The 222,487-nt window shown below is 37.4% G+C and overlaps 3 protein-coding genes across 3 annotated transcripts; 1 reads left to right on the top strand and 2 right to left on the bottom strand.

Annotated features, from left to right (window-relative positions):
* Positions 1-875: 875 nt before the first annotated feature.
* Positions 876-11,828, bottom strand: GCSAM (germinal center associated signaling and motility; the record flags this gene model as incomplete). Its single annotated transcript, XM_082655322.1, has 5 exons — positions 876-1,142; positions 2,019-2,047; positions 8,095-8,141; positions 9,466-9,510; positions 11,746-11,828. 5 exons carry the CDS (start codon positions 11,826-11,828, stop codon positions 876-878), a joined length of 471 nt encoding a protein of 156 aa, XP_082511448.1.
* Positions 11,829-27,760: 15,932 nt separating this feature from the next.
* Positions 27,761-121,203, bottom strand: SLC9C1 (solute carrier family 9 member C1; the record flags this gene model as incomplete). The annotated part of the gene is made up of 27 exons (XM_082655321.1): positions 121,080-121,203; positions 119,824-119,924; positions 116,944-117,072; positions 107,241-107,406; positions 104,313-104,441; positions 99,222-99,383; positions 94,608-94,707; positions 90,486-90,629; positions 88,670-88,844; positions 77,458-77,539; positions 74,872-75,038; positions 72,874-72,999; positions 69,363-69,457; positions 65,940-66,059; positions 57,147-57,342; positions 53,472-53,660; positions 52,264-52,413; positions 50,310-50,361; positions 48,938-49,086; positions 45,110-45,235; positions 43,876-43,974; positions 43,177-43,350; positions 40,238-40,369; positions 39,919-40,104; positions 38,324-38,447; positions 30,069-30,133; positions 27,761-27,841 (listed from the first exon to the last, which is right to left on the bottom strand). Exons 2-27 carry the CDS (start codon positions 119,845-119,847, stop codon positions 27,761-27,763), a joined length of 3,342 nt encoding a protein of 1,113 aa, XP_082511447.1. The 5' UTR covers positions 119,848-119,924; positions 121,080-121,203.
* Positions 121,204-166,282: 45,079 nt separating this feature from the next.
* On the top strand, positions 166,283-178,508 carry CD200 (CD200 molecule; the record flags this gene model as incomplete). Its single annotated transcript, XM_082655601.1, has 5 exons — positions 166,283-166,397; positions 170,129-170,210; positions 173,387-173,707; positions 176,049-176,321; positions 178,387-178,508. The coding sequence occupies exons 1-5, from the start codon at positions 166,386-166,388 to the stop codon at positions 178,506-178,508; spliced, it is 810 nt and encodes a 269-aa protein (XP_082511727.1). The 5' UTR covers positions 166,283-166,385.
* Positions 178,509-222,487: the final 43,979 nt, after the last annotated feature.

The following is a 222,487-nucleotide window of genomic DNA, read 5'->3' as shown; positions in this document are numbered from 1 at the left end:
ATGTTGGAAGAGCACTGAATTGGAAGCCAGGAAATCAGGCTCTAGGTAAAGTTCTGCCACTCACTTGAAATGTTGCATTGAGCTAGTTATCCTCTTTGAGCCAGAAAAAATAATGGGATTAAAGGATCTCCAATGATCTACCCTATCCTTCTCTGATGCTATGATTTTCCTAAGATTTCTAGGGAGAAATACAAAGTTAAAAAATATGGATTAAAAATATATAAAAACTTGGCCTGGAACTTACTAATTCAACCCATGTAACCAACCACACCACCAGAGCCAATGAGTCAAAGAACGCTCTGCGAAGGACACTGCTTAGAGGTGTGGAGTAAGAGGAACGCCACAGGTGCCCACCCGGAAGGCTATGAGTGAGGAGCTGGGTCTACACACATGTGTGGAATGAGGACTCCCCTTTGGGTGCACTTACTATGATGGGTGAAGCTTCCCTGTGACTTCAGAGGACAGTCGTGTGGACATTTTATAGGAAGAACCTGAACAGAGGAGCAGGGGACGAGGGAGTTCTTCCCACCACTGAGTAGAATGGCCCATTTCTTAAAGCCATTTAGAACCAAAGATGGTCACTTCCTTCTCAAAGAGTGGGTGTTTGGGATAGTTGGTTGATGTTTGGATGTTGGACATTGAGAAGGATCTAGGAGGCCCTGAGGCTTGCAAACTACATTCTCCAGTGACCCCTATAGAAAGGGCCGTTGTGTGTGTGTTGAGGGGCAGATAAGCTGAAAGGGCTTTGTGCCCCATGCCTGCTTCAACCAGAGCTCCCCAACCCTGGCTTTTATTTGCTGGTATTAAGTGCTGATCCAATCACTTCATTAGAAATGAGAAGATTGAGCCTGAGAAGGGGGCGTAAGTGGATGTGGCTATATCAGGGAGTCAGAGAAGATTCTACTGGGCATGAGAAGTTTATATTCATCTTCTGGGGAGGACGGACGCCTAGGGGCGGAAGGCACACGAAGAAGCGAATACTCAGTCCCGTCTCCGCCCAGCGACTCTCTGGGTCTCTCAGCCTTGAAGGAAACGTTCTCATAGCACTCCTCAGCAGCGTTCCCTGATGGCCTTTTCCCGAGGACGCTGTGGTTGATGAGGGTGTAGCACAGATCCTCCGAGGAGCCCTGGTCAGCATTCTCCTGCTGGTCAAAGGACAGCCATCATCAAGACCTGGCCTCTTGCCATTCCCTTTATACTTCGTCTCAACAGAGGTTCAGCCTGGGGCAAAATCTGTCTTACACGGCCGCTTCCCTTCCAACTCTTGTGTCTGGTTTTCCTAAGTGGCTGCCCCAGCCCAACCACTAGCCCAAGCTGCCAGAGTTCTCATGCTGCTCAGAGAACTCAGCCTACTCAGGCATGCATTCTCTGCCCCACGTCCCAGAGTGACCCCAGAGCACACTATGTAATTCCCAAAGTCTCGGGACCCTGAGGCTGCTCATTCTTATATAAGAGAACAATCTGAAGACACCTTAAAGTGCTTGGGTTATGGTGTTTAACCACCCATTCTAGAGATATCTGCATTATTAAAAAGACTCATTCAGTGAAATCTCAGGAGATAAAAAGCAAAACAGCAAGGTACAGGAGAAAGACCATGGATTTGGCAGTGAGACTTGTTTTTGAATCATGCCCCCACCATCTTGTCGGCTGTCCGGCTTTGAGGGAACATCACTTAATGTCTCAGTTTTCTCATCTGTAAAATGGGTAGGAAAATGATAGTACAAATCTTACAGGGTTGTTGTGACAGTTACATGAGCTGATGCATGTGAAGCGCTCAGCCCACTGCATGGCATGAACCAAGTACTCAAAAAATATTAGTTCCTTTCAATAAATTGTGCAACAGAGATGGCTGTTGCTTCTGCCGTCAGGCTCTGCATATGTCCCTGGGCTCACAAGCACTGGTGTCTAAAGAATCCAATATTAAGGTCAGAAGGGGTGTTGGAGGTCTTCTCCTGCTATCTGAGGGGTCTGCATTTCTACTGTTATCTCAGAAAAAGTCTCAGAAATGTTTGCATTACCTGGATGGGAGCAGATGATGTTTCTTCATCTGGAGAAAGAAAACACACTTAATGAATTTCAGGTCATGGGGAGATTTCTGGGAGGGGAGGAGAGGAACACTGAAAGAGAAGCAACCAGAGAATCAAGGAACAGCAGGGGTAGTCTTCCTCAGGCTAGCCTGATCTTCAGCTCCCTGGGGAGTGACCGGGCCATCCAGACAAGAAACAGCCAGAGCTGTGCTGAGACGCTGAGTGGACGGAAACACATTCAGTGGGTCTTTGGGTAGGAAATCACACTTCCCTCCCTTCCTCACTCCTTTCCTTCTCTGTCCTTCCTTCCCTAAAATTTGTTGCATGTCTACCCTGTACCAGGAACTGAAGAGACAAAGAAGAATCAGACAGTCCCTGTCCTCAAGGGGCTCACAGGCAAGCATAGGAGGCAGACAAGGACCTAAGATCCACAACGCAGAGGAAAGCTGTCGTTTCTACTGTAGGTGACAGGGGATGATGACAGTGTGGAAGCTGGTGCTCAGGGAAAGCTTTACAGAGAAAGAAACTCTTAAACTGAACATTCCCAGTTTTGAGACTGCTGGCAGAAACAAACATAAGCAGACCAATTTTTCAAAAGCCAGTGTACTTAAAACCAGCTGGCTCTGGCCACTCAGCAAAGAGGCAAACACACTAGCTGAATAAGAAAACATGAGAATTCACAAAGAAGCCTCAGGATATCACCCTACGTGGGAGGTGGTTGTGCTGCTGCAGGCCACCTTGCTGTGTAAAGATTTATAGTCCCTCAGTACTGACATTCCAGATTCTCACATCTCTGTAAATTCCCCTGGCTATCTAGGACTTCCGTGACTATCACTGCAAGAAAAGGGTCTGTGGGGATCCAAGATGGTGGCTTAGGAAGACCCTACAATCAGCACCTCCCATGGACACACCAAATCTACACCTACATATAGAGCAATTCTTTCTGAAGAAGAACTGAGGGCTGACTGAACAGCTTTGCACAATAAATGACAGAAGGACCAAACAAAGATGGATAGGAGAGATGGTATGGACAGGAACCCCGTCCTTGATACAGCAACCTGCAGGGGGGGGGCCCATGTGTACATTTGCCTCCACCCCCGGGGGGGCACAGCCATAAGAATAGTGGTTTTAAAGGCACCTAGACTCTATGTGAAGAAATCCATTTACTACCCCTAGAGCATCTACCTAATGGGCAGGCAACTACTGGAATACTCCTCAGGTTCAAAGGCACTGGAGAGCACCATTTTTTGCATTCTTCCTTCACCTTGATAGCACAGATGGGAACATAGTCCAGGTGCTTCAGCCAGGCTGCCAAGACTGCCCCTGCAGGCTCCAGGCCCACAGAAGCTCCAGCCATCCCCCAAAAGCAACACCATGGGGGTGCACTCTGGCTCTCCACCCCCAACTCCTACCCCAGCTCTAGCCATCCCACCAAAGCTGCCCAGCACATACAGTCTACACAGAGGCTACTCCTGCACAAGGCCATGACTGCAAGACTGGAAGAGGTAGCTGTTTTGACTAATTCATAAAAACAAACACAGGAAATCAAACAAAATGAGGAGACAGAGGAATGTTCCAAATGATAGAACAAAATCACCCCCCAGATACAAACCCTAATGAAATGAAGATAAATCATTTACCTGATAGAGTTCAAAATAATGATCATAAAGATGCTGACCAAACTCAGGAGAAGAATGGAGGAACACAGTGAAAACCTCCACAGGGAATTAGAAAAGGTAAGAAAGAAAACCAATTGGAGATGAAGAATACTATGACTGGAATGAAAAATACACTAGAGGGAATCAACAACAGATTAGATGATACAGAGGAAAGGATCAGTGATCGGAAGACAGAAGAGTGGAAATCACCCAATCAGAACAGCAACAGGGAAAAAGAATTTTTTTAAATGAGGATAGTTTTAAGGAATCTCTGGGAAAAACATCAAGCAAACTAACATTCACATTATAGGGGTCCCTGAAGGAGAAGAGTGAGAGAAAGAGGCAGAAAATGTATTTAAAGAAATAATGGCTGAAAACTTCCCTAATCTGGGGAAGGAAACAGATATCCATGTCCAGGAAGCAACGAGATGAACCCAAAGAGATCCACACCAAGACATATCATAATTAAAATGGCAAAAGTTAAAGATAAAGAGATAAAAGGCAGCAAGAAAAAAACAAGTCATATCAAGGGAGCTCTTATAAGACTATGAGCTGATTTTTTAGCAGAAACTTTGCAGGCCAGAGGGGAGTGGCATGATATATTTAAAGTGCTGAAAGGAAAAACCTTAACAACCCAAGAAAACTCTACCCAGCAAGGTTATTATTCAGAATTGAAGGAGAGGTAAAATTTCCCAGACAAGCAAAAACTAAAGGAGTTTATCACCACTAGACTGGCCTTACAGGAAATGTTTAAGAGTCTTCTTTAAGCAGAAAAGAAAAGATTATAACTAAAAATAAGACACTATACGAAAGAAAATATCTCACTGGTAAAGGCAAATATATATTAAAGCCAGTGGAACAGCCGCTTAAGAAGCTAGTATGAAGGTTAAAAGACCAAAGTAGTAAAATCGACTGTAACTACAATAAAGAAGTTAAGGGATACACAGAATAAAAATGTGAAATATAATGACAATAACATAAACATAGGTGGGGAGCAGTAAAAATGTAGTGCTTTTAGGATGCATTCAAACAAGTAACTATCAGCTTAAAACTAACGATATATATATATATATATATAGAGAGAGAGAGAGAGAGAGAGAGAGAGAGAGACACAAACAATCACAAGAGACAACTACAAGTAAGCCAACAAACTGGACAATCTAGAAGAGATGGATAATTCCTAGAAACATCCAATTTTCCAAGACTGATTCAGAAAGAAATAGAAAAAATGAACAGACCAATTACTAGTATCAGTAGAATCAGTAATCAAAAAACTCCCAACAAACAAAAGGTTGGGGTGAAACGGCTTCACAGGTGAATTCTACCAAACATTTAAAGAAGAGTTAATACCTAGTCTTCTCAAACTCTTCTAAAATATTGAATGCTTCCACGCTCATTTTACAAGGCCTGCATTACCCTGATACCAAAACCAGACAGACACTACAGAAAAAAAAAGGTACAGGCCAATATCCCTGATGAACTGAGATGCAAAAATCCTCAACAAAATATTAACAAACCAAATTCAACAATACATCAAAAGGATCATACACTGTGGTCAAGTGGAATTTATTCCAGGGATGCAAGGATAATTCAATATCCACAAATCAATCAATGTGATAGACCACATTAACAAAATGAAGGATAAAAATCATATGATCACCTCAATAGATGCAGACAAAGCATTTGACAAAATTTAACATCTATTTATGATAAAAACTCTCAGCAAACTGAATATAGAGGGAATATACCTCAGCATAAAGGCCATATACATCAAGCTCACAGCAACATCATGCTTGATGATGAGAAGCTGAAATCTTTTCCTTTAAGATCAGAAACAAGACAAGTATGCCCAACACTTACCACTTTTATTCAACATAATATTGGAAGTCTAGCCCCAGCAACCAGACAAGAAAAAGAGATAAAGGTCATGCAAATTAGAAGGGAAAAAGTAAAGCTATAACTCTTTGCAGATGATATAATACTATATATAGAAAACCCTAGGGCTTCCCTGGTGGCGCAGTGGTTGAGAGTCCGCCTGCCGATGCAGGGGACACGGGTTCGTGCCCCGGTCCGGGAAGGTCCCACATGCCGTGGAGCGGCTGGGCCCATGAGCCATGGCCGCTGAGCCTGTGCGTCCGGAGCCTGTGCTCTGCAGCGGGAGAGGCCGCAGTGGTGAGAGGCCCGCGTACCGCAAAAAAAAAAAAAAAAAAAAACTATTAGAACTAATAAATTCAGTAAAGTTGCAGGATACAAAATTAACATACAGAAATCTGTTGCATTTCTATATATTAGTAACAAACTATGAGAAAGAGAAATTAAGAAAACAATCCTATTTACAATTGTATCAAGAAGAATAAAATACCTAGAATAAATCTAACCCAGGAGGTAAAAGACTTGTACTCTGAAAACTATAAGACATAGATGAAAGAAATTGAAGACCATGCACAAAAAATGAAAAGATATACTGTGCTCATGGATTGGAAAAACTAATACTGTTTTTCACAGAACTTGAATAAATGATCCTAAAGTTTGTATGAAACCTTAAAAGATGCAGAAGAGCTGAGCAGTCTTGAGAAAAGAAAAGCAAAGCTGGAGGTATCATGCTTGGTGATTTCAAACTATATTATACTACTGTAGTACGCTATTACTATAGTAGTACTATGGTACAAATACTCTACTACTATACTGGATATTATTAAAAAGACAACAAATAACAACTGTTGTCAAGGATGTGGAGAAATGGGAATTTTTTGCACTGTTGGTGGGATTGTAAATTGCTGCAACCTCTATGGAAAACAGTATGGAGTTTCCTCAAAAAATTAAATATACAACTACCATACGATCCAGCAATTCCACCTCTGAGTATTGATCTGAAGAAAACAAAAGAACGAATTTGAAAAGATATATGCACCCCAATGTTCATTGCAGCATTGTTTACAACAGCCAAGACAGGGAAGCAACCTAAGTGTCCCTCAGTAGATGAATGGATAAAGAAGATGTGGTATATATATATACAATGAAATATTACTCAGCCATAAAGAGAATGAAATCTTGCCATTTGCAGCAACATGGATGAATCTAGAGGGGATTATGCTGAGTGAAGTAAGTCAGACAGAGAAAGAAAAATATAGTATGATTTCACTTATATGTAGAATCTAAAAAACAAAACAAATGAACAAACATAACAAAATAGAAACAGACTCATAGATACTGAGGACAAACTGGTGGTTACCAGAGGGGAAGGGGCAGGGGTGTGAGTTAATAGTTGACAGAGATTAAGAGGTACAAACATCCAGTTATAAAATAAATAAGTCATGAGAACATAATATGCAGTATAGGGAATATTGTGAATAGTACTATAATAATTTTGTATGGTGATGGTATATTATATATATTTGATATATATGGTATATATATCAAATCACTACGTTGTGCACCTGAAACTAGTGTAACGTTATACGTCAATAACTTCAATAAAATTTAAAAAAAAACTAGAAGGGTCTGTGAGTTTCAGCATTAGAGGTCTTATTTCTACCATTAGAGGTCTATTTCTATTTCTGTTTCGCTGTGATGCAGATTGGGGTTTCCTGCGCCCACAATTCTCCTGGGTGAAAAGACTAGGGGTGGGAGGGCTGTATGATATTTTTACACACCAGTAGGGCTCGTTTTTCAGAGTCAGAGTGAATGAACCAGGCTCTCCTCTTTAAACCCAGGAAGGCAAAGGCAAAACTCATTTGTTTTTCTTCTTTAGAAACGTTGTGGCCTGTCCTCAGGCCTGTACTTCCTTTGCTTCCCCCCTTACACGTGACACTCTTCGCCACCCTCTCCTTCAAATGCTTTTCTTTCCTTAACTTTAGCCCTGTTCAGTCACCAGAGACCGTTGCATCAGCCTCCCAAGTGGTCTTCCAGCATCCGCTCTTGTCACTCCTTCCTACAATCTGTTCTCTGCACAGCAAACTGGGTGATGTCTTTAATGCAAATGTGGTCATACTTGGCCCTTGTTTAAAGCCTTTCAGTGCCTCCTGTAGCTCTCAAGACAAAAACCCTAACCCTAAACTTGACCCCAAGGCCCTGCCCCTCCTCTGTGCTCTCTGTGCTCACACTGGCCTCATTGCAGTTCCTTACATGTGCCTCACACCTCCACCTTTTGCTTTTATTGTTCCCTTTTAACTCCTTCAGCCTGCAGACCTTGGGAAATAACAGAAGGCTATGGAGTTCGATAAGCCCATTCTTGTCTCAATGAGCTCCCAATTTAGTGGAGAAAAAGAGACACACAATTGAACAAATTGCAGCAAATGTGTGAGTGTTATACTAGAAATATGCCCAAGGAGCTTTGGGAGCAGAGGGAAGGGGCAGCTTGGAAACCTAAGTCTGTCAAAAGTAAAAATGATGTGAAAGCAATGACTTACTTTGCTTTGGGGAGTCTTGTCTCACTTTAAAAATGTGCATTTTTTTCCTATAAAAGAAAAGGAAAAGAAATCGGTTGTTTTAATATTCAGAAACTCTCAAAGGGAGTTACACTCAACTATGAAAACTTATGCTTAACTCATTTGTTAAAGTTATAAGCCTCTTATAATACCGCCTTCAGCCAGAGAAATAAGAGGATAGGAAAAAGAAAAAAGCAAAGATAAGATCGAATAGAAATCTACTCCTTTGCGTTTCTCTCTCTCCCTTTTTCTCCTTCCTCCTCCTTTTTCTGAGGCTGGTATGGAACTGATTTATAGATGGAGAACTATGGTTATGTTATATATAATTGGTTTTTTTTTTATTGGCTGCTTTGGGTCTTCGTTGCTGTGCGTGGGCTTTCTCTAGTTGCGGTGAGCACCGGCTACTCTTCGTTGCAGTGCGCGGGCTTCTCACTGCGATGGCTTCTCTTGTTGCGGAGCATGGGCTCTAGAGCGCAGGCTCAGTAGTTGTGGCGCACGGGCTTAGTTGCTCTACGGCATGTGGAGTCTTCCAGGACCAGGGCTTGAACCCGTGTCCCCTGCATTGGCAGGTGGATTCTTAACCACTGCGCCACCAGGGCAGTCCCCTCTACATAACTTTTTGGAGAGTTTTTTTTCTGACAAAATTTCAATTTCTTTTATATCAAGGAGCCATTGTTATATCCAATCCCAACCCCAATCCCAATCTATGATATCCAAACAAACAAGCAAGCGAGCAATCAAACACCTCCCGTGTGAGCACAGAGGTGACTGCACTGTACTGATGACCCCTGGAAAAACACATTCTAAATATAATGGCAGCCAGTTATCATCACAGGAGACAAGGACAGCATCTGCTCTAAGGAGAATGACCATATGTCCTGGTTTACACAGACAGTTTAGTTAATGTTGTTATCAATCATTTAGTGACACTTGACTATTTTTAGCCTCCTTTTCACTCGCAAAAGTTTCCCAGTTTGGACAATGAGTTATATGGTCACCCTGGCTATACGTTCTCTGTGCAAGGGACGGAAATGCATGCTTCTGTCCCAGGTAGACGCTGGGATTTGCAGTGTGATTAAGGGGGCTTTCTCTACATTGATGGCCAGTTTCATCCTTGCTTCTGAGGCTTTCCCGTTTGAAGAGTGTGTAACCACCCATGAGACTATTGTTCCTGTTTCTCACCAAACTCGAAGCATCACTTCCCTGACTGACTCTCAGATGATGGTGCCTGGGCTAGTGCCCAGCTTCCACTGTGGCCACAGACAGTGGGTAATTCACAGGTAACTTACAGCAAATACCACATTGAAACTACACTTATAGGGAAATAACCCCTGAAAACAGTTCTCCACTCACCACGGAAGGCAGAAACACCCGTCAGCGATGTGGCAGTCCCAGCATCTAAAATACCCAAGAGATGACACAAATCACAAGTTTAGTTTCTGCAGCTTTGTTAGGGTGACTCTCTTTCCTTTGTCATTTCTGTAAAACCCCCTTTTTTTTTTCTCCCCCAAGAGAATATTCATTCTAGGTGACTTGGACACATCTGTCATACTAGAATGGCTTCGTCCTCCCAGGACATTAACTGGACCTTTGGAAATATGACATTATCAACTCCTAATCAGAGAAGGAACTTTCTGCTGTGTTCCCAGCAAAGAAAAATAGGCTTGCTTATCTCCAATTCCAGCGATTTATGTGGCCTCTTGTGATGAAGGACACACAGAGTTATCTCCAGGAGATCAAAGTAAAAGTGTGTGGACATTTGAGAAATTTCTTCTAGGCACCGATTAGGCAATATTTACATAGGATCCCGCTGCACTCTGAATTTCTCCTATTTCCACTCTATTATAATTTTCTGCTCATTTGTCTATATCCTACACTAGAAGGCGAGTTTCACAAGATTGGGGACCATATTTGTCTGTTCATCGTGGTATAGATTACCAGCATATGCCACAGTGTCTGGCACATAGTAAATATATTTTCAATAAGTATTTGATAAATGAAGGAGTGGCTAAGAACAGAGCAACTCTAACTGGCTCAGATCATCAGATCTGCCTTATTGACCTCAAGGTATAGCTATATAAACAGGACTTGTTATCTCTTTAATGGCAGAAAGGCTCAGGGTCTCTCTGCAGTCAGACATTGAGGCTAAGTCTGGGCATCTTTCTGAACTGAGGCATGGTTAACTACCTACACGGTTGACTGGGAAAGGCCTTTATGAAGTACTGCATGTACCAGTAACACTATGCAAAAATGTTTGGAAAACACAAAAATATCTCCCCCAGTGAGATTTTTCATGAAGTTCTCTTGGAAAGGGCAGTGGAAGAGAGGCTGCTGCACTTGAGCTTGGCTGTGGGCACCAGCGTGCTGAGTCTTCTGACAGCTTCTGGGGTCTGTGTACCATTAGAGCCTTTGGGGCTGAGAGGTATGGCTATAGTTCTTCCTCCTTTTCAGGCTTCGTTCAGGGTTCTTTAGCCCATTTGCTTATATCTCCTATTTCTGCCATTAAAGAAACACCGGAAGGAAACCACTAAATCACACTCACGCTAAGAAATCAGGTTCGCTGAGGAGATATGGGAGTGAGATGAAAGGAGATGATTAATTTTGCATTACTGGATCAATATCTCTGGACACCCTGAGCCACAGTTTCTTTATGTATAAAATGAGGATACTTATACCGCTTACTTCATGGAGTTGTAAGGGTCACATAAAGTTAAATATGCGCAAAAGCTATTTTCAAACTAATTCCCCCAGTCAACTTTTCTGCAATATATTCTTGCATTTCAGTTTGGAGTTTTGGTCTGGGGTAGGTTCAGGCTATGTGCCAGCAATTCCAGGTTCCTGTCTCTTACACAAAGCTTCCCTGGCTCCAGTCTGCCCAGTGCTCTCCCTTCTTCTAATGCCCATGGCCCTTCCAGTCTGTTTCATCCTTTGGACTGTATACTTTAACCTACACACCAAATATTTGATCCTTAATTTGCACTGAAGAAAAGCACCCTGTTGGGGGGATGCCTGTGTAGCCTTTGGCTGTGTAGCTGCTTTTTAACTGATACTCTTTCAAAAACTTCTCCTGAAACCATGGGGAAAGTGTAGATAACTCCTCAAGCCACGGAACAACTGACTTTGCCACACTTCGGGATTCTTGGATTCAGGGACGCTCGTTCCATATTTTAGCGGTTCCCTGACACTCGAAAGGCCTGGTCAGAAAGGATTGATGAGGAAGACTTTGTTTAAGAGCATCGGGGTAATCACAAGTGTCTCTCTGCACAGCCCTTTCAACAATTGTAGCCGTGTGGAGGATGTGGTTACCTCAGAAATAGAAACTCAGAGCTTAAAGTGAAATGGCCAGGATGGAGCTGGAGCAGAAAGGTACATGAAATCGACAGACAAAGAGACAACAGGAAATAAGGGTCTTCTTTCCAGCTGCCAGGAGTTACACTAGATTCCTAGCAAAATGGCACATCTTCTGTCCAAGGTTTCAGAGTGTTTCCGTCTTGTCTTCACGTTTACTATCATTACAACTGCTGCTGCGTCTAAGCAGGGTCCTCTGTTGGGGCGTATGTGAAGTCCAGGACCTGACAGACTTCATTCCTCACAGGCAAAGCCTGGGAGAAGTTTTGTTGGATTTGCTCTCACCTGGATGTTCTCTGTTTGGGGCTTTGATTTCTCAGATTCCAGGGTGTCTCATGAGAGATCTGCTGCCACCCAAACCTCAACATATCAAGAATGAGCTAAGTCTTTCCTTTCCAGGCTTCCCACCTTGCTTGATACTTTTTCCAGCTTTCTTCATTTCTGCTATTTGTGTGTAACCCCAGAATTGCCTCGGCTTCCTCTTGTTGCCCTCCCATCTGTTAATACGCCCTTCTAAAGCATATACCTCAGTCTGTCCTTGATTTGACCTCCCCTCCATTGCCATAGAACAGCCCTCGCAACGTTCTCCAGCAACTGCCGTACACCACCAGGCCCCAATCATTTGTTCCCAAATGTCCAGACAGCCTCATGACAACTGCAAGAATATCAGTGTACAGAGAGGCTTATCTGCTCTATGCAGTTTCAGGGACTGTCCACAGGAACCGAGAAGGGCACTGGCCTTGTCTCATGTAAATTGCAATTTTCACAGAAAGCACCAAGGCAGAGAACATGGGATAAAAGGGAAGGAAAGAATTAAATAAAGAAAATAAATTGGCTCATTGTTTGGGTTTCTGTATAACTATCTTTTTATTTGTGGGGAGTTCAGGGTATAGAGAAAAAGAAACTAAAAATTAAACACAATTTACTATGTGCTTACTATATATATATATACACATATATATATGCACACACACTATAAATGCTACTTACTATTATATATATATTACTTACTATACATACTACTTCCTAAATGTAAATAACATATACATTTTCTATGTTATATTTCACTTAATCCCAGAATAAATCCATGAGGTAGGTATTATGGTTCTATGTCTTACCCATGAAGAAATTGAGGTTAAAAAATTTATGCAACTTGTCTGAGGACAAGTGGGAATAAGTGGGAGAAGCTGAGTTTGCTTCTGGCAGATTCATCCTCTGAAACTCTGAGCTCCTCTCATGAAGGGAATCGGTGCCGTTCTGCCTGATGGTGGGAATTTCCCTGCTTTTAGTAACAAATTTGATCTGGAGAGACATGATGGAGTGTGCTGACTGGATGATAACCAGGTGATAAAGGTGAAGTTGAAAATAAGATCCAAGTAAATATAAGACTTTTGAGTATAGTAAGGAAGACATTTTAAGTCAGCATAGAAATGAAGATGCTGGGCCAACTGAGTAATTATGTAGAAAAATATGTATTTCTATCTGACACCATATAATGAATGTATGATGCTAAATGTAAAGCAATAAAACTATGAAAATTATACTGTGGATTTGTCTTATTTGGGGATGGGGAAATAATTTTAAGCATAAATGATAAATGAAGGAGAAACCAAAAAGCTTTCTAGATTTAATTCAATTATGTTTAATTATATAAGAAAAACATAAAAATTCTGTATGGGACAAGACACTCAGATTGGACAAAAATCTTTTTGGTAATATTTATGAGAAAGGGCTAATTTCTTCAAAATAAAAATAACTTTTACAATAAATAAAACAAAGTAGACCGAAATCCAATACAAAAGCGGGCAAAAGGCATGTTAGCTCTTCACAGATGAAAAAATACACATCTCTGATATAGACAGTAAAATAAAAATAATGCTTCTAATGTTATAAGTAGTTATAACTGTGACGTCCCAGTTTATTTTCTTATTTATACTTTATTTATTCTCCAATTTCTTTTACAACTAACATGTATTAATGTCACAATCCTTCACTGCCTCACTAAAGTTCTAAAATACAAAATTACAAATGTAACATCAATCATAACTTTCTCAGTCACATCATACCTGTATTTTGTTTTATTTTTCTTTTCAAGACAGTATTTATTTAGGTTTCCAGTCATTCATTTGGTGTTTATTGAGTGCCTACTATATGCCAGAAACAATGTTAGGAAACAGAATTCAAAGATGAATAAGAAACAGTCTCTACTTTTGAGGACCTCACATCTAGACATAAAAAATAGGGACTTATAATCTGATAGAAGAATGCTAGAGTTTCAGAATGAAGGCTGTGAGGATCTGAGGAGGAGAAGTCCCAGACAACACTGACCCTCAGGGAGGGTCGGGAGACATTCCTCGGGTTCACCAAGCCTCCTTTTGGCAGGTGGCTTTTTAGATTCTATGTTCTAGCTCTCAATGGCATGAACTGAGCTCTGGGACACCAAACACAATCCTGTAAAGACCACCCCCCAACTCCCCAGCTAGCTCATTTTCTCCAAACCACCTCACTTTGTACCATAAGGATTCCCTTGTTTTGGGTGGTACTAATTTTTACAATGGCTGCTTTGACATTAATGAAGATGATGGTCCAAAAAAAGAATATCTTCTAATTATTGAACCCTACTCTGTATCAGGTACTATGCTAACATCACACACTAGAACCCTCCAGCATAGGTATTGTGTTATTATTTCCAGTTATCATGAGGAAACTGAGGCCCAGAAAAGTTAAGTCAAGTTCTCTACCGATTTCAATGACCTCTGCTTACCTGTTGCAGGGAATGTGCACCAGGTAAGGTCTTATGCTATCAGGAAGCTTGCTGTTTATTTCGAACTTCAATAGTGACTAAAAGGGTGGTGGTGTCTTTAACCTCAGAAGAGCATACCTCCGGGCCCCCAGAAAGTTGTTCCATTTCTTAGGGGGTAGTCTATGGCACAGAACTTCCTTGATAAAGTCTTGCCTTTCAGCTGTCCTCCACCAGCTGCTCACTGTGATTCTGGGGAGAAGGCCAACCTATAAGGAATTGAATGTGTTCTCTGGTACATAGTAGGCACTTCATTCTTGTCAGTCCCTCATCCAATTGCTTTCTCCCCAAGAGTAGACCTCTTTTTCTCTTTCCGGCTACATTGCCCAGACCCATCTCCTCTGCTCCCCATTAGGGAGTCTGGGCTCACCTGTTTTCCCTCAGCAGAGAGTTCCCCATCCTCTCAGTCCTCTTGGTGCCTTCCCCTCGGCTTGCCCTGTGTTCTGACAAGCGCTGCTCCTGACTTAGAGACAGGGTTGCGTTGCTCAGCCACCAGGGCAGAGAGAGCTGAGAGGAGAGTATCCCTTTGCAGAGGAGAGGAGGAGCCTGGGGGGAGGAGATTCAGAAGTGCACACATGCACAACTTCCTAAAATGTCAGAGGCTGAACCAACTGGGTTATTGCCCTTAACCAGAAGTCGTTAGTCAATGAGAGTTTTGAACAAATGGGGAAGTCCCATCTGCAATTGTAAACAGGCCATGGCGGTTTTTCACCTCAGATGCCTGAACTTACTAAAGCACTTTGTAGTCCAAGAAACATCAGATGGGGGGAACTTTGTTTTAAAACAAAAAAGCTTAAAAATCAAGCCATAGACCAGTAGAAAATATTAGCAAAACATACATCTGGTAAAAAATTTTTATCCAAAGTGTGTAAAGAACTCTCAAAACTTACTAAGAATAGAACAAACATCAAATAACAAAATAGGCAAACTATTTGAACAGACATTTCATCAAAGAAAATATGCAGATGGCAAACAAATTCATGAAAAGATGCTCAACACCATAGTCATTAGGGGTGTAATAATATAAATCAAAACTACAACGCAATACTTTTGCACATCTATTAGAATGGATAACATTGAAAACAAAAACAAAAACTGATGGGCTTCCCTGGTGGCGCAGTGGTTGAGAATCTGCCTGCTAATGCAAGGGGACACGGGTTCGAGCCCTGCTCTGGGAGGATCCCACATGCCGCAGAGCGGCTGGGCCCATGAGCCACAACTACTGAGCCTGCGCATCTGGAGCCTGTGCTCTGCAACAAGAGAGGCCGTGATAGTGAGAGGCCCGTGCACCGCGATGAAGAGTGGCCCCGGCTTGCCACAACTGGAGAAAGCCCTTGCACAGAAACGAAGACCCAACAAAGCAAAACTAAATAAACTAATTAATAAACTCCTACCCCTAACATCTTCTTAAAACAAATAAATAAATAAAAATAATAAAAAAATAAAAACAAAATCTGATAATACCAAGTGCTGACAAGGGAAGCGGAGCATCTAGAAGTCTCATATACTGCTGATGGGAATGCAATATGGTTTAGCCTCTTTGGAAAAGAGTATGGCAGTTTCTTACAAAGTTAAACATAGCCTTACCACACAACCTAGCAACCCCACTCTTAGGCATTTACCCAAGAGAAATAAAAAATTAAGATCTCTAAGAACCTGCATGTGTATGTTTATAGCTGCTTTACTCATCATTGCCAAAAAGCCCCTGAAACAAAACAGAAAAAAATCCCTGGAAATAATTCCCAGATAATCTCAAGTAGTGAATGGCTAAACAAATTATGTCACATCCACACGATGGGATTCTGCCTAGTAATAAAAAGGAATGGACTACTAATATATACAACAACATAGATGATTCTCAAATGCATTATGCTGAGTGGAAGAATCCAGATTTAATATCTACCTTTTGTGACATTCAGGATGAGGCAAAACTGTAGGGACAGAAAACACATCAGTGGTGGCCAGAGAAGGGGTAGGGGAAGGTTTGATCTTCAAGGATCAGGAGGGAATTTTTTTGTTATTGTTCTGTATCTTGTGGTGGTGGTGACATACATGACTGTATGCATTTCTCATAATTCATAGAGCTATATATCAAAAAGCATACATTCTACCATGTGTAAATTATCTCAATAGAAAGAAAGGTTAAATATGAAAGAAATTAACTTGGGGACAGGAATTACAGAATTTTAAAATTATTCTTATAGTTGATGGTTGGTTCAAGTTTGGCCACTCATTTGTTCCTTCATTCCTTCAACAAGTATATGCTGAGCACCTACTGTATGCTGGGCACTGTGGGTTTAGTGGTGAATGAAGCAGACACAGGCCTGCCCTCATGGAGCTCCTTGAAATGAAATGAAACAAAGTGCAAAAGACCTTACTGCTTGTCCTAGAGTAATGGAGAGGTCATACCTGCAACAGGCAGGGCAGCATGGGGAAGCAGCTTAGAAGAAACCATGTTAGAGAAGCTGGGGTACTCGTTGTGCAACACCAGACCCATCACACATCACTCATGCCCCCGTTGCTGCTCTCCATACATCAGGCTGTCTATGTGGGGGGTTTCCAGGAGCACTTTATGACAAATGGGCTGAGAGGTGGACAACACTTGCCTAGGAGGACAAAGTATTCTGGAGTGAGTAGGGCTTGTGAGAGGGAAAGGAGGGTTATGCCAGTCTAGGAGGGCTCAATGCATGAAGTAAAATATATTATGATTGATAACATTTTAGTCCTGCAAGGGAAAATACAAATGAAAGATAAGAGCCTAATTCTCTCTGTTGAAAATAAGGGCAGAGACTTTTTCCCCTCCCTTTTTTTAGAGCATTTATTTTAGAAAACTTGTAAGTTCTTTCTCTCCATCTTTCAAATACATGTAAATCTTTTAAAAATTGAATAAACAATCCGGAACATTTCCCCCCGGAACCTGGGACCCATCTTTTTGAAATGCAATCACAAGGAAGATAAGGCCCTTATGTCCCAGTTTTCCTGGGAGAATAGGAGCCAGACTTCAGCTGACCCCTGGCTCCAAATTTCAAACTTACCTACAGGCAAAAGGATAAGAGGAAAATTTCTCTTTCAAGGACAATCAGCAAACATATTACCAAATGCATTTAGGGTGAATAATGTGTGACAAATAATGCAGTCAAGTCCTCTTATTTGAGGACTAGACATTGTTTATCTTGAAAAAGTGTATACAATGGATTGTATCTGTTTGGCTACAGAAAAGGGCAAGATTTCTTTGTTTCTGTAATCTCCTTAGCGGATTGCCTATGATTCTCATTACATTCTGGTTTAATGCTTATTCAGTAATAAAACTTTCTCTTCCTTCTACTTTTGTGGAGAGATTTTCTGGGGCAGCAGGAGATTGTGCGTTTTTAATTATATTTCTCCAACAGAACCTCCATTCAATTTTTCATTAATCCCTTGGGTAATTTATCCTAGGAAAGATATTAAGATAGCAAATTTTCTTATCTTGGGAATATCTGAAATTCAGGAAACCTTCTCCTCAGTAAGTTAGTTGAACAGTGAAGAAAGAAAATTCTTAACAAAGCATATATAAAAATTAGGGATGTCTACTGCATACAGATCTAAGAAATCTGGGGCTGCCCTAATCTGTTTCTCCCATTCTCCTGTGTCAAAACCACTTCCTTTCCCAAGTTGAATAATTACAATAAATTTTAAGGAATTTCTTCCAAGTTATCTAAAGCTTTCTATTCTGTTGTAGGGAGAAAAAAAACAAAACTAAACTAAACTTCCTCTACCCTTCTAGGTTCTTCCGGCTCGTCTAAGAATTAAATCCACAGGAGACAGAGTAACAGGAAAAAAAACAAATTTAATTATATACTCACGGGGGCTCCATAAGAATATGAGGCCCAAGGACAGGTTAGGCAGTTGAGGCTAATATGCCTTCTGAGAGCAGAAGAAGGGGGTAGGGACCTGAGACTTCAAAGGGGAGGAAGGCAATTCACATGGAGATGGAGATGTAAATGTTGGATAACAAATGTTTGCTGGGCCATGCAGAGACAACGGGACACAGACAGGACTTTGGGTTCCAGGCTCTGCTGAGCTCCCCATACCACACGTAGCTCGAATTCTTTGTAGGTATCTCTGGTGGTAGTGCTCTTCCTGGACCAGGCTCTTTGTCTAAATTCTTTTAGGCAGTTAAGGAGGAGGTGGGTAAAAAGAAAGAGTTCTTGAGTCTTTTGCTTTTTTAAAAAAATCTCCAATCCAAATAATTCTCAAGCTAAAGGGATAGTCTAGGGTGGCAAGTTTTGTTCCCCTACACCATATATAGGGAATCTGAGATAACAACCAATGGTCTGCCATTTTGTGTGTGAAGAAAGTGGTGTGTGTGTGTGTGTGTGTATGTGTGGGAGAGAGAGTATGAAGGTGTCTTGACACACTGTTATAACTAACCTTTCTCTTCCCTATTACTTTCAGGAAAAAATTAAAAATTTACTTTAAAGTCCCTCTCCTCAGTGGCCTCTCTACTTGTTGTACCACCTAGAGGTCAGAAGCAGGGAACCAGAGTTTTTCACATCATGGAGGAAAGAAAAAATGGACAAGGGAGTTAGCCAGTGAGTAGGGCAATTGTTGACTCCTCACCAGTATAAATTAAGTTATCCTAGACGTTGGGTAGGGCAGCTTGAGCAAACAGCCTGGACGCTGCCCCAAGGGTGGCTTAATTATTTCCAGTGTTGAGCAAAGCCTTCTTTGCGTTCAGAGAGTCAACACCATAGGGGTGAGTGTTGGAAATCAACTTTCCATTATAATTTAAGAAAAGGCTGGGGATGGCTCCCTAACTTTCAACTTTGAGTTTTACTCAGGCCATTAGATGGAGAAGCTGAGCTGTGGAAGCGTTAGCTACTGATCATGAAAATTTCTTATGATTGTGTAAGGTAGCAGGAAGGAGCAGGACACGTATAATATGCACATTTATTGCTGTGAAAACAACTCTGGACTAAATAATTACCTCTGCTCCACCAATGAAAGTCCAGAAATATACACACCCACACAAAGAAGCCAAAATAACAAATCTTTGAATCATACGTTCTCTGTCCTTCTTGGTGCTTACTCCAGTGCCTAATACATATGAGAAATTATATGAATTAAATTCTAAATAAAAGCCTGAATGTTTGTAAGCAGATGACTGTGAAATCAGAGGAAGGTTCAGTTGGAATCTTTAAATTAACTTTCTTATCCTTAGGCATTACCGTAAGAGAGTTAATTACTAATGCAAAGCCTGTTTTGCTATATCTCTAAGATCATAGGATAGTATAATCAGAATAATCATTTTTTGAGAGCTTTCTATAATCTACGTACTGCGTTAAATGTTTTAGGTATAATTTCTTATTAGTTCATGCAAGAATTCTATGGGATAAATACCATTTCCTCTGTATTATGGATGAGGACACTAGGCTTACAGAAGTCAAGGGACTTGCTCAAGACACCCCAGTAGTAATCTAGGATATAAGTGCAAACAGGCCATGCAGTTTATTCATTTTCCTATTCAATGAGTACTTGTAGAAAGATGGCCTTGACTTTGAACTTAGGTCTGTATCACTGCAATGTGTCCAGAAAGGCTGAAACATATTTACATGTCTTGAGTGTGTCATGGCTTCCCAGTTCTTGTGTGGCTTTTGTCAACTAAAAAAAAAAAAACAACAACAAAAAAAACACAACATGAGAGCTGTGAGTTTAGTTTTATTTGGAGATTTATTGAGGACTATAGCCTGGGGATAGCTCTGAGGAGCTGCTCTGGAGATGTAAGGAGGGAGGTCAGTACATATGTGATTTTTGGAGAAGGGGTACATGCAGTCAAGCACACATCTCAGTAGAAGGTTGCTGCTAGTCACAAAGAACAGATATCTCTGTTAATGATTTTTCTAAGTACAGGAAGATACAAGAAATTAGGTTTATAAAATTTTCTCCTGAAAATATATGCCAATTTTCCCAAAGCACAGAGTGTCTCATTCCTTATCTCCACCCTGAGCTCCTTTCAGGGTGTGTTGAAAGTCAGCGACTGCAGTGGCTAATGACTCAATCCTTGTAGAACCAGATGGTGAGTGACATTTAGTTGGCACTTTCAACTTCAGACTGACTTCAGCTGCCAAGGCTGGTTAGAGGTCTTCTGGATAAGAGTGATTCTTTGAACTTTTTCAGTCTCAAAAAAACAGATGGTATAAATCAAGCCCTAGGTAGTCCTTTTTAGACTTTTGTGATTAGAGATGGGAGCTGGGAGAGCTATTTATGCTAAGGAAAATCATTTTGGAGCATTTTATGACAGGAAAAGAACTGGTTTATTCAAGAATTCTTGTAGAGTCAGGAATATAATGGCTTAGTTAAGACATCACCATTCTGCCTTCCCTGCAAAAAGTCTCAAAGAGAGGGTGAAGGCTGCATGATGGGATAATATTGAGAGGTCTTCCTGAGTATAATTTTCTAACTACTTACTTTTTGGTACATAATATGAGTTGATTAGGAATCCTGCCTAATGTCAAAGAGTTATGTGTTTGAAAACTATGACTGTTAATTGCTGATATTCCTCATTAAGGAGTATTTGGTTTTATTTTTTTTAATTGTATTGAAATATAGTTGATTTAAAGTGTTATGTTAATTTCTATACAGCAAAGTGACTCAGTTATACACATATATTTTCTTTTTCATATTCTTTTCCATTATGGTTTATCACAGGATATTGACTATATTTCCCTGTGCTATATAGTAAGACTTTGTTGTTTACCCATCCTATATATATAATAGTTTGCATCTGCTAATCCCAAATTCCCAATACTTCTCCCCTGCCCTGCAACCACAAGTCTGTCCTCTATGTCTGTGAGTCTGTTTCTGTTTCATAGATATGTTCATTTGTATCATATTTTACATTCCACATATAAGTGATATCACATGGTATTTGTCTTTCTCTTTCTGACTTACTTTGCTTAGTATCTCTAGGTCCATCCATGTTCTTCAAATGGCATTATTTCATGATTTTTAATGGCTGAGTAATATTCCATTACATATATACACCACATCTTCTTTATCCATTCATCTGTCGATGGACATTTAGGTTGTTTCCATGTCTTGGTTATTATAAATAGTGCTGTTATGAACATAGGGGTGCATATATTTTTTCAAATTGCAGTTTTGTATGGGTATATGCCCAAGAGTGGAGTTGCTGGATCATATGGCAATCCTAGTTTTAGTTTTTTGAGGAGTCTCCATACTGTTCTCCATAGTGGCTGCACCAGTTTACATTCCCACCAACAGTGTAAGAGGGTTCTCTTTTCTCCACACTCTTTCCAACATTTATCATTTGTAGACTTTTTAATGATGGCCATTCTGATCAGTGTGAGATGGTACCTCATTGTAGTTTTGATTTGCATTTCTCTAATAATCAGCGATGAAGAGCATTTTTCATGTACCTCTTGGCCATCTGTATGTCTTCTCTGGAGAAATTTCTATTTAGGTCTTCTGCCCATTTTTTGATTGGATTGTTTGTGGTTTTTTTGTTATTGAATTGTGTGAGTTGTTTGTATATTTTGGAAATTAAGCCCTTATTGGTTGCATTATTTGCAAATATTTTCTCCCAGTGTGTAGGTTGTCTTTTCATTATTTTATGGTTTCCTTTGCTGTGCAAAAGCTTATAAGCTTGATTAGGTCCCATTCATTTATTTTTGCTTTTATTTCTATTGCCTTGGGAGACTGACCTAAGAAAACATTGGCATGATTTATGTCAGAGAATGTTTTGCCTATGGTCTCTTCTAGGAGTTTTATGGTGCCTTGTCTTATGTTTAAGCCTTTAAGCCATTTTGAGTTTATTTTTGTGCATGGTATGAGGGTGTGTTCTAGCTTCATTGACTTACATGAGGCTATCCAACTTTCCCAACACCACTTGCTAAAGAGACTGTCTTTTCTCCATTGTATATTATTGTTTCCTTTGTCAAAGATTAATTGTCCATAGATGTGTGGTTTTATTTCTGGGCTCTCTATTCTGTTCCATTGATCTGTCTGTTTGTGTGCCAATACCACGCAGTTTTGGTTACCGTAGCTTTGCAGTATGTCTGAAGTCTGGGAGGGTTATGCCTCCTGCTTTGTTCTTTTTCCTCAGGATTTCTTTGGCAATTCTGGGTCTTTTATGGTTCCATATAAATTTTAAGATTATCTGTTCTAGTTCTGTAAAAAATGTCATGGGTGATCTGATAGGGATCACATTAAATCTGTAGATTGCTTTGTGTAGTATGGCCATTTTAACAATATTAATTCTCCTAATCCAGAAGCATGGAATATCTTTCCATTTCTTTGAATCATCTTCAGTCTCCTTTATTAATGTTTTGTAGTTCTCAGCATATAAGTCTTTCACTTCCTTGGTGAGGTTTGTCCCTAAGTATTTAATTAATTAATTTATTTTGATGCAATTTTAAAAAGGATCGTTTGTTTATATAAGGAGTATTTGGTTTCAAAAAGTAGGTAGGAACACATCTCCAATACCTCTCTAAGTGAGCTTTGTGGGAGGGATGTTAGCATATGACTTGCTGGGGGCAATAATAAAACAGAAGATTATTTTTAATGGTAAGGGGACTATTTGAAACAAAATGGGAATTTGTTCAGCTCACTGAGAGGGCTCCTACAATGTACCCAGGCAGGTGGATGGTACAGCACTCTTCCCTGTCATTTCTTGAACTACTGTTTCAGAATGAATGACCCTTGGGAAGAATATTCCTTCATCAGCAAAGTTTTCTGTTTTTAATTAGTAAGACTAACATAGACTATAGAAGGTTAAGTTATGTATCTGGAGGGAAAAAAAATAATACAAACTAGGTTTAAACACTGTAACAGTTAAAAGCTAAGTTAAAAATAAAGTTCCAAGGGTCGAAAGACCAAGTAAAGCCCTTATCTAAAAATATTAAAAGCAGACAATATTCTGGGCCTTGTAAGCAATTAAGTGGGCTTCCCCCGAGGAGTCAAATGGAAATGAGCTCTAAGCACCCTTCTCAGGCCAAAATCGGCATTACATTCTTTCTGGTGAAGGAGGAGTCCTGGGCACACAATTACCATACCCTGATGAGGAGGGTGGGTGTACACCTTGCAAGGTGCTGCAATTATTTCATATCTCGGTGCCTTGTTCAGGCTTCTTTCCCCACGTGGAAATGTTTACCGTCAAGCACACGGACCTAGTCAGACACTGACAATGACTAATATTTTTTGGAGTGTATCCTTCTCTTCTCCATTGGCTTAGATTTCCACCCCCTCCCCCCCACCAGAAAAAATCTAGAGAACTTAAAAAGCATTGTAAATTATTCTGAATGTATTTGGGCGATTTGAGTACCAGTGTCATCATGTCTAGCTGTGACTTTGAGCAATTCTCTGAATTCTTTAAGCTCCATTACTTTCTCTTTAAAATGGGATGATGATAGTACCTACCACCTAAAGTGTAGTGATGGCTCAAGCTGAAATGAGGGCAAGACCCTCAGAAGAGTGCCTGGTGCACACTAAGCTCGCTGTCAGTGATGGCTAGTGGTGGAGAGCACTTCTTCCCTCTCCTGATTTCTGGTTCCAGATTGAGGGCTTCACTCTCCATTGCCTTAACACTCCTGGCCTGTCACCATACCTCCTCATTCATTCTGCTGAGGTGCAGTGACTTATCAGGTTAATGAATTTGGAAGCAGAGTCTGGATGTTCTTTGTCCAGTCTCTTCTTCCTGATTCCTTTTGGGGGTGAACTTGCCCTTAGAAATCTTATTTTCTACTGTTCTCAGCTATGCAGTAAGCTTAATGGTAAATGTCTAAAGTGGTAAATCTGTCCAAATCTGGGAGTCAAAAGGCAACCATGTATTCCATGTCAGCTCAGTCACTAATAAAGGTGTGTGTGTTGGTGTGGGGAGAGTGGGATGTGTGTGTTTTAGGTTCTAAGTGCCTTAATCCTCCGTCTTAATTTTCACTTGGTTCGGAACTCAGGAGAGGAAGGGTACTCATTAATAAGATCTCTCAGATATTATGGTAAATGAAATAAGTCAGACAGAGAAAGACAAATACATATCACTTACATTTGGAATCTAAAAATTGAAACAAACTAGTGACTATAACAAAAAGGAAACAGACTCACAGGTAGAGAGAACAAAGTAGTAGTTATCAGTGGGGAGGGGGAGAGGGGCAATATAGGGATAGGGGATTAAGAGGTACAAACTGTTATGTGTAAAATAAATCTGCTACAAGGATATATTGTACAATACAGGGAATATATCCAATATTTTATAATAACTAAAAATGAAGTATAACCTTAAAAATTGTGAATCTCTATGTTGTACACCTGTAACTTGTATAGTATTGTACATCAACTACATCTCAGTAATAAAAAATAATGTCCCTTCAGACATTAAAAGAGCTGTCATGTAACTATCACTGGAAAAGAACTGGTTGAGTTTAGTTTTGGAGAGAAGTGATAGCAGTTTGATTTGACTTTCCCAACAGCAACAAACCAAACTGTCTTCTCCACAAGCGCATTTTGTGAATGGAGTCTCTACACTTGGCTTCTGAAAACTGTGCCTCCCACCAGTTGTAGCAAGAAAAAAGTTTGGAATAACATTTCCCAACCCCTGGGTGGAAGCATGATCCTCAAGACATATATTTAAATTTTTATAAATTCTTCAGATACTTATTTAAGACTTACCATACTGGAGGTATATATGGTAAAATAGCTAATCACAGGCTTGTTTTCAACTCTCTGCTCTGCCTCTTACTAGCTGGGAGGTTTTTGGCAAATTGCTCACACTCACTCTTTCAATTTACTCATTGTAAATTGGAAATAATAGTACCTACCTTACGTGGTTGTTGTGAAGATTATGTAAGTTCATAACTGTACAGCATTTGTCATATACCAGCATACAGAAAGCACACAATATCTATTCACTGTTAAGATTATCCTTTAAAATTATGTGCTGGGTGTTGTGGTCACTATTGTAAATATAATGATGAACAAAATGGACACTGGCAGTTTCGCTTAGGACTGAGTTACATGGTTCAGTCTAAATCAATTTCCATGCTTTGCTATTTTAATTCACTGAGTGCTTCCAAGATGAGTGAAGTGCAATGAATGAAAAAAATCAATACTTGGTTCAAGAGCAACATTTAAAATACATTTTAATAGCATTTAATTTTCATAAAGTGAAGCAAACCATTTTTGCTTTAAGAGTAATATGCAATTATTGAAGCGGCATAAGCTTATTTTCTGGCTCTAAAACTAAAACTCACTCTAAAATTTCTGGGGTGTTTTACATATTTTAAATAATAGATATTTTAAATCAAGGAAATTTTGCAAAAAAGTATTTTAAACGGAACAGTTGCAAGGTCCAAACTTCTTTCCTTGTGACACCAAGAACATTCGCACAGGATCCAACTCGAAGTTGCTCCCTCTTGAGGTAGGGAAATGCATTTCAAAAACAGGAGGCATCTCATGACAGCAGTACTAATGCATGTGTCAGTCTTCAAAACAGCCTTGTCAACCATTTCTAAAAAAACGGAAAGGAAAGAAAACAAAGGCAAAAGAACTTTGGAATCTTTCAACATTGACCCACAACCTGGGATAGGATGTATTGGAGGGTCATTTTCATTCTCACAAGAAACATCTGGTCATTATTGATGAGGCCAAGGAAGGAAGTTGAGCAAGGAAGTGCGAATCATTCATCCTCATAAAGGGGTGGCAGCGTGATTTAAACTGGGAGTCTGAATCCAAGTAGCCCTTGGCGTCTGCCGAACCGGACAGGGGTATTTTATGCATTGTCAGGAGGAGGGTTTTCCATTGTGGGAATAACTTCACTGGAGTCATTTCTGAGTCACTCACTGAGTTTCAGCTCTGGCTATTACCACTCCATTTCCTAACACTATGGATTGCTGAGTGTAAACGGTGGTAAAAAAGAAAAGACAACTTTAAAGTAATTTATATTTGAATAATGCTTGATAGTTTTACAATCATATTTTTCGTTATAAGGGTAATAAAACTGCATAAAATAAAAAAGGTAAATAAGACCATCCCTACTCTCACCTTTCCACTTAATTACATCATTTGGATTTATCTTTTCTGGCCTTGTTTTATGCTAAACAAGGTATAAGTACAGTTTCGCCTTCAGCTTTTATATTTTACATTGGACGACTCAACCAGTCTTTTTCATGGTTTTATGATAGTCCGTGTATAGATGTTCTGCGGTGAAATTATACACTTTCTCATTGTTGAACACTTAGGCTCTTTTAAATTTTTTGCCCCTAGAAATAGTAGTGTGCTAGACATGTTGTACATATGTCTACTTGAATACTTCGGATTTCTCTCTTTGGATTGATTTTTACTCTCTTAGGATTTCAATTTTCAGACTGATTTTTTCAAAAAACACTGAGCCCAAGTGTGTAAGCATTTTTATGACTTTTGTTAACAAATTACTTTTACTTATCCACCAGCTAAATATGAGAAAACAAGTATCACTCTATTTTCAGTTATTTCAAAGGCAATAATTCTACCATTGAATAAAAATTGTTCATTTAAAAAAACAAATGTTAATACTTCATTGTTGTTTAGTTTTGCATTTTTTATTTTCTCTATATTCTGGGTATTGTCTTTTCCCTGAACTGGCTGTTCATAAGTTTGCCTGTTGGAATCATAGTGTTTTCCTCATCATTTTGTATAAATTTTCCCCATGTGTTGCAAATAATTCTTGCAAACACCTTTTCGATGGTGTATTGTTAGCTTTTAAATCTATTTTTAAATATGATCTTTGTCATAGGAAGTGGTATGCAAGAGCTAACGTTTTTTAAATGGAGATAAGATTTATCTGAAGGTCATTTTTAACCCAGTGATATTCTTAATGTAACATAGAGTCATATAAAGCACTTATGAACACATATTTCCCCAGAGATACCACATTTTGAATGGTCAACAGTCAGGCTGGTCTACTCATTTTTCCCCCAAAGTCTTGCTCTCTTGTGTCTTCTATTCTGAGCGTCCGCTTCATTTCTCTACAAAGACTTTGTTTATGCTCAGTAGCTACTTTTCCTCTTTTGAATTCATTTAGCTTCAGTTGACACTGTCCATGGTGTATCTCGTATTGTTATTTTAATTGCCTTCTGTGTGGTATGTTTTGTCTCCTTAACTAGAACATAAACTTTTGAACATGAAGTCATAGCTTATTGCCTGTTTACATCTTCCACAGTGCATGGCTGCCTGAAAAATGACCTGCCAAATAGGGAGCAACCAGTGTTGCATGTGAGACTAAATAGCAGAATATAGAGAGGGAACCACGAGACTACAAAGTTTTCAGAAATCCAGATAAAGGAATCTTATTTTAAAATTAATTTTCCGAATTAGAATTTAGAGCTAGTGCCATTAGAAGCATCTCTGGCTAGTGGAAGGTAGTATAATCATACTATCACACAAAGGCAAATAAACTGGCTTCCTTCTACATCTCTGGGGACAGGTGTGCTCCTGATCATGTTGGAGAAACTGAGGCAGCTTACCAGACTTTCATTTAGGCTTGTTATAGGCATCCTCATAGAAGTTCTTATCCTCCGTGGTCTTAACAATTGATTCTGTAGGCTGTTGATTCTAAAAATGGAGATAGGAGTCAAAGTCTGAGACTGTTAATAAGGGTCAAATTTATAAAGCAGAGCTGGTGTCAGATCTGGTCTGTAGATCAGGGGACCTAGAACTGGGACTTCTGCCAGTGACAGCACTGTGTGGGGACCAAAACATTTTGTAAGGAGCCACTTTATGTTGTGTCAGCCTTTTTCATTATGTAAAGGTAAAGCTACAGTTCTGGGGTGGTAGTAGTAGGGCAAAGGTTTGAGGGGAGTAGGAAGGGAGCTGGCTCAGAAACATAGCCAAGATCTGACATCAGGGAGAAAAAAGAATTTACTACATAACACACTTTGTTGAGCTCTGTATGTCTCAGTAGCTGATGTTTCTACCATTTAATGGACTGTCTCTCACTTTAACACTACTTCCTCTATGTTAGCAACCATCATGCAATCCTTTTTTTTAATTAAGGAAAAGCAGCATTTTGGGGCAAAGTGTACCGGGAGAGCACTAGCTTCCCTGGCTCTTCCCTCCATCCCCTCAAATATGCTATTAAGATGAATCCTACAGGCTTGTCAGCCTGCCAGGACTAAGGAGAAAGATGGCTTAATCGGTAAGCTAGACGAAGCCATCTAATATTTTATCTTAAGTGTCTTACTCCTCTTTTTTTGTTTTTTAATTGTAATTTCCCTTTGCTATTTCCTAGTCTTCAGCAGCAACTGTGTTTGCGAGAATTAGAGGAGGTGACTGTGTCCATGTTTTTTTTTTTAGAAAATTAATATGGGGAGAGCAAAAGAGGTTTGGAGACGTAGTTTACAATGTTAAGAAGGGGTTAACAAAGAATAATAGACATTCTGTGTATGTATTGCTTGTTATATGTCAAATACTATGCAGTGTACTTCCCATTTCTTTAATCCCCATGTGGTCGCACTATATGAAATAGGCATTGTTATTATCCTTGTTTTATAGACAGGGAAAAAGTGATGCTCAGGCAGGTTGAGAAACTTGTCCAAGGTCACATGGCTAATATATGATGGAACCAGGAGACAAACCAGAGAATTTCATGCTAGAGCCCATACTCTTAGCCCCAAAGCTATTGGGTCAGGAGTTCTAGGTAACAAGCAACAACCAGGGAAGGTTTGAGGAAAAGCTTCCCCAGGAAGACTCCAAAATACTTAGGGAGAAAGTGAACTTCCTGCTTTTATGCAGAATGAGAACATTTGTGTTAAAGAAGAGTATTGGCCTCTTGAAGATCTGAGAACTTGGACACATTTGAGTTTAAGATGGACATGAGAAAAACACCTTCAACGTCCCCCATGGAACCTATAATTAACTTTCATTCAACATACACTCATGAGGAGAGTTTCGGAGGAAAGGGAGCATGTATTTTGAGTTTGATGCCTACTGCTAATACAGCAAACAGACTTAACTGATGTAAAACATTTTTAACAATCAAATATACAATTTTCTGATGTATTTGTAGTAGATATTTCTCAGATTCTGGGCATGATAATCAACATCTCCTGGAAAAATACAACCAGCTTGGAAAAGACAAGAATTAAAAATAAATTCTCCCCGGAACTAATATGTCAAATATGCCTCAATTGGGCTTTCCTGGTGGCGCAGTGGTTAAGAATCTGCCTGCCAATGCAGGAGACATGGGTTCGAGCCCTGGTCTGGGAAGATCCCACATGCCGCGGAACAAATAAGCTCGTGTGCCACAACTACTGAGCCTGCACTGTAGAGCCCGTGTGCCATAACTACTGAGCCTGTGTGCCACAACTACTGAACCTGTGTGCCTAAAGCCTGTGCTCCCAACAAGAGAAGCCACCACAATGAGAAGCCTGCACACCACAACGAAGAGTAGCCCCCGCTTGCTGCAACCAGACAAAAGCCCACGTGCAGCAATGAAGACCCAACACAGCCAAAAATAAAATAAATAAATTTTAAAAATATGCCTCAATTTTAAAAAATAAAACTTATTAAATAAATAAATAAACTCTCTACCCCACCTGGAACTCCCTAAAATCCAGTCTACAGGTAGGCTGGTGTAGATCTAGTGAGGTAGAGTCGTCCCTAGGTATTGGCAGGGGATTGGTCCCAGGACCACATTCCCTCTTCCCACAAGTACCAAAATCCATGGATGCTTAAGTCTCTTATATAAAGTGGCATAGTACAGTATGCGCCCAGTATCCATGGGTTCCGTGTTCTAGGATATGGAGGGCTGACTGTACTTTCACTCTATTTCTCAGTTTACCTGAGTACTTGTCTCTTCTTGAGGGTGTTCTTCATTTGTTCTGCTTGCAGCTGCTTCAAAAAAGACTGTGTTAGTTCAAGCACTGAAACAAAGGACTGTATCAAATAGTACGACTCTCAAAGTCAACCATGTTCAAGTCACTTACACCCAGGACATGTGATCTGAAATTGGTGGTAATTTTGACTGGTAGCAAGTGGGGTCACTTTTCAAAAAAGGGATTAAAAGTCCTCTATTATAAAGATTGTGTAACAATTGTGCAGAAGGTTTGGAAAGTAGAGAGACAAAATCATCTATTGTCCCACCATCCCCAAAATACTTTTATATTAATATCTATTGAGCATGCCAGGCCCATTGGTAAGCAATGGGGATACATAAGAAAACAAACGAGTTATGATCCGTGCCCTCTTGGAGCAGATGGGTCAGCAAAAAAAAATACAAAATGGGAAAATAGGATTGTCTGCATAGCGGGCTATGGGAGCACACAGGAGAGTGAAGTGTTGTGAATTTGGAATGTATCAGTGATGCTGAGATTTGAAGAATAAGAAGTTAGCTCCGTGGAATGGGGAGATGTGGGGAGAGGCATGTTTAGAAGTTCCAGGCAGAAGGAAAAGAAGGAATGTGCAAAAGTTCAGGAATGAGAAAACATGAGGTCTCCCAGATTATGTGAACCATTAGCTGTTTGGTATGGCTACGTTTTAGAGAGTGGGGAGGGGAGATGGCTGAAAAAAGAGAAGATGGTGAAGGTTTCAATACCATGTCCCATTTCTGCTTAATCTAAAGATGAGAGGAGACTCATGTGATGACAGTATTGTGTGTCCACATGGATTCAAAGTATATAATTGTAACATAATAAAGATAAAATTTGTTTAATGTTAGCAACACAATGTTGTATCATTGGTATTTTTACTTGACATGTATCATTGGTCTTTTACAAGTTACTACATGGGAAATTAATTGGTTAATGGTTATTTAGCATTTAATCATGTTGACTAATGTGTTAATTTAATTAACCATTCATTTATCATTAGCCATTTTGATAACTTCTACTTTTTATTTTTATAAATAATGCTCAATTACCCTTATCACATTTTTTGATTTATTTCTTTACAATAAATGTCTACAAATTATATTATTAATTAATTTTTTATTGAGGTATAATTGACATATATAAAAATTATATTATTTAGGCAAAGGATATAAAAACCTTTACGGCTTTTGGAATCTTGTGACAAATTTATTTCATCAATTAGTGCTGGTATCAAGGTAAGAATGTATATCATATTCACAACATTTTTTTTGAGCATTAGACATTATAATTCTTTAAAAATCTCACTAATTAAACAGAGCAATATTTAATTTCTGTTTCTATAAATGTTAGTAGTGTTGAACTCTCTTACATTTTGTTTTCAATGTAACTTTTCTTCCATGAATTGTCCTTTGCTGACCTCTTGATTGGTAATATTTTTATTGACACAGAATTTTAAAATTAATTTCTATATTTCTAAATTTAGAACTATGTCTCTTTCAGTGAAATGATAAATATTAAATTATATTACTATTTATTCAATAATTTAATCATTTACCAGTTAATTTTTAAATCTACCTCAAACTCATTTTCTAAATTTGAATCAATGACTTAATAGTATTTATTAAATAATCATTTATGTTCTGATTCAACTTTATTCATGCAAAATTTGTATGAATAGGCTTTATACTAAGGTTATTTATTGGATCCCTGAACCAAGATGACAGAGTAGAAGGGCGTGCTCTCACTCCCTCTTGCGAGAACACCAGAATCACAACTAGCTGCTGGAAAATCATCGATAGGAAGACATTGGAACTCACCAAAAAAGATACCCCCACATCCAAAGACAAAGGAGAAGCCACAATGAGAGGGTAGGAGGGGCACAATCACAGTAAAATCAAATCCCATAACTGCTGGGTGGGTGACTCACAGACTGGAGAACACTTATACCACAGAAGTCCACCCACTGGAGTGAAGGTTTTGAGCCCCATGTCAAGCTTTCCAACCTTGGGGTCCGGCAACAGGAGGAGGAATTCCTACAGAATCACACTTTGAAGGCTAGTGGAATTTCATTGCAGGACTTCAACACGACTAGGGGAAACAGAAACTCCACACTTGGAGGGCACACACAAAGTAGTGTGCACATCGGGACCCAGGGGAAGGAGCAGTAACCTTAGAGGAGACTGAACCAGACCTACCTGCTAGTGTTGGAGGGTCTCCTGCAGAGGTGGGAGGTGGCTTCGTTTCACGTGGGGACAAGGACACTGGCAGCAGAAGCTCTGGGAAGTACTCCTTGGTGTGAGCCCTCCCAGAGTCCGCCATTAGCACCACCAAAGACCCCAGGTAGGCTTCAGTGTTGGGTTGCCTCAGGCCAAACAACCAACAGGGAGGGAACCCAGCCCCACCCATCAGCAGACAAGTGGATTAAAGTTTTACTGAGCTCTGCCCACCAGATCAACAGTCAGCTCTATCCACCACCAGTCCCTCCCATCAGGAAACTTGCACAAGCCTCTTAGATAGGCTCATGTACCACAGGGCAGACAGCAGAAGCAAAAAGAACTACAATCCTGCAGCCTGCGAAACAAAAACCACATTCACAGAAAGATACACAAGATGAAAAGGCAGAGAGCTATGTACCAGATGAAGGAACAAGAGAAAACCCCAGAAAAACAACTAAATGAAGTAGAGATAGGCAACCTTCCAGAAAAAGAATTCAGAATAATCATAGTGAAGATGATCCAGGACCTCTGAAAAAGAATGGAGGCAAACATCAAGAAGATGCAAGAAATGTTTAACAAAGAGTTAGAAGAATTAAAGAACAAACAAACAGAGAAGAACAATGAAATAAATGAAATGAAAACTACACTAAAAGGAATCAATAGCAGAATAACTGAGGCAGAAGAACGGATAAGTGACCTGGAAGACAGAATGGTGGAATTCACTGTCGTGGAACAGGATAAAGAAAAAAGAATGGAAAGAAATGAAGACAGCTTAAGAGACCTCTGATACAACATTAAATGCAACAACATTCGCATTATAGGGGTCCCAGAAGGAGAAGAGACAGAGAAAGGACCCAAAAAAACATTTGAAGAGATTATAGTCGAAAACTTCCCTAACATGGGAAAGGAAATAGCCACTCAAGTCTAGGAAGTGCAGTGAGTCCCATACAAGATAAATCCAAGGAGAAACACGCCAAGACACATAGTAATCAAATTGGAAAAAATCAAAGACAAAGAAAAGTTATTGAAAGCAACAAGAGAAAAATGACAAATAACATACAAGGTAACTCCAATAAGGTTAACAGCTGATAACTCAGCAGAAACTCTACAAGCCAGAAGGGAGTGGCATGATATACTTAAAGAGATGAAAGGGAAGAACCTACAACCAAGATCACTATACCCAGCAAGGATCTCTTTCAGATTTGATGGAGAAATCAAAAGCTTTACAGAAAAGCAAAAACTAAGTGAATTCAGCACCACAAAATCAGCTCTAAAACAAATGATAAAGGAACTTCTCTAAGTGGGAAACACAAGAGGAGAAAAGGACCCACAAAACAAACCCCAAACAATTAACAAAATGGTCATAGGAACATACATGTTGATAATTACCCTAAACATGAATGGATTAAATGCTCCAACCAAAAGACACAGGCTTCCTGAATGGATACAAAACCAAGACCCATCTATATGCTCTCTACAAGAGACACACTTCAGACCTAGGGACACATACAGACTGAAAGTGAGGGGATGGAAAAAGATATTCCATGCATATGGAAATCAAAAGAAAGCTGGAGTAGCAATACACGTATCAGATAAAATAGATTTTAAAATAAAGAATGTTACAAGAGACAATGAAGGACACTACATAATGATCAAGGGATCAATCCAAGAAGAAGATATAGCAATTATAAATATATATGCACCTAACATAGGAGCACCTCAGTACATAAGGCAACTGTTAACAGCTACAAAAGAGGAAATTGACAGTAACACAATAATAGTGGGGGACTTTAACACCTCACTTACACCAATGGACAGGTCACCCAAACAGAAAATTAATAAGGAAACACAAGCTGTACATCACACAATAGACCAGATAGATTTAATCGATATTTATAGAACATTCCATCGAAAAACAGCAGATTACACTTTCTTCTCAAGTGCTCATGGAATCTTCTCCAGGATAGATCATATCTTGGGTAACAAATCAAGCCTTGGTAAATTTAAGAAAATTGAAATTGTATCGAGTGTCTTTTATGACCACAACACTATAAGATTAGATATCAATTACAGGGAAAGAAATGTAAAAAACAGAAACACATGATTAAATGAGGCTAAACAATATGTTACTAAATAACCAAGAGATCACTGAAGACATCAAAGAGGAAACCAAAAAATACCTAGAGACAAATGACAAAGAAAACACAATGATCCAAAACCTATGGGATGCAGCAAAAGCAGTTCTAAGAGGGAAGTTTATAGCTATACAAGCCTACCTGAAGAAACAAGAAAAATCTCAAATAAACAATCTAACCTTACACCTAAGGAACTAGAGAAAGAAGAACAAACAAAACCCAATGTTAGCAGAAGGAGAGAAATCATAAAGATCAGAGCAGAAATCAATGAAATAGAAACAAAGAAAACAACAGCAAAGATCAATAAAACTAAAAGCTGGTTCTTTGAGAAGATAAACAAAATTTGTAAACCATTAGCCCGACTCATCAAGAAAAAGAGGGAGAGGACTCAAATCAATAAAATTAGAAAGGAGAAGTTACAACAGACATTGCAGAAATACAAAGCATCCTAAGAGACTACTGCAAGCAACTCTATGCCAATAAAATGGACAACCTGGAAGAAATAGACAAATTTTTAGAAAGGTATAACCTTCCAAGACTGAACTAGGAAGAAATAGAAAATATGAACACAGCAATCACAAGTAATGAAATTGAAACTGTTATTAAAAATCTTCCAACAGGGCTTCCCTGGTGGCGCAGGGTTGAGAGTCCGCCTGCCGATGCAGGGGACACGGGTTCGTGCTCTGGTCCAGGAGGATCCCACATGCCGCGGAGCGGCTGGGCCCGTGAGCCATGGCCGCTGGGCCTGCGTGTCCGGAGCCTGTGCTCCGCAACAGGAGAGGCCACAACAGTGAGAGGCCCGCGTACCGCAAAAAAAAAAAAAAAAAAAAAAAAAAAAATCTTCCAAAAAAACAAATTTCCAGGACCAGATGGCTTCACAGGTGAATTCTATCAAACATTTAGACAAGAGCTAACACCCATCCTTCTCAACTCTTCCAAAAAATTGCAGCAGAAGAAACACTCCCAAACTCATTCTATGAGGCCACCATCACCCTGATACCAAAACCAGACAAAGATACTACAAAAAAAGAAAATTACAGACAAATATCACTGATGAATATAGATGCAACAATACTCAACAAAATACTAGCAAACAGAATACAACAACACATTAAAGGGATCATACACCATGATCAAGTGGGATTTATCCCACGGATGCAAGGATTCTTCAATATATGCAAATCAATCAATGTGATACACCATATTAACAAATTGAAGAATAAAAACCATTTGATCATCTCAATAGATACAGAAAAAGCTTTTGACAAAATTCAACACCAATTTATGATAAAAACTCTCCAGAAAGTGGGCATAGAGGGAACCTACCTCAACATAATAAAGGCCATATACGACAAACCCACAGCAAACATCATTCTCAATGGCGAAATTCTGAAAGCATTTCCTCTAAGATCAGGAATAAGGCAAGGATGTCCACTCTCACCATTATTATTCAACATAGTTTTGGAAGTCTTAGCCACAGAAATCAGAGAAGAAAAAGAAATAAAATAATACAAGTTGGAAAAGAAGAAGTAAAACTGTCACTGTTTGCAGATGATATGACACTATACGTACAGAATCCTAAAGATTCCACCAGAAACCTACTAGAGCTAATCAATGAATTTGGTAAAGTTGCAGGATACAAAATTAATGCACAGAAATCTCTTCCATTCCTATACACTAATGATGAAAATTTGAAAGAAAAACTAAGGAAACACTCTCATTTACCACTGCAACAAAAAGAATAAAATACTTAGGAGTAAACCTGCATAGGGAGACAAAAGACCTGTATGCAGAAAGGTATAAGACACTGATGAAAGAAATTAAAGATGATACCAACAGATGGAGAGATATACCGTGTTCTTGGATTGGAACAATCAATATTGGGAAGATGACTATACTACCCAAAGCAATTTACAGATTCAATGCAATCCCTATCAAATTACCAATGGCATTTTTTATAGAACTAGAACAAAAAATCTTAAAATTTGTATGGAGACACAAAAGACCCCGATTAGCCAAAGCCGTCTTGAGGAACAAAAATGTAGCTGGAGGAATCAGACTCCCTGACTTCAGACTATACTAGAAAGCTGCAGTAATCAAGACAATATGGTACTGGCATGAAAACAGAAATATAGATCAATGGAACAAGATAGAAAGCTCAGAGATAAACCCACGCACCTATGGTTAACTAATCTATGACAAAGGAGGCAAGGATATACAATGGAGAAAAGACAGTCTCTTCAGTAAGTGGTGATGGGAAAACTAGACAGCTACATGTAAAAGAATGAAATGAGAACACTCCCTAACACCATATACAAAATAAACTCAAAATGGATTAGAGACCTAAATGTAGGACCAGACACTATAAAACTCTTAGAGGAAAACATAGGAAGAACACTCTTTGACATAAATCACAGCAAGATCTTTTTTGATCCACCTCCTAGAGTAATGGAAATAAAAACAAAAATAAACAAATGGGACCTAATGAAACTTAAAAGCTTTTGCACAGCAAAGGAAACTACAAACAAGACCAAAAGACAACCCTCACGATGGAAGAAAATATTTGCAAATGAATCAATGGACAAAGGATCAATCTCCAAAATATATAAACAGCTCATGCAGCTCAATATTAAAAAAACAAACAACCCAATCCAAAAATGGGCAGAAGACCTAAATAGACATTTCTCCAAAGAAGACATACAGATGGCCAAGAAGCACATGAAAAGCTGCTCAACATCACTAATCATTAGAGAAATGCAAATCAAAACTACAATGAGGTGTCACCTCACACCAGTTAGAATGGGCATCATCAGAAAATCTGCAAACAACAAATGCTGGAGAGAGTGTGGAGAAAAGGGAACTCTCTTGTAATGTTGGTGGGAATGTAAATTGATACAGCCACTATGCAGAACAGTATGGAGTTTCCTTAAAAAGCTAAAAATAGAATTACCATATGATCCATCAACCTCACTACTGGGCATATACCCAGAGAAAACCATGATTCAAAAAGACATCTGCAGCCCAATGTTCATTTCAGCACTATTTACAATAGCCAGGTCATGGAAGCAACCTAAATGCCCATCGACAGCTGAATTGATAAAGAAGATGTGGTACATATATACAACGGAATATTACTCAGCCATAAAAAGGAACGAAATTGGGTCATTTGTGGAGACATGGATGGATCTAGAGACTGTCATACAGACTGAAGTAAGTCAGAAAGAGAAAAACAAATATCGTATATTAACGCATATATGTGGAACCTAGAAAAATGGTACAGATGAACCAGTTTGCAGGGCAGAAATAGACACACAGATGTAGAGAATAAATGTATGGACACCAAGGGGGGAAAGCTGTGTGGGGTTGGGGGGGGGTGTGTGATGAATTCGGCGATTGGGATGGACATGTATACACTGATGTTTATAAAACGGATGACTAATAAGAACCTGTTGTATAAAAAAATTAAAAAAAATTTTTTAAAATAATAAAGTTATTCATTTAGTCACATGATTTATATCTCTGTTGTTCAGACAGTGCAACAATATTTTCACTATTACTGCTATATAAAATATTTTAACTTTTGGGATGAATTAGGAATTCCCTCATTAATTACTTTTATACACAAATAATGTGTATAATATATAATACTATTATATGTGTTTGTTTTTATAGATTAAATATTAAAATTTCTAATAACTTAGATGTTCTCAGTTTTAATTCACACATTGGATATCAAATATGGCAGTTAAAAGGATTCCTCAGGAATTCCTCAGGGTTCTACACTCTAGGTAGAATGCATACAAGTTTCCAAATACATATAGGAGTATTTTACAAAAGGAAAGTAAGTTCCCAATTGCTCAAAGAAATCTAACATACCTGATGCTACAGGATGAGCACGTTTACGTGAAGTTATATACTTTCTAGTGTTCCACCTGAATTTTTTTGAATCAATCGCAGTTCGAACAATTGTTACCTTTGTGAAATCTTCAGTGCCTTGTATCTGAAAGTTGACAGATTACAAGCTATATCATACAGTTGAATGTTTCTGTTAGGCTACTATCTCAGACCCTCTCTAAATATCTGGGCCTGAAAATTGACAGTAGCAATAGATATTAGATATCTTTAAATACCTGGATATGTTAGTTTTGTGAGAGTCAATATTCTACATACTTTCACTGATTTTTAATTATTTTGCTCATTTTTATTACAAATGAGAAAAATAATCGAGTTAATCATCAATGACCCTTTAAAATATCACCCAGAAAGTTTTTCTATGTGGCAGGAAGGAAGTTTGAAAATCAATGGATTTCAAGAAATCTTCCAACCTTGTGACTGTCTTCAATATGCTTTGAATAACATTGGTGCCCAAATCCACAGTGAGCAGAGTTTTATGCCTAGGAGAGTAGACAGAGTTGGGCAGGTTTGGGCTGCCTTGAGAATCTCTTACTTGGTCCTCTAAATTCCCAACCAGCACCCCCCAACTAAGCTCTATTGTTATGTATTCAAGAATAGAGTTGGGGAGCACCATAGTTAAGAATAATGTTTTACTTCCTCTCACTTGGCATCAAATTGATGCTAGTGGCATCCACGTAGAAAATTTTCTTGTGACTGTTTCTCAGCTTAGAATTCCTCTTATTCCCACCTCAGTTTTTTCCTTGTGTCCCAAATCTACCTTTTAAGCACTTCTACCATAGCTGTAAATGTTTATTAATCTATTTATATATGTTTCTTTTCGCTTGGTTGAGAGATCTCTTGAGGGCAAGCTTAAAGTCTCATTCATCTTGACCACTTTAGCATCTAGCACTGTTTCTGTCATAGTTGCTTTTAAAAAGTACCTGATTTAATTGACTCTAGGTCCCTCTTTCAAGTTACTTTCTTTAGCTGTATTTTATGTGTCCTCTGATTCCTCCTGACATGTGCCTCTCTTACTCTACACACACACAGACACACACATAATACAGTCTTACTTCTTTCTTTCTTCTCATGGCACAGCTTCTCATTTTAATTGGAAGGGTAACCCAACAGCTTAAATATGAGAAGTCCTTCATTTCTACATTCACTTTGAAAGTATCTGGGGAAATACCACTGGTACTCACTTCAGCATGGGACTGACAGAACATTTTTAGAGCACTGCTGTTACAGTCCAGAGAGAGTAGTCCTTCTGCAATATGTACATGAACTTAATAGGTCCTCTTTTGCTATTTACAGTTGCACCAAAATCTAACTGTGGTTAAAATGTATAGCTTGGCCCAATTCATTGACAGTGAATAGGAATAGCTTGGTGTTTGGGCTACCCAGTGCAAAAGCAATCAATTAATTTGGTGTGTGGTGTGTGTGTGTGGGGGGGGGGGGTATGGAGGTGGTGGGGGAAAGGGAGAGAATGGGAAGGTGGAAAAGTGACAATTTTTCTAACATTAACACATTGGACAAATGGCATATTGACCTGAAGATTTGAATCAATATTTCTTTACCTGATGGCATGTTATAGGAATTAAGAAAGGAGCCTTATAAGCTTTTCGTAACTGACAATCTTCCACAGCTCCATGAATGAGGATGACATAAATTACAGTTTCACCATAGATATCAGTTTTGGTGTTCTTTGGTATATTTTTTACATAAACGTTACAGAGTTTTAACTGCATCTTGTAATTCCAATCCTATAAGAAAAACACAATTTCATAGTCTATTGTTTATAAAGTTTAATATAAATTCCTAAATAGTTAATTTCTAACAAAACTTTAGGGCTATTTCACTCAGAGAGAAATACAATTTTATATAAACACCTCTTACCTCATAAGATAAATGTTCCCTGATTTTTTTGGCAGTAATAGAAAGTCCAAGTTTTAGCCACATTTTATATTCAATGTGAGGATAGAATTGTTCAAAAGCTTCATACAAGTGATGTTTGGGAATAAAGTATGCCTGGAAAGAAGAGGATATCAATTTTTTTAAAGTCTTTTGTTGAATTTGTTCCAATATTGCTTGTTTTATGTTTTGGTTTTTTGGCCACGAGGCATGTGGGATCTTAGTTTCCCAACCTGGGATGGAACCCACACTCCCTGCATTGGGAGACGAAGTCTTAACCACCTGACTGCCAGGGAAGTCCCAGAGGATATCAGTTTAACATTTCATCCTGTGCACCCATGATTTAATGAAATGAGGTTTTCCCATTTATATATGTAACATTAAAGCTAATAATTTCAATTATATAGATTCATGTTATTTCCTGGAAACCTAATAAAATGTATCTATTTAATAAATATTTGTGCAATCTTGTCATACACTAAGCACTAAAAGACTACATGATCCAATGAGAGGTTCTTTATTATTCTTACAGATTCTGAAAAAAATAGAAAACCAAGTATCAAAGATCATTTAACCTTTTCTAAAGACATAAGTATTTCTAAAAACACATTATTTGAGGGGAGCGAGTGTTTTGGTCAATAATAAAATGCGGATACTAACAATGAACAGACTATTGGCTATTAGGAATAAGCTGCTATGAATACAGAAGACATTGTGTATGTTGGTTTTAATTTCTCTTAGTAAGTATCTATGAGTGGGGTTGCTGGGTAATAGGGTAAGTGTGTATTTAACCTTATGAGAAACTGCCAAACTGTTTTCAGATGAAGTTGTAACATTTTACCCTTTAACTAGCCATGTATGAGAATTTCAGTTGCTTCACATCCTTGCTAATACACTGTTCAGTTTTTTTATTTTTAGCCAATGTAGTAGGTGTGTAGTGATAACTTATCATGATTTTAATTTGCATTTCTCTGAGAGCTAATGATATTGATTATTTTCTTCATCTGTTTATGGGCAATTTGTATATTCTTTTGTGAAGTATCTGTTCAAATCCTTTGCCCAATTTTTAAAATTAAAGCATAGTTGATCTACAATATTATACTAGTTTCAGGTGTACAACATAGTGATCCAATATTATTATAGATTATACTCCATTTAAAGTTATTACAAAGTATTGACTCTATTCCCTGTACTGTGCAATATATTTTTGTAGCTTATTTATTTTATACATAGTAGTTTGTACCTCTTAATCCTCTACCCTTATTTTGTCCCAACCCCTTCCCTCTCCCTATTGGTGACCACTAATTTGTTTCCTGTATCTGTGAGTCCATTTCTGTTTTGTCATATTAATTTGTTTGTTTTCTTTTTTTAGATTCCACATATAAGTGATAACTTATAGTATTTGTCTTTCTCTGACTTATTTCACTAAACGTTAATACCCTCCAGGTCCAACCATGTTGTTGCAAATGGCAGAATTTCATTCTTTTTTTATGGCTTAGTAATATTACCATATATATGTATATAATATATATATATATATTACCACTTAGGTTGCTTCCATGTTTTGGCTGTTATAAATAATACTGCTGTGAACACTGGGGTACATGTATCTTTTCGAATTAATGTTTTCATTTTCTTCATATACCTATCCAAGAGCAGAATTCCTGGATTATATGGTAGCTCTATTGTTAGTTTTTAGGAACCTCCATACTGTTTTCCATAGTGGCACAAATTTACATTCCCACAAACAGTGTACTAGGCATCCCTTTATCCACATCCTCACCAACATTTGTTATTTGCAGACTTTTTTTTTTTTTCACTTTTTGACCACACCTTGCAGTATGTGGGATCTTAGTTCCCCAACCAGGGATCAAACCTGGGGCCCCTATGGTGGAAGCACAGAGTCTTAAACACTGGACTGGCAGGGAAGTCCCATTGTTATTTGTAGACTTTTTGATGATAGACATTCTGACAGAGGTTTTATTACTTCATTAGGGATGGCAAAATGGAGATATTCTAATTCTGTCATTCTATATTTGTTAGCTGGAATTCTTCTACACAGAAGAATTTTTCATTTTTTTTTCTTTTTAGCTTCCTTGAAAGAGTTCATAGAGGAAAGGCAAGATAAATGTTTAATTTTTTCTTTTTTAAAAGAAGCAATCCAGAATTCCCTGGTGGTCCAGTGGTTAGGACTCCGGGCTTCCACTGCCAGGGGTCCGGGTTTGACCCTTGGTTGGGGAACTAATATCCCGCAAGCTGTGTAGCATGGCCAAAAAAAAAAAAATAATAATATATATATATATATATATAGTAAAAAAATAATAAATAAAACACGGTCCTTTAAAAAAAAAGAAGCAATCCATTTTCAGAGACATAAATTGATATCCTAGCAACCTTTATGGAATAAAAAAATAGGTGTCATTATCGACTTATGGGTTTTTATATATTTTGGAGGTTCAATTATTTACAGTCATTATTTTTTCTGAGTTCACATTAGGCCAGTGGAAGTCTCTGCTGCTTTGAGGATTTTGTCCTCAATTGTGTGTCAGGAAACTTCCGTCCACTTTGCTCAACTTTTCTAGTAATAAACCCCAGCTCTTTGACTTGTTCCCTTCCTTACCCTCCAAATTATGGTATTGATAGTTAACATATCCCATCTAATTTTCCCATGAGAGATCTCATATAACCAGTTTTTCTGGTTAAATCCTTGTTTCAATATGGTAGGTTAACTTTTACAAACCATTTTGTTAGGACATTATAGTGTGTTCATAAAATTTTATAACAAGTTTTATTTCTTTATCATCCTTATTTTTTAAAAAATTGTCGCTAGACTGTAAACATATACAAGTACAAAAATAACCTTAAATTTTGTACTAGATATTTAACAAAGTACAACAGTAAGACATTAGGTGATGTTTTCTGACCTCCACTACAGTTTTGCAGGTGGCAGAATATTTCATAGGTTCATTAGTCAAGCAGTTTAGCTCTCCTATTATTGCCCCACTGATCACAAAGTCTGTGTAAGTTATTTGGTAATCTTTCTCCTCTGACTCCCAGATTATTTGGTCAATTCCCAAACCTGGCTTTGATCTTTGAAGCTGTTCAGGAACAAAGAAAGAAAAAAAATACATAGGCCAGTTAATTTACCAAAACTATTTAATTTATGGCTTTTTCCCCCTTTGGTTTTAACAGTTTTAATATTTATATGTTTGAGAACACGTATTACTCATAACTTTTAAAGTGAATTTATTAAATTAGCAATGACTTGGAAAAAAAGCATTCTTAAATACTCTGATCTTTCTGATCCCACCTACTCACTCAACCTATACTTGTCTTAGAATGGCTAAAAGCCCAACTCAAACATAAGCTAAATAACAATGTATATTATAATTTTCCATCTTAATGCTGATCCTTTGAGGTTTCTTGTTATCAATAGCAACGTATGACTTAAAGGTGATGGCTGGTATTATCATTGTGTCTGAGGAAGAAAATTGTTGTTTGGATAACAGCTGCTGTCCAAAAAAAGGAATAATGGAGTTCTTAACATTGAAAGGTATTTATTCTGTATTATGTAACTTTTTAACTAGTGCTCACAAGGGCATTTATAAATGTCTCTGCCTTACCTTTACCATGCCTGAAATAATTACATATATTCCTTGGGGCTCATCACCTTCTTCAAATATATCATTTCCACAATCAAATGTTACAACTCTGGATCTTTCCTAAAAAATATCACCAAATACATAAGCCATAAATAATATTTTAGTGGTGATTGGAGTTTACATTTTTTTAAAAGTTGTACATTTTTAAAGTAAATGTTACTTTAAAATACCTGAAATTTTGTGTTAGTAATAAATTTGTAAGAGAAAATAGGAATTATGGCTAACAGAAGAAGGTGGATATTCACAGGTATATGTAATTTCAGATGGGGTGTTCATACGTAGATTAAAAAACAATCTAATCTAGGAATAAGAATGTAGTAGAAGGATGAAAATATTTCATTTGGATGAAAGATAGGACAGATAGAAACTAATGGCACATATGTGTCTTATACATACTCGTGCTCTAAACAGCTGATGAAGTAATAAAAAAATTCATTCATTCAAAATATTTTAAGCAGGTGAAAAAATATAATTTGTCTTTTGTTACTTATTTGATATAGAAAAAGATGTTAATAGAACAGGTTAAATCTCTTTATTTGTTCATCCCACAAACACTTACTGAACACCCGCTATGTGAGATGCTACATGGTAGGAGTTGAGTATTCAAAAGCTGGATGAGGTAAAAATTATAGTAGGGGAGAGAGATGTAAAGATAATAATTGTAATATAATGTAATGATGCTATAATAAAGATATACAGTAACAGTGGTGATTCCTTTGGTCTTCCAAACTCTGGATGGACCATAGGATGTTCTTCTACTGGTGGGGTATTTGACTCTAAAGCCTGCTTTTCAGAGTACCTGTGGTGGGGGTGTTTCCAGAGAAGCAATAAGCAGAGGAGGTTTTGGGGGAAAAAATGAAAGCAAAGAGCATTTCAAGATAAGTAAATAGCACTCACAGAGGAATGGACTTAAAGAACAGTATAAAGTTCTTGGGGTACCATGAGTGGTTCAGTATAAATAGAGTATGGGGTATATGACACATGGGTAACAGAAAGTAAAGATGGAGAGGTAGGCAGGAGGCAGATTGTGGGAGAACTTTGCATGTCATTCAAAGAGATTTTGATTTTATCCTACAGGTAATCAATGACATTTAGGTAATTTAAAACTGAAGAGTATCATGGTTAAATCTTTACCTTTTAAAATATCATTTGCTGATACGTTAGAGATAGTATTACTAGCAAATACAAATATTACCTGAATAAAGCTTATATAGTCTTGGTCTTTATCTAGCCATGGAATATGATAGAGTGCTTTGTCAACAGTAAGAGGTTTGTACATAGGTTGAAGATCAAGTATCTCTCTTTTTCTGGCCATTATTAACTAAAACCACAAAAGTTAAGAAAGGAGATGAACAAAATTGGTGTTCACAGAATGTTTAAAACAATTATGGTTTTATACTATTTCCTTTTCTTGCTTTTCTGAGATTTTTGTTCTTCCATGGAAACCTTCAACCTCTCCCGTTATAGCATTTTTCTATGTTATCATTATTCTGAAGTCACAGATTACTTTTAAAAGTAAATCTTATATGTCCATGCCACTCTCTCACTTCGTCCCAGCTACCAAATGTAAAATAGATAGCTAGGGGAAGCAGCCGCATAGCACAGGGAGATCAGCTCGGTGCTTTGAGACCACCTAGAGAGGTGGGATAAGGAGGATGGGAGGGAGATGCAAGAGGGAGGAGATATGGGGATATATGTATATGTATAGCTGATTCACTTTGTTATAAAGCAGAAACTAAGAAAAATAAAGAAATCTTTTACCGAAGTATAGCACATATGCAAAAAGTGCACAAATCATAATGTCCATCAAAGAACATTTACCACATGAAAATATCTGCGTAACCAGCACCCAGATTAAAAAATAAAACATTTATTGAACCCTAGAATCCTCCCTTATGTTCTCTTCTAGTCATTACTTCTACCCCAAATTAGTCACTCTTTTTCTATTACCATAGTTTAGCTTTGTCTGGTTTTGAACTTTATCTGCATGAAATCAACGAGTATGTACTTAGTTGTGTCTGGTTTCATCTGCTCAACATTATGTTTCTGAGATTCATCTATAATGTTGCAAGGAGTAAACATTCATTCATTTCATTTTCACTGTTGTGTAGTATTATATTTTATGAATATACCACAGCTTTATTTATCTGTTGTTGATTGACATTTGGGCTGTTCCAGTTTTGGACTTTTGAAATGCTGCAGTGAATACTTGTTTGCTGTACATATGTACTCATTTCTGTTGTATATATGGTTATATAATCTAATTTCTGGGTCTTAAGATATGTATATGTCCAAATTTAGTAGATTCTGCCAAATAATTTTCCAAAGTGATTGCATCAGTTTATATTCCCACTCTAATGTTCCAGTTGCCGACACTTGGTATTGCCAGTATTTTTGTTTTTATTTTAATTTTAAGTATTCTGATGGTTGTGTATTTGTATTTACTTTTGGGTTTAATTTGCATTAAGCTTATGATGATGATATTTGGCATCTTTTCTTATGTTTATTGGCCTCTAGAATATTCTCTGTTAGGAAGTGCCTGTTCATATCTTTTGCTGATTTTTTTTTTAAATGAATTTTCTGTCCTGTTCTTATTGATTTGTAAGATATTTTTATATATTCTGAACATGAGCACTTTTTTGGATATATTTATTTTGAAAATTTCCTCTACCTTTTTGTGGATCATCTTTTCATTATCTTGTATCCTTTTTTGTCTCTCATTTTCTGCATTACTCTCTTCTTTTGTATTTAGTTGATTTTCTGTAGTGAAACACTTAAAACTCCTTTCTCATTTATTTATATGTAATTCTTTAGTTATTTTCTTTTCTATTACCACAGGGGTTACATTTAGCATCCTAGAATATAACACTCTAATTTGAATTTATAACAGTTTAACTTCCATAACATACAAAACTCTGCTCCTTTAACAGCTTCATCCCCACCCCTTGCAGTTGATGTCATAATATTACATCTTTATGTGTTGTCTGTCCAAAACACAAACTAAATATTTTTAAAAATGCATTCATCTCTTAAATATGACATTACAAGCCAAAGCTGTAATAATTCTAGCTTTTAGACTAATAATTACTTTAAAAATATATTACTTTCTTAAATCATGTAGAAAACAAAAAAAAAATGGAGTCAGATACAATTATTACAATAATACTAGCTTTAATAATTGCCCATGTATTTACCTTTACTGAGATTTTTATTTCTTCCTATGGGTTTGAGTTATTGTCCAGTGTCCTTTCATTTCAATCTTCATGACATGTTTTAGAATTTCTTTCAGGGCAGGTATAGTGGTAATGAACTCCCTCAGATTTTGTTTGTCTGAAAGTGTCTTAATTTCCCTCTCACTTCTAAGGACATTTTTGCTGGATATAGGATTCTTAGTTTACTATTTTTTCTTTTAGTACTTTGTATATATCAGCCCATTTTCTTCTGGTCTCCAAAGTTTCTGATGAGAAATCTGCTGATAATCTTATTGAGGATCCTTTGTATGTGATGAATTTTTTCTCTATTGCTGATTTCAAAATTCTCTCTTTATCTTTCAGCAATTTGATTACAATGTGCCTTGATGTGGGTCTATTTGAGTTCACCCTACTTGAAGTTCACTGAGCTTCCTGGATGTTAATATTCATGCCTTACATCAAATTTAGAAAGTTTTCAGCCAATATTTCTTTAAATTTCCTGTCTGTTCCTTTCTCTCTCTCTTGTCTTCTTGGGACATATACATCGCATGTGTTGGTCCACTTGATGGTATCTCACAGGTCCCTTAGACTCTGCTCACTTTTCTTCTATCTTTTACTTTCTATTCCTCAGATGCTATAATTTCCATGGTCCTGTTTTCAAGGAGACTTATTTTTTTTTTATGCCTTTTAGTTCTTGCCATGTGGTGTTATACATATTTTACCTTAGGTTCATTCTTAAGGATTTAGAGTTTTTAATTGCTATTGTGAATACAATATTTTTCCACATTTTCTTTAGTTGTGGAATAATTTCGAAAGTTGATCTTGTTTCTGGAAACCTTATTGAATTATTTTATTGATCCTATATTATCAATTTTAAGTTAATTCTCTAGGGTTTTAGATTAAACAATCAATAGGAAATAACAGTTTTATTCTTTTTCCAAAACTTCCATCTCTCAAGTTCCTTTTATTTTTCTTCTTGATCTGGCTAAGACTTACAAGCACAGCATTCACTACCTGGAATGGTACTGTTCTGACTTTAATGGGAATAATTCTAAATATTTTGCCATCTAATACAATGTTTGCTTCAGATTTTTAATAGATACTTTTTATCCAGTTAAGGATGTTACTTCTTTTATTAGCCTTTGAACATTCTGAATGAGAGTTGGATTTTATCAAATGACTTTTCTTCTTTGATCTCTTAATAAGTGAGTTATATAGCTATTTTGGGAGACAAAACCTTCTTAGTCATAGTGTATTATGCCAGATTCAACTAGCTACTATTGTGTTAAAAAGTTTTATATATGTATTCACAAGTATAATAACTTTTTTCCCCTTATACTATTCTCGATTTGGGGAATAAATTTTATACTTACAGAATGAGTTGGGACCCTCTCTAACTTTTTACATGTCACAGTACCATTTAAATAACTTAGAGAAAGGAAATGTAATTAATTCTTACCCTATAATTGAATGTTCTTATAAATCATAGTTTTTATGGAAAAAGTTGTTTGAGTGTCACAGGTAACTCCCAGGAACATATTGATACCCAGTTTAGCCTAGGATGAGGAATAGTTTCATTATACCTTTAGTCTGGGTGCAAAGCGTAGAAAGAAGTTGTCCCTCACTATGGCAAGAAAGGAAAGGGAAGTTGACCAATAGAACTGCAGGAAGGAAACTCTCTCTGATAGGTGCTTTTCTTTAGACAACTATTTTAAGTTATATATTTATATTGCAGGAATGGCCTATATTGGAAAGAGCCAAAAGTAGGTTTGATGATCATAAATAATTATATATCAAGTAAGTATATTTGTTTTGAAAATATTCTACCATACCTTATTAATTTCAAAACCTTCAATTTTATGAAGAATTCCTTTTAACCTGAAAACTTTAACAATTTCTCTAGCCAAACTGAGCATGACATTAATCTCCTCCTTTGTTTTCATAGTGACAGCGATTTCTGGGTGGTCATACTCTAAGTAGCCTGAAAAATAACAAAATATTTTCAGAGGAAATAGGACATTGCTTAAATATTTCATGTGGACAGTAAGCTAATATTTCTTCTTTAAACTCATGGAGTATAACCCTCACCACAGGGAAATGTATCTCTCCCTGAAGAGGTCTCTACAATCAATCAAAATTCACCAGTAGTTACAGAATTCTGCCTGACATTTTCTTGTTGGCAGCCCATACCTGTGTCTAAGCCCGTGAAGGACAGACAGCCCTAGTCCTAGGATCAAAATTATACTGAAGCACCTATGCTGGACACTGAGAGGCTCTCCTGGGCTCTAGGTCTGGAGTTCATGACCCAATTTTTCATTCTGTTTAAATGAAGATTTCTGACTACAGACTGTGTGCTTAAATATGGCTTCTGATCAAGTTCTCTCACTCCTCCTGGGTCATTTCCACCTGTCCTGCCTGGGCATCTAGATCACTCATCTATGTTCTCCTGCCTGTCTGATGTGGATTCCTGGATGCCCATGAGAGTTTCATCCACTTAGGACTTTTTCTTGGTCATGACCTCTTGTCTGGCTTGACAACCATCTGCCATGCAAGATCTCTCATGCTTGGCCTCATTCCCAGGCTTGCTGTGTTCTTTTGTTGTCCACCATCTGGTACCAAACCCCCTTCTTCTCCATACATGTAAACACTGTGCTATAGGGATGTGTCTGTCTCACTCCCAGGATTTGTGCTGCACTAGGACCATGAATTGGTGTGATTCAGAGAACAGGCTGTTGTCACGTTTGGGCACTGAGTCTCCTAGCAGTCACATCAGCGATCTGTGAGGCTCTGTTCCGATTTCAACTCGTTTTAAAGCCTAAATTGTCAGATGGCAACTCTGTGGCAAACGGAGGAAAAAATAGCTTCTTTCCTTGTGTTGCTCAGGAAGGTATGTTTGGAAGAAAACAGAATTTATAAGGTGATAAAGACATGCATAACCATGGCATGCAAATGTGTTTTCTTTAAACAGAAATTAAAAGTCCTTCACTGTGGTATAAGGCAGAGAGAACAAATGTGGAGGGGTAATATTACACTATTCTCATCCAGTCAAAGATACGATCATGTTGATTGTTGAAGTTATTCATTTTATTATTGATAGTAAGTAGATCTCCTCAAAGATCAGTTTCATTATCAAAACCATTGCCTCTCTGAAGAAACGATGATAAGAGATGGTCATGTTAGATCTTTAGGGTGAGAGGTACCTACCTAGCTCTTCCATAGCATGTCCTGTATTCTTCGTTATCCTCCTTAATAACATCTACGGAACAAAAGAAATGTTTTGGGAAAAAAACTGTTATAAAATGTCTTTACATTTGCAACTGATGAATTTTTAACCTAAATTAATAACTTTAGGGCTTCCCTGGTGGTGCAATGGTTAAGAATCCGCCTGCCAATGCCGGGGACATGGGTTCAAGCCCTGGTCTGGGAAGATCCCACATGCTGTGGAGCAATTAAGCCCATGCTCCACAACTACTGAGCCTGCGTGCCACAACGACTGAAGCCTGTGTGCCAAGAGCCTGTACTCCGCAACAAGAGAAGCCACTGCAATGAGAAGCCTGCGCACTGCAACGAAGAGTAACCCCCACTCACTGCAACTAGGGAAAGTCTGCAAGCAGCAATGTAGACCCAACGCAGCCAAAAATAAATAAATAAACTGAATTAAAAAAATAACTTTAAAGAAAAATATGATGGGGAACTTTTCAGGAATTAGAATTGAATTTTGTGCAATGAATTTTATTTTACTCTAGCAAGAGTGGTGGAGAGGATAAGAAGCGGCATTACCTAGGCTAATTTTGAGAAGCCTAAAGGTAAGTCATATATTTTTTCTTAAAGTAACTTACTTTAGGATATTATTGATTCTGAAAACTGCAGGCATGCTAGTACTCTCCCATTCAATTTTTGATAGCCTCCAAATTTCGGAAACAGGTGTGGCTTTCAACCTTAAATGAGATAGAAGTTTTAACCAAACTATGTGGGAGCAGAAATGAGGACTGAAACTGGCCAATATCTTAGAGATTCAAGTCCTTCTGTATTTTCTACTGTGTATCCTCAATATGAGTGGTTATAAAGGTAATAAAATGCAGCAAAATAGTTTTATAGTTACAGGTGGTGAAGAGAGAAAAGATACAGCTCTTTGTATTCAACTACATATTGAGTGTCAATGTTCTCAACTACAAAGCTTTGGACATATAGCATATAGAATATAGCATTCAGGGCTTCCCTGGTGGCGCAGCGGTTGAGAGTCCGCTTGCCGATGTAGGGGACACGGGTTCGTGCCCCGGTCCGGGAAGATCTCACATGCCGCGGAGCAGCTGGGCCCGTGAGCCATGGCCTCTGAGCCTGCACGTCCGGAGCCTGTGCCCCGCAACGGGAGAGGCCTCTCCCCACAGTGAGAGGCCCGCGTACCGCAAAAAAAAAAAAAAAAAAAAAAGACTATAGCATTCAAATGTTTTAAATTATCTTGAAAGGTGACTGCTTAATTCCACATAGCTGGCAAATTTGTGGGGACATATAATCTGCCTAATTGAGAAAATGAAAAATAAGGTCTAGAACTTAGGCCCTAGCATTCTCTTTGCTGTTTATTAGCTATGTGTGTGACTTTGGCATAATCATTTAACCTCTCTTGGCTTCATTTTTCTCATCTGTATAATGAGAGAATTAGATGTGATTTCCCTCTAAGTAAGTTATTGGTACTCCTTTCCATTTGCCATATCCCCATCCTTTACTTCTTTCATTATTTACTGTGGGAAAATCAGGGATATAGAGAAATAGAAGGAGCCTTTGGGAATTATGAGGAAGGTCCGTTGGCTCAACCCTGCCATCACTTATCGTCCTCCAATATTTCCTATTTAATGCATCTGTAGCCTGACAGATCCTGGAACTTGCATTGAGAGAAGCTGACCGCTGCACACAGGTTTCATGACAGCTCCACAAGGACAAAAGGCTGTGCTCCAAGAGCCTCAAAACTTGTGAATATGGCATAGACACTTCAGTAAGGAGCCTTTTGAGTAATCTAAATGTTGATCAGTTTCAGTTTTTACAGACAATTCTTAGCAAACCAGGAATCAAAGGTCATATATAGACAGAAGACATGATGGGTGAGGGAGACTGAGGGGTGAGGAACATAAACCATTTTCTTAGTATTTAAAGTTTTCCTCACCTGTTTAATCTGTTTAGAACTTGCAATCTTATCAATTATAGTCATTATGTCTGCTTCACCTTGGATATATCCTTTTAGTATAGCATACTTAAAGGACAGCTGATGACTCATCTTTTTATCTAACATCTGCAGCAACTTTGGTGTTACGAGCTAAAAAACAGGACCATTATTTAATATAAATTGTACAAATTATAGTTGATTTTATGTTGGTTAGTTTAAAATAGGTATTAATAAAAAATGACATGCTCTCAATGGTAACTATAGTAACTTGTCAAGATTCTTGGTTATTTTATTCATAGTATCTCTATAATTTCATGGCTAGAGCTATTTCCCCGTAACTAATAATATTAGATGTCTCTGTGAGGTTAAGACTTTATTCTTTACTTATTTCCCTTAGAGAGAATTGCATGCTATTTTCAACTGGTTTAAATTCTTGGAAAACAATGTGATTAATCTTCTGGGCTTAGGCCATAAAATGACCGTCTATAAAGTACTGTCACTTTTACCTGCTAAACCTCCCACTAAACTGTTCACTAGATGGTTCATTTGAGTGAGAGTCCACCACAACTATACTCCCTGTTTGGCCCCACAATTAACTTTTCATTGTTTCTTTGCTGAGGGTTTAAGTCCCCAGGTTATCTGTTACCCTTGTACAGTCTCCTAACTTCAGCAGAGTTGGCTGATCCCTAAGTCCATGCTCCATAATCTCCACACTCATATAGAAATAAATAACTACTCATTATACTTGTTATAGGAAGACATTAATTAGACAGTCAAAGGTCATTTTTGATGCTGTGATTTTATAATATTATGAGTTTATATAACACAGAATGTGTATTTTTCGGTTTCTTAATTTGTATGAATGTATACTATTTGCTTTGTCGCTACATGGTTTGTTTTGTTGATTTCCATCATTTATTTCAGGTATTCATAAGAATAAACATTACTTTGGAGTTTTCATGTGCTCTCTATTCAAAGGAGAAGCTGTGATGAGTATTTCTGTACTTTCATGTGCTAAACAAATTTCTAATATAACTTGGATATTCATAATATAATCTGTTATAAAATTTAATTTGTCAAAGGGATCTAAAATATAAACATCAGCCCAACAGAAAGTGGAAACCATAACACTAGTAAACTGATTTTAGTCCATATTTCATGAAGCAGTCGGGAGCAGTTCGAAACTGCATGATTTAATAGTTCTTTACCTTCAAAATGCGTAGAACGCGAAGAAATCGAACAACTTTTATAAAGGCCACTGTTTGAATCAAATCAAAAGTATGATAATTAATGGAATTTGTCTCAATAAGCATTACATCTATGATGCCAATTAATGTAATTGTTAACTCAAATAGATTCCAGGCATGTAAAAAATATTCCTTCTTCATTGCTGCTATCTGTCGATTTAAAAAGAAATTATATTATCTTATTTGTTTTTGCTTTTACTACACCATTTTCCATAATAACTGAAACATTACTAGTTAGGTTTTTCTCTGATCTACCTTAAGATTCTACTTTTCTAAAATACTAGGAAGTGATCATATCAACTTGAAATTAAATGGTTAAAATATTGAAATATCTATTCCAAGAGATAAAATATTCAAAATACCTACTAACTTATTAATTCATTCTTTATTTATTTAAAAAATTTTTATTGAAAACCTACTATAACTAAGAGAGTAGGAGCGGTCAAAAATGATTGTGGAATCCAGCCTGGGAAATTAGGTTTCCAGGGGAATTTTGAAGCAAGAGTAGGTTTAGAGATGATACATTTGTTTTGAATATGCTGTTTGAGATGTTTGCACAGTATTTTATTGAAGAGATCCAGTCATCAGTTGTCTATATGATCTGAGGCTCGGAATAAAATCTGAGCTGGAGACATGAGTTTGGGAATCATTAGACTATGAATGGTAGTTGATGCCAGGGAAGTGGTTGAGATAGCCTGACCCATGAGGCCCTTTATTATTTAATTCACGTCTGTGTCTCCTGTCTCATTTTCCATATCCTCCTCACAGATTTAACATCTCTCCAATCTGCATCGTGACCAACCCATCCCTAAGCTCCTGTCATTAGGAATATTGTTCCTTGTATGTGTCACATTGTTGCTTCTAAGTTTTCCCTTATTCTTGTTGTCCACTCACATACTCCCTACTTTGACTCCTATTCATTATTCAGAATTCAACTCAAGCATCTCCTTTCCTTAATAGCCTTCCTTCTCTAAACCTACTATTCTGTGTAAGGAACTCCATTTTTTTCCCATAGCACCCTGTGTAGGTCTCTATCATAACACTTAAGATACTGATTTGTAAATTTGATTAATTTGTCTTTTTTAGCAGCCTGATCCCCCTACTCACTATGATTCAGAGACTGTAGGAGACAGACCTATTTACGCCAGGGAAAGTGTAAGCTCGATTACAAATTAAGAAACTGTCATGCTTGTTTGTAAACAGACTGTTGTGTGTTTAGTGGTAGAGAGTCATTTCCCTTGAGTCTGCTCACATTTGGCGGGGCTGAGGAAATTCAGTGTCTGAATCTAGGGAGCAGAAGACCAGATCCTGGTCTTGTGAGGTCCTGCTCAAGGCACCATTCAGCTACTGTAGATGTCTCATTTCCTTCTTATTGAAACAGAATATAGGTTAGATCATTCTCTTAGGAACTTGAAAGAACTGGTATCAACAGTAAGACTTTATCCAGATGCCCAGTATTTGGAAACGTGAAGGAGTTTTTTGGAGGTCAATAGAATACAGCCACAGGAGAGGAAGAGCTTGGTATAAAAGGATAGTGTAGGCTTCAAAGGAAGAGGGTTTGTTAAATATAAGGTTGTTAAAGAATGGTTAGAAATTCAGGTAATGGAAGCCTCCAGCACTCAGATATAGAAGAGTGATTACTCTTCCTCTGAGAAAGTTTCAAAAGATCCATTACTCTAATAGGTTGAGGAGTGTTTTGGGAAAAGTTTGAAAATACAAGAAGGAAAGTTTAAGGTAGAATTGTGTATTAGAAAGAACACAAACTTTGAGGGGTTGGATCCAAACTCTACTATCATTAGCTATGTGACCTTAAACAGCTTCTCAGAGACTCAGGTCCCTCATCTGTAAAATGCAAGTCATAATATATATCTACATTAAAGGGCTAACTTAAGGATTTGAAATGTTATAATTGCAATGATACCTGGTACCTTAGTGATCATTTATTATTGTTGTTATTAACATAATGAATTTTTAATAGGCATAGTACAAAGGGGGCAGAACTGAACTTGTGTAGAAAAGACAGCAAAGAAAATAAGTGAAGGCAAGCTTGTAAATCGGGCAGTGAAGATGAATCCTGAGTTAAATAGAAGGGAGAGACAAGAACAGAGTTGCACATTTGGGAGTACCCTCTTAGCTATGAAGTGTAGCGAAGTCTCTGCAGTCCTTTTCTGCTCTCTTAAGTGGACCTGACTGAAGGAGCTATGGCTATGCACAGTTGTGACAGAAGCTTAAACTTGGCAAAGTACAAAGACCACAGAGCTGGAGGGATCATTTCCTCTCATTTAGGCCAACCCTGATATCTTACAGAAGAAGAAACTAAGGTTGGGAAAAGTTTAGTGACTTGGTGAACAGCTAACTGTCTGTCAGAGAAAACCAAAACCAGAGCCAAGTCTGCTGCATCCCAGCTCGGTGTTCTTTCCACTATAGTACATATTAAGTGATTTTAGGGAATCCTTTACTCACACTCACCCTGGTACTAACCCTAACCCTAATTGCTTTATTTCTTCTTAATTAAGTGACATCTCCTATGGTCGTTCCAACTAATTGGAATTTATTACATACAATGTGATTGAATGTGAAGCCATTCCCCTCTCCCCACCAATCACAGCTCTGCAGTAGCATTTTAATTTTCCAGTAACGATGCGAGATTTCATCCACTTTGTTTGAATATCATATATAATTCTTCTATTTAAATCGTCTGGCTAAAAATATTTTACATTACAACTTGATCCATATGACACAATACTATTATCAGTTTGTGGACCCATCAATACATTTCCATCATTTAACAGCTACCTTTATACTGGATTTAACAAATCAAATTATGAAATGTTTTTCAAGTATAAATGAATTTCTATCAATCTACTTATCCATCTGTTTATCTATCTAGTATAAAAACAATAAAATGGGACTTCCCTAGTGGCGCAGTGGTTAAGAATCCACCTGCCAATTCAGGGGACACGGATTCAAGCCCTGGTCCGGGAAGGTCCCACATGCCGTGGAGCAACTAAGCCCATGTGCCACAACACTGAGCCCACATGCCACAAGTACTGAAGCCTGCACACCTAGAGCCTGTGCTCTGTAACAAGAGAAGCCACTGCAATGAGAAGGCCTCGCACTGCAACGAAGAGTAGCCCCGGCGTGCCACAACTAGAGAAAGCCGGTGCGCAGCAACAAAGACCCAAAGCAGCCAAAAATAAGGAAAGAAAGAAAGAAAGAAAGAAAGAAAGAAAGAAAGAAAGAAAGAAAGAAAGAAAGAAAGAAAGAAAGAAAGAAAGAAAGAAAAAAAATCTTCCATTAAAAAAAATAATAATAAAATGAACATCCAGGTGCTCACCTCTCTGCTAAGTTAAAGAACTTTGCCAATACCTTTTTAACTCACTCTGCATCTCTTTGACACACACTAATTAAAAATTTGCAAATACAAAATCAATCCTTAAAGTATGAATATTTTCTATTGTCACCCTAAAATCACCTTTAAAAAATAAATTTGTTTGAGGAGTGAGGGAGAATTTTATACACTCCTTTGGAAAACTGTCTGTAGCTAGTGTTGAAAAATGAAATTAGGAAATCTCCCTGTTAGACATATCACACACACACACACAAACACACACACAAAATCACATTTTAGCTTACCTTAAGTAGTGCCTCCATGATATAAAATGCAAGAAAAGAGTAGTTAGCATATGCTAATTCAAGCTCATAGATATCGTTTAACACAGATATCCAAGAAATTATAATAGGAAATATATTCATTAGTATCACAAGATATCCGACATACTCAAATTCATCAGTAAATACTATTTTATGACATATACGAAGAAAGCAATGGCTGTAAAAAAAAAAAGATAGTTTTATCTGATAAAATAATTACACTGAATTAATTTCAATATATGCTCAGTTCTGTCCTAATCATCAACAGCTACAAAGCCCAGCTTAATTCTGAGAAGTAGCTGTCAATACCATACACTTTCTGGCATCCTACTTCATATACTTTCCTTTAATTTCTTCCTCTGCTAAATATCTTCAGGCTGGTTTCCCCTCTTTCTCACTTTCCTCACCTCTCATTCATTTTTACTTATACTTTTAGTAGAAATACTTCAGATCATAAGACAGGGATAATTCAAATTGGAAATATTAAAAAAAAAACAAAGCAAATCTCTCCCACCTTCTAATAATTTCACTTCTCAGAGATGGCTACTATTACCAGTTTGAATATTTTTCCAATATTTTTGTTTATATAATCATATTTATAAATACAAAAGGAATTATATCATACATATTGTTCTATAACCTGTTTTTTCTCTTAGCAATGGATCATGAGCATTTTTCCTTGTCAAGGCATATAATCTGGAACAAATCCCAGCATGTGTCGTAGTGGAACAGGTTAGGTCATATTTTATCAAAAACTTTAAATTAACATACATGCTTTGAAAAATTATTTTTATACTGAGTATGCTAGACAGAATTGTGGGTGAGAGGAATTACTTAATGTATTTTTAATTTTATTTTTAAATTATTCAACTAGTATAATAATGCATTATTATTGCTAAAACTCAAATGAAATTATTAATCAATTATTGATTGAAGAGTGGGTAAGTGCTGGATTATTTCTCTATTCTTAGAGGTAGATCCGTGTTACGCAGGACCTGAAATTTTTACAATTTGGACCCCTGTTTAAGGAAAAGAAGATGAAATTATGAATACATATATGATGCTGTCATCAAATTGCAAAAATCCTCCAAGGCCTCAGGCAGTGCCAGTGTGAGGGAGGAGCCATAGAGTGTAAGCTTTGTTAAGTTTATGGTAACACTGCCTTTGCCCTTCTCAGCCCTCTCTCCAGACTGTTTTCCTTTTCTATTTTTTAAAAAATTCAGCCATATTGAGGTATAACTGGCATAAAAAATTGTAGATATTGAAAGTGTACATCATATATACATGTATATATACAATACAATGTATATACATATACATTGTGACAGGATTCCCCCCATCTAGTTGATTAACACACCCATCACCTCACATAACTCTTTTTTGGGAGTGTGACCATTTAAGTTCTACTCTCTAGCAAATTTCAGTTATAAAGTACAGTGTTCTCAATTATAGTCACCATGTCTTACATTAGATCTTCAGGCATTATTCACCTTATAGCTGAAAGTTTGTAACCTTCTACCAATCCCTATTTCCACAAACCCTCAGCTCTGGTTTCTACTCTCTGTTTCTATGAGTTGACTATTTTTTTTTAATGAATGAATTAATTTATTTATTTTTGGCTGTGTTGGGTCTTTGTTGCTGTGCACAGGCTTTCTCTAGTTGTGGCGAGGAGGGGTTACTCTTTGTTGCGGTGCACGGGCTTCTTATTGTGGTGGCTTCTCTTGTTGTGGAGCATGGGGTCTAGGCACGCAGGCTTCAGTAGTTGCAGCACGCAGGCTCAGTAGTTGTGGCACACGGGCTTAGTTGCTCCACAGCATGTGGGATCTTCCTGGACCACGGCTTGAACCCATGTCCCCTGCACTGGCAGACGGATTCTTAACCACTGCACCACCAGGGAAGTCCCTATGAGTTGACTTTTTAAAATCTATTATTTTATTTCATTTTTTTCATTTTACTTATTTTTAGAGTTAACATATAAGTGATACCATGCAGTATTTGTCTTTCGCAGTCTGGTTTATACTTAGCATAATGCTCTCAAGATCCAACCATGTTGTCACAAATGCAGGAATTCCTTCTTTCTCATGGTTGAATAATACTCTATTGTATTTTCTTTATCCATTCATCCATTGATGGACACTTACGTTATTTTTGTATATTAACTATTGTGAATAATGCTACTGTGAAATGGGAGTGCAAATATCTCTTTGATATCTTGTTTTTATTTCTTTTGGATATATACTCGGAAGTGGGATTGCTAGATCATGTGGTAGTTCCATTTTTAATTTTTTGAGGAGTCTCCACAGTGTTTTCCACAGTGGCTGCATCAATTTAAGAGATAAGAGAATGTGAAATGAACAAAGAACTATATAAAGTAGCAAGAAAACAATTATCAAATGGCAATAGTAAATCCATACCTATCTACTGATGATTTTCAGTAGTGGTATGCTTAGATTCCTTTCTCTTTATCTTTTGTGTATCTACTATTGTTTTCTGCTTTATGGTTACCATGAGGTTTACATAAAACATGTTTATATTTATAACAGTCTATTTTAAGATAAACTTAACTTTGAATACATACTAAAATCTTTACATTTTTACTCCTCCTCTCCACATTTTATGTTTTTGATGTTACAATTTACATCTTTTTACCTTGTGTATCCATTAACAAATTATTGTAGTTATTTTTAGTACTTCTGCCTTTTAACCTTCATACTAGATTTATAAGTGACTTACTCACCATTATTACAACATTAGAGTACTCTGAATTTTACTATATATTTATTTACTTATGAAATTTATACTTTGATATGTTTTCCTGTTATTAAAAAATTCCCGTTCATTTTACCTTGAAAGGGACTTTAGTCCATTTTAACATTTCTTGTAAGGCTGGTCTTGAGGGTGCTGAATTCCTCAGCTTTTTCTTGCCTGGAAAAACTCATTATCTCTTCTTCAATTCTGAACAGTTTTGTTGGGTAGGGAATTCTTGGTTGGTAGTTTTTTCTTTATTTATTCTTTCAGTACTTTGAGTATATCATGCTATTCTCTTCTGACCTACAAAGCTTCTGCTGAAAAATATGCTGATAGCCTTATTGGTGTGTGTGTGTCCCTTGTATACAACAAATTGTTTCTCTCTTGCTGCTTTTAATATTCTCTCCTTGTCTTTAACTTTTGACAATTTAATTACCTAATGTGTCTTGGTGTGGGTCTCTTTGGATTAATCATATTTGGAAATTACTGAGTTTCCTGGATCTGGATGTCTGTTTCTTTCCCTATGTAAAGAAAGTTTCCTGCCATTAGTTTTTTGAATAAGTTTGCTGCCCCTTTCTTTCTCTCTTCTTCTGGGACCCCTATAATGTAAATACTGGTCCACCTGATGGTGTCCCATGAGTCATTTAAGCTATCTTCACTCTTTTTCATTCTTTTTTTTCCTCCTCTGATTGGATGAATTCTGCTGCCTTGTCTTTGAGTTTGCTTATCCTTTTTTCTGCTTGATTTCGTCTGCTGTTAAACCCCTCTATTGAATGTTTCAGCTCAGTTATTCTTCAGCTCTGTGATTTCTGTTTGGGACATTTTTATATTGTTTATCTCTTTGTTAAATTTTTCCCTTTGTTTATACATTCTTCTTCTGACCCTAGTGAGCATCTTTGATCTCTCTAACAGATAAATCACTCTAATAGATCTCTTTAAGAGATAAATCACTTATCTAAATTTCATTAAGGTGTTTCTGGAGTTTTATTCTGTTTTTTTGTTTGGAACATATTCCTCTCTTTCTTCATTTTCCTTCATGCTCTGTGTTGGTTTCTGCATATTAGATAAAACAGCCACCTCTTTCAGTCTTGATGGACTGGTCTTGTGTAGATAAACCTTATCATTCAGCCTAGCCTGAGCTCTTGGTTGTCTCTCAGACCTTCGTGATTGTCCAAGCTGCCTTATTTGCTCTTAGTGGCTCCCAGTAGTTGAGGATGTGCCAAGACCTGTTTGTGTCCCATTGTGGAGAGTATCATTCATCACCTAGATGCAAGCTGATTGGAAACTGGACTCCTCAGGTAGCAGCTTTTGAGGTATGTAAATAGACTTCTTTCAGGGAAAGACTGGGAGATGGGTATTTCTATCTGCTCCATCTGCACTGAATCCTGGAGGTGTAGTCCATTAAGAAGTGTTTCTTTGTTTGCTACAGTCCTGTGGGTCCTAAAATACAAGCCCCCTTGGCCACTAGAGCCAGGCAATCAAGAGGTGTGTCCTTTGTGTGGCAGCCACAAAATCCAGGGTGCCAAATTTTACACAAGCTCCTTCCAAGGAGACAACATCCTCATGAACCCATTAAGAACTGTTTCTTTGTCTGCTCTTGTCTTGTGTATTTTGTGGTTATAAGCCTCATTAGATTTCAGAACTAAGTATTTTGAGGGTCCATCCCCTAGGGTGAAGTCTTAAAAGTTGGGGTACTAGATATTGGCTCAAGCCCTTTGCTTCTTGGGAGAAACTGGGAGCTGTGTGTTCCCTTCCAATTGTATGTCTGTGCTAGGGGGTGAGTTTTATGGTGAAAGTGTGTCTCAGCCTTTCCTACCTGTTTCAAAGTAGGTATTTTCTCATTAGCTTGATGTGTAAGAGTTGCTCAGATAGTTTCTGGATTTCTTTCAAGGAGAATTCATACATGTTTAGCTGTAGGTTTGGTGTGTCCATGGAAGGAATTGAGTTCAGGAGTCTCAATGCCACCATCTTGGTTGAGAGAACAGACTGCTTTTTAAAATTTCTTCCAGCAATAAAATCACATCTGGCACAGCATTACACTTGAGGTTACCTTTTGCTTAAATTGATAATTGACTATAATCTGATTTGTTTATGTCAGATAGATAAATTAAAGGGGATATGATGGGAATTACTTACAATTCCTTTAAATCTTTAATGTTGGCGTTAGTTTTTAAACTCCTCCTGGAATGCTATATTGCTTCTCATTACTATTTTGGCCAAGAGTTCCACTTGGCCATTTCTGCCATGATTCTTACAATATAGGTCAACAAGGCGATGTTTGTGTTCAGCTAGACACTAAGTATATTCATCCCAATTATACACTTAGGGACTTAGGGAAATAACCACACAGTGGACCTGGTGGACTTCTATGAGACAGACTGGGTCAGAAACTCCATAAATTACCTGGCCTAAAAGCTCCCAGTTTAACTTGAGGAACACAATAGTATTTCAAGCCTTTGATATCAGTATCATTTAAAATGCCATAACCCAAAGTCCTAACAGAGTCTGAGTATTTTCTTTTCCCAATGCACAGGAAATCTGGTAAAATGATTAAATGTCCATTTGAGAGAAGATTGAGGAAATATTTATCCTACATATTTGTGGTGCTTCAGTTCTTTCTCAAGGACTCTGGTTCTGAGAATTGACTTAGCTATCTTGCAGTAATTGACTTCATCCCTTTGCTCAACAGCTCTCCCTTTTTATCTTTAGAAAAGTCAAGTAATAACATAGTTAATTGTTTGTCTATATTGTCTTTTAATATAGAATATTTGTTACCCATCCTTAGGTCAAACACTCTGACTGCTACTCCAGGTTTGCTGTCCACAAAATAAAGTATGCCCACCTTGCCTCTGACATTTAAGTGTTGCCATCTGTCTTCTGCCATTCCCATTTCCTTTTGATACTAGAGAGGCCAGTTCCACAGCAGACTTAATGATGGTTAACCATGTCCTGCAGAGGACATCTATCATTGAGTTTCTCACTGTTGCCTTGGTGAAGGGAAATATCCTCTGTTCTTTCACAGGGAACAAGATCATGAGGTTGGTTCTTCATTCTAATATAATAAATCTGGTTAAATATTCCAATTTTATCATCTGCACTTCATTTATTGTAGGTTATTGGCCTGGTCAAGCTTCAAAGAACCATCTCAGGAATATAATAGCACCAGCTCCAAGTGTCCTAGATAGAATGTTGAATCCTGAATTATCATGGATAAGACCTCTGTGCCAATAAATTTCTCCCCAATCTGGCCTTATGTTGCAGCCCTCTGGTCCCATATCCTCAAGACCCATTCCCTTATATGTTCTACTAGTATTTGCTGATGTCAGGTCCTGTAATTCCGTCAGCTGACAAGTTGTAGTCTCCTGAAGCAGCCACTATATTTTCCCCTCCAACTGTGTTGAGACCTGACCTGGGTAATTACCTTGGAAGCAATGAAAAGGTGGTAGAAACTATTATATATATTTTTTCCATGTTATATAATTTATATATAAATTATATATTTTTTCATTTTCATTATATAAATCTTCTTTTGGTGATTGGCCTTGTTCATGTTTGTGATTCCATCACTTACTAACATCAACATTTCATTAATACTTATAGTCCATATTGGATAATTTTAATAACTGAAGTCTTAGGGATATAAATCTGCCGTTATTTCTGCTGATTCACTCTCATGATTATTTGTTTCCTTGTGTCTTTGTTCATCTTTGATAGTGACTTCATCCACTGGTTAGAGAACTCAATTTTTATTTAGCACAATAATAAATGCTAACATTTAAGTGCTTACTTAGTGCTAGTCTCTGGACTAAGTGCTTCTACACACACTATTTATGTAATCTTTACAACAATCCCATAATGTAGGCAGAGGTGAACCCAACTAGCATATACTAGTACCTACTATATGCCAGTTATTTTGCCAAATGCTTTACATATATCAGTCTCCAGAATATGACATCGATATTACTTTATCCGTTTTTCAAATGAGAAAACTGAGACCTGTAAAACTTATCCAGCTAATAAATGATAAAGACTAGGATTCTAAACTAAGCCATCTGACTCCAGAATCTGTACTACCTACTCTGAGATGAGTGATACATAAGAGACAGCCTAAAAGGTAGACGACTATAAATCCTAGTTTTTCAAATCTCCATTTCTTTGTTACATCAACAGAAGTAAGTACTTAGAAAGTTGTAGCCTAAGTCACTATTGAAGGTTTTAAAAGAACCATAGTACAGAAATATCCATTTGGTATTTACTGATACTCCTATTGAGAAGAGGGAGACCTCTCTTGAATCTAAGAAAAGAAATAAAAGACATCCCAGTTGGAAAGGAAAAAGTAAAATTATCTCTATCCCTAGGTGATATGCTCTTAAATACAGAAAGTCCTAGAGAATTCACAAAAAACAACTAGAGCTAATAAATGAATCCAGCAAAGCTTCAAGATACAAGATCAATATACAGAAATATCTTGTATTTCTATACACTAGAAATAAACACTACAAAAATGAAATCAGGAGCACAATTTTATTTGAAATAGCATAAAAGTATTTAGGATTAAATTTTACCAAAGACATGTACACTGAAAACTTTAAGACTTTCCTAACAGGAATTAAAGATCTAAATAAATGAAAAGACATCCCATGTTCATGAATCAGAAAGTTTAATATTTTAAGATGGTAATACTACTCAAAGCAATTTACAAACTAAATGTAATCCCTAAGAAAATCTCAATGACATTTTTTATGTGCATAAATAGACAAGCTAATCCTAAAATTCATATGGAATTGCAAGGAACCCTGAATAGCTATACCAATCTTGAACAAGAAAACAAAGTGGATGGACTCACATTTCCTGATTTCATAATTATCTAGCAGATGTGGAAAACAATTTGGTGTTTCCTCAAGAAATTAAATAAATTAATTAAATTAAATAAATGTTATTTTCATATGATCCAGCAGTTTTACTCCTAGGTGCATACCCAAAAGATGGAAAGCAGAAATTCAAACAAATACATGTACATAAATGTTCATAGCAGCACTGTTTACAATAACCAAAAGCTGAGAACAACTCAAATACTCATCAACCGTTGAATGGATAAAGAAAATACAGCACGTCTGTACAATGGACTATTATTCAGCCATTAGAAGAAATAAAGTATTCATACATGCTACAAAGTAGATAAACCTTATGCTACAGATACATGCTACAATGTGGAAGAAACATTATGCTGAGTGAAAGAATCCAGAAACCGACTTACTTCACCCTGTATGACAGACTCTAGGTCCATCCACCTCACTACAAATAACTCAATTTCGTTTCCTTTTATGGCTGAGTAATATTTCATTGTATATATGTGCCACATCTTCTTTATCCATTCATCTGTCGATGGACACTTAGGTTGCTTCCAGGGTGGGATAGGGAGGGTGGGAGGGAGGGAGACGCAAGAGGGAAGAGATATGGGGATATACGTATATGTATAGCTGATTCACTTCTTTATAAAGCAGAAACTAACGCACCATTGTAAAGCAATTATACTCCAATAAAGATGTTAAAAAAAAGAATCCATAAACCGAAGGCTATATGTTATATGATTCTATCTATATAATACATTTGGAATAGGTAAATTCATAGAGACAGAAAGCAGACTAGTGCTATCCAGGAGCTGGGGGGGGAAGAGAGAATGGGAGTCACTGCTTAATGTGTACTGGATTTACATTTGGGGCAATGAAAATGCTGTGGAATTTGACAGAGGAGTTGGTTGCCCAACGTGAATATACTAAATAACCCTGAATGGTACACTTAAAAATGGTTAATGTTTAATCTTGTATGAAATTTACCTCTATAATAAAAGTTATTACACTATATCTTTTTTTCTTTAAGTAACTTTTTGTATGTATATAAGTAATTTCGTTGTAAACCACCTCAAAATATTTTACAAAGTATTCAGGATATAAATTTTTAAAAATAAATAAAAGGAAATTTCAAATGATTATAATAACATTTCTAGTAAGGTTTAAAAGCACTTACCTTGATGGGATCCCTTTTTCCTTTTTCGTATTATACACCCAGTTGAGCAATACTTTTCTAGTAAAGACAAGAATTTTTTTGCTTTCAGAATAATTCTTTATTGTCTCTGCACTCATATATCTAAAAAAAAGAAAAAAGAAGAAGAACCTTTAAATATGCTTTAAAATTTTTGAGATAAGTTTAATGCAGTATTGTCAGGAGGCAGGAAAACTATTTTGTCCAGTGACGACAGGAAATGAGACACTTTCATGGGCATAGGTCCAAGTCATGAAGATGTAGATGAAGGTGGATATATAATTATGAAGTTAGATTGTGGGACTCATCATTAAACAGAGAGTAAAAAAAAAAAAAATGGAGATAAATGTTTCAAAATAGAGAAGTCAAGTTTCAGGGAGAGAAAGCATACCATGATTCAAATATTTGGGATTCAAATATATGTGGGTTTTTGTGTTTGATCCTCCATTATCTGGGTGGCAGTGAACAAATTACCTCATTAACCTGTTTGCTCTCAGAATGGAAGTAAAAATACTTATGTCAGCCTGGGAAACTTAAATGAGAAAGCATATATGAGGCATCCAGCCCAACTCACACATTCACCCATCTCTTTTCTTGCACCTTCTGGGCAAGTAATCAGGGAGTTTATGGGGAAAATACAAGTGGAGAAGTGAAAGAGTAAAAATGGTTACTTGGAGAAGTTGGTGCTCATAAACCGCCAAAAGACATTTGCCCCAGGTTGCCTGTAGGTTTCTTCTGGGTTTTTTGTTGAGGCAGTTCAGATCTATATGTTATCATTTGGTCTTGCTCAGCAAATTCCCTTGATTTCATGAGGAACTTACCTGCTGCTGACCAGATACTTACATTGTCTTCATAAGAAGGAGGATGGGGCTCCATCCCTGGATCTGAGGCCCTACCTTAAAATGCAGCTTAATGGAAAGGCATTGGTGACTTAAGTACAAAGGTGGACCTTGTTCTTCCTATGGATTATGATGTTCTCAGCCTAAAATTTGGGCAATTTCTCTGTTACAGGGATACTGATATAATTAAAAAGAAGGAAGTTATTCCGTTCTCTGTGATTCAATATAATCATGTGGTAATTACATGGAAAATCATGAATGTATATATGACTTGATTCATTTCTGATTTTTAAAATATTTGATTGAGCACCTTTTATGCTTGATAAATGCATGGGATAAACCATTAATACTGGTCTCTGCCCTCAAGAATCCAGAAGACTAGTGGAGTAAAACATGCAAACAACAGTTGCAGTTAAGTGTAGTAAGCGTTCTGCAGAGACAATAAGAGGACACTCTGGACCCACAAAGGAGGGTGTTGAATATAGTCTTGGGGAATCAGGAAACCTTCCTGAAGGAATTAATGTCTAAGCTAAGATTTGATCATTTCACAAGTTCCTATGAATCCTAAAATTCTGTGATATCAATGTGTGTGATATTTTACAGGCCAAATTATTGTGTTTTTCAGGCTCCTGAGTTCCTATTTTATATCAACATGTTCACTGTTTAGACCTGATTTAGGAAAAGAGTATGATCTCTCTAACTGGATAGTGAGGTAGGATAGCTTTGAACCCGTGCTCTGTAATTCATTAGTTAAATAACCCTGGGTAAATTATTTAATCTCTCTGTGCCCCACTTTCCCCATCTGCAAAATAAAGATAATAATAGCACTTATAGGATTTTTATGACATTGAATGGGTAATACATGTAATATGTTTAAAACTGTATCTGACACAAGACAATAAATATAAGCTCTATTCAAAGTATTGCTTCTTAGGCAATTACGCAGGCACTTAGCACAGGTCCTGGTACCTCTATTTAACCCCCTACTGTTTTTATCTTTAGACTTGTTTTCTTGCCACAGGGTACCCCAACAGGTGGGGCTATGGATAGGAATGATCAGCAGATGGTGAAATCAACTCCAGAGCAACACAGCAAAGCAGTTATCACTGAACACAAGTGTAATTAAGAGAAAGTTCTCTGATATGAACACCATTTCACTGATCTTGATATTCCCCAGTGCTGGCATATAGTTTTGCACACATTAGTATTCAATATTTATCTCTTGCATGTATAAATGAAAATGTAATAAATGTTTCAAAATTTGCCTTTGTTGCCCACTACGAGTCCTTTCACACCTTAACCCCATTTACTCTGGGTCCTCAGAGGCATATGTTGCTTCTGCCTTCGTGGATTTTAAGAGGAAAAATCAAGGTGGTGGGCTGAATTGCTCTATATAGGTACTGTTTTATATGTATTCTACATATGTTAACCTCTCCTGGACAATGCAGTGATACTACTTTTCAGCATGCCATTTGTTCATTCATTTAAAAACTTCCACTGTACATAGTGCATCTGTCTTTAAAGTATGAATCATATAGTTTAAAACTGATCACATCGGCCCAGCCTTCTCCCTCTACTTCACTAACATCGCTCAGGTCCCCTAAGCATTTGAGGGCCCTAGAGCAAAAGGGCAGGTGGAGGACTTGCACCATATATGGAAAGATAATGTCATAATGATTTACATGGCTAGGCTTGAAATTAAAACTCTTAGACTCTTTGAAAATCTGTACTCACACTGCAGTGAGAGCATGCTCTAGTGTCTGGCTGTTTCTCTTCCCACACACAGCTTTATCTCTCACTGTACCTCAAGCCGGTGCATGTGAGTGGACACCAGGCTGGCACATGTCTTAGGTTTTGAGGGGTGCACACCAAGGGCCCAGTTTGCTTGTAAGATCATGACATAAGGGAAAAGGCCCAAGCGATCCTAGAAATAAGCTTAGGACCACTTGAGCAGGAAATTTTGGTGTCCGCAGTACCAGAAGTGAGATCTAGAACAAGAAGGTATGTCTGGGTTTTGGGTGGTCACTGTCGCAACTGCATTGCAGTTTAACTCATCCTCTGCCCAATCATACATCCTTCATCCTTCCACTCCACAGGGGATGATCTGAGGGTACTCCCTAACATGCTGACTTTGAGGAACTCATTGTCGACTCTGGAGGCTTGCATCTAAGGAAATCATTATGAGTATATCAGGAGAGGTTGTGCATTGGGAAGATGTGCCTGGAAGAACTAAGGAAGTCTTTGACCTCAGTGAGGTATCTGAGTAGCCTAGAAGGAGGAGTGGTTTACCACAGCTTAGCTTTGCAGGGGTGGGCAAAAGGAGAAAGGGAAGAGCATCTCAGTCAGAAGCAGCAGCTAGTTCAAATGCACAGAGGTGTGAATGAGTGGAGCAAGTTTGGGAAACTGGAAGCAGGTGATTTGGCCTGGTTGTGGGGTGGAGAGCAGGCAGTGGCTTGCACGCATAATACTGGATGATCTCAAGTTACCGGACAAAAGCGGGAAACTCATTTGCACAATTTCCTAAATGCAGTGGCTTAGGCTGGAAGCTTTCTCCTGAAAATATACTTACTCTCCTTTTTCACCAAAGCTTCCTGCTGCACCTACCAGCACCTGGACTGCACTCTGGGACAGAGTCTCATTCCTGTATTGTCTCTGGTAGCTTGCCTAAAAGAAATGTTGAATCAAATCATTCTATAATATGGGTAACAGGGACAATATATTATTTTCTTTATGGAAAAATAATCTGTGAGAAAGAAGTCAAAATCCCCAAATAATCTGGTATCTTTATATAAAAAAAGTTTTTTCTCCTATGGAGTCCAGATCATGAGGTCAGTGCAGAAGGTAGGTCTGAGTTTTGGGTGGAATGAAAATGGTTATGCAGGAAACTAGGTTCCTCTAGATGTTAATTAGGTTTTCAAAAATAAGTGGAGTTCTGTGGCCAAATAAGTGTGGGAACTGTTGCAAACTATCCCCATCTTAAAAGTTTATAATGCATATTAGAATATTAAAAACTCTGAGAAATTCTACAGTAAGGAATTCTGATTTATAGCTTTATTTAATTCCACTTCCCCCAATATTTTGACAACAGAACTCTCTTGTCTCCAATCGATTCCCAGCATGAAATGAGCTGCTCCTGTGGTGCAGAACACAGACATTCATTCATTCAATCCATATACTGAGAGCCCACTCGACTTCTGTGTGCTGAACATTGTTGAGAATCAACTTCCTAAATTGGGATGTGTGATATGACTAAAGATTCCTGGTTCCATAGAAGACACTCTGTCTGCACAATTATTTACAGACATTGAAACATGGTTTTGCTCTTGGGGGATCCTAGAAAGGGACAGAACTAAATTTAAGGATGAATGGTCAAAAGGTTATTTGTCAGTAATGAAAGGAATTCTATAGAGTATCATTTTCTCCTTAAACTTCATTAAAATATTTGCAAAATAATGTAGCATTAAAATATTTTCAGTATCCTCAAAGATAAACACTGTAGTTTGTGGGGAAAATAAGAAAGCTGAAAGTCATATGGAGCTCACGAAAGCTTAGTGACATAAGTGACAAAGCAGTTAGATACTAGAAAAATGTTAACTCTTAAGTGATCCTTCATACCAAAATGTAAGAAGAATTTAGAGAATGGTTGATTCCTAACAATAACTGCCATCTCTGAGCTCTCTGTTATACTATTGAATTAACATAATTATGTTTTACAGAAAATTATTTAATTCTTGCAACAGCTTTATGAGGAAGGTATACGAATCTGCATAGATGAGAAAGATGAGGCTCCTCAGGGAGTTGAGCAGTTTTCTCAAGATCACATTGGAAACTCAGTTCTTTCTGAATTTAAAGCCTGCCTCTCTTTTCCCCCATTATGTTGTGCTGCTCTCCTGTGCCACTGTCTTACCATGCTGTGCTTCCTCTTCTTTCTTTTTTTAATTAGTTAATTAATTTATTTGTCTTCTCTGGGTCTTAGTTGCCGCACACAGAATCATCGTTGCCTTGTGTGGGTTCTTCCTTGTGGCATGTGGGATCTTTAGTTGCGGCATGCATGCGGGATCTAGTTCCCTGACCAGGGATCAAACCTGGGACCCCTGCATCGGGAGCGTGGAGTCTTAACCACTGGACCACCAGGGAAGTCCCCCTCTTCTAACATACAGTAGTGGAGGAGATATTGCTCCCCTTAACAAGAGCTGGCTGAGATTTAAATAAAAACTCTCAGAGCTTTGAAAACTGCAATAACCAATTAATACTGTTGAGAACAGTGAACATTAGTATTGAGATTGCAGAAATCAAATCAACAAGCTAAGATACACATGAAAATATGTCTAGAACAAAGAAAGACTAAAAATATATGAGGTGAGATGAAGATCTGGAGAATAGAACAGAGAGATCCAATATACTTTGAAAAATAGGATTTCTGGATTAAGACCTAACACACAGCACAAAATCAATGAAGATATAATAGTAGAAAAAAAAAGTTTAAGACAATAAATCAAAAAGGTACAGGAAGTATATATTGCAGAAAAGAGGCTATCATGAGTGGAAGGAATCTAAGAGGTCATTCAGGTAGCATAATTTCCCCTTTTACAGATGGGGAGAATAATAACTTAAAAGAATATGTTCTGAGTCACATATCATATTAATAATAAAAGCAAGACTCAAAATGGAGTCTCCTGCATTGATTTTAAGGGTTCCTGAATACTATATTTTCCTGAAATAAATTAAAAATCTGGAAGTGACTCAAAGACATGATCTCATAAAATCTGCTGGTGGAACAAAGCATGATATGGGCATAAGTTCACCCTTCATGGCACTGCCTCAATTGCTTAAAGAAGTTATTTGGGTCCTTGGAAAGCTGTCTTTGAGACTCAGCTTGTCTGCCAGGACTACTGCTGAGGAGGGAATAATCATACCCTAAAGATCTTCCATTTCCCAAGTTAGACTGAGCAAGCAGAATCCTATATGCATGGAACAGAAGAGAAATGCATGACAGTTCCACAGGCAGTGAGGAAGGCCCAACATGAACATTTTGAGAGGATGAGTCATGGCAACTGGTCAAGATTCTGACCTGGATAGAAAATGGTAACTGGGCTGTTAGCATTTCCTCACAGAGTCCTATATGCTGCTGTGCTACAGAATTTCTTTAATTTTTACCCAAGATTTGACATGAAAACATACTAACCTATACCTGCAGTTACTAGTGGACTTGGTGGTATTCTTTCGGGAAAAACTGGTTCGGTCCAGAGATAGGCAGTGTCATGGAACTGACTGCATAACGCATCTGGTGGTAGAGCTCAGCTGTAATTCCTGCCATTGGGATCTGTGAAATTCCAAGTTCCTCAAAATAAAACACCTTCTACTTAAACTAATTTGAGTGGATTTCTTTTTCTTTTTGTCCTTTTCTTTTTTCTCTTTGCACTCAAGCAGATTCCTAAGACAATGCCAAACTTCCCTTTGCCTTTGTAAGCAATCTATTAAGCTGTGCAGGTGAGAATAACCAAGATGTCTTAAGCAAGGGAGAAACTTTTCAGTATAATTTTAGCCAATAATTTAATTTTTTAAATTTAATTTTTTTTTAGTATAGTACTGGCACAAAAACAGACATGTAGATCAATGGGACAGGATAGAGACCCCAGAAATAAAACCATGCACCTATGGTCAATTAATCTATGACAAAGGAGGCAAGAATTTACAATGGAAAAAGACAGTCTCTTTAATAAGAGGTGCTGGGAAAGCTGTGCAGCTACATGTAGGAGAATGAGATTACAACATTTTCTCACAACACAAACCAAAATAAATTCAGAATTAAAGACCTAAATGTAAGACTGGAAATCACAAAACTCCTAGAAGAAAACATAGGCAGAACACTCTTTGACATAAATCGTAGCAATATTTTTTGGGATCTGTCTCCTAAGGCAAAGGAAACAAAGCAAAAATGAACAAATGGGCCCTAAGTAAACTTAGCAAAGGAGACCATTGACAAAATGAAAAGACAACCTACTGAATGGTAAAATAATATTTGCAAATGATATAAATGATAGGACAAAAATTTAAAAAGCGTATAATAAAATACTAACTATTTGTGCTGACAGGAGACGCCTCTTGGCCAGCTCCATTGCTTCAATATTAAGGGTCTCATCTATTTCCTTGTTACAGTGTATACATTTCACTTTTTGATGTTCTGCTTTTTCTTCTTGGCCCAACTAAATAAAACACAAATCAAAACCAAAAAATAATACATGAACATTAACATATTGTTTAGCATAAACCTCAAGCAATTCACATACCATTTTGGTTTAAAAAAGTATAGAAATTTTGCTAGATACAGAAAAATGTTCAGATGAGTTTTCTCATCGTTTGCACAGTCATCTAGAAGGTAACATAATTGCCAGTTTTGGGGGGAAGGAGTTATATCATATTTTTACCTTTGCACGTCATTGGTAAAAGTTTATAAAAGCTACTACATTGCTGATCACACTTTAAACCACTGGTTCTGAAAGTGTCGTTCCCCAGCACCAGCAGCATCACCTGGGTATTGTTAGAAATGCACATTCTCAAACCCCACCATAGACCTGCTGAATCAGAGACTGTGGGGAGATGGGACAGCAGTCTGTGTTTTTACAAACCCATTCCATGATTCTGCTACAGCTAAAGTGTGACAACCACTGCTTTAAACTAATCACTTAAGGTAGAATAAAAAGTGAACATGGCTGTTAGGAAATGGGTATATGGATAACTCCATTTTATAGATGAAAAAAGTTGAAGCTTAGATAAAATAAAAGGTTTATATAAAGATCACAAAGCATCTATTAAGTGATAAATCTAGGATATGAACCCAGATTTTCTGAGTCTAAAGCCAATGTTCTATCTATAACACTAGAATATCCCTCATGTCAGCATCATAAAGAGGAGAATGTAGTTGTTTAATTATCTGCCTTCTGAAACAGATCAAATACCAGAGTGGTGACCTCAACCCTGACTTTGCATTAGAATTAGCTGGGTAAATGGATTAAAAATATATATTCCTGGGACCCTCCTCAGACCATCTGCATCAGAATCTCCTGGGTAGAGGCTGGGAAATCAATCCGTATTTTTTAATAAGCTTTCCCAGTGATTCTGATGCAGCCAGATTAACAAAAGGCCACAATCAGATATTGGGAGCTACTATAAAAAATCCTTAGATTTGACTTGGTACTTTTCTTATCCAGAAATCCTGGCAATATTCCTGCAGACACAAGGCTTGATTCTGAGCCCCCATCTGGAGCTTCAAGCACCTGTTAGAGAATTTAAAATGGAGTTTTAGAAATCCTATTTCATAGCAACCAATTATCTTATGTCTACAGTCATAGAAGTTGGCCCCTCATATTGTTTGATGCAGAAAAACATTGCAATGAAAATTGGACTTAATGTAGGAGATGGCAACCCAGAAGAAGCATTGAGCAGATACCAGGACAACTTTTATTATTTCTCCTTGTGGCATTCATGAGAGCTAATGAATTATGAACTCATATATGAATTAGAAGTCTGACCATGGAGATTCTAAAGCATATCTCAGAAGCAGGAGGTGACATTTCACGACATCTAATCGTATGACACTGGCTTTGAATTCTATTTTATATTACAAAGTAATATATATATAGATATATGTATATATATATATTTTTTTTTGCAGTACGCGGGCCTCTCACTGTTATGGCCTCTCCCGTTGCGGAGCACAGGCTCCGGACGCGCAGGCTCAGCGGCCATGGCTCACGGGCCCAGCCGCTTCACGGCATGTGGGATCCTCCCGGACCAGGGCACGAACCCGTGTACCGTGAATCAGCAGGCGGACTCTCAACCACTGCGCCACCAGGGAAGCCCTACGCTGTCTTTTAAAGGCAGCTCCAATACACTAGTCCTTCTTTTGAATTTACAATACATACTTGCTATACTCAAAGGGGTTGTCAGTTCTACTTTGCCCCATAGTGGTCACAAAAATCCCGAAGAATTGTGAATTAATATTTATAACATTTATACTTATTTAAGGGAAATCATATCCACTTTGAAGGAATAAACAAAAGATATTACTTGCTTACTGCATATGGGTTTTGCAGCATAATTGCTTTCTCAACCATGTTCCAATCTGCGTTAGCAAGATCTTTGTCAAATTTGAGTGCAGAGGCTACAGATATGGTTAGTTCTTGAAAGTGTTGAAATGTATAATACAGTGATTTATACTTTGTTGATGTGACATCATGAAGACCTTTGATACAAAGAACACATTTTATAAATAGTAGACATCATCATTTTAATGATTTATCTAAAATATACATATATACATATAGATGTGTAGGAGATATATGCAGGAGGTATAGATATACATATACATATATGTACTCAGTGTATGTGTAGATATATACATATATTTCCCACCTATACATAAGGTCATATATATAAGTATTTATGATATATATTTATTTATCTCCAGATGTATACATTTGACCCTTGAACAATATGGGAGTCAGGGGTGCCAACCCTCCACGCATATAACTTTATAGTTGGCCATTCATATCCATGGTTGTGCATCCTCAGATTCAATAAGCAGGTTTGTGTTATACTGAAGTATATATTAAAATTTTTTTTAATTAAAAAAAATTCATATCCACTTATAAGTGGATTGGTGTAGTTTAAATTCATGTTGATCAAGGATTAACTGTGTGTGTGTGTGTGTGTGTGTGTGTGTGTGTATGTATATATATCTCCAGACCTCAATGTTTGAAGGAATCTTATTACCAGACACAAATTCCCTTTTTCTGAGCCATAGAAGTTTCTTTGGAAAGCAATAATGTTCCATGAGCAAATGTTCACTGCTCTCAGTGCAAGTAAACAGATGCTCCACAATAAGAATTTTAGGTTTATTTAGCTACTAAGTAGAACATCTGATAAATTGAAAATTTTTACCTCTTTAATCTGCTTTTTCCATTTTACTATTTTAAGGCTCAGAAAATAAAAAAAGTAAATGAAAGGAAAGATTTTGTTGCAAATATGAGGTTGAAGGTGCAATATTATCCATAAACATGGAATTTAAGATTGGTTACAAAATGCCATATGAATGAAAACTCTGCGTGTAACAAGAAAGGGTGATAAAGCAGTTAAGAATACAATGGATTAAAAACATTAGAGCAATTTGTTTTTAGTTCTTTAACTGTCATCATCAAGCCATGTGACCTTAGACGAGAACTTTTAACTCTTTAGATTTCAATTTATCAATTGTTAAAAAGTAGGGGATTGAAACAGTCATATTGTATAATGCAGTTGCCTCCTAAAACTAGTATTTCTGCTTCTATTCTCTTCATAGCTCCCAATCAGCTATCCACAGAACGAGAGTTGTCTTTTTAAGGACCTTATTCATAAAATTACACTTAGTTGCTTAAAACCAACCAAGAAATACATTTATCCCTTAGAATAAAATCTTAAAATTTAAGGTCCTTCATTATCTCTTTCCCTACCTCTCCCATCTGAACTTCCTTCACTATTGGCATTGTTCTCGAAGGTCCCAGCACCTTACCTTCTTTCTTTGAACACACTCATTTTCTAATTTCCTCAGGAATCTATTACCTGTTGTGTTTTCTATTTTATTTATATGTGGTTTGTTGATTTTTATACAAAAATGACTCTCTGATATTACCTTATTTGACTTGTTTACTGCCTGTTTCTCCTCTCTCCATCAACTCAGAAATCTTTTTTGTCTTCATAATGCATCACTATCAGTTAGAATAATGACTGGCATATAAGAGGCTCTTAACAAAAAGTTTGTCAAATAACTGAATAAACTTATTGTATAATTTTACTTAAACTGGACTAATGTAAATAAGTAATCTTTTTTTTTAATTGGAGTAAAATTGCTTTACAATGTTATGCTAGTTTCTGCTGTACAATGAAGTGAATCAGCTATATATATACCTATATCCCCTCCCTCTTGGACCTCCCTCCCACCCTGCCCCCCATCCCACCCATCTAGGTCATCACAGAGCATGGAGCTGAGCTCCCTGTGCTATACAGCATGTTCCCACTAGCTATCTATTTTACACATGGTAGTGTATTTATGTCAAACCTAATCTCCCAATTCGTTGTACCCCTCCCTTCCCCCTGTGTGTCCACATGTCCGTTCTCTATGTCTACATCTCTATTCCTGCCCTACAAATAGGTTCATCTGTACCATTTTTCTAGATTTCACATATACGTGTTAATAATATACGATATTTGTTTTTCTCTTTCTGGCTCTTTCTCTTTCTGGCTCTGTATGACAAACTCTACATCCATCCACATCTCTACAAATGACCCAATTTCATTCCTTTTTTATGGCTGAGCAATATTCCATTGTATATATGTACCACATCTTCTTTATTTATTCATCTATCGTTGGACATTTAGGTTGTTTCCATGTCCTGGCTATTGTAAATAGTGCTGCAATGAACACTGGGGTACAAGATTATTGCTTATTGGCCTAACAAGCTTATTGGCCTAAACAATTCATATGACTTTACATAGAGATCCAATTTCCTCTTCAATTAGACACCATTGATTTGTATTTATATGGCTTCTTTCTTCATTATTAACAATTCTTTAGCATGTTTGGAATATTTTTCTCTTCACTCAGAATATGAATTTGCAGGGCTTACCAAGTTTAGTAACTGCCATTGGCAAAATAAATCTATTGACAATCAGGCTAATTAAGGATACTGACACTCCATGAAATAATATCTGGAATAGAAAAAAAAAAGTAAGTTTTCATCACAATGTCATATAATATACTCTATATTTACCAATGTAAATTAAGCTAGGATGTACTATGTCAATAGATACTCATGGCAGAGGGGAATTTGGATGTCAGACATGATGAAAGTACTCTGGGGATTCTCTATCTTCTTGCATGTGCTTCATTCACATTTTGGAACCAAACCAAAAATCAGGACACATGGTTTGACAAATATTTATGTACATATGAAGACATTAGGGGAAAATACTTGTTCTTAAATTCTATTACTGCACTTCTTGAGCCCTGGAAATATACTTGTGCTTCACCAATTCTCATCCACCATACACACCTCCATGTACACAGCCACACAGTTCTCTGCTCAACATTATCAGCACATCTGTATGAAATAATTCTCTCCACTTAGGAAAAGAGGACAACTCAGAGGTCTTGGTATGTTTGCTCCACCTCATACTTTGCCTCTCTGGCATCTCATTGCCAGCAGGGAGGAGCAATTGATGTCTTTGGTGCCACCTGTTTCTTTTCTCCATTTATATCCCAAGTTAATCTCCATGGACAGATGAAGCGACACTTTTCAATTTGATACTACATACTTCCATCGTTTTATGGAATTCTAACTTCCAGAACTTATTTTAAACTCTTAGCCAGTCCTCTATTCTTTGGCTACAAAGAAAGGTTAGAGACAGAGCATGAAACCACACCAGAGGCCTTCAAGTTTGCACACTAGGATCACCAGAGAAACTTTAAAATATTGGTGCCCAGGATGGTGCCACTGAATATTCTGATTTAATTCTTCAAGGGTGCAGCCCAAACACTGGTAATTAGAAAAACCAAGGTATAATCTACACACATTGAAATGTACTTATGTATCATTTGATAAGTTTTGACAGTGCATACACCCATATAACCCTCAGTCCTATCAAGATGTAGAATATTCTCATATCCCTCCAAATTTCTCCAGTGCTGCTCCAATCAATCCCCACCTGACACGAGGCAACTACTCTTCCTATTTCTATTTCTATAGGTGAGATTTGCCAGTTCTAAAACCTTCATTTAAATTGAATATTATGTTTCTCATTGTAGTTTTAATTTGCATTCCCCTAGAGTAATGATGTTAAGCATTTTAATGTGCTTAGTGGTATATATCTTTCTTTTTGAAACATTTGTTCAACTCTTTTGCCTATTTTTTATTTTTATTTTTATTGCAGTACACGGACCTCTCACTGTTGTGGCCTCACCCATTGCAGAGCACAGGCTCCAGACACTCAGGCTCAGTGGCCATGGCTCACGGGCCCAGCCGCTCCACGGCATGTGGGATCCTCCCAGACCGGGGCACGAACCCGTGTCTCCTGCATCAGCAGGCGGACTCTCAACCACTGCACCACCAGGGAAGCCCCTTGCCTATTTTTTAAATTGGGTCATTTTTCTTTTATTATAAAATTGTAGAAATTTTGAAAAATATATTCTGGATAAAAGTGCATTCTCATACAGATTACCAACAGGCACATGAACAGAAGTTCAATATCACTAATTATTAGAGAAATGCAAATCAAAACTACAATGAGGTATCACCTCACACCAGTCAGAAGAGCCATCATTAAAAAGTCTACAAATAACAAATACTGGAGAGGGTGTGGAGAAAAAGGAGCCCAGCTACACTGTTGGTGGGAATGTAAATTGATACAGCCACTATGGAGAACAGTATGGAGGTTCCTTAAAAAACTGAAAATAGAGTTACCATATGATCCTACTCCTGGGCATATATCTGGAGAAAACTCTAATGTGAAAAGATACATGTGCAGCAATCTTCACTGCAGCACTATTTACAATACATGGAAGCAATCTAAATGTTCATCCACAGATGAATGGATAAAGAAGTTATATATATATACAATGGAATATTACTCAGCCATGAGAAAGAGTGAAATAATGCTATTTGTGGCAACTTGGATGGGCCTAGAGATTATCATACTAAGTGAAGTAAATCAGACAGAGAAAGACAAATATCATAGGATACACTTATGTATGAAATCTAAAAAATGATACAAATAAACTTATTTACAAAACAGAAATAGACTCACAGACAGGAAGCAAACCCCTGGTTACCAATGGGTTTAGCAGTGGTGGGGGGAGATAAATTAGGAGTTTGGGATTAACATATGCACACTACTATATATAAAATAGGTAAGTAACAGGACCTGCTGTATAGCACGTGGAACTATATTCAATATCTTGTAATAAACTATAATGGAAAAGAATCTGGAAAAGAGTATCATTTTTCTGTATACCTGAAACTAACACAACATTATGAATTAGCTATATTTCACTAGAAAAATACAGAAAAATGTGCATTATCAGATATATGTGTTATGGATATTTCTTCTCAGTTTGTGACTTACATTATCCATTTATGTAAAGCTATCTTTTGGTAAGCAAACATTTTTAATGTTGAGAACTCCAATTACTATTGTTTTTTTGATCTGAAAACCCTTTGTCTATTCCAAGGTTGCAAAGGTATTCTCTTATGTTTTCTTCTGAAGTTTTAGGGCTTTTGATTTTATATTTATGTTTATGATGCATCTCTAAGCACTTTTACATATGGTGTGAGGTAAAAATGAAGGTTTTACTTTCTTTGGCAACTTATTTACCTTATAACTGGGAGTCTGTACTTTTAGGTTGCCTTCATCCATTTCCTCCATCTCCTCTCACCACCTCTGGCCATCACCAATATGTTCTCTGTTTCTATGAGCTCAGTTTTTTTAGATTCCACAAATAGTTTCTTGAATGTTAAACTAATATTTCTGGACATATTTTTTGGATAGTCTATTTGATCATAATGTCATACTTTTTATATATTTAAAATTAATTGGCTACATATTTTCTAAGAATTTTTGCATCATGTTTACTTAATGGTTTTGTTTGTTTGTAATTATCTTTGTTGGGGTTTAGTATCAGAGTGGGCTGGCCACATAAAATTAGGAAGTGTTCCATCATTTTCTATTTTATGAGAGAGTTTATGTAGAATTGTTATCATTTATTCCTTAAATGTTTGGCAGAATTTTCTAGTCAAGCCATCTGGGCTTCTAGTTTGTGAGACAGTTTTAATTTATATACCCAATTTCTTTAGCAGATATAGGGCTATTCAGATTTTCTATTTTCTTTTGTGTCACTTTGGGTAAGTTGTGTTTTTGAGGAGTTTAACCATTTTCATCTAAGGTATTGAATTATTCTGACAAAAAGTTATGCATAATTTCTATTTATTACTATTTTAATAACTGTATAACTTGTAGGCATGTTTTCTTTTTAATTATGGATATCAGTAATTTGTTCCCTATCTCTTTCTGTCTGTCTCTGTCTCCCTCTCTTGCTCTTTTTTAAAGTTTATCATTTTATTTATTTTATTTTTTTAACATCTTCATTAGAGTAAAATTGCTTCACTGTGTTGTGTTAGCTTCTGCTGTATAACAAAGTGAATCAGCTATACGTATACACATATCCACATATCCCCTCCCTCTTGCATCTTATCCCACGTGTCCAGGTGGTTAAAAAGCACCGAGCTGATCTCCCTGTGCTATGCAGCTGCTTTCCACTAGCTATCTATTTTACATTTGGTAGTGTCTATATGTCCGTGCCACTCTCTCACTTCGTCCCAGCTTACACTTCCACCTCCCTGTGTCCTCAAGTCCATTCTCTATGTCTGCGTCTTTATTCCTGTCCTGCACCTAGGTTCTTCAGAACCATTTTTTTTAATTCCATATATATACATTAGAATACAGTATTTGTTTTTCTCTTTCTGACTAACTTCACTCTGTATGACAGACTCTAGGTCTATTCACCTCACTACAAATGACTCAATTTAGTTTCTTTTTATGGCTGAGTAATATTCCATTGTATATATGTGCCACATCTTCTTTATCCATTCATCTATCAATGGACACTTAGGTTACTTCCATATCCTGGCTATTGTAAATAGAGCTGCAAAGAACATTGTGGTACATGACTCTTTTTGCATTATGGTTTTCTCAGGGTATATGTCCAGTAGTGAGATTGCTGGGTCATATGGTAGTTCTATTTTTAGTTTTTACAGGAACTTCCATACTGTTCTCCATAGTGGCTGTACCAATTTACATTCCCACCAACAGTGCAAGAGGGTTCCCTTTTCTCCGCAGCCTCTCCAGCATTTATTGTTTGTAGCTATTTTGATGATGGCCATTCTGACTGGTGTGAGATGATATCTCATTGTAGTTTTGATTTACATTTCTCCAATGATTAATGATGTTGTGCATCCTTTCATGTGTTTGTTGGCAATCTGTATATCTTCTTTGGAGAAATGTCTATTTAAGTCTTCTGCCCATTTTTGGATTGGGTTTTTCTTTTTTTTTGATATTGAGCTGCATGAGCTCCTTGTATATTTTGGAGATTAATCCTTTGTCAGTTGCTTCATTTGCAAATATTTTCTCCCATTCTGAGGGTTGTCTTTTGGTCTTGTTTATGGTTTCCTTTGCTGTGCAAAAGCTTTTATGTTTAATTAGGTCTCATTTGTTTATTTTTGTTTTTATTTCCATTTCTCTAGGAGGTGGGTCAAAAAGGATCTTGCTGTGACTTATGTCATAGAGTGTTCTTCCTATGTTTTCTTCTAAGAGTTTTATAGTGTCTGGCCTTATAAGAGGTCTTTAATACATTTTGAGTTTATTTTTGTGTATGGTGTTAGGGAATGTTCTCATTTCATTCTTTTACATGTAACTGTCCAGTTTTCCCAGCAGCACTTATTGAAGAGACTGTCTTTTCTCCATTGTATATTCTTGCCTCCTTTATCAAAGATAAGGTGACCATATGTGTGTGGGTTTATCTCTGGGCTTTCTATCCTGTTCCATTGATCTATAATTCTGTCTTTGTGCCAGTATTATACTGTCTTGATTACTGTAGCTTTGTAGTATAGTCTGAAGTTAGGGAGCCTGATACCTCCAGCTTCATTTTTCTTTCTCAAGATTGCTTTGGCTATTCGGGTTCTTTTGTGTTTCCATACAAGTTGTGAAATTTTTTGTTCTAGTTCTGTGAAAAATGTCATTGAGAGTTTGATAAGGATTGCATTGAATCTGTAGATTGCTTTGCGTAGTATAATCATTTTCACAATGTTGATTCTTTCAATCCAGAAACATGGACTATCTCACCATTTGTTTGTATCATCTTTAATTACTTTCAACAGTGTCTTATTGTTTCCTGCATACAGGTCTTTTGTCTCCTTAGGTAGGTTTATTCCTAGGTATTTTGTTCTTTTTGTTACAATGGTAAATGGGAGTGTTTCCTTAATTTATCTTTCAGATTTTTCATCATTAGTATATAGGAATGCCAGAGATTTCCGTGCATTAATTTTGTATCCTGCTACTTTACCAAATTCATTGATTAGCTCTAGCAGTTTTCTGGTAGCATATTTGGGATTCTCTATGTATAGTATCATGTCATCTGTAAACAGTGACAGCTTTACTTCCTCTTTTCTGATTTAGATTCCTTTTATTTCTTTTTCATCTCTGATAGCTGTGGCAAAAACTTTCAAAACTATGTTGAATAATAGTGGTGAGAGTGGGCAACCTTGTCTTTTTCCTGATCTTACTGGAAATGGTTTCAACTTTTCACCATTGAAGACGATGTTGGCTGTGGGTTTGTCATATATGGCCTTTATTATGTTGAGGAAAGTTCCCTCTATGCCTACCTTCTGCAGGGTTTTTATCATAAATGGGTGTTGAATTTTGTCAAAAGCTTTCTCTGCATCTATTGAGATGATCATATGGTTTTTCTCCTTCAATTTGTTAATATGGTGTGTCACATTGATTGATTTGCGTATATTGAAGAATCCTTGCATTCCTGGAATAAACCCCACTTGATCATGGTGTAGGATCCTTTTAATGTGCTGTTGGATTCTGTTTGCTAGTATTTTGTTGAGGATCTTTGCATCTATGTTCATCAGTGATATCGGCCTGTAGTTTTCTTTCTTTGTGACATCTTTGTCTGGTTTTGGTATCAGGGTGATGGTGGCCTCGTAGAATGAGTTTAGGAGTGTTCCTCTCTCTGCTCTATTTTGGAAGAGTTTGAGAAGGATAGGTGTTAGCTCTTCTCTAAATGTTTGATAGAATTCACCTGTGAAGCCATCTGGTCCTGGGCTTTTGTTTGTTGGAAGATTTTTAACCACAATCTTAATTTCAGTGCTTATGATTGGTCTGTTTATATTTTCTATCTCATCCTGCTTCAGTCTCAGAAGGTTGTGGTTTTCTAAGAATTTGTCCATTTCTTCCAGGTTGTCCATTTTACTGGCATATAGTTGGTTGTAGTAAACTCTCATGATCTTTTGTATTTTTGCAGTCTCATTTGTTACTTCTCCTTCCTCATTTCTAATTCTATTGATTTGAGTCTTCTCCCTTTTTTTCTTGATGAGTCTGACTAATGGTTTATCTGTTTTCTTTATCTTCTCAAAGAACCATCTTTTAGTTTTATTGATCTTTGCTCTTGTTTCCTTCATTTCTTTTTCATTTATTTCTGATCGGATCTTTTTGATTTCTCTCCTTCTGCTAACTGGGGTTTTTGTTTTTCTTTAACTGCCTTAGGTGTAAAGTTAGGTTGTTTATTTGAGATGTTTCTTGTTTCTTGAGGTAGGATTGTATTTTGTCATAAATTTCCTTCTTAGAACTGCTCTTGCTGCATCCCATAGGTTTTGGGTCGTTGTGTTTTCATTGTCAATTGTTTCTAGGTATTTTTTGATTTCTTCAGTGATCTCTTGGTTATATAGTAGCGTATTGTCTAGCCTCCATGTGTTTGTAGTTTATACAGATTTTTTCCTGTAATTGATATCTAGTCTCATAATGCTGTGGTCGGAAAAGATACTTGATATGATTTCAATTTTCTTAAATTCACCAAGGCTTGATTTGTTACCCAAGATATGATCTATCCTGGAAAATATTCCATGAGCACTTGAGAAGAAAGTATATTCTGTTGTTTTTAGATGGTATGTTTTGGATGGTAAGTCCATCTTACTTATTGTATCATTTAAAGCTTGCATTTCCTTATTTATTTTCATTTTGGATGATCTATCCATTGGTGAAAGTGGGGTGTTATAATCCCCTACTATGATTGTGTTACTGTCAATTTCCCCTTTTATGGCTGTTAGCAATTGCCTTATGTACTGAGGTGCTCCTATATTGGGTGCATAAATAATTACAGTTGTTATATCTTCTTCTTGGATTGAACCCTTGATCATTATATAGTGTCCTTAGCACTCTGTGACATAATCAGGAGAAATCTCTGAGTTCCTGGGTTCTCGCTGGACTGGACCCCCAGCCCCTGTTGTGGGTGTCCCTGATGGTGTTCAAAGAAGAAAATGGTTCCTGATGGAGGAGGCTGAATGGAGGAGGCAGCTTCACCAGGCTGCTGTCAGATGGGCTGGTTCAGAAACAGAGCGTAGTGCTCTGAAGCTGCCCTAAAGGCAAATGTTTAAGGGACAGGCACAGTTTGTCTTCTGGCACGAATTTTTGATACCTCCAAGCTCCCAGCAATAACTGCTTGACTTGAGGATAGTGGAAAGTCTTGTTGAGTTGCTGTAGCCTTGACCTTGACAGACTTAGCATTGGGAGCTCTATGTGTCCGGGCCAGAAGCGCCCATGCTACCCCAGGCCCTTTGGGTCCCTTCCTTTGCGTATGTAATTTTTTTTTTTTAAGTAACTGCCAAATTCTTTTCCAGAGTGACTGTACTATTTGATATTCCTACTAGTAATGTATGAGTGGTCCAGGTTCTTTGCATCCTCACCAACATTTAGTTTCATCACCATATTTCATTTTAGCCCTTCTAATAGAGAGATATCTTTTTTGTGGTCTCAATTTGCATGTCCCCAGTGGCTAATAATGTTGACCATATTTTTATGCTTATTTGTCATGTGTATATCCTGTTCTGTGGAATATATCTTCCTGTATTCTGCCCATTGGACTGTTAAAAGTTTTTGATTTTGATGAAGTATAATTTCTTCTTTTTTTTTCTTTTATGGATTATGCTTTTGGTGTCCTTGCCTTATGCTAGGTCCCAAAGATTTTATTCCAAGTTAAAAAAGAGTTTTCTAGTTTTACATTTTGTATTTAATTCTGTGACCCACTATAATTAATTTTTGTAAAAGATGTGAGACTTAGAGTCAATGTTCTTTTTTTTTGCCTATGAATGACCCATTCTTCAGCACCATTTGTAAGACATCCTCTATTGAATTGCTTTTGCACCTTTATCAAAAAATAGTTGGGGGGCTTCCCTGGTGGCACAGTGGTTGAGAGTCCGCCTGCCAATGCAGGGGACGTGGGTTCGTGCTCCGGTCCAGGAGGATCCCACGTGCCGTGGAGCAGCTGGGCCCATGAGCCATGACAGCTGAGCCTGCGTGTCCAGAGCCTGTGCTCCGCAACGGGAGAGGTCACAACAGTGAGAGGCCCATGTACCGCAAAAAAAAAAAAAAAAAAAAAATAGTTGGGGATGTTTGTGTGGATCTATTTCTGGGTTCTCTGTTCTGTTCCACGTGTCTCTCTCTCTCTCTCTGACAATACTATCTAATCTCCATGACTATAACTGTAATAATGCCTTAAAATTGGGTATAGTGATTTTTCCCATTTTTTCTTCTCTTTCAAACTTGTTTTCGTTATTTTAGTTCCTTTGCTTTTTTTTTTTTTTTTTTTTTTTTTTTTTGCGGTACGCGGGCCTCTCACTGTTGTGGCCTCTCCCGTTGCGGAGCACAGGCTCTGGACACGCAGGCTCAGCAGCCATGGCTCACGGGCCCAGCCGCTCCGCATCATGTGGGATCTTCCTGGAGGGGCACGAACCCGTGTCCCCTGCATCGGCAGGCGGACTCTCAACAACCGCGCCACCAGGGAAGCCCTTCCTTTGCTTTTTATTTCTTGAATGATTGTATGTGGAATTGTATCTTTAATTTTCATTTCCTTGTATCAACTGGTAGTATATAGAAATACTTGATTTTTTATACTTATCTTGTATCCTGAGACCATGCTGAACTCACTTATTAGTTCTAGTAGAGCTTTTTTTTCTCTTCTTTTTGAAGACCCTTGGAATTTTCTATATAGATAATATTATCTGCAAATAAGGATAGTTTATTTCTCCCTTTTCAATATTCATGTGTTTTTTTTCATTAATTTTATTTTATTTTTTGTCTTATGAAGCAAGCTAGAACTTCCATCATGATGTTTAATAAAAAAAGTAAGAATAGACATTCTTGGATTTTTCCCAATTATAGGGTGAAAATGTCTTTCACTATTAATTATAATGCCACCTGTAAATTTTTTTGTATCTGTTCTTTATCAACATTAGGAAATTCCCTTCTATTTCTATTTTTTGAGAGATTTTGTCATAAATGGGTATTAATTTTTGTTAAGTGCTTTTTCTGTATCAGTTGATACGATTCTATAAATGTCAATTAGATCCTGTTGGTTGATGGTGTTGCTTAGTTTTTCCATATCCTTGCTGATTTTTTTACTAGTTCTACACTTTGTTGAACAAATTATAAAAAGGAGTGTTAAAGTCTCCAAATATAGTTTGTCTATTTTTCCTCTTAGTTCTCAGTTTTGGCTTCACATATTTTTATGTACTTGTTTGGAACATATTCAGTTCAGTCATTGAACTTGTGAGTAGTAGAGAGAGGATTAAGTTAAAATTTTAAGATTTCATTGTAGTGCCTCTTTGTGAGTATTAATAAATTAGCTGTAAGATTCAGCTAAATTAAATTAAGTAAGGAGTGCTACTTTCTTCTCAACTAGTTAACTACTACTGAGACATCTCTCAAATGATTTTATCTACCAAAGTTTTATTTGAAAGCAAGTCTACATGGCAACATCATCATCATCATCATCATAGCTCAGATTTATTGTACATTTACTATATGCTAAACAATGTGTTAAGCATTTTAGGTATATTTTCAATTTATCATAATAACCCTTTGAGACAGTGGAGATAGTGATATAGCCAGATAGACCTGGCTCATACAAGTTTGTGAGAGCTGATCATTACATTTTCAGGAAGTTTATGAGCAGATTGATATTCCTGTTGGTGCCAGTGATTACACAACAGAAACTGGCAAACACTACAACTTAGGGTCTCCCCCTCTCTGAGAAAGTTACTTGTTAAATATTTATTAGCAAACGATTGGTATTATTACTAAATCTGTTTTGGAGTGAGGAAACTGACACCTTGGGTGAGGTGGTGGGAATTAAATAACTTGTGGATGGTCACACAGTAAATAGCAACCAACTAAAAATTTCGGAACCCATATCCACGTGCAACGTTCACCATTATACTGGTCAGGATGTATGATGATGCCGCTGATTTTTATTCAGGCAGGTGGAGATAGGTTAAAAAGAAGGAGGAGGTCATGTAATATTAGATACTTTGGTTTAGAAAGCAGTGTTTGAATATTTAGTTTTTTAATGTTTGGATTATACATAATAATGGCCTTTGTACTGTTCCCTTTACTCTTGGAATTTATGTAAAAAGAAAAGCCACGATGGAAGTATTAGATGTGTTGTGATGTCTGCATAGAAAATTTCTTAAAGAGCTCCTTGAAATTATCTTATTTTGAGATGAGGTAGAGGGAGAGTCATACCCATTATGTTCTGTTAGGCAGAGTTTGGGGGTTCTATCTTAGAGATAACTTCCGTTAATAAACAAAATGTTTCGGTTCCTAGCATTACTAAATGTGGCCTCATAAAGTTACAGAAGGCAATAGAGCCAATTATAAGTAGGTTTCTGCTTTTCTTGAGTAGGTGTTAGAAGTAAATAAAAATAGAAACATTTATTAAGTGCATACTCTGTATCAGGTAATATTTTAAATGACTTATAAATTTTAATTCTCTTAACTTGTACAATAAACCTATCTTTTAGGAGTGTGATGAAGGGATTTAGGAATCCTTAAGCTAGAATGGAGAAGAGGAAAGTTGCCAGTTGTTTTTCCCCTCCCCAGTTTTACCATCATAGCTAAATCACTCCCACATTCCAAGTGGGGTTGAGCGATCTCACTACAAAAGCATATTTTAGTACACAGAAACAGTTTTCATAAAATATTCTAATAAAAAACCACATCTTTCTTTACTTGAGATTTCTCCCTCTCAGATCCAAGAGAATATTCAGAGTAGGCAAGCAGAAGAGCCATGTTTATATTAGGAATCCCTTTCATTTCACTCCAGACCATAATGAATGCCCAGCGCCAGCTGAAACCATGACCAAGTCGAGACAAAAGAGGGCTCAATAATAGAAAGACCAGAAGTCTAAAAGACAAAACAGATTTTAAAAAGTTATTTTTGTTATAGAAATTTCTTTCCATCCCATTCTATGCTATTCCAATCTATTCCCTGTGGAACTGCCAACTCTCAGACCAATGAACCATCTTTCACACTCTGTTGGCATGGCACGAAAGGAAGGCAGAAGGGCATTCCATACCAAGAGAATGGTATTATTCTTTTTCTTTCTTTCTCTTAGGAAAGTAGTGGAGTAATTCCACATCACCTTTGAGTGGTGCTTCTCCAGGTGGAAAAAAAGTGTTAGAGACATTTTGTAGATATACTCTATTCTAGATCTCAAAAACAAATAAAAGCAAATCTAATAAATACGAGAGAAAATAATGTCCTCTCTTTCTTTTTCTTTGTAGATTTTAATCTTACTGAATCTGCCCAGTATCAGTTAATTCATTTCTATTTCTTCTTTTAATAACAGATCATTCTTATATTTTACACTAACTGTATCTGACAATTTGGGGCTAATTTCCATTTACTTGGCACTGGCTGACTTGATGTTGAGTCCCAACTAATCTTCCTAGATGGAAGTAGAATGTTAACAATTTTGGTGATGGAGATTAAAGAATTGTTATGGTGGTTTTCCTCTTCTATGTTATCTCCTTTTCAGTTACATAAGCAGATTGTTTTCTGCCTTTTAACACTGGAAAGGGGGCTACAAAAATTATTTAGGTAAAAAAAGACATTTACAAGGAGAACTTCCATATAATTTTTATTTATTTATTAGACATGTGATCATTTAATTTATTTTTAATTTTTTTGAATCAAAGCTAGAAAAATGTAACCTAAAAGTAACTAAACATAACATCACATAACATAACGTAACATGGCAGAATGCCAGAATCGTCAGAACACCGAACAGAGCAGATATCAAATAATAGTGAATAATAATTTAGGAGGAAAGAAAGGTTATCTTTCTTTTTTAAAAAATTTTATTGGAGTAGAGTTGATTTACAATGCTGTATTAGTTTCAGGTGTATAGCAAAATGAATCAGTTATACATATGCATACATCCACTCTTTTTTAGATTCTTTTCCTATATAAGCCATTACAGAGCATTGAGTAGAGTTCCTTGTGCTGTACAGTAGGTCCTTATTAGTTATCTATTTTATTCATAGTAGCATGTATATATCAATCCCAGTCTTCCAATTTGTCCCTCCCTGATTTTTAAAAAGCAATTTCCAACTATACTTTATTAAGAGTAAGTTATTTGTTATATAATATATATATTATATTAATATATAATATTAAGCGAACAAAGCAAGATAACATTTTTATTTATGATAGGTGTTTAACTTCATGAAACCTCATAGAATAAAAAACAATAAAAAACACTGGAGGAAATATACGAAATGTTAATAGTGGTTGCTTCTAGGTAGTAAGATTATGAGAAGTTTTTTTCTTTTTTCTAATTTTCAAAAATTTTACAACATGTTTGCATTGCTTTGAAATGTAGTTAAAAATTGAATAAAACACTGAGTGCTAACTTGCTGATGATTCCTTGGAAAGTTTGAGTGAATTTTTCATTCTAAGGTATGAAACATCTCTGTCATTTAAAGAATGTCTTCAGGCTTAGTCAATGTCTTATAAATAGAAATATTCAAATGACTTTCTTACCTGAAAACAACAAGTGTTAAGCAGATATTTAATGAATAATATATATCAGAAAATGATATATATAAATATGTATGTGCAGGAATTAGAAGTCCAATGAAAGTGAACACCATAAGAAAAGCAACAAATGATAGACAACTCCAGAATCTGCATTTTTAGAAAAAAATTTAAATATAATTAATTAATCTAACATGTTCAATGCAAGACTTACCTATGTAAGGCATTGTGCAGCATTATAAAGAAAATAAAGATGAATAAGGCATTCACCAACACTCAAGGGGCTTATAATTTAACTGGGGAGTAAGGAGCACTAAGGCAAGTAAACAAATACTTCTAAAGCAATTTTAACCAATTTACACTGAATGTCAATTAGTGTCTTTCTATTTGGGTTGACTTTGAAAGATATGTTAGGTTGTAGCTATACTATTTGACAGAACTCATTCAGGCACTATGGTTCAAGTAGCTGGAAAATACTGATTGTGAAGTCCTTGTATCATTAGGAAGATCTAAAATTGTTTATTTTAAAAGGAAATACTGAACTACTAGTCTGATTTACATAGTGATAGAATTAAGCCTTTGCCCAAAATCTAGCTAGCACTTAGAATATGTGAATGAATCTTTTATTCACATGAATGCCCTTTGTAGATTCTCCTTTTGTGATTTCTGAGTCTGTACTTATTTAAGTACTCCAGAGCCCAGGAAAACTCTGCATCATTCCCAAAGCTCACGTTCTCATCAGCTGCAGGCAAAGCAGTTTGAAAAAGTACACTCAGACACGAGTATTTGTCATTTTTGGGTGTTGGGACCATAGCTATTTAAAACTTCATGTTATCTTTCTGTATATTTCATGTCTTTAAGGTTGACATTATATGTGTAGCAAAATAAATGGAAAAGATTAAAAGGGCACATGAACACCATTTTATGAGAGGAAAAAGAGCTTGGTTTTACCCATATGCTGCCAGACTCTGTCCCTGAAACACAAATACCTAGGCATTACCAGAGAAAATTTCAACATGAAACGCTGTGGGAAAATGTCTCCAAATATCAAAAATCTCAGTCTTGTTGAGATTAGCACAAAATGTAATCAAATCAATTAAGTGACATATATTGAAGAGTTATCAAGACTCTTTCATATATGGTAGAAATTAACGGGAGAAATCTTATGAGGAGGAAACCAGATTCTGTAAGGAATCAATGCCCACCAAATTCAGAGTGGATATGAGCTGAATAACCAAGCTCCAAATCCATCTAATAGACGTGCGCATGTACGTGTGCGTGTTCAATCAGTCAGGCACACAGAAAAAAGCTTCTGAATTTTTTTTTAAAGTCTGTTTCCTTTATTTGGTGATCATGAGTTATCCTAACAAATCTAGACCTTTTACGGGAGCAAAGGGTCACAACCCTTTCTGTATATAAGTATCATCTTGGAAGAGTTTTTTAAAATCAGATATCCCATGCTCTCACCCTCATAGATTTTGATACTATAGATCTAGGCATCTGTATCATTTTTATATCTCAATGTTGCACAGCCCTTAGCCTAGAGGAATGATAAGACCTTATGGCCTGGACATTTTAGGGACATCAATTTGCCAAGAATAAAATATTATACAGGTTGGCACTTCCCTGGTGGCACAGTGGTTAAGAATCCACCTGTCAATGCAGAGGACATGGGTTCGATCCCTGGTCCGGGAAGATCCCACATGCTGCAGAGCAACTAAGCCCGAGCGCCACAACTGAGCCTGCACTCTAGAGTCTGTGAGCCACAACTACTGAGCCCGTGTGCCACAACTACTGAAGCCTACGTGCCTAGAACCTGTGCTCAGCAACAAGAGAAGCCACTGCAATGAGAAGCCCTCGCATCGCAATGAAGAGTATCTCCCACTCGCGGCAACTAGAGAAAGCCCGCACACGGCAGCGAAGACCCAATGCAACCAAAAATAAACAAAATTAAAATAAAATTTAAAAAATAAAAATAAACCAAGTAGTACTATATGACTTAAGAAGAATTATATGGGTTGACAAGGAAGTATCTCTTATTTGGGGAATTTCTTTCTAACAAGGTGATGTATGAATAGAAGCATGAAATAGAAGCATGAAATTGGCAGCTACTTATGCCAATATGTAAAGGAAGCACATTTCAAGAGCAGAAGCACAAGAACACAAGCCCAAACAGGAAGCCTGTTTGGTATATTTGAGGAATAACAAGTGTGGCTAGAGCAGGGTGGGTGAGGGTGAGGGTGGTAGAAATGAATCACAGAAGTAACAGGGGGACAAATACATCATTTGTTTGCCAGTGAAACAACTTTGACTTGTAGCCAAATGAGAAGTTATTAGATGGTTTTAAAGAAAAGAAATGATCTGGGTAAGGAGGAAATGAGGTGGGTGAGGGTCAGAAAACATCATAGGTTCAATGCGTTATATTCTCAGTGTGACAACAGAATTGTTAGAATTGGGGTCCTAGGGGGTTAAGCTGAAAAGATGGGAGATGGTGCGCCTCCTCTCTTAGAGAGTAGCATGGACCTGTTGTAGACTCTTATAGGATTTACCATTATTATCTTAGATTTCTACTGTCTCAGAGAGTAGGAGCTGCCACATGTTATATTTTAGATAGTAAGATTCTTGAAATTGAGATTATGAAGTTATTATTTTTATGAGCATAAAGTGGGTGGCTGAAGCGGAGTGATAGATGTGCTCACAGGAGGAGATGAAGTCTTGGAATTGAAAGGTGAGGGAATAGTAGGATCAACTGTGTGAATATTGATTGATGCCACTAAGGATGGTGATAGCATGATGTTGGAGAGAGTCGCAGTGAGACAGCGGCCAAGATCTTCACAAAATGGAGAGTGTGACTCAGAGTTCTAGAGATAACTACAACCAAGAGGGTGGCCGATGGTATAATCTGATGGCATGAGCTTCAAAACTGGGCTCCTCTGGGGAAGAATAAGAAAAATAATATAGAAATGACTGAGGTACAGAAAAATCACCCACCTCAACCCTAGTCTTATAGCACCAGGGATGCAGGTGAGAAAGACACTATAACCTTTAAGGAACACGAGGGAAATAATGTCTTCAGGGGAGATCCAGCTTTCAGTTACAGCAAGAATGAAGGGAGCCTTCAGAATCACTTCCCATAGATATAAATACATGCATAACATTTTAAATTCTTCTTACAATGGTGGCCCAATTAATGCTGCCTAGCTGCTAGTACAACTGGCTTCCTTTGTAATTGACAGGAAATTTTAGTGACGTGCTCTCAAATCCTATAAAATCCTATACTTTTCAGCTTCTGACTTCTGAACTTACTTCATCTTCCATAATGATCTCCCAAAAGCCAAAAAATCATTGATTATGTTCAGGGCCTCTGTTAACACATATTAATATGTTGCCATTGTGTGATTTAGGCCAAGTTCCCATCCCATGTATTGGAACATTACAGAAAGTACCCCTTCTTCAAGACTGACACAGATTCCACTCACCCCCTCAGCTGGGTGCCCTTGAGCAAGGCACAATTTGTACTCTTCTATTTTCTTTTTTAACACTGCCAATTGTATTTAAATGCCCCAGCTTAATCTTTTAATTGGCTTTGCATGGCCTCTCTTCACTGTCCTTAAAATATTGGTCTTCCATTCTAGTGGCAGTGCCAAACTGACCCATATTTGAGCCTGAGGCAAAAAGAATTGTTAGTAATACTGATCTTTCTTTTAAAATTTTGTATTTTCACCATGGATTTTTTGTATTAATTTCAATTTTAAAATATTGCATTAAAATATTTGCTTTGATTACTGAGTGTTTTGGCACCCTCTTAAATTTTGTGCCTGAGATGAAGGCCTCAGTTGCCTTACCTTAATCCTAGCCCCTGTCTAGGGGATTAGACTGAACATTACTGAGTAATATGGTCAGACTTAAGGTGAAATAGAGTCAACATGAACTCAAAGTGAGGTTACAAATTTTGCTTAAAGATGGAGGTTTAGAGGACATAGGCAACAGAGTTTTTAGAACGGGTTTTTAGTTAGCTAGTTTTCAAGTCAGTGTCTTATTTTGACCATGTAGACATAGATGTAGTTACTATTACAATATTATAACTTCTAATGTACGAAACAAAGTGAAAATATGCTAGCCACTCACTCAAGAAGAAGTGCTTCAACTCCTGGTTTAAAACTTGTAGAATTTAAAAAAAGTCCCATAACGATGATGGTAAATATTCCAGACATTCCAACTAGCTTACCTATGTTTTTAAAGAAACAAATATAAAATATTAATTTTACATCAACAGTGGCACAAATTTTGCCAGAGATGAAAACATCAGATATCTGATAGCAGTGACTTCATATAGAGAGGCTATCCCCCTTGGTTTCAACTGGATAATATCACAAATTATTATCACCACCCATTGTCCTTCTTCCTCCTTAGATTCATACCCAACTGTGCAGAAAAGTCTGTAATGAACATCCTTGCACTGCTTTGGCTTCTGATAATTGGCAACAATGTGGAGTTCACAAATCTCTTCATGTGCCCTAGTGAGGCTAGAGCACCCTTCACAGGTCTAATTTTTTCAGAGGGGCTCTGGATGAATTAAATAGAAGTGAGCTGATGAGCTCTCTATGGACTAGCTCACTTCACATACTTTTTCTTAGAAGACAGTAGGAGATAGAAATGGTTTGATCTTGTGACAAGACTAAGGGAGTGGAGCCAATAGAAACCTAATATGGATCTACTCCCCCAGTTTAATTTTGGTTTGGTGAATTTACTGTCAGGGACTGAAAAGTGTACAAAACTGTGGAATATTCTTAAACATTCTCATAGCTTTCATGAGCTAGAGGGAAAAATAATTTTGAAAGTAGCTTATAAAAGTGATATATTATCACTGTGAAAAATTCAAATAATATGATACAGTATAGAGATTATATTTTTTAGAAAAAGGGAATACCCATAATTCCACTGCCAGGACTTCAGGTATAGTTTTAAAGAACAATTTTGTTTGTTTGTTTGTTTCCTCTTTTTTTTTTTTTACATCTTTATTGGAGTATAATTGCTTTACAGTGGTGTGTTAGTTTCTGCCCCATAACAAAGTGAATCAGTTATACATATACATATGTTCCCATATCTCTTCCCTCTTGCGTCCCCCTCCCTCCCACCCTCCCCATTCCACCCCTCCAGGCAGTCATAAAGCATGGACATATATACGCTACCAAATGTAAGGTAGATAGCTAGTGGGAAGCAGCCGCATAGTAAAGAACATTTTGATTGAAATTTCTATTGAAGAGAGGACTATATTTGCCTAGAAAAAAATCATAAGATAAGCTACTTGAAAGTACAGAATGAGACACCCAGAAGGCAACTCCAAGCATTAAAGGCTGCTTGCTGAATTTCTATACTGGAGACAAGTGGTAAAAATTAAGCGGGAAACATGGAAAAGTGAAGAGATATGGGTAGCTGTTAGATCTCATAGAGTTGTGAACTACACAACGTAATTTTCCTTGTGAGCTCCCCTTGTCTCCATCTTCACTAGAGTTTACTAAGAAGAAGAAATTGCTATATATTTATGAGGAGGCAGCAGAGATTATGAGGAAGAAAACTCCAGAAATTTTCAGAAATTATGAGGAGATATCTTTGGGTTTTCATAGACTATAGAATTGGAAGCTTAAGATAATTGGATTAAGATCTTAGAGAGGAGTGGAGTACCCTGTGAACACTCACAGAGGCTTGCTTCTAACATACATATATACAGTCACACATTAAGAAAAACTACAGAGGGATTATACAGCAATACAGTTCTGTAATGGGCTTATTTTTTTCTCTTAATTTTTTTTCCTCTGAACTAGACATTGTTCTAGTTAACAAGTACAAATTAAAATTTTTGTTTTAATATTGAAGAATATTATGGATATGCCACTTTGACCATTATTGCCATGTTTATCAAATTGTCATACATGGATCTGTTTTGTGCCCCTTCTGTTTCTTTGGTTTACTTTGTATTTCCCTGTTAATAGCAGTTGTATTTTAATTACTATAGGCTTTTTAAATGTTTAATACTTACCTAATTGTAAAATTCTTCACTTTAAAAAAGTTGTCATGCATAGTCTCACAGTTTGTTTCCAGATGAATTTTTAAAATTATTCTGTAAAATTTCACCTCCCTCCAAAATTCTATCATTATTTGATTCAGATTGTGATAATCTTAATTTGATGAAATGTACAACATTATCACACTATTGAGTCTTCCTTTCTAGAGATGGAAAATTACAAGTTTTATAGTCTTTATTTTAGTTCTGGCTAGGAATGATACCTAAGCCAGAAACGAACAATTTACTTAGTCAGTTTTGAATCGTGAAGGAAGAGGAAACTGTGGATGCATGTGCTTTGAGATCAAATCCTGGACTACTCTTTATAACTTAAGTAATGGTAAAATTTGGAAAATATTTATGATGACTACCTTGAAGACATTAATATAAACAATAAGCTAGGTCAGGGTAAAAGTTATTTTACATTAGATTTATATTTACTCATTATCTGTTTTCATGAAATTCTGTCCTAGGATTTTTTTTTTTGCTAAAATGTTTATTGAGACATCTTGACTCTAAAAATTTAAAATAATTTTCTTGGAGATAGGGTAGGGGATTATGAGATACAAATTATCATGTATAAAATAAATACACAACAAGGATCTACTGTACAGTGCAAGGAAATATAGCCATTATTTTGTAATAACTTAGAATGGAGTATAATCTATAAAAATACTGAATCACTATGTTGTACACCTGAAACTAATATAATATTGTAAATCAATGATAATTCAATTTTTAAAATTAAAATAGATAAAATTATTTCCTTGAGTGTAACTCTTAATCTTGAGGCTATGCTTACTTAATGATGTTAGAGGAAATTATGTTTGCTGGAATATAAATTTTGTAGCATTAGGAATACACCATTAAAGTAGTATGTAACGAATGTACTTGTACTGACTCATTATTCTCTCACTGTCAATTAATTCATTAACGATTGTGCAACCTCACTAGATTATAATTGGTTTAAATCCAGATTAGTTAGGAAACCTCACATCCCTATGTTCTGCCTTTCCTTCCTCAGACATGAAAGTAGTGAATCCTGTTACTCTAGCATTTCTAAAAAGAAGCTTTTCTTTGTGTCTATTTAAATTTTATATTTCTCAGAAGTATAAAATGTGTAGCTTTCTGTTTAAGTCCAAACTTCTTGTTAAGTTTATTCCTTGATATTTTATAACTTTTTGCTAATGTAAAGAGAATCAATTTTCATTATATTTTATAACTAGTTACTGCTGCTTTATAAGAATGCTATTTGATTTATTAATTTTTGTATATTTGCCTTATATCAAACTATTAAAGAACCTTGTTTTCTTAGTTTATTAATTAATTCTCTTGGGTGTTTCTATATAATCTAAAATGTTTTGTCTTAGTTTATTAATTAATTCTCTTGGGTGTTTCTATATAATCTAAAATGCTGTGACTAATGTAACCATTTTCTCCTTTAAAATGTATAAACGTCTTTCTTTTTTTCTTATTATATTAGCTAGAGCTTCCAGAACTTTTTTTTTTTAACCTCTTTATTGGAGTATAATTGCTTTACAATGCTGTGTTAGTTTCTGCTTTATAACAAAGTGAATCAGCTACACGTATACTTATATCCCCATATCTCCTCCCTCTTGTGTCTCCCCCTCCCACCCTCCCTATCACACCCCTCTAGGTGGTCACAAAGCACCCAGCTTATCTCCCTGTGCTATGCAGCTGCTTCCCACTAGCTATCTATTTTACATTTGGTAGTATATATAAGTCCGTGCACTCTCTCACTTTGTCCCAGCTTCCCCTTCCCCTTCCCCACGTCCTCAAGTCCATTCTCTACATCTGTGTTTAATCACGGATATGAGGCTAGGCAACACTCTTATTCCTAAGTGTAATGGAAAGACATAGTGTAATTTGGGAAGTAAGTATTATCACACATGCCAACTCCAAATCATTTGTGGAGCTGTCTAAAGGGCTGGGTTGAAAGTGATTCTGAGGCTCTGTCAGGGAACAGTGATATGGCTAATTATCATTGCCTGCCATACTTCTTTGAGAAGGGAGTTGTGGTAAATGGATTAGTAATGTTGATAGAGTTTCTAATGTTTAGCCTTCCTTGATCTGTAACTTCTATTTTTATTTCCTTTTTGATTGAAGAGTTACCAAGAAAAGTTTTTTTAAATTTCAGGCAGTTAGAATGTTTATTTTTAAAGATCCTCCTTTTGAAGTTAACATTTAATTGCATTGTGGTTGAGCAATGTTTGAAATTTTATTGTAATGTTCTTCTAGTCTAGTTTATTTCTGTTAATGTCTATATGTCTATGTAAAGGATAAGTATTCTGTTTTGGAAGATAAAACTCTTTATATATCTTGTGAGCCAAGCATTTGAGTTTTTATTTAAATCTTTTTATAGCCATAGTCATTTTTTTGTCCACTTGGTTATGAAATTATCTAGGAAAGGCATGTTAAAGTATCTCATTGTAATGATTTTGTCAAATTTCTCTTGTCATTTATAATTGTCTTTATATATCTTGGCACATTGTTTTCCATTGTATACATATTAATATTTTTAATCTCCTTTGATACATTGTTTTCAAAAATATTCCTTCTAGATCAGTTGAATGTTCTTTTTTGGCCTAAATATTTCCCATATCTTTATTTTCAATTTTTCTACATCATTTAATTTTAGGCATATCCCTCTTACTTACAAATATAAAAGATGAGGTATAGAATTGAAAGGTTGAGACTTATATGATTCACATCATCTCCAAAAACAGTAGACAACCACAATTGTACCAGTTTTGAAGTTAGAATTCCAAACAAGAGACTTTCTATACAATATGACCAAATTTTATCCATGATGCTATGAGCTGTAAGAAAGGGGAGTAAACAGGAAATAATTAATAGAACTTACTTGCTCTTAATTTTAAGTGATAATCTGGGTCAACTTTTCTTTTTGTCATTCTCTTTAAAAATAGCTCATAGTTTTTGGGGTAGATGTAGGGTATTTTCTTATTCCTAAATTGAAAGAGTTTCTTTTCAAATGTTAAAAGTCAGACACAAATTTGTAAAATTTGATCAGTTTAGTTTAAGAGCTTTTTTCAGTCCCCATTAGGGAATATATATTTATTCAGTGCCAAAATTGTAATACATTTTGGAAAAACAGTAATGAACAAGAAGTAGAAAGTCTCTAAACCCATGGAACTTATTTTCCAGGTCTAACATAATACACACAAAGAAATACAAAACAAGGAATGCCTCTGAGTCCCAGCTGAGTGAATTTCCTGTATTGTCTTGGCCTGCCAAACCGATCCAATTGGTTCCTTATTGTTGGGCATTTCATTGTTTCCAGTTTTTTCCCTGATAAGCAATGTTGCAGTGTGTATTTCTGTACATAATTATTTTGTAATTCTCTGATTACTTCCTTAGTCCCCAGAAGTGGAATTACTACACTAAAGGATAGTTGATCCTTTATCGATATTATTATATCTTGCCAAATTGCTTTCTACAGTCGTTATGATGCCCTCCCCTGGAAAACAGGAGACCTAAGCCCTTGATAGCCTTGATTGCCGGAATCAGGCATTTTCAGTGGGTGAGGAAGTCCTTCCCACCTTTACAGGGTGAGGAACAGAGGAGCAAAGTTTGAATTACAGATGAGAGTGGGTCTTGGGGTCAGGAAAGCCTGAAGGGTCAACTTCAACAGAATATGTGAAGAGCAAGAACAAAATCGAAACAAAGAATGGCCAACAGAAAACAGCAACAGCAACCACATCGAAAAACAAGGCTAAATTTGGGGAAGTAAATCCTAGAACTATGCTCTTAGATAGTAAAATGAAAGAGAAAGAATCCATTTATGAATCCTCAATCATGTCCACTGGTGGAGAGGGCACTGTTAAGAGTACTGAGGCTATTTAGATTCCTTCTCTACCTAGTCTCATTCCTATGGCTGAAAGGGAGCCACGGTTTCTAGATATGCCAAGCAGAAAGATTTAACATCCGTAGGGATAGTGTGAACTTGGGAGGAGAATTTCATGAATGACCCTCTAAGTCACATCCATTCTAGGTATGGAGTTGACCATGATGATAATTTTGGGAATCCAGCACCTCCTGTAAATGAAACATAGGCTGGAGGCCAACTCTGGTTTCAGAAAAATGCAGGGAACTGGAGTTAAAAGACCCAGTTTAAAAGTTGCTTGCCCCTTTAAGAAAGAAAAATAGCTCTTAATGAGTACTATATGCTGAATGGATTTATTAGGTTAGGAAAAGCCTCAAAGCAAATCCATTATTTCTTATAATGTTCTTAAACTTCTAATATACAAATAGGAAAAGGTAAGAACCTCTGAGTGCAGTAACTTCTTGGTTTTCCCTATTATGAAATATGTGTTCACTTCAAAGATAGAGCACTACTGTTTAAATAATTACATGTTGTAAAATAATGATTACTATGAAAATTACTGTTTCACAGCTGTGTTAACTGATATAAATGAAATACCAGTAAAACTTATCAAGAACCTTTCTTAGGGGAAATTCTCCTATTAAAAATTCAGAGAAAGTCCTGATGTCGAAGAAAATAAGTTCACTTTTCTCTTCTTTCTACAGCAGACATTTGTAATAAAATGTTGTTACTATTATCATTTTAACAGTGATTACTTAAAAGTTTGTACTCCTCTGAAATCTAATCAAAAAAAAATTCTATTCCATTGATTATAGTCAAAATTTTGAGGCAAGCTCCACAAAAGCAAGGACTATTATGTTCATGGCTGAATCACCAGGGCCTAGAATAGGAGCTATCACATAGTACATATCAACAAGTAACTGTTGGATTAATGAATGAATTAACTTCTAAATCAGTACTTTTCTTTTTACTTTTCTTTTTTTTTTTTTTTTTTTTGCTTCTCAGTGAATATCAAGAAAGTTCTTTTGATTAGATTGTAGATGTTGCCTCTGATAAAGTTCCCTGAAATTCTGTGATTAGTATTTACTGTCTTAAATGGGACCTGGTAGAATACTAGATCAGGTATAGGGGCTGGGCTTGGATCCTTCTGACCAGCATGTATGACTACATTTTACATTTTTCAGTTTCCCCCAAGGGTGGCTCTTGAGTTTTTAAGATGCTTCTGAATATAAACATTTCTTTTTTGTTCACCTTATTCATCTTCAGGAAGCCCTTATCTGCAGCAAGTTTTATGGTAAAAACTCTCTAAGTGCTGTATGGTGTCACCTCGTTTTGTATTCTGGATTTTGGAAAAGGTTGTATGTAGGTAGTTGGTTTGGTTTTCTTATACACCACAGATGGCATATATGAAGAATTTAAAGAGAATGTACCTTCCTGTGCTAAACTGGGGTTCCAGTTGATGTTCCAAGCTGCCATGGCCTGGGTAAAATAATTGGATACAGAACAATGTTGAAAGCAAGTGCTTCTTATGCACAAGTAGGGTAATTAATTGTCCACCACTTGAACCAGCTCCCTAGAGGAAGACATGACAGGGGTGATTCTTTTTGGAAAAGAATAGTCAGTAATCAAAACAGTATGGTATATACCAGTACTGTACCATTTTGATTACTGTAGCTTTGTAGTATAGTCTGAGGTCAGGGAGCCTGATTCCTCCAGCTCTGTTTTTCTTTCTCAAGTTTGCTTTTGAGTCTTTTGTGTTTCCATACAAATTAAAAAATTTTTTGTTCTAGTTCTGTGAAAAATGCTATTGGTAATTTGATAGGAATTGCCTTGACTCCGTAGATTGCCTTTTGGTAGTATAGTCATTTTGACAATATTTATTCTTCCAATCCAAGAACATGTATATCTTTCCATCTGTTTGTGTCATCTTTGATTTCTTTCATCAGCATCTTACAGTTTTCAGAGCACAGGTCTTTTGTCACCTTAGGTAGGTTTATTCCTAGGTATTTTATCTTTTTTGATGTGGTGGTAAATGGGATTGTTTCCTTAATTTCCCTTTTTGATCTTTCATTGTTAGTGTATAGAAATTCAACAGATTTCTGTGTATTAGCTTTGTATCCTGCAACTTTACCAAATTCATTGATGAGCTCTAGTAGTTTTATGGTAGTGTCTTTAGGATTTTCTGTGTATAGTATCATGTCATCTGTGAACAGTGACAGTTTTACTTCTTCTTTTCCAATTTGGATCCCTTTTAATTCTTTTTTTTTTTTTGTCCTCTGATTTCTGTGGCTAGGGCTTCCAAAACCATGATGAATAAAAATGGGGAGAGCAGACATCCTTGTCTTGTTCCTGATCACAGAGGAAATGCTTTCAGTTTTTCACTATTGAATGTGATGTTAGCTGTGTGTTTGTCATATATGGCCTTTATTATATTGAGGTAGGTTCCCTCTACACTCACTTTCTGGAAAGATTTTATCATAAATGGATGTTGAATTTTATCAAAAGCTTTTTCTACATCTATTGAGATGATCATATGGATTTTATTCTTCAATTTGTTAATGTGGTGTATCACATGGATTGGTTTGCAGATACTGAAAAATCCTTGCAACCCTGGAATAGATCCCACTTGATCATGGGGTATGATCCTTTTAATGTATTGCTGGATTTGGATTGCTAGTGTTTTGTGGAGGATTTTTGCATCTATGTTCATCAGTGATATTGAGTGATATTGGCCTGTAATTTTCTTTCTTTTTTTTTGTATCTTTGTCTGGTTTTGGTATGAGAGTGATGGTGACCTCATAGAATGAGTTTGGAAGTGTTCTTTCCTCTGCAATTTTTTGGAATAGTTTCAGAAGAATAGGTATTAATTCTTCTCTAAATGTTTGGTAGAATTCCCCTGTGAAGCCATCTGGTCCTGGTCCTTTGTTTGTTGGGAGTTTTTGAAATCACAGATTCAATTTCAGTGCTTGTAATTAGTCTGTTCATATTTTCTATTTCTTCCTGGTTTGGTCTTGGGAGATTGTACCTTTCTAAAAAATTGTCCATTTCTTCTAGGGGTCCATTTTAGTGGCATATAGTTGCCTATAGTAGTCTCCTATGGTCCTTTGTATTTCTGTGGTGTTGATTGTAACTTCTCCTTTTTAATTTCTAATTTTATTGAGACTACACTCTGAGCACCACTGAAAGCATGGGGAAGGGACATATAAGATGCTCATGGGAGTGCTGGTAACTGTATTTCTGGTCCTGAGTGATAATTACTCATCTGTATACTTTATGAATACTTTATAATCACTCATTATAGTGTGCATATATCATTTATTTCATACACACAAATGCACACATACACATATGATAAAGGAAATAAAATACTTATTGTTCAGGGCTATCTGAATGTGGTAAATGAGCTTCCAGGCATATTACAGTCTCTTTGCTTACAAGCACTGCGCTCAGGCCTTGTAGATGGCTGTATAACTCACATTTCCTCCCTGAGCTGACAGCTTTCTGTATTGCCTGCAGGGAGATAGTCCCAGGGCGAAGGGAAGGGAAGCCACCTCCTCTCGCCACTGGTGGATGCACTACTTGGCTTATCTTTTGAGTTCATCTTCAACGCATAAAAAACAACATCCCTCATTCTTGTTATCAAGCATTCTGATTCAGCCTAGGCCTGTGGAATGTTGCTTCTATATGCATCCTCGTGAAAAGTCCCAACTCAGCCTCACAACAAAACTACAACAGATATTAAATAAGGGATGTGTGGTAGTGCTTTGTAAAGAGTAAATCATTATACTAATACAATTATGTTTGTATAAGCATAACTTATGGTAAGGTGTTACAAAATCCATGTAAACTTTCAGAAAATACAGGATTCTAATTTTAAGAAATTAAGAAAAAAATAAGTCCTTACCTAAGGAATAGTTTACTTTTTTTTGCAAGCCAAAGTTAATATCCATAATACTAGTAAACACTATTAAAGACACTATAGAGGTCATCAGACTTTCTCCATTAATTAAATTGACGAGGCCTCTAGAAAGACCTGCAGAAGGAAAAATATTTTTTTAAGGCGGGAAAAACTTCATCAATGTTGAAGAATAAAATTTTATCAACAATTAGAAGGATATTCAGCTATGTATTTATATCACATACTTTTCCTACATACTTAAGTATACTTTAGTCATGTTTGTAAACTCCCTTCAAGGAAGTTTCATTATGTATCAACTACAAGTTAAGTCTAGATCACCGTGATTAGTTACCAAATTAATTGTGGTTGATTATAGTTTATGTAAGTAAGATAATCAACTACAGCTCTCATTCCTTGTTTCAAAGCACAGGTGAAAACATAAAATTTATTACTTTTAATTCTGAGACTTGGCTTATATAAATACATACATCATGCATTTAAGACAAGAAAAGCTGATGGTGGAGGAATAAAGTATATTTATAAACTAAGGCTTTATACCACGGTACCCAATCAAAGTATTAAGGCAATTGTCCTGATAATCACACTATAATTAGACATTGTCTGACTTTCTCATACATCACTTTCGATGGTTTTAGAAATCAAGCTCCATTAATGGAGAGCACCCTGATATAATCTACTTCCATCCTCATCCTCCTCTATTTATGATGATATTCTAAGTTTAGATATCCATCAATTATCATTTTTCTTTGCTATTCAATGTGCCTGTAGGGGAAAACTATAACTTTGAGCACCTTTAATGGTTTTCAAAATGTCCATAGAAAGGAAATATTATTAAGGAAATGGTAAAAGCCCTCCCTGTGAACCAACCACTCTATAGTTGTGATCACAATCTAATACAGTAAGTATGTTGTTGGAAGAGAAGAAAAGCCAAGGCAGTCTGTTCCTGTGGAAGTTCAATTGCCTTGATGGTCCAATTCTTCACCTCTCCCTTCATCCAGGCCCTCTGCTGTAAGAAGTTGCAGTTTCTCTCACCAAAGAGTTCTGATTTTTAAATTTAAAAAAAATATTATTTTTTAATGAGACTTGATGAAAGCAGAGGCTTGAGGAAGATTTCTGCTTCCTCTCTCTTGGATCCCTGCCACCACCATGGCAGCATTCCCTGGCTACCCTTCTGGAGGAATGTGAGAAATACATGGAAGAAAGGTGAATCTTCCTAGTTGAGGCCATCCTAGATCACTTAGTCCCCAAATGACCCTCCAGCTGACTGGAGATTCATTAGTAAGCCTAGCCACAATCAGTGGAGCCCAGCCTATGCCATCAGGGAGAGTGGGAGGGAAGGAGACGCAAGAGGGAAGAGATATGGGAACATATGTATATGTATAACTGATTCACTTTGTTATAAAGCAGAAACTAACACACCATTGTAAAGCAATTATACTCCAATAAAGATGTTTAAAAATATATATATATATATATATAATTGTAGTTTTAAGCCACTATGTTTTGGTGGTGGCTTTTTAGTCAAAAACAAAGACAAAGACAAACCCTAACTGACACTGTTGTATAACTATTCCATTTTAGAAAATGGGGCTATAACAAAATGTGAGTAATTAGGAATAAATAACAGACAAGGAACATAAGAGAAGTCAGTGGACCCTAAAAAGCTCAAAACAATGTGAATGTATTCATGTACTCCAGACATTGGCCTGGGCAGATTTTATTTTTGAGAATAAAGTAAAAAATATATAAAAGTCTTGCTTTGAAAACTCAGACAAAAATGTTGCCAAGAGAAAGATACTTTATTTAAAAAATTTTTTTTTAAGATGCAAATTGAGGAGAAAAATAAAATTCCAAAAGTAACGACAAGATGGCCAAAGTTTATGAGAACAACCTTGTAACTCAACCCAAAGAAATTATTTAAATTCAACAATGGTAAGCCAGGAAGTCAGTGGAATAAGTAACTAGATTCCGATTAAGAAGAGTATGGAATTCTCTCAGGTAGCATAGAACTCTTCCAAATCTTTTGAGTAGGAAAGGGCCTGACATTGACAGAGTCTCATAGAAGCAGGGTTGAGGGACAGACAAATCTCCTTGTCTTAAAGATATGGCTTTTCTTTATTCACATAGGTACAATTGAGGTTTCTGCACTACTCTGTTTCTACTTGCCTCAGAGAGCTCTTTCCTTTTCAAGTGGCCATAAAAAGTATGTGTGTGTGTATGTGCATGTATGTGCCATATTAAAATTATACTTTAATTCTACTTTAAAGCAAATGTTTTTGTTCTCATTACTAAAAAATAGCTGAGGGAATACAAATTAGGTAATTTTTTTTTTGAATGAGGCTCTTGGATTTTTTTCTGGATTACATTGACTTGATATTTTATACTTCTAAATATAGATTTCTTTCTCCTAAAATAGTACACACTGTATCATTAATGATTTTATTGTTTTTGACTTTTTAGGCTTTTGGTCTTAATGGTGACAAACACTCCAACGACTTTTTCTTTCTTTTTTTTTTTTTTTTTTTTTTACCAATAGCATTATCTTAATGACAGTGTTTTCAACAGAAAAGGGGTTTTGGGCAATAGAAATGTCACCGCAATGTACATGCAATATTGTGATTCTCCCAGAACTACTCTGTTGGCTCAGGATAGAAGCATGTATAAAGTCAAGGATTACAAATAATCCCCTGCCCTATTCCACAACTGAATGTAAGACTTAAAATACTAAGTAAGCCCATCACTGGCATTTCCTTCTTTTCTAAGCATCACCACCTGAATCTCTATGCTCAATCCCCAATGTCCCAGCACCCCACTTCACATAGTGAAAAGCTATAGTGAACAAAAGATCTTAAAACTAGACAGTTTAAGCATGGAATATATTTTAAATATAGGAAAAGAGAAAAATATACTTACCCAGGTCTTTTATAGAAGATGAAGTCAGCATAGGATCTGAACTCACAAGGATAGCTGAAAATAATAACCATGTGGTGGTTTTCAAAACTAATTTATTCACAGATGCCAAATACCAAAGAATTAAGGTATAATTAATCAAAAAGCCAGGAATTGTAATTAAAAGTATCTGCAAAGAAATTTTACAGATAGAAAAATCAGATGGCATTTGTATTCCATTTTTAAATGCAGATAATCAGGATACTGGAGATGTAGAATCACATGCAATCCATTAAAGGGAAATTTTAAATTATCTTATTTAACAACTATGTGATTGCAACTCTGGAAATAAGGAACAAATATTGCAATGAGATTCTTAGGACCTAAGAAATACCAGTTACAGGAAATACCACATTATAGTTAAAAAGGAACTTTTATACAATCTACTACATATAAAATAGATAAACAACAAGGTCCTACTCTAAAGCACAGGGAATTATATTCAATATCCTGTAATAAACCATAATGGAAAAAAAATGAACTTTTAATTTTCTTGATAAGTCCACTGAATATAGATGTATATGTGTGAAGGTATATACATACATACCATATATATATATATATTATATATATATATATATACACATTTAACAATGCATAAAAACTGAGACATAGCCTATTAACATAGAAAAAAGAACACAAATTTAGAAAGAAGTTACAAAAGAGGGGAAAAAAGAGAAAACAAAATAATAGAAGGAATGTATAGAAAGGGCAGAGGACCAGAAAAAAGATGGGAAGGGGCATTCTGTTATTCTACAACTGGATCCTGGCCTTCTGCCTTCCCACCATTGTCTTCTACTTTCTCCTATTCTACCTGTGGTGGTTATCTAGCAAGATTTTATTACCAGATGCACTTGGGAAAATGTGGTGATTGTGCCTTAAAGTACCTATGAGAATTCACAACTACACCCTCATGTTCACTGTAGCATTATTTACAATAGCCAAAACATGGAAGCAAGCTAAATGTCCATCTATGGATGAATGGATAAGGAAAATGTGGTATCTATATAGAATATTATTCAGCCATAAGAAAAAGAAAGAAATCTTGCCATTTGCCACAATGTGGGTGGATCTTGAGGGCATATACTAAGTGAAATAAGTCATACAGAGAAAGACAAATATCATATGATCTCACTTACTTATATGTGGAATCTAAAAAACCAAAAAACTAAATTCATAGATACGGAGAACAGAGGCGGGCAGTGGGGTGGGGTGGGGGGTTGGAGGTGTGAAATGGGTAAAAGGGGTCAAAAGATACCAATTTCCAGTTATAAAACAAATAAAGCATAGGGATGCAATATACAGTATGGTGACTATAGTTAACAACAATAGTGTATTTCATATTCGAAATTTGCTAAGAAGGTAGGTCTTAAGAGTTCTTATCACAAGAAAAATGATTTGTAACTATGTGCGGTGATGGATGTTAACTAGACTTATTTTGGTGAGCATTCTGAAATATATACAAATATCAAATCATTATGTTGCACACCTGAAACTAAATAATGTTATATGTCAATTATATTTCAATTTAAAAATAAAATGAAATAAAAATGGATAACTAAGAATTTCATAATGATGTTGAAAAATGCTCTTACTGCCAATATAAAATTAAAAACAGCAATATCATACATCCTTAATTATATCCTTAGAATTTCAATGAGTAAAATTAAAGACATGCATCATTTTGGAACTTTCCATAGAGATTACTAATATATCCTCCAAAAAGTTTTACCAACAAACACAGCCACCAGCAGTGTACTAATCATTCCCATTTAAAACAATTCTCCAGAGAAGTAAAATCAAATAAAATCCCCAGGTTCCTGTCTCAACTTTTGCTACATCAAGAAAAATGAAAAAGCACAAGTTCTTACCCCCTTATTTATTACACATTTATTCACTACCTACTATGCAATGAGGCATTGCAATAGGCACTGGAGAAAGACATACCTAATGCAGTTAATGAAAAAGAGAATTCAGAAGAGCTAAAATATTAAAAGCTATCTTCCTTCTGATTATTTTAGTCTTTTGTCTGTACAGGGACATTCTTGCGGAGAGTTAGGGTCCAGTTGGGAAATAACTGGACTCTGACTCAGGAGGCCTGGGTGCTAGTCCTGAGTGATTTTGGTTGTCACTTAATCAGACATTTCTAACCCAATCTTAAAATTGACAGAACAATGACAGAGTGCTTATACGGCATTACTGAGGCCTGACACTATTGAGAAGGAGTCTTTGGTAGATAAAGCTTGATAACAGCATCAGAATGGTGAAAGAAAATCAAGGTCCCCTAGGTAATTTACCTCTAGGGTGGCTGAATTCTCAATTTAAGGTTATGGTGGTCAAGGGAGTTGTATTACTAACTCCTGTTCAAAGGAACAAATTAAAATGAGGCTTTGAGACAAGAGGATTGAGGGTCAGGATATCCAAATCTTTGTTCTTCCACCAAATAGCTGTTGATACCTCAATAAATCACATGGTATATTGTTTGCAAAAATGGCTGCAGTAATTCTGCTCCCTGAATCCACACCATTGGGTAGCTATCTTCCATACTGACTGAACAGGAGCAAACCTGATGTAACTAGAGACTTAAAAAGTGGGGAGAGGGAAGTGTGGAGGGGCAATATAGGGGTAGAAGATTAAAAGATACAAACTATTATGCATAAAATAAGCTACAATGATATATCGTACAACACAGGGAATATAGCCAATATTTTATAATAACTATAAATGGAGTATAACTTTAAAAAGTTGGGAATCACCATATTGTACACCAATAACTTAGAAAATGTTATACACCAACTATACTTCAATAAAAATTTTCTCTTAAAAAGCACTAGTAAATTCAAGTTTGCCCTCTCCCACTGATGTTTGAGACTCTGAAATCACCATGTGAAGAAGCCTGGAATAATTGCCTGGATAATGAGATACATGTACAGTGACACTCATTGCCTATAGCCAATATTAACAGTATCAACCAAAAGACATATGAGCAGAGCCATCTAGCTCATCCTACCTCAGCTGACCCCCCAGTTGAACAGAGACTCAGGAGATGGCTTGACAGGGAACACTAGAACCAGCTCAAACTAGTATTGTATCTCTATTCTTTTCAATTTCATTTTTTTGTAATTTGTCTGAATTTAATTTGCCTGGACTCTGTTTCAAGTGTAAGTTATTTTAATAGTTTTGATTCTAATGTATTTTAGGTAACAGCTTTATACTTGCAAAACTGTATTGATTACTTTGAAAGAAATGCACATCCTGCTTATACTCTAGAGTATTTTTTCTCAAGGTCTTTCCTGGAGGGGTTCAAATATCACATGATTAGAAAATAATCATAATAGCTTGTGAATTAGGATTATTGCTGTTTCTGTGAGTAGTCTTCTCTGTGCTGTTCTTTTATGTGTGTGTGTGGGAAATTTTAGAAGGTGGGTATTTGAAACACAACTTTTATCAGTAATTTCCTTTTACTGGACCTAGTATATTTAATAATAGCTTTCTTATAGTATCAGAGTTAAAATCATAAGTGGCGTTAAGTTTTGCCGGTCAGATTTTTTTGTTACTTTTTTCCTCCATAATTTCTTTCTTGAGTCTTCAACATGCTAGACAATTGAAAAGATATAGTTTATTCACTAAAATGTAGAGCTGAATTTACTTTTCCCACACTTTATACTTTTTCCTTGTTTACTTTGTTTTACAATTTGGAGCAAAGTTTTAAAATTTTTGAATATAGAGGGCAGTGGCAAAGACGTGGGGGGCGCGGTGCATAGAAAGACCTCGAGCTTACCTTCTCCCACTGGCACATCAAAATTACAACTATTTACAGAGTAGCTTTTGTTGAGAAAGACCAGAAGACTAGCAGAAATGATCTTCTACAACTAACTATATAAAGAACAAACCATGACAACCCAAGTGCCCATCAACAGATAAATGGATAAAGAAGATGTGGTATATGTATTCCATAGACTATTACTCAGCCATAAAAAGAATGGAAGGCACCTATGCTCACCACTATACAACCAATGCAAAAAAGAATGAAATTCTGCCATTTGCAGCAATGTGGATGGACTTAGAAAATATTATGCTTAGTGAAATAAGCCAGACAAAGACCAATACTGTCTGATATCATTTATATGGGGAATCTAAAAAAATTAATACAAATGAATGTATATGCAAAACAGAAACAGACTCATAGACATAGAAAACAAATTAGTGGTTACCAAAGGAAGAAGGGACAAATTAAGTGTATGGGATTAACAGACACAAACTAGCATGTATAAAATAGTATAGTACAGGGAATTATAGTCATTATCTTATAATAACTTACAATGGAGTATGTTCTCCAAAAATACTGAATCACACTACATTGTAAACCTGAAACTAATATAATATTTTAAATATTTTAAATCAGCTATACTTCAAAAAAAAAAAACACAAAAAAACAAACGATGAGATGTGTAGAAGGGCCAGAGACACGGTATAGTCAAAATCCATACCCACAGCGAGTGAGCCACAACTAGGAGGATAATTACAATTGCAGAGGCTCTCCCTAAGGAGCAAGGGGTCCAGGCCCTGCATCAGCCTCCCCAGCCTGGGGGGTACTGCACCATGAAGATGATTCCTTTAGAACATTTGGCTTTGAAGGCCAGCAGGGCTTTCTTTTGGGAGAGCCAGATGGCTGTGGGAAATAGATACTCCCCTCTTACAGGGCACACCCAAAATCTCAGATGCTCTGGGACCCAGGGCAGAGGGAGTGATTTGAAAGGAGTCTGGGTCAGACCCACCTGCTGATCTCGGAGCACCTCTCAGAGAGGAAGGATGCAACTGGAGCTCACCTTGGGAAAGTACTGGGACGCCTCAGGCCAAGCAGCTACCTGGGTGAGAATATAGCCCCACCCACCAGCAGGCCAATTGCGTTAACATTCTCTGAGTGTACAACTATCCTGGGACACAGCCCTGTCCATCAAAAGGCCTAGGATCCAACCCCACACACCAATGCACTGGCACTAGTCCTGGGATCCCCTGCATATCCACAGCCATCTGTAAGGACCTGGCTCTGCCCACCATCAAGCTGGCACTAGCCCCTGGACAAGCCACACCCACCGACGGGCTGGCACTAGCCCCAGGACAACCCAGGCCCCAGCTCTGCCCACCAGCAGGCCAACACACCAATTCCAGGACCCTCAGGGCCCTGCAGCCAGAGAACCTAGGCCACAGCTCCACTCACCAGTGGGCTGGCACTAGCCCCAGGACTCATCCTCATCCACCAGTGGGTGGACATGAGCCCAGGGGCCACCAGAGCACCAAAACCATCCAGATCAGCAGGACAGCACTTGCTCCAGGACCCCCTAGACCATGGCCCTGCCCATCAGTAGGCCAACACCAGTTCTGGGACCCAACCACCAAGCCCGTCAGCAAGCTGACACCAGCTCTGAGACATCTTTGACCCCTCAGCTCGCCACCCCTGGGTTCAGCCCTACTCACCAACAGGCCAACATGAACTCTGGGGTACTCCAGACTCTGTAATCAGCTGTGTCAGGAACTGGGCCCACCCACCAGCAGCAGACACTAGACCCAGGATATCAGGTCCCAAAACCACCCACTCCAGAACCCAGCTCTGCCCACCAGTGGGCCAACCCTAGCCCCAGGACCACCCAGGGCTCTGCAGGCAGCTGCCTGGCCCTGCCCACCAGCAGCTGACAGCACCCACACAAGGCAGAACCTGGCAACCAACTGGACTGGGTGTCAGCCACATCTACCAGAATGCACACAGTGGTCATCCTCCTTCAACAGAAGGACCCACAAAGCCCACATAGGAAGAACTCCTAGAGGATACAGCTCTGGTGATGAGAGGAGAGTATGTTGCTGGGTCACAGAGGACTTCTAAAAAAGACCACTTCTCCAAGGTTGGACAATGTAACTAACTTATCAGATACATATAAATAAAACAGCAAATTAGGCAGAATGAAGCAGCAGAGGAATATGTTCCAAATGAAGGAAGAAGATAAAACCCCAGAAGAACTAAGTGAAGTGGAGATAAGCAACCTACCTGATAAAGAGTTCAAGGTAATGATCATAAAGTTAAAGCAAGAATATTAAAAGCAGCAAGGGAGGGGCTTCCCTGGTGGCGCAGTGGTTGAGAGTCCGCCTGCCGATGCAGGGGACACGGGTTCGTGTCCCGGTCCGGGAAGATCCCACATGCCGCGGAGCGGCTAGGCCCATGAGCCACGGCCACTGAGCCTGCGCGTCCAGAGCCTGTGCTCCGCAACGGGAAAGGCCACAACAGTGAGAGGCCTGCGTACAAGGAAATTCCCAAAAGACGGTCAGCAGACTTTTCAGCAGAAACTCTGCAGGCCAGAAAGGAGTGGCATGATATATTTAAAGTGATAAGAGGGAAAAACCTAGAAACAAGACTACTCTACCCAGCAAGGCTTTAATTAAAGTTTGATGGAGAGATGAAAAGTTTTATAGAAAAGCAAAAGCTAAAAAAGTCCAGCATCACCAAACCAGCTTTACAAGAAATGTTAAATGTACTTCTCTAAGTGAAAAGGAAAAGGCTACAACTAGAAATATGAAAATTATGAAAGGAAAAATCTCATTGGTAAAGGCAAATATACAGTAAAGGTAGTAGATCAACCACTTAAAAGCTGGTAGGAAGGTAGAAAGACCAAAGTAGTAAAATCATCTATATCAACAATAAGCAGTAAAGGGGTACATAAAGCAAAAATATGTAAAATATGATGTCAAAAACAGTAAATGTGAGGGGGGGGAATAAAAATGCAGGGTTGTTGAAATGCATCTGAGCTTAAGAGATCAGCAACATGCATCAATGGAACAGAATGGAAAGCCCAGAAATGAACCCACACTTATATAGGCAATTAATCTACGACAAAGGAGGGAGAAATATACGATTTGGGAAAGGCAGCCTCTTCAAAAAATGGTGTTGAGAAAACTGAATAGCTACATGCAAAATAATTAAACTGTACTACTCTCTCACATCCTGCACAAAAATAAATTCAAAATGGATTAAAGACTTAAATGTAAGACCTGAAAAACTTCTAGAAGAAAACATAGGTAGTAAGATCTTTGTTATCAGTCTTAGTAATGTTTTTTTGGCTATGTCTCTTTGGGCAAGGGAAACAAAAGCAAAAATAAATAAATGGGACTACATGAAACTAGAAAGCTTTTGCATAGTGAAGGAAAGAAACTCTCAACAAAACAAAAAGATCACCTACTGAATGGGAGAAGATATTTGCAAACAATATATTGAATAAGGGGTTAAGATCCAAAATGTACAAAGAGGTCATAATACTTAACATCAAAAACAAACAAACAAACCTATTAAGTAATGGGCAGAGGATCTGAATAGACATTTTTCCAAAGAAAACAGAAAAATGGCCAATAGGCATATGAAAATGTGCTCAACATCACTAATCATCAGGGAAATGCAAATCCCTGATTTCGACAATGAGATATCGCCTCACGTCTGTCAGAATGGCTATTATCAAAAAGACAACAAATAAGTTTTAGAGAGGATGTAGAGAAAAGGGAAACCTCATGCACCATTCATGGGAATGTAAATTGGTGCAGCCACTATGGAAAACGGTATGGAGATTCCTCAAAAAATTAAAAATAGAACTACCTATCATCTGGCAATTCCACTTTTGGGTATTTATACAAAGCAAATGAAAATGCTCATTCAAAAATATATGTGCACTCTATGTTCATTGCAGCATTATTTACAATAGCCAAGGTATGGAAGCAACCTAAATGTTCATCGATAGATGGATAAAGAAGATGCGGTTTATATATGTGTGTGTGTGTGTATATATATATATATATATATATATATATATATATATATATATATATACACACACAAACAACACACAGACACACAATGGAATATTACTCAACCACAAAAGAATGGAATCTTGCCATCTGTGGCAAGAACTAACTGAACAAATGTAACAAAACAGAAACAGATTTATATAGATATAGAGAACAAACAGGTAGCCACCTGGAGAGGGGTTGGGAGAAGGAAAGAAATAGGTGAGGGAGATTAAGACGTACAAACTTCCAGTTGCAAAATAAATGATTCACAGGTATGAAATGTACAGTGTGGGTAATATAGTCAATAACTAGTTAACATCTTTGTACGGTGGCATATTGTAACTAGACATTGTGATGATCATTTTGAAAAGTATATAAATATCAAACTACTGTGTTGTGTAACAGGAACTAACACAGTGGTATAGGTCAATTATACTTCAAAAATAAACAAACAAACAACCAAACTCATAGAAAAGGAGATCAGATTTGTGGTTACCAGAGGCAGGGTGGGAGGGGGTGTGAGAGGGAGAATTGGATGAAGGCAGTCCAGAGGTACAAAACTTTCAATTATAAAATAAATAAGTAGTAGGGATGTGATGTACAACAATATGATGAATATAATGAACACTGCTGTATGTTACACACAAAAGTTGTCAAGAGAGTAAATCCTAAGTGTTCTCATTACAGAGAAAAATATTTTTTTCTATTTCTTTAATTTTGTATCTGTGAGATGATGGATGTTCACTAAATTTATTATGATAATCATTTCATGATGTATACAAGTCAAATCATGATGTACCCCTTAAACTTATATGGTGCTCTACATTGATTATATCTCAATAAAACTGGAAGAAGAAAAATGATTTTGTAAAAATTGAATGTCCATATGAAAAAAAAATGAAACAGAACACCCAACTCACATCATATAAAACAATTAACTCAAATTGGATCTTAGACCTAAATGTGAAATCTAAAACTATTAAACTTCTAGAAGAAAACATAGCAAAATATCTTAGTGACCTTAGAATAGGCAAATAATTTTTAATAGGACATAAAAACACAAATTCTAAAAGAAAAATTGATGAATTGAACTTCATCAAAAGTAAAAATTTTTGGAAAAAAGAAAACTACAGTGGTATCAAAGTGGAGACTTATTTTTGATTGTGAATCTAAGTCATACATGGAAGACAATGACACTGTTATGTAAATCTTGAAGAACCTGCTAAAAACAATATGTAATGGATTTTTTAATCAATTTAATTGAATATAATTTATCTTGCTTAGGAATGACTTTTGAAAATAATGCCTGTAATAGTCACTATGTAAATTTTTTCACCTGGCATCTATTTGAGACTTTAATAATAAGGCTATAGAAATGATTTCCTACTTTTCTCTTTGAATTAATATTCAAAAGAAATATACTATATAGAAATGACAAGTAATGAGAAAGTTAGTCTTTGCACTTGTACCCCATGACCTTGCAAATGACTATCTGTACCAAAAATTACATAATATTTGGACAGAATTTCTAAGGTAAATCAAATGAAATTGAATCATTAAAAAAGAGAAAGTTGGATCAGTACTTACCTCTCTGAGGCATTGATGAGGGATTGACTTCAAAGAAGTCTGAGGGAATTTTCTAGGATAATGGAAATTTCTATATCTTGATAGGTTGATATTTGTCAAAACTCATCAAACTGTACTCTCAAAATGTATGCATACTATTGCATATAAATTATACCTAAATATAGTTGATTTTTAAAACTGTAAAAAAATCTGAACACAGATAACATGTAGTAGTTCATGAGTGAATAATATTATTGAAAATAACACTTCTTACCTGCCAGAATAACTTGTGAAGCAGGTAAACATCCATGTCAAATGCAACGTTAAAGAGAATTATTGGTGTAAATATATCAAAAAATAAATGTGGATCCATCCACTGTACGGCATCTGCATAGTTTTGGACCTAATAATATAAAAATGTTATTTTCTCATTTATCTGTTGGTCTATTAGCATGGAATACATGCCAGGCACTCCTATGCCTAGCACAAGATAGAAAGATTAATCACAACATAGTAAGTGCTGAAGTCTTAACTCTTGGATTTTCATAATTTTGCATCAGATCATTACCAACTACAGCAAAAGGTTAATGAACATCTCTATGCTTCTTTTTCTTTTTTTTTTTTTAAGAATAGATATAGGAAACAGTTTGACAAAAGTACTAAAGGGTATGTAGCAGATTTTCAGGCATACAAGAGAAAGAAAGAGATTTCAGGTAGACGTATCATCATGCACAAAATCCACAAAGGAGTAAACAATCGTATCAATTTCCAGAAACTACGTAATTAGCCATGGATTATACAGAAGATGTGTATGGAAGAATAGCAGGGATAAAGACTGGGAAGGTAATGCAGATTATGAAATAACCAATTAATGGTGTTTATCATAAAATATTTAGTTGATAGTTTTAAATCCTATATGGGCATCTGTAACCAAGCAGGACCCTATGGGGCCTTCCCCAGAGAGATGTCTCCCTTATATCCTCTGCTTTAGGTCCTCTCTGAAGTACCTAGATAATAGTATCTCATGCACATTTCCTGAGTTGTTTTACAGATGCAACCCCCACCCCCACCCCTGCTGCACCAAATGAAAGAAATTAACACATCCCTTCAGGAATCTGGCTGGAACCAGGAAATATTTGCAACAATTTTTGATCTTTCTACTTTACCTCACCATCAACCAGTCAGAGAATTGTGCATGAGCTCATCATATACCCTGGGACTCCCTTCCTTTGCCTTGCTTTTAAAAATGCTTTGCTGAAACCCATCGGGGAGTTCAGGCTTTTTGAGCACGAGCTGTCCCATATTCCTTGTACGGCACCTTACAATAAACGCTGCACTTTCCTTCACCACAACCCACTGTCAGTAGATTGGCTTTACTGCCCGTGGGCAAGCAGACCCAGTTTGGTTCGTTAACACATCCATTCAACATTCACTCATTAAGGAAACACTGAGTACCTACGGTGTTAGGCTCTCTCCTTGCATTTGGGAAATGATTCTTCATGGGTCTCTTGTGTTTCTCTGTATTTTATGGATGGAGGCACTGACTGCTTTTCTTCCAGGAATATTTTCTTTCAAGAATATTTGTATGGCTAACAGCTTTGGAAGATAATGCAAGTGTCTCCCTCCAGAGAAAAAGGCAGGTTTACTATACTGTCCAGTGTTATAAAGATATTATCTCTCTCTGGAGCAAGAGGGCAGATGAGCTCACTGCCCATCATAAAATATTCAAGTTCTCTAAGCTCAGATTTCTTCTCCTATAATGCAACCCATTGTGTATGCAGGTTTCACCTTGTCCTCTTTACTTCTCCCTGTGGGGCTCATGGAACAGGGGCAAGAAAATGCTGAGACTCTGGCTTCTGTTATTGCTATGAGTAATAAAGTCCTTTGTTTCTAGCCCAGGAGTCCCGTGTCTTTTGCCGGGACGATGAAACTGTGGCAAGCAAAATTATTAGATTGAAAGTTGAGTAAAATCTTAGACCGTTCACAGTTCTCAACATATGGTCTCTTCCTTTAAAGAGTTGTTGACAAATAGTAAAGTTTATAGAAGTACTTAAAATTGCACTTATGTCAAAAATCAGATGATTATAAAACCTGTTCATGACAAATGAAGGAGTAATCTGCTTCTGGTTCTGGCATGGATACATGGTTTCCATTATGGTTTTTAACAACACTGGTTAAATTTGTTTGGGAAAGTCAATCATTTTCACACACGTTCGTGTTTATATACTGATTAACTAGGGCAAGTGTTGGCAAACTATGGGCCCTGGGAACAAATCTGGCTCAATGCCTGTTTTCATAAATAAAGTATTATTGGAATACAGCCATACCAATTTACTTATGTATTGTCTATGGCTGCTTTTAAACTACAATGGCAGAGTTGAGTAGTTGTGACAGAGATCATAAGGCCTTCATAGTCTAAAATATGTACTATATGGCCTTTTACAGAAAACACTTTGCCGCCAACCCCTGGGCTAGAGGACTATTTAATGTGTCAATAATGCATTCTATATTCCTTGTAGTAAGCATATTGTCTCTCCTTTACCTGACTCCGGCTGTTCCCAACTATTTAGTAATACTGTATATGCCTTGACTATATACTTTGTCTTGTTCCTCACTTCCAGCTCCATGTAAGAGGTTCAGTGTATGTTTCTTGAAATATTCTAAGGCAGGTGCACTTAGAGAGTAGCCTCTATTCTAATGGGAACACTATGAAACATTCCCAAGGCAATAGATTTGTTCAATGTCAGAATTCTCTTGCCACTAGAGTCCTGTATCAGTAGCTCAAAGTCTCTCTGGGCTTCTATCTTGTTTACCAATTTCTTGTCTAAGGTTTTGAATTATGATTAAATACTCAGCTACTCACATTCTTAGCAGCTGTACATGTACTCATTCTGAATTGCCTACCTAGTTTCAGACCTAGGCTCTGTTTTGACTATGTTACCTGGATTTCAGCTCTTTCATGCCTGGTTCCTTCTTCTACACAGCTGATATGATGTTATCCACATCATAAGCCTCTATCAACTGGCACAGCAGTGAAGAAATATGTTTACAAGTTTTCTTAAGCCATCTTTGTATTTATATGAATCTTAGATATAGTCAGATATATAAAATATTTACTATATTTACTATATTTACTCATATTTACTATACACACCTGGTCAGATGTAAAACTGAACATTTCAAAACTGCATCCAAATAAAAATAATATCACAGGGAGAGGAATTGGAAAGTCTTTCAAGTGTAGGTTCAAAAATGCTGCAAAAAAATATGTCTATTGAAAGGCAGTGAAATACCACATTTATAGAACTTTAATTGGACATGACTTCTTAATACTGAGGACAATGAAATACTGCACCACTCCTTACTTGCTATATTCCTGTAACTGAAACCCTCCCTCACACTTAAGCATATAGAATCAGTATAATTGGTCATCCACTAAATTCATGCTTTACTTCTTTTACAAAGTCTATCATTTTCTTAGAATCTTTATTAAATATTGCTAGTAATCGTTCGTTCTTGTGTTCCTACTAAAATATTTACAGCAGTTTATGTACATGCTATAAATCAGATATTCATTTCTTTAGCAATCCTGCAATGAGGGATTAATAAATTACTAACCTTAAATGAAATATCCTGGCTGATTCCCAAGATAGCAATGAGGAATTAGTATAATAATTTAATAATGAGAAAAACTAGCTACCTATTACTAATTACCTACTACCCATTAGAAAGCCTATAAAATGAATATTTAACTTTGTTTATAATTTTTTTCAAGGTGCAATAAGTAGTATCACAGCATTTCCTTCAGTTTAATGTTTCTAATTCTTTGTAATACAATTCCTAATCAGGTCAAAAGCACATGCAAAAAATGTGCTTTCTTTTGATTTCTACAGTGTTCTTTTCTTCTCATAAAAGCTGGGCATAATTTACCATTTGGACAAAACCTAAGGGAACACTTACCAAGGGGTTAAAAAGTAACTGAATCATTCAGAAGACCTATCACTTTGAAAATTCTTTTTCCAAGTGAAGAAATCTGTGGGACACCTAATTTTAAAATATGAATGAAACTCTAGTTTATGATGATGCAGGTAACAATAAAATCCCTAACCTTTGATTTTCTGCTTATCTGGTTCAATTCTCCACATCACTTAAATCTAACCAAGACCTAGCAAGTAAGAAGGTATGAATACTCTGAACTCAATAGAGGTGAAGAATGTGGATCAGATCTACATGGTCTCTCCTCAGGGGCAGATTACCGTTGGATTCATTTGATTGAAAATCTTGGTATAGAGGTATGAATTTAGAAAAAAAAATCTAATTTCCTATTATTGCTACTTTTCTTAATTCTCTATGGTGACATTTACAAAATACAAGCACAAAACACACTTAAATAAAAAGAATTACACCTACCTCCAATTGTACAGATCAAAGACAATATTAGAATGATATCAGGGAGGTCCTGAGAAGTTTTCGTGAATGTTGTCCTAAAAATATCCAGCCATATGTTGGTAAATCCTTTGTTAAGAAAAGTGAAATTAGAAACAGGGCCACTCATCCTGTGGTTTCTCATAGGCCGTCTGAATCCAACTCTTAGGACTCTGCAAAACTCACCTAGGACCAAAAGAACATAAGATTTTCCTTCTTGGTGGCCTTCTACAGCTTTTCTTAAAAAATAAATAAAAAGCCTATATTTCTCTTTAGTTATTTCTAGTGATTTCTTAAGGTGTGCCCAAATTAGGGATGCCTCCCTCTTCTATGATGTTTTCAATTTAGATGATAGAAGAATTACAACCCCAAGTGATAGAGACGAGCCAGTGTCATCCTGTGTTCTTATGATGCCAAGCGCTACTCAGCTATTTTCGTCCTGTATCTATCCAGCTGAAAAGAGGATTTTTCATCTAACCAGTCACCAGGACCACAAGCTGGTGCAGGTTACTTAGTTCTGAGGATGGACAACCAGGGGTCTGCTCTCAGCTTATCTGAGCCTCTGGAAGCATGTTCCGGCAGCTATTCCAAAGTAAGAAGTGGTGGTGGTGAGAATATTCTGATCTCTTTTGTTGTTCTATCCAGACAGAAATGAATAGACTATGATGATGTTTAATAACAGCCTTCTTTTATCTCCTCTGAGACATTGATAGGCCATGTTTTCTCTAACTTTTAAATATTTTTATAGCAACCAAGGACCTAAGAAAAATATTGAAAACAAGATGATTTAAAACAAGGGAGTTGTTACATGTTTCTATTGTTACTTCTTGGAAAAGGAACAAAGGCCATGGTGTGTCTTGGTTTGAAGAAATAGGTAATAGCTGCAGTCTGCCAATCCCACTTGCTTCCCATGGTGAGGAAAGTTTTACGTCGGGGTCTTAAACTTCATGCAGGGAACTCTTCCAATTCTCTCATAGTATTAGCTTAACCTTTTCTCATGTCTATTAGCATCTCATCTGGCTGCCCCGCTAAGCAATCAGTTATTACTAAACTTCCTCTCACAATCCAGCAATGTCTTTTTCAGTTTCATATTTCACATACATATGTTTTATAGTATGCTCTTTACTGACTATAAAAACAACCTTTTGAAAGAAAATTAAATGAGTACATGCTTATTGTGAATATTTTTGAAATAAATATGTAAAGAAGCATTTCAAAAACAAAAAAAATATGCACAGTCATGTCATCTAGTGGCTTTTATATATTTTATTTATATAGTTCTGTTCATCCTTATATAATTATACCTTCTACTTCTTTCCACATGGTATTGTAACACCAGCATCAAAGGGCCTTGTGAACACTGTTTACAAACGTTGTACCATATTAGCACCAATGTAAAAGTGTCGATTCTCTGGTCAGATTGCGACTCTCTGCACGCAAAGATCTGATGGGCTGCTGCTTGCAGGATAAAAGACTCTGAGCAACTTGCTGTTGGCCTCAGTTTTCTAATCTGTATAGTTTCCCAGTCTATGTAATTCCTCTCCCTGTATTTATAATTTTATTTGAAATCACCTGGGGAGCTATAACGATACTATTGCCTGAGTCTTATCCTCAGCGATTCCTATTTAAATCAGTCTAGGTGGCAGCTTGGGCTCCCCAGGCAATTTTAATGTGTAGCCAATGGTAGTAACCACTGTGATTCACCCAATTCAAAGGCAACATTGCTCAGTTTTCAGTCTCAAAGCCAGCTTATTTTCAATATTCTTGAGTCAGATATTTTGAGAAAGGGTAACAATGCCCTTCTGGTGAAGACCCCAGAAACACAACTGTAGTTGACAAGTTTGGTTTATAATGTGTCTCAGTGAGGGAGGCCATTCACCCTGGGGAACTGTTGGGAGGTTCAGTAAAAGGATGTTAGAAAGAACTAATTGTGGATCTGGGTAATTCTGGAGAAGGTCTAAGGAAGTGAAAGTTTACTATAACTTGGGTGCTGTCAGAAAGCTAGGACAGGACTTCCCTGGTGGCGCAGTGGTTGGGAGTCCGCCTGCCGATGCAGGGGATACGGGTTCGTGCCCCGGTCCGGGAAGATCCCACGTGCCGCAGAGCGGCTGGGCCCGTGAGCCATGGCCGCTGAGTCTGCGCGTCCATAGCCTGTGCTCCGCAACGGGAGAGGCCACAACAGTGAGAAGCCGCATACCGCAAAAAAAAAAAAGCAAGGACAATTCTGTGATTGGGTATCTCAATAAATCTTATGTATAGAGAAAGTAGACTAGAATGGGGATAAAGCTGTGATGAGTACAGAAGCAGCAGCCACTCATTTTAGATGAGGGAGGGGATGTTTGGTACTGTATGGGTTGCATGGTGACTTCTTTTTGTCCAACTTTATTTACGGTCTCCTAGTGAACTCATCTGATTTTGATGTTCTGTGAGATTATATGTCCAGTAGGAGAACAGCATGGACTAGCTGTGAGCATCAGACCAGCTTGTAGTAATACTAGGTGACACCTAGCTCTGGGTGTCAGACCAGTTCCCTGATGTTTGGGGCTGCTTATTTTTGATTTGTTTCATTTTTCCTCAAAGGATTTCTAAATTCCTTAACCTCACTTTAACATGTTAAGAACTGAAAGTAGACCAAGGTACCTTGATAGTAATTTAAGTGATAGAGGAGAGCAAGCTCAGTTATCCCTCTAAGACAGAGATTTTCAACCTTGACTGCATATTGGAATCAGAGAGTTTTAAAAATACAGATACCTGGGTGGTACCACAGAGGTTAATTTAATTGGTCTAAGGTGCAACCTGAGTATTAGGAACCTAAAAACTTCCCAGTGATTCTAATAATCAGCCATTATTTAGAAGCACTGCTCTAGGAGAAATCTGTGCCATTAGGGAAGAACATTGTGATAGACTGATGGTATTTGCTCCCAGCATCAAACTATTTAGGAAAACATTGTCAATTTCACCTATTAATTTTCTCACTGTTACTCCTGGACTAAATATTCTGGAGCAAATGGGTTTGACCAAAAAAGGAAAACTATTTTCTGCATCATAGTTATACATTCCTATAGGCTCTCAGAATTTAATACAGTTAAGGAAATTATTATTTTCCAAACTAAAAGCAGGGACACATGTTCCCATAAGCATTTTCTCATTTCTAAAATTGTTTATTTGAAATCTTAATAGCCATGACTCAAAAAGACACATGTACCCCAATGTTCATTGTGGCGCTATTTACAATAGCCAGGTCATGGAAGCAACCTAAATGCCCATTGACATATGAATTGATAAAGAAGATGTGGTACATACATATAATGGAATATTACTCAGCCATAAAAAGGAATGAAATGGGGTCATTTGTAGAGATGTGGATGGACCTAGAGGCTGTCATACAGAGTGAAGTAAGTCAGAAAGAGAAAAACAAATATCATATATTATTAACGCATATATGTGGAATCTAGGAAAACGGTACAGATGAACCTGTTTGCAAGGCAGAAATAGAGACACAGGCATAGAGAACAAATGTATGGACACCAAAAGGGGAAAGGGGGTGTGGGATGAATTGGGAGATTGGGATTGACATATATACACTAATATGTAAAAAATAGATTACTAATGAGAACCTACTGTATAGCACAGGGAACTCCACTTCACTGTACAGTAGAATCTAACACAGCATTGTAAAACAACTATACCCCAATAAAAAAATAAATTAAAAAAGAAAACCTTAATAAGTGTTTATACATTCAATCCTAATAAATCTCTTTCATAAAAGAATAAAATTACTGCAAATCTTAATTATTCTTGAACTTTAGGGACATATATGATCAAGTTCAACAGAATTTCCCTGTTTGGCTGTAAATACTCAATTTGGCTTCTTCAACCTCTACTCCAAATTCTCCTAACAAACCTTTCCCCTGACCAAAATGATCTCATGTTAAGTTAGCATGTAAATGCTAATATCATTCTAGTTTGATACTTTAAAGGATATGGGTAAAGAAGTAGCAGTTTAGATTAAACAGATTTTCAATGTAATTAAAACTCCTCTTCAGCTTAAATTGACTTTTGACAATTTTGAATAAGTTTGTGAGTTAATGCCTCATTAGGTAAAAAATATTGATTTGCCTTGAAATTGCCACATAGGTTTCCTATAGTAACTTATCAATAAATTAAATAATGCCTCAAATCTCTTTCTGTGTGGAGTTAATAACTGTCCTCTCAAAAATGGCATATGGATTTGTCCTGAACATCACTTAGCCTTGAGAAATTCTCTCTCATGGAGTGGAAATCGTACTGATTCACTCTGTACTTGAAAATGGGAAATCTTTCTTCCTTTTAATCACCACATTTTGCAGGAATTTGGTGACAAAATTATCCTGAAAAGAGAGCTGTGGGATCCCAGTAATCTTCATTAGCTGTAAAGCTCTCATTGATTTATGGCAGATACAGAACTGGGGTTGGATTGTCTCTTCAGAAGACTCTCCACACAATACAGCGGGGCCTTACTCACAGACTCCGAAGGTGGGCAGTCTGTTGCCCTCCTAAGGCTTCTTCACTCAGAACGAGCCCCTCCTCCCTCTCGGCTCTGCTGCATACACCTGAGGAGATTCACCACGGCATCAGTGTGCTTTCCTCTTGGTGCTCATAAGGCAAAAGGGAACAATCACCAGGCAGGTGAACCACAGTCTGGAAAGTTGATATGGGAAGTGTAATGGAGGAGGGGCAGGGGCTAAGGGACAGAAATTCACACTGAAAGGCTGGTTGATCTTCGGAAAAGTGTTTGATTGGCTGCCATAGGAAAGTTGGAAACTACAAGAAGGAGTGGCTGGCTGAATCTGTAGCTGGAATACTGTGGGAGCATTTGTTCTTCTTTGCGGAAGAAAGTACCCAAGGAGAAGGGCAACTTCCTGAAGGGGAAGCCAAGGGAGGACTCACCATCTAGAGCCTCAGGAGGAGTATCGTGTGGTATGTAGGTGAGAAGTGGAGGCTACCTAATCCGTTCACCCTAGAACAGCCACAACTAACTGCTATCTCACTGACAGTTACTTGCTGTAAGCCCCGCCCCTGGTCTGAACCCATTGGCTTCAGCTTCACAACCCCTGACTTGATTGGCTGATGAAATACAGTCCTAGAAGGTGCTACACGGCATCATTGCCCCTGCACATCTACGGCAACCCTTGAAGCCTTAAGGACGTTTAAATAAATAAATAAATAAATAAACAAGGATGAAAAGGAACCTCCAGAAATTGTATTGCTCTATTAATTTAAAACTTAGGAACAGTGGATTTCTGGCAAAGAGCCAATAGACACTGTTTTCCCAGCATTCTGGTGGGAATGAGACTCCTACATAAGATAGAGTGATAGAGATTTTGAAATATGAGGATGTAGGTTGCTGGGTTAGGAAACAAAAAAGAGACAGAGGGAGACAATGGCTATTCTAACCATGTAGGAGAATGCAATCAAGACAGGCAAGATAGATTTTATCTTCTGAGTCCTTTATCTAGGGAAATTTTTTGGAATAATGATAGACTCATTTCTTTTTTCTAAACATAATGTGAAAAGGATATTTTCATTGAAATTACTTAGTGATACTACCATAGAGCCAATTTTCATGTTCCCACTCTCATCATAAAATGTTTGGGAAGGAATTCTATAATGATTTTGAAATCTAGGTTCTTATTTGGCTCTGTGCTCTAGAGGTGCTCCCTATTTTGCCTATATGGGTCCTTCTGGCCTCTGGTTTGGTTGGTTGCCATGCCTTGCCTTGCAAGGAGGCTCCCAGCCACTGGAAGACAGGCTCAGGTCACCTGCTGGCCACATGGCCTCAGGAGGTCCTGGTGTAGTTCTGGTCTACTGGTGGGCAGAGATGTGTGCTGCAGTGGGTGAATGTGGGGCTGGCAGCCTCAGATCTAGAGTTGGCTTGCTGGTGGGTAGGACTGGTTTTTGACATGGCTCGCTGTTGGGTTTGGGCTGTCCCAAAGCTGGTGTTGGCCCACTGGTGAGTGGGGTAGATCCCATGGTGGCTGGCTGAGGTGTCCAAGTTGTCTCAGATCTGGTATTTACCTTTCGTTCAGTGATAGTGCCAGAGGACCCCTGGGTCCAGGGTCCTCTGGTGGACAGGGCCAGGTCCTGAGGCAGGTGCGGGCTGTGCGGTATTAAGGCAGCAAGCCTACTGGTGGGTACAGCTGTGTCTCCACTCAGCTCATTGCTTGTCCTAAGGTGTCCCAGCCCACAGGCTGATGGATGGGGCTGAGTCCTGGCACTTATAAGCTAGAGGCAGGACTCCAAAATGGGTCTTGCCAGCACCCGGGCCACATGGCAGAATGAGCTCCCCAAATGGCTGCCACCAGTGTCTATGTCCCTGGGGCAAGCCCCCTGCTGCCTTCTGCCTCTCCAGGAGGCTCTCCAAGATCAGCATGTTGCTCTGATCCAGGCTTCTTTCAAATGACTGCTTCTGCCCTGGTTCCCGAAGCATGTGAGATTCTGTGTGTGCCCTTTATCTCCTATAGCCCTCTGGCTCTCCTGAAAGCAAGCCCTGCCTGCCTTCAAAGCCAAATGTTCTGGAGGAACCATCTTCCTGGTGCAGTACCTCCAGGCTGGGGAGCCCAATTTGGGTCTCAAACCCCTTGCTTCTTTGGGAGAACCTCTGCAATTGTAATTATCCTCACATTTGTGGGTTACCCACCCAGGGGTACCACATTGACTGTACCACATTTCCACCTCTCCTATACGTCTCATTGTGGCTCCTTCTTTATATCTTTAGTTGTGCAAGATATTTTCTGCTAGTCTTCCAGTTTTTTCTCATCAATAATTTATGTGTGAATAATTGTAATTTTGGTGTACCCATGAGAGAAGGTGAGCTCAGGGTCTTCATAGTCCTCCATCTTGGCCACTCCTCTTAGCACTTTTTCATCTTAATTGGGGTATCGTTGTTTTACAATGTTGTGTTAGTTTCTACTGTACAACAAATTGAAGTAGGGTTCCCTGTGCTCTAACAGCAGGTTCTCAGTAGTTATCTATTTTATACATATTGGTGTATATATGTCAATCCCAATCTCCCAATTCATCCCACCCCTGGCTTTCCCCCCTTGGTGTCCATATGTTTGTTCTCTACATCTGTGTCTCTATTTCTGCCTTGCAAAGGTTTTTGATAAAAATTAGCTGTTAATGTTATTGAAAATCCTTTTCTACTTTCAAGTTTGTCTTTGATTATGTTTGATTATGATGTGCCTTGGTGTGGATCTTTTTTTTTTTTGGCTGTGTTGGATCTTCATTTCTGGGCAAGGGCTTTCTCTAGTTGTGGCAAGAGAGGGCCACTCTTCATTGCGGTGCATGGACTTCTCACTATCGCGGCCTCTCTTATTGCGGAGCACAGACTCCAGACACGCAGGCTCAGTAGTTGTGGCTCACGGGCACAGTTGCTCTGCGGCATGTGGGATCTTCCCAGACTAGGGCTCCCCTGATTAGCAGGCTGATTCTCAACCACTGCGCCACCAGGGAAGCCCCAGTGTGGATCTTTCTGTATTTATTCTACAGAATAAATGTTCTTGGATATGTAGACTAATGATATTTTTAATCAAATCTGGAAAGTTTTCGGGTATTGTAAAAAATTCATTTATTTTATTTATTTATTTTTGGCTGCATTGGGTCTTCATTGCTGTGCGCAGGCTTTCTCTAGTTGAGGCGAGCGGGGGCTACTCTTCGTTGCGGTGCACAGGTTTCTCATTGCGGTGGCTGCTCTTGCTGCGGAGCATGGACTATAGGCACGCAGCTTCAGTAGTTGTGGTGCACAGGCTTAATTGCTCCGTGGCAAGTGGGATCTTCCCGGACCAGGGCTTGAACCCGTGTTCCCTGCATTGGCAGGCAGATTCTTAACCACTGAGCCACCAGGGAAGTCCCATCTTTTCATCTTTTGTAACTGCATTTCCATAGCTTCCTTGTCAACAGGGCTCTTCTAACCATGTTCAGTAATTAATGTGCTTTGACCCAGTTTTCAGAAATTCAAGAAAGTACAGTTTCTTGCCCTCATTACATAGCCTTAAATAGTTTTTATAGAAATAGAGAAGAGCTCTTGGCTTATCTGCCAACTGGAGTTTCCATCTCTTCCTGCAGAAGATATCTACTGTAGGTGCTTAGTATTCAGATAGTAATGCTTCAAATCCTAGACTTTATAATGAGAGTGAAATATTTTCTTTCTCCAAAATACACATTGAGAAGGCAAGTCATTAGTTACAGATCATTTTACAAATAAGACTAGAGTACCTCTGCATATCTGTTGCAGAAAGCACAATCTAATGACTTTTCCAGAATCTTATTTGATGGGACAGCTTGCAGTAGAACTTAGGGTATCTTAATTCCCAGTCTTATATTTTGACAGTTTTCATAAAATTGCTATGTTCAGAGTTGGTGAGAACATTAAGTAAGTCATGTTAGTCAGCCCACTTATCCTATTTTATTAAGATATCTTTAACTTATCCTATTTTATTAAGATATCTTTAAAGATATCTTTTATTAAGATATCTATACTTTTGGTTTTTATAAACTCAGGAAAACGATGAGAAGATTAAAGTATCTCCATAAGTTGTCACATTCATCCAAGAAACAAAAAGCATCACTAGCCTTCAGTGATGTTGAATCATAAATTTTGAATGAGTGAAGGAGACATCACGTCTTTTGGAAATATAACAGTTTTTGTACATAGCCAACTACAGGAGTATTGGAATGAGTAGTCTAGTAAGCAGTCCAGATGGGCTAAACATAACCTCATTTAGGAAATCTCATCAATCTCTGAATTAACCTCTGGGCTAATCTAAATAAAGCACAAAATGAAGGCTAGCACCAAATGAGATGGTTGTAAAACGTAACACACTCAGACCACCAAAAACTACCCTCTTCTGTCATTTTCAGCCTCTCCAGGCTACACAACCTGGTTCAAGTAGAGTTCAATACTCAGTGCTGTAGGGAAACTAGCAATTTCCCTGGTGACTCTGGTGGTCATGCTACCAGGCCACAGGATCTATCCTATGGTCTTAGAATGCTTTCACATGTGATTGATAGCTTGCTTGTTATACAACTTTAGTTTAATCATCCTTCTGCCCTCAGAACTTCTAGAGTATTTCTCCATTACCCTGACTATCTATTATTATTAATAAGAAGCCAAATGTCAATCTGATAATTGTAATAGTAAATATTACTTCTCAGTGGTAACATTGTATCTTCTCTTTATTATTAGAGTTTTGAAACTTCCTGGTGCTATTTTTAGTTGTCTTGTTTTTAATCCTTTAATGTGATGGGCATTTGGTGAGTTCATTCAATCTAGAGACTCAAATCCTTCAACTCTGACTATCTTCTCATTTCTTTGAGACTTTTCCCTTTGTTCATCTAACATTCTCTTTTGATAAACTTTGATTAAGTGGTCACTAAAGTATTTAGATTGGATTTTATTTTATTTTTTCTTTAATATTCACATTTCTTTTTCTTTTTTTCAGACTATCTGAGTTTCTAAAATTTGTCTTCAAACTCTTTCATTAAATGTTTCCTTCTTTTGATAATCAGGTTTATAATTTTGAATTGCTTTTACAATTTAAAATTAATTTTACAATTTAAAATTGCTTTAATTCATACCCTTATCTTCTTATTTTAAGGAAAAAATATCCCCTCAAATCTATCTAGGAATAATAATTTAGAGGTGCTATAATTATCTTTAATTATCTTCACCAGTCCCTGCCTCACCTCCGCTACCATCATTTTAATTTTATATTTCTTTTACTCAGTATTTTTCACTTTGATTACAGGCTTTCTTCAAAGTCTAGTGAGCCTTCACTGAGAGTTTAAAGAATCCTTATTTGGTTTATTGCATCTTGTGAAGAGACAAACTTTTTTTTGTAGAGAGTAGGTAGCAATTAGCCAGGAGAGTCTAAAAGCTGGAATGCAGAGGCCTTTACTCTGGTGCTCTGACCCCCTCTACCCTGGTTATTTTGTATGTTTAATAAATTACTTGAACTACCACCTCATGTTTTTTGCCTGAGTGGTTGGCAAAAGCACTTGGCTGTCCAAAGTTGTGCTTTGGGTTATGGAAGTGGATGCTTATTTATTTATTTATTGAATTTTATTTTATTTATTCATTTTTTAAATACAGCAGGTTCTTATTAGTTACCTATTTTATATGTATTAATGTATACATGTCAATCCCAATCTTCCAATTCATCCCACCACCACTACCTGCTCCCCCCCAGTGGTGTCCATATGTTTGTTCCCTACAACTGTGTCTCTATTTCTGCCTTGCAAACCGGTTCATCTGTACCATTTTTCTAGATTCCACATATATATGTTAATATAAGATATTTGTTTTTCTCTTTCTGACCTACTTCAGTCTGTATGACAGTTTCTATGTCCATGGAAGTGGATGCTTTTGACTCTTTTATTCTGTGATTCAGAATATTCCTTCCTTTGTTGTCTGAATCCTGAGCCTCTCCAGGTTCTGCAGGGCTCTCTCTGCAGAAATAGTCTGCTTTGTACATAAATGAACCTTCAGCTTCTTTCATCCGGCACCTTCATAGGCCATTCTTCTAACCTTTTTACACCTTTCATAAGTTTGTTTAAACTTCTTGCTAATGAAGGTCTCTCTTCTGTCTACTTGTTATTTTTCATTTAATCATTTTATTTTTGTTACTGTTACTTTAATGGAGTTTCAGGAAAGAATAGAGGTAAGTATTTCTGTTACATGTATCTCTTTTTTTTTTTTTTTTTTTGCGATACGCGGGCCTCTCACTGTTGTGGCCTCTCCCGTTGCGGAGCACAGGCTCCGGACGCACAGGCTCAGCGGCCATGGCTCACGGGCCCAGCCACTCCGTGGCATGTGGGATCTTCTCGGACCGGGGCACAGACCCGTGTCCCCTGCATCGGCAGGTGGACTCTCAACCACTGCGCCACCAGGGAAGCCCACATGTATCTCTTAAAACGAAAGTTAATCAGCTTTTTTCCCCTGGTAAATTTCCCCAAATCATGAGATTGAATTATGGCAATTGAATAGTATATGTGGGTCCTCTCAATCTATTGGGTAGATTATTATGGTTAATTTCACTTATCACTGAGATACAAACGTCTGTAAAGAAGTAACATCAATTCAAAAGAGGATTCTTCCTTGCTTAGCTTCATAACAAGTATTTGGGATATAAATACCTGATTTTGCTGAAATCTTATATAGAGCTCCCTCCCTCCTCCCTTTTTCTGTTGCCATTGACTTCACGGCTGTGTTCACATTTTTGTGCCAAATTCTTCCCATTCAACTTCCTCCACACATTTTGAATGAGCTATGTAATATCTCGTTGAAAAAGAACATAGTTAAAAGTAGAAACTGAGGCAAAGTGATACCTGAACAGTCAAAAATAAATAGCACAAAGTTTTTCAGTTAAATATGGACTTTCTAATAGTATCTCAGGGAAGAAGTAATTGCTAACAAGAATTTATCTTTTTCTTCAATGATAATGGAAAATTAAAGCAGCAAATTAAAAAGGAAAAAGAGGTTACAGTGAGCAGACAAATGACATCAATCTGACAATCAGAAAGAGGACAAAAACAACCATTCACGAGAAGACCTAAGAATACAAAATGCACAGTAGTTCATGCCACTTAATATAAGTGCAAATTTCCTTAAGGTCCATCCACAAGGTATAGGTTCACTTTTATGTTACACCTAAGAACTATCATTGATAATCATAATGATGGCCATTTTTTGAATTGAAGTTGCAATGTAAAATATAAATTATATTCAGAAGACTATGTAGAAAGAAGTGACATTTATAGTACAATTTAAGTACACTGTGGTCATAATACCTGCTGTAAAAAGTGTTAATATTAAAAAAATTTTTTTTGAATTTTATTTTATTTATTTTTTTCTACAGAAGGTTCTTATTAGTCATCCATTTTATACACATCAGTGTATACATGTCAATCCCAATCTCCAAATTCATCACACCACCACCACCACCCCCAGCTGCTTTCCCCCCTTGGTGTCTGTATGTTTCTTCTCTACATCTGTGTTTCTATTTCTGACCTGCAAGCCGGTTCATCTGTACCATTTTTCTAGGTTCCACATATATGCATTAATATAAGATATTTGTTTTTCTCTTCCTGACTTACTTCACTCTGTATGACAGTCTCTAGATTCACCCACGTCTCTACAAATGACCCAATTTCGTTCCTTTTATGGCTGAGTAATATTCCATTCTATATATGTACCACATCTTCTTTATGCATTCGTCTGTCGATGGGCATTTAGGTTGCTTCCATGGCCTGGCTATTGTAAATAGTGCAGCAATGAACATTGGAGTGCATGTGTCTTTTTGAATTGTGGTTTTCTCTGGGTATATGCCCAGTAGTGTGATTGCTGGTTCATATGGTAATTCTATTTTTAGATTTTTAAGGAACCTCCATACTGTTCTCCATAACGGCTCTACCAATTTACATTCCCACAAACAGTGCAAGAGGGTTCCCTTTTCTCCACACCCTCTCCAGCCTTTGTTGTTTGTAGATTTTCTGATGATGCCCATTTTAACTGATGTGAGGTGATACCTCATTGTAGTGTTGATTTACATTTCTCTAATAATTGGTGATGTTGAGCATACTTTCATGTTTGTTGGCAATCTGTATATCTTCTTTGGAGAAATGTCTCTTTAGGTCTTCTGCCCATTTTTTGATTGGGTTTTTGTTTTTATAATATTGAGATGCATGAGCTGTTTATATATTTTGGACATTAATCCTTTGTCTGTTGATTCGTTGGCAAATATTTTCTCCCATTCTGAGGGTTGTCTTTTCGTCTAGTTTGTAGTTTCCTTTGTTTTGCAAAAGCTTTTAAGTTTCATTTGGTCCCATTTGTTTATTTTTATTTCCGTTACTCAGGGAGGTGGATCAAAAAAGATTTTGCTGTGATTTATGTCAAACAGTGTTCTTCCTATGTTTTCCTCTAAGAGGTTTTTTTTTTTTTTTTTTTTTTTTTTTGCGATACGTGGGCCTCTCACTGTTGTGGCCTCTCCTGTTGTGGAGCACAGGCTCCAGACGTGCAGGTTCAGCGGCCATGGCTCATGGGCCCAGCCGCTCAGCGGCATGTGAGATCTTCCCGGACCAGGGCACGAACCCGTGTCCCCTGCATCGGCAGGTGGACTCTCAACCACTGTGCCACCAGGGAAGCCCCTCCAATAAGAGTTTTATAGTGTCTGGTCTTACATTTCAGTCTCTAATCAATTTTGAATTTATTTTTGTGTATGGTGTTAGGGAGTGTTCTCATTTCGTTCTTTTACATGTAGCTGTCCAGTTTTCCCAGCAACACTTATTGAAGAGACTGTCTTTTCTCCACTGATATCTTTGCCTCCTTTTTCATAGATTAGTTGTCCATAGGTACGTGGGTTTACCTCTGGGCTTTCTATCCTGTTCCATTAATCTATATTTCTGTTTTGTGCCAGTACCATATTGTCTTGATTACTGTAGCTTTGTATTATAGTCTGAAGCCAGGGAGTCTGATTCCTCCAGCTCCATTTTTTCCCTCAAGTCTGCTTTGTTTATTTGGGGTCTTTTGTGTCTCCATACAAATTTTAAGATTTTTTGTTCTACTTCTGTATTAAATGCCATTGGTAATTTGATAGGGATTGCATTGAATCTGTAGATGGCTTTGGGTAGTATAGTCATTTTCACAATATTGATTGTTCCAATCCAAGAACATGGTATATCTCTTCATCTGTTGGTATCATCTTTCATTTCTTTCATTAGTATCTTATAGTTTTCTGCATACAGGTCTTTTTTCTCCCTAGGTAGGTTTATTCCTAGGTATTTTATTCTTTTTGTTGCATTGGTAAATGGGAGTGTTTCCTTAATTTCTCTTTCAGATTTTTCATCATTAGTGTATGGGAATGCAAGAGATATCTGTGCATTAATTTTGTATCCTGAAACTTTACCAAATTCATTGATTAGCCCTAGAAGTTTTCTAGTGGCATCTTTAGGATTCTCTATGTATAGTATCATGTCATCTAAAAAGAGTGACAGTTTTACTTCTTCTTTTCCAATTTGTATTCCTTTTATTTCTTTTTCTTCTCTGATTGCTGTGGCTAGGACTTCCAAAACTATGTTGAATAATAGTGACAGGAGTGGACATCCTTGTCTTCTTCCTGATCTTACTGGAAATGGTTTCAGTTTTTCACCATTGAGAATGTTGTTTGCTGTGGGTTTTTCATATATGGCCTTTTTTATGTTGAGGTAGGTTCCCTCTATGCCCACTTTCTGGAGAGTTTTTATCATAAATGTTCATATTTTCTATTTCTTCCTGGTTCAGTCTTGGAAGGCTATACCTTTCTAAGAATTTGTCCATTTATTCCAGTTTGTCCATTTTATTGGCATAGAGTTGCTTGTAGTAGCTTCATAAGATGCTTTGTATTTCTGTGGTGTCTGTTGTAACTTCTCCTTCTTCATTTCTAATTTTATTGATTTCAGTCCTCGCCCTCTTTTTCTTGATGAGTCTGTCTAAAGGTTTATCAATTTTATTTATCTGCTCAAAAAACAAGCTTTTAGTTTTATTGATCTTTGCTATTGATTTCTTTGTTTCTATTTCATTTATTTCTACTCTGATCTTTATGATTTCTTTCCTTCTGTAAACTTTGCAGTTTGTTTGTTCTTCTTTCTCTAGTTCCTATAGGTGTAGGGTTAGATTTTTTATTTGAGATTTTTCTTGTTTCTTCAGGTAGGCTTGTATAGCTATAAACTTCCTTCTTAGAACTGCCTTTGCTGCATCCCATAGGTTTTGGATTGTCGTGTTTTAATTGTCATTTTTCTCTAGGTATTTTTTGATTTCTTCAGTGATCTCTTGGTTATTTAGTAACGTATTGTTTAGCCTCCATGTGTTTTTTTTTTAACATTTTTTCCCCTGTAATTCATTTCTAATCTCATAGTGCTGTGGTCAGAAAAGATGCTTGATATGATTTCAATTTTCTTAAATTTACTGAGGCTTGATTTGTTACCCAAGATGTGATCTATCCTGGAGAATATTCCATGTGCACTTGAGAAGAAAGTGTAATCTTCTGTTTTTGGATGGAATGTCCTATAAATATCAACTAAATCTCTCTGATCTATTGTGTCATTTAAAGCTTGTGTTTCCTTGTTAATTTTCTGTTTGGTTGATCTGTCCACTGGTTTAAGTGAGGTGTTAAGGTCTCCCACTATTACTCTGTTACTGTCGATTTCCCCTTTTATAGCTGTTAGCAGTTGCCTTATGGATGGAGGTGCTTCTATTTGGAATGCATATATATTTATAATTGTTATATCTTCTTCTTGGATTGATCCCTTGATCATTATGTAGTGTCCTTCCTTGTATCTTGTAATATTCTTTATTTTAAAGTCTATTTTATCTAATATGAGTATTGTTACTCCAGCTTTCTTTTGATTTTCATTTGCATGGAATATCTTTTTCCATCCCCTCACTTTCAGTCTGAATGTGTCCCTAGGTCTGAAGTGGGTGTCTTGTAGACAGCATATAGATGGGTCTTGTTTTTGTATCCATTCAGTCAGTCTATGTCGTTTGGTTGGAGCATTCAATCCCTTCACATTTAAGGTAATTATTGATATGCATGTTCCTATGACCATTTTCTTAATTGTTTTCAGTTTGTTTTTTAGGTCCTTTTCTTCTGTTGTGTTTCCCACTTAGACAAGTTCCTTTAACATTTGCTGTAGAGCTGGTTTGGTAGTGCTGAATTCTCTTAGCTTTTGCTTGTCTGTAATGCTTTTGATTTCTCCATCTAATCTGAATGAGATCCTTGCCGGGTAGAATAATCTCAGTTGTAGGTTCTTTCTTTTCATCACTTTAAGTATATTATGCCACTCCCTTCTGGCTTGTAGAGTTTCTGCTGAGAAATCAGCTGGTAACCTTATGGGAGTTCCCTTGTATATTATTTGTCATTTTCCCCTTGCTGCTTTCAATAATTTTTCTTTGTCTTTAATTTTTGCCAATTTCATTGCTATGTGTCTTGGCATGTTTCTCCTTGGGTTTATGCTGTATTGGACTCTCTGCACTTCCTGGACTTGGGTGGCTATTTCATTTCCCATGTTAGGGAAGTTTTCAACTATAATCTCTTCAAATATTTTCTTGGATCCTTTCTCTCTCTCTTCTCCTTCTGGGACCCCTATAATGTGAATGTTGTTGCATTTAATGCTGCCCCAGTTGTCTCTTAGACTCTCTTCATTTCTTTTCATTCTTTTTTCTTTATTCTGTTCTGCAGCAGTGAATTCCACCATTCTGTATTCCAGGTCACTTATCCGTTCTTCTCCCTAGTTATTCTTCTATTTATTCCTTCTCGTGTATTTTTCATTTCAGTTATTGTGTTGTTCGTGTCTTTTTGTTTGTTCTGTAATTCTTCTAGATCTTTGTTAAATATTTCTTCCATCTACTCGTTCTTTGCTTCCATTCTTTTTCCAAGGTCCTGGATCATCTTCACTATCATTATTCCGAATTCTTTTTGTGGTAGGTTGTCTATCTCCACTTCATTTAGTTGTTTTTCTGCGGTTTTATCTTGTTCCTTACTCTCGTACATAGCCCTCTGCCTTTCATTTTGTCTTTCTGTGAATGTGATTTTTGTTCCACAAGCTGCAGGATTGTACTTCTCCCTGCTTCTGCTGTCTGCTCTCTGTGTCTTCTCAGCATGTTACTATCCTGTTCTGATCCACTTCCACTTCTTGCCTGGATTATGCAGCAGGCTTCTCACTGACCTCCTGCCTCCAGCCTGGAGATCTGTTTTTCATTGTTATTAAAAATTTTACCATTTGTGTTTTTCTTAAGAGTGCAGGCCCTGGATTCAGACAGAACTGCACTTGCTTCCAAGTTTTGCCAACAAAACACCATATAGTTTTGGGCAATTTTCTTACATCTCAGAGCCCCCATTTTCCATCTCGTAACAAATAATTGTGCTCACCTAGTTGATGTAAATAATTATAGGGGTGGAAAATTTGTCCCTTCTTCCCTTTTAGGTTGATTGGTTAGTCTAATAATTAAAATGGTATGACAGATTAACAGGAGAAAAGCAAGCAAAAGTTTAATATATGTATACATGGGAGAGACCCACGAAAACTGAATCTTTAAAAATATTGAAGCCATCACCTTAAGTACCATCTTCAGCTTTTTAAAGAAAGAAGATGTTAGGGGTGGAGAGTCAGTTACGGGAGGTTACCAGAAAAAGCACAGTAAACAAGGGTAAGGTTGTTATGCAGATTTAAGTTGTTGTTTTCTCAATTGATAAGAGTTTCTAGAGATTTAGGGTCATCTCCCTCTTCCTGGTACAAATGGAGATCTCTCTTATACATGAACATGTCTCTTACAAAAGGGTAACTTCCACTTGGTTTTCAATGTTTCTCCTGTGTTTGCAGCTTCTTAAAAAAATCAGCCTGAAATAATCCTTAGGTGAAAGAGATATATTTTGGTGTGGCAAATACTGCTCCCCTACATAAGCCTTATAAAAAGTTTATCACATTACTTAGAACATTAATCTTAAATACTAATTATTTTTGTTTTCTAAGGTTATTACAGGCTCTTTGGAAATTCCATTTAGTAATTGGATAATATTTCATCAAGTGACTATATTATAGTTTGGTTAATCACTTTTAAGTGATTATATATAAGTGGATATTTAGGTGGCTATACTTTTTTAAATTCCTGAGAGTAGCAGGATGAAAATAAATATTGTCTGTCTTCAATTTTAATATATATTAGTATATTATTTTACAAAATGAAATGTGACAAATAATCTTACCGTATCAATTTGCATGTCAACAAAGCAATGGTAAATCAAAAGAGCATTACAGATTAAAGGTGCCAAAATGTCAGTACAGTGTACATAAAGAAGTATAGTCCCAAAGAACATGTTTCTGATTTGTGTTTTTTAGGTACTGCTGGTTTTTCTTATAATTGGCTGTGTATAGTTGGTGCATTCATTACTGTTCCATGTATGTTATTTATCATCATCTGTATTGTTCAGAGAAAGAAAAAGTAAGTTGTATTACTACCTGCTTTGATAGAAAAGATGGATTAAACACATATAGTTTCAAATCTGAAAAATAAAAACCACAGAAAAATTCCAAGGGCTCTGGAAGAATTCATCATGGAAAGAATCATCATGGAAAACTCCTTTGTATATCCCTGGTAATTTTTGCACTCAAGGGTTTATTCTTATTAAAATGAGATGCTACTTGGGATTGTTATAGAGGTAGGCTATTAGTAATCATTCATGCTTATGATAAATTGAGTTTAAGATTCTTTCTTGAGGACAGATTTTGATAGGAGAGAGCATATGGACTTCAGACAACTGGTGGGAGGCTGACCTCTGGGTGGTAAAAAAAGGTTGAGATTGGGGCTTCCCTGGTGGCACAGTGGTTGAGAGTCCACCTGCCGATGCAGGGGACACGGGTTTGTGCCCCGGTCTGAGAAGATCCCACATGCCGTGGAGCGGCTGGGCCCATGAACCATGAGCACTGAGCCTGCACGTCTGGAGCCTGTGCTCCACAACGAGAGAGGCCACAACAGTGAGAGGCCCACGTACCACACACACACACACACACACACACAAAAAGGTTGAGATTGGGAACTTGAGATAAATGTACCTGACAAAGCCACAGTAAGATGACAGTGGTCTTACTTTACAAGACTAATATAATAAAATATTGATTCAGTTATTCAACAAATACTTCCTGAATGCCTATACATTGCTATGCATTGTTCTCAGTGTGGGAGACAGAGTCACAACTAAAACCGACAAGTTCTTTGCCTTCAGAAACTTATGTCCCAGTGGGGAGAGGCAATCAAGGAAAGATACAAGGAAATGAGAAAATACTGGGTAGTGATAAGTACTATTTGGAAAATAAAGTAGAACGATATAATTGAAAGAGATGATGGGGCCAATTTATGTTGAGTGGTCTCTTTGAGGAGGTGAATTTTAAAATGAGAAATGGGTAAAAAAAAAGTTGTGAGTAAAGTTCTTGGCAAAGAGTAGTCCAGACAAAAAGGAAGAGTTACTATAAGTCCCAAGGTGGGAATGTGCTTGGTGTGTCCAAAGAAAAATGAGAAAGTCAACATGAGTAGAACAATAATTTTGAGATTGCAGTGAGGGCCAGAACAGGTAAGGCCCATAGGCCTGGAAAGACATTTGGGCTTTTAAGTGTCTGCAATATCAATCCATTGAAGTAATTAAAGCAAGGGAGTAGAAGGATCCAGATTTATGAATCTGTAATTTACAGAGCAGATAAGGACCAGAGGTATCAACTTGGGAATATAGAGGGGATTTTCTCCAAGGAGACAAATCATATCAAAATATTATTAAAGGCCATTGATCAAAAATATTACTGAAAAGATATTTTGAGCAGAAGCAAGAAGAACTACAATCCTGCAGCCTGCGGAACAAAAACCACATTCACAGAAAGATAGACAAGATGAAAAGGCAGAGGGCTATGTACCAGATGAAGGAACAAGATAAACCCCCAGAAAAATAACTCAATGAAGTGGAGATAGGCAACCTTCCAGAAAAAGAATTCAGAATAATGATACTGAAGATGATGCAGGATCTTGGAAAAAGAATGGAGGCAAAGATGGAGAAGATGCAAGAAATGTTTAACAAAGACCTAGAAGAATTAAAGAACAAACAGAGATGAACAATACAATAAATGAAATGAAAACTACGCTAGACAGAATCACTGGCAGAATAACTGAGGCAGAAAAACGGATAAGTGACGTGGAAAGGAGAATGGTGGAATTCACTGCTGTGGAAGAGAATAAAGAAAAAAGAATGAAAAGAAATGAAAACAGTCTAAGAGACTTCTGGGACATTAAACGCAACAACATTCACATTATAGGGGTCCCAGAAGGAGAAGAGAGAGAGAAATGACCTGAGAAAATATTTGAAGGATTATAGTTGAAAACTTCCCTAAAATGGGAAAGGAAATAGCCACCCAAGTCAAGGAAGCACAGAGAGTCCCATACAGGAAAACCCAAGGAGAAACATGCCAAAACACATAGTAATCAAACTGGCAAAAATTAAAGACAAAGAAAAATTATTGAAAGCAACAAGAGAAAAACAACAAATAACATACAAGGGAACACCCATAAGGTTACCAGCTGATTTCTCAGCAGAAACTCTACAAGCCAGAAGGGAGTGGCATAATATACTTAAAGTGATGAAAGGGAAGAACCTACAACCAAGATTACTGTACCCAGCAAGGATCTCATTCAGATTAGATGGAGAAATCAAAAGCTTTACAGACAAGCAAAAGCTAAGAGAATTCAGTACCACCAAACCAGCTCTACAACAAACGTTAAAGGAACTTCTATACGTGGGAAACACAAGAGAAGAAAAGGACCTACAAAAACAAACCCCAAACAATTAACAAAATGGTCACAGGAACACGCATATCAATAATTACCTTAAACGTGAATGGATTAAATGCTCCAACCAAAAGACACAGGCTTACTGAATGGATACAAAAACAAGACCCATCTATATGCTGTCTACAAGACACCCACTTCAGACCTAGGGACACATTCAGACTGAAAGTGAGGGGATGGAAAAAGATATTCCATGCAAATGAAAATCAAAAGAAAGCTGGAGTAACAATACTCATATTAGATAAAATAGACTTTAAAATAAAGAACATTACAAGAGACAAGGAAAGACACTACATAATGATCAAGGGATCAATCGAAGAAGAAGATATAACAATTATAAATATATATCCACCACACATAGGGGCACCTCCATCCATAAGGCAACTGCTAACAGCTATAAAAGAGGAAATCGACAATAACAAAATAATGGTGGGGAATATTAACACCTCACTTACACCATGGACAGATCATCCAAAATGAAAATTAATGAGGAAACACAAGCTTTAAATGACACAATAGACCACATAGATTTATTTGGTATTTATAGGACATTCCACCCAGAAACAGCAGATAACACTTTCTTCTGAAGTGCGCACAGACCATTCTCCAGGATAGATCACATCTTGGGTAACAAATCAAGCCTCAGTAAACTTAAGAAAATTGAAATCATATCAAGCATCTTTTCTGACCACAACACTATGAGATTAGAAATGAATTACAGGGAAAAAATGTAAAAAACACAAACACATGAAGGCTAAACAATATGTTACTAAATAACCAAGAGATCACTGAAGAAATGAAAGAGGGAATCAAAAAATACCTAGAGACAAAGGACAATGAAAACAGGACAATCCAAAACCTATGGGATGCAACAAAAGCTGTTCTAAGAGGGAAGTTTATAGCTATACAAGCCTACCTGAAGAAACAAGAAAAATCTCAAACAAACAATCTAACCTTACACCTAAAGGAACTAGGGAAAGAAGAACAAAAAAACCCCAAAGTTAGCAGAAGGAAAGAAATCATAAAGATCAGAGCAGAAACAAATGAAATAGAAACAAAGAAAACAATAGCAAGGATCAATAAAACTAAAAGCTGGTTCTTTGAAAAGATAAACAAAATAAATAAATCATTAGCCAGATTCATCAAGAAAAAGAGGGAGCCCTTCACAGGCAGAGACTGCGGGTGGCAGAGGGGGGAAGCTTCGGAGCCACAGAGGAGAGCGCAGCAACTGTGGTGCAGAGGGCAAAGCGGAGAGATTCCCGCACCGAGGATCGGTGCCAACAAGCACTCACCAACCCGAGAGGCTTGTCGGCTCACCCACCGGGGCGGCCGGGGCAGGGAGCTGAGGCTTTGGGCTTCAGTCAGAGCGCAGGGAAAGGGCTGGGGTTGGCGACGTAAACACAGCCTACGGGGGTTAGTGCACCACGGCTAGCCGGGAGGGAGTCCAGAGAAAAGACTGGACCTGCTGAAGAGGCAAGAGAGTTTTTCTTCCCTCTTTGCTTCCTGGTGCACGAGGAGAGGGGATTATGAGAGCTGCTTAAAGGAGCTCCAGAGATGGGCGTGAGCCGCAGCTAACAACGCGGACCCCAGAGACGGGAATGAGACACTAAGGCTGCTGCTGTCGCCACCAAGAAACCTGTGTGCGAGCACAGGTCACTATCCACACCTCCCTTCTGGGGAGCCTGTGCAGCCCGCCACTGCCAGGGTCCCAGGATCCAGGGACAACTTCCCAAGGAGAACGTACGGTGAGCCTCAGGCTGGTGCAACGTCCTGCCGGCCTCTGCCGCCGCAGGCTCACACCGCATCCGCACCCCTCCCTCCCCCCGGCCTGAGTGAGCCAGAGCCCCCGAATCAGCTGCTACTTTAACCCTGTCCTGTCTGAGCGAAGAACAGATGCCCTCTGGAGACCTACATACAGAGGCGGGGCCAAATCCAAAGCTGAGCCCCGGGAGCTGTGTGAATAAAGAAGAGAAAGGGAAATCTCTCCCAGCAGCCTCAGAAGCAGTGGATTAAAGCTTCACAATAAACTTGATGTACCCTGCATCTGTGGAATACATGAATAGACAATGAATCATCCCAAATTGAGGAGGTGGACTTTGAGAGCAAGATGTATTATTTTTTTCCCCTTTGCTTCTTTTTGTGAGTGTGTATGTGTATGCTTCTGTGTGTGATTTTCTCTGTATACCTTTGCTTTCACCATTTGTCCTAGGGTTCTATCCGTCCAATTTTTTTTTCTTTCTTTTAAAAAAATTTTTTTTCTTAATAATTATTTTTTATTTTAATAACTTTATTTTATTTTATCTTACTTTGTTTTATTTTATCTTCTTTCTTTCTTTCTTTCCTTCTTTCTTTCTATTTTTTCATCCTTTTATTCAGATCCGTGTGGGTGAAACGTTCTTGGTGCTGCAGCCAGGAGTCAGTGCTGTGCCTCTGATGTGGGAGCACCAACATAAGGACACTGGTCCACAAGAGACCTCCCAGCTCCACATAGTATCAAACGGCAAATATCTCCCAGATATCTCCATCTCAACACCAGCACCCAGCTTCACTCAACGTCCAGCAAGCTACAGTGCTGTACACCATATGCCAAACAACTAGCAAGAGAGGAACACAACCCCATCCATTAGCAGAGAGGCTGCCTAAAATCATAATAAGTCCACAGACACCCCAAAACACATCACCAGACGTGGACCTGCCCACCAGAAAGACAAGATCCAGCTTCATCCACCAGAACAGTCACTAGTCCCCTCCACCAGGAACCCTACACAACCCAGTGAACCAACTTTAACCACTGGGGACAGACACCAAAAACAATGGGAACTACGAACCTACAGTCAGCAGAAAGGAGACCCCAAACACAGTAAGGTAAGCAGCATGAGAAGACAGAAAAACACACAGCAGATGAAGGAGGAAGATAAAAACCCACCAGATCTAACAAATGAAGAGGAAATAGGCAGTCTACCTGAAAAATAATTCAGAATAATGATAGTAAAGATGATCCAAAATCTTAGAAATAGAATAGACAACATGCAAGAAACATTTAACCAGGACCTAGAAGAACTAAAGATGAAGCAAGCAACGATGAACAACACAATAAATGAAATTAAAAATACTCTACATGGGATCAATAGCAGAATAACTGAGGCAGAAGAACAGATAAGTGACCTGGAAGATAAAATAGTGGAAATAACTACTGTAGAGCAGAATAAAGAGAAAAGAATGAAAAGAACTGAGGACAGTCTCAGAGACCACTGGGACAATGTTAAACGCACCAATATTTGAATTATATGGGTTCCAGAAGAAGAAGAGAAAAAGAAAGTGACTGAGAAAATATTTGAAGAGATTATAGTTGAAAACTTCCCTAATATGGAAAAGGAAATAGTTAACCAAGTCCAGGAATCACAGAGAGTCCCATACAGGATAAATCCAAGAAGAAATACGCCAAGACACATATTAATCAAACTGTCAAAAATTAAATACAAAGAAAACATATTAAAAGCAGCAAGGGAAAAACAACAAATAACACACAAGGGAATCCCCATAAGATTAACAGCTGATCTTTCAGCAGAAACCCTGCAAGCCAGCAGGGACTGGCAGGACATATTTAAAGTGATGAAGGAGAGAAACCTACAACCAAGATTACTTTACCCAGCAAGGATCTCATTCAGATTTGATGGAGAAATTAAAATCTTTACAGACAAGCAAAAGCTGAGAGAGTTCAGCACCACCAAACCTGCTTTACAACAAATGCTAAAGGAACTTCTCTAGGCAAGAAACACAAAAGAAGGAAAAGACCTACAATAACAAACCCCGAACAATTAAGAAAATGGGAATAGGAGCATACATATCAGTAATTACCTTAAAAGTATATGGATTAAATGCTCCCACCAAAAGACACAGACTGGCTGAATGGATACAAAACGAAGACCCATATATATGCTGTTTACAAGAGACCCACTTCAGACCTAGAGACACATACAGACTGAAAGTAAGGGGGTGGAAAAAGATATTCCATGCAAATGGAAACCAAAAGAAAGCTGGAGTAGCACTTCTCATATCAGACAAAATAGACTTTAAAATAAAGACTATTAGAAGAGATGAAGAAGGACACTACATAATGATCAAGGGATTGATCCAAGAAGAACATATAAGAATTGTAAATATTTATGCACCCAACATAGGAGCACCTCAACACATAAAGCAAATACTAACAGCCATAAAAGGGGATATCGACAGTAACACATTCATAGTAGGGGACTTTAACACCCCACATTCACCAATGGACAGATCATCCAAAATGAAAATAAATAAGGCAACACAAGCTTTAAATGATACCTTAAACAAGACTTAATTGATATTTATAGGATATTCCATCCAAAAACAACAAAATACACATTCTTCTCAAGTGCTCATGGAACATTCTCCAGGATAGATCATATCTTGGGTCATAAATCAAGCCTTGGTGAATTTCAGAAAATTGAAATTGTATCAAGTACCTTTTCTGACCACAATGCTATGAGACTAGATATCAACTACAGGAAAAAAGGTCTGTAAAAAATACAAACACATGGAGGCTAAACAATGCACTACTTAATAATGAAGTGATCACTGAAGAAATCAAAGAGGAAATAAAAAAAAATACCTAGAAACAAATGACAATGGAGACACGACGACCCAAAACCTATGGGATGCAGAAGAAGCAGTTCTAAGAGGGAAGTTTATAGCAATACAATCCTACCTTAAGAAACAGGGAACATCTCGAACAAACAACCTAAACTTACACCTAAAGCAATTAGAGAAAGAACAAAAAAACCCCAAAGGTAGCAGAAGGAAAGAAATCATAAATATCAGATCAGAAATAAATGAAAAAGAAATGAAAGCAAAGATCAATAAATCTAAAAGCTGGTTCTTTGAGAAGATAAACAAAATTGATAAACCATTAGCCAGAGTCATCAAGAAAAAAAGGGAGAAGACTCAAATCAATAGAATTAGAAATGGAAAAGGAGAAGTAAAAACTGACACTGCAGAAATACTAAAGATCATGAGAGATTACTACAAGCAACTCTATGCCAATAACATGGACAACCCGGAAGAAATGGACAAATTCTTAGAAATGCACAACATGCCATGACTAAATCAGGAAGAAATAGAAAATATGAACAGACCAATCACAAACACTGAAATCGAAACTGTGATTCAAAATCTTCCAACAAACAAAAGCCCAGGACCAGATGGCTTCACAGGCGAATTCTATCAAACATTTAGAGAATAGCTAACACCTATCCGTCTCAAACTCTTCCAAAATATAGAAGAGGGAGGAACACTCCCAAACTCATTCTACGAGGCCACCATCACCCTGATACCAAAACCAGACAAGGATGTCACAGAGAAAGAAAACCATAAGCCAATATCACTGATGAACATAGATGCAAAAATCCTCAACAAAATACTAGCAAACAGAATCCAACAGCACATTAAAAGGATCATACACCATGATCAAGTGGGGTTCATTCCAGAATGCAAGGATTCTTCAATATATGCAAATCAATCAACGTGACACACCATATTAACAAATTGAAGGAGAAAAACCATATGATGATCTCAATAGATGCAGAGAAAGCTTTTGACAAAATTCAACACCGATTTATGATAAAAACCCTCAAGAAAGTAGGCATACAGGGAATTTTCCTCAACATAATAAAGGCCATATATGACAAACCCACAGCCAACATCATCCTCAATGGTGAAAAACTGAAAGCATTTCCACTAAGATCAGGAACAAGACAAGGTGGCCCACTCTCACGACTCTTATTCAACATAGTTTTGGAAGTTTTACCCACAGCAATCAGAGAAGAAAAGGAAATAAAAGGGATCCAAATCAGAAAAGAAGAAGTAAAGTTGTCAGTGTTTGCAGATGACATGATACTATACATAGAGAATCCTAAAGATGCTACCAGAAAACTACTAGAGCTAATCAATGAATTTGGTAAAGTAGCAGGATACAAAATTAATGCACAGAAATCTCTTGCATTCCTATACAATAATGATGAAAAATCTGAAAGTGAAATCAAAAAAACACTCCCATTTACCACTGCAACAAAAAGAATAAAATATCTAGGAATAAACCTACCTAAGGAGACAAAAGACCTGTATGCAGAAAATTATAAGACACTGAATAAAGAAATTAAAGATGAAACAAACAGATGGAGAAATATACCATGTTCTTGGATTGGAAGAATCAACATTGTGAAAATGACTCTACTACCCAAAGCGATCTACAGATTCAATGCAATCCCTATCAAACTACCACTGGCATTTTTCACAGAACTAGAACAAAAAATTTCAAAATATGTATGGAAACACAAAAGACTCCGAATAGTCAAAGCAATCTTGAGAAAGAAAAACGGAGCTGGAGGAATCAGTCTCCCTGACTTCAGACTGTACTACAAAGCTACAGTAATCAAGAGAGTATGGTACTGGCACAGAAACAGAAATATAGATCAATGCAACAGGATAGAAAGCCCAGAGATAAACCCACACACATACGATCACCTTATCTTTCATAAAGGAGACAGGAATGTACAGTGCAGAAAGGACAGCCTCTTCAATAAGTGGTGCTGGTAAAACTGGACAGGTATATGTAAAAGTATGAGATTAGAACACTCCGTAACACCATACACAAAAATAAGCTCAAAATGGATTAAAGACCTAAATGTAAGGCCAGAAACTATCAAACTCTTAGAGGAAAACATAGGCAGAACACTCTATAACATAAATCACAGCAAGATCCTTTTTGACCCACCTCCTAGAGAAATGGAAATAAAAACAAAAATAAACAAATGGGACCTAATGAAACTTCAAACTTTTGCACAGCAAAGGAAACCATAAACAAGACCAAAAGTCAACCCTCACATTGGGAGAAAATATTTGCAAATGAGGCAACTGACAAAGGATTAATCTCCAAAATTATAAGCAGCTCATGCAGCTCAATAACAAAAAACAAACAACCCAATGCAAAAGTGGGCAGAAGACCTGAATAGAAATTTCTCCAAAGATGACATACCGATTGTCAACAAACACATGAAAGAATGCTCAACATCATTAATCATTAGAGAAATGCACATCAAAACTACAATGAGATATCATCCCACACCTGTCAGAATGGCCATCATCAAAAAATCTAGAAACAATAAATGCTGGAGAGGGTGTGGAGAAAAGGGAAAACTCTTGCACTGTTGGTGGGAATGTGAATTGGTACAGCCACTATGGAGAACAGTATGGAGGTTCCTTAAAAAACTACAAATAGAACTACCATATGACCCAGCAATCCCACTACTGGTCATATACCCTGAGAAAACCATAATTCAAAAGGAGTCATGTATCAAAATGTTTACTGCAGCTCTATTTACAATAACCAGGAGATGGAAACAACCTAAGTGTCCATCATCGGATGAATGGATAAAGAAGATGTGGCACATATATACAATGGAATATTACTCAGCCATAAAAGGAAATGAAATTGAGTAATTTGTAGTGAGGTGGATGGACATAGAGTCTGTCATGCAGAGTGAAGTAAGTCAGAAGGAGAAAGACAAATACCATGTGCTAACATATATATATGGAATATAAGAAAAAAAATGTCAGGAAGAACCTAGGGGTAAGACGGGAATAAAGACACAGACCTACTAGAGAACAGACTTGAGGATATGGGGAGGGGGAAGGGTAAGCTGTGACAAAGTGAGAGAGTGGCATGGACATATATACACTACCAAACGTAAAATAGATAGCTAGTCGGAAGCAGCCACATAGCACAGGAAGATCAGCTCGGTGCTTTGTGACCACCTGGATGGGTGGGAGGGTGGGAGACGCAAGAGGGAGGAGATATGGGAACATATGTATATGTATAACTGATTCACTTTGTTATAAATCAGAAAGTAACACACCATTGTAAAGAAATTATACTCCAATAAAGATGTAAAAAAAAAGAAAAAAGAAAAAGCGGGAGAGGACTGAAATCAATAAAATTAGAAATGGAAAAGGAGAAGTTACAACAGACACCGTAGAAATACAAAGCATCCTAAGAAGCTACTACAAGCAACTCCATGCCAATAAAATGGACAACCTGGAAGAAATGGAGAAGTTCTTAGAAAGATATAACATTCCAAGACTGAACCATGAAAAAATAGAAAAGATGAACAGACCAATCACAAGTAATGAAATTGAAACTGTGATTAAAATTCTTCCAACAAACAAAAGTCCAGGACCATTTGGTTTCACAGGTGAATTCTATCAAACATTTAGAGAAGAGCTAACACTCATCCTTCTGAAACTCTTCCAAAAATTTCTGGAGGAAGGAACACTCCCAAACTCATTCTATGAGTCCACCATCACCCTCATACCAAAACCAGACAAAGATAATACAAAAAAAAGAAAATTACAGACCAATATCACTGATGAACATAGATGCAACAATCCTCAGCAAAATACTAGCAAACAGAATCCAACAACACATTAAAAGGATCATACACCATGATCAAGTGGAATTTATCCCACGGATGTAAGGATTCTTCAATATACATAAATCAATCAATGTGATACACCATAATAACAAATTGAAGAATAAAAACCATAGTGATCATCTCAATAGATGCAGAGAAAGCTTTTGACAAAATTCAACGCCCATTTATGATAAAAACTCCCCAGAGAGTGGGCATAGAGGGAAACAACCTCAACATAATAAAGGCAATATACGACAAACAGAGAGCAAACATCATTCTCAATGGTGAAAAACTGAAAGCATTTCTTCTAAGATCAGGAAGAAGACAAGGTTGTCCACTCTCACCACTATTATTCAACATAGCTTTGGAAGTCCTAGCTACGGCAAACAGAGAAGAAAAAGAAATAAAAGGAATACAGATTGGAAAAGAAGAAGGAAAACTAGTTTGGAAGTCCTAGTCATGACAATCAGAGAAGAAAAAGAAATAAAAGGAATACAAATTGGAAAAGAAGAAGGAAAACTCTCACTGTTTGCAGATGGCATGATACTATACATAGAGAATCCTAAAGATGCCACCAGAAAACTACTAGAGCTAATCAATGAATTTGGTAAAGTTGCAGGATACAAAATTAATGCACAGAAATCTCTTGCATTCCTATACACCAGTGATGAAAAATCTGAAAGAGAAATTAAGGAAACACTCCCATTTACCATTACAAGGAAAAGGATAAAATACCTAGGAATAAACCTACCTAAGGAGACAAAAGCCCTGTATGCAGAAAACTATAAGACACTGATGAAAGAAATTAAAGGTGATACCAACAGATGGAGAGATATACCATGTTCTTGGATTGGAAGAATCAATATTGTGAAAATGACTATACTACCCAAAGCAATCTACAGATTCAATGCAATCCCTATCAAATTACCAATGACATTTTTTACAGAACTAAAACAAAATATCTTAAAATTTGTTTGGAGACACAGAAGACCCCGAATAGCCAAAGCAGTCTTGAGGGAAAAAAACAGAGCTGGAGGAATCAGTCTCCCTGACTTCAGACTGTACTACAAAGCTACAGTAATCAAGACAATATGGTACTGGCACATAAACAGAAACATGGATCTATGGAACAAGATAGAAAGCCCAGAGATTAACCCATGCACCTATTGTCAACTAATCTATGACAAAGGAGGCAAGGATACACAATGGAGAAAAGACAATCTCTTCAATAAGTGTTGCTGGGAAAACTGGACAACTACATGTAAAAGAATGAAATGAAAACACTCCTTCACACCATACAAAAAAATAAATTCAAAATGGATTCTCTAATGTAAGACCAGACACGATAAACCTCTTAGAGGAAAACATAGGAAGAACATTCTTTGACATAAATCACAGCAAGATCTTTTATGACACACCTCCTAGAGTAATGGAAATAAAACAAAAAAGAAATAAATGGGACCTAATGAAACTTAAAAGCTTTTTCACAGCAAAGGAAACCATAAACAAGACGAAAAGACAGCCCTCAGAATGGGAGAAAATATTTGCAAATGAATCAACGGACAAAGGATTAATCTCCAAAATTTACAAGCAGCTCATGCAGCTCAATATTAAAAAAACAAACAACCCAATCCAAAATTGGGCAGAAGACCTAAATAGACATTTCTCTAAAGAAGACATAGAGATGGCCAAGAAGCACATGAAAAGCTGCTCAACATCACTAATCATTAGAGAAATGCAAATCAAAACTACAATGAGGTATCACCTCACACCAGTTAGAATGGGCATCATCAGAAAATCTACAAACAACAAATCCTGGAGAGGGTGTGGAGAAAAGGGAACCCTCTTGCACTGTTGGTGGGAACGTAAATTGATACAGCCACTATGGAGAACAGTATGGAGGTTCCTTAAAAAACTAAAAATTGAATTACCATATGATCCATCCATCCCACTACTGGGCATATACCCAGAGAAAACCATAATTCAAGAAGACACATGCACCCCAATGTTCATTGCAGCATTATTTACAATAGCTATGTCATGGAAGCAACCTACAAGCCCATCAACAGACGAATGGTTAAAGAACATGTGGTACACATATAGAATGGAATATTACTCAGCCATAAAAAGGACCAAACTGGGTCATTTATAGAGACATGGATGGATCTAGAGACTGTCATACAGAGTGAAGTAAGTCAGAAAGAGAAAAACAAATATCATATGTTAGTGTATATATGTGGAACCTAGAAAAATGCTACAGATGAACTGGTTTGCAGGGCAAAAATTGAGACACAGATGTAGAGAACAAACGTATGGACACCAAGGGGGGAAAGTGGTGGGGAGGTGGGGGTGGTGGTATAATGATTTGGGAGATTGGGATTGACATGTATAGACTGATGTGTATAAAATTGGTGACTAATAAGGACCTGCTGTGTAAAAAAATAAATTAAATAAAATTCAAAAAAGAAAAACTATTTTGATCTGTCAAGAGAGTTTTAATCTCCCAATTTTTTATTGATAGCATGCTCTTACAATATACTGCCATTAGGGGGAGTGTTTGGGTTGTATTCATCTTATGTATAATCTCAGTCTTTATATCTCTAGGTCTGAGAATGTGCTTGAAAGCACACCCCAGCTGAGACAGCCTGGCATGGACACCCTAATGAACCACACACCTTAATGAACACAGGTAATTGGCAGATGTGTGATTTTTGCTGTCATTGTGTATACTTCAAACTTAAGACTTACCCTTCCATATTAAATCGTCCATTTGGTAGCAGCAATTATCATTTTAAAAATAAGTGGAAAAAATTTGTTTATATATCCAATTTCATGAATTAGTAATTTCAATTGAGGTTATATTAATATTACTGTCTTGGAATGTTTCTATTCATTCACTGTCTATTCACCCCTCCCACTGTCACCAGTTGAATGGCTACTCTGATTTGGGGTGTACTTTTTCTGATTATTAATAAGTATGAGCCTGTTTTGTTATGCACTCCCCTTCTGTGAAGTTCTTGTCTACATCTTCATGTGACTTCGGGTAGGTGGACTGTATTTGTAGAAATTGTAGAATATCATAGATTCTGTAAATACCAGATATTTATTACTTCTCCCTATTTGGCCTCACTCCATTAAATTTCTCAGTTATATAATTAAAAGAACAGGGGTCTTTAATGCTTTAATGTTGTTAACTCCATCACTTCTTTACCTACTTTTGAGTTTGGGGTCTTATTTAAGAAGTCCTCATCCACCTAAATTCACAAAAATACAATCATATTTATTTTTCTATTTTTCTATTTTATATTTAGGTCTCTAAACCTTTATACATAATGTAGACTTGATAATATAGTGCTAATTTTCATCATATAATGATCCAGATTTCCTAACATCAGCTACTATACGATATATCCTTTCCTTACTGATGAGTTCTGTTTCCAGCTCTCTCAGGTGGAACTTTTGTCCCATTGTTTAATTTTTTTTTTCATGGATACATAGTTTTTATTACTGTGGTCTGTGTTAGGTGTTAAAATGTGGTAGGGAGAGGTTTCCTTTTTTTCTTTTCTAACTTGATATTTCAATTCAGGGATACACAAACATACACATGTATCAAGAAATAAGTTTATTAAGTTCTTAAAAAAATACAGCTGGAATTTTGCTTAGTCCTATGTTGAATTTATAGATTAATTTTGGAAGTTTTGTATCTTTAGTGTAATTTACTCCACCTATAAATATGTTATCCGTTTATTCAAGTCTTTCTGAATGTCTTTTAGGAAAGTTTAAAAATTTTCTCTCTGTAGGTTTTGTGGAACTTTTGCTAAGTTAATTCTTTGGTACTTTTTATTTGTGTGCTATAATTAATGGTATCTTATTTTTTAAATGAAATCTTCTAACTTGTTATTAGTGGTTTAGGAACAGTTATGGATTTTGTGACTTAACCTGTAGCTGGAAACCTTGCTAAACTCTTTATTAACTCAAAGTTTTTCTGTTGATCTAATGATTTTCCACATAGATAACCATCTCCCTTGCACATAATGACATTTTTGCTTTAAAACACTTCTAAATTTAAAAACTATGTCTAAAATTTCTCTAAGTATGATATTTCCTGCAGTGTTTGGTCTTTAAGCATATTATCAAGTTTAGGAGATGTTTCATTATTTCCAGTCTCTGTGGTTTTAACATATATAGGTTGTTGAACTTAAGAAGTAATGTTTTTGTACCTGTTGAGATAGTGACATGAACTTTCCAAAGTGGTTCACTAACATCATAAATTACATTGACAGATTTGCAAATGCTAAACCATTCTGGGAATTTTTGCTGCTTTATAAGTAAAACAGGACTATACTTTGATTTTTTTAAAATCATCTTTCCTTGCTTTGAAATAAAAGTTTCAAATTAAGGTTTTGAAATTAACACTCAAAGAAAGAGCTTAGTCATACAGTATTTCTCTTTTTAGAAACATATATAAGATAGAGATTTCTATTCCTTGATAGCCATCCGGATCTATGGATTTTTTGGCAGGGGAATTCTTTGATTTCATTTATTTCCTTTCAAAATTATTGGATTATTCCATTTTAAATTTCTTATAATTTGTATAATATTATTTCTCTTTTTAACATTTTATTTTATTGTGGTAAGAACATTTAATATGACATTACCCTCTTAATAAAAATCTTAAGCCTACAATATAATATTGTTGATTATTGGTACAATGTTGTAGAGCAGATCTCTAGAACTAATTCATGTTGCTTAACTTACACCCACTGACTAGTAACTCTCTACTTCTCTCTCTCCCTAGCCCCTGGCAACCACCATTTCACTCTCTGATTCTATGAATTTGACTATTTTAGATACCTCACATAAGTGAAACTGTGCAGGATCTGTCTTTTGTGACTGGTTTATTTCCCTTAGCATAATGCCCATGAGGTTCATCTATGTTGTCACATATTTCAGAATTTCTTTCTTTTTAAGGCTGAATAGTATTCCACCACATACACCATATTGTCATTATCCATTCATCTGCAGATGAATATTTAGGTTGTTTCTACCACATTTTCATTATCCATTAATCTGCAGGTGAATATTTAGGTTGTTTCTACACCTTGGCTAATGTGCATAGTGCTGCAATGAATACAGGAGTGCTAATATCTCTTTGAGATCCGTATTTCCATTCTTTTGGATAAATAGCAGAAGTGAGACTAGGTCATATGTGGTTATATTTAAACATTTTTAAGAAACCTCTGTACTGTTTTCCATAGTAGCTGCACCATTTTGCATTCCCACCAATAACAAGCAAGGGTTGTCACTTCACCACATCCTCATCAACACTTGTTGTCTTTTGTTTTTTAATAATAGCCATCCTGACAGATGTCAGGTGATATCTCACTGTGGATTGATTTACATTTCCTTGATGATTAGTGACATTGACTACCTCTTGGGTGTTTGTATATTTGGAGAAATATCTGTTCAAATTCTCAGCCTATTTGTTCATTGGATTATTAGGGTTTTTTATTGTTGTTGTTGTGTGTATATATTTTTTTGCTATGAGTTATAGGAGATCTTTATATGTATATGTTTTGGAGAGTAACCTCATCAGATATATGGTCTGCAAATTTTTTTCCCAGGGTCATGTTATCTTTTATTACTAGCACTGATTAATTTAAAAACACATCTGGAAACATGCTCTAAATAAAATGAAAACTACTTTTAGAAACTCATTAGGTCAGATAATGTGACTATAATTGGAAGAAATTAGGTGCAGAGGCTCAGGACAGTTTCTCGTGCAAGCACTTTGGGGCTGAAGAAAGACCTCCAAGATTCACATGGAGGAAAAACCCTGACGGTGACCAAATGTTGTTGCCTATCCTGGAGCTACTTCTCTGTGTAACTGAGTAATTGTTTCCTGTTCCATATCTGGAACACACATGAATAAGTTATGGGTTAACTGTCATTAATGACACTGAGAAACCAATATTTGCATGCTTGTGATGGTTTTATGACTCTTAACGACTCCTGGAAATATTTCTCATATTCTTTAGGTTGCCCTTTCATGCTGTCATTGTTTCCTTTGTTGTGAAGAAGCTTTTTAGCTTGATATAATTCCATCTGTATATTTTTGCTTTTGTGGCCTGTGTTTTTGGTGTCACATCCATGAAATCATGCCAAGACGAATGTCACGAAGTTTTTCCTCTATGTTTTCTTCTAGGAGTTTAACAATTTCAAGTCTTACATTTAAGTCTTTAATTCATTTTGAGTTGATTTTTCTGTATGGTGTAAAATAAGGGTCTAATTTCAGTCTTTTGCATGTGGATATCCAGTTTTCACAACATCATTTGTTCAAGAAACAATCCTTTCCCCATCATGTGTTCTTGGACCCTCCCTTGTCAAGCACCCTTGTCAAAGATCAGTCAACTATATACATTTGGATTTATTTCTGAGTTCTCTCTTCTATTCCATTGATCCATATGTCTGTCATTACCCCAGTTCCATACTGTTTTGATTAATGTAGCTTTGTACTATATTCTGAAATCAGGAAGTGTTATACCTCCAGCGTCATTATTCTTTCTCAAGATTGATTTAGCTATTGATGGTTTTTTGTGTTTGATATGAATCATAGTTGTTTTTTTCTATTTATGTAAAAAAATGCTATGGGAATTTTGATAGGCATTGCATAAAAAACCCTAATTCTACTCCTTAGAGATCTAGAAAAAGAAGAAAAAACTGAGCGCAAAGTTAGCAGAAGGAAGGAAGTTACAAAGATTAAATGAAATAGAAAATAAAAAAATAATAGAAAAAAATCAACAAAACTAAAAGTTGGTTTTTGAAAAGATAAAAAAATGACAAACCATTAGCTAGATTAAGAAGAAAAGAAAGAACACTCAAATAAATAAAATCAGAAATGAAACAAGAGACATTAGGATTGATGCACAGAAATAAAAAGTATCATAAGAGACTACTGTGATATATTATATATCAAAAAACTAGATAACCTAGAAGAAATTGATAAATTCTTAGAAACATACAACTTATCAAAACTAAATTATGAAGAAATAGAAAGTCTGAATAGACTGATAACTAGTATGCAGATTGAATCAGTAACCAAAAACCTTCCAATAAAGAAAAGTCCAGGACTAGATGGCTTCATCACTGAATTCTACCAAACATTTAAACAGGATTTAATGCCAATGCTTCACAAACTCTTTCAAGAAATTGAAAGGGAGGGAACAGTTCCAAACTCATTTTATTAAGCTAGATTTACCTTGTTACCAAAGTCAGACAAAGACAGCACAAGAACAGAAAAACTACTGGACAATAGCTGTAACAAATATGTATGCAAAAGTCCTCAACAAAATGCCAGGAAACTGAATTCAGTGGCACATTAAAAGGCTCATATAGGCTTGGACTTGGCCAAGATGGTAGAGGAGGAAGACTCTGAGCTCACCTCCTCCCATAAGCACACTAAAATTACAACCATTTTAAGAGCAAATATCAATGAGGACAACCCAAAGACTAACAGAAAAGATCTTCTACAACTAAAGATATAAAGATGGAACCACAACAAGATGGATGGGGGAATGGAGACTCAGTATAGTCAAGACCCACACTGCCTGGTAGGAGACCAGCAAACAGGAGGATAATCACAATTGCAGAGCTTCAGGAGTGAGGGGTCCAAGTTCCATATTGAACAACCCAGCCTGGAGGTCCTGCACCAGGAAGATGAGCACCTAGAAAATCTGGATTTGAAGGCCAGTGGGGTGTGCTTTCAGGAGAGCCAGAGGGCTCTAGGAAGTAGAGACTTCACTGCTAAAGGGTGCACACAAAAATCTCACACAACAGAGACCCAGGGCAGAAGCAGTAATTTAAAAGGGCCTGAGTCAGACCCACTTGCTGATCTTGGAGAGCTTCATGAAGAGTCAGGAGGCAACTTGGTCTCACCCTGGGGATATAGATGCTGGTGGAATCTGGCCTCAGCTGCACCAGGACATGGCCCTGCCCACCAGCAGGCCAGCACCAGTCCTGGGACTTGGCCTCACCCAACAGTGGGCAGGTACCAGCCCTGGGATTCCTAGGCCACCACAGTCAATCATACCAGAACCCAGCCCTACCCACAAGTAAGCAAGGAGCAGCCCACCAACTCTGGGGTGCAGCAGTGGACAGACACCATCCGCAGCACCCCATGGGCTCCAATCTGGCACACCAGTGGGCTAGCACCAGCCTCAGGACCCCCTGAGCCCAACAGCCAGCTGCAACAAGATTGAGACCCAAAAATCAGTGAGCTGGCACCAGCCCTGGGACTTAGCTCCACCCACCAGTGGCCAGCAACTTCTGTACTAGGCAGGGCCTGACAACCAACCATGCTAAGGACTAGCCATGCTCATCAGAGACCCACAGTAGTCAGTCCCACAACAACAGAAGGGCCTATGCAGTCCACACAGGGGAACCCCTAGAGCATATACCTCTGCTGAACAGAGAGGACTGTGCTTCAGGGCTCCATAGGACATCTTCCTCATAAGGCCACTTCTCCAAGATCTGAAAATGTAACCACCTACCTAACATTAGGTTTACCTAATACATAGAAATAAAAGCAGAGTATCAGGCAAAATGAAATAACTCAAGAATAGTTTCAAAATAAAGGAAGAGGTTACAACCTTAGAAGAAGAGGTGGAAGGTGGAGATAAGCAATCTACCTAATAAAGAGTTCAAGGTAATAGTCATAAAGATGATCAGTGAACTTGGAAGAAGAATGGATGAACACAGTGAGAAGTTTGACAAAGAATTAGAAAATATAAAGAAGAACCAAACAAAGTTGAAGAATACAATAAATGAAATTAAAAAAAATACACTAGAAGGAATCAACAGTAGATTAGATGATACAAAGAATGGGTCAGAGAACTCGAAGACAGAGTGTGGAAATCACTCAAGCTGAACAGAAAAAAAGAAAAAAGAATTTTAAAAATGAGGACAGTTTAAGAGACTTCTGGGACAACATCAAGTGCACTAACGTTGTCATTATAAGGGGTCCTGAAAGAGAAGAGAGAAAAAGAGACAGAGAACGTATATGAAGATATATTAGCTGAAAACTTCCCTAAGTTGAGAAAGGAAACAGACATCCAGGTCCAAGAAGAACAGAGAGTCCCAAATAGGATCAACCCAAAGAGGAACACACCAAGACACATTGTAATTAAAATGGCAAAAATTAAAGATAAAGAGAGAATTTTAAAAGCAGCAAGGGAAAAGTAACAAGTTATGTGCAAGGGAACTCCCATAAGATTGTCAGCTGACTTTTCAGCAGAAACTTAGCAGGCCAGAAGGGAGTGGCACAATATATTTAAAGTGATGAAAGCAAAAAAACCTACAAACAAGGATACTCTATTCAGCAAGACCTTCATTCAGATTTAATGGAGAGATCAAAAGTTTTATAGACAAGCAAAAGCTAAAAGAGTTCACCACCAAACCAGCTTCATAAGAAATGTAAAAGGAATTTCTCTAAGCAGAAAAGAAAAGAACAAAAACTAGAGGTATGAAAATTATGAAAGGAAAAATCTCATTGGTAAAGGCAAGTATACAATAAAGGTAGTAAGTCAACAAATAAACTTAGTAGGAAGGTTAAAAGCCAAAGGTACTAAAATCAACTATATTCACAATAAGTAGTGAAGGGATACACAAAAGAAAAAGATGAATAATATAATGTCAAAACAGTAAACTTAGAGGGAGGAGTAAAAATGTAAGGCTGTTGAAAAGAGTTTGAACTTAAGAGATCAGCAACTTAAAATAATCATGCATATATAAATAATCTATATATAGATTGCTATATATAAACCTCATGGTAACCACAAACCAAAAATTATGATATATACACACACAAAATGGAGACAGAAATCCAAAAATAAAACTAAAAATAGTCACCATATAACAAAAGAAGAGAGCAAAAGAAGGAACAAAAAAGGACTATAAAACAACCTGAAAACAATTAACAAAATGGCAATAAGTACATACCTATCAATAATTACGTTAAATGTAAATAGACTAAATGTGCAAATCAAAAGATATAGAGTGACAGAATGAATAAAAAAACAAGACCCATATATATGCTCTTTACAAGAGATTCACTTCAGATCCAAAGATACACTAGCCTGAAAGTAAGGGGATGGAGAAAAGTATTTTTCACAGAACTAGGACAAATAATTCTAAAACTTGTATGGAAACACAAAAGACCCCAAACAGCCAAATCCATCTTGAAAAAGTAGAACAAAGCTGGAGGTATCACACTCCCTTATTTCAAACAGTACTATGAAGGTACAGTCATGAATGCAATATGGTACTAGCACAGAAACAGGTACATAGATTAATGGAACAGAACCAGAGCCCAGAAATGAGCCCACACTTATATGGTCAGTTAATCTATGATATAGGAGGCAAGAATATACAATAGGGAAAAGACAGACTCTTCAATAATTACGTTGGGGAAAGCTGGACAGCTATGTTCAAAAGAATCAAACTAGACTACTTTCTCACACCATATACAAAAATAAACTCAAAATGGATTAAAGATGTAAATGTAAAACTTGAAACCATAAAACTGCTAGAAGAAAACATTGGCAGTAAGCTCTTTGTCATCAGTCTTAGCAATATTTTTTTGGCTCTGTCGCTTCAAGCAAGAGAAACAAACAAATGAACAAATGGAACTACATCAAACTAAAATTGGATATTGTAGATAATGTTGCAATGAACACAGGGGGAACTAACAAAATGGAAAGGCCATCTACTGTTTGGGAGAAGATATTTTCAAACAATATGTCTGATAAGGTGTTAATATCCAAAACATACAAAGAAGTCATATAACTCACCATCAAAAAACAAACAAGCCAATTAAAAAATGGGCATAGGACCAGAATAGACATTTTTTTCCAGAGAAGACATACAGATGGCCAACAGGCACATGACGTCAGGATTAACATCACTAATCATCAGGGAAATGCAACTCAAGACCACAATAAAATATCACCTCACACTTGTTAGGATGACTGTTATCAAAAAGACAACAAATAACAAGTGTTGGCAAGGATGTAGAGAAAAGAGAACCCTTGTGGAAATGTAAATTGGTGCAGCCACTATGGAAAATAGTATGTAAGTTCCTCAAAAAATGGAAAATAGAACTACCATATGATCCATAAATTCTACTCCTGGTTATTTATCCAAAGAAAATGAAAACACTAATTTGAAAAGATATATGCACCCCTGTGTTCATTGCAGCATTATTTACAATAGCCAAGATAAGGAAGCAACCTAAGGTCCCACTGATAGATGAATGGATAAAGTAGGTTTTGTATATATATACAATGGAATACTACTCAACCATAAAACAGAATGAAATCTTGCCATTCGTGACAACATAGATGAACTTAGATGGTATTATGCTAAATGAAATGTCAGACAGAGAAATATAAATACCATATGATTTCACTTATATGTGGAATCTAAAAAACAAAACAAAGGAAGAAACATAACAAAATACAAAAAGTCTTAGATACAGAGAACAGATGGTTGCCAGAGGGGATAGAGTGGGTGGATGAGAGAAATAGATGAGGAAAATTAGGAGGTACAGATTTCCAGTTGCATAATAAATGAGTCACAGGTATGAAAGATGTAGTGTAGAGAATATAGTCAATAATTATGTAATATCTTTTTATGGTCTAGGAGGTAACTAGACTTATTGTGGTGACCATTTTGTAATGTATAGAAATATTGAATCACTATGTTGTGCACTGGGAACAAACATAGTGTTGTAGGTCTATTTTACTTCAAAAACAAACAAACAAGTTCATAGTAAAAGAGATCAGATTTGTGGTTACCACAGGCAGTGAATGGGGGGAGGGGGAATTGGATGAAGCTGGTCAAGAGGTACAAACTTCCAGTTATAAGATAAATAAGTACTAGGGATGTCATGCACACCATGATAAATATAATTAACACTGCTCTATGTTATATATGGAAGTTGTTAAGAGAGTAAATCCTAAGAGTTCTCATCATGAGGAGAACAATTTTTCCTTTTTATTTTATTGTATCTACATGAGATGATGGATCTTCACTAAATTTATTGTAGTAATTATTTCATGATGTATGTAAGTCAAATCATTATTCTGTACACCGTAAACTTATACATGCTGTATTCTATTATATCTCAAGAAAACAGGAATAAATAAATAAATATATAAATAAACAAAACAAAAATAAATAAGTAAAATGCTCATACATCATCTACTATACAACACAGGGAACCATATTCAGTAACTTGTAATAACCTATAATGAAAAAGAATCTGAAAAAGAATATATATATATATGTATGTATAAATGAATCACTTTGCTGTATACCTGAAACTAACACAACATTGTAAATTAACTATACTTCAATTTTTTAAAAAAAATTTATTGGCGTATAGATGATTTACAATGTTGTGTTAGTTTCTGCTGTACAGCAAAGTGATACATATACATATATGTTATGTTATACATATACATATATACATACATATATACATATATGTATATGTTATACATATACATATATCCACTCTTTTTTAGATTATTTTCCCATATAGATCATTACAGAGTATTGAATAGAGTTCCCTGTGCTATACAGTAAGTCCTAATTAGTTCAATTTTTAAAAAATGTTAAAAAAAGAATTGTAAAGTGAAAACTATAAAATATTAATGAAAGAAATTAGAGAATGGAATGGAATGGAATGACATTCCATAGAAATGGAATGACATTCCATGTTCATGAATTGGAAGATTTTATGTTGTTAAAATGTCAATTAAAATGGTAAAAATTCTTATGCTCAATCTGTCACTTTCAGAATTTTTTAATTGATATGATTGTTTATAATACTGTCTTGTTATTTTTTCTATTTGTTATACCAGTACTATTTCTAACTTTCATTCTATATTGTTTCTTTTTATTTTCTATTTTTCTTAGTAAATTTTGCCATAGGTTTGTTCAATCAATCTCTAGGAAAAAAATCCTTTTATATATATTCAATTTTGTTCCTTTTTATTGATTTTTACCTGTAGTTTTATTGTATCTGTCCTTATTTTGTTGAGTTCAGTGTTTGCTTCTTTTGCTCAACATTGGTATCTGATATATATATTTCAGGTGATAAATTAGCTCTGAGTGATCCTTTAAATTTGTCCAAGAATTTTAAACATCATTTTTTCCTTTCTTGCAAAGTGTTAAATTATATAAGCACATTTCTTATTTTCCAAAGAATTTTTAAACAATGTTTATGCTCCATGATGGCAGGGATTTTTTTTCCCCTCTTTTGTTCACTCTTCTGCATCCCAAGTCTCTATCTTTTGTGTTTTTAACTTACTTGTATATGTCATAAATACTAATATAATAGAACATTTTGTCCATTTTATTTTTGACTTTCACATTTCATACTGGTAACATTTTTCTCTTTTCTCCTATACTGTCTTTCACTAGGTTAAATATTCTTTTGCTAGTTTGAATCATATTTTATGCTATTCTTCTGGTGTTTTGCCTTAACTTACTAAGAGCTTACATTTTTATTTCTTAAACATACACATCTTGGCATAATTCTCACCTACCTGTCATAATCTTATTATCTAACCTCTTACCCCCTTCCATGCACGTTTGAATTATTGAATTATGAGCATACAATTTTGGGAATCTTGCTTTTTCTAGGCAGTTATAAGTTTTGATGAGTTTATTTACCCTTTCTGCATATCTTTCTATGTAGCATACTCCTGGATTAATTTTTCTTTTTTCTAGAATACTTCTTTTGAAAATATTTTCAAGGAGAGTCTTGATGTAATAAATTTTCTGAGATTTATATGCTTAACAAAATCTTTTTTTTATCCTGTCATTTTATAATATTTTGCTAATAAAATTTAGGACAGAGTCTTTAAGTAGGTTTTTTTAAATGTCAAAATATCATCTGCAAAATATCATCTATATACTTGGGGGGGAAAACAATAGAGAAAATTTTAAAGTAAAGTGATAGAAAAAGATAAAACTGGCAAAAACAAAAAATAATCTAACAGCATGGTGTACATGTGTTTAGGAAAAGCCATGTATAAGAATGTTTATAACACCACTATTAAAAATAACCCCAAAACGGAAACAAACAAATGTCTAGTAACAGCAGAATAGATAAATAAATGTGGCATTTAAAGAATGGGATAGTATACAGCAGTGAGAATGAATGAACCACAACTGCATGCAATAACATGGATGAATTTTTCAAATCTGTTGAGTGAAAGAACCCAGATACAAATGAGGACATACTCTATGATGCCGTTTATACAAAGTTTACGAACAGGCAAGTCTAGCCTATGATGTTGAAAGTAAGAGTGGTGGGAAGGTGGCAGTGACAGAAAGGGTAGGCAAAGAGAGTAGGACAGTTTCTGGTGAGCTGGGAATAGTCAGATTTTTATCTGCTTCTGGCTATGCAAGTATGTTTACTCTATGACGATTCATACTGGGTAGTTATGATGTATGCACTTTCCTCTATGAATAACACATTTAATCAAAAAATTAAATGTATTTTTAAAATATACCTCTGTAGCAATATTTATAAAAGACAAAGTAGAATTCAAAGTTATTTTTCTTCAATATTTTGAAAGTTAACTCATTGCCTTCTTGCATCCAGCACTGCCTTGTGACATTTAAAGTCACTTTGGGGGGCTTCCCTGGTGGCACAGTGGTTGAGAGTCTGTCTGCCGATGCAGGGGACACGGGTTCGTGCCCCGGTCCGGGAAGATCTCACATGCCGCGGAGCGGCTGGGCCCGTGAGCCATGGCCGCTGAGCCTGTGCGTCCAGAGCCTGTGCTCCGCAACGGGAGGGGCCACAGCAGTGAGAGGCCCGCGTACTGCAAAAAAAAAAAAAAAAAAAAAAAAAAAAAAAAAAAAAGTCACGTTTGGGACTTCCCTGGTTGCACAGTGGTTGAGAATCCACCTGCCAATGCAGGGGACACGGGTTCGATCCCTGGTCTGGGAAGATCCCACATGCTGCGGAGCAACTAAGCCCGTGCACCACAACTACTGAGCCTGTGCTCTAGAGCCCGCGTGCTGCAACTACTGAGCCCACGCACCACAACTACTGAAGCCCGCACGCCTAGAGCCCGTGCTCCGCAAGAGAAGCCACTGCAATGAGAAGCCCGCACACCACAACGAAGAGTAGACCCCGCTCACGGCAACTAGAGAAATCCTGCGTGCAATGAAGACACAATGCAGCTAAAAATAAAAATAATTAATTAAATAAATAAAACACAGCTGTTTAAAAAAATAAAGTCACTTTGATTCTCTTTCTTGGTGTCTCTACTTGTCATTTTTGAAGCTTTAAGAATTTTCTTTCAATTTCTTTCATTTGATCTTAATTCCACTATGTCTATAAGTTGGCTTTCTTTTGTTTCCTGTTTGCCACTCCATGAATATTTTAGTCCTTTCAATGTGTTTGTGTTTTTCTGAAAATCAGTCATTATTTTCGTTACCGCCCTGGAATTTACAGCCCCATGGATCCTTAGGTAAAAGCTCTGTCCCAGCACCTTGTCATAGGGGTGGTGTTAGGAAAACAGAAAAGGCTTTAGGAATTGAACACTTCATTGATTTGTTTGTCTTTCTTTGTTTGTTTAAGAGCCAAGAACTCTGGAACTTGTAAAAAATAAAAAAATAAAATGAGAAGAATCCTCATCATCAGTACAAATGAAAGAAAACTCCACACATAGAGAAAAAAACCCAGTCACATCGTGAGAGGAGAGATCATTACAGCATTGATAGCTTCAATATATAATTTGGTTCTGGATAAAAATAAATATACATTTGTTTTGTAAAGTGTCTACTGTTTAAATTCAGCTTCAAAATATTTGGATTTTCCGAGGTGGTAATTGTGGAAACTGTGTAACGTTGCTCAAAAATCGTTTCGCACTTGCCAGCTGCACAGTGTAGATTGCCATTCCTCCAAGCGCCAACGCAGGGAACAATTCATGTCTTCCCACCTCTCCCTGTTTCCTTTCTGTCTGTACAATGAAAATGGAAACGGTGTATATTTTTTCAAACATTTTCTGTTTCCCCAGTTGCCACCTCTGAAAACTGCGAATCGTTTTGAAGATAGGAAAAGAGGAGTACTATTTATTTTATTTTATCCCCTACAAGTAAACTGGAAAAAACTGGCCTTCACGCCTCTGCTTGGGGGGCGGGGCGGGGGTGGGGAGGAAGGGTATTTGTGTCGGAGGAGGAGTGAGGCAGCTCTCCTCAGGCGCTGGCGGGGCGCATCCTTGCTCCATAGAACTGAAGGAGCTCAGTCTGGTCCGGTGTGAGATCCCTCCGGGCTTCCCAGCTGAAGCCAAACACCCCGCGCGGCCAGGAGCGAGGATGGAGTGGCTGGTGAGCCGGGCCAGGCGTGGGAAAGGGGGCGCAGGATGGGCGACATCGCTCCGGCGGCCCTGGGGCGGTGACGGGCTGAGAGCGCCGGGCTGCGGCTCTCCCCAGTCTGGTTCGGAGGTGGGATTTCTGCTAGCGCTTTCCCCTCAGCTCTTAACCTTGCTGAGAAGCGGATTTTGCCTTCCAAAGGGTGGTTTACAGGCCGTTCCTGGCGTTCTGGTACTCCGTCCCAGTGCGCTGGAAAAAGGATGCTGCCAGGCGCAGGCTCCGGAGACGCTTCTCCGAAGATCCTTGACATCCTCAGACAGGAACTGGGCTGGGAGGCGGGCGCTGGCGGCGGGGATAGAGGGTGCTGTATTGGCTCCGTTTGGGCCCTGAAACCTGGGGTGGGGTTGCAGAATTTCAGGCTCAGGCTGTCCAGGAGAGCTGGCGCCCTCTGTGATGCTCCAGCCTCTTTCTGCATCCTCTGGGTCTTTGCCTTGGGAAGCCATAAAGGATTGGATAAATCAGGGTTAAAACCCTGAGTATCCACGAGAGACAGACATTTTGTTTATTCAGGACCTGTGTATATGACAAAATGAAGGAAGGAGAGGATTTTCATTTACATTGGTAATTGATAAAAATAATAAAAATTAAAATCTAGATACAAGTAATGCCTGGAGGTAGGTTTTTTTTTTTTTTGTATATAGTTTATTGGCAGGATCACACAGCCAGTTATTTCACTGTTTTCCTTAATAAAGGAGAATGGTGGCCTTAGAGCTAGTGTTTACTGAGTGCCAGGTGCTCTTAATCTTCACCACTATCCTTCAAAGGAGGAGTTATTATCCAATTTTACAAATAGAGAAACAGGCAGAGAGGTTAAGCGTTCCAAGTCCATGTGACTGTATGTGGCAGGATCAGGATTTGGACCTAGAAATTTTCAGGGAAGAGGTATGTATAGGGGCAAAGTAGATGGGCAGCTGTCAGGTAAGACCCAGGCCTCTGAACCCTGGCCCTCTTGACAAAGGTTATAAATGGACTTCTCTATTTCCATTATTGTGTGATCTGATTAATGAATTTTTTTAAGTTACCTAATATATATTGGCTTTTACCATACCTTAGGCACTGTATTAAGTACTTTAAATGCTTAATTAATTCTCATAGTAACCCAAAGAGATAACAGCAACATTGATTTAGTGCGTATTTGTATCAGTCACTGTTCTAGGAGCTTTACATATACTATCTCATTTAGTCTTTTTAACAGAGAGAAGGTTGGTACTATTATTTTTTTCTGCATTTCAGAGAGGTAAAATGATTTGTCCTAGCTTACACATCTAATATTGGTGCTAGCCTGAACTCAAGTCAGCCAGAGGAAATGTGTATATAATTAATAGCAAAGCTTTCTTTCTAATTCCCTTTGCCTCAATCACTGTGCTTCTGTTTCTTAAACATTGCTGGCCCCCAGTTCGTACATCTTGTGTTTTGGTGTGTGTCTGCTTTCTCTCTTATCCTAAAAGACAGATTTTTACTCGGAAAGCCAAACTATTTGCATTCCTCATCGCAGCCTTTGCTAGAGCCTGGATTTCCATGTGGCATGATGGTGTGGAATTCGAATGCCAAAGAAAACTTTTTAGTTTCAGAAGCCAAAGTTTTTTTTTTTTTTTAACATCTTAATTGGAGTGTAATTGCTTTACAATGTTGTGTTAGTTTCTGCTTTATAACAAAGTGAATCAGCTATACATATACACATATCCCCATATCTCTTCCTTCTTGCGTCTCCCTCCCTCCCACCCTCCCTATCCCACCCCTCTAGGTGGTCACAAAGCACTGAGCTGATCTCCCTGTGCTATGCGGCTGCTTCCCACTAGCTATCTATTTTACGTTTGGTAGTGTATATATGTCCATGCCACTCTCTCACTTTGTCCCAGCTTACCCTTCCCCCTCCCCATATCCTCAGTCCATTCTCTAGTAGGTCTGTGTCTTTATTCCCATCTTGCCCCTAGGTTCTTCATGACCATTTTTTTTTTTTTTAGATTCCATATATATGTGTTAGCATACGGTATTTGTTTTTCTCTTTCTGACTTACTTCACTCTGTATGACAGACTCTAGGTCCATCCACCTCACTACAAATAACTCAGTTTCATTTCTTTTTATGGCTGAGTAATATTCCATTGTATATCTTCTTTATCCATTCACATCTTCTTTATCCATTCATCTGTTGATGGACACTCAGAAGCCAAAGTTTTGAAATAGCAAAAGCCTAAGCATTTGAGTTTTAAAAGCCTAAATGCTGAAAGGCCAAGGACAGGCCTTCATCCCAGAAAAAGTTGATGGGAAGAATACAAGGTGATGGAGGAAGCAGCTTCTTTAACCCTAGGCTGGGAGAGCAAAGAGGGACTGACTAGTGTCGGTTTGTGTCCTGAAAAGGATGCTCTGTGCCTGGCCCCTGGGAGTAGGGAGTCCAAGAGGGTGGTGAATAGAACTTACAGGTAGGTGTTGAAATCAAAGAACAGAAAACACCTGTGCCTTGCTTTCTTGTGGGGAACTGTGGGAAGAGGCAAGCCTGCCCATCATGACGAGGGAACTGTAAAACAGAGAGGGACAGATACATGGGAGTCTAGTCAGAGAGCCTTGCAGAATTCTCCTTTGTTCAGCACAGAAGAATCCAGGAGCACAGAATCTGGAGAATCGGGAAACATGAGAGAACATCCTGTAAGCACAAGATTTAATTGCACAAACCGATGATCAGGATGACTTGAGGGGAACATAGTGTCAGCATGGATAGATGGTTGTAACCAAGGGTTAATGGTCCTGTCCCACGGCTTGGCATTCCCAGGACTGTGGATGCAGTGCCAGAGCTTGGGACAATTGTGAAGTGTTGGTGGGCTAAACTGACAGAGATTATGTGATATTGACTGAAATTAAGTCTCTACCTCTAGTTGGAATGGCAACATGAAATAAAGTTCAAGTTAAAGAAAAATACAGAGAAACCTATATTTCTTACATACTTCAATTATAGAAAAATATAGAATATAGGAAAAAATATAGGGAAAATTTACATTCCTTGCTTATACCCCCTTACGGTAAACACACTAATGTAGACCAAAGCCAGCCATGGGGCTGCTGCAGAGTAAAGTTATTCTGTCTCCATTCCGCTCTCTCATTTTATAGCAAAATTATACCCAGAATAATAGTCCCTTAAATACCACCATGATTTGTAAAAAGGCCAAGGATTTCTGCCAGACACATGAACATAAAGCAATGAAGAAAAAATAAAGCCATTACTGGTTTTGAAAAGGTAAAATTTACATAAACTGTGCAAAATTTGCAGAAAAATCTACCTCAGCAGTCACATATGCTGCCAAGTGGTTACAACCTGAGTTACATTTTTAATATAAACAGATGTGGATTATCTGGGGAGAGAATGTTCTTCAGCATTTGCCGTCTCTATGTTTTCTGAGTATACTCATGGCAGTTGGTTTTCCCAGCAGTGGTGGCTTTGGAAGCAAGGCCTCAAATTGCTTATTGATGGCCATAATGAAGGAACCACACTGCTGCTTTTCCCTTCCCATATCCTGAGCACCCTCTGTTATTTCTTCCATTTATAGTCTCTGGTTCTGCTTCCACAAAACCGAAGGTTTCCGGTGGTTAAAACTTTAGCTGCAGCATTTCCTGAAACAGCGATTAGATTGAAGCTTCCTTAGCTTTGTCCACATCCAAATGCCCACTTCTGTACTTTGCTTTCTGTCTTCAGGTGTTGAGGAGGCTCTTCTGTCATCTGTCTACCTTCCAACTGATTTGGTTCTTGGCTGCCATGATGTTTTGCAGGGCACAAGGTAAAGATACTCAATTCCCCTGCGTGGAATCCAGGAAACACAGTTTTTGGAGTGGAAACGTTTGGCCACTCTTGTTTGTGCTGTGTTAGTTCATCGGTCTGCATGAATTATTTAAGTGTGTAATTCGTTTGGAGGACTGGTTCTTTCTGCTTTCCACATTTTTTCCAATGTTTTCAAAGAATTTAATATTAAGAAACTTTTCCTAGATAAAACCAGACATGAAAAAATTCTTCCTAAATTAAGATATCATTTTTCACCTATCAAATTGAATAATGTTTAAAATAATAACTCCCTATGTTTGTAAAGATATGGGAATGCCTAAGGGAGTGTGAATGAATATGGCCTTTTGGGAAGGTAGTCTGGTAATAAGCCTTAAATTTGGGTGTGTCCCTCTCACAGAAAAATACTAAAAATAATGAAATATGGAAGTTACATAGGTTCACATAGTCTATCATATAAAACATACACCTATGCTCTCCACTCATCTGCTGAATTTCCTACTTGTGCCAGTCCCTTCTCCTCGGTTCCATAGGAGAACACACCTCACTTTGCTGCTGGCCTTTTATCACCTTCTGCGTGATGTTGTACTACATCAGCCTTCACAGGGGTAGGAAAGGGAAGTTTCATACCATGTACAACATAGGATTTACCAACCCTAAATGGAGTTTCATATATGCAGCGAAGAGTTATAAACCTTCCACTAAATTATTAGTCAGAGAGAAAAGTTACCCAAGAAGTTAAAACTCTAGTTTTGATCCCTTTTCTACTCTCTATTCTAAAAGCAGCAATTTCTTCAGATCTCTGCTCTGCAAAATCCCAACAAACCTTTTGGAAACCCCAGTCCTAACAACTGGTATTCCCCCCAGAACTTTTCACATCTACCAAGAGTACACCTCACTAAAATTGGAATTATGCAACACTTGTGGGTTCCAATTTGTATTTGTTGCTATGCCCGTCTTTTCATGCTTGATGTTGTTGAGTGGATATTGTTTGTTTGTTTATGCTGCCTTCTTTTTTTCTAATTACTATAACAATTTATCTGTGTTATTAGTCTTAAAAAAATAACAGATTTGGTGTTTTAAGTCAAAATTTTGTGTACCATTTTATTAATTTGTGCCTTCAACTTTATTAATTCACTCCTTTTATCATTTCTTGGGTGGGGTGGGAATTTTGGATATCTGTGTGTATTCATTTTCTTCAGTCTTTCTTGTTTCCCAGTAAATTAAGTTAGGATTAAATATTTCCCTCTGAGAACTGCTTTGTAAATTTCTACAGATTTTAATATATGATATTCTTATTGTCATTCATAGAGATTTATAATTCTTGTTATGATTTCTGGTGTAATTAAGGAGTTAAAAGAAGCATGTAAATTTCTCATTTTATTGCATTATGGACAGAGTTCAAGGTCATTTTTTTGTACACTATTTCAAGTTCAATTTGAGGGTATGTTCCGTATGTTGTTTGAAAAGATTGTATGTTTTCTTTTGGGTAAAAGTTTACAAATACATGCTCATATGCACATACTACACATACATATATAATAAGTTATATATAAAAATTTGTTTTTCAAATGTTCTATATCCTTATATTTGATTTTATTGCTTTACTTACTTTTTTTAACATCTTTATTGGAGTATAATTGCTTTACAATGGTGTGTTAGTTTCTGCTTTATAACAAAGTGAATCAGTTATACATATACATATGTCCCCATATCTCTTCCCTCTTGCGTCTCCCTCCCTCCCACCCTCCCTATCCCACCCCTCTAGGTGGTCACAAAGCACCGAGCTGATCTCCCTGTGCTATGCGGCTTACTTATTTTTTTAATATGTGGAAGTGAAAATTCCAAGAGAACAATGAAAAACTCTCTCATTATGATTATGGATTTATGGATTTTTCTTTGTAGTTCTATTAGGTTTTTATGTATTTCAGAGTTATGTTGTTAGGTGCATGAAGATTCATGATTAGTATGTCTTATTTTAGATTCCTCCTTTTATCATTTTGAAAAATATATTTTTGTTCCTTACAGTGTTTTTGTCTTCTATTCTCCCCTTTCTCTCCTTTTAAAATGCTTACTGGACTCATGCTGAAACATTCTAGTCTTTGAATTTTTCTTTAATCCTTTCTATATCTTTATCCCTTTGTGTTACATTCTGGAAAAATTCTATGACCTGGTCTTCCTACTTACTAATTTACTCTTCAGTGATATTCATTCTGCTAAGTCTGTTAAGAGTTTACATTTCTCATTTTCTGCATCTATAGTTTCTACTATTTACAGTGCTGGTTCCTTTTCACTCTTAAGATATCACATTTATTCACATCAAAATTTATTTATGATAATAAATAAATAAATTTATTTATGATAACAATTAAATTTATTTATGATATTTTTATTCATTTGGTGAGTTCTTGGGTTTGTAGAGTTTATTATTCCTCTATCATTGTGTTAACTTTCTCAAATGTTTGGCTATTTGTTTTATTGAGATCTCCCATTGAGTCATCTATCATATCAATATGACTAGGCAGCATTGGAGGGGGAAGAAATTATTGCCATACCTTATGTTCTGCACTGCATACAGTAAAAATAGGGGAATGTGTAGATTGTCATTTGGTGGTCAAATCTCTCTGGTACTATCAGCCTCCTGGAGCACTGTCCTGTATATCTCTCTATCTTGTGTTCCTATACTCACCACTGCTTCCTGAAGGCAGACATCACTACTGCTGCTCCTTCCTTTGCAGGTATGTGTGTGGAATGTCCAGAGCTGCTATACCTTCTTCACTTAAACTAATCACTCTGCCTATTGTCCGTTGGCCCTTTCTTATTCCTGTTACTGCTCCAGGCATAAACTCACTTGGTGATGCTTCTATCCTATTTGGCACTTTCCATCTTCAACCTCACTTCACCTAATTTCCAGCCTACAGGGATTCTTCATGTAATTTCTGGTCACTGGGATTTTGCTTTCTTATTTTTCTCCTCTGCTACTCTTAAAGACTGAACAAATATTTGAACTTATATTTCTCTAGCAACATCAGGAAGGTAGGTAAACGTTTTCTTTTTTTTGCATTTTTCTGTATCTTTTCTAAATTTGACTTTGAACGTGCATTGTTTTTAATCAAAAAAATGTATATTTGTGTATGTATTAAAATTTAAATGTTTTTTATGATTCCATGATGAAAGTGGAGACCCAAGATGTAAGAGAGTTGCTGAACACACCTGCTTCTTTAAGATGCTCTCTGCAAAATCCCCAGGAAGTTTTGATTGTGACATGGCAAAAAATCAAGGCTGTAAGCCCAGAAAACATGATCACCTTTAGCCAGAACCATGGGGTTGTAGTCCAGCCTGCTTATAAGGACAAGATAAACATCACCCAGCTGGGACTCATGAACTCAACCATTACCTTCTGGAATACCACCTTGGAAGATGAAGGGTGTTACAAGTGCCTCTTCAATACCTTTGGTTCTGGGAAGATCTCAGGAATAGCCTGCCTCACTCTCTTTGGTGAGAGCCTCTGAGAATACATTGTCTCTGGCTTGAAATGTTATTTTGCAGAATGTTTGGAATGTAGTGGTAGTGCCTAGTTTTTCAGGATCCTAACCCCAGAATGGCTCATGAGAGGACACTTGGCCTTTCATGTCTACTGTAACTGTGGTTACTGTTATTTGGAGAGTTCAAAGGACTATGTTGAATCTCTGCCTGGAGTTATCTTTGCCCTGACAAATACTGTTGTCAACAAGAGTAAATTAAGGACCATAGTGAGGATAAGTTCTCTATAAGCACTGATGTGGTTCAGACCTGGCTTTGCAATTAGCAGTCATGTGACCCTAGAAGAATCCTGTCCACTCTGTACCAGAGTTTATTTATCTGCACCAGAAGTGTGAAGTAGATCATTTCTAGGGTCTCTAACAGCTTTAGTATTTTTGGATCTAAGGACAAAGCCAGCTTGGGCTAAGCTGGAGCCAGTTATAGGGGTCCCTCTAATTTTGTTTCAGTTTAGCTGTATCAGGATTGATAAGGAGACATGCATCAGAGGCTCTTCATTCCTGATGCCTACTAGGGATTTAACTGAATAATAAGCATTCTTTTAAAATCCAAGAGGCTTAGTTTGATAAGATTCCTTTCTTCTTAACTGATGCTTAGCTGAGATCAAGAATTCAGAATTAGGAATAAGGGGTAACTTTGGAGGATGGCACACTTGGTGGTAGTTTTAGAAGGGAAACGACAAACTTAGACGGGGTTATTAGGAATGTTAAAATGAGAGTTCGTGCACACCAAGAATATTGGACATGGGATAAGAAGAGGCTCAATAAATAAGAATGCAAGGGAGGTAAGACAACACCAAATACAAGTTTCTTTCACTTATTTTGCCTGTAATGAGTCCTCTCTGCAGGATCTTGCATCAGGCTTTCTTCTTGATTTCTATTTCTTTCATTCCTCTTTCTCCCTCTGTCTCCCTGTCTTTCTCTCTCTCTCCCCTCCTCCAATCCTTCCTTCCTCTTTCCTTTCCTTTTTTCCTCCCTTGCTCTTTTTTCTTCCCTCCCTCCCTCTCCTTTCCTTCCTTCCTTCTTTCCACCATTTTTCTTCCTTTTCCTTCTTGTGTCATATTTTTCTCATTTCTGTCTGTTTCCTTTTCTTTTTCTTTTTTGTTCATCTTTCTTTCTCCTACTCCCCCTTCTTTACTCAGAATCTTTGTATTATTTTTTTGCCCAAAAAGCAGACTCTCCTGCATCTTCTAGCGAGTAATTCTGTAGTCCTTTTCCACACTGATCCTTTCCAGCCACAACTTATAGCTTTCATCTAAGTCATTCTTTGATACACCAGAGAACCCTGCTGCCAATCTGGCCACGTCAACCATACTCATCTTCCTTTACCTTATGTCTCTTCCTCCAGGGCTTATTGATGTTAGTAATCTGGGCACTCTGGACAGAGCCACCGTCCTATAGGCTCATTTTCTCCAGCCTACTGCCACCCACCCACTTCTTGAACTTCTGAGCACAGACAAGCTTTCATTTAGCATTGCCCTTTAATTATCTTGTGGGCTCCAAAGCCAACCACAGAAAGGCAAGCTTACATTTGCTCAGCAGAGATAAACTGTATATTCCAAAGAAAATGAACTCATTAATCAAGGGACTTTTGAAAGGGAACAGGGTACAGCTGACCTAAAAATAATGTCCTTTTTTCATAAGCTAGTTATTTTCTGTTAACTCCATAAGGTGATCTCCACGGTCCTTACAACTGTCATTCTGTGATTTTCTGACTACTGACTATGAATTTCTAATTGACGTTTTGTATAGATATTTCAAGCAGGGACTTGCCAAGTCTGCTCCATGCATCTTGCTCCCTGGCCCACTTCCAAACAGAAAAAGGCTTTCTCTAAGCAGCAGCCCCCCCTACGGGCTCTCTGTTCTGAAACTGCCCTCGTGCTTCTGAGAAGTGCAGACTACTTGTGTGGAGGTGCCGATGGGTGGTCATTGTCAAACAATTTGAGAGGGGTACCCAGAAGAAGGCAGAGAGCTTACATTGCCCATGGAAGAGAAAAGAATAATTAGGCTCTGCACTGTTTGGGGGAGAAGGTACCTTCTGTCCATCCAGCTAATTCTCCTAGAGGCAAACTACAGGGAGAATCGTACTTGTCACAGGGTTGTACTAGGCCAGCCTCCATCCTGCAATTCAGAGAATTAGACACAGAAAGAACCCGGAAGGCCGCAGTTTGGATTGGATGTGCTACCTTATCTTTCTAGCCTCCACTGTCTTTCTGTAAAGATCTTTTTCTCATCTCTCTGAGGAGAGTGTAGCACTCACACCATGCTTGACTGATGGCAGATCATTTTTTTTGTCCCAGTACAGCCCACAGTATTCCTTCACTATAAACTCTCTGAAGACCACCTAAATATCACTTGCTCTGCCAATGCTCGCCCAGCCCCTATGATCTCCTGGAAGGTCTCTGGGTCAGAGATTGAGAACAGTACTGAGATTCTCTCACACCCCAATGGGACAACGTCTGTCACCAGCATCCTCCAGATCAAAGACCCCAAGAGTCAGGTGGGGAAGGAGGTGATCTGCCAGGTACTGCACCTGGGGACTGTGACCGACTACAGGGAAACTGTGAACAAAGGTAAGAGAGAGAGGGCAAGATTTACCGTGGTCACATTTGTGGACACACACCTGCAAGGTGGCGAATGCTCTGCAGAGCCTCTTGGCCTTTAGCAAAGGAGCTGATAAGGGAGAGAATGGGATAAGTAGGGAAAGAAAAACAGAGTTGAGGAAGCCAATAAAGCCGATTTTACCTTGGCAAATGTGGTATGTTGCCCACATACTGAACGCTTTTGCTGAGATCCATCCATTGATTTATTCTTCCGTGCTACTTACTGAGCATTTGTTATGCCAGAAACGCAACAGTGAGGACTCAGTCCCTTCACACAGGGAGCTTCTAGTCTAGGAGGGAATGCAAAAGGAGCTGGGCAATTGTAAAACTTCATGATAAATGCTTCAATAAGAAAGCTATAGTAGGAGTTCGTGTTTTTCAGCATGAGCCACCTGTTCTTCTTTGGCCCTGCAATAAACCTTTCTCTACTTAAAAAAAAAAAAGACAGCTGTGGTACACCATGGGAGGACTGAGAGAGGGGAAAAGGAGCATCAGCTCAATCTGGAGGGATTAGGATGTTTTCCTGGAAGAAGCCACATCCAGGATGAACCTTTGCATAATCTACGCTGTGGGAAAGGGGCTTTTAGGAAGGGGGCCAATCTGAGATGTTTTCCTCACCCCCTTTTAAAATAAACTGCCTCCTGTTCAGGACCTCTTTTGCTCTCCTGCGTTTCTATCTAAACTGCTGTCTCTGGGCCTCATCAATACAAGAGGTAAAGATTATGGGAGAGAGAATAAAGAAAGCGGTGGTTTTAGAGACAGGACACTTTAGTGATGACAGCCACAGTTTTCTTTCTCTATGCAGTTTTGAAGCACTAACTCTGGATGAGGCACTCAGCAATAAGCCTCCTATAAAAAGATATTGCTGCTTTTTTTCTGGGCGCATTGTAAACAATAAAAGCTGGAAAAGTTTAGACCTCGTTGGTATGGTGGCCTCTAGTGAACATATCCTGTAGTCATTTCTGGGGTCCTTGAAAAAGCAGACTAATCAAAAAGTAAACGTTTAGGTAAATTTGCTCAAGAGGTTTGCAGTATTAGCTTTGGACATTTGTGAAGAGATCCTCAGATTCAGCCACGGTGAAGGGTAAATTTCCCTGAAAAACAAAAATCTGAAAAGGAACATGTCTTTCCAAGAGTGCCAAAATTGACATATCATTTATAATGTTTACGCATCCTTTGTATAATGTTTGTTCATTCTGCGAACACTTACTAAAAATCGTTCATGCTTAAAGCATTATGTCGAGCACTAGAACTAGTGAAATTAGACAAAACTGAAGGTGCTCAGTTAAAGTATGATGTGACAAATTCCATGATAAAGGTATGGAGAAGATGCTGGAGACTCGCAAATCAGGGAGTGTTTCTTCTGCCTTTGTATTACACAGTGACACTGAGGGGCTGACATTCAGGCTAAGTTGCATCTATTGACTATTGGAAAGAGATTTAATAACAAAGGCATAGATTAGAAGCAACACAATAAAAACATTGAGATGAGTTATTCCTGGGGGTTGGAATCACGAGATTCATTATTCTTTTCCTTTATATTTCTCTGTATTTTTCAACAATTCCTCAATAAACATATTACTTAATGGACAGTATGGCAAAGAATATGTGCTTTGAAGGCAAACAGACCTCTGAGCAAGCCTTGTTCTACCACTTACTACACTGATTTTGGGCTTACGTAACTTCTCTGGGTCTCAGTTGTTTGTTTTTTTAATCTGTTAGATAATTATAATAAGACCTAACTCTTGGGCTATTTAGAGGATTAAATGAGGTAACACATTCAAAGCTCCTACAACTTAGTAACTACATAAAACATGTTAGTGATTATTATTATTTAAATGTTATTAAAATAATGTGAGGTCATGAATATAGACTTCAGTATATATATATATATATATATATATATATTTAAGAATAATTTTCATCGAAAGCTCAGCTCTAGTAAAAACTCATCACAACTGTCTCTTTTTCGCTTTTTGCCTCTACAGCTTCCACTTATGACTTGTTTTTCCTTTTCTCCCTTCAATATCCACAGGCTTTTGGTTTTCAGTTCCACTACTGTTAAGTATTGTTTCCTTGGTAATTCTTCTGGTCTTAATTTCAATCCTACTATACTGGAAACATCGTCGGAACCAAGACCGAGGTGAGTTCCCATGAGAAGTACAAAGAAGGAAAAAAATGATTGTTTAATGACAATTTGGGGGTAAAATGAAGATATAAGTAAAGGGGTGACAACCATGTGTTTGGTTTGGTGTTTCCAGAATACATAAATGTTGATGGTATTTTAAAACACTTCAGTGTCATTTTCTTGCAATTGGACATTAGTTTCTGCATTTCATTTGCCAAGATGGTTTAAAGGCCAATTATTTTATAAATTCAGAGTAAGGATTGATGAGAGGACATGTGGAAAATGTTTATTCAATCACTATGGAATCATCTAATGGCAAAAGCAGGGAAGTCTTGGCACCCAGGCTGTGTTCATTCTACCCAGGACAATCTCTTCTCTTTTTACAGCATTCCACAGGTCAGCTACCCCACTTAAGAGACTGTGAACTTGTCTGATATGATCACTAATTGAGTAGTGCTTTCTATGTTATACCCTCACTATGGCTCAGACACTCTAGGCAAACATACAGGTGATCCATACTTATAATAACTGCATCATGTCATTCTGCCCTTATACACTGTTAATTTCTCTCCAGCCCCTACAACAACTATCACAGTGCCTTATGTATACCAGGTGGTCAATAAATGTTCATTAAAAGATGAATGAGTGAATGAATGGAAGGGTAGATCTTCAAAGGGATTTGTTCAATTCCATTTTTTTTTTAATTGCAAATTCAGTACCTCATAGATGCTGAGTCTTAAACACTGTGAGACAATATAAAACAAGAGATGGTATCAAACAAGAGGTGTCAGCCAGCTGGGAAGAATTAAATTTCTTTAGTTTCTGAAGACAGTGCATAATTTATGAAAGCTAATGCAAAGCTGCGGTTTATGTTGTATGTAATGGGAATTTCCCAAGATGAAGGGGTGGTGTGGGAGTTTTCTCCAGCTCACATGACTGACAGAGAGGAAAGAAAAAAATGTTGGCTTTGAGTGTTATTTTACATTTCTATTAAAAATCTCACTCAGGGCTTCCCTGGTGGCGCAGTGGTTGAGAGTCCACCTGCCGATGCAGGGGACACGGGTTCGTGCCCCGGTCCGGGAAGATCCCACATGCCGTGGAGCGGCTGGGCCCGTGAGCCATGGCCGCTGAGCCTGTGCGTCCGGAGCCTGTGCTCCACAACGGGAGAGGTCACAGCAGTGAAAGGCCCGCGTACCACCAAAAAAAAAAAAAAAAAAAAAAAAAAAACTCACTCAAATGCTACCTTTTTTCCTTTTTATTTTATGTCTCATAGACGAATATCTTTCACCTTCTAAGTTTTTTGAACATTTAATTTTGCATAAGCCTTATATAAACACCTGATTAATTCTTGTGACTTTATAAGAAAAGCAACAAATCACCAGTGTCAATGACCCTTTTGCAAAAGTAGATAAAGGGATTTGTTCTGTATGGGACAGGAGATTGCAAATCAGATAATCTTATTGCACATAAACCTAAACCCATAGAACTCCTTAGCACTCTGCAAAATGTCAAAGGCAGAAGGCCGTTTGATTCCACTTTTTCCAAACATTTCACTTTTCCAGTTAGGAACTGAAGTTGACTTCCTTCCCTAAGGTCACACAGTTAGTTAACAGCAGGCCTAGGATTAGAATCCTGGTCTCCTGACCTCTGCCAGAATGTTCTTTCAGTTATAGTTTCCTGATTTGAAAGGTGCTGTTGTTAGTTGCATTTATTTCTGTCTGTGCTTGCTGATATTACTGTGTTCTTCTGTAAAGTACAAGCAGAAAAGTATGAAGTGTTTAAATTCATTTTAAAAATCCCCTTGGACAAGAATCTTATAATACAACCAATTCAAGCCCAAGGTAAATTTCAGTAGAAAGGGGCATTTGAAAATAATTGTCCTTTGTTCATTAAGTCTTGTATTTTCTGGGAAATATGTTTGTTCAATGCCTTATTCAGTTGCTGAAGTGAAGCGAGTCAGCTTAAGATTATTTGGTTCCATATACTTAAATAGCTAGTAAAATCAAATGTCAATTATGCTGGAGACAAACCCTCAAGGCTGAGGGAATACTGGTTTGTTAAGACCAAAACTTAAGTAATACAAAAAGCTGGGAGAAAGGGAAGAAAATCATCAAAGATAGAGACATTTTTTATTTCTTCAAGTAACAAATTTTGATTGTCAATTTGTGATGAAAGTGAATAGTGCTACCACATTTGCTTTCCGTCTTTCTTTTTTTTTAATTTTTATTTTATATTGGAGTATAGTTGACTTACAATGTTGTGTTAGTTTCAGGTGTGAAGCAAAGTGATTCAGTTATACATATACATATATCTATTTTTTTCCAAATTCTTTTCCCATTTAGGTTATTACAGAATATCTTTCTTTACCCTTACTTTGTGTTTTTTTGCTTTCTCTCTCTCTTTTACTTTCTATTATCTTCTGAAACATAAAACTTTTGGATGGGTGGGGAAACATGATCAGTCAAAAATGACACCAAGATTCTGGACCTGGTGACCTGAAAAAATGGTGATATGCACAGAAATAGAAGTGGAGAGGGGGAACTGAGTGTGAGAGTGTGTGTGTGTGTGTGTGTGTGTGTGTGTGTGTGTGTTCAGAGTTTGTGGGGAGAGAAAGAGTAGAGATGAATTAGTTCTTGAGCTTATTGAATATGAGTAGACAAAGAGTTATCTCCTTGGAGCTGCCCAATAGTAAGACAAATCTGGTAAGTAAGAAAAGTCTGTTAAGTAAAGTTCAACTCTTTGTTAGATAAATGACCAAAAAAAGTTTATTTTAGATTAAAATCACTAATTTCTTGCTCACAAAAACATAAGCAAATTTATAGTTTGTGGACAGAGGGGTAATCTCTAATGACAGATGTTATTTTCATAGAGAAGTCAGGCTCCCTGTAGTTTTCCTGTGATTCTGTATAATGCCAGAGAGTGTGATGTTGGGTTTTTCAACTGTAAAGCTGTACTAGTGATGAGCTAGAGGTGACTTCTCTTTGCACCATTCCTAATGGAATCATCACAATTACTTCCCATGAGACTACAGCAATACAATAATAGGTTAATAGGTTTTCAAAGAACATTCTTTTTTTCTTTGATGAATCAGTACTTTATTACTAAATAGAAAATGGGAAGAAATTAAAATTTCCTAGGGAAATTTTCCATCATTTCATGATAGTTCTTTCTGTTAAAGCCAGTTGTTGCCCCTTCCACACATACTGCAGTGAAGTAAAATTTGAGGTTGAGGATAATCTTTTATTTCTCATTAGCCAACCCACCAATGATCACAAGCTTCTCAGAAACAACAACTTCACTTTGGGGCAGATCATCATAGAGAATCACCTAATTTTTAGAAATCTTTATTTTGAGTAGCAGTCTTCTTGTGTTTGATTGGGTCAAGGCTGATTTGGAAACCAATAGAAGATTTAGACAATCATATGAAATGCATATTCCAAACCTCACTTTTCTTCAAGTATCTAACTATTTCAGGTAAAAGTGGGTTTTTTTAAGCCCACATTATCTATATAATTGCCTTGATTTTTTTCAGTTCGCTTCACAATAATCTAACCTTATAAATAGGTTCTTTGCAATGCTAATAATGATAATGTTGGTAAACACTATATCTTGGGTGGAATCATGTCACTTTCTCCTATTAATTTTTTTTAACATCTTTATTGGAGTATTATTGCTTTACAATGGTGTGTTATTTTCCACTGTATAACAAAGTGAATCAGCCATACATATACATATGTCCCCATATCTCTTCCCTCTTGCGTCTCCCTCCCACCCTCGCTATCCCACCCCTCTAGGTGGTCACAAAGCACCAAGCTGATCTCCCTGTGCTATGCGGCTGCTTCCCACTAGCTAGCTATTTTACATTTGGTAGTGTATATATGTCCATGCCACTCTCTCACTTCGTCCCAGCTTACCCTTCCCCCTCCCCGTGTCCTCGAGTCCATTCTCTATGTCTGCGTCTTTATTCCTGTCCTGCCTCTAGGTTCTTCAGAACCTTTTTTTTTAGATTCCATATATATGTGTTAGCATACGGTATTTGTTTTTCTCTTTCTAATTTACTTCACATACAGATTGCCAACAAACACATGAAAGGATGCTCAACATCACTAATCGTTAGAGAAATGCAAATCAAAACTACAATGAGGTATCACCTCACACCAGTCAGAATGGCCATCATCAAAAAATCTACAAACAATAAATGCTGGAGAGGGTGTGGAGAAAAGGGAACCCTCTTGCACTGTTGGTGGGAATGTAAATTGATACAGCCACTATGGAGAACAGTATGGAGGTTCCTTAAAAAACTAAAAATAGAACTACCATACGACCCAGCAATCCCACTACTGAGCATATACTCTGAAAAAACCATAATTCAAAAAGAGTCATGTACCACAATGTTCATTGCAGCTCTTTTTACAATAGCCAGGACATGGAAGCAACCTAAGTGTCCATCGACAGATGAATGGATAAAGAAGATGTGGCACATATATACAATGGAATATTATTCAGCCATAAAAATAAATGAAATTTAGTTATTTGTAGTGCAGTGGATGGACTTTCTCCTATTTTAAGCTTAGTACTACATCAAATAACAGAGGTGCTCAGTAAATAATTTGTGTTGCGGAAATTGGTGATTAGTTGGAAAGATAATACAAAAGATATATGTTTCCAAAAAAAATGAGAATCCTTGCTTTGCCAAATAATTGTACTTACACTTTCCAGATGAAGGCTGGGTGAGTGGTAACCTTCACCTCTATCCCAGTGTCCTCCTAGTTCCAAGCAGAAGAAAGGGTGCTTTATATGAGAAAAGTGTGAAGCAATCTTTATTGAACCGACTAGGTTAGAATTGCTTGGAGGAATCTTGCATTCCAAGGCTACTTGTCTACAAAGTTTCACCCTTGAATGGGTGCAAATGCCACCCATCATATCAAAATGTCATAACAAAATCCAAACACAAAGTAGGTGGCTAACAGACCCATAAGCCTGGGCATTCTTGCCTGAGCTGTTCTGTCTTTCACAGCTGAACAGATCACTGATACTGGAAATGTTGGCACAGTTAAAACATGCAGAACTTTGCAGTTTCTGGTAAAGAATTACTTCAGATTACATGGAGAGTGAGATGTGGAACCAAGATGATATCCGAGGTCTTTTACTTCACTGTTTACATGCCTTGTAGAGAGGCCCACAAGCTAATAACCTTGAAAGGACCTCTATCTGTCTACTTTGTGACCATTCCCAACCCGATCTCCAGTAAGTGAGTATCCACAGGAAACAAAGCCCAAGGTTTTATAAATAAAATACATGTAGATCATTTGGAATTCTTGAACGTGTTCTTTTTCTTGTAGTCTTAAGTGTATTACTGAGCAAGTACAGTCTTACTTAGGAATAGCAAACTATTATTTCCTAGAATTACTCAGGTCCTTTTAAAGAGAGTCACAGTTGCCTCACATCATGTTGGGTCAGGAATGTCTACTTCCTTCTCTTGGCTGATGAAAAATACACAGGAGAATTCTGTGTTTATTGATCCTTCTGTTATTTATCTTCTTAAAATCTATTAGAATAGAAATTATAAATGTTCAAAGTTAATATCATGATCTTTCTTTTACCCAGAGCCATAGAGGAGTCACACAGAACCCTGAAAGTTATTCCCTGGTCTACTTGAATCTGACTCAGGAGGCAAGCAGGAGAAAGAGGGTCATTCTTCAAGGAACCTAAAAGAGCAAAAGAAATTGGAGTCAAAGGCGTAAGAATTTCAAGACTTTCTACTGCCATCTAGGCTACCCAATGCTTCTGTGAGTTCCAAGAGGAAGTCATTTTACCTCTCAGGTCTGTTGTAGGACTTGATTTTGTAAAACAATGCCATGTTGTGCTGTTGAAAGGGTACTGGACTTAGAATCAGGAGCCACTGCTCAGAGACTGACTTTGACTCCGACTGGTGGCAACTCTATGTTAATCACTATCTCAATGAGCTTCCACGTTTGCATACAGAAAATTAAGGATTTGGACCAAATAATTTGCCATTCTGCTCCAAAAATGGCTGTAATTCCAGGAAAAAAAAAAAGGAATAAACAGAGAAAAGAAATGAAAAAGAGAGAGAAGAATACAGGAAGGTAGGGACCAAAGAACTTTTCTGAGACTACCTTTTGCCTTTCTGTGGCTATTCCACCTCTTCTTCCCTTCTTCTTTGGCCCGTTAAGTCTATTTCCTCATCACTTGGTATCTAGTCCACCACCTGCTTACTGTTTTGCTAATAACTGGTCTTTCTAGAACCCTCAGTTTCACTGCTATTCGTCATGTACTTCTGTGATATTAACCACAGTGGAAGCGGAACTGAATTTATTGTGAAGTAACGTTGGCAACCTTAACTTTACTTATCTGTTTTTATAGCAGACTAAATATTATTAGTCTCAGCAGCTCATATTTTTAAAAAGGCATGCATTTCTCATCCATTTGTTTCATAATATAACCCAGCCCTATTTTAGTCATTCTAAATTCAGCCTAGTATAATGAAGACATATTTAGAAAATACGGCATTTAGAAAGTTCCCTGAATAGCAGTCAGCTAATTCAAATGCTTTGTCTCTCTCAGCTTCTTTTCTCATGAGTTAACTTCTCACAATAGCAGAGGAAGCATGTATGGGTGTACAAATCCCTTTGTTGTAAACATATGGTTCTAACTAGTGGAACAATTTTGAACTCTTAAATAATCATACGACCAAGTTGGTGACTTTTTCAGTATCTTTTGCCTTCTTGTCTCTATCCAGTGACCTAGGAACTAAAAACTAAAACTTAAGTTGTTTTCACTGTTGAATTGAATATTTATATATTTAGTAAGGTTTTCGTATGTTATTTAATTCTGTATTATTTCGTATATTTGTATTAATATACTGAATAATTAAAAGTGTCAACTCTAAATATTTGGTTCATGATATTCTCATAGGGAATGTGGAAAATGTGGGCATTAATGATAATCTGTATATTTTTGCTCTGTGTGTGAAATCCTCCCATCTCTTACCCCCTAAAAGATGCTGTTGGCATTTATGATTTGTCACAACGTCACAGATCAGATGTTCTTGATCTGACCAGTGAAAGCTGCTTCATGTTGGTGCCTGTGTCCTTTTGATATGACCCGGTCAATTTTGGAGTACTTCCTTATATGTGCTGTTTTGATTTTGCTTTTTTGTTTGTTTGTTTGGGGATATTTTAAAATTTAATTTAATTTATTTATTTTTATACAGCAGGCTCTTAATAGTTATCTATTTTATACATATTAGTATATAGATGTCAATCTGATTTTGCTTTTAGATACCAACCTTTGCAAATGGATTAGCTCACACAGTTTTGAATTTAGTAGGAATTATCATCCTGCTTCTGGTTTTGCTGCTTTTTCTGGTATCTCAGCTGCCAGATCAGACAGGGTAAATTAAAGCAGCAGTTCTCAAACATTTAAAGGTCTCAGGACCCCTTTACACACGTAAAAACATTATTGAGGACCCCAAAGAGCTTTCTTGTAAAGCGAATTATGTCTGTTGATATTTACCATATTTGAGATTAAAACTGATAAACTTTAAAAACAAAAATCTACAAACATGCATTTCATTAGTCATCAGAGTGATAACAACATCACACATCAGGTAGCTTCTGGAAAGCTCCGCAGCACACTTGTGAGACAATGAAAATAAGGAATTGATGTGATTATGACAGTAGTTTTGACTTGAACCCTGGAAATGGTCTCAAGGACAATTTTGAGGACTGCTCACTTAACGTATAGGCAAAGAAGAAGACCATCTTATGAGATTTCATGAGTCTCTCCCAAAGGCTCTCCTTTATGAAACAGCTATCTTCACAGTGCCTAAGCATTCCACCATTCCACCATAATTTTAGTTAGGCCATTATCTTTCTGGGAGTTCCGCTTAAAGTGCAGAGAGGCCTAGGTCTACTCCTTCTTCCTCACTAGCAATTCAACTTAAATTGGCTTATTAAATGGCTTATCAGTTACCTTGCAGGGTATTGAGAGACTTGGACTTAGAATAGGTAGGTTTTGATGGGAAAGACTTGGGAGGGTCATAGAGAGCAAAGAGAGGAGGTGGAAGGTGTGACTCAGAGCACATGGCTCTGTCTGACAAGGCAGATCCCCGGGTAGCACCAGTCTTGCCTTGTGACTCCTGCCCTCTCACCCCTGGGAGGGTCTCACCAACTGCCCCTTACTCATCCTGAACCTTTCAATTAGGAGAGTTTCTTCCGAATCTATGAATTGGAAAGAGACAGTTTGGGCTTTGTATGCTTCAGCAAGGTTGGGAAAGTTGTAAATATTTGAGTCACTTTGAATAACTCAATCACAAAGTTTTCTTGGCAGTAAAAATTTAGAAACTTCCCAGGGTGGTGGTAAATGAGCTCAGAGATAAGGGAAACCAAAAGAAGTTTTTTGTGCTTAAATAGAACCAAAACTGAAGGTGAAGATTTGGGGGGAGCGGTTGGAATTTATTAACCACCAACTAGGTAACATTTCATAAATACGAGTTCAAAGAGTACAAAATCCCATAGTATGACTACGGATTATGAGGCTTTGGTTAAAATAGTTCTCTTGGACCAACTTTCTTCTATGGTTATTTAGCTCGTCAAGAAAGAGATTTAACTTTCTAAAAATAAAGCTTCCTAAAGTAATTCTTCACAACTGTAATGTTTTTGTTTTTTATATTTGCTCTTAAAATGTTCCAGATAGGACTTCAGTCTCCCTACCACAGTCACTTAGGCTAAGAAACTTGGACAGGGTCACAGAGAGCTGTGATTCAATTGTAAGCAAGCCAACTTTTGCATAGACATCATATTCATTTGAGCTTTGTGAGGTCGGGAAGGTTTTTAAGCCCATCTTTATAGGTGTGAAAAATGAAGCCTTAAGCTTTTCAGTGACTTTCTTTGGGTAACACTGAAAGCATGACATGGGACTAAAACTCCAATTCAGAATCCCAGACTTCCTGCCCAGTGCTCTCTCTGTTCCCTCCACTCTTACTGTCATTCATCCCAAATCCTACTTGTCAGTATATCCTATTTGCTCTATCAATATATTTAGAATCCAACTCTTACCCCCAATCTTACCACCTGGTCCAAACCATCATTATCTTTCTCCCAGATTGTTGACATAGTTTTCTAATTAATCTCCCTGCTTCTGCTTTCTCCCCTTTTTAGTCTCTTCTCACATCTGTTTTAAAATATAGGTCAAGACAAATCGTGTCATTCTTTTTCACAAAATCTCCAAGTGCTTCCTATCTTATTTAGAGGAGAAGCCAAGGTCTTTACATGGGCTGTATGGCTGTACATGATTGGGCTCCCTGATACTCTCTGAAATCACTTCCTGCTGCTCTTTCTCCTGTTCATGCTCTGCCAGCCACACTAGCCTCCTTGCTGTTTCACTAACATTCAGACAGGTTTCCACCACAGGACCTTGGCACTTACTTTTCTCTCTGCCTGGAATGTTCTTCCCAAAGGTGGCCACATAAGCCTTTTCCCCAACAAACCCTTTCTGTCTCCCTCTCCTTCTTCATTTTTCTCCCTTGCATCCATCAAAATCTAGCGTGCTACATACTTTACTTGTTTATTTTATTATCTGTCTCTTTCCAATAGATTGTAAGCTTCATGAGGGCAGAGGTTTTTAAATCTGTTGGCTTGCTTGCTTGCTTTTTCCTAGCATCTAGTATAAGCAGTCAAGCAGTATTTCTTGAACAAATCAATTTTATGCCAATACATTATGGGAGGGAGGAGTAGTTCAAACAGCTTTGTACTGGAGCATCTCTCCTTCCCTGTGGGAGAGTATGATTGAACTAGAGAGTAGAAAAGGACTTTTAGAAATTGTTGGTCATAAGGCATAGAGACAAGCATAATGGATTTAGAACCAAAAGAATGGGGTTTAAGTTCCATCCCTGATATTTAGTAATGTGTTGACCTTGGACCAGTCATTTAATCTCTCTGAATTTATATGTCCTCAATTTTAAATTGCGTGTGCACCAAGTCTGTCTTCTGTAAAGGTTCAAGTATGAAGGGGTATAGCTCCCAACATGCGCAAGTTTATGTGCTGAGGCGTGTCTGCCCTGTGACTTCAAAACCCCCACTGAAACAACACAGGCCTCTTGTCCTTCCCAATTCCTTCTCACAGTCAGCCCCACCCTTGTCCAGAAGTGGATGTGGGGTTGAGGTGGAGATAGGAGTGCTGGCAGTGGGAGCTTCCTTCTGGATGAACAGAGAGAAAACCTACTGGTCTTTGTATTAGGGACCCTAATACATCATCCAGGATGATTTGGCCTTTCCTGTGCTGAGGATAGGACCAAAAGAATAAAACACACAAAAGTTAGCAAGAAGGTGCTGTCTGCAAACCAGGAAGAGAGACCTTCCAGAATCCGACCATGCCAGCACCCTATAAAAACAAAACCCAAACCAAAAAAATCCCACAAAAGTTAAAGTCCTTTCTATTGAGCATCAGCTTCTGAATACAGTTTTGCCACCTTGCTCCAGAGTATTAACAGCCACCACCTGCCGTAAGAGATGGCATAGAGCTCTCCAAACACTTAAAGAGGATGCAAAAATTGATACCGCTGAAAGCTCTCCCTAGAATTATGTTGCTTTACCAGATTTGATAATATGTCATGATAGAAGGACCTTACCAGAATTTGAAAGGTTCCAGAGAATTCAACAGATACTTAGGTACTTTTCACCTAAATCATATTAGCCTAGAGAGTGGAGCACTCAACTCAAAGAGTTGGAACTCAAAAGGAGAGTTGTGTTTTTCTGGAAGTAGCTTTCACTTTCTAGTCCAACAGCAAAAGGCACTGAAGACCAGCTGCTCAGATGATGCATTTCAAATACCACATGATTCTGGATCTGTCATTGCTGTTTAGCTTTGTATATAATTCCCTTAACTTGTACACACATTGGTTTCCCTTTTTATAAATCAAAGACAATATTGTAAATATCTCATATAAAAATAAGTCAGATGATGTCTTTAATTAAATGCTCTTTTGTAATGTATTGATTAGTAAACCCGGTGGTTCTTACTTAAGAAACATGAGGAAGCACTAAAATTTCAGCAACAGTGACCAGTTGGATGGAAGCACACTGATACCGTCAGTGGTGGGTAGCCCTGGCCTAGACCAGTGTTTGTGAAATATAGCTCAAAGATAGCTTAGAATTTTATTCCCCTTTTTCAGTTGTCCCAGTGAGTTTCTGGGAGACCAAGCTAGTTCTGCAGCTGCCCATGCCTGGCTGGAACCACTTGGGGAAAGGAGATGCTTTTCTCCACTTTGTCTTAGAGCCTACTTTAATTTACAAATCGCTTGGAAAGAGAGAATATATTCTCTGAGGGAACTCTAGGCCTACCAAGTTGTATTTGATTTGACTGGGTCCTACCCTCAAAGTGTCATCAGAAGCCACCATCTTATGTAAATAAAGATCATCAACAATTCCTGACACTTCAGGAGCTGACTGACACTTATGCCCCTGGGTAAGCTGATACTTCCTGTTGCATGCCAAGAGGCAGTGAAAGAGACTGAGTTAGAATCATAGAAAGTCAGAATGAAGAGATTTCAGAGACAAGAAAACAGGCCTCAGAATGCCAAGTGACTCACTAAAATCACACAGGACTTTACCAGGACACAGGAAAAAACCAGGCAGCAGAAATTCCCAATGTAGTTACAGACAAAAGACTTCCACGGCCTGCCGTAATCTGGTTAGCCAAGAAAAACCGTTTCCTAAGTTTAAATATATCTGCAGGCCCACAGGGCTTACGGGAACCCCAAACTTTCCTGAACTGCCTCCTTCTGCATGAGGTTCAAAGCTGTTCCCGTCACTGGTTTTTGATGTACCTCCAGCTTCTCTGGCAGCGAACAGGTAAACATCTGGTTTGATAGATAATATGTAGTTTTGACTTGATGCTTAAATTCTGGAAAATTCTTTCCCTTGACTGGAATAGTTTTGATTGTTTTCAGCAAAGGTAATTTTGAGGGTGGGTGGGTGGATCTTGATGCAAGAGAGAGAGAGAGAGAGAAAGAGAGAGAGAGAGCAAGCACATTCTTGGTTAGGGAGGAGAAAGTTTCCAGAGATATCAGATTAAAAACAAATATTTAAAAAGCCCCAAGAATCACTTATAAAGCTAACACTTATAAAGTCAGACTTGAATGAATTTCCACTCATCAGGTTTCAAAAGCAAAACGTATTAAAGGGAACATTACAAAAATCGTGAAAAGATGAAGAGAAAGAAAAAAAGTGATTTCACAGGTTTGGGGTTTGTATTTGACTTGGTTTCTTGAATAAAAAGATGGAATAGAGGTGATAATGTCATTAGATGAAGTTTGTGATAATTGGCTTTTATACCAATTAAATATATAATAATTTCTAACCATATAGCTGTTAGAGAGCAACATTGCATTTATCTTTGCTATTTTATCAATATTCTGTTAGCTTTGTTTACGGTGATCAGAACAGCAGCATGTATCTTGCAGTGGATAGCATTTATGAAGCACTGTTTCAACCACCCAACTGTCCTGGGTCCTGAGAGAGAATTGCAGAGGGAGGCATGGAAAAAAATTCTTTTCCTGGAGAAATTTAAAACTTAAGGACAGACAAAATAAACCTACCTGCATGTATTTAAAAACAGCTTGTGAAATTACATGAAGTACTGTCATGAATGGGAAATAAAAGTTACAAATGTATTTATTATAATTCAATTTATACTTTGATTCCACATCATTACATGTGTAACGATATGATATCTTGGATATGGATGATAGAGAATAAGATTGGCCAAATGTTGATCACTGTTGAAACTGAGGTTCTTTATACTCTACTCTCTACTTTTGTATATGTTTGAAAATCTCATAAATCAAATTAAAAAAAAAAGAACTGTGTTCCAACTTTGCTACTAATGGGCTACTCGAGCGAAGACTTTCCTCTGAGCAAGAATACGATTATCAGCTCTATTTTCACAGTCTATTCATCTCTGCTGCATTTTCATCTGGCTTCCAAATAAAATCTTTCCTCAGTCAACAACCTTGAATTCCATTACTCTAGATCTTTATCAATGGAAATATAATCCCAAATTCTCTGCGCTCAATCTCCCATCAAAGCTCAGGTGTTAAAATGATTTTACAATCACTCTCTTGACAAAGGTCATAATAGGAAAGAGTTGACAGGAAGATCAGGCACTGACAATTTGGGTAATCAGGCAGGATTTACTTTTGGATTCAAAAGAAAATCAGCATGATCAGGATACGTGGCAGAGAGCTTTGCAATAGTTTCTTTGACCAGTCGAGATGACTCTCTTGACCTCCAGTGCTTTATCAAAGGGTGCACTGTTGCAGATGATACAGTTGGAGTGATATTTACTTCACACCTTCTGGTAGTGTCACTGTCTTCCTCAGTGACTAGAGTGTTCCTACTCTTAGTTTAAAGTGGCTACAGGCTAAGGGCCACCCATCTAGACCAGGTATTCCATCATTTCTGGAGTTATACTATACACAATATTATTGCAAAACTTTAAACACATATTTATCATCCCCAGATACTCCAAGCAGTTATAGCCAGCTCTGAGCACATTTTCAAACTCAGTGCTGATGAACCAGATCCAGGAGTGATGCCTTTCTACTCACTCTTGGGCTCACTTCACAGTGATCTTTAGGAGTAATTGTCTAAGGACCACATAATCTTAGTCCATTGCAGAATCACATACACCTTCTGCTTTTTCTGATCAACGCTGCAAGAAGCATCTGGGGGCATTGTCAATGTATTTGCTGAGAAATTATGCTGAGTTCAAAGTACATTATACTGATTAGTATTGAAAGTAAAAACAATACTAGAAAAACTTATTTTCCTGAAGGAATTGACACACTCGCTTCTTTCTGATTTTACTATATAAGTATAGTAAAACTTTTTTTTTTGCGGTACACGGACCTCTCACTGTTGTGGCCTCTCCCGTTTGTGGAGCACAGGCTCTGGACGCGCAGGCTCAGCAGCCATGGCTCACGGGCCCAGCCGCTCCGCGGCACGTGGGATCTTCCCGGACCGGGGCACGAACCCGTGTCCCCTGCATCAGCAGGTGGACCTCTCAACCACTGCACCACCAGGGAAGCCCCTAAGTGACTGACTTTTTCCCCTCTTCCCTTGACTATCAAGAAGGTAACATTTAGTTAAGTAGCTTCTTTCTGATTACGAAAATAATAAATAGATACATGTTCATTATAGAAAAATTATAAAGTACGGAAGAGTAAAAACAGGGGAAGGAGAGACATAAAAAAATTAACCCATTATTCCACCATCCAGAAGAGCCAGAGCCACTGCTAACATTCTTGTAAGAGACAAATATGACACTCAATTGATGGAATTGAATCTACCATTATGGTTGATATGAATACTTACCTTTCACTTGGTTGATTTTCCAAATTTACTGCTTTTTAAGTATATATTTATATATATACACATATATATTTTGAAACTGCTTCAAGTCACTTTGGGGAAGAGAAGGGACAAATAAAAATTATCTTTAAACTAACATTGGGGTAATATCTTGCCGAGTCTAGGTCTCCTAACATAATACCTACTCAACTGTGGGATTATAAGTATTAAATTAGATGAATCACTGGTTACACATTAAAAACTTCAAAGTACTATAAAAGAATAATAATAACAACGAACATTTATTGAGCAGTGTGATATTTTGGCAGGCATAGTGCTGATTGCTCTTCATATATTATGTCATTTAATATATTCACAACAACCCTGTGAAAGGGTATCATTATCCTACTTGATAACAACAACAACAAAAACAACCATTACAGCTACAACAAAAATCCTGGAGGCTTGGGAAGGCTAAGTAATTTTTCCAGTTATAAACTGGCAAAACGACATAATTAGATGAAAAAAATGTGATGTGATATAAATTTTTGAAGTGGTTTTGATCAAAACTTGGAGAATTTCTCCAGGAATTAATACTTAAAATCCAGCCTTTGGTACTACGAAACAGTCCACTTCACTCTTCTGTAAGATAATGAGGTCCACATCTTAGTCCCTAGAACCTAAGAATGTGATATTATTTGAAAATTGGTCTGCACAGGCATAATTTAAGATAAGGACCTTGAGATGAGATCATCTTGGATTATCTCAGCATGCCCTAAATCTAATGAAAAGTGTCTTAATAAGACACATATAGAGGAGAGGAGAAGGCAGTGTGACCATGGAAGCAGAGATCAGAGTAATGTGGCAATAAACCAAGGAATGCCTGGAGCCACCAAAAGCTAGAATAGGCAAATAACAGACTGCCCACAAAGGCTTTGGAGTAAGTGTAGCCCTGTGGGCAACCTTGATTTTGGACTTCTAACCTCCAGAACTGTGAGAGAATCAATTATGTGGTTTTAAGCTACAAAATTTATGGTAATTTGTTATAACAGCTCCAGGAAAATAATATAAAGATCCAGAGAACAGAAATAGAACCAACTGGGAGAAAGTGAAAGGATGAACTTTCTAATTATTAGAATTGCTCAAGAGTGTGAGGGACAGAATTATAAAATTCCTGGCCTCTGGCAATTGGAGTAATGGTTCAGCCGTTGAAGGGTCAGGAGGGAGAGAGTCCATTGCATGGAATCGGGAGTCAGATTTACATATTTCTGACTATAGTTTTCTGGGATCACTTCTCAGGAATACCCAGGTTTTATTCAAATCATCGTCCATTATCTCTGTTTGGATTAAGAATAATACAGTTAAGTCCAAAGAGGAAGATTTGTTTCCAGGGCAGGAGGAAGCCAATGTTGACCGTGCTTGGAAAATAGATTGGGAATACCTGGCAGAGCGTCATATCTGTGCAACCATTTCCCTGAAGTTGATTTCATCTGATGCTTTCTACACTTGGAGAGGCACAGACTTTCTTACAGGCAAATATGCCTTCTTTATATTACTATGACCTCTTTCTTTGGGTCACTAGCCTACCTGAAGACACAAAACTCACATAATTGCAGTTGGCCTTAAAGTCAACTAAAACATTTCCCCTGTCTTTGAGATAGTAAAGAATTAATACTTTGCATCCAATTAGGTTGTCTGATTAGATGGCTTTTAGGAAGACACAGGTAGGAGTTTTTAACCTGGGTTTCAGGGGTATGTGATGGGATACCTCTACCATCCTCTTGAAATTGTTAGCAAAGCTTTGCTTTTTGGAAGGATTCTGGTGACCTCCATATCACTACATTCAAGGAATATTTCTTACCTCTTCTCACAGTATCTCACATTAGACTCTCTTTCTTTAAACTCTCTCTTCCATTATCATCTGTGATATTAAGTGCTCTTGATTTTCCTCTTTATCTTTCCAGCCCATCCTCCTGTACCTAACCTTTTAATTTTGCAGTTCTTGAAAGCTTGGATATAGAACCTGTCATTTTCTCACTCTGTACTCTTTCCCTGTATGACCTCATCCATGTTCATGGCTTCAACTATGATCAATACACTAACAGCTCCAAAATTACTACTTTTAACCCAGACCTCTCCTCTGAGCTTCAGATGAATGTATGCAACTGCTTACCAACATCTCTACCTTACAGGAGACTCAAATAGAACAGGTCCACAACTGAACTCTGGTCTTTCCCAGACCTACCTCATCCTCCTCCAGCTTCCCCTATCACAATAGATAGTATCATCCATCCAGGCATATTAACCAGAATCTGGCAGGCATGCTTGACACTTCTCTCTTCATCTGTCCCCATATCCAATTACTCAAAGTTCTATTACTGTTACATCCTAAAAATAAAATATACATCTCTGCATCTCCACCACTACTACCTTTATTCTAGACATTATCATCACTTGTCTGAAATATTGCCAATCCATTCCCTACAAATGTACCCAAGGAGTCTTTCTAGATTCTGATTATGACATCCCTCTGATTTACATATTCCAATGGCTCTCTATGGCTCTTCGAATATAACCTAAGATCTATAATAGGATCAGCACTTATTGTACCATTTTCCCCGACTCTCTTTGGCCAAAAGGACTGTGCCAGATATCTACTGCCATGATTATGTTGCAAACCACTGTCAAATATCAGGGTGTATGACCATTTTGTATGGCTCATGGATTCATCATGGTTGGCTGGACAGCTTTACAGTTCTTGGCTAGGCTTGCTCACATGTCTGAGAGTCAGTTGGCAGTCACCCAGGAAACCTTGGTTCTACTCCATATATCTCTCATCCTCCAGCAGGCTGTCTTGGGCATGTTCCTGTAGCAATTAGAGAAGGTACAAGAAAAAGCAAACGGAAGTGCACAGGCCTAGGCTTGGAACTGGCACATGCCGTTTCCACCACATTCTATTGATTGAAGCAGATTCAAGGAGTGTGAAAATAGAAGGGTTGGTCACCGGGAAAATGATTTAGTTGACTTTAAGCCTAAGTGCAATTATGTGAGTTTTGTGTCTTCAGGCAGGCTAGCGACCCAAAGAAGGAGGTCATAATAATATAAAGAAGGCATATTTGCCTGTAAGAAAGTCTGTGCCTCTCCAAGTGTAGGAAGCATCAGATGAAATCAACTTCAGGGAAATGGTTGCACAGATATGACGCTCTGCCAGGTATTCCCAATCTATTTTTTAGTAAAAGGAACTTCAAACCGATTGAGCAAAGGAGAAGATAAAGGGTGAAGAGAAGACTCAGGATCATCATTACACTCTTTCATCTTTCATTTTTTTGCTTTTGTCTTAGGGCCTTGATACATGCTCTTCAATCTGCTCTTCAATGAGTTTTCCCCATCTTAACAACACCACTCCAATTGACTGGCTAAATTCTACTGAATCTTCAGCTATCAACTGATAAAATTTCCTTTAAAAACCTTCCAGAACTGCCCCCTCCAAACTAGTTCAGATATTCACACCTCTTCACTGTGCCCCATATATATACTCCTTGAACGAGTATTTCAACCAAAGTGAATAATTAATTGTATAAGCTGCTATTTAATGTCTGACCACCCTTCTAGAACATAAGCTCTGTGAGTGCAAGAAAGGGTATCTGTATTGTGTAATATTGTGTCTCTAGCCCTGAACATAGTGCTTTTCACAGATTGAGTTTTCTGTAAATACCTTTCAAACATGTGATTGAATGCTGACATCTGAGAAAAAGTTCCATAGCTTTCATTAGAATCCCAAATGGGTTTGTGATCCTCTAAAAAGTTAAGAGCCCCTACCTGAAGGTGATGTGACACAGACTATGGGCAGATATATTTGGGGCATGGAAGCCTGAGGGCTTGGAGAAGTTAGGGTCTGAGTTGAGTGCTCCACTGATGGCCCAGAGTCCAACATATAGCATAAGAATATCTAGGGTCTTTTTGAGGCTTTGGAGGTGAAGGGTTGGTCACAAAATGCAAACTTCTTCTACTTCATGTTTTTGCTCCCCTCCTGGTCCCTTTTTGAGCCACTTTGACAGAACTATTCTGGTAATTCCTTTGGAGTTGCCATCACCATAAAGAGATCATAGAATCAAATTATAGAAGATAATGCAAAATATAACAGGTATTTTTTGAGGGGGGTGAGTGTTCCATTCTATATTTACTCAAAGGCTTCATGCCATTCTAAAACTACTATTTCTTTCTAAGATACTGAAACTTATTTTTCAGTACCTAAGCCATGAGAGAGACTTAGAAGCCCAGGATTAATTCCTAGAAGAGTACTCATTCCTTTAGACACAAAATCTTTATAAGGTGCTGTGAATTCCCTTCCCTGACCATGCCTCCTACCAATCCCCAACTCCTAAAATCCTTCAACTCTGTTCCCTGGAATATATGACCAGTCATCAGCAAACTCCCCTACATCTTCAACCTTTTTCTAAAGGTTTCCTTTTTATCTCCTGCACTAACTGAACCTGGTGCCCTTTTGAGAACAGTGTTCCCCTGAAGTCCTCTGCCTTGGTTTTGCTTTCCTTGTACCACTGGACTGGGCTATGGTGTAGGGAGGTATCTTTTTTGCTCCTTGTTGCCACTTCTAGGTCATTTTCCTTTCTGATTCCATGAAAAGCCCCTTCGTTAGGTTTCAAATCAGCAGATAATTTACTAAGCTCTCCTCCTTCTTACAGTTATTACCTTTCCCAGGTCACTACCCCTCATTCCTTGAAGATTTTAATTCCTGTCTGTCACTGGCTCCAAAACTACTTCTGTCGTAATTATTGATTATGTCAATATGTACGTAGATGATTCTTTCATTCCCTGGTTTCTTCCCCTACACTAATCTAGTTCTCACCCTTCTTCAGGCATTCATTCCTATGCTCATATCCTAATCTCTGTTATTACAAAACTGCTACCCTTCATGACCTCCTTTTCACATTTCACACTTCCCACTGCCATAAGAGATCCTCCTATTTTTCCTGTTTTTATCCTCAAGTACTCCAACTCCAGCTATCCTTTATCTGTGGTTTTCTTTAGCCTTTATCTCTAGTTCTCAAATGAGGGCAATTTTGACCTCTAACCTCCAACCCCCAGGAGACATTGGAAATGTCTGGAAACATTTATGGTTGTCACAACTAAGAGGGTGCTTCTGGAATCCACCAGGTAGAGGTCGTCTGCTAAACATCAGACAATGCACATGACAGCCCTCCACAGCAAAGGATTATCCAGTCCAAGCTGTCAATAGTGCCAAGATTGAGAAATTCTGCTTCACATGACCAGGATCTACAATCCATTGATTCTACATGGTGTTATAGATTGAATTGTGTCTTCCAAAAAAAAAAAAAAAAAGATATATTGAAGTCCTAACCCCTGGTTCTTCAGAATGTGAATTTACACAGAAATAGAGTCATTGAAGATACAACTAGTTAAGTTAAGATGGGGTCATGCTGAGGTAGTGTGGGCCTCTAATTTAATATGATTAATATCCTTATAAAAAGAATACCATGTGAAGAAACAGAGACACAGGGAGAACTCCACATGAAGACAAAGGATTAGAGTGATGCATCTGTAAGTCATGGAATGCCAAAGATTACTAGCAAGTCATCAGAAGCTAGGAAAAGAAGGGTCAAAAAAGAATTCTTCCCTACAGGTGTCAGAGACAGCATGGCCTTGTTGGCACCTTGATTTTGGACTTCTAACCTCCAGAATTGCGAGAGAATAAGCAATTCAGTTTGTGATACTTATTACAGTAGTTGTAGGAAGCTAATATGCATAGTTTCATTAAACTTTACTCCATTTATGTCCTCATTTCTTGCTTTGCCCAACTTAAATAATGGTGGTTGTTAAAGCAATAAAATATACAATATTGCACAACTGTATTTATTCCCATCAGAAAGCAAAGAGATTGAAATCTGGGTATGTGTTACAGTACTCATCTAAATCATGTAATAAAATGTTGTAAGTAAATATGATAAAATTTGGGTAAGGGTGATACTGAAAAGAGGGCCAGGACTTACATGATGCACTAAATTGATATACTAGTGGGTTCTCCACTGACATAGCAGAATCCTTGAAGAGACTTACCCTGTAAACCTGAGCTGAATCTTCTTGGGATATATTTTGTGCTGGTTTACATCTTCCAAGTTTTAATTCCTTGACCAATGACCAATAACCCCCAATCCATAGCATTGGTATCAAATCTCTGACCGAGGACTCTGAGTAAATAATTTCAGCTACTATGGTGGGCCTGAAATCATGATTCTGTTCTACTCAGCTAAGTAAATGACTTTGCAGACCTAAGACTGTACAAAAAATAAATACATAGATGTTGAAAAACTAAATATGATGTTTTCTGCAAAAATTTATTTTAATGCAAATATATCAAGTTTAAAAAAATCATTTTACTGCTTTGTATATGCTTTATATTAAAGATACTTAGGAGAAACTAACATAGTAGACAAATGATTTTTACTGAAACACTTAAGAGATTTTACCCATTTATGTTTGTAGTCAATTTTCAATACTTAAGATAATCTGATTTACTAAATTTATGAGTTTAAGCTTTAAGATGTTGAAATGCTTATGAGAATCATGTAAATGTACAGTTGACTACTGAACAACAAAGGATTAGGGGAGCTGCCCACCTCCCCTACCTCTCTTTATCCACAGTTCTGCATTCATGGGTTCAACAAGCCATGTAGTACTGTAGCGTGTATTTACTGGAAAAAGCATCCACATATAAGTGGACTCGTGCAGTTCAAACCCGTGTTGTTCAAGGATCATCTGTATAAGTTTTTGCTATTATTAGCTTTATTATAGCTGCTTATGTGTTTAGGAAGGTTTTGTTTATGGGGTTTGCATGTCTGCTTTCTTAGTGGCTTGCAATTTCTGAGGAAATCCATTATATGAAATGTTTTTTGCAGTTGTGTTTAACAGTTTAAGAAGAGCAGGGTTTTCAATTTATAACTGTAGAAGATGCAACATCACTGATAACACAGGCTACTGTAAGTATTGTTTCCTACACACAAAAGCTTCTATGAGATTAAAAAAAAATGCCAACTAATGTCACTCTGGGATGGATCCAAAAATTTTTTTGATAAAAGTGACTCTGAGGCTGAAAATAAGGAATTTGAAGGAAGGCCAGAACAGAAAGAGCCTGAGCAGGAGAGAGAAACAACAGTGTTCAGAGGACTATAGAATTTCATTCTCAGTGGAGCAGAGAGAATGTATTAGGGATCCCTAGGAAGGTAGATGCCAAAACCCCTTAACTGGAAAACTGTGCAAGGGGCAGCTAAAAATCCCTCTCCAAATGGCTCCCACTTCCAAAACACACACACATACTTGATATGGTAAAAATGAATCTGACTGGTTCCTTCCAGAACTCTTCGCCCTGAAGAAGTTTTGGTGGGCAGTGCCTGGCTGGAAAACAAGGCTGTGATTTGTGCCTTTTCAGCAGAGCCTGGTGCCTGTTCTGTGACTCAGGAAACAGAGCTCAATTGTCCCTCCCTCCCCTTGCCTCATTTTTCAACATAATAAACTTTCCTGGCAGGCAGTGCTACCAAGCCAGACCTCCTCCGCTTGTAGGTGCCGGATCTCCATCTGCACTGAGGTCAACACGTGGGCGTGAATGGGCAGAAACAGACAGGAAAGCAGATCAGGAGAAACATGTTTGGATGCAATAAAATGTAAACCCGGTAGACGTCTGCCCTGTTGCTGACCCTCCCAGGCTGCCCCAAACTCCTCCTCCTGCCAGCGCCTTCTCTTACAGTGACTTCACACAGCTTCACCACAGTTGAACCACACGGAGCTTGGCTGCTGGCAGGCATCTGCTGGGTTTCAGCTCAGGGGTTTTATCCGTATTTGCTGTTTCCTCTACCTCAAATATGAACCTTCTCTCTCTTGTCCACTCCTATACTTCCAGTGTCCAGAATCGTATCTTCACATAACAGCCACTCGGAGAACATGCGTGGACGCCTGAGTGGAGAACAGGAAATGCAAGAATGCGCTTTCAATGGCTTCTTCAGCATTTTCCGCTTTAGTTCACCCAAGGGGCAGAGAAGACCCTTCAGGTTTTGCTTTCCACCTTCTGCACAAGAAAGAGGCCTTTTGCCATTGTCCTTAGGGGCTCAAAAGAGAGGAACAGGCAGCTTTCTGGAAAACTCATAAAGCAAAGCTTTTTAAAGGCACAGATAAGGACTTCCCTGGTGGTCCAGTGGGTAAGACTCCGTGCTCCCAACGCAGGGGGCCTGGGTTCGATTCCTGGTCAGGGAACTAGATCCTGCATGCATGCAGCAACTAAGAGTCCACACGTCACAACTAGGAAGTCTGCATGCTGCAACTAAAAAAAAAGTTACCGCATGCCACAACTAAAGATCCCGCGTGCCGCAACTAAGAACTGGCACAGCCAAAATAAATTTATAAATAAATAAATAAATAAAATAAAGGCACAGATGGACTCTGTACTCAGTCCCTTTTTTTCATACTGGTGTCCTAGGTCCTGCTCGATCCCACAGAAGAGAACGCCAGGTTGGTATGCAAGAGCCTTGGATTGGCTCTGTCTCTTCTATTTACTAGCTCTGTGACCTCAAGCAACTCACTGATCTTTATACATCTTTTTCCTTATAAGTAAAAGGAGTTAAAGATAATACTTGGCCCGTAAGTTTGCAACGAGGAACAAAGAAGATAATGTTTGCAAAGATTTAGTTAATTTTCTCAAGAGGTGTGTGCTCAATCTATGTTAACTATATTACGGTTATTGATGATATTATTATTTATCAAATCAAGGAAAATCTCACTTGGTGTGTTTCAGATGACTGGAGGTTTCTTAGAGGTGCTTCAGGTTCAGCAACTGTTTAATTCTATTTTTTAATAGACTTTACGTTTTACTGTTTTTTAAAAAATAGACTTTAGTTTTAGGTTCACAGTAAAATTGAGCAGAGTAAAAATGAAGTTTCCCAATACTCCTTGCACACTGCCCAGTTACAGCCTCTCCGAGTATCAACATCCTGCACCAGAATGGTACATTTGTTACAATCAAAGAACCTACATTATTACCCAAAGTCCATACTACACATTAGGGTTCACTCTTGGTGTTGTACCTTCTATGGGTTTCAACAAATGTACAATGACGTGTATCCACTATTATAGTATCATATAGAATAGTTTCATGCCCTAAAAATCCTATGTACTCTGCCAGTTCATCCCTTCTTTCCCCCCAAGCCCTGGCAATCACTAGTCCTTTATTCTCTTCAAAGATTTGCCTTTCCAGAATGTCATATAGTTTAAATCATACAATGTGTTACCTTTTCATATTGACTTCTTTTACTTGGCAACATACATTTAATTTCATCTATGTCTTTTTGTGGCTTGATAGCTCATTTCTTTCTAGCATTGCATGATATTCCATCTGGATGGACCACGGTTTGTTTTTTCATTCACCAAGGACATCATGGTTACTTCCAAGTTTTGTCAATTATAAATAAAGCTGCTATAAGCATCCCTGTGCAAGGTTTTTGTGCAGACATAAGTTTTCAGTTCTTTTGGGTAAATACGAAGGAGTGCAACTGCGAATCATATGATTAACAGAGTGTTCAGTTTTGTAAGGAACTGCAAAACTGTCTTCCAAAGTGGCTGTAGCATTTTACATTCGCACCAGAAATGAATGAGAGTTCCTGTTGCTCTGTGTCCATGCCAGGACTAGTATTGTTAGTGTTTGGATTCTGGCCATTCTAATAAGTGTACAGTGGTAGCTCATTGTTTACACATGTGCTTATTTGCCACCTGTGTATCTTCTTTGGTGAGTTGTCTGTTCAGGTCTTTGGCCTTTTAAAAAACTGGGTTGTAGCCTGATTGTTGAGTTTTAAGAGTTCATTTTATATTTTGGATAACAGTCCTTTATCAGACATACATTTTGCAAATATTTTCTCCCAGTCTGTGACTTGTCCTCTCATTCTCTTGACTGTGTCCTATGAAGAGCAGAGACTTTTTATTTTAATGAAGACCAGCTTATCAATTCTTTCTTCAGTGTATCATGCCTTTGATGTATCTAAAAAGTCATCACCATGCTCAAGATCACCGAAATTTTTCTCTTATGTTATTTTCTTGGGCTTTTCATAGTTTTGCATTTTATATTTAAATTCAATATCCATTTTGAGTTCATTTCTGTGAAGGGTATAAGATCTGTGTCTCTATTCTTTGCCCCATTGTGTTGCCTTTGCTCCTTTGCCAAAGATGAGTTGACTATATTTATGGGGCCTATTTTGGGGATCTCTATTCTGTTCCATTGTTCTATTTGTCTATTCTTTCACCAATACCACACTGTATTGATTCCTGTAGCTTTATAGTTAAGTCTTGAAGTTGGGTAATGTTGGTCTTCTGACTTTGTTCTTCTCCTTCAATATTGTCTGGACTATTCTGGGTCTTTTGCCAATAAACTTTAGAAACCATTTTTTGCTGCCCACAAAATAAATTGCTGGGATTTTAATTAAGATTATGTTGAATCTATAGATTAAGTTGAGAAGCACAAACATCTTGACAATAATAAGTCTATCCATGTACATGGAATATCTCTCCATTTATTTAGTTCTTAGATTTCTTTCATCAGAGTTTTGTGGTTTTCCCCATATAGATCTTGTACATATTTTGTTAGATTTATATGTAAGTATTTCATTTTGGGAGGTAATAATGGAAATGGCATTGTGTTATTCATTCAAATTCCAGTGGTTCATTGCTGGTATATAGGAAAGTGATTGACTTTTTTATATTAATCTTTACCTGCAACCTTGTTATAATCACTTCTTAGACCCAGGAATATTTTTGCCAATTCTGTCGAATTGTCCACATATGTCATCTGCTAACAAAAATAGTTTTATTTCTTCTCTCTCTCTCTCTCTCTCTCTCTCTCTCTCTCTCTCTCTCTCTCTCTATATATATATATATATATATATATATATAGTCTTTCTGCATTAGCTAGGACTTCCAGTAAAATCTTGAAAAAGAGTGGTGAGAGGGGACATTCTTGCTTTGTTCCTGATCTTAGCAGGAAAACTTCTAGTTTCTCACCATTAAGTATTATGTTAGCTGAATTCTGTTTTTAAGAATATATTTAAGCTATTATAAATTTAAATTAAAAATAACTTTCAAGTATGTTTGCATGCCTAATTTTCAATAAGTGTGAACAATTAAGGCACTATATTTTTCTTCCAGGGTGACTTCTGGGCAGTCTTGGAATGAAGGCCACTTCTGCATCCCTGAAATTCTTTTAAATTTGTCATTGATTCGGAACATTTTAGGTCTGGAGTAGTTTTTTATTCCTTGGAAGACAATGCTCAGCTTCCTCATCATTCCTTCTAGAGAAAGTGCCAGCAGATTAATGGACTATAGCTGACTCAGTCAAACTCTGATCAAACTATAGGATATTTTGACATGGAATTCAGATCTAGTTCACTAATAGCTGGTTTAAAGGTTGAGAAAAGATTATTTCCTTACTGTAGACTCTGTGCTTCCCAGTACTGAATTAATGACAGATATAAGTTGGGTTAAAGTGACTCCATAATAACTTCCGTAGAGTCATATTAGTGTCTTGGGTCCTAAGGGGCATTCAAAAAAAGTATTTTATCATATGTTCAGACTGTTTTACAAAACTTCATTATGGATAGAAAAACAGAGAAGTGAGCTGGTTAGTAAAATCCTCCCAGATGCCAGCAGAATGGACTCCATGACACTCCTAGACCTTCCCCATAGGAGGGTTTTTAGAGGTTTGTCTGCTCACTCCTTGCCAGCTTCAGCTTCAGCTTCAATTCCTCCCTGACACTACAGACCCTACACTTTGGCAGGGGACAAAATAATGAGATTTGTTTTGTTAGTTCATAAAATTTGTTTTTATTTATTTAAAACTAATTTATTAAGAAAGGCTTTATAAGGAATAAAGAGTAATATAATAAATATGAAATCCACTGACATGAAATTTAAGGAATAGATCATTGTCAACTACCAATGTTGTTTAAACACTTAGGAGGGCAATCTTAGTATTTATTTCTTTTTCTAGATTGTTAGAGTTTTGCAATCTTAGTATTTATTTCTTTTTCTAGATTGTTAGAGTTTTGTTTTTTCTTCATACCTTTTGGAAATAATGGAATTTGATGTGGGAACCAGATGTCCATTTTTTGTGCCATCAAATGTTATACTTACTGCCAAACAAGGACAACTGTTATACGTGCCATAATGACTCTGATTCATTTATTCATCCATTCAATAAATGTTTATTGAGCTTCTACTATATGAGAAGTGCTTGTGTTTTGCTTGGCATCCAGTGACGGTGCTTTTTAATTTTAAGTGAGATGATTCCTATAGCTTATTCCTTGGGCCATATTGTTAGTCTTATGGTTCTTTCAATACCATCTCTGAGGGAAGCTTGATGCAACTCTGTTCTCTGAGGTAAATGGATCCTTCTCATTTTTGCCTAAACCTACATATTATACTTACATTATACTTATAGCTGTCTGTTCTGGATTTTCAAGAGGAGTTCTGTGTTCAAATTTTTGCCTTAATTTTTGGCTCATAAATGTATATGTAAATGGTTTCTTTGCACTTGTCTTTGTTGAGAACATACCCTGTATATTCATCATATAGGGAAACTTTTCTGTAAATATTTGTTGAGTAGATTGATAAATATGTTTTAATTGGAGACAGAATTTATCAGAAGGAAAAAATTATATATTGCACTTACTTTTCATCTAGATTGGAGTATTTTTTTTTTTTTTGCTGTACGCGGGCCTCTCACTGTTGCAGCCTCTGCCGTTGCGGAGCACAGGCTCCAGACGCTCAGGCTCAGTGGCCATGGCTCTCCGGCCTAGCCGCTCTGCGGCATGTGGGATTTTCCCAGACCGGGGCACGAACCCGTGTCCCCTGCATCAGCAGGCGGACTCTCAACCACTGCGCCACCAGGAAAGCCCCAAGATTGGAGTATTTTTAAAGGGAAAATAAGATCCTTATCACCTAAAGCTTCTATGTTTGCCCATCTCTGACTCAAAAACCTCTGTTACAACATTTCACATTGCTGTGTTTGTGTTCATATGCACACTTTTCTCTGACAAGGCAAACTGTCCCTCCACTTCTACTCCCCTTTGTAAATTTTCCCCATCCCTCAAAGGCAATTCCCCCAGGAAATTCCCCCAGGACCAGTCTCTATGTTCCTTGACTAGACATGTAAAGTCTTTGGATAAAAAGAGAAAAATTCAAGTTGTTTTCTCTAGGCTTTTGTTCTTTTGCTTCCCAACTTCTTCAAAAGAAAAACAAGAGTATGAGGGCAAGGGGACTCCTTTCCTCCAGAGTTTTTCAATAAGACAAGTATATATTTTAAGTATAACAGACTGAATTGTTTGAATAAACAACTCAGGTGTTGCATAATAGAGTTTCACGCCTCCAAACAGCATGATTTTAGATTTGCCAGTTATAAAAGGAAAAGAAAAAAGTTCTGTATATTTCCCCTTTTTAAAATGTCAGTCATTTCTAACTTCACTCTCCTAACTTACAGTTTTTGATGCACATTTGGAAATTAATCACGTACTGACTCATGTGATGATATATATCATGTTACTTAATGTCTGTAGAGTTGTCTAATAGTTTATTGGTTTAGAAACATGATAAGCGTTCCAAGAAGATACCCCAGGAATATTGGAAGAAGGAGAAGAATTATTTGGGGGTTAATTGAAGTGTTGGGGCACTGGAATTGAGATTCCTAAGTGAAAAGGAAAGGTGTGGGAGCAAAGTTTGTTTATGCCTCTAGAGTGGCAGCATAACCCCAGATGCCTGCCTACAGGAGTCAGCAGAGATAAATGAAAATAGTTTAAGAAGAACAGGGAGTTGCAGGATATGAGTCAGACTTGAACTCAACTACTAGATAGTGGGAAATAGAATGGCTAGGAAGGTGGAGAACTGCCCCTGTGGCACTGAGATAATGGTTTGTGGTAGATTGAAAATTAATATTTTTAAGTGTAAGTCCTGGCCGTATTGTTCAAATGTCCCAAAATGTCCTTTGACTGAGCCCAGGGTAATTTTTCCCAAATTTCTCAATGGAGTATCCAACCTGACTTGAAGCTCCATCCTCTCCATCTCACTTGGAATTGCTATTCTCAAGTGAAGAGTAAGGGGATTATAATGAATATTGTGCCCCCTGGAATATTTTAAAGGTTCTTATCTCTGTCTTGGATGCCTCAATAAAATTCCTCAAGCTCTGTCTTTGTAGGCACTTTTTTTAAAATTAATTAATTTATTTATTATTTTTGGCTGTGTTGGGTCTTCGTTTCCGTGCGAGGGCTTTCTCCAGTTGCGGCGAGCGGGGGCCACTCTTCATCGCGGTGTGTAGGCCTCTCACTGTCACGGCCTCTCTTGTTGCGGAGCACAAGCTCCAGATGCACAGGCTCAGTAGTTGTTGCTCACGGGCCTAGTTGCTCCGTGGCACGCGGGATCCTCCCAGACCAGGGCTAGAACCCGTGTCCCCTGAATTGGCAGGCAGATTCTCAACCACTGAGCCACCAGGGAAGCCCTGTAGGCACTTTTAAGCTAGCCCTTGCCTTTCTCCTCACCATTGTCCTGGCCTCTTGGCCTTGCATCTGATTCTCTCCCATGAAACACACTCTCACCCTATTTAAAGAATTCTTTGTTTGGACTGCTCGACTCACAACTTCACTTTCTGCAAGATTCTGTTTTGTTTCCCCTTTGCTTGACAATCTTTTCCTTTGTGAAGCCGCATGTTCTTATCAGACTCAGTGCCAGCCTTCAGAAACCCAACCAAGAGCAAAGCCCTCAGGTCCCTACATACTAAGGAAAGGAACTTAGACATGGATAATGTCACAAGGAAACTAAGGGAATTGAGAGAAAAAGTTACCCAAGAACAGCAAGAGCTCCGATAAAGGTGAATGAGTGGAGAAAGAGCCTTCCCCACTTTGGCAATGATAGCAGCCATTGGGATTGGTTTTTGCAACAGTTAGGCTCAGCTGCTCTCCAGTTAGCAACAAGGTTTCTGCAGCCACACACCTTCACTGGAAAATAGAAAGGAAATGGGAGAGGACAACTTTTGAAATCCTTAGTGGAAGGAAACCAGTGTCAAAGATCACTGGGATTTTTGTTGTCCTTCCTCTGAAGGTCTGCTCCCCAGGAAGAAAAGCTACAGATGTTTCCTCAACAGAACACTTTGAACATAGTAGAACAGTGCAGCTATTCTAGACTTGGAGTCAGAAAACCAAGGTTCACATTCTGTCACAAACGTCATTGTTCCATCTGCCACAAGTCAGTTACCCCTCTAAACCTTGACTTCCCCATTTAAAACAAAAGATTCATCTTGTACTATTGCACAAGAGGTAATGTATATAAAAGAACTATCAAATACTAAAGTACCTCATTAATTTGAAGTTGCATTGTGACTTAATACTTTATCACTTATGATATTCATACTACGTATTTGTGATTTAAATGATACAAATTTGAAAGGAAATTTGGATTTTCAGTCCAAAACAGTGTGAGTACTAAAAGAGACCCCCAGCAGGATAGAAATAAGTAGTATAATAGTATGATGGGGTTTGGAGTCAAACCTCAGTGCAAATCCAAGGTCTGCTATATACTAACTACGTAATAATAAATCTGACAATTTTATGCCCACATGTCCTCATCAGTGACTAATTCTTGGCATTGTTTTCAATGGGATTAAGTGAGAAAGCAGAGTAGAGCATAATGTTAGTTTTCTTTCTTTTTGCATTGACGAGGAGCAATAACAGGGAAGTTCTGACTGGTTGGACATGAAAAAAGAGGAAGCTGAGGACACAGAAATTGCAATGTCGTGTATAATAATACTTTTGTGATCAAAAAATAAAATAAAATTGGACACAGACTGCAAATAAATTCTCAGAAAAATCTCTCCTAAAGGGCCAATCAATCAAATCTTAGCATAAGTTTGAGAGGACACACACAGGGAGAAAAAAAAAACAAACCAAAAATGTGAGTTTAGTGATAACAGTGAAAGAATATCTCATTTTATGTGTACTTTTCCCCTTTTATGAGAAGATAAAATTATAGATTATAACTGGTTTTACTTAATTATATAGGCACAGTGAAACGGTTCTGATCAATAATTATCAGTTAAAAAAAAAGACTTAGGCAGAGAGAATATCTGCCTTAAATGTTGCTCCTTTGACTAGTCACTCACACCTACCTGGTATGTTAATAAAAAATTATTGCAAAAGAACGGAGCAGAGACTGAATATAGCTAACCTCTTCTCTTTAGCTATACCTCAACCTGGACTTACAAGTGACAGACACTTGTTAGAGTCATTTGATGGTAAAGTTAGGTGAATAAGTATATTCAGGAGATTGGTTGTTGGAAATTCTAGATAGGATTAGACAGAAGTAAGTCTGGGTCTTCAGGAGGCTGTTGTAAGCAAATTCAGCAAGTGTGTTTTGCAGTAACCACTCTTATTTAGAATTCCATCTACTGCAGCTTACTTCCTCATTTCATGATAACAACCCTGAGCGTGCAGTATTTCTGAAATAATGCAAGACCCAAAACATAATAATTCTTTCTTACATGATTAATGATATCCTTATATCAAAGCACTTTCATAAATTTTACTACATTTATTGTCATTTTACATATTAGGAAACTGAGGTTCAGAAATGTGATGGGATGGACTCAGTCTCATAGCTAGCTCGTGGCAAAGCCAGGACTCAAATCCCCTTCTCCCAACACCAAGGACAGTGCCCTTTCCAGTGTACCTTGCCTGAAAGAGTATCAGATACATGAAAAAATTAAATTACATTTTCTTTCCCTTTAGTATGGGAGGGGACATCGTGACTCATTGACTGAATTGATAGAATAGAAAGTGATTAATCCAAGGCAAACAGACTGACCTGGGAGCCCAAACAGAGATGTCCTTCATTCCAGACCTCTTTCTACTGCTTTATCCTTGCTCATTTATTTGTCATCCATTCCAAAGATTAAGAAACGGAAAGAAACTATTACAATAGAAAGTTCAAAAGGGAACTATTTGTAAAACATGTGCCAAATATGATCAAATAACGTTAGATTATAAACCTGTCACTTCATCCATTTAAAGTTTTAAACTTGTGTCAAATTCACTTGACACTTGAAAACAAATAATTGAGTCTGTCATTTATCTTATTTGTATATAGTTTATTAGAAATTATGCCCTTAAACATAGTCATGAGCTATGTTTTTCATTCCCCAAACTGCCAATACTTAGAACAGAGCCTGGCACACACTTGATGCTTAAAAACTATTTGTCTAATGAATGAAAGTACAAATTGTGCAGTGGTAACGGGAGGCTGAGAAGGAATAATGAAAGGAAAGAGGAAAGAACTGTATATTACAGACATGACCCTTCTTCTATCTGCCTGGATGGTGACAATGAAAAATTACACAACTTTGGCAACAGTAGAAAGCTGATTAGGAAATTTTCTAAATAGGATGCTTCATATCCAAGGAAATCAGAGAACAAAATTCACTGAATTTAGTTTCCTTGTGCATTCAAGTGGTATTAGTAATAGAACTCATAAAGACATTTTTATCGTGTATCAACAGCAAGGAAATTATCAGCTTCTTAGACAACATTGTTCTTGGGTTATTCTAGTGCCTCTCAAACTTTTATGTGAACATGAGCCACCTGGAGAACTTAAGAAAATATAGCTCTTGTAGATTTGGTTGAATGAGTCTACAGCGAGGCCTGAGATTCTGCATGGCTAACAGCTCCCACACGCTGCCAACACTGCTGATCCATAGATTACACTATAAATAGTGTGTGTTTTGTTTAGTTTTGGGGGGATTCCCATATTTTCCTTCATCTTCACTAAAACCTTACCATTTCACTATAAATATAAACTCGATGTCAAATATAAAGGTCTGCGATGTGCCTTAGGTGAAATTTTGGATTGATCCTTCATCCTTGCTGTATCACCAGTATACTTAGGTCACCAAGTCAGACTATTGATGTGAGATATTCTGATTCGTAAATCTTATTATTATGACAATTTTCATCATTGAGAATGTCAAATTAACCACGTTAGGAAAACACTGACATCCCACCTGAAAATGATTGATCATAGTTTCTTTAACAGGTTATCCCGCCATCAAAAAATTCTCTTTAAAGAATTTCCTTTTTTTTTTTTTTTTCAGTTTATTGCTATTACCTGAGGCTATGAGCTGGGTCACACCTCTCTGAAAATTAAGGTTAAGCAACCATTTTCAATTATGGTCTCTGTAGGTTGTGAAATGTTTTGAAAGCAATTTTATGGTGAAATTGAATATCATAAAGTAGTGAAATTGGCAAAAGATTTACATTATTTAAAAACTATAGTCCAGGGGCTTCCCTGGTGGCGCAGTGGTTGAGAGTCCTCCTGCCGATGCGGGGGACATGGGTTCGGGCCCCGGTCCGGGAAGATCCCACATGCCGCGGAGCGGCTGGGCCCGTGAGCCATGGCCTCTGCGCCTGCGCGTCCGGCGCCTGTGCTCCGCAACGGGAGAGGCCACAACAGTGAGAGGCCTGCGTACCGCAAAACAAAAACAAAAACAAAAACAAACTATAGTCCAGTCAAGGTAATATTTCTGCCAGTAGTTCTCAGACTTGAAAATCAAAGTCACTTGGAAGACTTCCTAAATCACAAATGCTGGGCCCTGCCCTCTGTTTCTGGGTGGGGCTTGATAATTTGTATTTCTAACAAATTCCAAGATGATGTTCTATACCACAGTTTCTCAACCTCAGCACTATTGAAATTTTGGTATGAATAATTCCTTATTATCCAAAGGATAACAAACAAACCAAAGGAACCAAGGAAACAAAAAAAAGGACCTACTGTATAGCACAGGGAACTCTGCTCAATATTCTGTAATAACCTAAATGGGAAAAGAACTTGAAAAAGAATAGATACATGTATATGTATAACTGAATCACTTTGCTGTACACCTGAAACTAACACATTGTTAACCAAATATACTCCAATATAATTTTTTTTAAAGCAATCAAAGACTAAAATTGTCTTTGTGGTGTTATCCAGCAAGAGGCCAAAAGCCCCACACCTGCTCCAACTTCAGTCTCCTGGAGCCCTTCTTTAGCCATGCTCTGTTCATTTGGTATCCTCACCTTTCTCCAGGAGATTGTCCCTATTACTGGTGTATAGAATATGGGGAACTTGATCCCTTTCCTGAATGAAGAGATATGTTCCCAGAATCCAACGCTGTGAATTTGAATGCATTTTTATTGTGTCACAACCTTATTGGCTGGTAAGTCACTACTGTTGCAGAATTTCAGACATATCGAAGGTTAAATAGGTTGTTACTGATGTTTTAGGACACGACTGTCCTAACTAACATTGTTCCAAGACCTAAACAAAAGACTACAGATGGACATTGGAACACAGTCCATTCTTATGGCAGGGGTTATCTCCTGATACCAAGTAGCTTGTCTAGAAAACACATGTGATTCATCCAAAATCACATCCTCTCTCTTTCTCTCTCTTCTATTTCTCACTTTGTCTCCTGTCACTGAACTGCACTCTCCCTGTGTTTGAACAGTATTTTTTTAAACTTTCCTTTGGATTCTCCATTAAAAATTTATTTTTGCATACAAGAAGTATTATGTAATCTTTGTAACTTCATTATGATTGTGTATTTCCTTCATTTAATTCATTGAGTCACTTTTCTGGGGAAAAATATTACAAGAGACTTATGAAAAATCCAATGAATAATGATGCTATTGATATCAATAAAAGGCAATTTCTTCCTGTTAAAGTTTAACTTTCATATTGACCCAGAATTCTTATTAAGGGAAATTTCTCAAAACATATTTTTCTTCATTTACTGAAAGAAGTCCATTAACACTGAATTCAAATTTCCATTGAAACATGAAAAACGGCTCTCTATAGAAAATGTGATTCAAAGGCACAAAATGAATTCCAGAAGTCTCAAATAGTGAAGACTAATAGAGGGCTGAAGAAGAGAAGAGAGTAGATTTTCTTCAGACAAATTCTGCAGTTCCCTAGTCTCCTTCTCTATCTTCCTTTTGCTCTCCCTACCCCATCTTCACTAAAAAAAAAAAAAAAAAAAAAAAAAAAGACTGAGAAAGGCCTGAGTAAGATGCCATCTGAAGTGGGAGGATCTCTTCTCTAAGGAAGGGGAGGTTTTAGAATATGGGCAGTACAAGGCTATAAGAAAGACAAGTAAAATTCCTGCAGAACAGGGCCAGGGCAGAGGAGAGCTCTGGGAGTTAAGCATAGGATGCTAATACTGATGCTCACAGGGAACAGCTACATCAGAGACAAAGCTCAGAAGATGCCCTGGGGCTAAAGGAATTGATGCTGAAGGAAGCAGCAGAGCTAACAAGAATGGTAACTTACCTTCACTTATAAGTTTACATTTTATTTGTTATTGTGTAATACATACATAAATTTTTGCATTTGAAATGTATTATATATTTAGCTTTGTGGGTTTTTAAAATTTTTATGAGTTCTGATCTCATTTTAAAATAAAACTCATGGATATGGAAATAGTGAAACAAATCCCTAAATACTGGCATTGTAATTTTTCTCCAGTACAGTGCTCACTTATTCAACACGTCTGAAACTGAAGTGATACTTGATCTCCAAGCACTTCCTCTCCATCAGAATCCACAGTAAAAGGAATCTCCATTCCTGCCTAGGCATTCAAACCCTGGGTATTATCACTGATGCCTCCTTCTCACTCAGTCTCCAAATCCAACTTGCTACCAAGTCTCAAAATTTCTACCTGTTAAATATTTCTGGAATCCACCTCCACCTCTCCATTTTCTGCTGGCAACATTCTTGCTCACCTAGATGACTTTCAGAGGCTTAAGATTTGTCTCCCTCCACCCCTTCTTTTCCCCCCAGTTAATTACCCATACACGAGCTAGTGATTTTCTGAAACTCATCTCAGGCTTTACATTATTGTTAGAATAGAATCCTCACATGAGGTGTACATTTTTGCTAGTTAGTTTGCTGGTCAGTCAGACTCCATTCCCTATCCGTCCCTGAAACATAACTCCAATTTTTATGTGTTTTTGAGGAAGGTGATCCCACCCATAATCTAAGTTGTCTTAAAGGGTGGGCCTTTGTTGGTTTCATCCAATCAGCACATAGCATTTGTCTTATTCAGGAAACACATAGCAACTTAAGAAAAAGAGACTGCAGGAGGTGTTTATTGGATTCTTAGGGAAAAGCAGCATTCTACTTTTCCAAGAGAGAATTGAGTGAGATTTCTTTTTGTTTTTTCATCTTTTCCTGATGTGAATAAAGAAACACAGAACCTCTAGGAAAACTGGCAGCTATCATATGCAAAAAATGGAACCATAGTTACATTAACACTGTAAGACATCTGCAGAAAGCAGAGAGGGTGACAAGTAATAAATTAGTTCCTTTTGTCCATATTTGAGTTGCTGGATATACCCTTGCCTGAAGCTAGTTTACCACTATTATGGAAGCCAGTGATTTTTTTCTTTTTTTATGACTTAAGCCCGTGTGAATTTCTTTCTGGCCTCTCCCAGCCTCTTTAGTCTCATTCTACCCCTCTAAATGAATCTCTCTGGGCCACATGGCCTTCTTTCAGCAGTTTGACCACATTGAGGGTTTATCAAAGAGTTTCCTATGTATTTTTCCTTCTTCCTGAAACATATTTTACCCCTGTGCCATTATCAATGTATTGCCTCTCAGCTCCAAATTCACCTTGTTGCCTGATCTGTAAAAATAGATCTGGGCCCTTTAAATATTTTCCTTTTGGCAGCTGACATGATGTTAAGCCTTATCAGTTGAGGGCACTGGAGAGATACTGTAAGAATAAGGCGTTTCCTTCCCTTTCCAGTGTCTCATTTGCCAGGCTCCTGGAGAGCATGGTTTCTTCTTCAGTTCTTGGACCATATAGTTTTCATCACTGTGAGATGCCTGAATGGCACAGCTTTCCCCAGCATTTGGCCATATGTTTTCTTTAATTCTTGACTAGAGCAGTGGCTCAGATAGTGTGGGCGTATTCCCTAGCTCAGGTCATTGTTTTTTATACTCTCAGCCCCATGTGCGCACATGCTGGCCCTGAGCTGCCCTAGCCTGAGCTGCACATGGGAGTGTACTGGGTTCATATAAAGGAATCCTCTCCATTCCAATGGTACCCTCAACTCCCACTGTGTGCCCCATCCTTTCTTCATGGCTGCCTACCAGTCTGCCTGCCTATTCCCTGCCCAGAGATTGTGAACCAGCTCTGGCTCAGGCCATCTGGCAATCTTCTCCACCCTCCAGTGTTCTACAGCCACATCTCTTTCAGCAACCTCTTTCAATGAAAGCTGAACCTTCCTTGCAAATTTGTCCTTCCTTAGGTATGCTACCCAGCCCTAAGGTACCTTTTAGAGTTCTCTTTCCACGTACATAGTGAGTCTCTATCTTAGCTTGATAATTTTTATATTAAACTTCCCCTGTTTAAATTACTGTCACCTAATGGGACTCAAGATGATGCACCCCTTTTCCTATGGCCCCTTATATTCCTGATCTCATTTTCTCCAGCAAACTTCCCTTAACCTCCAGACTAAGTTAGATCCTCATATTAATTAGCTCTCATTGCATACCACAGATTTTTTTTTTTGGTTTATAATGCTTACAAACGTAATTAATGTTTGTGTGGTTATTTGTTTAATATCTTAATTACTATCCTGGAAAGTCAATGAAGAAAGGGAAAAGGTCTTTCTTGGATTCCTAACATCTAACACAATGCCTGGTACAACATAGCAGGTTTTCAGAATACTGATTTTTTTTTTACCTTATATTATGTATGTATGTGAATTTTATGAAAAGCCCAAAGTAGCTATGAATGGGATAAACAGGGAGTATGAATTTAGGCAGGTGTCACTCTGTTAACCAAGTTCACTCTGGTAGGGCTAACAACATTTTGAGTGTTCAGTAAATAGTTTATTGACTGATGGCAAAGAAAGTATGTTTCCTCCTACATTTGGACAGCACTCCCTTGTACCATGAAAGGAAAGAGCTTCAGAAAGTCATTTATATTCTATCAACCTCCTCAGACTAATGACTAAAGAGGGCCCTTTCTTTCCTGTCAGAATCTTGGTAGAGTGGAACATAGACAGCATATGTGGACCCTTAGAGTTCAGAGTGAACAAGTTCAAGATGAATAATTTTATCTGATCACTAGCTGACCCCCCAGGCGTTGCTATTCAGAATGTTAACGATTGTCAAATTAAATAAATTCTGTTGCTGCTTAGTCAGGAGATAGTTCTCTTAAGATGCAGCACAGTGATGGCTTAATACTGGAAAGCTGAAGCATCTGCTTTTATGATTTTTATTTTTAGCTCGTACTGGAAGCCAGTGTTTTCTTTATTTGTTAACGGCCTTTTACCATGAATGGTCTTTCCAGATCAGCAGTTTATGGGCATCTTTCCAAACATCAATTTGATGTTTCCGGAAGAATGACTGCTTCTTTCTGGGAAGCCCCCGAAGTAACTTTTGTATGTACTACAGAGACTATATTGTATATCAGAACATCTATAATGGGCATTTGTTGGTCTTGCTACCAAAGTCAAGACTCTCATCCTGTGGGCACAGGATCCTGATTTGCTTTTGGGGAGTCACCTTCCCAAGCTTCTTTCCATATGTGTAGAGTGAAGTTGACCTTACACCTGGCTCTGGGGATGCCCTTGTGGCCAAATCCTAATTCAGACAATACATTTGTGCACCACAGTTTGGTCTGGTCACAGTTTGATTCATGAATGTGTATAGGGTCTAAGTCTGGACAACCAATCACTGAGATGCCGTTCTGAGGCTTCTCTCTGAGCTTCCTGAGACCAGGACTTTCTCTTTCCTGCTGCACTTGGAGTTCTAGAGCTGCTGCAGACAGAGCCTGACTGAGGGTTGATCCAAAATGGAGGTGAGCAGAACCAAAAGATGGACTAAAATATCCAGATTCTGATAGTTTTAATATAATCTTCTCATCAAGCTTCTCCGAAGATGAACTATTCTAGACTTTTCAATTATGTGGGCTTATAAATTCACTTACTGATGAATCAATTCACTGTGTTAAACACACCTTTTAATCTTGGTGAAAATCCATCTACCTGTTTTCAGATGTAAAGTGATGAGCTTGAATAGATGAGAGGCAGAAAATAAATTTTGGTCACATAGATTGGAAAAAATAAATAGTGATCAAGCACTGAGATAAGAAATGCTTTTATCAGTCATTTGTTTAGTACTTAAAATACGTTTTGCAAAATTCAAGAGATGGTAGAAGTGTCAAAATATAAGCTGGCCATAAAGTCGGCAAACAGGTGCATATCATAGAGCGTTTGTTGATATTACAACACAAAAGTGTAATTATGGATAACATTATTTGACGTAAACCCCTCTTAAAATCTACTTTTGTGTTTTAAGACTAATTAATAGACCATAATACTGAATAATACATGTGTCTAAGTTCTTTCATGATGCTGTAACAAAAATACTATAGTCTGGGTGGCTTAAACAACATTTATTTCTCACAGTTCTGAAGGCTGGAGTCCAAGTTCAAGGCACCTTCAGATTCGGTGTCTGGCTTCCTGTTTCATACACAGCTGTCTTCTTGTTGGGTCTTCATATGTTTTTATGTGGTGAAAGGGGTAAGGGAGTTCTCTGGGGTCTCTTTTCTTATTGTAGTTAACTTACAATGTTCTGTTAGTTTCAGGTGTACAGCAAAGTGATTCAGTTTTATATATATATATATATATATATATATATATATAATTTTTCAGATTCTTTTCCATTATAAGCTATTACAAGATATTAATATAGTTCCCTGTGTTATATAGTAGGTCTTTGTTGTTGATCTATTTTATGTATAGTAGTGTGTATATGTCAATCCCAACATCCTAAATTATATCTTCCCCACCCCGCCCCCCCACCGTGCTATCCCCTTTGGTAACCATAAGTTTATTTTATATGTCTGTTGAGTCTTTTTCTGTTTGTTTTTTAACATCTTTATTGCAGCATAATTGCTTTACAATGGTGTGTTAGTTTCTGCTTTATAACAAATTGAATCAGCTACACATATACATATATCCCAATATCTCCTCTCTCTTGCATCTCCCTCCCACCCTCCCTGTCCGACCCCTGTAGCTGGTCACAAGCACCGAGCTGATCTCCCTGTGCTATGTGGCTGCTTCCCACTAGCTAGCTATTTTACATTTGGTAGTGTATATATGTTGATGCCACTCTCTCACTTCGTCCCAGCTTACCCTTCCCGCTCCCTGTGTCCTCAAGTCCCTTCTCTACCACTGTGTCTTTATTCCTCTCCTGCCCCTCGGTTCTTCAGAACTATTATTTTTTCTTTTTAAATTCCATATATATGGGTTAGCATACGGTATTTGTTTTTATCTATCTGACTTACTTCACTCTGCATGACAGGCTCTAGGTCCATCTACCTCACTACAAATAACTCAATTTCATTTCTTTTTATAGCTGAGTAATATTCCATTGTATATGTGTGCCACATCTTCTTTATCCATTCATCTGTTGATGGACCCTTAGATTGCTCTATGTCCTAGCTATTGTAAATAGAGCTACAATGAACATTGTGGTACATGACTCTTTTTGAATCATGGTCTTTTTTTCAGGGTATATGCTCAGTAGTGGGATTGCTGGGTCGTATGGTAGTTCTATTTTTAGTTTTTTAAGGAACCTCCAAAGTGTTCTCCATAGTGGCTGTATCAATTTACATTCCCACCAACAGTACAAGAGGGTTCCCTTTTCTCCACACCTTCTCCAGCATTTATTGTTTGTAGATTATTTAATGATGGCCATTCTGACTGGTGTGAGGTGATACCTCATTGTAGTTTTTGTTTTTTTGTTGTTGTTTGTTTGTTTGTTTGTTTTTTGCGGGACGTGGGCCTCTCACTGTTGTGGCCTCTCCCGCTGCGGAGCACAGGCTCCGGACGCGCAGGCTCAGCGGCCATGGCTCACGGGCCCAGCCGCTCCGCAGCAGGTGGGACCTTCCCAGAGCAGGGCACGAACCCGTGCCCCTTGCATTGGCAGGCAGACTCTCAAGCACTGCGCCACCAGGGAAGCCCTCATTGTAATTTTGATATGAATTTCTCTAATGATTAGTGACGTTGAACATTCTTTCATGTGTTTGTTGGCAATCTGTATATCTTCTTAGGAAAACTGTCTATTTAGGTCTTCTGCTCATTTGGGATTGGGTTGTTTGTTTTTTTATATTGAGTTGCATGAGCTGCTTGTAAATTTTGGAGATTAATCCTTTGTCAGATGCTTCATTTGCAAATATTTTCTCCCATTCTGAGGGTTGTCTTTTGGTCTTGTTTATGGTTTCCTTTGCTGTGCAAAAGCTTTGAAGTTTAATTAGGTCCCATTTGTTTATTTATTTTTTTAAATTCCATTTCTCTGGATGTGGGTCAAAAAGGATCTTGCTGTGATTTATGTCATAGAGTGTTCTGCCTATGTTTTCCTCTAAGAGTTTATAGTGTCTTGTCTTACATTTAGATCTTTAATCCATTTTGATTTTTTTTGTGTGTATGGTGTTAGGGAGTGTTCTAATTTCATTCTTTTACATGTAGCTGTCCAGTTTTCCCAGCACCACTTATTGAAGAGGCTATCTTTTCTCCATTGTATATTCTTGCCTCCTTTATCAAAAATAAGGTGACCATATGTGTGTGAGTTTATCTCTTGGCTTTCTATTCTGTTCCATCGAACTATATTTCTGTTTTTGTGCCAGTACCATACTGTCTTGATTACTGTAGCTTTGTAGTATAGTCTGAAGTCAGGGAGCCTGATCCCTCCAGCTCCATTTTACTTTCTCAAGATTGCTTTGGCTATTCGGGGTCTTTTGTGTTTCCATACAAATTGTGAAATTTTGTTTTAGTTCTGTGAAAAATGCCATTGGGGGTTTGACAGTGATTGCATTGAATCTGTAGATTGCTTTGCGTAGTATAGTCATTTTCACAATGTTCATTCTTCCAATCCAAGAACATGGTATATCACTCCATCTGTTTGTGTCATCTTTAATTTCTTTCATTAGTGTCCTATAGTTTTCTGCATACACGTCTTTTGTCTCCTTAGGTAGGTTTATTCCTAGATATTTTATTCTTTGTGTTGCAGTGGTAAATGGGAGTGTTTCCTTAATTTCACTTTCAGATTTTTCATCATTAATGTATAGAAATGCAAGAGATTTCTGTGCATTAATTTTGTATCCTACTACTTTACCAAATTCATTGATTAGCTCTAGTAGTTTTCTGGTGGCATCTTTAGGATTCTCTGTGTATAGTATCATGTCATCTGCAAACAGTGACAACTTTATTTCTTCTGTTCTGATTGGGATTCCTTTTACTTCTTTCTCTTCTCTGATTTTTGCGGCTAAAAATTCCAAAACTATGTTGAATAATAGTGGTGAGAGTCGACAACCTTGTGTTGATCCTGATCTTAGAGGAAACGGTTTCAGTTTTTCACCATTGAGAATGATGTTGGCAGTGGCTTTGTAATATAAGGTCTTTATTATGTTGAGGTAGATTCCCTCTATGCCTACTTTCCGGAGGGTTTTTATCATGAATGGGTGTTGAATTTTGTCAGACGCTTTTTTTGCATCTATTGAGATGATCATATGGTTTTTCTCCTTCAATTTGTTAATATGGTTTATCACGTTGATTGATTAGTGTATATTGAAGACTCCTTGCAGTCCTGAGATAAGCCCCACTTGATCATGGTGTGTGATCCTTTTAATGTGCTGTTGGATTCTGTTTGCTAGTATTTTGATGAGGATTTTTGCACCTATGTTCATCAGTGGTATTGGCCTGTAGTTTTCTTTCTTTGTGACATCTTTGTCTGGTTTTGGTATCAGAGTGATGGTGGCCTCGTAGAATGAGTTTGGGAGTGTTCCTCCCTCTTCTATATTTTGGAAGAGTTTGAGAAGGATAGGTGTTAGCCCTTCTCTAAACGTTTGATAGAATTTGCCTTTGAAGCCAACTGGTCCTGGGCTTTTGTTTGTTGGAAGATTTTTAATTGCAGCCTCAATTTCAGTGCTTATGATTGGTCTGTTTATATTTTCTATTTCTTTCTGCTTCAGTCTCAGAAGGTTGTGGTTTTCTGAGAATTTGTCTGTGTCTTTCAGGTTGTCCATTTTATTGGCATTAGTTGCTTGCCGTAATCTCTGATGATTCTTTGTATTTCTGCAGTGTCAGTTGTTACTTCTCCTTTTTCATTTATTTCTAATTCTATTGATTTGAGTCTTCTCGCTTTTCTTCTTGATGAGTCTGGCTAATGGTTTATCAATTTTGTTTAGCTTCTCAAAGAACCAGATTTTAGTTTTATTGATCTTTGCTATTGTTTCCTTCATTTCTTTTTCATTTATTCCTGATCTGATCTTAATGATTTCTTTCCTTCTGCTAACTTTGGGGGGTTTTGTTCTTCTTTCTCTTATTGTTTTAGGTATAAGGTTAGGTTGTTTAAGATGTTTCTTGTTTCTCGAGGTAGGTTGTATTGCTATAAACTTCCCTCTTAGAACTGCTTTTGCTGCATCCCATAGGTTTTGGGTCATTGTTTTTTCATTGTCATTTGTGTCTAGGTATTTTTTGATTTCCTCTTTGATTTTTTTCAGTGATCTCTTTGTTATTTAGTATTGTGTTGTTTAGCCTCCATATGTTTGTATTTTTTTACAGATTTTTTTCCTGTAATTGATATCGATCTCATAGCATTGTGGTCGGAAAAGATACTTGATATAATTTCAATTTTCCAAGGCTTGATTTGTGGTCCAAGATATGATCTATCCTGGAGAATGTTCCATGAGCACTTGAGAAGAAAGTGTATTCTGTTGTTTTTGGATAGAATGTCCTATAAATATCAATTAAGTCCATTTTTTTTAACGTATCATTTAGAGCTTGTTTTTCCTTATTTACTTTCATTTTGGATGATCTATCCATTGGTGAAGGTGAGGTGTTAAAGTCCCCTATTATGATGGTGTAACTGTCGATTTCCCCTTTTATGGCTATTAGCATTTGCCTTATGTATTGAGATGCTCTTATGTTGGGCACATAAATATTTACAATTGTTATATCTTCTTCTTGGATTGAATCTTGATCATTATGTAGTGTCCTTCTTTGTGTCTTATGATAGTCTTTATTTTAAAGTCTATTTTGTCTGATATGAGAACTGCTACTCCAGCTTTCTTTTGATTTCCATTTGCATGGAATATCATTTTCCATCCCCTCACTTTCAGTCTGTATGTGTCCCTAGGTCTGAAGTGGGTCTCTTGTAGACAGCTAGTCTATGTCTTTTGTATCCATTCAGCTAGTCTATGTCTTTTGGTTGGAGCATTTAATCCATTTACATTTAAGGTTGTTATCGATATGTATATTGCTATTACAATTTTCTTAATTGTTTTGGGTTTGTTACTGCAGGTCTTTTCCTTCTGTTGTGTTTCCTGACTAGAGAAGGTCCTTTAGCATTTGCTGTAAAGCTGGTTTGGTGGTGCTGAATTCTCTTAACTTTTGTTGTCAGTAAAGATTTTAATTTATCTGTCAAATCTGAATGAGATCCTTGCTGGGTAGAGTAATCTTGGTTGTAGGTTTTTCCCT

The sequence above is a fragment of the Grampus griseus genome (assembly GCF_964374135.1).
Source record: "Grampus griseus genome assembly, chromosome: 5".
Taxonomy (NCBI): Eukaryota; Metazoa; Chordata; class Mammalia; order Artiodactyla; family Delphinidae; genus Grampus; species Grampus griseus.
This window is presented reverse-complemented; position numbering and strand designations above follow the sequence as displayed.